Source organism: Capra hircus, chromosome 16 (assembly GCF_001704415.2).
Source record: "Capra hircus breed San Clemente chromosome 16, ASM170441v1, whole genome shotgun sequence".
Lineage (NCBI taxonomy): Eukaryota > Metazoa > Chordata > Mammalia > Artiodactyla > Bovidae > Capra > Capra hircus.
Window position 1 is genome coordinate 33,461,059 of NC_030823.1, and position 230,824 is coordinate 33,691,882.

At 39.2% G+C, this 230,824-nt stretch overlaps 4 protein-coding genes and 1 pseudogene across 5 annotated transcripts; 2 read left to right on the forward strand and 3 right to left on the reverse strand.

Moving 5' to 3' along the window:
• Window positions 516–6,201, reverse strand: MAP1LC3C (microtubule associated protein 1 light chain 3 gamma). Its single transcript, XM_005690568.2, has 4 exons — window positions 6,060–6,201; window positions 5,898–5,953; window positions 5,593–5,699; window positions 516–1,225 (listed from the first exon to the last, which is right to left on the reverse strand). The coding sequence occupies exons 1-4, from the start codon at window positions 6,115–6,117 to the stop codon at window positions 1,000–1,002; spliced, it is 447 nt and encodes a 148-aa protein (XP_005690625.1). The 5' UTR covers window positions 6,118–6,201; the 3' UTR covers window positions 516–999.
• EXO1 (exonuclease 1) lies at window positions 18,328–63,315 on the reverse strand. 2 transcript variants are annotated; one of them, XM_005690569.3, is made up of 15 exons: window positions 63,038–63,282; window positions 62,641–62,835; window positions 61,357–61,530; window positions 58,321–58,440; window positions 56,460–56,583; window positions 53,973–54,110; window positions 52,865–53,077; window positions 51,222–51,409; window positions 50,437–50,533; window positions 43,508–43,733; window positions 40,717–40,963; window positions 33,282–33,840; window positions 29,986–30,087; window positions 24,602–24,795; window positions 18,328–21,774 (listed from the first exon to the last, which is right to left on the reverse strand). In XM_005690569.3, the coding sequence occupies exons 3-15, from the start codon at window positions 61,515–61,517 to the stop codon at window positions 21,636–21,638; spliced, it is 2,508 nt and encodes an 835-aa protein (XP_005690626.1). In that variant the 5' UTR covers window positions 61,518–61,530; window positions 62,641–62,835; window positions 63,038–63,282; the 3' UTR covers window positions 18,328–21,635. The 2 variants fall into 2 exon arrangements, with proteins under 2 accessions (XP_005690626.1, XP_017915764.1); XM_018060275.1 differs by having other exon boundaries at window positions 21,335–21,774; window positions 63,216–63,315.
• On the reverse strand, window positions 73,012–208,792 carry WDR64 (WD repeat domain 64). Its single transcript, XM_005690570.3, has 27 exons — window positions 208,648–208,792; window positions 194,520–194,650; window positions 174,435–174,537; window positions 171,608–171,711; window positions 167,320–167,430; window positions 163,926–164,140; window positions 160,194–160,328; window positions 149,642–149,721; window positions 147,928–148,067; window positions 135,797–135,923; window positions 131,763–131,911; window positions 129,555–129,678; window positions 127,124–127,299; window positions 119,149–119,325; window positions 113,452–113,582; window positions 110,686–110,787; window positions 109,423–109,492; window positions 108,509–108,545; window positions 107,802–107,944; window positions 101,442–101,547; window positions 95,002–95,060; window positions 91,872–91,981; window positions 88,234–88,422; window positions 85,255–85,360; window positions 81,286–81,366; window positions 80,352–80,465; window positions 73,012–73,631 (listed from the first exon to the last, which is right to left on the reverse strand). The coding sequence occupies exons 1-27, from the start codon at window positions 208,790–208,792 to the stop codon at window positions 73,548–73,550; spliced, it is 3,249 nt and encodes a 1,082-aa protein (XP_005690627.2). The 3' UTR covers window positions 73,012–73,547.
• On the forward strand, window positions 95,318–95,986 carry LOC102176544 (annotated as a pseudogene).
• On the forward strand, window positions 216,306–225,165 carry CHML (CHM like, Rab escort protein 2). Its single transcript, XM_005690571.3, has 3 exons — window positions 216,306–216,760; window positions 218,564–218,649; window positions 220,846–225,165. Exon 3 carries the CDS (start codon window positions 221,178–221,180, stop codon window positions 223,131–223,133), a length of 1,956 nt encoding a protein of 651 aa, XP_005690628.2. The 5' UTR covers window positions 216,306–216,760; window positions 218,564–218,649; window positions 220,846–221,177; the 3' UTR covers window positions 223,134–225,165.

Genomic DNA, 230,824 nt, shown 5'->3' on the forward strand with positions numbered 1-230,824 from the left:
GATGCCTACCACATCTTTCCTCAGTGTTTGCTGGCCCTTATTCCCTGGATATGGAATATAATTGGTGTTGTGATCCAAGCCTTCCCTGGATATTGGCTGGGGCCTTCTCATTGCTCTGTGGGTTGTCACAGCCCTGTCAGGGGCAGGGTCTGCTCCCTAGATCCACTTCTAAGCTGCAGTGTGAGGTGGGCAGAATGGGCAGGCTCCTGCTGTTAAAGAAGCCACTGAGTATTCCTCTGCAGGAGGTGTCCACCAAGAAGTATGCTCTCTGTTGTCACCCATCATCCTTTGTGTGCACTCACAAAATACACTGTTGTTGGCACTGCGCTCAGCCGTGGGCATGCTGGCAATCAGCTCAGATCCTCCAAAGAAATGGCACTCACAAACTTCTATTGTAAGGAAAACTAATCACTTATATTATTTGAAACTGAGCAGTCACCACTTTGGCATAAATTTGTGAGGGGCACAGGCAGACTAAAAGAATATAAGGGGAAACAACCAAGTCAAGTGAATGCTGTGCAAATAACAATAATCTCTTTAATGACATAGATAAGGCCACTTCCCCTCTGCAGTCATTCCACCGGCCACCCCCACCGCCCCCAAATAAGGCAGTTCATGATGGCTGCACCGGGCTCCATGGAGACCATCCACAGGTCACAGGATCTCCATGCCCAAGCATACTCGGGACTCCTGCCCACCAAGGCAGATCACACACCTCCAGGGCCTCCAGCTTGGCCTCCATCACAGGAAACACTTAAAATACCTCCCCAGCTCACTGAGCAAGTTAACTACTTCTTTCTCAGAAAAGACTGACTATTTCCAAAATTTTCAAGAGCCACCAAAGAGGGTGAGCACAAAAAAGGAAACAGGGCAGGTCTTGCCTCATTGTCATGGTTGGTGCTTATCACTGCAGGGGGTTTGCCCCCGGATCATCACTGCACACACACAAAGCAGTCCGTACCTCCTGCACTGGTGAACGTATTGGTAACAGCACACGTGCTAGAGAGGATGGCAGGGCCTGTCCTCCCCAAGGGTGCTCCCATCCTCGGGGGCTGCTGATCCCAAGCAGCCAAACATCTCCTGGGAGGCATAGGTCATGTAGACAAAGCCATCCTCATCCTTGTAGTCCCTGTAGATCTCTGCCATGGTCAAATTCATACTTCCCAGGCTCTTGTTGTTCACCAGCAAGTAAAAGGCTTCAGTGGCCCCTAGGACCATGCGGCTCCTGGGTTGGGGAAGAGGGTGTGCAGGGAACAGGAAGGGAAAAAGTTAACCCGGAAGCGAAAGTTAACCCGGAAGCAAAAGTTAATCCAGAAGAGAATGATCGCTGACCCACAGCCTTGCTTACTCTTATTTGGCCAGTGTAAGCCCATCTACCCAAGATGCCCCCACCTCCCTACTCCAGGGCTGTTACCCTCAAACTTTAGAATTACCTAGGAGAGTCCTGTTGAAAGTGGACTCCATCCTACAGGTTTTGGTTTAGTAGATCTTGGAAGCAGCCCAGGAATCTGTGCGACCGTGAAGCAGGCAGAACTTGCCCTGAAACGTTACTCTAGAAGCACAGGCAGTCTAACTTCCACTCCTGCTGCTGCCAGGAGTCTTTCAAAGTGTCATTTATATCTATTTGCTTGCTTATAATAGTGACTGCTAAAATAGGAATTTATATCTGGTCATTACTTTTTTTTGGAAATTTTTATTTCTTTATTTTTGTCTATGCTGAGTTTTTGTTACTGCGTGTGGGCTTTCTCCAGTTGTGGCAAGCAGGGGCTACTCTCTAGTTGCTGTTCCTGGGCTTCTCACTAGGGTGACTTCTCTTGTTGTGGAGCACTGGCTCTAGGGCACTAAGGCTCCAGCAGCTAGGTTGCACAGGCTTAGTTGTCCCAGTGCATGTGGGATCTTAGTTCCCAGATGAGGGGTCAAACCTGCGGCCCCTGCATGGGCATGCAGATTATTAATTATGGACCTCAAGGAAAGTGAAAAGTCACTACCTAACTTTTTAATATACAGCTTCAGTCTTTGTTCCATTTCATTCCCTAATCACAGATAAACTAAGGCACAGAAGCTAAAGAATCTGATGGAAGCAACTCAAGTGTCCATCAACACATGAATAAACAAAACGTGGTCCATCTATAAATGGAGTATTAATCACCCTTTAAAAAGGAAGGAAATTCTGACAAGTAAATGCTACAATATGGATGAATTTTAAGGACAGTATGTCCAGTGAAATAAGTCAGTCACAAAAGGATACCATATGACCCCACTTACATGAGGTACCTAGCATAGTCAAATTCATAGAGATAGAAGGTATGCTGGTTTCCAGGGATTAGGGGAAGGAGAGGATGGGAAAATCAGTCTTTAATGGGGACATAGTTTTCCTTTGGGAAGATGAGATGGATACTGGTAATGGTTGCACAACAATGTGAATGTATTTAAAGCCATGATCTGCTTGCTTAAAAATGATTAAAATAATATTTTATCACAATTAAAAATATAATAATAAAAGAAATCAAAGAATCTTCCTATCATAGCTCTCTGTCTCTCTGCAGTCAATAAGATAAATTTACTAGAAACTGGCTAAAAGATTGTTCATTTTTCTGGAGATTTGAAATGTGTTCAAACTCATAGATGAGCTCAGACTGTGAGACCATCCCATTAAAAACTAGAAAAAAATATTCTTAGCTCAAAAATGCTAAGTAAATATGCTTCAGTTTGCTATGAATTTCAAGTTAAGAATTTCCTGAGTGGTGCAAAGAAAACACGAAATGCTGTGTATTTTGACATGTCAGTTAAGCAGCTTTGGGCGTGACATTTGGAAAAGGTTGTTGTTTAGTTGCTAAATTGTGTCCTACTCTTTGCAACCCCATGGATTATAGCTCGCAGGTTTCTGTGTCCATGGGGATTCTCCAGGCAAGAATACTGGAGTGGGTTGCCATTTTCCTCCCCCAGGGGAACTTCTGGACCCAGAGATTGAACCTGCATCTTCTGCATTGGCAGGCATAGTCTTTACCACTGAGCAATCTGGGCAGGGATTGAACCCGGGTCTCCTGCATTGCAGGCAGTCTTTACCATCTGAGCCACCAGGAAAGCCCATTTGGAAAACCATTACTATGCAAAAGTATAAATCCCTCCCCTTGGGTTGTGGATGCAGAGGAGCAGCCATGTTTGGCTAGATTCATAGGAGTTCTGCATTGTTTTAATAGCAGAGCAAGATGAATCTGTTGGCAATGGCTTGCTTTATCTGACCATCCTCCACCCAGACATTAGAGGCACAGCCATTATACCCCTACTCTTAGCTTCTGCTGCTGCTGCTAAGTCGCTTTAGTCGTGTCCGACCCTGTGTGACCCCAGAGATGGCAGCCCACCAGGCTCCACCATCCCTGGGATTCTCCAGGCAAGAACGCTGGAGTGGGTTGCCATTTCCTTCTCCGGTGCAGGAAAGTGAAAAGTGAAAGAAGTCGCTCAGTCATGTCCGACTCTTTGTAACCCTATGGACTGCAGCCTACCAGGCTCCTCCGTCCATAGGATTTTCCAGGCAAGAGTACTGGAGTAGGGTGCCATTGCCTTCCCCACTACTCTTAGCTAGGAGGAGCTAAATTTATGTGGTGGGTGGGAGAGGAAGTAATTTCAGAATCTGGTTAACTAACACTGGATAATCCAAAGACCAGGCCCTGACCATTGCACTGCTCTCGTGCGGTGAGCAAATGCCTGTTCTACATGGAAAGAGTAGATCTGAAGATGGGGCTCCTATATTTCCACATTGCACCTTCATCTCCTTTCTTCTTCCACGAGGGTCTCATTTTATTAAGGGTGAGGAGTCTCCAAGAGTGAAAACTTTAGTTTAAATGTTGTTTAGCGTGGGACTTTTGGTCTGTATTTTTCATTGCTCTTTGTGCAGCTCCCAGCACAGTGCATGATACACAATGGGTGCTTAATATCAGTGTGCTTAATGACAAGGTTAAGAGTCAAGTCATCTAAACATATTGATATTAAGCACCCATTATGACTTAATGTAAAGATTCAAGGGCTTCCCTGGTGGCTCAGATGGTAAAGAATCTGCTTGCAATGCAGGAGATCAGGTTCTCCTGGGTCGAGGAGATACTCTGGAGAAGGAAATGGCAACCCACTCCAATATTCTTGTCTGGGAAATCCCATGGACAGAGGAGCCTGGTGAGTCACAGACCCGGGGGTTGCAAAGAGTTGGACACGACTGAGTGACTAACATACATACAAAGATTCAAAATTATTAGGATGAAGGATGAAGCGTATGATAACTGGAGGTGTACCTGTATGGAAAAAAGGAGGAAGTTGTGTCAAAATTCACTTCTTGGTGAAGCCATGCTGTGCCCCAGCAGCCTGTTGGCTGACAGAAGGAGGGGTCTACTCCCGACTGTGGTTCTCCTTGAGTTGTCCCAATTTCCATGGATTAACCTAACCCTTAAGTAGGTCTGAGAAGAATGCAGGGCCTTCTGAAAGAGCTCATTTTAAAAAGCATCATAATAAACTCTCAGATGAAACTGTCTGTATCAGCCAAAACTTTTGAGAGGTTGTTTCCAGCACAGGGAGACTCACACGCCAGCCATGTTTATGGAACCCTTAGTCAGCTATTTTTGGTTTCATATCATTTTTTATTGAGTCCAGCTGGCAGATGACCACCTCAATCCCTTAAGTTTCAAAGTCAGCAACACTGGTTTTACTCTACGCCTTCCCTTGCTCTGAATGGAAGAAAGAAGGATGTGGGGGAAGGTATGGTTCTCCTGCTCAGTGATTCAGCAGGTGGACAGTGCATTTTCCTACCCCAAATTCCCTCCCAGCCACAAGAGGGAAAATATTTAGAGGTAAAATGCTGTCACTGGGCTTTTAAAATAGCTGAAAACAGGGTTTTGGACCCGTTTCTAAAGGTTCCTTTGAAAAATTCTTAGAGAAATTTGAAGGCAGAAATTAAAACACAGTACCAGTAAAATGTGGAAACAAAGGGGAAAATAGCTGATACATCAATATTGGGAGTGCTCATTATTTTAGGGCGGTAGCAAAATATTTGACATCATTTTAAAACTGGTTACTCATGAGATCATCCTTTTTAAAGGCATAGTTGGGCCCCCCCGGTGACTCAGTGGTAAAGAATCTGAGAGTCCGCCTGCCAATGCAGGAGACACGGGTTCTTCGATGCCTGGCCTGGGAAGATCCCACATGTCGCAAAGCAGCTCAGCCCCTGCACCACAGGCACTGAGCCTGTGCTCTAGAGCCCGGGAGCCACAATTGCTGAGCCCACGTGATGCAACTACTGAAGCCCACGGGCCCTAGCGTCATGCTTTGCAACAAGAGAAGCGCTACAATGAGAAGCCCGTGCACCAGAGCTAGAGCAGCCTCAGCCGGCCACAACTAGAGAAAAGCCCCCACAGCAATGGAGACACAGGACTGCCACATGCACACAAACACACACACACACACACACACACACACACACACGGCATATTGAAGAGAAAGGGGGAGCACAAATCATTCTCCTTCTCTCTGCCACCTCCCATCTCTCTTTGTCCCAAAAGCCCAAGCCCACACAACACCCCCCCACCCCCCAGGCTCTTAGCTACCTACCGAATGACGCTGAGGAACTGGGTCATGGTCAGTTCCTGTGGGACCAGGAACTTGGTCTTGTCCAGCCGGGGCAGGAACTTCTCCCTGGGGTAGCGCTCCACTATCACCTGTCAAGGGTTTCAACCTGAATCTCCTCTGAAGCAAATGTCAAAGGATACACCTCACTTTTCTATGTCTGAGGAACTTGGACTAGAAAGAAGGGGGTCATTGGCTGGTTTTGGTGTTTTGAATAGGCTCTCACAGCCCCCTCCCCCTAATCCCTGCCCTCACCCTCACTCCCACTCCCCAGGACAATGGAGTCTTACCGGGATCTTGCCAGGGAACTTCACTCTGATTCCAGCAACTTCCTCTCTTCTGGCTGCTGTGAACATTTAAGATTAAATGAGCACATCAGCATATACAGAAGTCTGTAGCTTCTCTTGCTGTCTCAAGGGCCAAAACCCAGACAGCTATTCTGAGAGCTTTACCTAAGCTCTTCCTCTGCTTGAAAGGTCTGAGGCTTGGGCTTCTCTGTGGAGTCTGCATTTTGCTCAACAGTTGTGTCTGTGTCTGCCTGGAAAAAAAAAAAAATCTCACCACCAGGACCTAATTCATCCTTCCAGCTGCTTCCAAACTGCCGGCAGGAGCCCAAAGGAGGCTTTTATGTAGGGCTGTCTGACATCACCCTTCTCCAACCCTCCCTTCTCCCCAGGCAGGAGGAGGTCAGTTCTGAGAAAGGAAATGAAACAGGCACCTGGTTGCTGGTTCAAGAAAGTTACTTCACTCACTACTATTTAAAAATTTTGTTTTTGCTAAAGAAATTAAATTTTATAATGCCATTCATTGATCATCGAGGCTTCCCTAGTGGCCCAGAGGTAAAAATCTACCTGACATTGCAGGAGATGCAGGTTCGATCCCTGGATCAGGAACATCCCCTGGAGAAGGAAATGGCAACCCGCACCAGTATTCTTGCCTGGAAGATTCCATAGACAGAGGGGCCATGGGGTGGCATAGAGTCCGACACGACAGTGACTAAAACTAAAAGCACTGGTCCTCCCTATAAATGGTCCTATGAGCCTAAGCGAAGAAGTTATGGATAGAAACAGTTTCATGTGAGGACATTGTGATACTACAGTAATGAAGCAAATTGAATAGTGATTCACCTTATCCTGAAATATATTGCTATTTTTCACAGTAAGAAATACTAATAGGTATTCCCAAAAGATTGAACAATTTGTCCAGATAAAAATATGTAAAACCAGCGTTAAAATCCAGCTGTGTAGCAAAGTAGTATTTCCAACGTATTTTGTTCATATTTTTACAGGTCTAGGAATGTGTGTAGAACACTGATTGTTATTCTCAGGATCTTGCATTTAAAAGATGATGAAACTGAGATCCATGGAAGCTGATTCACTGGTCTCCTTATTCTCAGATCAGGGTGTTTCACCTGATTGTGCTTCTTTTATGCATTAATTATGGTTCTAGTGATTCAGCTTTCTCATTTGATGCTGATCACCTCCTTACCTTACATCCAGGAGCACAGTGGTCCTGCCATCTTATTCAGGTATGTCCTAAGAATAAATAGGACCATTTGGATTTCTTCCACGGTCTCTGAAGGTACCATGACTTTCATGGGTCATCCCTGGTTCTGTTTCATGCAGGACATCGGACATTGAAGTCTTCAGCCTAATGATGATGACATAGAGAAAACCAAACATTCTCTAGGTTTGTGGAGAGACACAAAGAAAAGTAGTTTATTTTGCTTCTGTATGGGCTTCCCTTGTGGCTCAGCTGGTAAAGAATTCACCTGCAATGCGAGAGATCTGTGTTTGATCCCTGGGTTGCGAAGATACCCTGGAGAAGAAACAGCTACCCACTCCAGTATTCTGGCCTAGAGAATTCCATGGACTGTATAGTCCATGGGGTCACAAAGAGTTGGACACAAATGAGAGACTTTCACTTTCACTACTTAAAACTTCTCCATTAAAACTTTATTTATTTATTTATTTATTTATTTTTGCCTTTTCTCCTGCCTAGGAAGCTAGGTAGGATTCCCTGGTTAAAAATCCACCTACCAATGTAGGAGACACGGGTTCAATCTCTGGGTCAGGAAGATCCCCTGGAGAAGGAAATGCCACCCCACACCAGTATTCTTGCCTGGAAAAATTCCACAGAGAAGCCTGGCAGGATACAGTTCATGGAGTCACCAAATAGTCGTAAGTGACTTTATGACTAAAGAACAACAACAGGAAGCTAGGACATCATAAAGTTGCTGGACTCACTCTGAGTCCTTTGAGTCCACAGGGAGGAGAGGGAACTTGGTCTCACTAGTTAGAAGGGTGTCTTAGAAGGCTTGCAGATCGTACGGCCATTCCTCCATGGACAATGTCCTGGGAGTAGGTTGGGGCTAGAGGTGCTGGCATTCTGTTATGGTCTGGCTGTCTTCCACAGAAACATGATTGCCTTGGGACCCTTTTCTTTTCCCTTTCTTGGTTTTGCTTTCCTTCTCATCTCCACTCAATATCATCTAACCAATCTCTTAAGCTCTGGGTTTTCAAAATGTCTTTTTATTTCTCAAGAAGAAAGAATTTTACATATTTCATATTAACTTTATGATATTTTTCTTTCCTAGATATAGGAAATACTTATACTTGAGGAAAATAATCATTATTTCCATTTAATGGTTAAATATCAGAGGCATCACTTTGCCAAAAAGTCCACATAGTCAAAGCTATGGTTTTTCTAGTAGTCATGTGTGAATGTTAGAGCTGGACCATAAAGAAGACTGAGAACTAAAGAATTGCTGCCTTTGAATTGTAGTGCTGGAGAAGACTCTTGAGAGTCCCATGGACTATAAGGAGATCAAACCAGTCAATCCTAAAGGAAATCAGTCCTGAATATTCATTGGGAGGACTGATGCTAAGGCTGAAGTTCCAATATGTTGGCCACCTGATGTGAAGAGCTGACTCATTGGAAAATATCCTGATGCTGGAAAAGACTGAACAAGAGGATAAGGGGTTCACAGAAGATGAGATGGTTAGATAGCATCACTGACTCAATGGATATGAGTTTGAGCAAACTCTGGGAGATAGTGAAAGACAGGGAAGCCTGGTGTGCTGCAGTTTATGGGGTCACAAAGAGTCAAACACAACTTAGTCAAGTCCACAAGCTAAGTCAAGTCCAACTCTTTGCCATCCCATGAACTGTAGTCCCCCAGGCTCCTCTGTTCATGAGATTTCCCAGGCAAGAATACTGGAGTGGGTTGCCAGTTCCTTCTCCAGAGGGTCTTCCTGACCCAGGGATCAAACTCACATCTCTGACACTGCAGGCAGATTCTTTACTGTTGAGCCACCAGGGAAACCCCCTAACTTTAATAGATAAACATAAAAAAAGTTGATTTTCACCCACATCTCACTCCAGTACAGGTAGGAGACTCCCTGTTTGGCATTGTTTCAGAAGAAATTCAAGTGCACGTCCTGCTATACACTTGAAATTCTGCCGTCTCAAGGTTCTTTGTTTCCACAAGTTCAGATGAGAAAAATAGGTGGAAAAGACACTTACACATAGTCTTCTCAGACTTAAAGTGTTTAACATGGTAATATCTCATAGTGTTCACTCATATTCCACTGATGAACATTAATCATTTGACCATACCTATAGAGAGGCCTCTATCATAATCACTACTTTTTCCAACATAGTGATTATATTCCAAGCAATTACTATTTCTTTATTAATTTTACATTTTAATATTCCACAAAAATAGTATACATACCATTTGGTATACATATACATACTTGGAAAAGTAAACGGCAACCCACTCCAATATTCTTGCCTAGGAAATCCCAAGGACAGAGGAGCCTGGTGGGCTACATCCATGGGGTCCCAAAGAGTCCAATGCAACTTAGTGACCAAAACAACAACAAGCAAAAAACATACCACTTGGGGCTGAACTCTGGATCTTTTACCTACTAGCTGTGTGACCTTATGGCAATTGATGCAACCAACCTCTCTCTCTGCCTCAGTTACCCTGTTGTTGGGGTCCTTTAATGGACCGGGACCTGGCAGTCCAGAGTCAACAGCAAGAAAGTGAAAGGAGGGAGGGAGAGAGAGAAAGAGAGGAAGACAGGAAGAAAGAAAGACACAGGGACCCAAGCTCTGATGGAGCAAAAGTGCTTTATTAGCAGAAATGCAGGCTTATATATCTTTAGTAAGATGATTACTCAGCTATTGCACAGGATGCAATTTTATCAATAGCCACAATATGGATAGTCTAACACATACAAGGTGGCTGACGCTGAAAAGAGTCACTGCATGTCTCATCCCATGACCTCAGTCCTGAGAACTGCATGCAGCTTTACTCATTCTTGAAACAGGAACTGATAAGGAGCAGAGAATCCTTGAGAAATAGAAAACAGCATGCAGGAATCCTCCTGTTAAATGTCCCTTGACACCCTGTGTATAAAATAAAAATAATATCTACCTTGGGGGACTGTGAGCATCAAATGAATTAATTAACATATGAAAACACTTACAACAATAAAGTGTAAGTTAATGTTGTCACCATTTAATTGATGAACAGCTTGAGGATCAGAGGGGTAATGTTATTTGAAAAAGACAAGGTCAGTCTGGACAACAGACTTGGTTTATCAATATCACAAATGTCTTCATCATCACTATTTCCCTCATTGGAATAGGCAGGAAGCGCACATCGTGTTTGACACTGTACTTGCTAATTACTACCTATATTTTCTCATTTCTTCTGAAAAAGAGAACTGAAGCTCAGAGAAAAAATAACATGTACTGTATTGCACAGGTGGTAGAATTTGAACAACACAAAAACCATGCTGCTAATGTGCTCTTGAATTTTAAGTTGAAAAGTTGGGAGTAGAAAATATTGTGCTCTAGGGGAAATATTTTCTTAGACATTTCTCTGGGAACCTCCTCATCTGCGCAGTTCTTAAAGGGCCAGACACTGTCATTCCAGTGTACAAATCTTCAAAGTTCAGATCAAAATGAAGAATACCCCCTCAATACCTCCAAATGTAGGTATTAAACACTTTAAGTCTATAAATGAAGAATACCTTTTCAATACCTCCAAAGACTATTCTTCCTTTAGTCCCTAAATACCATCCCAGATGGTCTCTTCAGAAATCAAAAGATGGCATCCCAGAATAAAGGTGAGTAGGCTGCCTCCAAGTCCTATGGGGGTAAGTGTAAATGATTTAAGGTCCTGCCCCACAGCTCCGAAAATCCATTGTCATAATCCTTGGTCTCCTCTAATGAGTCAAATTTTCAGGTGTTTGTGTCTTATGGGAAAAAAATTAAATATTGGAAAAAAATATTAAAATTAAAATTTGGTATGCTTTTCTGACATCAAAGCATCTCGTAGACACAGGGAAGTAGAAAGGGGAAAATAAGCCTAATGTTTGGATCACAGTTTGAATACCAGGTTGGGGAGGTGGCAGGCCTTGATGAGATCAGCCACAGAGGGAGTTCCAAGCCCATTTTTTTAAGATTCTAGGCAAATTCTTGCTTCTGCACCTCTTATTTATTCTAATGTATGGGCTGGCACAGTGGCAGAGAATCTGCCTGCTAATGCAGAAGATGCTAGAAATGCTGCTTTGATCTGAGTTGGGAAGTACCCCTAGAGACAGAAACGGCAACCCACTCCAGTATTCTTGCCTGGGAAATCCCATGGACAGAAAAGCCTGATGGGCTACAGTCTGTGGGGTCGCAAAAAGGACAGGACTGAGCATACACACACACATTCCTGACACCTGACTGTTGGTCCTGTAGCCTAACAAACCTCCATGTTTAGAATGGTCTGGCTAAGCTAGTTTCACTTTTCTGCAAACATATTCCGTACATCCCTTTCTCTAAGTTTTGGTCACAGAAAGCATCCCAACTGCCTCTTTACTTGTCTTTGTTTCACACATCCCATTCAAGGACAATCAGGTTCCAAATTCTAAAAAAGTTCCAAAGAAGAACCTGTCTATTTCTCTGGGAATATTTGCTATAGGTACAACTTATATCCATTAATACCACCAGGGGCTTCCCAGATGGCGCTAGTGGAAAAGAACCTGCCTGCTAGTGCAGGAGACACAAGAGACGTGGGTTCATTCCCTGGGCTGGGAAGATTCCCCTGAAGGAGAAAATAGAAACCCACTCTAGTATTCTTGCCTGGAGAATTGCTTGGACAGAGGGACCTGGCGGGCTACAGTCATGGGGTTGCAAAGAATCTGGCACAACTGAGTAACTTAGCATGTACGCATGCAGTAACACCAGACATATCTTTTCTTCTTTTTTTTTTTTCCCCTTGGGTATATGACATATAAACAGCTCTGGCTTACTCCCATCAAACATGTCCCTCACAGTGTAGAAGACAAAGAGGTAACCAAGACATAGAACCTGCCCTCACTGGGTAGCCACACTTGAGTCTTTCTTGTCTCTGTTCTGTATTAATTAGGCCATTTGTTGCCTAGGTCTATTCTTCTCTACAACAAAAACATATCTGTGAAGCACCCTAACAGTAATGGCATCTAAAATGATTTATATCATGAAATGGAGCAAATTTTCCAAGGAAGGCTGTTAAGTGTTTCTCCTTCTAGCTCCTTTTCTGTAACATCTTTCCTGTTATATATTTTTGTGGCTAGTAAAATTACTAAAACATTCCTCTTTTGGTTGAATAAATCAGCTTTCAAATCTTAATTACTATGGAATCTTGAGAGGGAGAATTTTCACTTTTTTCCAAAATGCAGTATAGAAATTTTTGATGCAACATCGTTTAAATACTGAAAATGCTATCTAAACGTCATTAAGAAATAAGTTAATTATGACATGCATTTTATGGAGTTAGAATAATTAAAGGTAAACTAATCTATCTTTATTAGGAAAAGATGTTTAAATCCTATGTGGAGTAAAACAAGTTAGTTTCAGAAACTGTTTTAAAGAAGTCACAGAAAATAAAACTTCATAAAAAATAAAATACCCATGAGCTGACAGTAGGGAAAATTAGGATTGGGGGTACTAATTGAGAGACTTGAAGTTAGTCTGTAATGCTGAAATTTTTTCATAAGTGTGACTATATTTGTGCCTGACTTGTACAGTTAAAAGAAACAAAAGTAAAATATTGTATGCAAGGGTGAGTTTGTAAAGACTTAAAGACTTGTGGAATTCTTTTCAGACATTAAGCAATGTGGAGGAGCTGCCCCCTTGTGGAGCCTTTGGAATAGACTTTAAAACGTGTGTTAGTTGCTCAGTCCTGTCTGACTTTCCAACCCCATGGACTGTAGCTTGCCAGGCTCCTTGGTCCATGGAATTCTCCAGGCAAGAATACTAGAGTGAGTAGCCATTCCCTTCTCCAGGGGATCTTCCCGACCCAGGGCTAGAACCTGGGTCTCCTACATTGCAGGCAGAATCTTTACCATCTGAGCCACCAGGGATAAATCAGAGAATTTACTGTTTGATTCACAGAATTTTGGAGCTGTAATGTTTGTTCTATGAGAAAAAAAAAGAAGACAACAAAGGTTCAATAGTTTACTCAAGGTCACTTAAGAGTTTTGGACACATGTTTATAAGGACTTCAAGTGCTATACAATATGCAATGCCTGGTATCCAGAAGTCATGTAATAAGAACTTGAAACGCTGATCATATTGCTAGGAACTTTCTGGGCATTGAGAAACAAAGGTGGATAATGCTGATTGTGCAGTGGATTATAAAGTCAAATGTAATTGATATAGTTTTACATTACCCTCAGGCTGCATCTGGGCTTCCCTGGTAGCTCAGCTGGTAAAGAATCCATCTGCAATACAACAGGCCCCAGTTTGACTCCTGGGTCAGGAAGATCCCCTTGAGAAGGGTTAGGCTACACACTCGAGTATTCTTAGGCTTCCCTGGTGACTCAGATCATAAAAGAATGCATCTACAATGTGGCACGTGCAGACCTGGGTTTGATCTCTAGGTTGGGAAGATCTCCTGGAGGAGGGCGTGGCAACCCATTCCAGTATTCTTGCCTGGAGAATCCTATGGACAGAGGAGCCTGGTGGGCTACAGTCCATGGGGTCACAAAGAGTCAGACATGACTGAGCGACTAAGCACAGCACAGGCTGCATCTAGTCATTAAACAAGCCACAATAAACAACAGAAGTCTACTGATGGAGAGGGGCAAGGGCTTGAAGATAGACTCCTTCTGAGACATAAGTGCATGAAGAAGGCTAAAAACTGAAGATAGAGCAGGAACACTGAGAAACAAACAAAACTAAAAACCCTAGCGCCACACTAGAGGACTTTATTGTCATAGCAATAATAAACCCAAGCCAGTTAAACTCCTGGGTAGACTTTACAGTGCCTCACTCTAACCCCCAGTGGAAGATGCATGCTCATTTCCAACTGTATTATTTACTTCGGTCACTACTTTCCTACATCAATATATGGCATCAATACAAGTCAATCAGAAAACATGATACACACACACACAAAACACGGAAAATGAAAACACTTTTAGGACACAAGATATAGAATCAGACTCAGAGATGACCCAGATACTAGAAATATCAGACAAAATATTTGAAATAACTATTAAACACCTGGAGTAATAGGCTAATTTGGCCTGGAATACAGAATGAAGCAGGGCAAAGACTAATAGAGTTTTGCCAAGAAAATGCACTGGTCATAGCAAACATCCTCTTCCAACAACACAAGACAAGACTCTACACATGGACATCACCAGATGGTCAATACAGAAATCAGATTGATTCTATTCTTTGCAGCCAAAGATGGAGAAGCTCTATACAGTCAACAAAAACAAGACCAGGAGCTGACTGTGGCTCAGATCATGAACTCCTTATTGCCAAATTCAGACTGAATTGAAGAAAGTAGGGAAAACCACTAGACCATTCAGGTATGACCTAAATCAAATTCCTTATGATTATACAGTGGAAGTGAGAAATAGATTTAAGGGCCTAGATCTGATAGATAGAGTGCCTGATGAACTATGGACGGAGGTTCGTGACATTGTATAGGAGACAGGGATCAAGACCATCCCCATGGAAAAGAAATGCAAAAAAGCAAAATGGCTGTCTGAGGAGGCCTTACAACTAGCTGTGAAAAGAAGGGAAGGGAAAAGCAAAGGAGTAAAGGAAAGATATAAGCATCTGAATGCAGAGTTCCAGAGAATAGCAAGAAGAGATAAGAAAGCCTTCCTCAGCGATCAGTGCAAATAGAGGAAAACAACAGAATGGGAAAGACTAGAGATTTCTTCAAGAAAATTAGAGATACCAAGGGAACATTTCATGCAAAGATGGGCTCGATAAAGTACAGAAGTGATATGGACCTAACAGAAGCAGAAGATATTAAGAAGTGGCAAGAATACACAGAACTATACAAAAAAGATCTTCACGACCAAGATAATCACGATGGTGTGATCACTCACCTAGAGCCAGACATCCTGGAATGTGAAGTCAAGCGGGCCTTAGAAAGCATCACTACCAACAAAGCTAGTGGAGGTGATGGAATTCCAGTAGAGCTATTTCAAATCCTGAAAGATGATGCTGTGAAAGTGCTGCACTCAATATGCCAGCAAATTTGGAAAACTCAGCAGTGGCCACAGGACTGGAAAAGGTCAGTTTTCATTCCAATCCCAAAGAAAGGCAATGCCAAAGAACGCTCAAACTACCGCACAATTGCATTCATCTCACATGCTAGTCAAGTAATGCTCAAAATTCTCCAATCCAGGCTTCAGCAATAGGTGAACCGTGAACTTCCAGATGTTCAAGCTGGTTTTAGAAAAGGCTGAGGAACCAGAGATCAAATTGCCAACATCTGCTGGATCATGGAAAAAGCAAGAGTTCCAGAAAACATCTATTTCTGCCTTATTGACTATGCCAAAGCCTTTGACTATGTGGATCACATTAAACTGTGGACAATTCTGAAAGAGATGGGAATACCAGACCACCTGACCTGCCTCTTGAGAAATCTGTATGCAGGTCAGGAAGCAACAGTTAGAACTGGACATGGAACAACAGACTGGTTCCAAATAGGAAAAGGAGTACGTCAAGGCTGTATATTGTCACCCTGCTTATTTAACTTCTATGCAGAGTACATCATGAGAAACGCTGGGCTGGAAGAAACACAAGCTGGAATCAAGATTGTTGGGAGAAATATCAATAAGCTCAGATATGCAGATGACACCACCCTTATGGCAGAAAGTGAAGAGGAGCTAAAAAGCCTCTTGATGAAAGTGAAAGTGGAGAGTGAACAAGTTGGCTTAAACCTCAACATTCAGAAAACTATGATTATGGCATCTGGTCCCATGACTTCATGGGAAATAGATGGGGAAACAGTGGAAACAGTGTCAGACTTTATTTTTGGGGGCTCCAAAATCACTGCAGGTGGTGACTGCAGCCATGAAATTAAAAGACGCTTACTCCTTGGAAGAAAAGTTATGACCAACCTAGATAGTATATTGAAAAGCAGAGACATTACTTTGCCAACAAAGGTCCATCTAGTCAAGGGTATGGTTTTCCCATTGGTCACGTATGGATGTGAGAGTTGGACTGTGAAGAAAGCTGAACACCGAAGAATTGATGCTTTTGAACTGTGGTGTTGGAGAAGACTCTTGAGAATCCCTTGGACTGTAAGGACATCCAACCAGTCTATTCTGAAGGAGATCAGCCCTGGGATTTCTTTGGAGGGAATGATGCTGAAGCTGAAACTCCAGTACTTTGGCCACCTCATGCAAAGAGTTGACTCATTGGAAAAGACTCTGATGCTGGGAGGGATTGGGGGCAGGAGGAGAAGGGGACGACAGAGGATGAGATGGCTAGATGGCATCACTGACTCGATGGGCATGAGTCTGAGTGAACTCCAGGAGTTGGTGACGGACAGGGAGGCCTGGCATGCTGCGATTCATGGGGTCGCAAAGAGTCGGACATGACTGAGCGACTGAACTGAACTGAATATGCCTTGCGTAAAATATGGACCGTATGTGCATGCGCAGGTTGGGGGAATGTCAGCAGAGACGGAAACTGTAAGTTAGAAATACAAGAAATAAAAACAAAAAGCAGAATAACCCAGATGAAGAGTCAGGGAAAGAACTGGTTAACTAGAAAATGGGTTCATAGAAATTACCCAAACTGAAAAACGGAGTAAACATTACAGCACTAATAGCTGTGTGACAACTTACAGCTTTCTAATGTGTGCAGCTGGAACCCTGAAAGAAGAGAGAATGGGGCCTACATAGGGAAGTGAGACTGAGTTCAATTTGTTGTCACTTTATCCCATCTTTTCAGCCTTGTACTTTCAGCTGTGCTTCATGTCTTTCAAGAACAGAGGCTGTCTGGTGCCAACTGTCCAGTTAACTTTTCGCAATGAGGATAGTTGCTTGATTTCGTGCCCAAGTCACAGGATGTGTATCACTGAATTGTGGCAGGGCCTCTAGTCTAAGGTACATATTTTAACATTTTTGAGAACAGTGTACCTCAAAGTTGATGGAGTTTATTCCCAACTGTACATAAATTAATGATGCCTCTTACAATCAATTATATTTTCAATTTGATGGAGTACTATTAAAATAATGATTTTAAAAAATTATCATTGTATGGCAGAAACCAACATGACATTGTAAACATTTTAAAAAATATTTACATAAATGAAAAAAATAGAATATGAAGGGCCACACAAAACAAGTAAATGGCCTAGGAAATTAGAAGGCCAACATTTTACTTTCTGGTATCGATACCCTAATAAGCTATTATAAGCAAACCTTGCCATAATGTGGGAAACCTGGGTTCAATCCCTGGGTCGGGAAGATCCCTTAGAGAAGGGAAAGTCTATCCACTCCTGTATTCTGGCCTGGAGAATTCCATGAACTCTATTGCCCATGGGGTCACAAAGAGTTGGACACTACTGAACTCTCTGTAACCACCACCCTAAATTTTATAATTATCATTTCCTTATATTTCTCTTATTGTCTAATCACCAGAGTGGGCATCCCTAAACAATTTAGTCTAGTTTCGTCTTTTAATATGGAATTTTCCTCTCCCTTTCCTTATAATTTATCTGTTGAGAATCCAAGGGCATGTCATCTGCAATTTGCTGCTGTCTGAATTTTGCTAATTGCACACTCAGGCTGCAGTTCCCTATTTCCTCTGTCCTCCGTATTTCCTGCAATTTTGCAGCTGGATCCAGAGGAATGATGTCTTATCTCCAATTCCCTGGCAAGACTAGAGGATGCTGAGTTCTTTCATTAAGAGAAATGAAATGTCTAGTTACAATGTTAACAGCAGCTGACACTCTAAACCTAAATCCACTAATCCACTGGGGGTTGCAAAACAGTACTATCTCTTTTTCATTGTTAGAGCACTAAAAAGAGATTGATCTTCTGTTTCGTAACCCACTGGTACAGTATAAAGATGGGCATTCCTTGTACCTCAGTTGGTAAAGAATCTGCCAGCAATGCAGGAGACCCAGGTTTCATTCCTGGGTTGAGAAGATCCCCTGGAGAAGGAAATGGCAACCCATCCCAGTATTCTTGCCTGGAGTATAAAGTATACAGTATAAAGATAGGGGAAATGCCTGATATTTCTCCTTTACTTTCCCATATCCAAGATAATGCGTTGATACTCTGTCATCTTCTGAAGGTGACCAATTTTTAAATATATGTTTATGATGGATCAAATAAAGGACAGTTCCTATCTTTTCAAGATCAAAATCTCCCATGTTTGGAGAGTGGGGTCCTCTTCAGGTGTCTCCTTAATCGTTTTTGAAATTACATATTACTCACTAAAGGCTTCTGTTTTAACAAGATATCCTAGGCTTGCCTTTTATACATCTTTTCCAAGCTCTCATTTCTTTCAGTAAAGTGGTATATTAAGACTAGTGATTGGGATGCTCATTGGTACAGGATTGGTTACTTTTTTCTGGGTCTCTTTAGTACGTGTGGGTAGGTCTTCCGCTTTGTAGGCAGATGCTTTACCATTTAAGCTACCAGGGAAGCTATATGTAGGTACACATACACGTATATACATTCATAAGTTTACCAGTACTTCCAACTCGTTTATAACTACATTAAAAAAAAATTAAGCTGTTCTGTATTTTGTCTTAATCTCCTTTTTCCTAGACATTAAGAATCTTAGGGGTGGGGAAGTATCTTGGTTCTCAAGAAAATTGGGGATGAATTAAAATATCCCACAAATACTCATTTACCCTATCCCACATTATATACAAATAGTCCTAAAATAACAATTATCAGACTACTTCAAACTAAACCAAATGTTTTACATACAGTCTATTCTCTGTAGGTGTACTATGTCATCTGGGCACAGTCATTGCATATCATATTTCCCTTTTAGCCCTCATTTTTAGCTGCACAAGTCACTATGTTTGATGGTCATCATCAATCTTTATGGTGCTATTTCTCCAGTTATTTTGGTTATTTTCTGATTTCTCAGGAAGAGCTTAAGTGAGCAATAATTTCCAAATTCTTGTTTGATAGATGTTTGTATTCTAGATACTTTAAAGTTGATTTTGTTGAATATACAATCCTTTGCTTACATTTTCCCTTGAGTATCTTTAATACATTACTCAATTTCTTCAGGTATAAAGAATAATTGTGGAAAAATCTCATTATTATTCTTACATGTCACCCACTGTCCTTGCCTACCCAGAGGATTTTTCCTTCTTTAAAGTAACTTGTTGCTTACGTCTTGGTGTTAGCTATTTTGGATCAATAATCCTGGGTGTAAGAGTGCATTTTAAAAATATTGTTTCAAATCTTAAAATTTAAAAATTTTCTGAAATTATAGGTTGTTTTTTCTTCAGAGACTCTTATTATCTGTATATTGGACCTTCTGCTCCATCTTCAATATCTGTGACTTGCTAATCTTTTAAGGTGTTTTTTCCATTTTTTTTTTTTTTACCTATTTAAGGCATCATCTATCTGTATGATTATTTGTGTTCCTTCTAGCTTTAATTTCTGAAATTTTTATTTCTAATGCTCTCCTGAGCTTGCCTTTTTTTTCCCCTCTGACTTTTTCCAGTTCTAAATTTCCTTCATATTCTATAGCATTTATTTAACTTTTAGCACATTTTCAAACACACTGGTTTTGATTGGCTCAGTGGGCCTTTCTGGTAGATTTTCATTATTTATAGAGATGTTATACTGCTTGACTCTTTAAATCAGTTTTGTAAAGGAGTGACTGAAACATTTTTCTGTAGTTTCTTTCTAAGTAAAAATAAATCTCCTAAACTTTGAGCAGGCATGGCTCATGGGAGCTTCTCAGCTGTTTTGCTGCTCTTGTTGCTTTTTCAGTGTTCAAAAAGTATGCTCAGACAGTATTCTCCCGAGATTTCTTGGTCAACTATTCCTCTTGCTTTGTGTCTACTGTCTCTTTCCCACTCAAGCTTTTGTTTTACTTGCCAGCAGTTTCTCTTCTGTGGGGGACCCTGTTCCCCTAGAAGGGAGCCTTGGCAAATACGGTAAATCATTTCAAAAGTTCATATGGACTGCATTGCTTCAGTCCTTCAGATATAACTGCAGGCCTCTTGCACTCACTTACCATTGGATTGCATAACAGTTTTAAATGCTGTTCGCAACTTGGTCCGCTCTGTGCTTCAACAATTATTCTGTATAAGTTCTGTTCTCATGTCCATTAGTGCCCTATTGCCATTCTCTGCTTCTCCCATACAGATGTCAGTACCACCTTGCAGTCTTGTGGCTGCTGGTGGTTTGTCTTCACCTACTTACAGTTTGGGATTTAAATATATGACGCCATCTGAATTTGTTGTAATGTTGTTCATTGGTGTTTTGACTTTTGTCACCCAGTTGCGGTAATGTGGGGGTTCGGAGACTGAAAAACTACAGCACTGTTGCCATCTTCCCTTTCTTAATTTGTTCTGTAACACGAAACATTCACAGAAAGTTCAGTTTTGCTTTTGTTCTTTGTATAGCCTTTTCCAGATTTTGAGAAAAAAAATTGTCTCCATTGAAAATTTTTATGCTGTTTCTTAAAATATTATGTTTTTTTCCACTTGGACTCTTTATCCAAGTCCTCTACTAAGTCTCACTTAAAAATTAAACTGCTCTGAATCCCTTTCATTTATCCTCTATATCTCAGACACTTTTACAATTGTTTTACTTCTGGTCAGATTGTCACTTCACTTCCTTACTTCAGATCTTCACTTGCATACCTGGTTTTAGTTCCCATCTATTTCTTTGCAGAGTATGGACAAATCATCGATTCTGTAGCTTTAGTAGTAATATCTTACATCACACCTAGGACATAATTTTTAAATATAAGCTAAGGAATTTTTAGCTTACACTTCAAAAAAGATATACAAGAGAAACAGGCTACTTTGGAAGCTTAAGAATATGAATGATGTAAGTAGTTCCTTTCATATGATGCCGAAAGCAATTGTCCTTCACTGTCAATCTGTAACCTACGAAACTCTTCAGGGATAACAGAGGACTGTCCCATTTATGCAATGATCTTTAACCCTTCCAACAACCCCTCCCATCCCAGCAACTGTATTTCCAATTCAACCCTGAAAGACAGGAAAGACAGGTGAAAAAAAATGAAAGCATGGAAAAGTATAGTAATTTCTTACAGTATAAAATGATTACAGAATTGTAGTCTTCCATTTACCATCTATGTATTTGACAACATTATAGAAATCTTTAGAATAGATTTTTGTTTTAAAACTATTTATTTTGGCCGTACTGGGTCCTAGTTGCAGCATGGGGACCCTTAGTTGTAGCAAGTGGGATCTAGTTTCCTGATCAGGGGTCGAACTCAGGTCCCCTGCATTGGGTGCAAGGAGTCTTAGCCGCTGGACCACAGGGAAAGCCGTAGAGTAGATTTTCCAAAATTATTTCTCTAGTTAGCTTCTTATAAAAATATAAAAAGCCAAACAAGAACAGTTGCAAAATTATTATAAAAAATTGTGTTCTATTTAAAATAAATAGCATAGATCTAAGAACAAATCTTTCAGAATGGCCTCATTTCCAAACAGGACTTGAAATTGATAGAGATTCTCTTGCAGGCAACAGTCTCCCAGCTGCTTGCGTTTACTGGAATAGTGCTCTCTGAACAAGCATACATTCAGAATTGTTAAATATATCCTCTTCTTCTGGAGTTAGCTGGATGTTATCTTTGACTGGAGACAGGGGATCTGGCTTCTTACAAGAAGGAAGCTTTTCAGAATCTCTGCAAAATATAATAAAATAAAATGAATTTGGTGTTTTTATGGTAGTGTTTATTAGAGAATAATCTGCCTGGACAAAATAGAGGTACATAAAGAGGATAAGAACCTCTACCATATAATTTCCCCCAATTCATTATGTAACACAATCAAATTCTTCTGAGCACACCCTGCAAAATTTGAGTTTTGCTTCTTAGTACCCATTCCTGCTTTCTAAATCATCTTTCAAAGTAGGTACCACACCGCTACTAAATAGACACCAGTCTTTGGAAGGGATGATGCTAAAGCTGAAACTCCAGTACTTTGACCACCTCATGCGAAGAGTTGACTCATTGGAAAAGACTCTGATGCTGGGAGGGATTGGGGGCAGGAGGAGAAGGGGACGACAGAGGATGAGATGGCTGGATGGCATCACTGACTCGATGGACATGAATCTGAGTGAACTCCGGGAATTGGTGATGGACAGGGAGGCCTGGTGTGCTGCGATTTATGGGGTCGCAAAGAGTTGGACACGACTGAGCGACTGGACTGAACTGAACTGAAGGTAGAATGATTTCAGTAAACAAACTTTAGTTTTTTTCTTTCTAGCATCCTTCTCAAGTCTGGGTGAGAAGCAGCATGAGTGGAGCATGAACCAACGTTTAAGCCCTATCTTTTCACTCCTTCCTCACTCCCAACTTCTGGAAGGAAGTTCCATGTCTACAGAAACTAATCCTATTCCCAAGACCCTTTTGAGAGGTTTGTAATATTTAAAACTATTTTCATAATAGTATTTAGACTTTATCTGCTTTTCATACTGTGCTGACACTTGTATCAGTAATCTTAAAAAGGACACTTGTGCTGATAATAAGTAAAGCTGCTGGCAATGAATCAACACAGTGTCACCAAACTGTTTAAGAAATACTGATAGTACTAAAAAAAAAGTCAGTCTCACTATGGAAATTCAAATTTAAGTATTTAGCAAAGGGCTTCTCTAAAATGAACAGAGATTGTTTGTTATTTCTAAGGAAAAAAAAAAAACAAACCTAACAGCATTTGTTGCCAGAGACAAAATTCAAGCTTTCCAGTGAAAATCAGAATTTTGGAAAACTTATATCTGCCCCTTGTCACCTTCCCAATACTTAAAAGACTGCTGGCAAGACTGTGATTTTTAAAAATATTGTATAACAAAATGTGTCAACAATTGAAAGATAAGCACAACTCAGTAAGTCCACATTTTTCAAATGATTTACACCAATGTTATAAAATTATGAATGAGTAAAAGATGAACACCAAAATACAATATGAGCTAATAGACTGTAATGTATAAAAATCAATTAATGTGGTTTCATATCCTATATTACAACTTTTAAGAAACTACCTCGTACTGAATTTTGGTGTAATATAAAAGAAGAAAAATTAAAATTAAATAAAACATGCTATTAAGCTAAAGTACATTTACATGTGAGATCAGATTTTCTTCCTATAACTCAACCAAGGCATAACAAATCAAACAAAGAAGCAGATATAAGAATCCAGTTCAGTTACATTAAATTGGACAGTAAAGATTTGCAAAAATGTAAAACAATGTCATTCTCATTTTTGTTCTGAAAAACATAGTTTTGTAAAAATATACTATCAATTTTAAGATGAAATGAGATTGCTATTTTAAAATAAATATTTTCTAAATGTCCTTTTTAATAACACATTAAAAAGAGATATAACACACATAAACCAAAGCACTTTTGGGCTCTCAGTAATTTTTAAGACTATAAAGTGTTCCTAAAGGCAAAAAGCTTGAGAACTGCTGCTATATGGTTTAATCTAGACTTTACACAATGTAAGTAAAAAATAATTGTCCAGCATTTATTACAAAGTATTTCCACTAATACTATCTCAACTGATTGTGATAACAATATTTACTAGGTAAAGTTTAATCTTTGGCCACCTCATGTGAAGAGTTGACTCATTGGAAAAGACCCTGATGCTGGGAGGGATTGGGGGCAGGAGGAGAAGGGGACAACACAGGATGAGATGACTGGATGGCATCACCAACTCGATAGACATGAGTTTGAGTGAACTCCGGGAGTTGGTGATGGACAGGGAGGCCTGGCGTGCTGCAGTTCATGGGGTCGCAAAGAGTCGGACACGACTGAGTGACTGAACTGAACTGAACTGAACTGAACAGAACTGAAAGTTTAATCTTACCACTCCATGTAAGACACCTCCCTCCACCCCTTTCTCTTTGCTTTTATTCTTGGCACATTTGCTGTAATAAGAACAAGAAAATAAATTAACTATAAAGTCATGCTACTCTTTGGTTAATTTTGTTGTCTAACGGAAGAAATGTGGTTCAAAAAATGTAGATATAGGCAGGGTCAGCTCTCTTAAAACACTGCCATATACAGTAGAAATCTGGCTAATTCATCATATAAACTCATAAACTTACTGATTCTTCCCATTTTAGATGAGGTAATTTAGGGAAACAAACTGCCTTAAGTCCAGAAGTAACCATACAGCATTATCTTTCCATTCTCAAGTCTGAAACAACTTTTAGAAGGAAAAAAAGCTGAGGCACTTAAGCCCTGGAAAAGTAGTTTGCTTAACAACATAGAGACCCCAAAGCCAGACTGAGAACTGAGGTTTTCAGTTGGCCATCTTTTCACTAAAAAGAAGATACAGAAACTGAGAGTACATATTCTTACAGAGTCAGTTACAGGGACCAGAGGAAATTAAAGCTCTAAGGGTAAGAGGAAAAAGAATTCATAGGAAAACAGAAAGAGGAGACAGGAATTGAGATTATAGAGAAAAAATGATTTATCCTATTTTAGAATCAGTAACACGGTAACTCACTTTTTAAATACAAAATTTTTCCAGAGTTCATTGATTTTGATCTGCAGTCCTGGCTTGTTTTCGGCATTGTGATGATTTCTCTTATGGATGCTTGATGGCTTCTTGCTCAGCCCACTGGCTCTGGCAGGTACTAAAGGTTTGATCTTGGTTGTAGAAAGACTGTCCACAGAACTGGATTTATACAGCCCAGGAATCTGAAGATTAAATGCTTGTTTTAATACTACTGTGTTAAAACAAACTACCTTTAATCTCAAACTTTATACACTGAAACAAATTATTTATACACTGGAACAAAAAATAACCTATAATCAATGTGCAAAAGTGGGTCTAGGTCTGCAAAACTTATATAATATTTTTAACAGGTGATCCATGTACCTAAATTCAAGAGTTACAAAAGACAAGACAGAAAAGTGAGTCGCTCTTACTTCCTCACTGCCTTTAGGCAATTGCTATTACTGGTTTCCTGTGCAATGACTGAATTCATTTACACACACACACCACACGACTGGCAGCATACTAAAAATCGTGTCATACCACAACGTGTACTTTTTTCCTTGCTTAATATATCTTGATTTTACCGAGTAATATATCTTGAAGATTTTTCCATTTCACATGTAGAACTGAATTTTGTTTTGAATAGGTTGCTTATCTTTTTCATTGTACATGTGTACCATAATTTACTTAAACAGATCTCTACTGACATTTAAGTTGATCTATTCATTTTTAATTGAGGTATAATTTATAATATTGTATTAATTTCAATGGTACAGCAAAGTGACTCAGTTATACACACATATATATTATATATAGATTCTTTTCAGATTCTTTTCCCTTATAGGTTATCACAAGATACTGAGTATATTTCCCTGTGCTGTACAGTAGGTCCTTGTTATTTTATATAGGCAATGGCACCCCACTCCAGTACTCTTGCCTGGAAAATCCCATGGATGGAGGAGCCTGGTGGGCTGCAGTCCATGGGGTCGCTGAGAGTCGGACACGACTGAGTGACTTCACTTTCACTTTTCACTTTCATGCCTTGGAAAAGGAAATGGCAACCCACTCCAGTGTTCTTGCCTGGAGACTCCCAGGGACGGGGGAGCCTGGTAGGCTGCTGTCTCTGGGAAGCACAGATTTGGACACAACTGAAACGACTTAGCAGCAGCAGCAGCAGCAGCAGCAGCAGTGTGTATATGTTAATCCCCAACACCTAGCTTATGTCCCTACCCTACTTTTCCCGCTAACCCCTTTGGCAACTTAAGTTTGTTTTCTATGTCTGTGACTCTATTTCTATTTGTAAATCAGTTCATTTGTATCATTTTTTAAAAAAGATAATTAAATGATGTCATATAATATTTGTCTTTATCTGCGCCTTGAATTCATTGACTTGTATGCTGCTGGAAATGTGGAGGCATTAAAGTTTTGTTACTGTTTTTTTAGGACAGTATGAGTGTGGTAATATAAAACAAGGATTTAAAATTGATGATCCTAGTACAGGGTGTATAAAGAATGAAAAGATTCACACCTGAAAGATGAAATATTAAATTAGGATATTGGTGATAGGAAAAAAGGAGAGCAAGAAATGAGACAGAGAAAGAAACAGGATTTAGATAGGTATAGATGTCTTGACTGTTTTTCTTTAGCCTTTGAAATAGAAGGATCCAGCTGGATGTTATAAAGAAAGAGGACAACCCAAAGATTTTGAAACTGAGCAAATATTATTAAGTGACACAGAGCAAATATTATTACAGCTGATAAGTGCTTTAAGAAGTACTGGTTATATGTTTAAAAAGAAAGATGAGTTTGACTTTATATACTGAAGATGGACACCAGGGAGCAAGAGGGAAGGTTCATCGGGGGGGTTGTCACCAAAACAGAAGTGACAGTTAAAACACTGACAATGAAATCTGAAAGTGTAATAATAAGATGATGATTTAATGCCCAGATGTAACTTCTTTTGAGAAAGTACTTTCTATATCTTTAGTCCTACCACCGCAAATAATTTTAATATCTTTCCAGACTTTTTACCATGATTATACAAAGATGGGCTTCCCTGGAGGTTCAGATGCTAAAGAATTTGCCTGCAGTGAAGGAGATCCAGGTTCAATCTCTGGGTCAGGAAGATCCCCTGAAGAAGGGAATGGCAACCCACTATAGCACTCTTGGCTGGAAAATCCCATGGACAGAGGAGCCTGGTGGGCTACAGTCCAGGGGGTCGCAGAGTCAGATATGACTAAGTGACTAACAATCACATACAAACATATACAATATGCGTATTTTCAAGCATTTAAGCAAACAAAAACACCATACTACACATATTATTTAATAGCATGGTTTCTCTTTTCATTCAAAAATAATATGGACATTTTTACAACACAGGATCTGTTTGAAAGTCTTTCTCACTCAGAGATTTTTAAAAGAAACTTATATTTCCTGTTGGCTCAGCTAGTAAAGAATCCATCTGCAATGCAGGAGACCTGGATTCAATCCCTAGGATGGGAAGATCCCCTGGAGAAGAGAACAGCTACCCACTCCAGTATTCTGGCCTGGAGAAGTCCTTGGACTATACAGTTCATGGGGTCCCCAAAAAGTCAGACATGACTGGGCAACTTTCACTTTATATTTACATATTTTGCATTTATATATATTTATATAGTATGAGATATGACCTTCTTTCAAATAGATGTACTAGATCACTTATTAAAAACTTCTGTAAAGTTTCTATGCTTTTACAAATAAACATAAGAAGGTAACATATTAACTATATAAATATAGTTTTCTCATATAAGAAAAATAATATATGTTCACTGAAACCAACAACGTATTTAATGTATTTCACACCCTTATTTTTTAGATATTTAGATTTTTTTTCCAATTTTTCACTATTGCAACCAATGCAAGAATAAGTAGTCTTGTATTTAAATTCTTATTATCTCTTTAGGCTCAAGTTCTAGAATGTACTTACTGGGTTAAATTATTTGAACTCTTTCAAATTGCTTTCCAGAAATGGCACAGCAATTCTTATTCTCCTCAATATGATTATCCTAAGTAATTTTATCCTAATTAATTAATTATTGGGATAATTAATCATACCAATTAATAGGATTATGCTATCTTAAATATGATTATTCATTTCAGTGCTTTATACCCTTATAAAATTCAGTAAATTAAAAAACTTTTGGAAAAATAAGAGGTAAGAAATTATATTTTATTACTTTAATTTGTGTTATTTGATTATTAATGAGGTTGAACATGCTTTTATATGTTAATCATCCCCTTGCGCTTTTTGCTTTTGTGATCTCTGTTCATGTCTCTTGCCCATTTTTAAGGTAGGAATTAGTATTTTTATATTGGCAAGATACTTAATACATAAAATGGGCTTTTGACTTATGAGCTTTCACTATGCAGGCACATAAATATTTATATAGTCTGACTGAAAAAAACCCTTGACTTATCAGGGACCCAGATTCTAGAAGGCCTTTTTGCAATACACATCAAAGCTTTACAAATACCTGCCCTTGGACCAGTAATATCCCTCCACAGAATTCATCCCCATGAAAAATCGAATGCGTACAGTATTCAAACATTTATCAACAAAATCTTCATTGCAGTACTGATTGGTATAACAAAAATTTTTAGAGTAAAGGACAAACATAAGAAGATTAGTTAAACCCACACCACGGCTTATTTTAGTCATTATAAGTAATGTTACTTAAGTACATGAAATAGATCTTTATATACTATAAAGAAAAAAAAAAAGCAAGTTTCACAACTTAAATACCTATTAGGTTGGCCAAAATGTTCATGAGGTTTTTTCCATAAGATGGCTCTAATGGCACTTCCCTGTCTAAAACTTCATTTGAAACAATTTTGTTAGATTGCATTGTGACAGCTTTCATATTAGTGTGCTTTAAAAAAAAAAAAACCACCAAAATTAGTGAATTTCTGTGCAGTCATTTAATATTGAAGATGGAATTAAAAAATATTTTTGGCAATATTATACTTTATTATTCCCTGATAGCTCAGTTGGTAAAGAATCCACCTGCAATGCAGGAGACCCTGGTTCGATTCCTGGGTCAGGAAGACCCACTGGAGAAGCGATAGGCTACCCACTCCAGTATTCCTGGGCTTCCCTTGTGGCTCAGGTGGTAAAGAATCCACCTGCAATGCAGGAGACCTGGCTTCAATCTCTGGATTGGGAAGATCCCCTGGAGAAGGGAAAGGCTACCCACTCCAGTATTCTGGTCTGGAGAATTCCATGGACTGTATAGTTCATGGGGTTGCAGAGTTGGACATGACTGAGCAACTTTCACTTTCATTTTTCACTTTTCATTCCAGGAAAGGTACAGATTTCTCACTAGACGAAGATCCACAGTCACGTAGACCAATTCAAGTTGACAGTGATCAAAGGGAGACACAAACTGAGATCAAAGTTATACCACACAGGAGATAGCTCGCTCACATACTCAAAATATCCAAATCAAATGTTGAAAATCATATGCACCAGCTTGCTTATGTTAATTGCTTTGAAGTTTAGGTTCCACATAAGTGAAAAAAAAAAACCTTCTTGACAGTATTTCTGCATGTGATTCTCTACTTAAACATAATTAAAACATTCTGCTATAAAAACAAATTGTGACAGGCAATCAAAAGTGGATACTGTTCAACAATGTGGAACAGAAGAGATTACGAAACAGAAGAACTACCAACCATACTGAAGGACAGTCTTTATCCAAACAAAGTGATGTGTATATGGCGGAACTGGAAAGGAGTCCTCTATTGTGAGTTCCTTCTGGAAAACCAAACAATTAATTCCAACAAGTACTGCTCCCAACTGGACCAACTGAAAGCAGCAAGCACTAGGTGAAAAGAGTCAACAGAAAACGTATCATCTTCCATCAGGATACCACAAGGTTTCTTTGATGACCAGGCAAAAACTTACAGCTAGACTGGTTTTCTGATTTAACTGCCATATTTAGATATTATAACTTTGGATTTTCATTTATTTTGGTCTTTATAAAATTTTGAAAATAATGTACCTGGAACAATTCTTTACTAAAAATGATAAAAGTTTTGGGAAGACAGTTACGATGCTGCCTGGAAAATGGCAGAAGGTAGTGGAACAAAACAATAAATATGTTTTTCAATAAAGGTCTTGGTGAAAATGAAAAATAAGTCTTTTATTTTTACTTAAAAATTAAAGGAACTTTTTGGCCAACCCAATACAAATCAAGTACAAATATGGTCCTAAAAGATCTGAAGGTAGACATTTTTGTGTAAATAAGGATATAGGCACTTTGAGTTTTAATTTTGCTTATATTCATATTTTCTGGTAATAAGCATGCCCTGCTTCTGAAATTTAAAAGTAATTTATATAAGTGTTTTACCTTGTTTCTTAGAAGCGTGTCTTTCTTCGAAAACTGAAACAAGTGTAGCTTGGATTTCTGATTACCTTGTTTATCAAGTGACTTAAAATTGCAATCAGATTCCTAGATCCCCAAGATCGAAAAATAGAGCAAAATTAGATTTTTACTATCAAGATTTTATGACAACTGACCAATATTCAACAAAACATAAAACAAGTAAATTGAGAAAAATCAGTGTAAATAAAATGTAACTTCTCAGAAGAAAAAAAGTATTAAAAGCATGAAATACAATAAAAGAAAATTAATGTGGAAAGAATGATCTTTGCCAGTTTCACTACAGAGAATTAGTAAGAAGTTTCAGTTGGAGAAGTAAACTGTATAAAATATAAATTAAAAAGCTCTAAGTGGGGTCTCTAGAACCAGAGGGAGCACACAGCTCTTCTTAAAACTGAAGGTGTTTATGACTGGTGGCTGAGATGGTAAAGAATCTGCCTGCAATGCAGGAGACCCAGGTTTGACTCCTGGGTCAGGATGACCCCCTGGAGAAGGGAATGGCAATTCATTCTAGTATTCTTGCCTGGAGAATTCCATGGACAGAGGAGCCTGGTGGGCTATGTCTATGGGGTCACAAAGAGTTGGACATGACTGAGTGGACATATGCCTGAGACGAAATTGACTTCTATCCAGGCAAGAGATACGCTTCTGTGTGTACAAAGCAAAGAACAATGCTCAACAAAAACAGAGTAATCTGGGGAAAAGCAACTCATGTTCATGGGAACAATGGCATGCTTCATGCCAAATTTCTAAGCAACCTTCTGGCTTAAGCCATTGGATACAGAATCCATGTGATGCTGTACCCTTTCAAGGACTTTAGCAAGTAAATAAATAAATTCAGGAGACTTTACATTTCTGCATTTTTCAAGAGGATTTAAAATATATATATATTTACCTTGGGATTCTACATAGCATTATATACTTAAAAAGCAATCCAAAAGTCAAAAATATTCCTTTAATTTGGATTGTAATTTACAGAAACACTTCCTTGCTCATAGTAGTGATGACTCTGGGCTATATTGTTTCTTAAAAGAAAGATCAAGAGTAAGATCCTAAGATTAATTAACCTCAAATAGGGTTAATGAACTTAATAAACATAGAGTAAACAGTTGTTGCTTTTCACAGTGAACCACCAATGGAAATCTCCAACGCATTTTCTTCAGAATCATACAGTAAAAATGGTATTCAAAATGAAACGTCAGTCACACTCTAAAACATTTTCTGAATAAAGAAAGATAACATAATTTTTAAGTTATCTGTTATTGTCCCAATTGTTTGATCATTAATCCTTTTATCTTAGGAGAAATTTACCACATCTGGTGGCAAGAGATGATTTAATGAATCATTTTTAGTTTAGTTTGTTTTTTTTTGGTGAGGGGAGAGAATTTATGTTTCTATAACTGTAATCACAAAAATGATTGCCCAGAAGACAGACATGTGGATAGTTTTGTCAGCATGACGAGCTCTTAGGCTGTGAGCTGGTAAGCCTTCTCAGTAAAACATGCTAAAAGCTATACAAAGTTAGTAAAACAGGAAGATGTCTGCTGGAAAAGGAACAAAAATACCCCCAAAGGAGTTCAGAGGACTTGAAAGTATCCTCATAAAGAGATGGTGATTTTTAATGAAAGATATTCAAGAAACAACAACTATGATGGAACCCAAATGGTGCCATGAGAAAAATGCAGTCAGACGTGGAAAATGAAAAAGATGACATTAAAATGGAGGCTCGTGTTAAAAGAAACAGAGTCTTTGAGACCAGTATGGATGAACTGAGCACAAAGTGAGTGAACAGGAAAAGAGTAGCAAAAGCCTCAAGGGTTTGGTTTGGCATTTTGCTGTTGTTTAGTTGCCAAGTCATATCCGATTCCTTTGCGACCCCATGGACTGTACCCCACCAGGCTCCTCTGTCCACGGGATTTACTAGGTGAGAGTACTGAAGTGGGTTGCCAGTTTCTTTTCCAGGGGATCTTCCTGACCCAGGGATTGAACCTGCATCTCCTGCATTACAGGCAAATTCTTTACAGCTGAACCACCAGGGAAGCCCCTCTTACTTAAAAATCTGGAATGGATTTGAATACATTAACTGATTTCAGCTTTCTCTAAATGAAAACAATTTGTTTCCACATTTTAACTAGGCTTTTTTCTTTGAGTCCAATACAACTCAAGTTTCCTTTAGGAACTTGAATAAAATATTTTCCTTTTGATAAACACAAGATATACTGATTTATTGGGCTTCCCAGGTGGCGCAGTATTAAAGAATCCACCTGCCAATGCAGGAGACACAAGAGATGTGGGTTTTATCTCTGGGTCAGGAAGATCCTCTGGAGAAGGAAATGGCAACCCACTCCAGTATTCTTGCCTGGAAAACTCCATGGACACAGGAGCCTGGTGGGCTACAGTCCATGGGGGTCGCAAAAGAGTTGGACACAACTGAGCAACGGACCACAGGTACACAGAGACATACTGATTTATTAGATGTTTAATATTCAGGATTATCAGTCCTCAAAATTCTGTCAAATATTACCAAGGTTATAATTGTTCTTACAACTTGATAACTATAGTTGTGAACATAAAATGAAGTATGTTAAATTAGTAAATTTGAGATAACTTATGCCATCATATCATTTTAAAATATGACATCACTGGGTCTTACTAGTAGTAGTTATTTGGAGCTTTGATTTAAGTAAGAATAAAGCTATTTTATGAATAAGAAAAAAATGGCTAGGATGCTTTTATTAATTTAAACAGAATAACATAAAATCCCTTACATTACTATCTTATTTTATCATAAAGGGGACTTACAACAAGAATAATAAGAGTAAAAAATATATATATTTCTTAAGTATTAAAACTTAAGACAAACACCATCATGTTAATAGGGTTATTTAGTTATAAGGTTTCAAACACTGTCTGAATTCAAGACTATATTAAGGATTTATATATTAAATTTATAATAACTTCAATAAGCTTATCATTTTTAGGTCTTAAGTGTTCCACAACTTGAGACACTTATCAGTGGATCACATAGTGATGATTCAAGATATATAGCTAGATTAAAAGTATAAGAGTCTAAAATATGAAAGATAAAGAGAAGGCCTTCAGATGAGTAAAACATGAACTTTCTACACAGTAAGGTCTAGAGTGAAAAATTAAAACAACCAATTATTTCCGTAACATGAGCAAAATTTCCTCAATTATCTGATTAACACCCTATTTTCTCTTACATATGAATTTGAAAACAAAGACTTCAGAATGTGACTTACCTCTGAATCTGAATCCTTACTAGAAGGCTGAGAAAGTTTTGATGCATTTAAATTGTGTGGTGACAAGTCCATGCTTTCCTGAGACTGTGAAGAGCAACCCACGTCATGTAAGGGATGTGATTCATCACTTGACTCATCACTCTTTAACGGAGCTACATCAGACATCTCAATATTCTCAGGCAGAGAGGTGGAAGAATCACTCTTTCTACGGAACTGCTGCAATGCTGTGCTTGGAGAGGGGCTTGGAGTTCTTGAAATATCTCCAAGACTTCCAGACCAACTGAAACAACTTCTTAGTGTCCCCAAGGTGGGTGGTGAGATGGTCCTCGTGAACGCGCTGGTCTTAAAAGACTGAGACTCTTCAGCCATCACAGTCACACCATCTGGCGTCTGCTCACTGGAATTATGTGATACACTGGTATCACCCAACTTCTTGTCCTCTAGACAATCTGGTTCACCTGCATCGGTTTCTTTATCTGTGACAGCAGTTTCAGCTAGAGGCTGGCTGCTTGCTTTCTTTGATATACAGTCAGCAGAATCCAGAGAATTGGAAAAAAACCTAACAGAAAAAAACAACGGAAACAATGCAGAAATATTTGAGTTTGTTGTCACAAAGGTGACAACATTTATAATGGAAAGATGGTTGCTTCTTTTTAAAAATAAATACATTAATTTCCTAAATAAAGGAAAAATATATTTTACACACGGCTGACCCATCTGCCAATGCAGTAGCCACAGGAGCTGTGGGTTCGATCCCTGGGTCAGGAAGATACCCTGGAGCAGGTAATAGCAACCCACTCCAGTGCTCTTGGAAAATGCCATGGACAGAGGAGCCTGACAGGCTTCAGTCCATGAGGTCACAAAAGAGTAGGACACAACTGAGCCACTCAGCAGACATGCATGACACTCAAATATTTGAACAGATAAATATGCAACAGAAAGGATACTTAATAACTATTGTCTCTTATCTTGTAATTTGAATACAAATTAAAATACAAGTAAAATAAATTAGCTATTTACCTCTCATTTTAGCTTAATTCCTAGTAGTAAACCGTCTGGGAACATGTAGTAGCATACTAATCTACCAAGCTTTTTATAGACCCTATATATTTCTATACTATTTTAAATACTGAGGTTAAGACTTTCAAATTAATTACTAAATTCTCTATTACTAAAGAGGTACTACTTACTCAGGGTAGTAGCTTTAAAAAAGTCATTTTAAAAACTCCAATATAAATTAAACAAAGATTGCATCATTACTTGGAAGGATGTATTCAAGTAGCATTTTTAGGTTTAAAAAGGAAATCCTAGAGCATATGATCGCTTAAATATGAAACTTACAAAGGATGTACCTCCTTAATAAGCATTAGTTCAAAACCAAGATGATAAGCTGAATATTTACTAAGTACTCGAGAGTAAAAATCCTCTTACCTTTTCATCAGATCATTACCTCATGTGTGTGGGTATAAGGCAGAAAGGAAGCAGCATGTGAAAGGAAAAGTTTTATCTGGTTTTTCATTGAGCAGAAAACATCAGCTCCTTTAACTGATCACATAGTCCATTTTTCAGCAAACAATAACCTCTATGATATCTAAACATATTTCTATATATTATTTCATAGGTAAGAGAAGTTAGAATAACAGAGCCCAAGGTTGTAAAATTAATCAGCTTAAGAACAGAGGATGATGGTTGGATGGCATCACCAGCTCAAGGGACATGAGTCTTAGCAAACTCCAGGAGACAGTGAAGGACAGGGAAGCCTGGTATTCTGCAGTCCATGGGGTCACAAACAGTCGGACATGACTGGGTGACTGAACAACAAAGAACAGAATTAAAACCCAGAACTCCTCCCAGTTCATGGTTGCTTCTTTCCAAATAGCCTGTGGTGTTACTTAACTGTTAATTATATTTCTAGATCTCAAAAAATAAAATATGCATTATAAGGATCTATATAATAAAGATTAAAACAGACTTTCAAAAGACAGGCCATTGGAGACAAACTTTTGCATATTTAATACACTTCCTGTTATGTTACATTAAAAAGAATGGGTTGGGAATGACCACTGGCATATATATTAGTGACTGGGCACTTGTGCCAGCTGTCTGATTCACACAGCTTCTGCTAGTCTTGAAACAGTCTTATATATATTATCTTCTATATATTATTTAACCCATATTCTATAGTTAATAAAAGTAGGCTTAGAGAAGTTAAATGGCACGGGAAAGACTAAGTAAAGAACGGAGCAACAGTTCAAACCCAGGCCTACCTGACTGTGTGCTCCTTTCCCACTACAAGGTATGACTACAAGGTACCACTACAAGGTATGACTAATCAACTATGACTAGGAGTCTTTCCTATCACTATTACTAACTATACAACCCTGGCAAAGTTTCTTAACCTCTTAGAGCCTCAATTTCTGAGCCCAAAATAGAGAAAATAACGCTGAGCTGAATATCTCATAATACTGTTGTGAAGAATAACATATAAAAGAATCTTGAAAATCAGCTAAGAGAACTAATTTAATAACATCTAGTTATTATTAGATATTGCTATATAATCTAGATCAGAAAATTATACATCAAAGTTTCACTCACACTTATTATTTCACAGAAAGTTGATGCAGAAAAAAATATTTTTCTAAGCATTTCTTAATATACCCTCTGAACCATTAGTGAAACATCTCACTAAACTAGGTAAAGCAGCTATTTACAGCTTTGGAGATTTCATTAAGTTTCCACAGTGACTCAACAGTCAAGACCTGAAGAGATACACAAACATTATTCTCATTTGTTTTGCTTGTTTGTGCTCAGTCATGTCCAACTCTTTGCGACTCCTGTAGCCGCCAGGCTCCTCTGTCCATAGACTCTTCCAGGTAGGAATACTGGAGTGGATTGCCATCTCATTCCCATTAGCTGTCTCCAAAGAGGCAGAAAAAGGAAATTCTATTTTCACCCAAAAGGAAAGATAAAACACAAATTTCAAAAATTTCTCCCAACGACAGAATTCAACTTTCTAGAATGTATAAAGCAACATATATCATCTAGAAACCCATTTTCCATTTGCGCAGCCACGTTTTCATTACTGCATTGTTAACAAACACCTTTAATGAGGGTGTTAATTCTTTAACAAAGGAAGATTCAGAATGATCATTTCACTGTACTGTGAATGTTTCCTTGAGAAGATCTGATGGGAGAAGGGTTTGACACATCCCCTAAAAGGAGCTTAGGGATTACCAGTGGTTCATTCCTTCATGACCACTTCCCATCATCACGGTTAGACAAAATTGGCTGCAACCTAACTTATTAAACTTGAAAAAAAAAAATCACATTCTAAGTCTTCTGGAGAAATAAAGAAGCTGATAAATTTTCTTTTTCTTAAAGTTACTAATTCTTGTTTCTAGTTGTGGTACCACTATCCGAATTCAATGAAACAGAGCTATTCATTGTTTGTCTACCATCTATTGGGCACTATTTTACATACTTTACTTATGTTAATAATTTAATTCCATCAGCAATCCGAAGATTGCTATACTTGAAGAAACTGAAGCACCCATAAATTAACTTGCCCAAGTCAAACATCCCATGAGTAAACAGGACAGGATTCAAAATCCAGGTGGTCTAATCCCAGGGTCCAAATTTCTAACCCCTAAGTAATATTGACTCTTCAAATTCTTATCTTCACTAGCAGGGACTATGACAACAGCCACTGGCCCTCTAGAATCCACTCTTCACAGTGTGTTCAGAGTGGTCCATCTCAGGGGTCTCCAATCATGGAGACTGGTCCATGGCCTGTTTGGAACCAGGCCACAAAGCAAGAGGTAAGAGAAGGGTGGATGAGCAAGTGAAGCTTCATCTGTATTTATAGTCACTCTGCATAGCTCACATTACTGCCTGAGCTCTGCCTCCTGTCAGATCACTGGTGGCATTAGATTTTCATAGAAGCGAGAACCCTATCGTGAACTGTGCCTGTTAGCGATCTAGGCTGTGTGCTCCTTATGAGAATCTAATGCCTAACGATCTAAGGTGGAACTGAAGAGGTGATGCTAGCTTTGGGCAGCAGCTGCAAATACAGATTATCACAGGCAGAGATATACAGAGATCATAACAAATCATACGCTTGCAGACTTACATCAAAACTCTATCAGTGATGGCAAGTGACAATTAAGTGGCATCTGGTGGCAAGCATTACAGCGGTAAGAGAGTTGATGTACTTCAGTTGTACATGTACATCTGGTAGCAGGCTTTAAGTCAGAATCCAATGCTTATTTTTAGTTCATGTGTGGCCTGCCCATTATTTTATTTACTGCCTCTAATTCCTTGCCTCTTTTCTGCCCTGCACACTTGTCTCAGTCAGTTTTGGTAAGCCCACAAGCTAACCCTAGTGAAAATGAGTAAAAAAAAAAACAAAACATTACTGGAGAACTTCTTTGAAAAGGGGGAAAGACCCAATGATGAAGCAGCAGAACACTCTAAGACTGCCAACAAAAAGAAACCTGCATTTAAAAGAAAATACCAAGAGTCCTACTTAAACTACGGGTTCATTGAAACATGCAATTCACATTCTCCAAGCCTGCTTTGTATAACATGTGGTGATTAGCTATCTAGAGAAGCCATGAAACCTTCAAAACTACTTTGCCACATGGAGACCAAGCACCCAGGATTAAAAGACAAGCCTCTGGAGTTTCAAAAGAAAAAAAAATGTGAACATGAAGAATAGAAGCAGTTCTTGAAGGCCACCACTTCATTAAATGTGTCTACACTGAGAGCATCATTCTTAGTGGCTGACTGCAAGGCTGAAGCTAAGAAGCCCTTTACTCTTGGTGAGGAATTGATCCCACTAAGGACATTTGTCAGGAACTTTTAGGAGAGGCTTCAGTTCAAAAGGTGGCACAGGTTGCTCTCTTGGCTAGCACCATAACTAGACAAACTGATGAAACAGCAGAGGATATTGAGGCATAATTGTTAGAGAGGATTAATGAGTCACCGTGGTACGCAATCCAGGTTGACAAGCCTACCAATGTTGACAAGACAACAGTGCTTGTTTTTGTGTGATCTGGTTTTCAGGAGGATGTGCATGAGGAAATGTTTTGTGCACTTCTGCTGGCAATCAACACCACAGTTGCAAAACTATTCAAGTCTCTGACTGATTATGTGTCAGGAAAACTGGTCATTTTGTGTTCAGAAATGCACAGACGGAGCGGCTGCCATGACTGGACAGCTTTCTGGTTCCACTACATGGGTCAAAAAGCTCATTTCTGAACGTGAGTCTGTGTACTGCGTCATCCATAGAGAAATGCTGGCTAGCTGAAAAATATTACCTGAACTTAACGTTTTGCAGGATATGATTAAAATAATCACATTAAAGTACACTAAAGTGTACATTAAAGTACCTTTAATTCAAGTCTATTTGCACAACTCTGTGAGGAGATGGACACACGTCTTCTCTTATACACAGAAGTGAGGTGGTTTTCTAAAGGTAGATCACTGGCTAGAGTTTCTGAGTTATGAGAGTCACTCCAGAGATTTCTTTTAGAAAAACAGTCACCACTGTTAGCGCATCTCAGAGAAACAGAAGGGGTTGCAAAACTTGCTTGTGTGACATATTCAACCTGCTCAGCGAAATCAGTCTGTCACTTCAGGGGAGAACAACTGTGCTCAAGTCAGCAGATGCAGTGGCTGCATTCAAAGCCAGACTGGAATTATGAGGCCGACAAGTGAACACTGGGATTTTTGACATTTCAAACATTAGCAGAGATTTTGAAAGAGCCAGAGCCTTCTTTTTCCCAGCTGGATGCATGATCACCTGTCTCAGTTTTCAAGAGTTTGAGCATCACTCCCCTACCACGAAAGACCCCTGGACTGGGAAGCAATGGATCCGCGACCCATTTGTGAACAAGCCAGGTGAACAGACTTTGTCCATGCTAGAAGGGGATCACCTGCTTGAGATCGTAAATGATGGTGGCCATAAAAGTATGTTTGAGACAACTTCAAACCTCTATACGTTTTGGATTAAAGTCAAGGTGGAATAGCCTGAGATTGCCACAAAAACACTAAAAAGTTGGCTTCCCTTTCCAACATCCTAACTCTGTGAAGCAGGGTTTTCTGCAGTGACAGCAACCAAAATGAGATTATGGAGTAGACTGGACATAAGCAACATGCTTCAGGTGTCACTGTTTCCCACCACCCCCAGGTGGGACCATCTAGTTGCAGGAAAACAAGCTCGAGGCTCCCACTGAGTGCACTCTCCCAGAATGCACCCATTCTGCATTATGGTGAATTGTATAATTATTTCATTATATATAACAATGTTATAATAGTAGAAATAAAGTGCACAATAAATGCAATGTGCTTGAATCATCTTGAAACCATCTCCTCATCCAGTTCATGGAAAAACTGTCTTTCAAGAAACTGATTATTGGTGCCAAAAAGGTTGGGGACCATTGGTCTACTTAAACTAGGAATCAAATCATAACCCTCTCCTGATTAAAACCTTCTAAATGTTTCCTATCACCCTTAAAGACTCAAAGTTCCTTAGGTTGGCCCACAAGCCTTTCATGAACTAGCTTCCTTATTTCTCCTCCTTCATCATCTACCTTCCTGCTCCTTTTTCATTCTTTTTCCAATTTACATTGTGGTAGAAGTAAAAATAGAAGTGATCAACAGCAGAGAGTTGCACCCATGCTCCACACTGCTGCTCACCTTCATACCTCTGTCCAAGCTACATGAGTCTGCTGATAAAATACCTGGCTCCATTCTTTATCTGCTTCACCCACGAATCATTTAAACGTAGGTAAGAGCACCTTACATGCGCCCCTTCCCTTTCACCCTTTCCGACCACTGTCTCAGCATTCAGTTCAGTTCAGTTCAGTCGCTCAGCTGTGTCTCAGCATTAGATGCCCTCAAAACACTTCATGCATGATTTTGTCACTGTACTTACCACACAGTATGGAATGATTTTGTTACTGACCTATTTTTTCAACTAGGAAAAACTATTTGTTTCTCAAGAGCAAAAACTATATCTCTCATTTCTGTAACCAAGCATCTAGTATTATATCAGATTATCAATTAATAAGAGAATTTCATAGTCATCTGTATTTAAATAGATTTATAAAAGTACTTTGTGAAATTTTATATAACTCTTAGACAAACTAAAAAGATAGAAAAACAAGGTGGATCCTCCCTGCCCTCTGGGAAAGTAACAGAGGGTATTCCAATACAAAATGCAATAAGGTCTACAATTCTTATTTCAGTTCTGTATCAAGAGATAACAAAAGTAACAGAAGTCCAAGTGGAACTAAGGCAATACATGATAAACTGGATTAAGCCAAGTCCTCACCTGTTTCATTAGATTCAATGCTATTCATAACAATGAAAATAAACACCAACAGAGTATATAATCCAATAGACACACAACATTCTACAGATATAACAATACCTGCTTCTGGTGCCTGGAACCACAACTGCACCACTTTCTTCATTTTTTCTCTGTAAAAACGTTGCAAATTTGTTTCTTGTCGTAGGTGGTGTGCTTAAGCTTTTTTTAATAGTAGTTCCATCTACCAGGTCAGGCATAAATAGTTCAGAAGAGTTCAATGACTTATTACCTTCACAACTATTTTTCTTGATCTTCTTTGTAAAGGAAGTAGAATATTGATCCATCATATCATCTTCTGACAGCTCTTCTAAATAAAAATGAAATTACTTGTAAATTTTTATTTCATGACTAGTTAGAGATTTGGTCTCAGTTTCACAGCCTATGTTCTATTGCCCTAAAGATGAAGTCTTTTTTTTTTTTTGATTGTGCATCAGAGAAGGAAATAAAACAATAATAAAAAAAAAAAATTCCCTTGGTTGTGTTTTACTGTTTCAAAATTAACTATGATTTAAAGTCAATTATTTGTATGAATTTCAGGATACAATCAATTCTGCAAGGCTCTACACTCATTATACTATTTGAATGTAAAAAAAAGGGTCTAATTTTGAATGCAAAAAAACAAAAATTAAGTGAAGTGAAAGCCACTCAGTTGCGCCCAACTCTTTGTGACCCCATGGACTATATACAGTCCATGGAATTCTCCAGGCCAGAATACTGGAGTGGGTAGCTGTCCCTTCTCCAGAGGATCTTCCCAACCCAGGGATTGAACTCAGGTCTCCCACATTGCAGGTGGATTCTTTACCACCTGAGCCATCAAGGAAGCCCAAGAATACTGGAGTGGGTAGCCTATCCCTTCTCCACCGGATCTTCCTGACTGAGGAATCAAATCAGAATCTCCTGCATTGCAGGTGGATTCTTTACCAGCTGAGCCACCATGGGAAGAAAAAAATTAAACCTATGATTAATCTATGTTTGGTTTAAAAGAATGTTTCATTAAAACCAGGTGCTATACTTAATATATATATACACCATCACTGAGATGGTTTTGAGGTATATTTGATGTCTTGTAGTGGAAAGTAATTTGTACTCTAGCTCTGATCCTCATTACACAGCTATAGAGTTCTAGAAGATTGTTGTGTAACAATCTAATGGTATAAGAATAAATCATAAGACTAAATAACGTAAAAGTGGTAAAGCTGAAATAGGCAAGCACATAGACATAGCATTAATGTGCTTAAAATTAATCCAACTACTTCTCAGTCTAAACAGCTTCCACTCATATGGGAGTAAATGCTCATGATTAAGACGTGGGTAGAGCAGTGGAGGGTGCCTAAATACTAGAGACAAGGTGACATCGCAAATTCAAAAATGTACAGGTTAAAAAAAATACCTACAGGTCAGCAAACTTGTATAAACCAAAATCTGTTTATCATGCAGGAAACTGTAAGAACTGTAGAACTGTAAGTTCTACAGAAGGAAAAAAAATATTGTAGGATCCCCAGAAAAGCCTTCACCAAGAAGTTACACTATGCTAACCTCATTTTCTTTTTATGATAACGTTGTTAGACTATCTAATTGGAGAAATTCATAGACTTAATATATCCTGAATTGATCAAGACACTTCAGTGTCTCATATTATCATAGTGGACAATGCAGAGCAAAAGTTATTATATACTAGTTACAAGAATTTGCAGCAAGTTGAATAGCCAGACAATTGGTGACTATTGGTCTGAAAGGAGGTCTGTCTCTACTACATGGCTCTAGATTTCCACTAGAACTAATACGTGATTTTAGTAAGGTTCAAAACACAAGATTAATATACAAAAGTCAAGTGTATTTCTATATACTAATAATGAACCAAAAATTGCAGTTAAAAATATCATTTATAACAGCATCAAAAACCTGAAATATAGGCATAAATTTGACAACATACGTGCAAGACCTGTACACTAAAAACTACAAAGCATTTCTGAAGGCTTAAACTAAAGAAGACTTATATAAATGGGTCCGAAAACTTGGTATCATTAAGATGTCAATTCTCCACAAAATAATCCATGCATGTGTCAAGCTCCTTCAGTTGTGTCTGACTCTTTGACCCTGTGGACTGTAGCCTGCCAGGCGCCTGGGTCTAAGGGATTTTTTAGGCAAGAATACTGAAGCAGATTGCCATGGTCTCCTCCAGGGGATCTTCCCACCCCAGGGATCGAAACTGAGTCTCTTACTAAGTCTCCTGCACTGGCAGCTGGGTTCTTTACCACTAGCACCACCTGGGAAAATAATCTATAGATTTAACTAAATCCCAATCAAAACCTTAGCAGGCTCTTTTTTTTTCTTTTTTTAAGAAATTGACAAGTTGATTCAATCTGTATGGAAATGCAAAGAACACAAAATAGTCAAAACAACTTTTCAAAAGAAGAACAAACTTAGGGACTTACATTACCTGATTTCAAGACTGACTATAAAGGTACAGTAATCAGGACAGTTTTTCTGGCATAAAGTAGGAGGAGACCAATGGTACAGAATAAGAGAGCCCAGAAAGAGACCTGCACATATATGGTCAACTGACTGTCCACACACGTGCCAAAGACAATTCAATGGAAAAAGGATAATCTCTTAAACAAATGGTGTTAGAACAACTTAATTGCCATATACAAAAAAAAGTGAACCTTGATCCTTACCTCACACCATATAAAAAATTAATTCAAAATGGATCAAAGGCCTAAATGTAAGAACTAAAACTATTAAACTTCTAAAAGAAACAGGAAAAAAAATATTAACGACCTTAGATTTAACAAAGACTTCTAAAATGTGACCAGTTCTCACTAGTATTTCACAAAAACAAAATACATACCACTTCTTGGTCTTTTTACAATGGATGACTTCCTTGGAAGATTTAACCCTTTAGTACTAATCACTTGTTTAATGCCCACAGTACTTGGATTTTCCTTCACCTTTGTAGTATCTGAAACAATATCCAGTTCACGTCTAGGGCAATAATTCCTATGCCAAATGCTATTAATATTAGATGATTTTTGACATGCTCTGTCAGTCCAACTATGACTTCTTGATTGGGCAAGCTAAAGTGGTAGAAAGAAAAAGGTTAAAGAAGAAAAATAGTTAAATCATTTCCCTCTGTATCAACATAAATTATAGGCAAATAATTAAATTACTCCTTTGAACTGCTTTTGATGAAATATCCATCCTCTAATAACACTTTCTACTTTGCTTGTCCTATTTGCTGTTGTTGAGTTGCTAAGTCATGTCCAACTCTTTTGCAACCCCATGGACTGTAGCCTGACAGGCTCCTCTGTCCATGGGATTTCCCAGGGAACAATACTGGAGTGCGTTGCTATTTCCTTCTCCAGGGCATCTTGCTGACTCAGGGTATCGAACCCACATCTCCTGCATTGCAGGTGAATTCTTTACCATTGAGCCTCCTGGGAAGCTTGTTTGCTAGTACTATGCTGCTGCTGCTGCTAAGTCGCTTCACTCATGTCTGACTGTGCGACCCCATAGACGGCTGCCCACTAGGCTCCCCCGTTCCTGGGATTCTCCAGGCAAGAACACTGGAGTGGGTTGCCATTTCCTTCTCCAATGCATGAAAGTGAAAGTGAAGTCGCTCAGTCGTGTCCGACTCTAGTCCTATACTTTTCATTATATGTGTCTTGTATTCCTAGGTCTGTCCCCTAATGAGGGTCAAGCAAACTTGTTAGATCATTTTTAAGAAATAAAAAATATACCTTCCTAAGATGAGTAGTGCAAGAAATAAAACTACACTTGAAGAAGTATGACCAGAAAAAAAATACTTTTAAAATGTGAATAATATTTCAATATAAAATATTTAGTTAATAATCATCTAGCAAATAAGCCTCTAGTTACTGACATACCCTTTACAAAGGATCTGAAAATCAAAACCATAAAATTACATATTTAATCAACTATCCTATCTTTAGAACTTGGATGAGCTCAAATGGAAACAATCTTATTTACAAAACAATAGCTTCTCTTTTAGTGGACAATATCTATGTATTAAATAGGCAAGTATTAGTGAACAATATCTATGTATTAAACAGAAAGCTACTTTGGTTTACACTAAGCCATGCATAATACTTTCTCTGAGAAAGAGCTTATTGACGGTAAAGATTGGTAAATAATCATTTTTAATGCTAATACAAGTTATTCACAATAAATATATTTTAGATGACAATGAACTGCTTAAAGGGTGTCAGTGATACTCTAATAGAGCAGAAGAGGCAAAGGGAAAAACTAACAATGGTATAAAAAATGCTGGTACTAAGGGTGTGAATTCCACGTGACGAAAGTCCCACTCGAATTTGGAATCTAATCTTTCAATTAAAGAAAGGATTAAATATAAAAATACATTAAAAATAAGGCGACATTATTCATAATGTATTTTAAGAATGAATAAGAATCAACAATTAACTTAGAATCATTGAGAAAAAAGGTATAATAAAAACAGCTTAAGCAGTATATGCCATGGCATTAGATCTCACTGATGGTTTCATTAAAAAACAGAGAGAAATAGGAGAGTAGAAAATCTGATTGGGAAGAATACATTTTAGATAAATAATAATAATTAGTTTGACATACAATTAGTGGTTCTGAAAGAAATGTCCTCATGAAATAAAAGATCTGATAAGGATTTGATCTCATGAAGGATGGCCATCTTAGTGATCCATAACATTCCCAATGATATCTGAACATTTGCAATACAACCAATTATTTTTGAGTTTCTGAGACAAAGGAGAAACTTGAGAATCATTCTTGATGAAATTATATTAATATCAGTAATTCAAATGTGTAAAGACAGCAGAATAAAGACTTTTCCGTCCCCTTAGTCTAGAAACTTACAATTATAAGGTAAATAAGTCACACAGCTGTAATGCACAGCACAGAGAATACAGTCATCCCTTAGTGGCTGTAGGGGATTGGTTATAGGATCCCTTCAGAGATCAAAATCCATGATGTTCAACTCCCTTACATAAAATGGAGTAGTACTATCAGCCCTCCACATCCATGGATTCTGCATCCAAGGATTCAATCTAATTGGATCTGCAGTTGGTTGAGTCCACAGATGCCCACGGATATGGAGGGCTGTACAGTCAATAATATTGTGGAACTTCCCTCATGGTCCAGTAGTTAAGACTCTGTGCTTCCAATGCAGGAGGCATGGGTTTGATCCTGATCAGAAAACCAAGATTCCTCATGCTGGCATGGCCAAATAATAAAAATATAATAACTCTGTATGGTGAAAGATGGTAATTAGATTGATCATGATAATTTATTAATGTATATAAATACTGAATCACTATGTTTACACTTGAAACCAATATGTCAATAATAATTCAATAAGAAAACAATCACGCCCAAACCAATAAGAAACAAATACAAACTCCTTGTGCAGAAAAATTAGGAGATATCTGTGACTTCCAAACCATAGTGAAAACAAGAGTATAGACAGAAAAATTTAAAGAACCTAGCCCAAGGAGGGAGGGGTAAGATAGGGGTAGGAGATTAAGAAGTACAAACTATTAGGTGTAAAAAAGCTACAAGGATATACTGTACAATACAGAGAATATAGACACTATTTTATAACTATAAAGTATAACTCTTAAAAATTGTGAATCACTGTGTTGTACACCTGAAACATATATTATAAATCAACTATATCTCAATAAAAAGATAAAAATAAAGAACCTAGCTTAAGAAAGATCAAACTCATGTGTCTGCAGAAAAGAATGACATTAATTCCACATATAGAAACTCAGAGAAAGACTTGAACCAAGTACCATGGAGGCTGCAATTACGGGGAGAGCTGAGAAAGGATTATATGGCTCCTGGGCCCTTATCTTTGATCTGTCCAATATGGTCAATTCATACCCATCTGCCTTCAGAGCAACCAGACCTTTGAAACCCACAAACAGTAACATAAAAACTTCAAAAGGTGAGAAGAGCCATTTGTCTACACAGGGACCAAATGCAAGGTTAAATATTGAATGGTGGGACTAGCCCTACCCCTTCCTAAAGAAAGAAAAGAATGTAGTCACTCAGTTGTGTCAGACTTTTTGTGACCTCATGGACTGTACCCACCAGGCTCCTCTGTCCATGGGATTCTCCAGGCAGGAATACTGGAGTGGGTTGCCATTGGGTTGAGATCTTCCCAACCCAGGGACCAAACCCAGGTCTCCCACATTGCAGGCACTCTTTACTGACTAAGCCACTAGGGAAACCCACCCCTTCCTGGTCCACCCCAATTTATTTTCCCTATCTTGCTCTTAAAATGTTTACATAGCTAAGTAGAAATTGGAAGATCCCATTTTGGAAAAAAGAACTGTACAAACAAAACATGCTGATGTTTAAGAATTCACAAAACAAAGCCAGCTTGTTGCTAACCAGTTCAACCAAGAGTAATAAAACCCAAGACTATAAGCCCCACTCATTTACACAAAGCTTCTTAAGCTTCTCAGTGTCTGTCCCAAATAGGAACAAACTGACAAAAAGCTAGGTGTTAGAAAAGTCTCCACCATAAAAGAGAAAAGCCAAAACACACAGGAAAAAAAAATCCAAAGCCGACAGAAATAATGCAGAGAAGAAAATGTACAAGAAAATGTACATGTATTTAATATTATAATAAAATTTCTGAGGAGTGGGAAAGAGGAAAGTATATTCATGAAATGAAACAAGGTCTTAAAAAAAAACACAATTGAAAGGGTTCTTAGATATGAAAATGATAGCAAAAACTAAATATTCATCAGAATTTTCTGTAATGATAGAAAAGTTCTGTGCTGCCCAACATGGTAGCCACTAAGGACTTGGAAAGTGACCAATGCAACTGGAGAACTAAAATTTAATTTAATGTTAATTTAAATAACCACATACTTTGCCAACAAAGGTCCATCTAGTCAAGGCTATGGTAGTCATGTATGGATGTGAGAGCTGGATGGTGAGGAAAGCTGAGCACCGAAGAATTGATGCTTTTGAACTGTGGTGTTGGAAAGACTCTTGAGAGTCCCTTGGACTGCATGGAGATCCAACCAGTCCATTCTAAAGGAGATCAGCCCTGGATGTTCTTTGGAAGGACTGATGTTGAAGCTGAAACCCCAATACTTTGGCCACCTCATATGAAGGGTTGACTCATTGGACTGGGGGCAGGAGGAGAAGGGGACAACAGAGGATGAGATGGCTGGATGGCATCACCGACCTGATGGACATGGGGTTAGGGTAAACTCTGGGAGTTGGTGATGGACAGGGAGGCCTGGCGTGTTGTGATTCACGGGGTCGCAAAGAGTCTGACATGACTGAGTGACTGAACTGAACTGAACTGTGGTCAGTGGCTAACATACTATTGGATAGCAAAAACTTGAAAGACAAAACAGAAAAAAAGTTTCCCCCAGAAAGAAAAGAAGACAAAGACATGAGTAAGATAGAAAAGTTTCAGAATCTAAAGACCAGGAAAAACCAATATCTAACTAATAGAAGTTCCAGAAACAGAACAGGGGAAACAGAAAAGAAGAAACAGCAACCTGAGTATAATGATTATATAATTTGAGCTGATGAACATAAAGTTCTTTTTTAGCACCATTATACATTTGTGCTGTCTTAATAAGCTTGGCTTATTTCAGCTGACAGTAATGATTCTTCTCAATGCTCAACTTGTCACCAGTTTCTCTGCAGCCATCTTCTTTAGGCTCATTTCGTTTTCTTTCTCAAGGTGCTCTGATTCGTTTTGCTGCTAAACACTGAGACTTTTCTTGCTCCAGCCAGAATAAACTACTTTGAGTACCTTTAACATGCTATCCTCTTCCATATATGCTATTCCTTTAGCCTTGAACCACTCACCCATTTTGAAAATCCCGACTCATCTTTGTAAATCCAGGACACAGACTAGCTCCTCTATAAGGAGATACTAGAGGGCTTGGCTTGGAATCAGAGCTTCCCTATGGATTAAATGTATGACCTGGCAAGTCACCTAATTTCTAATTGTTTCCTCATCTGTAAAGTAGAAATAATGGTACTGCCCTCAGAAGCTTGCTACAGAGTAAATAAGTTACTATGTGTAATGTGCTTAGAATGGCACTTAGAAAACAGCTCAATAAATGTCTGTTATTTTTATTAAAAGGTATTCTCTTTTTAGGTGGAGTTAAATGCATCCCCTTTGTCTCCATGGAGCCTAGAATACATCTCTATTATAGGACATACCATAATAACCACGTGTCTCTCCCTTAGACAATGACTATGTTACAAGCAAGGATTATGCTCTGTTCTTCTTTATATTCCAGAACATTCCAGAATATGTTCATTATAATAATTAATGCTTAGTAAATGAATGGTGAGCAAAGGTAAAGATCTGGATTAGACTAGAAACTATGAGAAAGAAGTAAGTATTAACCAGAAAGACAAAAAAGAAGTAGGAGGACTTAGCAGTGAAAGAGAAGCCAGGGGTGGGGGAGGAGCAAAATAGATGGATAGTAAGAGGTACAAAAGACTAGGTATAAAAAAATAAATACAAGGATGTAATGTACAGCAGAGTGAATATAGTCAATACTTTATAATAACTTTGTATGCAGTATAATCTACAAATCAGTTAATATGCTGCTGCTGCTGTCACTTCAGTCGTGTCCGACTCTGTGCGACCCCTTAGACGGCAGCCCACCAGGCTCCCCTGTCCCTGAGATTCTTCAGGCAAGAACACTGGAGTGGGTTGCCATTTCCTTCTCCAATGCATGAAAGTGAAAAGTGAAAGTGAAGTCGCTCAGTTGTGTCCAACTCTTAGCGACTCCAGGGACTGCAGCCTACCAGGCTCCTGTGTCCATGGGATTTTCCAGGCAAGAGTACCGGAGTAGGGTGCCATTGCCTTCTCTGAATTTATGGTGTAATATGTGTTAAAAAGAATAAAGGTTATAAAAGGAAGCTGATAAGAAATAGTTTGCTTTTGATTGTAGATAGATTTAAGGTTATAAGAAAGTATTTATGTAGACACAGGAGACATTCAGAATTATTGTGGCTGGTACACAGATTAGAGACTGTTAAAGATGTGCAAGTTTTCTGCATAAAATGAGATAATTAGAATCATGGTGGTGGTGGTTTAGTTGCTAAGTCATGTCCAATTCTTGTGACCCCATGGACTGTAGCCTGCCAGGCTCCTCTTGCCTCCTCTCCAGGCAAGAATACTGGAGTGGGCTGCTATTTCCTTCTCCAATTAGACTCATACGAACTTATTAAGGAATAAATTTGAACACAAGAGAGAACAGAGACTGGAAATATGTACAGAAAAGAGAGAACGATGGGAGCATACATCACAAGAGATATATAGACATACTATTGGGAAAAAGTAGAAGAAAATAGTAAAGGACTGAAAGACATACAGCAGAGGTACTCAGTAAGTACTGCTAAACTGTGAATGAGAACTTTTTACTCCCGAGAGGTATTTCTAGATTTGAGTCTTCACCAATGCCAAATGCTAGAGATGGGATTGGGTGAGATGAGAAAAAGGCATTAAGCACTTGGTATATTCACAAAAAATGTTCAAGTATAAAGGTCTTATATCATGTGGTCACTTTTTAAGAAAATTAACCAATATACCCATTGGTTCTAAGAGATAAATTTTCTCTAGAATTGAGTTGTTTTCAATCAACACTCTGTACGGTGCTTGGATGTAGAAATGTTTAAAAGATGTTTACTACGTGAAGATTTGCCTTTAGTCTTAGTTCCTAAGCAATAACAAAACATGCTTTTAGAAAGAAGTCTTTAATATGTTACCATGGCAGTGTCTGGATTGTAGTCATCAATCTGCTCGAGAGTATTTATATCTTTATTCCCAAGTGCTATTTGAAGAGCTATGGAATCATCAACATATCTAGGTTGGTAAGATTAAGGAAAAACAATTTTACTAACAACCAAACAAACAATACTGTATTAAGACAGCAAAGTGTGGTCTATTGTCAGAGAAAACCTTCAGGTTTATGACTTCAGTGGACTCTACTTTCCACATTTGGCTTCACTGAAACCACATGATAGTTTACTAGTCACAGCAGGAGCTGGCGATTTTCTGAAGCAAAGTCCTAGGGCATCACTTACTCCCCGTCAAGGGAGATGGAGAGGAAAGCCCTGCCATTACCCAGGTGACTCACAGCTCCACATCACCCTGTATGTGTGTGGCCAGTGGCTCTGTGGAGAGCAACCTCAACTGGTGTACTCAGATGACCGGAGTGTTCTTCCTGAACAATTGAGCTTGCTCACCATGAGTGGTTCTCTTCAGGGCCACCTCTGGAGTATGTACCTTAAGTGACTGACAACATGTTTCTGTCAAATCAATCTAAGTAATTAACAAGTTATGGATGGGCTTCAGGTTGATAAACAGTTACTCTAAATTTTTAACTTGCATGATAATTAAATTTAACAAAATAAAGATTCCACTATTAAAAAAAAAAAAAAAGAAAGCCAAAAACAATCTGCCAGCGTTTGACTGAAAGTCTAGCTAAAAATACCACCACAAAGATATGGAAGGAGTGCAAAGTTCTACCGTTCTGGTTCAGAAAGGATACTGCCCAGCATAGCTTAGTGTTTTGGGATCAACATCATCTTCATAGGCATTCAGAGGGATGAGTTTCCTTTCGATGGGATCAAAAACTAGCTGATAGAGGAAGGTATTGTTGGCCCGAATAAATCCTTTGATGTAATCTTCTGGTACTGTTATGTTCATCTTGAGATAATGTCCAATTTTCCTGATGACCTAATAATGAGTATAAATATATTTATGAGTTATTTAATACCTGAAGATAAAGAATAGGGGAAGTATTATTCCCAAGATCCATCACTTTACATTAGAGTAGGATGAGGAGGGATAGAAAAATCAATTGCTTTTTTTTTAGGGGGGGAGTATAATTGCTTCACAATGTTGTGTTAGTTTCTGCTGTACAACGAAGTGAATCACCACATGTATACATAGCTCCTCCTTCTTGGACCTTTCTCCCATTCACCCCAACCCACCCGTCTAGGCCATCATACAGCTACATTAAAAACCTCAACCAGTAAACACGTCGTGACTTAAAATTCAAAGATATGTTCTTCGCCTTCAAAGTCTCTTTCATCCAGAAAGCAAAAAACAAAACACACAATTAGTTGAGAATTAAAAAAAAAAAACAAAAAACAAATATTTTTAGATTATATTTTAAAAAAGAAGTCAACATTTTAACTTCTATTAGAGTCATGGATGATTAAAGCTGGAAGAGACGAAGAACAGAAGACCCAGAGAACTGAAGTGATCCTGAAGTCACAGGCTAGTTAGTACATGTTGCTCTATTTCAAAATCTGCTACCATCTCCCAACCTTGAGACCTCTCTACTTCAGTACACCACCCTTGGCCCTGAGGACTCACATTTCATAATCTTGGAAATTCTGCTCTGCAAACTCTAAGGGCTTAAGAGAACTACCCAAGGTACGGTGAGGGTAGGAATAATCTACTTCATTTTTTAAGGAAAAGACATCAGAGAATTTATACAGCAGTGATGTAATGAGGTCTCAGAGTTTCTCTAGAAAATACATGACACTTCCTCAAATTGTATGAAGAAGTAAGAATCTGGCTGTATTTTATTAAGCCATGTTAAAGGGATTTACATACATGTACAATTCCTCTCATAACTTTCATTTGCTTTAGAAGACAACTACTTCTCATAAAAATATGATATCTATGTTAAAATGCAATGCATTAACTATTGGTAATTTTAAGTGAATTAATAAACATTAAAATTCTTCAATTTCTGACTCAGTAAATTTCAATAGCTATAACCCATATAAACAAAAATAATTGTCACAAAGAGTTTTTAAGAGTGTAAAGGGATCCTGTGAGACCAAAAGCTTTGAGAATCATTACTACAGAGTAATAGGACAGAAATCAAAAAATCATGCATTTTAGCATTAATTCAACCCTAGAATATCTTATTCTGAAGTTTCTTTATATTAGTCTTCATTTTCAAAAAAAACTACTACTAATTTTTTGTCAACTGCTGAAAACAGGATTCATCTGCTGCCAAAAGCAAAGCTATAGTGTTTTAATCATTTTGCCTTTCAATGACACAATATTGGTTATGGATATAATAGAATATTTAAGATCCATATTCTGATTGATTCATCTATTATTTAAGAATTGCTTAGAAACTGAACACAACAGTTGGTAAATCACTCTTACCTTTAAAATATCTGGATTGTTGGCTAGTCTTAGTAGTTTGCAGGCCTTAGCTAATCCAATCCCACGCAGTGATGAAAGATAGTCACAGCCTGAAAGAATGCACATGTAACGGAACTTCTCTTCTGTGAACACATCCCCAAGCTGTTTGCACATTCCCAGACGAGCCTGATCAACTTCTAGTCCATTTCCAAACTGGTCCATTTTTAAAATAACCTTCAAGAGGAAGGGAAACTGTGAACACCTGTAAGAGTCATTTTTATTTTTCATCATCTAATCCACTGTAGTATTTCTAAGAAATCTTTCCTGTTCTTTATCATAAGTGAGCAGACAGATACGTAGGCCAGGTAGTTATTGTGAAATTTGCAAATAAGTTAAACTGAAACATGGGCCATGGCTGGACAATATCATATGCCAGTACTCAGTCGTTTTGCCTCTGGTGTAAAGATGGCCCTACTGCACCTACTTCCTACCTGCACTACAGGGTTGTCATGTCAAAGAGCAATTCTTACAAAAAGCATCTTCTCCTTACCTTTCACTTTTACATATTAAAGTAACCCTTTGCTTAGTCTTAAAGTAATACATGTTACTTGTAGAAAATTTGGAAAACAGAAATTCAGGAAGAAAACAGAAATTGCCCCAAATGTCTTATCTATCACTATTACCCAGCATCAACCTTTTCACAGATTCTTCTCATTCATTTATAAAATAGATAACATAGATATTAACAAAAACGAGATCACCCTATAGTTTTATATCTTAATATCATAATAAAAATTTCCGTTAGTTTTATACTTAATTCTAAAAAAACTGCAAAGCATCTCATTAGTAGATAAGTTGGCTTATTTACCTAATCTAATTGAGAACTATAAACCATATAAGTAATCATTATTAAAAAATAAGGCTACATTCCACTATAGAAATTAGAGAAAACAACAAAATCCTCTAACTTTAAGGGCTTAATCTGAAGAATCATTCAGATTATACAAATGTCAAGCAGCAAAACTTTCTTCCCATTTTAAATAAATAATTATTAACACCATAAGTAGATATTAGTTACAGGTATTATATAAGATAAAAAAACTTCAGCTCCTTTATTTATGTTAGGTACCTTTTTACAGCCAAAAGCAAGAAGATCAGAGTCCTCCGTAATGACAGCTTGTACAATGCCAGCCTTGTTAAGATAGGCCAGCTGTGCATCCGCTTCATATGGAGCCACAAGACAATCTACTCCCTGAGACCGAGCAGCCTGTGAGAAAGGATGAGTCAGTCTCAAGAACAGCGTCTGGAAAGCACTGAACAACTTCCTGTATCAAACCCACTTATCACCAGCCTCAACATGTATTGAATACATGCTAGTATTATTTTTGGAAGTCATTTCCTTTGAAGTACAGGTTGCTAGTTTTAGTCCTAAATATTGAACTATCACTTCAGTTCAGTTCCTCAGTCGTGTCTGACTCTTTGCAACACCATGAATCGCAGCACGACAGGCCTCCCTGTCCATCACCAACTCCCAGAGTTCACTCAAGACTCACGTCCATCGAGTTGGTGATGCCATCCAGCCATCTCATCCTCGTCCCCTTCTCCTCCTGCCCCCAATCCCTCCCAGCATCACAGTCTTTTCCAATGAGTCAACTCTTCACATGAGGTGGCCAAAGTACTAGAGTTTCAGCTTCAGCATCATTCCTTCCAAAGAAATCCCAGGGCTGATCTCCTGCAGAATGGACTGGTTGGATGTCCTTGCAGTCCAAGGGACTCTCAAGAGTCTTCTCCAACACCACAGTTCAAAAGCATCAATTCTTCGGTGTTCAGCTTTCTTCACAGTCCAACTCTCATATCCATACATGACCACTGGAAAAACCATAGCCTTGACTAGACGGACCTTTGCTGGCAAAGTAATGTCTCTGCTTTTCAATATGCTATCTAGGTTGGTCATAACTTTCCTTCCAAGGAGTAAGCGTCTTTTAATTTCATGGCTGCAGTCACCACCTGCAGTGATTTGGGAGCCTCAAAAAATAAAGTCTGACACTGTTTCCACTGTTTCCCCATCTATTTCCCATGAAGTGATGGGACCAGATGCCATGATCTTAGTTTTCTGAATGTTGAGCTTTAAGCCAACTTTTTCGCTCTCCTCTTTTACTTTCATCAAGAGGCTTTTTAGTTCCTCTTCACTTTCTGCCATAAGGGTAGTATCATCTGCATATCTGAGATTATTGATATTTCTCCCGGAAATCTTGATTCCAGCTTGTGCTTCTTCCAGCCCAGCGTTTCTCATGATGTACTCTGCATAGAAGTTAAATAAGCAGGGTGACAATATACAGTCTTGACGTACTCCTTTTCCTATTTGGAACCAGTCTGTTATTCCATGTCCAGTTCTAACTGTTGCTTCCTGACCTTCATGTAGGTTTCTCAAGAGGCAGGTCAGGTGGCCTGGTATTCCCATCTCTTTCAGAATTTTCTACACTTTATTGTGATCCACACAGTCAAAGGCTTTGGCATAGTCAATAAAGCAGAAATAGATGTTTTTTTGGAACTCTCTTCCTTTTTCCATGATCCAGCGGATGTTGGCAATTTGATCTCTGGTTCCTCTGCCTTTTCTAAAACCAGCTTGAACATCTGGAAGTTCACAGTTCACATATTGCTGAAGTCTGCCTTGGAGAATTTTGAGCATTACTTTACTAGCGTGTGAGATGAGTGCAATTGTGCAGTAGTTTGAGCATTCTTTGGCACTGCCTTTCTTTGGGATTGGAATGAAAACTGACCTTTTCCAGTCCTGTGGCCACTGCTGAGTCTTCCAAATTTGCTGGCATATTGAGCTATATGTAATCCTATATATTGAATCATATAGCCACTAATAAATCTTTTTTAAAAATCAATGTATGAATTAGGGATAAAGAAATATTGCTATACATTTCGGGGGGGGAATACAAGCTGCAAACTCAATTTTTTCAAATTATAGAAATCGACCATCTGAAGAATGATTGTGCTCTAAAGAACACAAGTCGCTTGTTTCCCCACAATCTCTCACCACAGAACACAAGCCTGACACTGAATTGATGAAACCAACAGACTCTGTAACTATCTATCTTCCCATTTGTTTATCAAATAGTTTGAACACAGACCTGAAAAGGGGCTGTGTGGGCTGTGACTGTGGGTGTGCTGACACTAAGATTTATGGTAATAGGTAATAAGGAAAGAAGCTTCTAAAGCAGGTCAAGTGGAACTGATCTGCTGCAAATCTCCTGAGCTGGCCAGCTGACTTCAACTGATACAAACACTCAAGAGTGAGTGTTGAAGATTATGAGAGTGGAGTGGGATTGAACCTCTAGGAATTTATTCCTTCTGTCTCTGCAGAAAACATTTATCTACGTAAGTGACTCATCTAGAAAGTGAGAGCTGAGCTGTTTGTTCCTCAGGATTTCTTCTTTGGAAATTGCTGGACTCCTCTCTTCTACCTAGATATTCTTCTCTTCTTCCTCTGACAACCAGCTTTCCTAAAGGTTAGACCCAGAGTAATCCTCCTCCCTTCACCTGCTTGCTCTCCCAGTAACCTAAATGAACCCTGTAATCTGTTACTTTAGCTTCTTAGTTAGCTCACTTTAATTACGTTGTGGGCCATAGTATGTGTGATATTGATAGAACGTGTGAAACATTCTCTGGCTTCTGAGACCTTCCCTTCACGAAGAAGCTGCTTTCCCTTAAGGAGATTGGCTTGTCGTCTTCTGCAAGATTAAAAAAAAAAAAAAAGTGAGAAGAGGACTCAAATATTACAATATTATACCCTTGAATTGTATTCAAGAATTTTTTCTGGAATAAAAAATGCTTGACTTATATGAAAGTGCACACTTGTTCCTTGACTATGCTAACCCAGATCTTTTGGGCTTCTAGACAAAAAGAACACGGATTTACAGTGCCCACATGCACAAGCTAATCATCAGACTTTCTCACAGCACTGCCACATGACAAAAGAAAGTGAAGTAATGAAGACACGTTGGGAAAACGTAAATCAAGGCTTTTACACCATTAAAACTAACTTTCCATTATAAAGGGTACAACTTTATCAACCCCATTTAGTGAGATTTACTTCTATTTGGGGCTGACTCACACTAGCTTTAACAGATAAGCCCAGTGGTATCTCCCGTACAGCATAATGACTCCTAGAAACCAACAGAGGATAAAAACAAGAATAGATGAAAGTAGCAGAACAGACGCTTCACTAAAATGCAGAAATTCTTAAAAGAAAATACAGAAATCCTTTTTAAGTCTACTGTAAAAATACTAGATTCTGTTGAGTTAAATATGGAAGATACAATTTCAATTAAAAGTATTAAAAGAATAAAAATAGAGGACATCACTTTTCAACTAGAAATAAGGGACAACAATAAGAGTGGAAGAAACAATCAACCCAGAAATCAAACAAGGTGGGAGGTATATATTAGTAATTAAGAGCAAGGTAAAAAGAATAAAACTACAGTTTTAAAAATGACAAAGACTGATGGAATCGATAAAAAAAAATTACAGTGATGTGTTCTTCATAAAAGACAAACTTAAAACCAATGACATAGTAAAAGTCAACAGAAAAAGAAATTAGAAACATACAAAAGAAAATTGTTATGGCTGTATTAACATCAGACATAATAGACTTTAGAACAAAAAAGTGCAGAAATTTAAAAAGTCAGTGCATATTGTTCTAATATGCCAAAAAAAAAAAACAAATTCTAAACCTGAATGCTACCGATAAAATAGCTTCAAAACAAACGAAGCAGGAAAAAAAAATGGACAGAACTACAAGGGAACTGACAATTCCACTATTATAGTGAAATTTTAACATACTTTTCTTAGTAATTGATGGATTCAGTAAAGTGAAAGTTGCTTAGTTGTGTCTGACTCTTTGTGACTCCATGGACTATAGCCAGTCAGGCTCCTCTGTTTATAGAATTCTCCAGGCCAGAATACTGGAGTGGGTAGCTGTTCCCTTCTCCAGGGGATCTTCCCAACCCAGGGATCGACCCCAGGTCTCCTGCATTGCAGGCGGATTCTTTACTGTCTGAGTCACCAGGGAAGCCCAAGAATACTGGAGTGGGTAGCCTATCCCTTTTCCAGGGGATCTTCCTGAGCCAGGAATTATACTGGGGTCTCCTCCATTGCAGGTAGATTGTTTACCAGCTGAGCTACCAGGGAAGCTCATTAAGTAAGATTAAGTAGACACACATTTAAAAAAACATTCAAAAAATCAATAAGGATATGTAAGATTTGAACACTACAACCAATAAGCTTGATTTACTGGACAGACAATAACTGAGGAATACACATTCCTTTCCAGCATACGTGGAACATTTAAGGAAATCAATTTAGGTACGAGTTTAAAACAAGCCTCGACAAACTAAAACAAAAGAGAAACTTGTATCATAGAGACCACAATGTCAGACCTTAAATAATTACGTTAAGGTATCACTTACTCTCTTCTAGATTTTTCCACTTCCTTTTTAGAAGGTAAAGTACATCCATCAAATACCAGGATAGGCTTGATCCCATGAGACAGTAACATATTTACAAATTTCATACAAAATCCTACATACCTATGAAAATGAAGAAAAATAATTAAGAAACATAAACTCTAATTTAGACTTGGATTCAAATCCTGCCTTGGATCCTAATGGGCTATGGGCTATTTGTTTTCTTCAGGTGTAGATTAAAGACTTTCATTCCTGCAGTTCTGACATTGTATTATTCTAAATCTAATCTTTTTACCTCCCCACCCCTACCCCTGTTTTCCTTTGCTTTGAGAAATTGAAAAGTTAAAGGAATAGTAGAACACCTGATTTCTCCAACAACACCATTATTGCACCTAAGAAACCTAATAGTAATATAATATTATCTAATATACAGTTATACAGTCTATGTTAAAATTTATCCAATTGTCTCAGTAAGGTTATAACCAGCAGTGACCTAATAAACGTGCAACAACCAGTTTTGGGGAAAGGGGTGGCTGATTTGTAGCATTTGTCAATTTCCTTGACATGCATATTCTACAACGGTGGATAAACTACTAAGGTAGGCTCATGAAATGCTGAACTGGGAGATGTGTATAGCAAGCTCATATAAGATGACTGTAGCACAGCACTGCTACAGCTTTTCCCCCAGTGCAGGATGCAAATAAGAATCATGTATCGCATTTAGATTTTTATTCTGGCAAGACAATTAAAATCACTATGTGTAGGTTCATTCCAGGGTCATAAGGATGGTTCAACACATGTAAATCAAACAAGGTGATACATCATATCAACAAAAGAAAAGACAAAAACCACATGATCATCTCAATAGACACAGAAAACATATTTGACAAAATTCAACATCCATTCATGATAAAAACCCTTATGAAAGTGGGTAAAGAGGGAACATATCTCAACATAATACAAAGTTATTTATGACAAACCCACAGCCAATAAAATACTCAACAGTGAAAGCTCAAAGCCTTTCCACTAAAATCTGGAACAAAACAAGGATATCATCTCTCACCACTTCTCTTCAACATAATACTGGAGGTCTTATCCACAGCAATCAGATAAGAAAAAGAAATAAAATGTATTTAAATTGGTAGTGAAGACATGATACTATGTATAGAAAACCCTGAAGTCTCCACACATAAACCACTGGAACTGATAAAGGAACTTAGCAAGGTAGCAGGATACAAGATTAACATACAAAATCGGTTGCATTGTTTTATATTAACAATGAAATGGCAGAAAGGAAATGTAAACAAACAATCTCTTTTGAAACACTTAGGAATAAATCTCACCAAAGAGGTGAAAGACATATGCTGAGAAGCATACAACATTAAAAGGAAATTGAAGATGATTCAAAGAATGGAAAGATATCCCATGCTCTTTGATTGGAAGAATTAATATTGTTAAAATGGCATATGACCCAAAGCAACCTACGGATTTAATGCAATATCTATGAAAATACCAATGACATTTTCCCCAAAACTAGAGTAAATAATCCTAAAACTTATATGGAACCATAAAAGACCTAGAATTGCCAAAGCAATCTTGAGGAAAAAGAAAACACAACAAAGCAGGAAGCTCCTGCTTAACTTCCGGACTTCACACAATACTGCAAAGCTATAGTAATCAAAACAACATGGCATCACCACAAAAACAGGCACACGGATGAATGGAATAAAATACACAGCCCAAGAATAAACTCACACACCTCTGGACAGCTGATCTTCAACAAAGGAGGCAATATAGAAAACAGACTTGTGGTTGCCAGAGGCTGGACCCGTGGAGTTCATCTCTGATACTAAAAGATATTCCCTGTACTCTGGATAGCTCTTTCAGTTACTCAAAAATATTAGAATCCTTAACAAATACCAATAAATAGGAGATAAAGTTCTCCTCCTAGGGAAGAGAATTAAAAGAAACACTGAAGACAGCACTGAAAAACTTGCAGTTTTGAACTATTACTGCTACTGCTCAAATTCAGTTCAGTTCAGTCACTCAGTCATGTCCGACTCATTGCAACTCCATGGACTGCAGCACGCCAGGCTTCCCTGTCCATCACCAACCCCCTGAGCTTACTCAAACTCATGTCCATTGAGTCGGTGATGCCATCCAACAATCTCATCCTCTGTCATCCCATTCAAATTCAGTGGTGGAAAACAAATCACTTTCCAAAAATGATTACAACAGTTGAGAGTGGCTGAAATGCCCAGACTGTCCGCTTTTGGTCAAATTAACTTGATAGGCCTGAAAGCCCCAAACATACAGCTACTTTTCAATAATGATTTCTCTATTGCTGTCCTTCCCCACCCCCTCCTCCATTTTCTGTAAACAAAAAGGGTCATTAATGTCCTTTGTGCTTAAGTACATCAGACTAAGATCTTCGAGCCTTTCCTCTAGGAGATAAATTATGCATTGCAAAAAAGAAAATACATAATAGTGCCCAAATCCCTGTGGAAAATCTCTGTCTAAAAAGTATGCTTGCTTGTTTTTCTAGTATTTCTATTTAAAAAAGAAGGCATTTGTCTTGCCTCAAATGATGGCACAGAGTTATGACTGGATATAAGGATGGCCACTGTTTTTGGCCCCAAGTGAAGTGAAAGAGAATAAGAACACCACGTCTTAGAAACAACTGCCAACAACTGCCTTGTTTGGCTAACAGGGCTTAGCAAATATGTTGCCTATACCCAGTAAAGTAGAATTCTGAAATCACCATGGATTTTTAGAATATTGTTAAAAAGTTTAACTTAGATAATAGAAAAAAGAAGAGTCTTTGGCTTTTGTCCATTAGTGTCCTAAAACTTTGGCTTATTAGAAAGAATGGAAACTAGACCTACATCAAAGAAGGAAATGTTCCTTGGCAATATTCTAAAGCATATATTCTCACTTCTTAATAAACCCTGAACTGAATAAAAATGACTCCTTTCTGAAAAAAGGTCATTGTAAGTCTCATTCTTAACTGGCAAAGAATTAATATAAGATCCAACTTACTTATCAGTAGGTTCACCTTTGGCTAGCTTTTCTGCACAAGCAACAGCTCCTTTGTGAAGCCAGCAATATGTATCCACAGCGACCACCTGCCCTTTATACTTCCTCATGTGGATAGGTTCAGAAGCTTCTTTGATAAATTGCAGCAATCCATGTATCCCCATAGTGCCAAGTTAACTATATGATATAAAAAGAGAAAGGGAAAACAGCAAAATTTAAAGCAACATATATTTACCCCAAAGTTTTGGAAAAATAAAAACAGCTTGGAAATTGATATAGCAACTGTTATTGTTCAGATGTTTGAGAATCACTGCTCTTTAATGAAAAATAAAACAAACAATTCTAGAACTAAAGCTGTACTTTTTTAGGACTGAAATTTACCACCATCAGAATGATTTATTCCAAGCAACAAACATTCTGTAAATAAGCAGTGGTGGTGCCCAAGGGCAACTCCATCAGACTCTCTGAAAACTATCCCCAAATAAGGAGAAACTGCACCTGCTGTCCAATTAGTTTCAAGAAAAATGTTTTAGCTTTCCACCTTCTTCCATCCAAGTTGTAGCCCCAAGCCTCCTTTCTATACAGAAACCTGTAGCTGACAGTCCTTTCCCAAGCAACTACTGACCCCTTCTCTAAGCCCCATTACAAAAACTGAGCAGTTGCTTAGCATTTCCTAAAATAAATCTCTCCCAAGAGATATTAAGTCTGGGAGGAAAAGAAGAATGTACAAGATCAAAAGACAGACTCAGGCTGTTGATACCCTGTATCAAACTTCTGATAGTCTACTACAGCAGTTTTCAAATTTCAGTTCTTCCTACAGTCTAAATTCCACTCCTAGGGACTATGATTCACTAGTCCTCGAGTGAGGTGGGAATTCTGAATTTTAAACAAGGCAGGTCATTTGGATGCAGGCGGTCCTCACACCACAATTTATGAAAAACAATTAGCCTACCTCTCAGAGGTTCCTAAAAAGTTTTCTTTTTTTTGACGAAAACTGACATAGTACATGCTGGTGTTTAGTCGCCAAGTCGTGTCAGACTCTTTTGCGACCCCATGGACCGTAGGCAGCCAGGCTCCTCTGTCCATAGGATCTCCAGGCAAGAATACTGGAGTGGGTTGCCATTTCCTCCTCCAGGGTATCCTCCCCATCCAGTGATCGAACTCTCATCTCCTGTCTCCTGCACAGGCGGGTTCTTTACACTAGCGCCACCTGGGAATCCCCAAGGCGTCTTTACCACTGAGCTACCAGGAAAGCCCGACATAATATATATATTCTGTGAAACTTACAAGTTTCTCCTAAATGTTTCCTCTTCAGCACAATGAAACAATGGAGGAGATCGGGGATTTTAGGCACAAAGCGTCCTCAGGGGACCGCCCGCGGCACCAGGTAGTACCGACAGCACAACGTCATCGCTCCATTCCTTCTCTCACGAAGTGGAAGGAGGGCCCACACGCCCTTTCCAGAAGACACGTTGCTTTGGCCTGCACAACGTGAAGAATATACTTGTCAAGCATTTGGAAGGTGGGAGGTTGCAGGTAAAACTGCCCTGGTAGCTTCCGCAGGAAAACGAAAGGACCCTCCTTCAGTCAGCCAAACCGCAGCCCTGGTCTGGCTGAGCGCGCTCCCCTGGCCCATACACCCCCGCACCGTCCCCCAGGGCCGCTGCAGGGTCTAGTAACTTGCCAGATCCTCCTCTTCTGCCCCTCCGGGATCCCAGGGGCAGGAGCGGGGACCAGCCCGGATCCACCGCGTGCTGTGCACAGCCGGCTCCGCTTGCTTCCCGCGGAGGTCCCTCCTCTCCGGTCCGTCCGATGGCAGCTGGGTGCGGACTCAGAAGCCCAAGGCCACGGCCCCCACTCACCTGGGCCGCAGCGCAACAGCCCGCTGCGCCGAAAGCTAGAAGGAGGGAAGCAGCGCAGCACGGAGGGCCGGACTTTTCAATTTGCGCGGGATGGCCCGAGACTCCGCCCAGAAGAAGTGACGTCAGCTCCTCTGCGACGTCTGCTCCGCTTCCCTCGGCTTCCCGCTTCCGGCCTGAGTCACCAGGTCCTGGCCACCTGGATGCCTGCTGCCGCCACCGCAGTCAGCCCCTGGACTCCGAAGCGTCCTTATGGAGGGGTGAGCGGAGCTGGCTCAGCTGCCTTACAAGGCATGGCTCCGGGAAGGTGCGTTGAGTTCCTTTTCCTGATGGAGTCGTGGATCTCTCCCAGTTGCGGCCTCAGGTCGCTGAAGCTGGGAGAACGCCGCCCTGTGTTTATGTTGAGGTTTCTAAACTTACAAAGGGTCCTGGCTGGAATTGTCCCTAGAGCTTGTGTTGTGGGGCTTACCCTGGCTCTTAACAGGCGCTGCACGTCGGTTCCAGGGACACAGAAAATGCAACTTGAGGTATATATTCCTTGGACCCTTCCTGTAGACTTCCGGAAGGGGAGGAAGCGCTTACTAAGTAATTTAATTGATAAGTGACAGAGTCTTTACTTAACCTGACTGGACGGGCTTCTCTGCCCTCTTCTCAACTAGGACTCAACCTTGGTCTATAAAGACTTGAACAAACAGTAACGTAGTTTGTAACATCAAGTCCACATCCTTTGGGCTTCCCTGGTGGCTCTGGTGAAGAACCTGCTTGCCAGTGCGGGAGACACGGGTTCCATCCCTAGGTCGGGAAGATCCCCTGGAGAAAGAAATGGCAACCCTCTCCAGTATTATTGCCTGGAAAATCCATGGACAGAGGAGTCTGGCGGGCTACAGTCTATGCAGTCGCAAAAGAGTGGAACCCGACTTAGCAGCTGAACAACTACCACCACATCCCTTGGGTCACCCCGGCCCCACTTGAAGTGCCTAACTGAAAAAGCTCAAGGCTACCAAAAGAATTCAGCATTTGTTCCCGTCAACATCCAAAGACAAGATCTCTATCCCCAGCGTCTCTAAGAAGGGAGGAGGTTAACTCCCATAAATTCTGTTTAGCAGTCTCAGGTCAGTTCTCCAGTTCTCCTCCCCATTCTGTTTTATTTTTCACTCCCTGACTACTGAAACACCACGCGCACACACACACCCCTATTTTCTCTTGAAACTGCCCAGTCACTTCTGTATAAATCCAAGGTGAGTTCACTTCATGGTTGACACTTTTCCTTATTGTAGTGTATTACTGACTGAAGTCTGTCCTAACTACCTTACCTAGTGGCCTGCTTTATCTTTGGCCTGGAGAAACTAACCAAGCAGTCATGAAAACGGGTTATGGTGCATAGACTTTAAAGACATTTTTTATTTTGGCAGCCGCATGGGGTGAAACTTCAAGTCCTCATGATACTCTGGGCCTGATTACTGTCCTCTTAGGAATATTGCAGAAAAAGAAATTGGAAAGAACCTTAGGTTAGACCACAGAGTATACTCTTGGCCCAGGGATGGGCATGAATGATAAATTCAGACTCAATTTAAGGAGTTAAAGGAGAAAAAGTGATTTTTAAAAATGCTTCCATTTTGACTGCCCACTCTGCATGTTTTTCCTCATACTTCTTTTTAAAGTCTTTTCATGATGAATCTAACATCTGTCATGTTAACATACTACCTTATAAATTGTTGGAAAGATGCCACTTGGGGGAAATATGCTAAGTGGGAATGTGGCTGCCTCCCCCAGGTCTAGTCTTAATAGCTGAGGCTAGGAGAGGGGCTCAGAAAAACAATCTTCCTTTGTGGTTCCAACACCTGTACAGCAGTAGACCTCACTCTGGATCAGCTTGGAGCTGCCTGTAGTGAAAGGTGGGGGACAGTTCCAAACTGTAGTAAGTGGAAAAGGGATCTAAATGTGGGGGGATGGGGGAGGGGGGAGGGTGGGTCTTAGAAAGGAGCCCAAACATCAAAAATGTGCCCACTGCATCATGAGACTTGACAGATTACTACCCTACGAACAAGCCATTTCTTTATTACTAGTTTGACTCCAAAGGTTCTAGACAGGACCCTTGCCTCTAGTGTTTAAAAACTAAAGAAGAAAATATCAGTTAACGATTTTCTAAACAGAATATTTTTACACTTTGGGAAGGTAAAACCATTTGAATCAATTCATGCAGTTACTTACTATTGGGTTGGCCAGAAAGTTTGGATATTTCCATAACATCAATGCATGCCTTAGGTGTGCCTGTCTGTGCTAGGTGATATGGGGAACACAAAGAACTGGTTACTGTCTTTAAGCAAGTTTCTGTACACAAAACATATATTCATCAAAAAGTGAAACCACAAATCATGAAGATGTGTTCATAATTCTGAAATGAGTGGCACAGACCACACAATTATCAGCTTAAGATTCAGTTGTCTTACCAGCTCTCTGAAGTCTTTCCTGACACCTGCCCAAACATCCTGTGATGACCTCTGCCTTGACCCTTCTCATACTATTTTATTTGACTTTGTCCCCCAGATTTACCAGATAATAATATAGGCCCAGTTACATTTGAATTCCAGGTAAACATACATTTTTTTAGTACAAGTATGCCTAGTGCAATATTTGAAACATTCTAAAAAAATTTGCTATAAAAATGGCATCTGGTCCCATCACTTCATGGGAAATAGATGAGGAAACAGTGGAAACAGTGTCAGACTATTTTTTGGGCTCCAAAATCACTGCAGATGATGACTGCCGCCATGAAATTAAAAGACGCTTACTCCTTGGAAGAAAAGTTACGACCAAGCTAGATAGCATATTCAAAGCAGAGACATTACTTTGCCAACAAAGGTCCATCTAGTCAAGGCTATGGTTTTTCCAGTGGTCATGTATGGATGTGAGAGTTGGATGGTGAAGAAAGCTGAGCGCCGAAGAACTGATGCTTTTGAACTGTGGTGTTGGAGAAGACTCTTGAGAGTCCCTTGGACTGCAAGGACATCCATCCAGTCCATTTTGAAGGAGATCAGCCCTGGGATTTCTTTGGAAGGAATGATGCTAAAGCTGAAGCTCCAGTACTTTGGCCACCTCATGTGAAGAGTTGACTCATTGGAAAAGACTCTGATGCTAGGAGGGATTGGGGGCAGGAGGAGAGGGGGACGACAGAGGATGAGATGACTGGATGGCATCACGGACTCGATGGATGTGAGTCTGAGTGAACTCCGGGAGTTGGTGATGGACAGGGAGGCCTGGTGTGCTGTGATTCATGGGGTTGCAGAGTCGGACAAGACTGAGCGACTGAACTGAACTGAACTGAAAAATGTTTCCACGTTTATCTGAAATTCAGATGTACCTGCACAACTGTGTACATAGCACATCATCCATTCACCCATCAGTAGACACTTGGGTTGTTTTCACATCCTAGCTATTGTAAATAATGCCGTAACGAACATAGGGGTGCATACAATTTTCAAATTAGTGTTTTCAGATTCTTTGAATAAATGCCCAGAAGTGGAATTGCTGGGTCATGTGATATTCCCAGTTTTAATTTTTTGAGGAATCTGCATACTATTTTCCATAGTGGCTGCACCAATAGTGTAAAAGTTTTCTTTTTCTCCCACATTCTCTCCAGTATTTCTATCTTTTTGATAATAGGCATTCTTAACAGAGGTGAGGTGATTTATCATGGTGGTTTTGGTTTGCATTTCTGTAATAATAAGTGTGCTTGAAAATCTTTTCATGTGCTTGTTTGACATTTTATGTCTTCTTTGGGAAAATGTCTGTTCATATCCTCTGCCTATTTTTGTATTTTTTAGATTTCTTTTTATGTTGAGTTGAATGAGTTTTATATATATACATATACATATATATATACCTATAAATTTAGGTATATAAATATATGCCTATATATATTTATATTTAAATATATACCTATTTACCTATATGTGCTTGAACATCTTTTCATGTGCTTGTTTGACATTTTATATCTTCTTTGGGAAAATGTCTATTCAGATCCTCTGCCATGAACATGGAATATCTTTACATTTATTTGGGTCTTTAATTTCTTTCATCAGTGCCTTATAGTTTTCTGCATACAGATCTTTTATGTCCCTGGTTAAATTTATTCCTAGATATTTTATTGTTTTTGATGTAACTATAAATGGGATTATTATTTTTTTATTTCTCTTTTTGATAGTTTGTTATCAGTGTATAGGAATGCTAAAAACCTGTGTGTTGATTTTTTAAACTGAAACTTGACTGAATTTGATTATTTTAGCAGTTTTTTTGTGGAGTATTTAGAATTTTCTATGTATAGAACACTACATGTTTATGAAGGATATTAGCCTATTATTAACTTTTTTTGATTGCCTTTGCATTCCATGGGGTCGCTAAGAGTCGGGCACGACTGAAGCGACTTAGCAGCAGTAGCAGCAGCAGTGTTTGTATTGGGTTAATACTGATTTTGTAAAATGTGTTTGGAAGGGTTCCTTCCTCTTTAGTGTTTTAGAAGAGTTTTTAAAAGACAGGTATTTTTTTGAATGTTTTATGGAATTTATTAATACCAGTGAAATCACTTGTTCTTGGGCTTCTGTTTGTTGGGAGTTTTTTACTATAGCTTCAATCTTGTTACAGTAATTTGTCTATTCAGATTTTCTATTGCTTCATGATTCAATCTCATAAGATAGTATGTTTCTAGAAATGTATCCAGTTCTTGTGTATTGCACAATTTGTTGGTGTATAATTGGTCATAATAGTTGGGTATCATCCTCTGTATTTCTGTGGTTATCAGTTGTAACATCCACTCTTTAATTTCTCATTTCATTTATTTAAGGCCTCTTTCTTTCTTGGTTAGTCTAGGTAAAGGTTCTTTTCAAAGAACTAGCTCTTAGTTTCACTGATACTTTAGTCTCTTTCATTTATTTCCATTTTGATGTTTATTATTTACTTTCTTCTAATTTGGGCTTTGTTTGCTCTTTTTTTTTCCCTAGTTCTTTTAAGGGTAAAGTTAAATTATTTAGGATTTTTCTTGATTTTTGAGGTATCCTGTGCTGCTACAAACTTTCCTCTTAGAACCACTTTTGCTGCATTTGTAAATTTTGATATGTCCTATTTCTGTGTTAATTTTCTCTAGATATTTGTAAAGTTTCTCCTTTTATTCTTTGATGACTCATTCATTATTATTCACTGTCCAGTAGCATGTTGTTTAGTCTCCACATTTTTATGTGTGTTTTTTCTTTTGATTGATTTCTAGTTTCATACTTTTGTGGTCAGAGAGATTGCTTGAAGTGATTTCAGTCTTCTTGAATTTACTGATACTTTTTTTGTGACCTAACAGGTGATCTGTCCTGGAGACTGTTCCATGTACACTTGAGAATAATGTGTATTCTGCTGATTTGGGATGGGATGAAGTATGTATATATTAAGTCTATATGATTTAATATCATTTGAGTCTACTTTTCTATATTGATTTTCTGTCTGGATGACCACTGATACTTATTCTCAGGTGTTCCCAACTTGGTAGGAGCAAAATCTGCTAGCTTGGAATAAATCTAATTATGTCATCCTAAAAGGTGCTAGGATATCACCCAAAATATTCTAGCCACACCCAGAAGGTTGGGTGGACTTGGCTTCAAAACTGGGCCAAATAGCAGATGGGGTTTCAGGATATTATGAAATAAAAATAACCAGGATTTTGTGACCAACATTATATCTTCCACAATAAATGAATCCAAGAATTCGTTTAAATTAGATTATAAAAAGTGTAAGCTTTACCTTCATTTAAAAAGTTTATAATTTAATTTGACTAAAAACAAACTTAGAAAATAACAAAGCAAACAAAACACAAGATATATAAGTAAATACTAATAAAAAATGGCATATGTCCAAGCTTGGCTTCAACAGATTCTTTGGACACGCTGCTGAAGTGTGCATAGTCTGAAACAGCTCTGGTTAATATTTCTTTGTTGTTTGGTCCTGTATCAAAGTATTATATCCCTTATTCTGTAATCTTGAATTTTCTGTATTAGTAGAGCTACTTAGCGATGACAGGCCATTCCTTTGGTGTCAGAATATTTTACCATCTCCCTTACCCTCCTAGTTTACTACTTTTAAACTCTGACTGCAAGTTAGGAGTGATCACATAGAGTGATTAACAACAACAACAAAAATGATGTCTAGACCTTGCCTCAGTTCAGTTCAGTCGCAGTCGTGTCTGACTCTTTGCGACCCCACGAATTGCAGCACGCCAGGCCTCCCTGTCCATCACCAACTCCTGGAGTTCACTCAAACTCAAGTCCATCGAGTCGGTGATGCCATCCAGCCATCTCATCCTCTGTCGTCCCCTTCTCCTCCTGCCCCCAATCCCTCCTAGCATCAGAGTCTTTTCCAGTGAGTCAACTCTTCACATGAGGTGGCCAAAGTACTGGAGTTTCAGCTTTAGCATCATTCCTTCCAAAGAACACCCAGGACTGATCTCCTTTAGGATGGACTGGTTGGATGTCCTTGCAGTCCAAGGGACTCTCAAGGGTCTTCTCCAACACCACAGTTCAAAAGCATCAGTTCTTCGGCGCTCAGCTTTCTTCACCATCCAACTCTCACATCCATACATGACCACTGGAAAACCCATAGCCTTGACTAGACGGACCTTTGTTGGCAAAGTAACGTCTCTGCTTTTGAACATGTTATCTAGGTTGGTTGTAACTTTTCTTCCAAGGAGTAAGCATCTTTTAATTTCATGGCTGCAATCACCATTGCAGTGATTTTGGAGCCCCCCAAAATACAGTCAGCCACTGTTTCCACTGTTTCCCCAGCTATTTCCCATGAAGTGATTGGACCGGATGCCATGATCTTCGTTTTCTGAATGTTGAGCTTTAAGCCAACTTTTTCACTCTCCTCTTTCACTTTCATCTAGAGGCTTTTTAGTTCCTCTTCACTTTCTGCCATAAGGGTGGTGTCATCTGCATATCTGAGGTTATTGATATTTTTCCCAGCAATCTTGATTCCAGCTTGTGCTTCTTCCAGCCCAGGGTTATTCATGATGTACTCTGCGTGTAAGTTAAATAAGCAAGGTGACAATATCACAGTAAACTGTGGAAAATTCTGAAAGAGATGGGAATACCAGACCACCTGACCTGCCTCTTGAGAAACCTATATGCAGGTCAGGAAACAACAGTTAGAACTGGACATGGAACAGCAGACTGGTTCCAAATAGGAAAAGACCTTGCCTAGGAGATTGAAATTGAAATTAACTATAGCCCCTTCTCTCTTTGTTTGTTTGTTTTTTTTTTTTTCTGTTGCTGTAACAAAGTATGACAATCTCAGTGGTTTAAAACAATATACATTTGTTATCTTACAGTTCTGGAGACCATATTTCGAAATGAATCTAATAGGGCTATGTTCCTTCTAGAAGCTCCAGGGGAAATCTGTTTTGTTGCCTTTTCTAGTTTCAGCAGCAGCCTACATTCTTTGACTTGTGGCACCTCCTTGCATCTTCAAAGCATATTACACCAAAGTCTGCTTCTCTTGTCAAATCTCTTTTTATCAACGTTGACCCTCTTAAAAGTAAAAAGTGAAAGTTGCTCAGTCATGTCCAACTCTGTGACCCCATGTAGCCCACCAGGCTCTTCTGTTCATGGGATTCTCCAGGCAAGAACACTGGAGTGGGTTGCCATTCCCTTCTCCAGGGCATCTTCCCAGCCCAGGGACTGAACCCAGGGCTCCTGCATTGCAGGCAGATTCTTTACCGTCTGAGTCATGAGAGTAGCCCTTGACCCTCTTGCCTCCTATCTTATAAGACTTCTGTGACTAGTTTCTGTGATTTGTGTTTATCTACATACCAGGATAAACTCCTTAAAACCCTTTTTCTCCCCATATGTCTGAATTGTAACATAAATACTGTGTTTTAAATCAGTTAGGAAATTAAAAAGACAAAATTTTTCTACATATTTTGTATGTCATTAAATATTATACTGCCATTCTTAACAGTGTGCTGACTAAGATATAATCATTTATTACATAATGTGCAAAAATTCCAAATATTTTTTTAGTCATAAGAGGGTCAAGAAATTATGTTTCTGTGTAAAGAGGCCAGAGAGACTCCTTCAGTCAAAAAAGAAGAGGGATGCTAATTTAGAGCCCTGAATGCCACATTAAAGGGATTTAATGCATGGCAGGGTATTCAATATTGTTTTATTCTAGGAAATCTGTGGGGATGAAATGACCTTCTTTTACAACTGAGATTAAAGACAGGAGTGAAATCATTTTTGTGAGGTCCTTTGAATTTTCATCTTATAGAATTTTTTAAAAAAGGGGTCTTCTGGGGGCAAAATGGGTGAAGGAAGTTAAAAGGTAGACATCCAGTTATAAAATAAGTGTCGCGGGGATGTAACGTATAGCACTGTAATCGTGGTTAATGATCCTCTGTTGTACATCTAAAAGTTCCTGAGAGTAGATCATTTAAAAAAAATTCCTCAGCATCCCTCAGGTACCTGCGCTGTAGCTGCTCCCCCGTGTGGTCACAGAGAGTAGATCATGAAAGTCCTCTTAAAGTGAAGTGAAGTGAAGTTGCTCAGTCTTGTCAGACTTTTTGTGACCCCATGGACTGTAGCCTACCAGGATCCCCAGTCCATGGGATTTTCCAGGCAAAAATACTGCAGTAGGTTGCCATTTCCTTCTCCAGGGGATCTTCCCAACCCGGGTTCGATCCCTAGGTTGAACCCACATTGTAGGCAGATGCTTTACTGTCTGAGCTACCAGGGAAGCCAGTTTGCCTGCTACCAGGGAAGCGTGAAAGTCCTTTTTTAACACCAAAAAAATTGTAACTATCTATGGGGATTGATGTTAAGTTAATTAGGCTTACGATGGTTGGTACATGCCTATACATAATAAAAGGTTTTTCTTAGTTTAGTTTTCCAAAGTTGTTATGATTTTCAGAACCATAAAACCCTTCCTAGAATGTAAAGGCAGTATCAAATGCTCAGGGACCATAGGTTTTTCTTCCCACATGGCCTTGTGCTTTGTGGAAAATATACTAATACTTGACAGGGGAATGCTTTTATTACTTATAACTGTAAATATTTTCCCAAAGAGACCTGGCTTAGCCAGTCTTCAGGCTTTAATTCTTGATAGCTTCTTCATTTGACTTATTTAAAATCTCATTTATTATTCATCAAATGTAGATGCTTTTATTTTTTACAGGAGTACCCAATGGTAATTAATCATTTGATCAAAATACCAGAATTAGTTAATATGCTGCTGCAGCTAAGTTGCTTCAGTCGTGTCCGACTCTGTGCGACCCCATAGATGGCAGCCCACCAGGCTCTCCCGTCCCTGGGATTCTCCAGGTAAGAACACTGGAGCGGGTTGCCATTTCCTTCTCCAATCTGCTACTGCTGCTGCTGCTAAGTCGTTTCAGTCGTGTCTGACTCTGTGCGACCCCGTAGACAGCAGCCCACCAGGCTTCCCCATCCCTGAGATTCTCCAGGCAAGAACACTGGAGTGGGTCGCCATTTCTTTCTCCAATGCATGAAAGTGAAAAGTGAAAGTGAAGTCGCTCAGGCGTGTCTGACTCTTAGCGACCCCATGGGCTGGAGCCTACCAGGCTCCTCCATCCCTGGGATTTTCCAGGCAAGAGTACTGGAGTGGGGTGCCATTGACTTCTCAATCAGTTAATATAGGTATTAGTAAAAGACAGATCCTGGCAACATCACATAACCATTTAAATTCTAACATCTGGAGTCAATATAGACTAACTTCAAATAACTTCTAACTTTAAGAAACTCTAGACATTTTCTTCCATATGACATTTATCTAAATAAATAAGATGAATGCTAGAGGCCTGACTGACACATTTTTTAAAAAATAATAATTCTCTTTGATTGCACATGACCGGTAATTAATTTGCCTCCTGCTGCAAGCATTCTGATAATAATTCAGGTTATAAATTAGGGTGAAAATTAGAGGTGGAAAACTAGTCATTGGTAACTGTATTATTTTAAATCTACTTTATGCTATTTATTTTTTTTTCTTTATATGTCATTTTCCTGAAAGTGAATGAGAAATATTGCCTATTCAGTAAGTGATTTCCATGAAGGAAAAACGTTGGCAAACTGGCTGCTTGCTACTTGCTTGATATTCAGAGATGAGGTCATCTGAGCACCCTGAGTAACCTTCCCCACAGATAGGATGGCGTGAGGATACAGAGATGGGTAACAATATCTGATTGATAGACCCTCACTTTCATCCTGAAATAAAGACTGGAGTATAACTGAGTCCTTGCCCTTTGATGTACAGCTCAGATAACAGCAGCCATTTCTGATTTTTCTCTTTTCACTTGGGGATGGCTGGGAAGAAAGAAGAAGCCAGGTTTACTTGTGGGACCAAATTTCTTTTCAGACTTCTCCTTCGTTGTACCTGAGAAATAAAGAACAGATCAATTAATAACTGGATTATATGATAAACACAATTTTTCAGAGTTAAGTTTTGCCACTAACTTTTGTAGATATTTTAATCCTCCTAAAAGAGGATAGTTAAATAATATCCTAAAGAGGATAGTTAAATAAATAGTAGTTTAACTCTCCTATGTGCCTCCAGGGTAAAAATGTGTTTAAAAAAATACAGGAGGTGGGGCTGCAGCAGGGCATGGAAGAAGAGCAAAGCCTTTAAAACTACTTAACTCTGCAGTTATCCATTCTTGGGATTTGTTGCCTGATCTGTAAAAGGTTAGTTAAAATAAAAGAAAACATAAAGAAGCTTCCTAGGTTTTTGTAAGGTATAAATATTCTATATTAATATCATCAGAGTCCACTGACTTACAAAAAAAAAAAGTGATGATTCCACACATGAGAAAGTTTTCAATTAGATATTTTTGGAAGACATGCATATAAAAAGTTAAACTCATTTGATTTCAAAAGTCTAGGTTAAGAAATGTCTAAATTTGTCAGAGAGGAGACAAGATGGTACAGTAGAAGGACTTGAGCATACCTCTTCTCATGAAAACATCAAAACCACAACTAACTGCTGAAAAACCATTAACAAAAAAGACTAGAACCAACCAAGATGACAAGGAGATGATAGGAGGGGTTCATTTGCGATACAACCTGGCTCACCAGAGGGACAAAACTTAGTTCCACTGGCTAGAGGTTAGGTACCAGTTCCTTCTACCAGGAACCCTGCACAAACCTCTTAGGCCAGACTCAGCTACCAGGGGCAAACACCAGAAGCAAGAGGAGCTACCTGCCTGCAGAATGGAGACAGTAAAAAGAAAGGCAAAATGAGATAGCAGAGGAATATGTTCCAGATGAAGGAACAAGATAAGACTTCAGAAGCTTAAGTGAAATGGAGATAGGCAGTATACCCAAAAACGAATTCAGTGTGATGATAGTAAAAACCATTCTATATTTTGAAAAAGAATGGAAACACAGATGAAAAAGATGCAAGAAATGTTTACTAAAGAGCTAGAAGTTATAAAGAATAACAAAGTTGAACAATAGAGTAACTGTGATGCAAAATACATTAGAAGGAATCAATAGCAGAATAAAGGAGGCAGAAAAATGGATAAGTGAGCTGTAAGACAGAACAGAGTGACATGATATATTTAAAGTGGTGAAAGGGAAAAACTGACAACCAAGAATACTTCTGTATAGCAATGCTGTTGTTCAGATTTAAAAGAGAAAAGGTTTATAGAAAAGCAAAAACTAAGAGAATTCAACACCACCAAAGCAAACTAGCTTTAAACAAATGCTAAAGGAACTTTTATCAGTGGAGAAAAAGACCACAACTAGAAAGGAGAAAATTGCAAATGGAAAAAAGCTCACCAGTAAAGGCAAACATGCAGTAAAGGTAGGAAATCATCCACTACAAACATGATGTCCAAAATTAGCAATTGTGGGACTTCCCTGGCAGTCTGGTGGTTAAGATTCACACTTCCAAAGCAGGAGGTGCAGGTTCAGTCCCTGGTTAGGGAACTTTTAGTTTTCCAAATGCTGCACATCCAAAATAAATAAAAATTAAAAAAAAAAAAAAACAGCAATGGTGATAATAGGTGAGTACAAATGCAGAATATTGGAAATGCATTTGAAATTTAAGAAAACAGTAACTTAATCTTGTTTATATATGGACTGCTATATCAAAACTTTGTGGTAACTGTAAATCAAAAATATACAATAGATATATACACACAAAACAGAAAAAATAATACCAAAACAACACTAAACATAGCCATCAGATCACTAGAGAAGAGAACAAAAGAGGAAGGGAAGAAAAAAAGATGAGAACAAATTCAAAACTGAACAGAATGGCAATAAGAATATACATTTTGAAAATTACCTTATATAAAATGATTAAAAGCTCCAACAGTCTAAAGACTTAGACTGGCTGGATGGATATGAAAATAAGACCCATAAATACGCATTCTACGAGAGATCCACTCTAGATCTAGGGACACATGCATACTGAAAGTAAGGGGATGGAAACATATTTCATGTGAGTAAAATCTCTAGAAGCTAGATTAGTAATACTTGAATTAGGTAAAATAGACTTAAAGAGTTTTGAAAGAGACTAAGAGGGACACTACATAATGATCAAGGGATCAATCCAGGAAGAACACATAACAATTGTAAATATATGTGCTCCCATATATACTGGAGCACCTCGATATATGAGGCAAGGCTAACAGCCATAAAAGGAGAAATCAGCAGTAACACATAAGAGTGGAGGACTGTAACACCAACTTTCATCCATTGATGGATCACCCAGAAACAAAATTAATAAGGAAGTATAGCCCTTAAATGACACATTAGACCAGATGGACTCAATATTTATAGAGCATTCCATCCAAAAGCAGCAGAATACATATTCAGGTGCACATAGAATTTTCTCCTGGATAGATCACTATAATAAAAAAAAATGACAATAAAATAAAGCCCATGGAGGCTAGCTGATTTGCAACCGAACAACCAGTGGATTGCTGAAGAAATCAAAGAAGAATCTAAAATATACTTGGAGACAAATGAAAACATGATGATCCAAAACCAATGGGATATAGCAATAGCAATTCTAAGAGGGACGTTTAGAGCAATAAAAGCTTACCTCAGGAAACAAGAAAAATGTTAAACAACCTAACCTTACACCTAAAGCAACTAAAGAAGAACAATCAAACCCAAAGTTATTAGAAGGAAAGAAAGCATAAATCAGAGCAGAAATAAATGAAATAGAGATGAAGAAAACAATAGAAAAGATCAATGAAACTAAAGTCTTGTTCTTTGAAAAGATAAAATTGATAAAGCTTTAGCCAGACATCAAGAAAATGAGAAAATAAAAGCTTACTTCTCTTACGACTCAAAGAAAAAAAAAAAGAGGCTCAAATCAATAAAATTAGAAATGAAAAAGGAGACAAGAAACAACACAGAAATATAAAGGATCACAAGAGACTATTGCCAGAAATTTATGCCAATGAAATGGACAAACTAGAAGGAATGGACAAATTCTTAGGAAGGTACAACCTCCCTAGACTGACCCTGGAAGAAACAGAAAACATGAATCTTCCAATCAGAAGTACTGAAATTGCAACTGTGATTTAAAAACTCCCAACAAAAGTCCTCACAGGCAAATTCTATCAAACATTTCCGAAACTATTTAAAAAAATCACAGAAGAAAGAACACTCCCAAACTCAGTCTATGAGACCAACATCACCCTGATACCAAAACCAGACCAAGTTACCACAAGGAAAGAAAATTAGAGGCTAGTATCATTGATGATACTGTGATTTTGGGCTCCAAAATCACTGCAGATGGTGACTGCAGCCATGAAATTAAAAGACGCTTACTCCTTGGAAGAAAAGTTATGACCAACCTAGATAGCGTATTCAAAAGCAGAGACATTACTTTGCCGACTAAGGTCCATCTAGTCAAGACTATGGTTTTTCCAGTAGTCATGTATGGATGTGAGAGTTGGACTGTGAAGAAGGCTGAGTGCCGAAGAATTGATGCTTTTGAACTGTGGTGTTGGAGAAGACTCTTGAGAGTCCCTTGGACTGCAAGGAGATCCAGCCAGTCCATTCTGAAGGAGATCAGTCCTGGGTGTTCATTGGAAGGAATGATGCTAAAGCTGAAACTCCAGTACTTTGGCCACCCTATGCAAAGAGTTGACTCATTGGAAAAGACTCTGATGCTGGGAGGGATTGGGGGCAGGAGAAGGGGATGACAGAGGATGAGATGGCTAGATGACATCACTGACTCGATGGACATGAATCTGAGTGAACTTTGGGAGTTGGTGATGGACAGGGAGGCCTGGCGTGCTGCAATTCATGGGGTCGCAGAGTCGGACATGACTGAGCGACTGAACTGAACTGATCATTGATGAATATAGATGCAAAAATCCTCAACAAAATACTAGCAAACAAAATCCAACAATACATTAATAGGGCCATACACCACAGAGTGGATTCATTCCAGGGATGCAAGGATTGTTTGGTATCCACAAATCAATCAGTGTGATACACCACATCAACAAGTTGAAGAATGAAAACTATATGATCATCTTAATAGATCAAAAAAAAGGTTTTGACAAAATTCGACACCCATTTATGATTAAAAACTCTCTAGAAAGGGGGCACACAGGGAACCTACATTAATATAATAAAGAGCATATATGACAAACCCACAGCTAACATCATACTCAATAGTGAAGAGGTGAAACCATTTCCTCTATGATCAGGAACAAGAGAAATTTGCCTACTCTTGCCACTTTTATTCAGCATAGTTTTGGAAGTCCTAGCCAAAAATAAACTCAAAATGGATTAAAGACCTGAATGTAAATCCAGATACTATAAAACTCTTAGAGGAAAATATAGGCAAAATAGACTTTGACCTAAATCACAGCAATATCTTTTTCAACCCATCTCCTAGAGCAATGGAAATAAAAACAAAAGTAAATAATTGGGACTTAAAAGCTTTTGCACACCAAAGGAAACTATAAACAAAACAATAAAATGACCCACAGAATGGGAGAAAATATTTACAAACAATGTAATTGACAAGAAATTAATCTCCAAGATTTACAAACAGCTCCTGCTGTTTATCAGTATCAAAAAAAAAAAATGAAAAAATAGGCAGAAGACCTAAATAGACATTTCTCCAAAGAATACAGACATAACCAAGAGGCACATGAAAGTTTCTCAACATCACAAATTATTAGAGAAATGCAAGTCAAAACTACAAGACACCAGCTCACGCCAGTCAGAATGGCCATCGTCAAAAAGTCTACACGCAATAAGTACTGGAGAGGGTGTAGAGAGATGGGGACCCTCCTACACTATTGATTTGAATGTAAATTGGTACAGCCACAATGGAGAACAATGTAAAAGTTCCTTTAAAAACTAAAAATAGAACTACCATATCATCCAGCAATCCCTCTCCAGGGCATATATCCAGAGAAGAACATGGGCCAAGATTAGACACGAGCCCCAGTGTTCACTGCAGCACTGTTTGTAATAGCCATGACATGGAAGCAACCTAAACGTCCATTGACAGAGGAATAGATGAAGAAGATATGGTGCATATATACAATGGAACAACCGTAGCAAAGAGCAAAATGGTGCCACTTGTTGCACCATGGATGGATCCAGAGATTATCACAGTGGAGTAGTTTAGGCAGAGAAAGACAGATACGGTGTTTACATGTGAAATCTAAAAAATTATGCAAATGAACTTATTTACAAAACAGAAACAGACCCACTTGACTTAGGAAAGAAACTTATGGTTACCAAATGGGAAAGGTTGAGGGGAGAGATTTAACAGGAGGTTGGGATTAACATATATTGTGTGCTTAGTCATGTCTGACTGTTTGTGACTCATGGACGGTAGCCCACCAAGTTCTTCTGTCCATGAAATTTGCCAGACAAGAATATTGGAGTGGGTTGCCATTTCCCTCTCCAGGGGATCTTCCGGACAAAGGAATCAAACCCATGTCTCTTGCGTCTCCTGCATTGGCAAGCGGATCCTTTACCACTAGTGCCACCTAGGAAGCCCTGGGATTAAAACATACCTACTACTATATAGAAAATAATCAACAAGGACCTACTGTATAGCACAGAGGAGACTAGTTAATATGCTGGAATAATCTATATGGGAAAAGAATCTGAAAAAGACTAGAAGTGTGTATATATGTAACCTAATCACTTTGTTGTACACCTAATATAACATTGTATGGATAAATCAACTATGCTCCAATATAAACTATAAATTAAAAAATGAAAATAGAATTCCCTGGTGATCCAGTTGTTAGGTCTCTGTGCTTCCATTGCAGAGGGCTTGGGTTTGATCCCTGATTGGATAACTAAGAAATCCAACATGCCATGTGTTGTGGTCAAAAAATTAAAATTAAAATAAAAATTACTATTTGTTAGATCTTCCTCTTAATATTTTATCAATTTGAATAACTAGATACAAGGCCATAGTTTAAATTAGGCTCATACAAACTTCCTAGAACTAATAGAGCAGTTTTAAGGTTTTAGTTTTTTAGGCTGTTTAAGAGATTGAGTATGATATTTGGAGTAAAAAGTTGACTTCAGGTTATGACTTAATTTTATATGATCTTTGGTAAGTCATTTTAATCACCCTTTTGGTTCCATTTTTTTTCCCAGTTCTGAAATGAGTGTATATTTTCTTTATGATCTTTGTGAAAATCAAAGAATCATTTATAAAAATACCATGTTAGCTATAAAGTTTTCTGTTAGTTTTCCTACTAATACATGGAAAACATTCTCCTTGGCTTGGCTGGTGAGCCAGAAACTTACTGTTATCTTGGCTCCATCCTGCAGGTACAATAATGTTAGGAAGTAAGGATGGCTACACAGCCATCAGATATGTCATGCCATACTGCCTGGCTTTTAAAATTAGTCAGTGAACCTAAGTTTGAAATTAACTCTAGGATGTTAATTTTGCTCAGGCTCAGAGATCCTGCTTGATTTTTCTGTCTGTCCTGGAAATTTATGTTTTCCTTCTCATTGAGCTAAAACATGCATCCTGGAATATTTGTAGACAGAGTCAGACCTGAGATAATTTTAGGCCCAGAAATAAGAAACAATCCAAACCAAAATGGTATGCACTGTGGAATTCTAAGTACTAACTCACTTTTTCATGTTGAACATGGCCTCCCTTCTTCTTTCCATGAAAGCCATCTGAAGATTCCCTTTGTGCTTCTGAACCAATTAGTGGAAGGAATCTTAGACTAGTGGGGCTTGGTACCTAGGAGCCATAAATAAAGAATAAGACATACTTATGGTGATAAATTCTGTAATATGAATTCAGAGGTGGGGGATAGGGAGTGAGAAGGTCCAACTGCTTTAAAACATACCCACCATCCCAGGAGTCCACTATTAATTCTGATGCTTTCCCCTTGGCAGCATCTATAGCTTAACTTTAATACCTGTAGGAGGTTTAATACCTGTAGGAGGTTATCAACATGGTCTTGGGAAAGAGAAGTAACATTTTATAAAACAATATTATATGTTAAAATTAGGGTGCAATGGTTTGTCTTCGGTTTATTATTTTTGGTTAATTTAACAGCAGAGATTATCTGGCTTGGAGACTTGAAGGAGAAGTAGGGATTTGGAGGGAAACAAGGGGTGGATGAGTTACTGGCAGAGGAGCAGCACAGGCAAAGTCACAGTAGAAGGAAGGGCAGTGATGCTTAAGGAAAGGTAAGTTAGCACACTGGAGTGTGGGGTACGTGGGAGGATATGGTGGAAAATGGGGTTATACAGTCCAGGTGGAGGTCAGATCATGAGAATGCCAGGCTAAAGGCATTTAGTTTTATCCTATAGGTGATGAAGAACCAGGGTAAAGTTTGAAATACTTTTCTGTAGTATTGTTCAATGTGGAATGACAGAGAATGATCAAAGCCACTGACACACAAATCTAAAGATTTCTCTGGTTTTGGATGCAGCATGTTTATGGAATCATCTTTCTGCTTGGTTCATGTGATTACTTGCTCAGGGTCAGGAATGAGATGCCAGATTCCCTAATTGTTCTGGAATCACTCTAGTCCTAGGTACCTCCAACTCACCCTGTATATGGGCAGAGAACCAAAAACAATCCCTGCCTCTCTGTTTTCAGTCATGAAACCTTCCAAGGCATGTTTTCGAATCTGCAAAGAGAGGAGTGAATGTTTAATGAAAAGGGCACATTATATCAGTGGCAAAATTCCTGGAATCAAATTTTTACTCTTCCACTTATTAGTTGCATGATCTTAAGCAAATTCTTTCCCTGTTGACAACTTATGAGGACAAAATGTATATAGTAAGGTGCTACTCAAATGTAAGATTTAAATCTATTGTATTATTATTACTAATAACAATATGTCAAAAAGAAATGAAAAGAAGTGAACAAATGTTATACAATTTGAATGAAAAGGAATGGGAAAAATAAAATTGCTAGTAGAAATCAGATTCCTACGTGAAATGTATTTTTATATCAAGCATTAAACCTTTGTTATTTTACCAACCAACTGAGAAGATAAAGATGTGGTAAGAGGCCAAGCTTTATAATACTGAGTGCATTCAGTTGTTTCAAGAGCTTTAAAACCTCTAAAGATTTGCCCAAATTTATTTAACATTTCAGTTAAATTACTTTAACAGTTACCACTTCAAATTGGAAAAGAATATTAAAAGTGAATATCAATCTTTATTTTTAGGTTGTGCTGTTCAGCAAAATCGAGCATTTGTTACGTGCTATACATGTATATTTGCCCATAAAGAGCTTATGATTTATTGGTGGAGGGGAGAAGTAAGAGTCAGTATACCAATAGTTCAACTTCAGTGTAGAACATGGTAAGTGAACCTGTTATGAGACACAAAGCAAGGAGAGGTTGGGGCCTTTGGGGAAAGTGGAGTTCACATTTACTGAATGCCTACAATGTACCTCATATACATTTTCTCATATAATCCTCAAAAAAACTTTTTGAGAGATTAGATTATTAGTTATTAGATAAAATAACACCTGTGAAGAAGGCTGAGTGCCGAAGAATTGATGCTTTTGAAATGTGGTGTTGGAGAAGACTCTTGAGAGTCCCTTGGACTGCAAGGAGATCCAACCAGCCCATTCTGAAGGAGATCAGCCCTGGGATTTCCTTGGAAGGAATGATGCTAAAGCTGAAACTCCAGTACTTTGGCCACCTCATGCGAATAGTTAACTCATTGGAAAAGACTCTGATGCTGGGAGGGATTGGGGGCAGGAGGAGAAGGGGACGACAGAGGATGAGATGGCTGGATGGCATCACGGACTCAATGGACGTGAGTCTGAGTGAACTCCGGAGTTGGTGATGGACAGGGAGGCCTGGCGTGCTGCGATTCATGGGGTCACAAAGAGTCAGATACGACTGAGTGACTGAACTGCACTGAAGATTAAACTGAAGTCTGTTACATTCCACTGCCAAACTCTTTCTTGCCTGTCACCCTGTCTTCTGGGTGAAGCTATCCGAGTTCCTTTTGGACAGAAAGCGAGGGCTTATAAAATGATTTCATTTGGAAAGTGTAAAATACTTATTGAACATGAAGTTGATGCTGTGAAAAATGACATATTTCCGTTTTATAAACTGGAACAATGTCCTCAACTTGAGGTTGCCAGTGTCCTGTGCCCAGTCCTCTTCATCTTCTCTTGAACATAATGACCATCTGAATGTTGTGTTCTTAATTCTCTTGCTTTTGTTTATATAATTTTACCTTTTATTTAACTTTTTGCCAAAACAATATTTTATTTACTTTTACCTTTCCTCTATTTTTATCAAAAAGAAATGACTGTGTATATATTCTCATGCACAACTTGTCTTATTCAGTAGTATGTTTCAAACATCCATCCGTGTAGGGAAGTGTTATTCCAGTTCATTCATTTTTACTGCTCCATAGTATTTTAATTTATAAATAGGCCATAATTTAGTTACCAGTTATACTATTGATGAGCATTTAGGCTGCTTTCAGATTTTTGCTGTTACAAATAGTACTGCTAGGAGCTGTCTTGTTCCTGCCTCCTAAACACATGTTTAGGAATTTCTGTTGATACTTAGTAGAGTATGCCTATTTTCAATTTACTAGATAATGCCTGTCACATAATCTTCCAAAGTGATTCTAGCAATTTATACTACTTCCACCAGCAGATTAGTGTTCTGATTGTTCTAAATGCTGACCGATTGTCAGACTTTTTGATATTTGCCAATCTGGTGGCTATAAAATGCTACCTTATAATATTATTGATGTGTGTTTCCATGATTACTAATGAGGCTGAGCATCTTTTCAGTTACTTATTGTTGTTTTTTTTTTTCTTTTGTGAGGTATCCAAGTATTTGATCATTTTTTAAACTGGACCATCTTTTCTGATTATTGATTTTTTCCTATACTGGATACTGATACTTTGTCAGTGGCAAAGTAGGATGGACTTTGACAGAGAGAGATGATGGATATGGCAGGGGTAGCCCAGGTGGACTGTAGGGATAGGAGACTGAGAGAAATGTTCAGAAAAAAACAATTAGTCTGATTTATAGAGGGTCAGATTGGAGAAGGAAATGGCAACCCACTCCAGTGTTCTTGCCTAGAAAATCCCATGGACAGAGGAGCTGGTAGGCTACAGTCCATGGGGTCACTAAGAGTCGGACACGACTGAGCGACTTCACTTTCTCTTTTCACCTTCATGCATTGGAGAAGGAAATGGCAACCCACGCCAGTGTTCTTGCCTGGAGAATCCCAGGGATGGGGGAGCCTGGTGGGCTGCCGTCTATGGGGTCACACAGAGTCGGACACGACTGAAGCGACTTAGTAGCAGCAGCAGATTGGAGAAGGAAATGGCAACCCACTCCAGTGTTCTTGCCTGGAGAATCCCAGGGATGGGGAGCCTGGTGGGCTGCCATCTATGGGGTCGCACAGAGTCGGACACGACTGAAGTGACTTAACAGCAGCAGCATAGAGGGTCAGACAACTATAGGTTAGAAATAAGAGATAACTTTTAATCAGAGGTAAATTTGGTTTGTATTGTGCAAGATCTTGAAGAAATCCATTTTAATTAATTAATGCCAGTTGTTGGTGGTGATGATGTTCAGTCACTAAGTTGCGTCCTATACTTTGTGACCACAGGGACTGCAGCACGCCAGGCTACCCTGTCCTTTACCATCTCCCAGAGTTTGCTCAAATTCATGTCCATCAAGTTGGTGATGCTATCTAACCAGCTCATCTTCTGACACCCTCTTCTCCTTTTGCCTTCAGTCTTTCCCAGCATCAGGTCTTTTCCACTGAGTTGACTCTGCATCAGGTGGCTTTAGCATCAGTCCTTCCAATGAATATTCAGGGTTGATTTCCTTTAGGATTAACTGGTTTGATCTCCTTGCAGTCCAAGGGACTCTCAAGAGTCTTCTCCAGCACCACAACTTGAAAGCATTTAGACCTTAGCCTAAAGACTCATGAGCTATATTCATTTTTTAGAAGTTTTAGAAATTGAAATAGAATAAATCACAGTGTACATTTCTCTCCTATTCTGCGTGAAGAGAAGTTTTTCTATCTGTGATAGGCAGAATAATGGCCACCAATGATATTCACACAGTATTCCTCCCACCCCAAGTCTGTGAATATATTGCTTCATTTGGCAAAAGGGACTTTGCAGATGTGGCTAACATTAAGAAACTTGAGACGGATCATCCAAGGGGGCCCAATCTAGCCACAGGAATTTTTAAAAGCAGAGAACATTTCCAACTGTTCAGAGAGATGAGATGACAGAAGAATAGGATTTTCTGGCTTTGAAGGCAAAGGAAGAGAACCACAAACTAGGGAATATGAGATTCTGTCTAGAGGCTCCAGAAGGAGGCACAACTCTGGCGACACCAGTGAGACGCAAGTCAGACTTCTACAGAACTGTGAAATAACTAACTTGTATGGTTTAAACCACCAAGTTTCTATTGACATGTAGCAGCAGCAATAGGAAACTAATACACTGGACATATTAAATTCAGAAAAACAAAAGCAAAGTGATTTTTTTGTTTGTTTTTTAAAGCTACCTTAGGAGAAGAAAGAGACTTGAAAAACTTAAAATCATGTTCCACTTCAAAGGCCTTAGGAGGTGTACGTTTGAAGAGCAAAGACATCGAGCTCATTTTTTGCCATCTGCATATAAAGATACACACATATATTAAAAACATGGTTAAGGACATACCTATGCCTACTCAACAAGTATCCATCATGTCCTTTGTCTGGGCCTCCAAATTCTCTGGCTCCCATGGCACCAGTCCTAATGATGTGACCTTTGCACTTAACTCTTATTTTACTTTCCAGAGTTCCCTCCAAAGAAATCACCAAGATTTCTACTGAACCTCAACATTCCATGAAGTTAACTTCATTAATAGCCATTGGGGGGGGGGGACAAAAATAGAAATCTCTGGTATAAAACTAATTGATTTGATTTTTTGTGACTCAGGTCAAGCTTCCACTATAGTTAAAACTTACTCATGTATATATTTTAAAAGTCATAACTAAGTATTAAAAATGTAAATGTATGTATTCTAAATGTAAACATATATCCTACTTTAACATATCCCAAATATATCATATTGTTTCATACTTTGTATCTATCATTTATATCTGTTGCCTCTGCTTGTAAAGTTCTCCATTAATCATTCTTTATTTGTTCCACAGTATCTTTTGAGTGCCTACTATGTGCTAAGCACTGAACTAAGAACTGGATATATAAAGATACATAAAACATGCTCCTAGTCTTCAAGGAACTCAAGAGAATGGTAAATAAGATGCATATTAACAAATCAGAATATAGTGTTTTAAGTACTAAGATACATGGATTCTCAAGACTCAGCAATTACCCAAGGAGATTCATCAACTTTGCCTGGTGAACTTTGCCATATCCTGATGAATCTTGGCTTTACTATCACACTTCTTACATTTTAGCCAGATTTTCTCCCAGTACTCCTTACTGCCCAGCTAAGACAAGCCTTGAACACTTGGGTGTGGTTTGGCAATCATTTGGAACCCTCGTTAATTGTTCCCCAACTGTTTCTGTTTTGAACCAAGTTCTGTGTGGCTTATGACTCTTAGCTTCAATTCCTGTTTACAACTATTCTACTGACTTTTGGACTAGATGATGGCGTTGTGTCTCCTCAGCCTTGACTTACTCAGGATTTCCCTAAAAGACTCTATCTTAGACACTCTTCTCTGATTCTTTCCACTTTGGACTCATCTTGTCAGTTATTCCAGTTTTAAGTGAGTGCGTGAATGAGTGAAAGTCATTCAGTTGTGTCTGACTCTTTCTGACCCCATGGATAGTCTAGGAATTCTCCAGTCCAGAATAGTGGAGTGGGTAGCCATTCCCTTCTCCAGGGAATCTTTCCAACCAGGGGGTTGAACCCAGGTCTCCTGCATTGCAGGCAGATTCTTTATCAGCTGAGCTACCAGTGAAGGCCAAGAATACTGGAGTGATCTGCTGGATATTACCAGTCTAGGTATTCTAGTCCTGTGAGGGCTAGACATTTAGACATCTACCATTTAGGGCTGGGCTTTGCTGATGTTGAAAGCTCAGGTGAGCACTAGTCACTTCCATTATGACAAATATTCAGCTGCAGTCAAAACCAGGACTGAGCTTTGCAAAAGCATAAAACAACTTTTCACCAGTATTTTATTCTTTACTGGGGACTGTTCTCCATCCCCTATGCCTATAAGCATGCTCAAGTCTCCCTCACAAACAAGCAAACTCATGAAACAAACTCTTCTTCAGTCCTACAGCTATTTGACTTCCTAGCAAAGTAACCTATGCTGTCATCACCTCACAGCTCCCATTTATTTCTCAGCCATGATGATGCAATTTTTACCCATCACTCTTTGAAACTTAGAATCATTAGTGACCTTTCAGCTGACAGACATGCTGGATCCACTGTTTACTTTTCTGTTGTCCTATGTGATTTCTCCGCCACATTCTACAAATATGTCCTCTCACTTTTCTTCCTCTCTCATCACTTGATTTCCATCGCCCCCATTTGTTTCTGGCTTTCCTTTCAACCTATTGGCTATTCCTTCTTAATGGTTTTCACTGATTTCTCTTCTTTGGTCTGCTCTTTACAGGCTATTTCTTGATTTCTTCCTCAGTTTTCTGTTTCTGCTCACTCTCTATACAGGACCCGAGTGACTTATCCAGATTGAAAATACTACTATGCTGAAAGACTCTGATGCTGGGAGGGATTGGGGGCAGGAGGAGAAGGGGATGACAGAGGATGAGATGGCTGGATGGCATCACGGACTCGATGGACGTGAGTCTGGGTGAACTCCGGGAGTCGGTGATGGACAGAGAGGCCTGGCGTGCTGCGATTCATGGGGTCGCAAAGAGTCGGACACGACTGAGCCACTGAACTGAACTGAACTGAACTGATGACACCAAAACTTTTACCTATAGGTCTGCCCTCTTTGGGGAGCTCTAGACAGATCTGTCTGCTCATTAAATATCTCCACTTGGAAGTCCCACAAACATCTCGGACTTAAACCTGTCCAAAACCAAATTCACCATCTTTTTCTTCAGACCTCCTCTTCTCCTTATGTATTGCATCATAGTGATTTCTGTAGTTAAAAATCCTTATGTTGGGCCTTAAAAGTCTTATTGTGCTTTGGCCCCTATAGACTTTTCTTGCTTTATATTATGCAAGATATTATATCCTCACTACTTGCTCCCTGGACTCCAAGCCTTGAAAGACTATAACATGGTCTTTCAGTATTTAGTGTGTATGCTTAGGCAGTTCCTTGATCTTTCTTCAGTTAAATCCTGTCTGCCTTTCTGTGGTTATTTTAAGAACTCATGTTCCTAGAGGTACTATTATACCAAATTATAGCTTTTGTTTACTTATTTCTCCCTTTCCCTCAGTTGCAAAGTTACTGAAAAGTTCTGGGCTTTTCATCTTTGAATTCTCCATGTTCAGCACAGTGTGACAGTATCATATAGTATAATTTCACCTGCTCACCTAAAGAATACCAAATGCTCTTACCTTTGTCTGTCAAATACCAGAGGATATTCATATGTTAGCTTCTTCTCTGTGAATTTGCTTTCTTCTTTTATTTCTATGGGATATTCAGTAACATCACAAGGCAAAATAAAATCACTTGTCTGTGATAGTTCAAAGGTCCTGCGCTGTCCAAAATATCCACAGTAATGACCATTGAGGGCATGCCAGAGCCTGGGGAAAGGCAAAGGTAGGGAGAAGAAAGTAACTGGACTTCAGTGGAAGTTACTCTGTTTAGGTCACTTATGTAGATTTTTCTTGGCCCAGCAGGGATTTTAAACTTGAGTCCAGAACCCTACCTATTAAATATGTGGAGCTAATCATAACATAAACATTTTTACTAGTTGGAATTCTAATCTACAACAATTTTGGAAATGTCATTTTAAATCTGTACTTATGATAACCACTTATTAAACTCAGAAGACTAGAAATGGATTTTTCCCAAAATAGTAGTGCTCATTCAACTGTCTAATTTCTGTATCAGCTGTCTAATTTCTGTATCAGCATCAACAGAACTTATGGGAGGAGACATCTACTAATGGTTTCACTCTTACCAAAATCATTTCAACTGCCATCTGCATTTTCTACTATTTTGGAAACGCCATACTATTTTTTACAACTGAATTCTTCAATAAGGTGGCAAAAGAAGTGATTCTTTATATATATGCATTATTTCACTCCAAGAGGTCCTTCTAAATAACCCACATGGTTTAAAGTCATACAGAATGTCATTAGCAAGAGTATGTACCCTATGTCTTATGGAAATAAGACACAAATAAAATAATGTCCAACAGATCTTCCACTTATGTCTTGATTTCAAGCTCAAAATAGCAAGTGATGGAAACAATCATAATGTGCCTACCTCAATGACCCAGGAGGAGAACAATCTAAATGGACTACGAGTAGATTCTACAAAGTCTAGGTAGTATCCCAGTTCGAAGAGGTAAGTTTTTTGAACTGAGTATTTAGGGATAGCTTCACTTGAAGGAATTGTAAAGTAATTCCTCCATGCTATAGAAAACTGGTTTGAGCAGGAAAAGCTTATAAACAATAGAGGTGTGCACACGTGTAACGTGTGGGGAGTGTGTGTGTGTGTGTGTGTACTATAATGCCCAATTAACACTTCTGATGACAACTGAAAATAAGCTAGAGCAGAGACTCAAGGGAGAGAGTTTTGGAAAACATCTATAATAATTAAATGTAATTTTCATGTCAGTTCATTTTTCCTATGAATAAAACAACCGATCTCTTTGACAGAGAAAGCAGCTCTATTTGCCCTCAAATAAGATCTTATCTTAAAGATTTATCTTTAACTCGGTATTTCTGAAAGATTTTCATCTTTCCATATTTCAAATGTTTTCCTTTTTTAGTGCTTCTTTTCTCAATGAATGACACTAGTATTCATCTAGTTTTATAATGCCTGGAATCATTCGACATCTATCTCTTACCTTCTCTTTCAGTTAAAGTTTATATCTTCTGGATTTTGCCTCCTAGATAGTTCTCAAATCCAAAATATTTATTCCTACCACTGTTACCACTCCCTGAGTTCACACCACTGTATTCACCAGTGACTTCTAACTGGTCTTTGTGCTCCCAATTTTGCTGCTCCAAAATCCATACCTCACACATTATTACTTTTAAAACATATCTCAAATTAAATGAGTGTTAGTCACTCAACTCCTCTGCCCATGGAATTCTCTAGGCAAGAATACTGGAGTGGATAGCCATTCCCTTCTCCAGGGGATCTTCCTGATCCAGGGATTGAACCCAGGGCTCTTGCATTGCAGGCAGATTCTTTACTGTCTGAGCCATATATAAACTCTACTAATTATGTTACTCACCCACTTAATATTTTTTGGTGGCTATTTATCTCAAGATGAAGATCCAAATCCTGAACAGTGTCTGCTACAATGCTATATGGTCTTGTCCCTGTCTGAATCACCAGGCTCAAGCTCATATAGCTAGCTAGGGTCTTCTGAAGTTCAGACCATAGTCATTCACATAACATAAAATATTTCTTCCTTTTCATCTTCATTATGTTTAAACTCTTGAAAACACTTTGAAACCTCTTTATCTCCTTTGATCTTACCTACTTTTATGCCCTTAAGAGGCCAATTTATTATGATTTTTTAATGTAATTTTTTAAGCTTGCATTTTATATTGAAGTATAGTTGATTAAAAAAGTTGTGTTGGTTTCAGGTGTAAAACAGAGTGATTCAGTTATACATGAACGTGTATATATTCTTTTCCAAATTCTTTCCCCAGGTTATTACAGAGTATTGGGCTTAGTTCCTTGTGCAGTATACTAGGTCCTTGTTGGTTATCTATTTTGAATAGAGCAGTATGTACATGTCAATGGCAAATTCCCAATTTATCCCATCTCCCTGGTAACCAAAAATTCATTCTCTAAGTCTGTGAGTCTGTTTCTGTTTTGTGAATAAGCTCATTTGTATCATTTTTTTTAAAGATTCTGTATTTAAGTGATATCATATGGTATTGTCTTTCTATGTGCAACTTTACTTAGTATGGTAATCTTTAGATCCATCCATACTGCTGCAAAAGGCATTATTTCATTCTCTTTAATGGCTGAATAATAGTCTATTTTAAATATGTACTACATCTTCTTTATTTGACAGTGGACATTTAGGTTGCTTCCATGTCCTGGCTATTGTGAATAGTGCTGCAATGAACATTGGCTTGCATGTATCTTTTTGAAATATGGTTTGAATTATATGTAGCAATTTGTCTCAAGAATGGTCATGAAATTTCCTTTCTCCTTCTGTGTGTGTATATATATATATGTGTGTGTGTATGTATTTTTAGCATTTTATGTATGTATACTTAGCATCACTAGGCAATTAAAAACAAGTAGGCTTGGTAGAGCATGGCCACTATAGTTATTAATTCTGAAGTAGTAGATCTCTAAAGTCCTCATTAGAAGGAAAAAAAAATTATTACTATGTATGGTGATGTGTTGACTTATTTTATAATATATACATATATTGAATCATTCTGTTGTATATCTGAAACTAATGTAATATTATTTAAAACCTCGGTTTTTTTAAAAAAGCTGATCCTAAGGGGAGGCTTTCTAGAGAATATAATTGATTACAGTCCTAGTAAATCATCTCTGTTTGCTCCAAATGTAGCACTGTGCTCACCCCTCTGAAGTAAGAGGAGCAACCAAGGAAGAAAAGAACCACAAAAACAAGTAGACTTTTAATGTCAATTATATTTTCATTGAAACAATTACTTCACTTTCACTTTTCTCAGTATTAGTTGGTTTTTCCTTTATTTTGTAATGACTTCTCATCGTGTGTATCCTGTAGTCTTCCCTGGGCTTGGGTCTATCTCTCTGAGCTATCCATATTGCTTAATGATTTGAAATAAGTCTATAAGAACACTTGTATTGAAAGTATACCTTTTAGTGTTGATGAGCATGGCATCTCATTTTCTTCAGCGTGGAAAATTACAAATTAGTGACTAGCTTCTCAAAGTCCTTTGGTGCCACCTTTTATTTGTTTTAATCTGCTAATCAAGATTCCACTTATGGTATATGCTCAAAGTTTAGCTTAAAATCCTTTACCTCATACAACCTGAATTCACAATATGAAGGTCCATACCTTACTGAGCCATCGATGGAGGCAGTAAGTACCACTTGTTTCTCTTCTACATAGATTATTTGAACAATTTCTAATGAATGAGCACGCCAGGCAAGAAGCTGCTTGAATTTCTAGACAGCAACAATAAAGCATATCTCTTTTAAAAAGTACATACTGATCCAAATACAATCTTGAACAAAAACATTAATCATCAAAGAGCTAAGCTAATGAATGAATGGTGTAGACATCTGTGCAAGACAGTGAAATCCCCACCCCAGTTATCTCTTCTATTGCTTGTTGAGGTAGCAAAAATTCTATTTTTAGGTTAGGTTTTTTGTTAATCTGTGCATATCTCTGGGACAGGAAATATCTTATACCTTTAGCAGCTTATCATTTAACTGAGGATTAGCAATTCATTTAGTTGAAAACTAGTAGAAGACTAGATGAAAGAAAATCCTTAGAAGGATTGTGGGGGGACTATGTAATATAATATAGCAATATTACATATAATATAATCAGGAGCAGGAGAAAGCAGAGTTAAAAGAAGATGACCAAAGGGGAGATTGGCAAGAAGACTTTTCCTATTTCCAAGTTTTATCCAGAGATTCCTGGCTAATTTTTTGTTTGTTTTGGAGGGGGGCTGTTGTTGATGATTGCAGGATATATATGTTACTTACATACCACAAAGAATTAACAAAAGGATTGGACCCAGCTCATTCTCTCACAAAGACATCTTGACACTTCAGGATGTGACTTATCCTCAAGTTTAGAGCCTCTAAATTGGCTCCAGAAGAACTTTTTAAACCATGTGGACTAGAGTTGTCAATTGGGAGACTTATTCTGTAGTTATATCCCCATAAAACATGTTCCCTCTTTGTCACTGATGAACCCAGACTAAGTCCTTACTTCTTGCTGGTCATCTATGTGGGAGATAGAATTCTGGCAGCTCAGAGTTCTATAAGACCCAAATTCATTTAGACTTTAACATAGTAAGTTAGGCGTAATTCTTCCAATATTTCTTGACCTTCTGATTAAGTTCCCTATTCTTAAAGAACCAGGGTAAAATCTACACCCTTCTACTTATTTTCTCAAAGCTTTTCAAGAACATTGGTTGCCCAAAGGTTCTTTCTTTGCCATGGGACGGAATTCTCTTAAGGCAAGGATTTCATTAATATGGACCATATCTATAGTAAGAAATACATTTTACTTCATGACCCAGTAAACACAAGCGGTACCTGCACATGCATTTGAAACAAGTTTCAGTATCCTTCACTAAGGATACTTAATCTATATTGTGTATAATGCACAATTGATACTGTCTGTTGTTCTATTGTATTGGGTTGGCCAAAAGGTGTCCCAAACGTGATATACTATTTGTCTTTGTGTAGATAGATTTTGCCTACTGTATCTCTTAGACTATTGGTATTCCACAGATCATCTTTTAAACAGTATTGTCTCAAGAGAACCAGATTAACCTCTGATTTATAGACTGACTTATTAAGTTTTCACTGTAGTTGTAATCCATAACTGAATCTTGTTTAATGCATGGTACATATTAGTGTATGTAATAATGAGATGTTTTATGACCAGAATCCATTGTGCATTTATAAATAGGCAGCCAGATACAAACTGGAAAATCACATTGTTCAAATAAAGAGAAGGGTGAAATCAGGTTGGATAGGGAAGAATTTAGACATGTTATTAAAATAGATCCTCTTCATTTCAATTGGTGAAAATGCTTTTAAAAATCAATCCCACTATTATTCTAATTCAGTATCAACACATTACTTTGTTTTAAATATTTTCTCTGAATTTTGAAAGGAAGTTTGTAGGAAGTCCACTTGTGAAAATGAAGGTTTTGAATTGTATTTTTCATCTGATAAAATTAATATGAGAATATTGATAATTATCACAAGTAAGAGAAAACAATTAGATAACTTTCTTCTCATACATGATTCAAGCATATGATTGTTTTTGTTTCTCTCACAGCATGCCATATAATTGATAGAGTAAGTTGAAACTTAGTGCTTTCCATTTGCTGGTGGTAAGTGTTACATGTGGAAAGAGAATTGGATTAGAGGACAGGAACCCTGATTCTGGCTCTGTCTTCATCATTAACTATGATGTGATCCCAGGCAAGCTGCTTTCTGATTTCCCTTCTGCAAACTGAAGATAGTCATACTGAAGCTAAGTATCTGAACTTTATAAAAGCTATAAAGGGTTCTTGAAAGAAAAACTCTGTAGACCAGGTGAGATAATATTTGAAACAATAAGCATTCTAAAACACTCTGCAAGGAATCCCATCCTAATCAATGTATCTATGCATTAATATTAATACCTGTAATCCAAAAACAACATTTCTGTTTAAGCTACTATTTGGCTTTTGGATTTGAAGAATTAACTTACAGGGAAATAAGCCTATGATAAAATAGTGTTTTCTTGCTGTAGTCTTTGATTAGTTTTGAATTTTTATAATATATGTAGATATATTGGCATATCCACACACACACACAAGAAGTGCATTTTTTTTTTTTTAAGCCATGCTGCGAGGCATCTGGTATCTTAGTTCCCTAATCAGGGATAGAACCCACTCTGCTTGCAATGGAAGCATGGAATCTTAACCACTGGACTGCCAGGGAAGTCCCAGGAAGTACATATTTAAATGGTTATCAACTAAGGATGGTGACATTTACACTGCATTAACACTAAAAATAGAATAACATATTTAATCATAAGGATGATTTTAGACTATAGGGGAAGAGTTTCTTGAAAATAATAATGTCTGGGTACCAGGTGGGGCTTCTAGGAAAGGTTATGAAACTTCCTTCTATGAAGTTGTGTAAGATAAAGGCAATGACTGTGGAGGACTGCTTGATGTATGATGCTCTTACGCTCTTGGCAGACTCTAACAAATAAGTCAAAACATGAAGTAGATGCAGAATGACCAGTGGCTTGTTTGCTCACTCATTCATCCCCTATTTTCTCCAGTAGACCACTGTTATTTGTCATATAGCTTACGTTTCAGTAGTATCACATATGACTTGAGAGTAGGTAGTCTTGTCCTGTATTTCTATCTTTTGTGGCATTTGGCACAGAGAAATGCTCAGTAAATGTCTTGATTCATTAATTAAACTAAAACTGAAGTTCTTACCTTTTCATCATGAGGTGATTCCAAGAAGGAACTGATACTGCAAAGGATAACGTGTCCTTCTGTATGAAATGTAAACATTGGACTTTTAAATTAAATATTCTCTTGTCTAAGTAATTATTAATACTACTCAGACTTGTTTTGATCAAGTTGTTTTGATTCAAGCATTTAAAATGGTAAATAAAATAGTATCTGAGAGGTGTAGTGCCGCCGCAGCAGCTACAGCAGGGACTCGAGCAGGGTGATGACCGTGCGGGAGGCGGCCTCCCTCTTGGAGACACCGCAGGGCACCACTGGTGCACTGGTTCTACACCTGCTCTGAGTGTTCTTAGCGATGGCCTGGAAATCTGGGGGTGCCAGCCCCTCAGAGCTAATCCACAACCTCCACAAAAACGGAATCCTCAAGGCAAAGTATTTGAAGTTATGTTGGCCTCAGACTGCTCTCACTATGCAAAATGCAACCTTTATATGGATTCTTCACATGGATTCTTCACAATCTATGGGGTTCCAAGCAACAATTAGTACTCCACATATGCATGCGTATGTACTAGAACTTCTGTTTGATCTGCTGCATGAAGGAGCTAAAGCTATAGGAGCTGGAAGTGGGACCCTTAAACTGCATGTTTTGCATGTATGGTTGGGTCTAGTGGAAAAGTCATAGGAACTGATTACATTAAACAGCTACTAAACCATTCAGTAAATAATGCTGGAAAGGGTGATCCAGTGCTTTTGTTTCCTGGGAGACTGCAGCGGCTTGTGGGGGGTGGAAAATGGAGTATGCTGAAGAAGCCCCTTATGGTGCTGTTCATGTAGGAGCCACAGACCCAGCTGTGTCCCCAGGCACTAATAGATGAGTTAAAGCCTGCCAGAAGATTGATATTACAAGTGGTCTGCAGATGAAAACCAGATATTGGAGTAATGTGGCAAGCTACATGTTGGCAGTGTCAAAATGAAATCTCACAATATTGGGATGTGGACAGAAAGGTGATTCAGTTATATATGTATATCCTTTTTCAGATTATTTTCCATCATAGTTTGCTGCAAGATGTTGAATATAGTTCCTTGTGCTATACAGTTGTTGTTCAATCACTGTTGTGTCCGACTCTTTGCAGCCTCATGGACTGCAGCACACTAGGCTTCCCTGTGTGTCCTTCACAATCTCCTGGAGTCTGCTCGGACTTACATCCATTGAATCAGTAATGCCATCCAGCCATCTCATCCTCTGTCGTCCCCTTCTCCTCCTGCCTTCAATCTTTCACAGCATCAGAGTCTTTTCCAATGAATTGGGTCTTCACACCAGGTGGCCAAAGTATTGGAGTTTCAGCTACAGCAACGCTCCTTCCAGTGCATATTCAGGATTGATTTCCTTTAGGATTAACTGGTTTTTTATCTCCTTGCAGTCCAAGGGACTCTCTCAAGAGTCTTCTCCAATACCCCAGTTCAAAAGCATCAGTTCTTCAGTGTTCAGCCTTCTTTATGGTTCAGTTGCACATCCATACTCGACTACTCAAAAAACCATAGAGCTTTGACTATATGGACCTTTGTTGGTAAAGTGATGTCTTTGCTTTTGAATATACTGTCTAGGTTTGTCATAGCTTTTCTTCCAAGGAGCAAGCATCTTTTGCTTTCATGGCTGCAGTTAGCATCCACAGTGATTTTGGAGCTCAAGAAAATAAAGTCTGTCACTGTCTCCATTACTATATACTGTGCTCTACATCTACAGTGGGACCTTGCTTGTCTGTTTTATATATATAGTAATTTGTATCTGATTATCTCAATCCCCTAATTTACTCTAATTTATCCCTCCTCCCCCACCTCTCCATTTGGGAACCATAAGTTTGTTTTCTGTCTCTGTGAGTCTGTTTCTATTTTGTAAATAAGTTCATTTAAATAAAGATAGCTTTAAATACATGCTGTAAATCTACCGGTAATATTGAATGCAAACATAAATAATTATTTTCTACAATCTCCAGAAGACTCAGGCAATTGTTAATACAAAATAATACATTGAGACTTTTGTAAGGTAACTTTTGAAATGAAAAATTAGTTTTAAAAGAGGAGACATAAAATTTAAATATTAGTATAATAACAATATCTGGATGCAGATCTCAAGATTACATTAGAAAATAATAAGGTTTGGCTGTGGTAAAAAGAAGTGTAGGCTAAGCTTGAGAGAAAAAAAGAAAGCTTAGGCTTAATTCAAAAGAAGAGAGGAAATAGGAAGGAAGCATTAAAAAAAAATAGTGTTACATGAAAGAATTAAGACCAACTATATTGGTTATGGACTTCCCTGGCGGCTCAGATGGTAAAGCATGTTGTCTACCTTGCAGGAGACCCGGATTCAAGCCCTAGGTTGGGAAGATCCCCTGGAGAAGGAAATGGCAATCCACTCCAGTACTATTGCCTGGAAAATCCCATGGACAGAGGAGCCTGGTAGGCTACAGACTATGGGGTCGCAAAGAGTTGGACACAACTGAGCAACTTCACTTTCACTTTCATATTGGTTATAACAATAAAAGTCCCCTATGAAGAACAAATAATCCCTTTCTTCTCATGCATGACTCCCTTTAGAATGAAGGTCAATGCAACATAACCCTTTTAAGATTATAAATAAAATCTTTACATTATTCCAAATATGCAAATAAGGGAGTGGGAGTCCTATACAGAACTCCTACAGGACTGGGAAAGCAGACTATTGGAGGGCACAGCAAAACCTTATGCTCACCAGGACCTAGGAGAAAGGAGCAGCGACCCCAAAAGAGAATAAGCCAGTCTTGGCTATGAGTGTCCGGGAGTCTCTGGCAGAGCGTGGGTCAACAGTGGCCTGCTGCGGGGTCAGGGGCACTAACTGAGCAGTTCATGGAGCCATGGTGTACTGACATAAGTCCCTTTGCAGGAGGTCACCATTATGCCATTAGCCAAAACTACAAGGAGGGAATACAGCCGCACCCATCAGCAGAAAATTGAATTTAAGGTTTACTGACCATGGCCTTACCCACCAGAACAAGACCCAGATTTCCCCACAGCCATTCCCTCCTACCATGAAGCTTCAACAAGCCTCTAATCCTCACCCATCAGAGGGAGACAGAGTGAAAACCACAATCACAGGAAGTGAACCAAACTGATCACATAGATCACAGCCTTGTCTAAATCAAAGGAACTATGAGCCATGCCATGTAGGGCTACGCAAGGTGGATGGGTCATGGTGGAGAGTTCTGACAAAACGTGGTCTACTGGAGAAGGCAATGGCAAACCACTTCAGCATTCTTGCCTTGAGAACTCCATGAACAGTGTAAAAAGGAAAAAAAGATGTGACATTGAAAGATGAACTTCCCAGTTGGTAGGTGCCCAATATGCTACTGGAGATCAGTGGAAAAATAGGTCCAGAATGGATGAAGAGGCTGAACCAAAGCAGAACACCCAGCTGTGCATGTTTCCTGTGGTGAACGTAAAGTCTGATGTTCTAAAGAACAGTATTGCATAGGACCCTGGAATGTTAGGTCCATGAATCAAGGCAAATTGGAAGTGGTCAAATAGGAGATGGCAAGAGTGAACATCACATTTTAGGAATCAGTGAACTAAAATGGACTGGAATGGACAAATTTAATTCAGCTTACCATTATATCTACTACTGTGGGCAAGAATCCCTTAGAAGAAATGGAGTAGCCATCATAGTCAGCAGAAGAGTCTGAAGTGCAGTACTTAGATACAATCTCAAAAATGACAGAATGATCTCTGTTCATTTCCTCGATTACTATCATAGTAATCGAGGTCTATACCCCAAACAATGATGCTGAAGAAGCTGAAGCTGAAGACCTACAAGAAGACCTTCTATGAAGCTGAAGGCCTTCTAGAAATAACACCAAAAAAGATATTCTTTTCATTATAGGAGACTGGAATGCAAAAGTAGGAAATCAAGACATACCTAGAGGACCAGGCAAGTTTGGCTTTGGATTACTAAATGAAGCAGGGCAAAGGCTAACAGAGTTTTACCAAGAGAATGCACTGGTCATAGCAAACACCCTCTTCCAACAACACAAAAGATGACTCTACACATGGACATCACCAGATGGTCAATACCGAAATCAGATTGAATATATTCTTTGCAGCTGAAGATGGAGTCACTATACAGTCAATGAAAACAAGACTGGGAGCTGTGACTCAGATCATGGACTCCTTATTGTCACATTTAGACTTACATTGAAGAAAGTAGGGAAAACCACTCTACCATTCTGGTATGACTTAAATCCCTTATACAGTGGAAGTGACAAATAGATTCAAGGGATTAGATCTGATAGAGTGCCTGAAGAACTATGGACAGAGGTTCATAACATGGTATAGGAGGTGGTGATCAAAACCATCCCCAAGAAAAAGAAATGCGAAAAGGCCAAATAGTTGTCTGAGGAGGCCTTAAAAATATGTAAGAAGAGAAGAGAAGCAAAAGACAATGGAGAAAAGGAATGATATGCCCATCTGAATGCAGCGTTCCAATGAATAGCAAGGAGAGATAAGAAAGCCTTCCTAAGTGAACAATGCAAAGAAATAGAGGAAAACAATAGAGTTGGAAAGAGAATCAGAGACACCAAGGGAACATTTCATGCAAAGATGGGCACAATAAAGTACAGAAATGGTATGGACCTAACAGAAACAGAAGATATTAAGAAGAGGTGGCAAGAATATACAGAAGAACTATACAAAAAAAAAATCTAATGATCCAGATAACCACAATGGTGTGACCGCTTACCTAGAGCCAGACATCCTAGAATACAAAGTCAAGTGGGACTTAGGAAGAATCAGTACGAGCAAGCTAGTGGAGATGATGGAATTCCAGCTGAGCTATTTCAAATCTGAAAAGATGATACTATGAAAGTGCTGCACTCAATATGCCAGCAAATTTGGAAAACTCATCAGCGGCCACAGGACTGGAAAAGGTCCGTTTTCATTCCAATCCTAAAGAAGTGCAATGCCAAGAAATGTTCACACTACCCCACAATTGCACTCATTTCACATGCTAGCAAAGTAATGCTGACTTAGCAGCAGCAGCAGGCTTCAACAGTATGTGAACCAAGAACTCCCAGGTGTTCGAGCTGGATTTAGAAAAGGCAGGAGAACCAGAGATAAAATTGCCAACAACTTTTGGAAAAACAAGAGAATCCCAGAAAAACATCTACTTCTGGTTGACTATGCTAAAGCCTTTGACTGCATGGCTCACAACAAACTGTGGAAAATTCTTCAAGAGATGGGAATACTCTATCACTTTACCTGCCTCCTGCGAAACCTATATGCAGGTGAAGAAGCAACAGTTAGAACTGGACATGGAACAACAGACTGGTTCCAAATTGGAAAAGGTGTACATCAAGGCTGTATATTGTCATCCTGCTTATTTAACTTTTATGCAGAGTACATCATGGAAATGCCGGGCTGGATGAAGCACAGGCTGGAATCAAGATTGCTGGGAGAAATATCAACAACCTCAGATATGCAGATGACACCACCCTTGTGGCATAAAGTGAAGAAGAGCTAAAGAGCCTCTTGATGAAAGTGAAAGAGGAGAGTGAAAAAGCTGGCTTAAAACTCAGCATTGCAAAAAAAGAAGATCATGGCATCATGTCCCATCACTTCATGGCAAATAGATGGGGAAACAATGGAAACAGTGATAGACTTTATTTTCTTGGGCTCCAAAATCACTGTAGATGGTGACTGCAGCCATGAAATTAAAAGATACTTGCTCCTTGGAAGAAAAGCCATGACATAGACATAGACATAGACATAAAAGCAGAGATATTACATTGCCATCAAATGTTCGTATAGTCAAAGCTGTGGTTTTTCCAGTAATGTATGGATGTGAGAGTTGGTCAATAAAGATGGCTGAGTGCTGAAGAATTGATGTTTTTGAACTGTTGTGTTGGTGAAGACTCTTAAGAGAGTCCCTTGGACAGCAAGGAGATCAAACCAATCAATCCTAAAGGAAATCCATCCTGAACATTCATTGGAAGGACTGATGGTGAAGCTGAAATTCCAATACTTTGGCCAATTGATGCAAAGACTTGACTCATTAGTAAAGACCCTGATGCTGGGAAAGATCGAAGGCAGGAGAAGGGGATGACAGAGGATGAGATGGTTGGATGGCATCACCGACTCGATGGACATGATTTTGAGCAAGTCCGGGAGATGGTGATGGACAGGGAAGCCTGGCATGTTGCAGTCCACGGGGTCGCAAAAAGTCAGACACAACAGAGCAAGTGAACAACAACAGTCCTATACCCAATTTAATGACAGAAGAAATCATATGTCTTCTTTAAATACAGAGCTTCTGTTTGCTTGGCAGCTTGGGCATCCTTCCTTTTGTTTCAGTAAATTTCACAGTGTTATCCTATATCCATTTTTATATCATGTAGGTTTTTAAGATACTTGTGGCCAACTGCATAACAGCAGTGACTTACCCGTATTTCCAGTCAGTAGTATTCTTGCACATGAATCAGTGAACAGCGATGTCAGAGAAATGGCAGCATGTTTTGTGAAAGGTAGAATATCTTTCAGTAGTCTTCCCTGTATAAAATATGATAATAAATTATATAAACATCAGTATTGGAGTTGAGTTTATAGATAATTTATCCCAAGAGCTATGTACTAATTATAACATGATTTCTCTTCTAATTATAGCATGATTTCTCTTCTTCATAATAAAAATAATTTGAAATTATGATGCTTTTGAACTGTGGTGTTGGAGAAGACTCTTGAGAGTCCCTTGGATGGCAAGGAGGTCCAACCAGTCCATCCTAAAGGAGATCAGTCCTGGGTGTTCATTGGAAGGACTGATGCTAAAGCTGAAACTCCAATACTTTGACCACCTCATATGAAGAGTTGACTCATTGGACAAGACTCTGATGCTGGGAGGGATTGGGGAAAGGAGGAGAAAGGGACGACAGAGAATGAGATGGCTGGATGGCATCACCGACTCTATGGACATGAGTTTGAGTGAACTCCAGGAGTTGGTGATGGACAGGGAGGCCTGGCGTGCTGTGATTCATGAGGTTGCAAAGAGTCAGACACAACTGAGCGATTGAATTGAACTGAACTGATATAGACTTATTTCCTTGAAACTAAATATTAGTAAAAGTGGGGTCAACTGTTAATTAGTAGGCTGCAGTCCACAGGATCGCTAGGAGTTGGACACGACTTCACTTTCACTTTCATGTGTTGGAGAAGGAAATGGCAACCCACTCCAGTGTTCTTGCCTGGAGAATCCCAGGGATGGGAGAGCTGGGTGGGCTGCCATCTATGGGGTCGCACAGAGTCGGACACGACTGAAGCGGCTTAGCAGCAGCAGCAGCAGACTCTTATTACTGCAGATCACCTCTATACTTGTAGGTTGTTCTCTGTCACTTCTGATAACCCTCTTCATGCAGTTCCTCAACCCCTTTCCAGTGATATTTCTCCTTTTAAATAAACATGATTTTCAAATTTAAGTGTTTCTCACTTACTTTAAGCCAGAATGTTGTATTTGTCCTTTCAGAAATATCTATTTTTGAATATTGGTACAAGACAGATTGCAAGAGATTCAAATTTGGCAGGTTGTTTTTCAGTGCTTAGTGTAAATCATCACTGACTTTCATATACAATTCTGTACTTACTTGGAGAATAAAAGTCAAAACATAGGAAGGAAAATTTTGAATCTGCTACTTGTTTCCTGAGATTTAGTTGGATATAGTATTTTCTCCTCCTATTGTTCTCACACTTTTATTATTTACCTATTGTGGGGGGAGGGGGAAATGTCACTGCTCTAATACCTGGGTCGTCTCAGGGAAAATCATTGTTTACAGTATTTCATAGCATTTTCAAACCAAGAAAGTGAAGTCGGTTAGTCGTGTCTGACTCTTTGCGACCCCATGGACTGTAGCCTACCGGTTTCTTCCATCCATGGGACTTTCCAGGCAAGAACACTGGAGTGGGTTGCCATTTCCTTCTCCAGGAGATCTTCCCAACCCAGGGATTGAACCTGGGTCTCCCGCATTGTAGACAGACACTTTACCATCTGAGCCACCAGGAACCAAGAGTTTCTCACTAATAAGTTAGAATCAACTGATCAATTGGAGGTTTTATACAGCAGACAGTATGCTGTTCTGTGTTGTCAAACCTCACTATCTGCCATACAAAACTTGCTGTTTTCTGGGTTTCCCTCTAGAAAGGAATCTTATAAGTGATGCCACCTTCCTTGCTGTTCACCATCATCAGTCTACTCAAGATCCTTACTTCTTTCATTTCTGTCCATCTAATTCAAACCCCCTGCCCTACTTTCCACCCCCAAATCATTTAAAATCTTTCAGTAAATGAAAGTTATCCTTCATTGTAAAGTGTCTAGGACCCTCAGTATAATGTAATAACTTCTTCCAGTGGCTTGGAAAGCTAAATTTTCATGTATATTCCACATTTCAGTGTTCTTACACTCTTTAATGATGTATTCATCATTAATACTATCATGTTATTTAAATCTTAGTTTTCTGAATGCTGTTTTAAGCCAACTTTTTCACTTTCTTCAAGAGGCTCTTTAGTTCTTCTTCACTTTCTGCCACAAGGGTGGTGTCATCTCTGTATCTGAGGTTATTGATATTTCTCCTAGCAATCTTGATTCCAGCTGTGCTTCATCCAGCCTGACATTTCCTTGACGTATTCTGCATAAAAGTTAAATAAGCAGGGTGACAATATGCAGCCTTGATGTATGCCTTTCCCAATTTGGAACCAGTCTGTTGTTCCATGTCCAGTTCTGTGATTCCTGATGTGCATACATATTTCTCAGGAGGCAGGTCAGGTGGTCTGGTATTCCTATCTCTTTCAGAATTTTCTACAGTTTATTGTGATCCACACAGTCAAAGGCTTTGGCATAGTCAATAAAGCAGAAATAGATGTTTTTCTGGAACTCTCTTGCTTTTTCCATGATCCAACAGATGTTGGCAATTTGATCTCCAGTTCCTCTGCCTTTTCTAAATCCAGCTTGAACATCTGGAAGTTCACAGTTCACATACTGCTGAAGCCTGGCTTGGAGAATTTTGAGCATTACTTTGCTAGTGTGTGAGTTGAGTGTAATTGTGCAGTAGTTTGAGCATTCTTTGGCAGTGACTTTCTTTGGGTTTGGAATGAAAACTGACCTTTTTCAGACCTGTGGCCACTGCTGAGTTTTCCAAATTTCCTGGCAAATTGAGTGTAGTACTTTCACAGGATCATCTTTTCAGATTTGAAACAGCTCAGCTGGAATTCCATCACCTCCACTAGCTTTGTTCATAGTGATGCTTCCTAAGGCCCACTTCACTTCACATTCCAGGATGTCTGACTCTAGGTGAGTGATCACACCATCGTGGTTATCTGAGTCATGAAGATCTTTTTTGTATAGTCTTCTGTGTATCCTTGCCACCTCTTCTTAATATCTCCTGCTTCTATTAGGTCCATACCATTTCTGTCCTTTATTGTGCCCATCTTTGCATGAAATGTTCCCTTGGTATCTCTAATTTTCCTGAAGCGATCTCTAGTCTTTCCTGTTCTGTTGTCTTCCTCTATTTCTTTGCATTGATCACTGAGGAAGGCTTTCTTATCTCTCCTTGCTATTCTTTGGAACTCTGCATTCAAATGAGTATATCTTTCCATTTCTCCTTTGCCTTTCTTGTCTTTTCTTTTCTCAGCTATTTGTAAGGCCTCCTCAGACAACCATTTTCCCTTTTTGCATTTCTTTTTCTTGGGGATGGTCTTGATCATTGCCTCCTGTACAATGTCACTAACCTCCATCCATAGTTCTTCAGGCACTCTATCAGATCTAATCCCTTGAATCTATTTCTCACTTCCATTGTATAATCATAAAGGATTTGATTTAGATCATACCTGAATGGTCTTCTGGTTTTCCCTACTTTCTTCAATTTAAGTCTGAATTTGGCAATAAGGAGTTCATGCTCTGAGCCATAGTCAGCTCCTGGTCTTGTTTTTTGCTGACCGTATAGAGCATTTCCATTTTTGGCTGCAAAGAGTATAATCAATCTGATTTTAGTTTTGACCATCCGGTGATGTCCATGTGTAGAGTCTTCTCTTGTGTTGTTGGAAGAGGGTGTTTCTATGACCAGTGCGTTATCTTGGCAAAACTCTGTTAGCCTTTGACCAGCATCGTTTTGTACTCCAAGGCCAAATTTGCCTGTTACTCCAGTTATCTCTTGACTTCCTACTTTTGCATTACAATCCCCTATAATGAAAAGGACATCTTTTTTGGGTGTTAGTTCTAAAAGGTCTTGTAGGTCTCTGAACCATTCAACTTCAGCTTCTTCAGCATTTTTGGTCAGGGCATAGACTTGGATTACTGTGATAGTGAATGATTTGCCTTGGAAACGAACAGAGATCATTCTGTCGGTTTTTGAGATTACATCCAAGTACTGCATTTTGGACTCTTTTGTTGACTATGATGTCTACTCCATTTCTTCTAAGGGATTCTTGCCCACAGTGGTAGATACAATGGTCATTTGAGTTAAATTCCCCCATTCTGGTCCATTTTAGTTCACTGATTCCTAAAATGTCGATGTTCACTCTTGCCATCTCCTATTTGACCACTTCAAATTTGCCTTGATTCATGGACTGAACATTCCAGGTTCCTATGCAGTATTGCTCTTTACAGCATTGGACTTTACTTCCATCACCAGTCACATCCCCAGGTGGGTGTTGTTTTTGCTTTGGCTCTGTCTCTTCATTCTTTCTGGAGTTATTTCTCCACTGATCTCCAGTAGCATATTGGGCACCTACCAGCCTGGAAAGTTCATCTTTCATTGTCCTAATTTTTTGCCTTTTCATACTCTTCACAGGGTTCTCAAGGCAAGAATGCTGAAGTGGTTTGCTATTCCTTTCTCCAGTGGACCATGTTTTGTCAAAACTCTCCACTATGACTCGTCTGTCTTGGGTGGCCCTACATGGCATGGCTCCTAGTTTCATTGAGTTAGACAAGGCTATGGTCCATGTGATCAGTTTCATTAGTTTTCTGTGATTGTGGTTTTCATTCTGTCTGCCCTCTGTGGGATAGGGTTAAGAGGCTTATAGAAGCTTCCTGATGGGAGAGACTGACTGTTAGGGAAAATGGGTTTTGTTCTGATGGGCAGGGCTATGCTCAGTAAATCTTTAATTTCCTGTTGATGGGTGAGCTGTGTTCTTCCCTGTTGTTTGACCTGAGGCCAAACTACGGTGGAGGTAATGAAGATAATGGTGACCTCCTTCAAAAGGTCCCATGCATGCACTGCTACACTCAGTGCCCCGACCCTGCAGCTGGCTACCACTGACCCATGCCTCCACCAGAGACTCCTGGGCACTCATGGGCAAATCTGGGTCAGTCTCTTGTGGGGCCACTGCTTTCTCCTGGGTCCTGGTGTGCACAAGGTTTTATTTGTGCCCTCCAAGTGTCTGTTTCCCCAGTCCTGTGTAAGATCTGGCAGCTCTATGGTCGGGTTAATGGTGACCTCCTCCAAGAGGGCTTATGCCATACCCACATTAACTGCACCCAGAGCCCCTGCCCCTGCTGCAGTCCACTGCTGTCTCCTCAGGAGACACTCAAACACAGTTCTGGCTCAGTCTCCGTGGGGTCTCTGAGCCCTGGTGTGCACAAGGTTTGTTTGAGCCCTCCAAGCATCTCTGGCGGGTAAGGGATTCGATTCTAAATGTGATTTCACCCCTCCTACAATCTTGCTGAGGCTTCTCCTATGCCCTTGGACGTGGGGTATCTTTTTTTGGTGGGATCCAACATTTTCCTGTTGATGGTTGTTCAGCAGTGAGTTGTAATTTTGGAGTTCTCACAGGAGAAGATGAGCGCACGTCCTTCTACTCTGCCATCTTCACGACATCATCTCCATCACTTCATGGCAAGTAGATGGTGAAACAATGGAAACAGTCACAGACTTTTTTTTTTTTTTTTTGGCTCCATAATCACTGCAGATGGTGACTACAGCCATGAAATTTAAAAATGCTTACTCCTTAGAAGAAAAGCTATGACCAACCTAGACATCATAGCAGAGACGTTACTTTGCCAGCAAAGGTCAGTCTAGTCAAAGCTATGGTTTTTCCAGTAGTCATGTATGGATGTGAGAGTTGGACTATAAAGAAAGCTGAGCACCAAAGAACTGATGCTTTTGAACTGTTGTGTTGGAAAAGATTCTTGAGAGTCCCTTGTACTGCAAGGAGATCCAACCAGTCCATCCTAAAGGAAATCAGTCCTGAATATTCATCAGAAGGACTGATGCTGAGGCTGAAACTCCAATACTTTGGCCACCTGATGTGAAGAACTGACTCATTGGAAAAGTCCCTGATGTTGGAAAAGACTGAAGGTGGGAGGAGAAGGGGACAACAGAGGATGAGATGGTTGGATGGCATCATCGGCTTGATGGACATGAGTTTGAGTAAGCTCCAGGAGTTTCTGATGGACTAGAAGGCCTGGTGTGTTGCAGTCCATGAGGTTACAAAGAGTTGGACACGACTCAGTGACTGAACTGATTATTTAAATATCCAGTGAAATATATAGTGGGATGTATTCATAGCTCAATGTAAAGAAAGATTGGAAATACAGTAGTTGTCTTAGCAGTTTTGATGATTTGATCTTTTGAGTTACAAAATTGACCTAAATTTTTGAGTAGTATTTTCAGTGAGTAGACTGCAAAACCAGCCATTTGGCTAGAAGATTGAACAGTAATAAAATTAGATGCTATATCAAACCGTAGGGGCCTAAGGTTTATTCAATAATCCTTTTTATCTTTCCCGTTTTTTGCTGTTCCAGGTAAATGACAGGCCCTCACCTCCATAGTCCACAAGCGGAGATGTCCGTCCTCATGTGCAGTGACAAGGATAGGTGGTGGTTGAGTATCTGTTTCATTGGTGCCTCCAGGAGGCTTTTTGTCCGCTGGCTGTTGCTCTCTCATTGCAACATCTGTTTGCTCACCTGTTGGAAAATTAGTGAGTTACCAGTGTTTGTTATACTTGGCATTTCAAATTTTATAGAATATAAAAGAGGAAGCAAGTAGGAAAATAGAAAAAAAAACTCACATTCTTTTCCCTAGAATTTTTTTTTTTTTAATCTTAGAGAACTTCAGTCAGTGCAGAGAACAAAAAACCTTTAACAAATGGAATCCTGTATCACTGGAAAAAAACTAGAAGAGCTCATTTTGGGTTCTATTACAAAAGCCTCTGCACTGTACTTGGTAGTTAAAACTAGGTATACATCCAGTATGAGTCCTACACAGTCAAAAAAGGCTTATGAATCTAGTATAAGCTTCAGGGCAGCAGGCTGGAGGCTAAGAAGCTCAGTAGTACTTTGGATTTTTAAAATCTAAAGTTAATAGTTATAAAAGCATCATAATAATGTAAACTCTGCTTCTTGGATGACTGAGTCCTATAGCACCTCAGCGTTTAGTCACAGAAAAGAATATACATTAATTCTAAGCAGTCTATCACCTAAACTCCCTATGGCAAAGAGGTTAAGAAAGGGAGGCAATTGCACACTAACCTTTAACCTCACTCTCATGTATGCTCTGTTTGCTTCCCTAAATTCGGGGAGAAAAAGAGAATATTTATGATATTATAAGGAAATGAGATACACTGAATGAATAGATTTTTTTCATAGTTAAATTTATATCTCTAAGCATTAATTTTAAAGTTATTTTACAATCACTTCTTTGAAAAGATGCATTGCAGTGATTTTCATGTTTATAAATAAGGTATTTATAACACAGCCTTTTCCTAGTGGCTCCAGTGTAGCATAATAACGAGAGTAATTAAATACCTAGAGCTTGCTACGTTCTTGGTGTATAATGTCTCTAATTCCATTAACAACCATACCAGTTAGGTTCTACTATTCCCTTTGTATTGCTGAAGAAATGGAAACTCAGAGGTTAAGTGACATCTCTAAAGCTAATCAGATAATAAATGGAGTGCTTAGATTTAAGTACAAGTCTGTTTGACACATCCTTACAAGCTGATTATTTCCACTGTGCTAGTGCTTTTAAAATAATGTATGCAGTGAAAACTTTCCTTCAAACAAAATCTTAACTAGAAATAAAAATGTGTAAAAAAATATGAAATATGGAACCAAGAACACAGTTTGAAAACCATTTCATTACATTGTGTTGTAACATAATCACATGCTGTCTCTTTCCTCTGTGAAATGCATATAATACTTTTTAGTAAAAGAGATAGTCTAAATTTATTATTTAATGAACATAAAAATAGCCTATGTAATTTATTTTATTCATGATTATTTGCAGATAGGAAAGCCTTGAAAAATAGTGGGGAAAAAGATAAAAGCAGTTTAGACATTGCTTTTTAGGGAAAACAAAAAAGATTTTACCTACTACATGCAACAAATTATCGAGCCAACATTGGCGATAACAGGAAGGCACACTCTCCTTTTCTCTTGCTCACCTTGCTACTCTGTGGACCCTTGCTAGAATCACATTGGGATGAAGAACATACAGAATCCTGACTTGATCTCCTGCAGGGAGAGGGAGGAAGCCCAAGGAGGAAAAGTTAAGATACTCTTTCATACTCAGAAGGTGCTCTCCTCTGTTTTAATTTCAGCTGGTTACTTTTTTTTAGCATCTCTGGATTTTAGCGTGGATACTGCTCAGGTGTAGGAAATAAAAATCTGTTCTTTCCCACTGTTAAGGCTAGATTTAGTCCCAGAGGCTCTGACACTGAAATGGTGGGGAGTGAGGTGGCTGTGAGGAGGCCTGGAAAACCTAGTAACTTCTGCTCTATAGTTTCTAATTCTGCTAGAATGGACTGAAAAGGGGCTTAGTGTTCTGGTGCAGATATATACAGATGAGGTCCTCAAAATATTCTCAGAATGAGAACATTTCAAGTCAAGGAGTAAGGAAGATGTTATATTCTGGCTCACTTCTGGATGATGAGATAGTATAGAAGCCTTTGATTTTTCTCCAGAGATGTGTTTTTCGTTGCCTATTGAAATCAGAGTTCTCGAGCAAATATAAATAGGAAAAACACCTTTTCTTAAACTTAAAAAAAAAAAAATCCCCTGCTCTGTTGGAAATGGGTGACAGTTGCTCAGTTATAGCAGATGTCGTATGAAATCTGCTTCCGTATGATCTTTCATATTTGCCCTATAAATCTTTTTTTTTCTGCTTTATATCAGTGCTCATAGAGTTGTATTTTAGCTGCAAGTGGGGTCAAGTGAGCATTTTTCCTCTCTGCTGTGGAACTGAAATGGTAAGGGGAAACTGGATAACCGCACAGCAATTAGATCCCCCTGGGGCCACCCATTTACAAAAACAGTAATAGGGAAGAAAGCTGAAGCCAAGTATGTCAGTCCCGATATATCTTCCCTCAGTTGTGTGTGTGTGTGTGTGCTCACTCATTCAGTTGTGTCTGATTCTTTGTGACCCATGGACCGTAGCCCACCAGGTTCCTCTTGTCCATGGAACTTTTCAAGCAAGAATACTGGAGTGGGTTGCCATCTTCCTCCTCCAGGGGATCTTCTGGACCCAGGGATCGAACCTGCATCTCCTGCGTCTCTTGCATTGTCAGGTGGAATCTTTACCACTAGTGCCACCTGGGAAGACCCTTCTCGCAATTGTACCTTCCTAAATGCTGGGATGAGGAGAACTCTTCTTATATCATCCACTTAAGTCCCCAACAATATTTTTTGATCAATAAATGCTGAGTTACCTTACACATTCAGGATTATGAAAGAGAAATAGTATGTCATTAATTCTAAAGCGTTTAGGGTCCAAATCAGGGTCTACAGTGAAGCAATCTTCTGGTCTATACCTAGGAATAAGCATACATTCACAAGATAAAAATTTACAAATAAGGTAACATACATTATTATATATTCCATGCAGAGGTAATCAACTCCTGAAATGTTGATTATCATTGAACATGGAGAGAAAACCCAAAAGTATAGCATTTGAACTCTTTCTTAATAAACATCTATATAACAACACGATCTTTTAGTGTTTAGAAGTCTTTTAATTCAATCAGTTTGTGTATTAGTTCAGAGAGTGAGCTTATACAACCTCCTGGAAGTTTCATACAGTTTAAAGAATAGATTTCTACTCTATGAATAAGTGAAATGAGAAATTAGAATAAAATGTAGTTACTACCCTCAAGCACCTTATAATTAAGTGGAAAAGGAAAGCAAGTAATTCAGTAATCACACTATTCTTCCTGCTCCAGTCTCCAATTGACTCAGATTCCCAAAAACACCTTCCTAGGTAGTTTCATGGAAGCAGAAGGATGGTCCCCCACTGTCTGCCCTGGCACTTCATAGTAGGGTTTTAAAGCCATGTTTGCTATTCCTTATAGGAAATAGATGTTATAACAAACTGTTCTTTTTCCTTTAGTGAAAATTACCTCTCCTAATTTGGATCGACAAGTGATGAAGGACCTGCTGGGGAGTGAACCAAGCTCAAAGGAGGAAACTGCAAATTTGATGACTTGTTGAGCTCCAACTTTTTATGTATTTCTGCTCTGCAAGTGAACTGCATGGTAAAGTGGATTATTCATTAGTAGTAACAACTTCTAGTTTGCACCCAAAAAAGCATAGGACTTGGAACAGAAAACGAAGGACTATTTCTCCTGACTGGTGAAAGGCTCTTGGACAAAGTTTGAGGTAGAGGTAGAGAGAGCCATCCTTTAACTTTAGAGTCTTTAAACTGGACCTAAATTACTTTGGACAGTTGAATTATGTTTTGCAAAATACTCCAGTGATTCTAAATCAGCTGTTTCAATATAATCATCCTTTTGTGGGAGGAGGACACTGTATGACCCATTGTAGTCAGCTATTCTTCTGTGGGTGCTGGACTTGCATGAACCCTTGGCACACTGCCTAGCACTCAAGAATAGGTTCAAGAAGCATCTCCACCTTTGAACTGGGGATATTCTCAGGGGAGCTGCGATCTCTTTTAAGCTGTGGCAGTAGATTGTGGCCTTTGCATTTTTAGTCTAGTAGATGCTTTCCCAAAATAGTGAGTCATACATAAGCTGACACAGTGTGAAAACTGCATTAATAAGAAGATGAGGAATTGTGTGGTGTTATTATTTAGGAATAAAGTGACACGTATACAGTCTGTGAGAAAAGCCTAAGGGCAAGGATTGGAGGAAAGGAACTGAAGGATGACAGGAATTCCAGGGGCAGGGCCCAGCAGACCCTGAGCTGAGGTAAAGAGGAGGGGTTTGCAGAAACAGCTACTTCAGCTTAAGGTTCAAAGCAAAGCATACCCAGAGTCCCAGGAAGAAAGGAATATTTCCTCCCCAAACTTGGCTAAAAGTAAAAACTCTGACATAGACTGAAAAGGGGCATAGAGTCTAGGAAGACTGTGCAAGTGCTGTAGCTAGGAAAGGCAGAGATTTCTTTCGCCTTTTCGTCTTCTCTTCCCTTGTCTTCTCTGACTCTCATCTCCTTTATACCTCTTTCCTTCCCCAAAATGCTTAAATAGAATTGATTTTATTTTTAATTCATTGTTAAGGTTCTTGGCCATCTTACACAAAGTACAACTTTAGAAACTCTCTTGATATAGGGTGACACATGGCCCTTGCTTAGAGCCCAATTACACAACTGAGGAAAGGTTATTATTTTTAACCCACCCATAGCAAATAATACAATGTTATATTATATCCTTTATAACCAGTGGTAAGCATATTTAGAACTGGATTTCCAGGGGAAGGTAAATTTTGTGGAACAGAGCAAATCTAGTTGGTTGAGATGTAGAAATGAATGTGTAATGCCCTTGTTAGTACTGCCCTGTGGTATTGGGTGGAGCTCTTTTTCCATAAGAGCTTATGGGAAAAACCCAAAAGAACTTTTTGACCACCCCAGTAAACTGGATGTGTTGGAGTGGTGAATGAGAAGGAAAACCCATCTTAATTACCTCTCACCATTTGATGCTGGTGTCACTGGGAATACCAGATAAGATGGGGGAGGGTAGATTGGGAAGAAATCTTGGGCATGTTGGACTTTAAGGGTCTTGTTATTCATCCATATGGTAATTGCCAGTAGGCAATTGGATATGGGTGCTTGAAACTCTTAGATTATTATTTAAAATTACTACATATTTTAAATATTTTTTAAAGTTATGTATTTGGACAAGATTGTACATGGAAAGCATATGCTAACTTTAGTGCATGCTTTAGTACATACTCTGTGCACATAAAGTACATACTCTAGTACATCCTCAAGAAGAGTAGATGTAAAAGCACTTGGGAATACAAATAATTAAGGTTTACTTTATTCATATCATTCTGGGATTTAGACACTCAACACATATGCTGCTTATAAAGATAACCTCCAGGAAAGGCTCCTTGAGAAAATCATCCTCACTTTTATGTATTGCTTTTTTTTTTTTTTTTAAGTAATGAATGTTGCTTTGACTCTTCTGCAGTGCAGCTTTTTAAGGAAATGAGTATAGTATTTTAGGAAACAATGCAACTCACACTTCTTTGACAGTTGATGTTACAAAATTCCATAAGATGATCACACCATTTAAGGTTCCAGCAGCTATCAAATTATATCCTTCTATTTGTAAGAGATCAATGCAGTTCACTTCTATACTAACAGCAGAATTCTGAAGAGGGAAAGAAACAGAACCAGTGATCATCATAATCACAGTATCTAAGCACAAGACAAACACAATGTGTATACTTTGTTGCTCTCTCACTAACAAGCCAAAAAAAGTATATATTTAAATCCTAAAGCATGAAATTTAGTAAAATCTAAATTATTTTGGCATAAAATACTTTAATTTGTAGAATTTAATTAAGCAAGAAAAAATATACTCTTCATGAAGATCAGCCCTGGGATTTCTTTGGAAGGAATGATGCTAAAGCTGAAACGCCAGTACTTTGGCCACCTCATGTGAAGGGTTGACTCACTGGAAAAAACTCTGATGCTGGGAGGGATTGGGGGCAGGAGGAGAAGGGGACGACAGAGGATGAGATGGCTGGATGGCATCACCGACTCGATGGACATGAGTCTGAGTGAACTCCAGGAGATGGTGATGGACACGGAGGCCTGGTGTGCTGCGATTCATGGGGTTGCAAAGAGTCGGACACGACTGAGTGACTGAACTGAACTGAACTGAACTGAACTGATTGTCTTCTTCCTTCAGCCTAAACTATCAACCAGTAAACTACCTTTCCATCTTTCTCTTCTCTTCAAACTTCTTGAAAGAATATCCTATATTAGCTCTTCTAAATTACTGACCTTCCTTTCACCCATGGCCTAGCTTCTGCTCCATGCCACTCTATGAAATCTTTTTCTAAATATCACCAGGGACTTTCTTTTACCAGTGATATTTGATATGTTTCAGTTGTCTTGCCTCAAGTATTTTTTGGTACCTACTATGTTAGGTTCTTGGGATATATAGTTAAACAGAATGTCAGTAAACCCAGAGAAAATTTTAATACAATTCAAGCATTCAGATAAACTGTTTAGATAACTGTTAATTCAGATAAATTGTTATTATGTACAATTTTTTTTGAAAGTTTATGTTTTATTTGACAGACATACTAAGGACTCTAAGCCCAGGAGATAGCATGTTAAGTAATCCTGGAAAAACTGCTCCAAGGAGGTGAGGAGGAAGCTAGGATATATAGGAATTATCCAACAAAGGACACAAAACATTACTGTTAATAAAAGAAAACTCAGTTTAAGGAATTTAACACTTTTCTGTGTATGAGAAGATGCAGGAGTCTGAGCTCTCTTCATTCCTTTGATATGCACCTCAGCTATCTGGGGCCAGTATCCTGTTTTCACATCCCGTTTCCTCAGGGCTCGCCATCAGAAGTGGCTGCAGTCTGATGGCTGCTAGATGGTAAGTATTCTTTGTTTCCTTCCTGAGTTCCCTCAGGACTTACCAGCTCACCATCAGAATTGGCTACAATCACTGATGACTGTGATATCTTTTTTTTACTGATATGGCAGACAATATTTTATTTCTCAGTTCTTCATCTTGGTCCAAAATTTGAGACATTTCATGACCAATTTTTGTCCCATGGTGCTGGGACGTTCTTCTTAGATCTGGCAAAAGTTTTTGTTGACTTTCCACTTTGGGTGTTAATTTCTGGATTAGGTTCTGTTGATAGCTAAAGATTCTCTGGATCCTCTGTCTTACTAGTCCATTATGATCCAGGAAATGTTTTCAGCTTATTGCTTCTTTCCGTACCTAGAATCACATTGCTGCTAAGTCGCTTCAGTCATGTCCGACTCTGTGCGACCCCATAGATGGCAGCCCACCAGGCTCCCCCATCCCTGGGATTCTCCAGGCAAGAACACTGGAGTGGGTTCCCATTTCCTTCTCCAATGCATGAAGGTAAAAAGTGAAAGTGAAGTTGCTCAGTCGTTTCTGACTCTTAGCAACCCCGTGGACTGCAGCCTACCAGGCTCCTCCATCCATGGGATTTTCCAGGCAAGAGTACTGGAGTGGGATGCCATTGCCTTCTCCAAGAATCACACTATTAAAATTATTTTATGAGTCATAAATGTGATCTATTTCCTCAAAATGTTTACCATCATTAGTTTTGTCACAGGGTCTAGTTATACACTGGGTACAGTAAGAGACAACAACCTTATAAAATAGACAGGATATAAGTAATACAGCTAGTAATATTAACAAAGTCCTAGGGTGGCATGGAGACACAAAACACATTTGGAAATGAAGAACAGATTAAAACAACGATTACATCTTTGTTTACAAATCTATACTTTATTAACTTTGTTGTAAGTTATAGCATAAGAGGAAACCTCTTTTGGAAAACAAAGATTAAAACTAGTATATTGTCCAAAAAGTCATAAAATTATAAACCATGTTTATCCGTTCATCTGATCCCATAAAGTTAATTCCTGTTGATCTGGATGAAGTCATCAGATTTTCCATTAGAGTTTTGTTTTGAGAGTTCTGGGGAAAGATAGCATGTCTTTCAGTTTATCAGTCATTTTTTGTTGTTCATTTGCTAAGTCATTTCTGACTCTTTGTGACCCCATGGACTGCAGCACACCAGGCTCCTCTCTCCTCCACTATCTCCCAGAGTTTACTCAGATTCATGTCAGTTGGTGATGCTATCTAACCATCTCATCCTCTACCGCCCCCTTCTCCTTTTGCCTTCAATCTTTCCCAGCATCAGGGTCTTTTTCAGTGAGTCGGCTCTTCACGTCAGATGGCCAAAGTATTAGATCTTCTGCTTCTGCAACAGTCCTTCCAGTGAATATTCAGGGTTGATTTCCTTTCAGGTCAACTGGTTTGATCTTGCAGTCTAAGGGACTCACAAGAGTCTTCTCCAGCACCACTATTCAAAGGCATCAGTTCTTCGGCGCTCAGCCTTCTTTATGATCCAGCTCTCACATCTGTACATGACTACTGGAAAAACTACAGCTTTGACTATACAGATGCCCTAAAGCAATAAAACAATGGTGGCATGAGACCCACATCCTGCCCAGTGAGCTCAGTAAGTTAATGACCCCTAGGACAGGATACATAGTAGGTGCTCATTAAAAATACATGCAGTGACATACAAAAGTCTCAAAAACCTACTAAAGAATATTTAAGTATTACTGTGTGATTCAACTTACATAGCATTCTAGAAGAAGTAAAAATAAATCTAAAAAAAATTAGAACAGTAGTTGTCTTGAGTGAGGGGCAAGTATTGATCGGCAGGAGTATGAAAGTGTGTTTTATCTTGATGGGGTTTGGATTGTGTTTTGAATATATTCCTATTCAAATTCATTGAATAGCACACTTGAATTCTGTGCATTTTATTATTTATAAATTTTACTAAAAAAATGTAAATAGTGAATTCTAGTTAAAGATACATATACTGAAGTATTTAGGGGATGATATGTACTGATATCATCATCTTACTTTGAAATATATTTTAAAAACAAGGTGGATTGAAGGGTGTGTAGGGGATGAATATGTAACTACATATGCAACGAAGCAAATATTACAAAATATGTGTAAAGAGTAAATTTTAAGTGGAGGGTTTTATAGGTACTCATTTTATAAAGCTGCCAGTTCTATATTTGTGAAATTTTTCATAATGAAATGTTGAGAAAGAAATACCTATGAACCATACACTCTTCAGGAAAGAGATTTTATAATTACAAAGACTTTTTACACCCCTGCAAGTCCACCCATGGACTGAGAATTCAAGGATCCTAAATTAGGGAGTTAAGGACCCTGGTTCTGTAACTCTAAGGATCTACTACTAAGGACTTGTCAGGAGATACCTCTTTTTATCTGTGTGTGGAAAACAATATTGGTTTCTTTCAATCTACTTACAATTTTGAAAATCAGAGAATATCCTGTAACAGAAATAGTCTGATGATATATTTTCCTTATTTAGATTTTTCAAGCAATATTTAGGACAGCAAGAAAAAATTAACCAGATATCAATAAGTGATATCACCAGAGCAATATAAGAAGCTTACAAAATAAAAGCTGAAAACAAAAAGTTGAAATTTTATTAACTGATATTGGAAAATCTAGTTAAAATCATATAATGTAAACATGGTGAAATAATAATTAGACAGAAAATGTGAGCAACAATTTTGTGACCTCTTGATATGACCCCAAACTTACCCTTCTTGTCAAAATCTAGGAGATGTTAAAACAACCTAGCTATTTTTAGATAGATGAAAACATGAAATGCTCCTGAGTGGAGCTGAAAGAATACTTGTGATTATTTCCAAGAGTAGTTTCTAATAAACTGTTGAAACTTCATCTACACCAAGCTGCTCAGAAATTAACATTGCCATGGGAAAAATGACCATACACAAAGTGAAAACACAAATAAGAAAATGGGAAAAAATATTTGAAACTTCTCTCACAGAGGACTGGTATTCCTAATTAATATTCCTAATTATTTATACATATATGTGTGTATTCTTATATTCCTAATATATAAAGAGCTTTTTAATATATTAGAAAAAAGAAAAATCTAGATAGAAATATAAACAAAGAATAGATAAATGATGCATGTACATAAACATATTTAATCTAAAAACTTGTCATACCTGAAACTTATCCAGAACTACTAGGGTCATATCAAAAGAACTCAGAAACCTGAAGTGTCCAACTAGCTTGAGATGGGACAATTTGAGAATTGATCAATAATGCAGTAGATGGAAACACATCAAGAATATTTAAATTTGTTATCTGATAATGATACTGAACAAATAAGATCCACTGACCACTTTTGTAAGATGCTAGAAAACCAATTTCTTACTTTGAAAACTGATAAATGTAAGAAAACAGTCAGTTATTTTGATTTCCTATCTGAACTGTACCTCGGGATAACTAAATAATTGATAATAGTTTTTATTTAGAGATACATTCCAGCTAACAAATTAATCAGAATGGTAAAATGGCAACTCTGAGTGAAATAATAAACCTAGGTAGTGATCACTTATGGCTGCTGACATCCCCTCCAAAAAAAAAAAAAAACATTATGTGAATTTTAATGGAGGTAATGACACATGTACTATAGTGACCTCCATGTAGTATAGAGTCTTTTTTTTTAATCAAAGCTGTATGCACCAGATATAATTACCAGGTTAAAGGAAGTAAAAAAGAACCTCTTCAATTTACCACAAGGGTGCAATCAGCAAAATCTGGAAAGTGATAAACCAATTGTCTAGTATCATCAAGAAAAGAATTACAAGGGGAAAAAAGATAGGGAAAGATAATTATAGCTTTAAAGAGACATCAACCAAATGGACCTTGATTGGATTCTAGTTGAAACAAACTGTAAGAAGTATATATTATATGAGAAGATCTGGGAAAATTGAAAACTGTGATGTGATTATATTAAAGATGTCTTATAAATTATTTTAGAAAATATTTGAGAAAATACTGGTATCATTGTTCTATTTTTGAGTCATTACTATTTAGAGATACATCCTGACATATTTAGGGATAAAGTTACACAATGTTGAGGATTTGCTTCAAAATAATCTATCCATTGACAGTGGTCATGGAGAAGTCATAGAAATAATGAGGAAAAAAATTGGCCATAATAGATACTTTTTGAAGCTGGCTAACAGTACATGAAAATACATTGTATTATTTTCTCTACTTTTGTATATGTTTATAGTTTTTCACAATATAAAGGAAAAAAATTCAAGAAGAAACTTACACCAACACGCTGAGAAAAGTTTTTCTCAACTATCAACTCTACATCTGGGAAGGGAATAGCCATGCTTCTTTCTTTAGTAGACACCCTTAGATGCACAATACGATTCCCATTTTGTAGGACAGGCACAACATCAGGTAGCTCCCATATCACCGCAAGGTAAATATCATCTTCTTTACCCTTTAATAGAAATTCAGTGAGTACATGAAAAATTCAGTTAACTATTTTGAGCTGTTTTAATGGCATAGAGAAAAATAGAACATACAGTGATATACTTGCCACTCAGCTTTGGTGGCTCAGACAGTAAAGCATCTGTCTACAATGCAGGAGACCAGGGTTCGAGCCCTGGGTTGGGAAGATCCCCTAGAGAAGGAAATGGCAATCCACTCCAGTACTATTGCCTGGAAAATCTCATGGACAGAGGAGCCTGGTAGGCTACAGTCTATGGGGTATCAAAGAGTCAGACAGGACTGAGCAACTTCACTTTCCCACTTTCAGCTTTATCAGATCTTAAGCTCTACCTGTCCCCATCTAATATAATTCCTCTTTCTTGTTTACTTTCTCGAGGTAACTAGTAACCTGAATAAAGTTAGTCATCAAAGTTTATACCCACATGCCATATTCAGGTTTTATTCATATATATAGCTTCCCTGGCAACTTAGATGGTAAAGAATCCACCTACAATGCAAGAGACCCATGTTTGATCCCTGGGTCAAGAATATCCCCTGGAGAAGGAAATGGCAACCCACTCCAGTAGGTGAAGAATCCCATGGACAGAGGAACCTGGGAGGTTACAGCCCATGGGGTCACAAAGTATCAGACATGACCTAGTGACTATGACTAACACTTTTCATATGTATGTTACATGATATGATATTGCTTTCAGGCTTCTAACCTTTTTATAAAATGATATCAAACTTTATGCATTCATACTCACCTTGCTTGTTTCACTTAATTTATTTTTGAGATTTATACAAGTAATTACATGGCACTCTAGTTCATTTTGGAGAAGGCAATGACACCCCACTCCAGTACTCTTGCCTGGAAAATCCCATGGATTTTGAGGGATTTTGAGGATTTTTGAGGAACCTGGTAGGCTGCAGTCCATGGCATCGCTAAGAGTAGGACATGACTGAGCGACTTCCTTTTCACTTTTCAGTTTCATGCATTGGAGAAGGAAATGGCAACCCACTCCAGTGTTCTTGTCTGGAGAATCCCAGGGACAGGGGAAGCTGGTAGGCTTCCATCTATGCGGTTGCACAGAGTCAGACAGACTGAAGCGACTTAGCAGCAGCAGCAGCAGCAGCTAGTTCATTTATTTTTAGGCAGCAGTATTGTATGAATATACTACTATTTACTTATCTATTCTCCTACTGGGTGAGTGTTCAGGCTGTGAATTTTTCACTGCATGTTTTTATGGAGAAATGGCATATTTTCTAGCGCATGTGCCTGGTATAGAATTATTAAATTGTAAGATATGTGCATCCAGTTCTTTCTTAACATTCTTGTCAAAACTTGGTTTCATTTGATTTTTTAAAAATTATTTTTGGCTATCTGATAGTTTTAAAATGGGACATTAAAATTTTTTTAAATTTATTAATTACATTATTCACATTTTCCTAATTTTGTAAGCTGAACATATTTTTCATGTATTTTTGAATCATCTGATTTTCTTATCTGTTCTTTGTCCATTTTCTGTTGAGCTATTTCTTTTTCTTCTGGATTTATGTCATTTATTTTTATAGTCTGGTTCCTAATCTTATTTACCTGGGGTGCATTTGTCTTTTCACAGTCTGTGACTTCTTTTTCTACTTTGTTTTCTAAGACAGGTGTTTATTTTTAGTTTGATTGTAGTAAAGGTATCTTTGTGATATCTCATTTATTCAGGTTGTCTTTATGTCCATTAAGATCGCTACCGCAAGAACCTTGTATGTTATTGTTGTATTTGTTTTAGGTACCTTTGATTTTTTTTTTTTTTTTTTTGCTATTGTCATCATTCTTTCTGTTTTCTAGTTGGTTATTGTTGGTGAAATGCTTTTAGTTTTAGAATTTTCAACTTTTATATGGGAATAAAAGCTACTCTGTAAAGGTTATTTTGTTGGCAGAGCAGGGATCTTTGTAGGTTGAAAGGCAGCTGTGGTAAAATGAGAATATTGGTTCTAGGCATGGTGACAATGTGTTTCTAGTCTTAGTTCTAGTGAGACCTTGGACAAAGTCTATATCTTTATGGGGCCTTATTTTCCTTAGTTCATAGTTAAAAGTCCAAAAACTTTATGTTTCTAGGTGTAGATCTAACATCTCTGTTATCTCATATGTATGTTAATTCAAAAGTGTAAGCCAGTGGTACTCCTATATACTAGTTGATTCTTTAGTGTTTGCACCATCATGGGATTAGGAGGAATCTCAGCAATATCCAAATAGTGATCAGATATGGATATACTGAGCAATAGCTTGGTTAGGGTCGTGGGCTCCCTTGATGAGATAAATTGGCTACAGTGGTTTAAATAAGTTTAGCTGCTTTTAGCTGAACCATTTCAGATAGTAGCTCTCAGACTTTCTGAATTCACAGAACACTACATTTTTAAAAATCTTTTAAAAGATTGATTTAGAGTTACTAATATTTCATTTTACCAAGAAAGGACATGGGGGGACCCTTATTCAGAGACACTCCTAGGATGAGATTTGAGCGTGATGTTTCATCTGCAAGTATCCTTAAATCCCCAGAGGTGTGTGTGGAGGGGGCAATGTGTGCTATGGTTTATGTGTAGTTTTCCTTGCTTCCAAGGATGTAGAGGAGTAGCTGAACAAGTGTGTAACAGCCTTTGATACTTTAGAAATTGGGAAGAGAATGGGCAGCAGAAAAGCTTACTGATGGTATCCCAACAGAGGACTGCTGTGGGGAATGCTGAACCCCAACCCTCAAGAACACCATGGCTGTATACCCCCCCTTTGGGATTGTCACCTCTTGCATTTTTCTAGTAGCCAAAGCCCAGTGAGAAGAAAAACTGTAGTTAAGTGGGCCTAGAATCTAGAGAGAAGAATGGACAAAACATGCAGAACAGATCCCAGAGTAGCTAGAACTTCTGGGAAGTACGATAACTTGAGTGAACCTGAACAATACTTCAGTTCAGTTGCTCAGTCGTGTCCAACTCTTTGCGACCCCATGGACTGCAGCATGCCAGGCTTCCCTGTCCATAATCAACTCCCAGAGCCTACTCAAACTCATGTCCATCTCGTCAGTGATGCCATCCAACCATCTTGTCCTCTGCTGTCCCCTTCTCCTCCCACCTTCAATCTTTCCCAGCATCAGGGTCTTTTCCAATGAGTCGGTTCTTTGCACCAGGTGGCCAAAGTATTGGAGTTTCAGCTTCAGCATCAGTCCTTCCAATGAATATTCAGGACTAATTTCCTTTAGGATGGACTGGTTGGATCTCCTTGCAGTCCAAGGGACTCTCTCAAGGGTCTTCTTCAACACCATAGTTCAAAAGCATGGGAGTTCAAAGCAGAAACAAAAACCAACACATGATCTTCATGTTTAAGAATTTGGTTGATGAGTTAAAGGAGACAGTGCCTGTCTGAGACCTGAACTAATAGCGTAGCAGTAGAGAAATATTTCAAGAGTTAGCAAAGCTAAAACAAAACAAAAACAGAGGAAAAATATAAGAAATCTGGAGGACAGATTCAGAAGACCTAATGAGTCAGACACGACTGTGCAACTGAACTGAATATGCAAATAATATGAGTTTCTGAATTAGAAAAAAAAAAACATATGCCAAACAGACATCTAAGAGACAAATAATAATACAACGAAAATCCCCTGAGCTGGAAGAAATACCTAGGACTTCAGATTGAGTTTCCTGTGGAATTGATGAGAAACAATACACACATAGGCATAGACTTTAAACTTCAAGGACAAAGATACCATCTTATAAATTTGCAGAAAGAATAAGTTGCTTACAAAGGAAGACGACTCAGACCAGTTTTGGATTGCTCATTGACAGCACTGTCACTTGAAGACAGTGAAGTTACATATAGACCAAATAAAAGGTCTTGTAACTCATGAATGGAGAAAGAAACAGCAACCCACTCCAGTATTCTTGCCTGGAAAATTCTATGGACAGAGGAGCCTGGCAGGCTACAGTCCATGGGGCTGCAAAGAGTCAGACATTACTGAGCGATTAAGCACACACACACACAGGCACTAAAGTTTTGGTCTGCTTTTACTTACTGTATTGTCATCTCTTTAATACCAGTTAGGAGATTTAGAAAATATTTAATCCACAATGTTTCATGGCTTTCAGTGACTGTCCTGAGTAGTTATCTAATATAGACTCCTGGGATTTAGAAAAATACCTACTGTATGGGGAGCACACAAAATATTTCTTGAATTGTGTTGAGTTTCGTTGGAAATCAGAGGAAAGCAGTCTTCCCTGACTCCCAGATTAGGCTAGGCACTACCTGCCATCATTAATTTCTATAGCACTCTGTGCAAGCATTCATAACACATATAACAGGTGGATGAATATCAGTCCTACTTATTAAATTATAAGTTCCATTGTGAAACGGGAGATATCTTTCTGGTTCATGGTAAACATTTGGTAAATGGTTACTGAAAAAAAAGAGTGAATAAATGAAAGTATTCCAAAAATTAAGTATGTAAATCAAACCATATTTTACCTTGAATAGGCGGATAATAAGTGATAAGCAAATAATAAGATATCAATAATAATAAAAATAATGTTTTCAACATTATCCTTATTGTAAATCTCCCCCCTCAAACATTAATAAAATACCATAAAATGCCCCCATAGATTTACTATTGTATACCTTACAAGGGGTTTCTTATATTTCTTCATTCTGTCAGTCCTTAGTGAACACCGACTCTGGGCAGAGCAAGAATACAAATATGAATAAGAGAGGCTTTCAGTCCTCAAGTTCAATCTGCGGAGTTCTGGAGACATAAAAAATCAAAATAATCAAGGGGAAAATGCTATAGTAGATCTAAAAGCAATTCTGACACGGGAACAGCACCATGCTACATTTTGCAGTTTTTAAAAAGGAGGGTTTATAATAGCAGATTTTGTCTGTTGGGATTGCACCAACTTAAAACAGAGAAATTAATACATTGTCACATTTGAGAAAATATTACTAATAAGTTCCTTTCTACAGTGCCACTTTTTTAGGGGGTAAGTGAGCTTGTTTAATTTCAGTTCAGTTCAGTCGCCTAGTCGTGTCTGACTCTTTGCGACCCCATGAATGGCAGCACACCAGGCCTCCCTGTCCAGCACCAACTCCTGGAGTTCACTCAAACCATCGAGTCAGTGATGCCATACAGCTATCTCATCCTCTGTCGTCCCCTTCTCCTCTGCCCCCAATCCCTCCCAGCATCAGTCTTTTCCAATGAGTCAACTCTTCGCATGAGGTGGCCAAAGTATTGGAGTTTCAGCTTCAACATCATTCCCTCCAAAGAAATCCCAGGACTGATCTCCTTCAGAATGGACTGGTTGGATCTCCTTGCAGTCCAAGGGACTCTCAAGAGTCTTCTCCAACACCACAGTTCAAAAGCATCAATTCTTCAGCACTCAGCTTTCTTCACAGTACGACTCTCATATCCATACATGACCATTGGAAAAACCATAGCCTTGACTAAACAGACCTTTGTTGGCAAAGTAATATCTCTGCTTTTCAACATGCTATCTAGGTTGATCATAACTTTTCTTCCAAGGAGTAAGCATCTTTTAATTTCATGGCTGCAGTCACCATCTGCAGTGATTTGGGAGCCCCCCCAAAAATAAAGTCTGACACTGTTTCCACTGTTTCCCCATCTATTTCCCATGAAGTGATGGGACCAGATGCCATGATCTTCGTTTTCTGAATGTTGAGCTTTAAGCCAACTTTTTCACTCTCCTCTTTCACTTTCATCAAGAGGCTTTTTAGTTCCTCTTCACTTTCTGCCATAAGGGTGGTGTCATGTGCATATCTGAAGTTATTGATATTTCTCCCAGCAACCTTGATTCCAGCTTGTGCTTCTTCCAGCCCAGCATTTCTCATGATGTATGTATTACTTCTTTATTTTTTGAACAGTATAGCAATTAAATATTCCAAGGGATAAGAGGGTGGAGATGAGTTTAGTTTTATTTCATCTCTCTAGAAATTGAGTAGATTTGTAGACCAAGCTCTGATGAAAGTAAAGTTGTCAACATGAATGACTGCATGAGCTGGGTCAAGGGGTGTGCACGTGTGTGTCAGGAACAGGTGGTAAAAAAAAAAAAGGGGGAAATAAAGAAGAATGTTCAGTCTAAGGCCATCCATTGAAAAAAATGGTAAGCTATAAGAAAGACTAGTGCCATCTCTAGCCAAAACTTTATTTAGGTCCAAAGTTCCTCCTCTGAAGTCGTTCAGTCGTGTCCAACAGTTTGTGACCCCATGGACTGTAGCCTACCAGGCTCCTCCATCCATGGGATTTTCCAGGCAAGAATACTGGAGTGGGTTGCCATTTCCTTCTCCAGGGGATCTTTCTGACCCAGGGATCGAACCCAGGTCTCCTGCATTGTAAGCAGGTGTTTTACTGTCTGAGCCATCAGGGAGGCCCAAAGTTATAGTTTCCTAATGACCTCTTTGCTTTGTGTCATCTTTTAGGTTCTTCCTTCACAGGCTGAAAACCCACAAGTGTCTATGCCCAGTTTGCAAGGATAATGCTACTTGCAGGTTCTGTTTTCTGAAGGAATGTGGCTATGTTTGGATAATACTTAAATTATTGCTTTATTTTGTCAGTTCAGCAAAAAAAAACAAGAAAAGAAAAATCATACTAAACGCCCATTTAGTCATGTATTGACTTGGCTATCAACTTGTTTTCACTTTGCTACAAATTACTTAATACATAATTAAATAGAATTTTGTTGATTCCTTGACTGTGTCTCAATTATCTAAAAGAACATTAATCTTTTTCCTTTGGTCTTTTTTTTATAATTTATTTTTTTTTAATTTTTATTTTTACTTTATTTTACTTTACAATACTGTATTGGTTTTGCCATACATTGACATGAATCCACCACGGGTGTACATGCGTTCCCAAACATGAACCCCCCTCCCACCTCCAAATTTTAACCACGTTTCTCAGTATTTCATTTTATATATTGAGGAAATTGTGTCCATCAGTAAGAATTCCACATTCTCCTCATGGCAGAATTACAAAGAAAATCTTTTAAAAGAAAGTTACAACTATTTCTTTCCACTGAAGAACTTCCTTTCTAGTACAGTGCCATTTTGGATTGCTCAGACAGCAAAGGAAGATTAGTTGAATTAAGGAAGTTTTTCACTCCTATCTTCAAAAGGGGAAGAATAAGGGCAAAGAATCCTTGAGTTCTAGGCAGGGAAGTATCCACTCAACAGCCAGGGTAAATGATCTAGTTTTCATTTTAAATATGAAGAAGGCTTTAGTGTACTTAGGTGGTAAAAGACACTCAGGAAAAACAAATTTAGTCTACTTCAATCCTTCCAAAACATACCTAAACAGATTGCCATGTTAACCGTTAAGTACACAAAGCCGTTTTGATGACAAACTGAAAAAGTGACTTGAACATCCCTGAATGCATTATGGGTTATATGGTTCAGAGAGGAATCATTGCTCCCTTTCATAAAGCCTACTGGGGAGCAGCTCCGCCAGTGAGTTATCCTCAAATGAGGATATAAACCATGTCAGAGGTGGTAGCTGTATGTAAATTTAATCTTTTTGATATCTACTCCAGAGGATCCTGGCTAATCCTTTTCAGCAAACATTGGATGGGCAGTGTCAACAGCTAGTCTTTTTTGCTCTTTGCTTGGACATGGGCAAGGTTAATAGGAACATCGTAGGAAGGCTGGTGGAGAAATACTATCCTCCGCTGGCTGGCAAGAGAAGAGTTAAATGGGGATTATCCACGCTCAGCTGATTTTCCCAAGAAGAGGACATAGAATACGTGGAAGTGGGACTGCAAACCTGGATCATTCTGATCTTTCCGTTGCGCTCCAAAGAGAGGAGCAAGTATTGGTGTTTCTCCTGAGCTTTCAGGAAAATCAGGCGGTGCAGCCAGTGCTCTTCCTCTTTCCAGTCTTTCCCTTCTGGTAACACCTTCAACTCTTGTCCACTGCCAAAGTCCCAGATTTTAACTGTTCCTGAGCACACAGAGAAAAGATCCTATAAGCAAAAATCATTTCTAGGAAGAATGGCTTTTATCTCAGAGAAAATCAATCTAACTGAAAGCTTTCTGCAACAATTTATCCTAAGTTTATTCCCTACTGAGATTGACATCGAGTCTCCCTAGCATTGCTGTGTACAAAATATATTTCTGTATGCTTTCATTGTCACAGGCTGATAAAAAATGAACAGGACCAGGCAATGTCTTGAAATTTGTGAACATATTCTTTAAAATTCTCAGACTCTCCTGTGTGAGTTTTCTGTCTTCATTGGGTCTTTTTCTGCTTTTATTATCCCAACGCTTTCCAGTTTGCTAAATACTCTCCAATATCTATCTATCTAAAATCATGCCACAGTGATTATTAACAGTAAAAGGTCACTCCAATAGTGTCATTTCCTAAGGTGCTAACATATTTTAGAACTAGATCCTACTGGGTAATAAAAGGATTAAAAGAATTCCAGCAGGTAGAAAACAAAATGTTTCGAGTTGTTGGTTACATAAAAAGGAAATGCAAAAAGGGTATCTGTCAAATTTCTTCTTACATTTGAAATCATTCATTCTAATTAACTTGGTTCATGTAGGAGATCCTCATGAAAGGGCCAGGTGAAATGATAGCATACTTATTGAATGCCAATTTCTAGGTCATTACTCAGTGTAGAGAACTATCTTCTAACATGGGCTTTTAGAGTGACCTCAGGTTGCATTTATTCACACCCCATCAACTCAGCATTCTAGATTTTATTTCATGTATATTGTTATCTGCTCACACTTTAAAAACTCTGACTTTTACTGAAGATACTCTATTCATCAACTGGCTTACAAACAAGAATTTATCTAGTAAGTATATCCCTAGAAGAAATATAGGCTTCCCTTGTGGCTCAGCTGGTAAAGAATCCGCCTGCAATGTGGGAGAGCTGGGTTTGATCCCTGGCTTGGGAAGATCCCCTGGAGAGGGGAATCACTATATGTGTATAGTGATACAGAGGGTCATATTGTCTAGGTCATGTTGTCTCTCTCGTGGGAGTTCAGAATAAGGTAAAGTGAAAGGAGAGAAGGCTGGTTCCAACAAGTTCTATGAGCTCTCCACAGCAGCAAATGACACAGCCCAAATGGAGTATGACATTCTCTCAGGGGTGACATGACACATGTCCTTAAGCATCTTAGACTTTTCAGTTCAGTTCAGTCGCTCAGTTGTGTCCAACTCTTTGCAACCCCATGAATCGCAGCACGCCAGGCCTCCCTGTCCATCACCAGCTCTCGGAGTTCACTCAGTCTCACGTCCATTGAGTCCGTGATGCCATCCAGCCATCTCATCCTCTGTTGTCCCCTTCTCCTCCTGCCCCCAATCCCTCCCAGCATCAGAGTCTTTTCCAACGAGTCAACTCTTCGCATGAGGTGGCCAAAGTACTGGAGTTTCAGCTTTAGCATCATTCCTTCCAAAGAACACCCAGGACTGATCTCCTTCAGAATGGATTGGTTGGATCTCCTTGCCATCCAAGGGACTCTCAAGAATCTTCTCCAACACCACAGTTCAAAAGCATCTTATAAACAAGTCCAGTGTAGAATCCTAAATGTGATATGGCAAAGTTGGATGGATATTTTGTCTGGTCCAATATTTTCAGTAAAAATATTATGAAAAGCACTAAATAGAATTTCTGTGTCAGCTGATGGGGCTTCCCTGGTGGCTCAGTGGTAAAGAATCCTCTTGTTAATGCAGGAGACATAGATTCAATCACTAGTGGAAGATCCACTGAAGAAGGACATGGCAATCCACTCCAGTATTCTTGCCTGGGAAATACCATGGACAGAGGAGCCTAGAGGGCTACAGTCCATGGTTGGGATCACAGAAGAGTTGGACATGACTGAGCAACTAAACACCAGTAGTAACTATTAGCTGATGGTACTCAAAATTAGAGGGACAGAATGAGTCAGTGCAACACAGGTAAGTCTGATTCAAAATGGACTGAGATGGTATATATGAAAGACTTCGCAAACTGATAAGCATCTATATAAGTAAGATATCTGTTACGATTAACATCAATATCAGGACATTAATACCCATTATAGAAGAGCCTAGCACTGTTCAGTCAGTCACAGCAGTCTCACTGGCATGTTTACATATTCCAGCTCGATTCACACTTCCCCTCTAACCCAAACAGCTTGTGACGAGATCCTAGAACAAATTCCTGGGACACTAAAGCAAGGGGGCCATATTCTGGATATTGGTCTGACCATTATATGCTCCTGTGGCAAAAAGAAATCCACTTTCATCAATAGCTGCAGCAGTCAGTTCAACATTGAAGCCATGAGGGTCTAAAATCTGGTATATTTGGAGGCCAGTTTCGAGTTCCCATACCTACAAAAAAGAACAATAAAATACTTCATAAGACCTTCAGTTTTCATCAGTTTTATAATATTCAAAATAGCCTCAAAATTGGCACAGGGCATACCTAACACCTTTTCCAACATTCTGCCATGAATGTTGGTTTAATCAAAGAAAGGTCAAAAAGATGTAGTCTAATAGTCACTGTGCTACCCCAGAGTGTTTCTGTAATATATATAGGTGGGATGAGACAAGCCACAACTGTTCCAGGCAGCCCTTGTCTATCTAGGAAGCAGTCAGATGCTACTCTCAGCATGAGGCAAGCTTAGCAGCAGGCTAGAAATATAACAGGAGGTCAGCAGACAAAGAAATAAAGTTGAATGTATTCTCTGTTGTCATTTATCCAAATTATCTAGACATCATGGGCCAGAATCTACAATTAGCAGTGTGAAATCTGAGAGAACCTGAGGAAGGGGCTCACTGACCTTTCCAAGGAGTGTTCTGATTAGGGACATGGGCCCAGTTCTTAACAGAGAGAACAGGGGAGGAAAGGCAGGGGAGGCTGACTTCAGAGAAGGTTAGGTATAATCAGAAAGCCTAGAAACATGGCAAAGCTCATCATTATCTCTTTAGAAATGCAGTAGAAGCATGAAACCTGCAGTCTCGGTCTGAATCTTTCTCTCTTCATGGATCTGCCAACTTCAGGTGTCTATTAGACCTCCAGTAAACAAACTGAACTGGCAACACAGTTTGAACTCGAGGTATTTGGAAACAGAGGCAGCATAAACAAAGGGCCAGAGATGGGAAGGTACAGGGTTCCTCCAGGAAACTGAAAGTCAGTTGTTGCAGCTAGAGTGAAAGAAGGAGAGTGGGAGGAGATGTAGCTGATGTAATCACTGGTCTGGAGACCAGATAACAGGGGCCATTGACTGAGCTGTGGCAGAGCCAAGATCTGAATGAAGTCAGGCTGGCCCTAAGGCCCATGCTCTTAACCTGTGTGCTCCCCTGGGTGTAGATGAGGTCCTAAAGGGAGAATGAGGACTAAGGACCACTACAGGAAGGGCTCTCAGGGGCCACCCATTTCCTGGCTTAAAGTATGATCTGTCTCCAACCAGTCAGGTTTGAAAATTCACCTAGATGTCTTCTTTTCCCCTCCCCACCTTGCGAGGAAGACACTTTCCCTTTAAGAGGTCAGTATTTCATGAAGATAGCCAGGTTTTAGTTTCCCTCTACTTATTCTGTGGGCCTTATTAGAAATAATTGATAATTACATGAACTTAGGAGATTTTGGTCTGAGAAAATCTCTAGCAGATGAGCACAGAAGGTCAAAGGTTGAGAGGGAATTTGAAGAGTCCCTGGGAAATGCTTTCTGCTGCTCCCTATGTCTCCTTTTGGAGAGCATGCATGAAATAAAAGGATAAACACTTCGGGCAAACACCTCCAGCCATCACTGCTAGATGAAGTCAGTGGTCATAAATACAAATACAGTTAGGATGGTCCAGAACTCTGGCCTCTAGGGAACACATTAATGACATGGCCTGAGGATTGCAGAGGAAAGTACGTTGGTATTCACCTCAGAAACACCTGGGTTCGTATCCCAGCCACGATGCGTACTAGTTATATGAACTGAGGCAGGTTGCTTGATCTTTGAATCCTAATTTCCACATCTTTAAATGGAACCTCACACAGAGAACTAGTATGAGGATTAAACAAAATTGTGGATTTAAGACACTTGGCACATATCCCGGACCTATCGGGGTTAGAGTAAACATCTATACATTTCTTTCCCTTCTTCTTAACAGTCTCCTATAGCTCAGTTAAGAAAAATTTTTACACACATACTAGGCTTTTTCCCTTGACATATTTCCCTTAAAATTCCTGTTTTGATCATAAGAACTGGCTTCATTTTTAAAATTGAACTTGTAGTCTAACAGCAAGCAGTCTGAGCTGCATTAAAATGCTTACTTTTCATGTATTCATGAAAGCTTAAAAATAGCTCTAACAGAAGGTTCCATCATATATGCCATTACCTTTATTTAATCACTCAAAGACTCATCTATAAGAAGAGAAAATTCTATCTTTGCTTTTTTCTTCTTGAAGAGTCAATATGTACTCACCTTAATTATGGACTCAGAGCAGATGGTAAGTACTTGGTGAAAATATTTGTTGTAAAGCATGACATTGATTTCTCGTTCATGGGTGTGAGGGACCTGTTTTGTATCTTGTATCATCCTAGTTAAAGGATACATGTCCATAACACTAGATCCTTGAACAGAAATAAGAATCTCATAAATAACAAATGTTAGAAGATTTGAACCACAAAGCATTTTATTCAACTAATTGTGTTTGGAAATAGCTGATCAGTGAGATTATTAATGCCTAGGAGACCGAATGAGGTAAAAACACATTCATTTATTCAAAAACATCTTTGACAAATGAAACAAATATGATTTAGCCAGAGAAAAACATTCATTTTGGGCTTCATTAATTTTCAAGTGTAGGGTACTTGGACTTCCTTGATATCTTCTTTTCAGTGACCACTATTTTCCTACTTTTTATAGTCTAGTTTTTTCCTTCTTTAGAGTGCCTGCTACATTATCTAGTGTACAGTAATAAAGATGATGGCCACCTTTTTGCTGATGGAAAACTTCCATTTAGTGATTGGGATATGTTAGAAAGCTGTTTCAACCAACGAATAGTAAAGCACTCTGTAAACATGGTCTTGTGCTTCCCTGGTGACTCAATGGTCAAAAAAATCTACCTACACAATGAAGGAGATGAGCGTTTGATTCCTGTGTCAGGAAGATCCCCTGGAGAAGGAAAGGCAACCTGCTTCAGTACTCTTGCTTGGGAAATCCTACAGATGGAGAAGCCTGGCCAACTAGAGTCCAGGGGGGTCACAAAAGAGTCAGCCTAGCAACTAAACAGCAACAACAAAACAAGCCAGTGCTTGCAACAATATTAAATAAGATTAATTTCCAAATTACCATAGTGAATTAGATGGAGAGCAGGTATTTCTTACTTGCATTTTTTAAATTTATGTGTTTATTTTAATTGGAGGACAATTACAATATTGTGATGGTTTTTGCCATACATCAACATGAATCAGCCATAGATACACATGTGCCCCCCCCAATCCTGAACACTCCCTCCCACCTCCTTCCCCATCCTATCCCTCTAGGTTGTCACAGAGCACCTGCTTTGACTGCCCTGCTTCATGCATCGACCTCTCACTGGTTATCTATTTTACATATGGTAATATAAATGTTTCCATGCTTTTCTCTCAAATCATCCCACCCTCTCCTCCCACCGAGTCCAAAAGTCTGTTCTTTATGTCTGTGTCTTCTTTGCTGCCCTGTATGTAGGATCATCAATACCATCTTTCTAGATGCCATATACGAGCATTTAATATACAGTATTTGTCTTTCTCTTTCTGACTTACTTCACTCTGTGTAATAAGCTCTAGGTTCATCCACCTCATTAGAACTGACTCAAGTGCATTCCTTTTTACAGCTGAGTAATATTTCATTGTATACATGTACCACAACTTCCTTATCCATTCATCATGGCATTGGTTTGCTTTTATAGTAATCCTATAAACTGCAAGTATGATTTAACTCTCAAAATCAACCATGTATTCTGTTTTATGATTGATAGTGTTATAGTTATAGTTGATATCTCTAGTGTAATGTCTAGAAATATACATAAGGATCTCAAAGCATTCCACAGTTCAAACAGAAATGAAACTTCTTCCCAAGTTATTGGTGTGGAGATTAAGCTACCAAAGACTGGCCCTTCTTTTTCTCAAGTCTCTCCATAGAAATCTGAACTGCAGCAAAAATTTCAGCAAGAGTTACTGAACACTTTCCTAAAGTGTTTGAATTCTAGGATAAAGTCTACTCATGTGTAAAGAGAATGGAGGGGGCTCTTCTGGTACAATTCAAATACAACAGGGTGGAAATCTGAGAGGGATGTGGAAACTAGATAATCAGACAACACATGGAGCGCCTTCATATTCTACTGACTGTAATGGATTTTATCTGAGCTGACAACAAAGCTAGATATGCTTATGAACAAGTGGCAATCTGCTCCATGTTTGGCTAGATACACAATTTAGCAGTATAGAAACAAAGCAATACAGAAAAAGAAAGTAGATCCAGGAGTCAGAACCTTTGGGACTGAATCCCACCTGTATATCTCAATCCCACCTGTATATCTCAATCCCACCTGTATATCTCAAGTCTTTATACTAGTTAGCTGAAATAGTTAATATTTAGTCTTATCATTTATAAAATAGGACGAATAACAATTCCTACTTCAGTGGTGATTGCGCAGCTCAAATGAAATAAAGTCCATGAAAGCACTTTGTGAAAGAACTAATCAAATGGTAGTTGTTTTATTAGAGTAACAAAAACAACAGTGGTGACAGTAACAGCAGCATATTCTATACCATGGTGTTGCTCTCCCTGGGGTTTATAAGATTACTATGGCTGCTTCATTTGAACAAAAGCACAAATGAAAATCTGAGAGCTAAGCTTCATTAAATTCTGATGTCACGTTGATGGTTGCCATCAATGTATGTGATTTTAGTGATTAAGCAATACACAGAGCTCTATATTGTTGTAAGCAGAGTATTATCTGAATTACATAAAGTTAGGAAGAAATTTTGATCTTAGAGTTGTCTTTTGTGTTTTTGCTTTTACGTTGATACATGAAGCTTTAGTTACTCTGATGATAATGTGATGGAAATGCTGAGCATGGGGTCGCAAAGAGTCAGACACAACTGAGCGACTTCACTTTCACTTTTCACTTTCATGCCTTAGAGAAGGAAATGGCAACCCACTCCAGTGTTCTTGCCTGGAGAATCCCAGGGAAGGCAGAGCCTGGTGGGCTGCCGTCTATGGGGTCGCACACAGTCGGACACGACTGAGGCGACTTAGCAGCAGCAGCAGCAGCAGCAGCAAATCAAACATGCCAGTTGGGGCACTAAGAGAAAACATGTTTGTAGCCATTTTTATGTTATTCTAAGAGGAGATAGTATAGAGGAGGGGTGCTTACAACGAGAGTTAATTTCTGTTTTAGAAGGTAGAAAATTATCCATCAAACATGAAGTTCTAGTTCACTTCTAATCCAAAAAACACCTAAAAGTTAAAAAAATGATTCATATTCTCCACTAGCAGAGATAGCACCAATCATTTCTCTGCCCTATTAATCCCACAGAAACTCAGGGAAGATGGTCAATAGGAAATGCATTCTGGGTTGGTGTTACAGAAGGAGGAACTGTTGCTAATACTGTTCATTTCTTCTAAAGCTTCTTCTGAGGATATGCACGTGAGTAATGTTCAACCCAAATGCCTAACAGGGTCTTTTGTCTCTTTACTAAGCATGTTTATCAGGGGCAGCAGGAAAAGGAGAAAAATAATCTGTGAGCATCAGTGCTGCTGGCTCTGTCATTCAGAACCCTATCCTCTCTCTTCACTGTCCTTTGTCTAGAAGCAAAGGCAGGTGGGAGGGTCAACACCCTCCCCACTGAGTAACTGTCTCAGTACCAGAGTACATGGGGCCAAATTGCCTCCCTGAAGAAAAGGGGCACTGACTCAGCGTGCTGGTGCAGCTGTGCTAAGATGGATCATATTCCTGCTCCAACACTCAATGCAGAGCTGGATTTGCCCTGTGTGTAGCAGCAGCTTTAACCCTACTACCTTGCATCCTAGGTTCAAGACCTCATCCACCAAGCTATAGAAAAATAGAAAGCCATAGAAAAACAGAATTGAACTGTTAGCTATTGTGAGAAATCACAGTTTATAAATTTCCCATCTAGTTTTGTTTTTCTTCTGGTCAGTGAGCAAGTGCTAGTTAAAAAAAAAGATTTAAAAAAATCAAGATTTTATTTGTCATTAACTGGGTACAGGCATGCTAAGTCGCTTCAGTTGTGTCTAATTCTTCGTGACCCTATGGACCATAGTCCAGCAGTTTCCTCTGTCCATGGGATTCTCCAGGCAAGAATATACTGGATTGGGTTGCCATGCCCTCCTCCAGGGGATCTTCCCAACCCAGGGATAGAACCCATGTCTTTTATGTCTCCTGCATTGGAGGGTAGGTTCTTTACCCCTAGTGCCACCTGGGAAGCCCATTAATTGGGTGCACTTACCTGTAATAAGCATGCGATGATTGGAATCAAATATCATAGAGTAAATCTGCATGTCTCCTGGTCCTCCTTGGCTATCGTGGAAGACTTGTAATAGTGAAAGAGTCTGTATATCCCATACTCTGAAAACCTGGAGGGATAAAGAACATGGGTCACCATTTTTCTACTTTACTTTCCCTACTCAAAGCTATTGAGGTGAACCATCTTCAGAATCTGCAGTATGCTCTTAAAAACTTGCAGGAAAGTATGATTTGTATGATGAGCACTCATTTGCTAAACTTTAATTTGGTTCTTGATTCAATTGTTATTCATTAATGTCAGAAGAAAATAAAAACAGTGACTAAAAGTTTGCCAATAGGAACTAGATTTTTTCTGTCCTCAAAAAAGATAGGGGAAAGACATAGAATTTATTATCCTTTAAGAATCTGGAGGAATAATAAAGGGCTGGTTATGACTAACAGTTTATCTGAAGCCATATTTCTCTTTACACTATAGATTAGAAAATAGAGACACGGCATCATTCAGGTGAAGAGTTTCAAACTGCTCTTTCATGACTTAAGATGAGAACGTCTTGCTAAATGAGGTTTCTAAGAACCTTCCCTGTTCCTATCCAGGAATGAAGAATTACAGAAAGCAGTTCTTAGAGATGGTGTAGATATAGGAGGGACTTCCCAGGTGACACTAGTGGTTAAAAAAAAAAAAAAAAAAATCTGCTAATGCAGGAGACCCAAGAGATGCAGGTTCAATCCCTGGGTTGGGACAATGCCCTGGAGGAGAAAGACTATAGGTAAATACATTATTAGTGCTCTCCTTAGAGGAAGGAAAGAGACCTAGGTTAGTTACTCAGATAGAACTTGGGATAATATAATAGAACAATAAAGTACAAATTCAGCAAAACTAGGTCAAGTTTACTTTGTCACTTGAAACAGCTAGCCTTAGTATTCTTCATTATTCTTTTTTTTTCTTTTTCAGAAAGTTACATTGTGATTAAACTTCAGGGAAGAAAAGTGATTTGATCAAGGATTACAAGTCCTAGCATGCATCAGCATTAAATAATATTTTTATGTCATAATAGTCATTATTATATACATTACCTATTGCTATGTTATATAGTACTTACTAAATTGGAATATTTGTTGAATAAATGAGTGATAATTTTATAGAACTATATACAAAGATTTGAAAAGTAGTTTTGTTAACAGAGGTATTAACTTCTTACTTAAGACACTTAGAGTTAATTGAATTCAAAACTTCACTATTGTGAAGGCAGGTTGGTACTTATATGCAGGAACATAAAAATGTCAAAATCATGTGATCAGGAGCTTGGATAACATGTATACCATCTACAGGCCACTATTACTCAGAACCTGTGCAACTGGGAGTCATTAATTCCTTTGTGCTAGTAAAAATGTAAGTTTGGGGAGTAGCTACAATATTGAAACTTATCACTGTTTGCATGACAGAGTAGAGGAGTCCATTAGGACAATTTATGAAGTTAGGTTCAGAGCCTATTTATGAACTAGGTTCAGAGAGACCAGTAGGGGAAGAATCTAAAAGTGGAATCAAGGAGTGTCAAACAAGTTTATCTCTGTTTTGTTTCCAGTTCTATTGTTTTGTTTGAGATGCTCCATGGGTTGGCGGTCTTTTTACTGTTCGTGTATGTGCTCTGAACTGTGGTTGGTGGAAAGAACAAAGTGAGAGTGAAAGTTGCTGTTGGGTCCGACTCTTTGCGACCCCAAGGACTTCTGCATGGAATTCTCCATCCAGAATACTGCAGTGGATAGCCTTTCCCTTCCCCAGGGGATCTTCCCAACCCAAGGATCAAACCCAGGTCTCCCAAATGCCAGTGGATTCTTTACCAACTGAGCCACAAGGGAAGCCCACGGAAAGAACAAAGGATGAGGCTTTGGGTTTCAGTTCCAGTCCATCGTTTCAATTCCTTAAGCCTCCGTTTTCTTGTTTCAGGAATGGACATAATAACGCCAGCACTCTCCACCTCAGTGAATCAATGTGAATATCTTTTGAAACCTGTGATGTTTTCTGCACAGTGATTCTATTTTCTACTTCTTTTGTGTGTTTTTAGGGAAGTGGTGATTGTTGGGCTGGCAGAAGGCACAAAGACCTTCCTCATTATGTTGCATCTCTCCTCTAGGTTTTTCTGCTGCCCTCTCCCCTTAGGTTGTTCTAGTTACTGTCATACCAAACTGCTTCCAGTTCCTAAAACCTCTTTTTCTCTGTTGTCTGCAAATTCACACATACTCTTGCTATCATCTACTGTTTCCTCTCCTCACTTTTATCTATCTAGCTAACTGCACAAGCTGGGATCAAGATTGCTGGGAGAAATATCAATAACCTCAGATATGCAGATGACACCACCCTTATGGCAGAAAGTGAAGAGGAACTGAAGAGGTTCTTGATGAAAGTGAAAGAGGAGAGTGAAAAAACTGGCTTAAAATTCAACATTCAAAAAACGAAGATCATGGCATCTGGTCCCATCATTTCATGGCAAATAGATGGAGAAACAATGGAAACAGTGAGAGGCTTTATTTTCTTGGGCTCCAAAATCACTGCAGATGGTGACTGCAGCCATGAAATTAAAAGACGCTTGCTCCTTGGAAGAAAAGTTATGACCAATCTAGGCAGCAAATTTAAAAGCAGAGACATTACTTTGCTGACAAAGGTCTATTTAGTGAAAGTTATGGTTTTTCCAGTAGTCATGAATGGATGTGAGAGTTGGACCATAAAGAAAGCTGAGTGCTGAAGAATTGATGCTTTTGAACTGTGGTGTTGGAGAAGACTCTTGAGAGTCCCTTACACTGCAAGGAGATCCAACCAGTCAATCATAAGGGAAATCTGTCTTGAATATTCATTGGAAGGACTGACTTTGAAGCTGAAACTCCAATAATTTGGCCACCTGATGTGAAGAACTAATTCATTGGAAAAAACCCTGATGCTGGGAAAGATTGAAAGCAGGAGGAGAAGTGTATGACAGAGGATGAGATGGTTGCATGGCATCATGGACTTGATGGACATGAGTTTGAGTAGGCTCCGGGAGTTGGTGATGGACAGGGAAGCCTGGCATGCTGCAGTCCATGGGGTCACAAAAAGTTGGACATGACTGAGCTACTGAACTGAACTGAACTGAATGGATCCAACTAAGAGAGGCATACAAAACGAGTGGGCTCCAACCAGAGCCCAGGCACTGTCTGGGGCAGAGTGGCAGCAGGGGAGCAGCTCTAGCTGGGCAGACAGGGCCACAGGCACTCTCACCACTCCATGGCAGTGCCCAGAGCAGTTCTCCTGGTTCAGGAAAAGGAGACTGAGAAGGAACTAAACCAAAGCAACCTCTGGTTCAGGGACTAGATCTATTTCTAAACTGAGGCCTCCGTGCCTATGTGAGGAAATATGGAGTAGCAAGCATATAGATATACACACACATATGCACACACACATATACAGACATCATGCTCCTAAATATTGAAAACAAACCTATTTTTAGAAAAGTTTAGAGGATATTTTTATGAACTTGAGTTTAAAAAGATTTATTTTTTTAAAAAAATCATTATTTTATCTTATTTTTTTCCATCATTTTTAAAAGTGAATAAGCTAAGCAAATACATATTTTAGATTCTTTTCCCATGTAGGCCATTACAGAGCATTGAGTAGAGTTCCCTCTGCTATACAGTAGGTGCTTATTGGTTATCTGCTTTATTTACAATAGTATATTTATGTCAATCCCAATCTCCCAATTTACTGCTGCTTCTTTCCCCACTGGTGACCCATAGGTTTGTTTTCTACATCTGTGACTCTATTCTGCTTTATAAATAAGTTCACTGATACCATTTTTTGAAGACTCCACATATAAGCAATATCCTATGATATTCGTTTTCTGTGTCTGACTTACTTCACTTAGTATGACAATCTCTAGGTGTATCCATATAGCTGCAGATGGCATTATTTTGTTCTTTTTATGGTTGAGCAATATTCCATTTTATATATATACCACATCTTCTTTCTGCACTCTTTTGTCAGTGGACGTTTAGGTTGCTATCATATCTTGGCTATTGTAAATAGTGTTGCGACGAACATTGGGGTGCATGTATCTTTTCAAAATAGTTTTTGTCCTTGCCAGATATATGCTCAGGAATGGGATTGCTGGATCATATAGTAACTCTATTTCCAATTTTTTAAGAAACCTCCCTACTTTTTTTTTTTAGAGTGGTTGCACCAATTTACATTTTCACCAACAGTTAAGGTTCCCTTTTCCACACACCCTTTCCAGTGTTTATTGTTATAGCTATGTTAATGGTGGCCATTCTGATTGGTGTAAGGTGATATCTTATTATAGATTTGATCTGCATTTCCCTAATAATTAGTGATGTTAAGCATCTTTTCACATGCTTGCTGGCCATCTGTATGTTTTATTTGCAGAAATGTCTATTTAGATCTTCCTCCCATTTTTTAATTGTTTTTTCATACCGAACTGCATAAACTATTTGTATATTTTGGTGGTTAATCCCTTGTCAGTCACTATGTTTGCAAATATTTTCTCTCATTATGTGGGTTGTGTCTTTTCATTTAAAATTATTTTTAATTGGAGGATAATTGCTTTACAATGTTGTGTTGGTTTCTGCCATACAACATGAATCAGCCATAAATATACGTATGTCCCCTCCCTCCTGAACGAGATCACTTACTCTTTCCTCTGCATCACTCAGTTTACTAATTATGGCTTTTTAGCTCAGCCCTCATCTTGGCAAATGATTTTTTTTTCTAATTTTAATTGGCCCTTCTTTATAGTTTCTTGTTTTGTTTTTTTTTTAATATTCATAGGCATTTCTGTCAATAGCCTTTCTTAATTTCTTCAGCATTTCTATTATCTTGGGATCTAGTAGGCTGGACAGGTCTGTTTCATTGTTTGTTCTTTCATGGGAATTCTCTTTATCTTTTAACTGAGAGGCTCCTGTGCATCTTCATTTTACTTATATTTCTCTACAGTTTGACAGTTGCCACTGTCATCTTGAAGGGCTGCTTTCACGTGAGACCACCCCGTGTACCCGCATGAATCTCACATTTTTGGCATGAGGGTCCTTTTTAATTATGGATGCCTGACACATCTTTCCTCAGTATGCCACTCTTCTTTTCACTTGAACACTTAGGGGATGACGTGGTGTTATTAATTGTCTATTTTCAATTGTATCTCAAGGAAGAGGGAGGCCGAAGAGGAGAGATATGGAGGAACAGCCAGTTGGTGGAGTAGTCAGAACACAAACAGTATCTATCGATTATATGGGTATGGTGTACGGTGCCCTGAAACAATTACAATAGTAACGTCAAAGGTCACTGATCACTGTAACTCATGCAGTATTAATTGTGGAAAAGTTTGGAATATTCCAAGAATTCCTAAAATTTGACAGAGAGACACAAAGTGAGCAAATGCCATTGGAAGAATGGTGGAGATAGACTTGCTGAACTCAGGTTGTGGCAAACTCTTACTTTGTAAAAACATCAGCATCCTCGAAGTGTAATAAAACAAAGCACAATAAAACAAGGTCTGCCTGTATTCTATTATCCTCCTCAGCTTTCTCAAATGGCTCTCCCAAGGTCATAAATTATTTGAGCCAGAACTTAAATTTAGTTTTACCTGATTTCAGAGGCCATGTGTTAAGCCATGTGCCTGAAATTGAGACAGGGCAGGAAAAAAAATCTTCACTTAGGACAATATCTTGGACATAGTCATGGATAAGATGAAGCCCAGCTGAGCAACAGGCCAGATGGGCAAACCTCTGACTTGCTATGAGTTATCCACTTGGCACTTGGTTTTAGGACATTGCTTCTTGCTCTAAGCCATACCCACAGCCTAGTTAAACTTTACCTTTCCTGGGGTCCTTTCATATCACTTTCCAAAGCAAAAATTTAAGAAAATAACAGTGTTTAAACCCTCATTTTCATCTGTTATAAATCATAAAAGCATGTCTCCTTCTCAGAAAAATAACTGCTGATAACTATAGAGTTGTGCTTGGGAAGACTGTGTGTGTGCTAAGTTGCTTCAGTCATGTCCGACTCTTTGCGACCCCATTGACTACAGCGTGCCAGGCTTCTCTGTCCATGGGATTCTCCAAGCAAGAATACTGCAGTGGGTTGCGATGCCCTCCTCCAGAGAATCTTCCCAAGCCAGGGATGGAATCTGTGTCTCATGTCTCCTGCATTGGCAGGCGGGTTCTTTACCACTAGCGCCACCTGTCAACCATTATTCTTGTTTTTGTTAATAAAATAAAAGCAACTGAAATTTATTTCTCTCTACTTTTTCAATGTTTGTCAGCTCTTCAGGAGCAATAAATGTGGCATAGCTATTAAATACTTGAGCTCTGCAACTAGAAAAGAATTTTTGCCAGTGCTGGAGAAAATAATATCCTGGTGGAAAGTCTGCAAATTTCAGAGGAATGATGAAAATCTAATCTAAGAGCTTAGACAAAAGCATAGAGTAGGCATATGACTACCCGTGGTGATTTATTAAAACTTGATGTGATGAAAGCTAATTTATGTGAAGTAATATGAAGGAATGTTAAATGTGTAAAACCTGTCTATGATTTTTACTGAGAAGAAGGAGAAAGGGAGGAAAGGAAGGAGACGGAGAAGAAGAGGAAGCTAGCTTCAGCAAAAATCTGTATGTGCCTGGATTGCCATTCTTTGTGCCTAAATTGCTCCTTTCCAAGATCTTCATGGGGCTGGCTCCTCTGGTCATGCAGGTTTCAACATTTATGTCACCTCTTCAGAGGTGATACTCAAGCATATCACATTGTTGTATTTTCTATTCATTGGAATAGTTATCATTCTGTTTTCTTACGTGTTCGTTACTTTGCTTGTCTCCCTCTTCCCCTAGAATGTACACTTCCTGTGGCAAGGGCCCTGACTGCCTGGTTCAGTTTTCTGTCTCCAGAACCCAGAACAGTACCTGAAACAGACAGGACACTCAAGAAAGAAATGCTTGCTGAATAACTAAATGAATGATCTCTCTCTAACAGTCTTGTGAGCTAAGCACCACTACAGTTTACAGACAAAGAAATTGGGGGGAAAGATATTAAGTACTTTGCCCAAGTAGAGCTGCTAGGGTGCTTGAAAGAGCATCACTGAGTACACTTATCACATCTAAAGGAAAGGGGAAAGCTAATCTCTGCTGTCTCTTCACCTCTGGACATGAATGGCCTGAACTTTTTTTGTTTGTTTTAATTAATTAATTTATTAATTGAGGGATAATTGCTTTACAGAATTTTGTTGTTTTCTGACAAAGCTCAACATGAATCAGTCATAGGTATACAAAAATCCCCTCCCTCTTCAACCTCCCTCCCATCTCCCTCCCCATCCCACCTCTCTACGTTGATACACAGCCCCTGTTTGAGTTTCCTGAGACATACAGAAAATTCCCATTGGCTGTTTATTTTACATATGGTAGTATAAGTTTCCATGTTACTCTATCCATACATCTCACCCTCTCCTCCCCTCTCCCCATGTTCGTAAGTCTTTTCTTTATGTCTGTTTCTCCATTCAGTTCAGTTCAGTTCAGTCACTCAGTCATGTCCGACTCTCTGCAACCCCACGAATCACAGCACGCCAGGCCTCCCTGTCCATCACCATCTCCCAGAGTTCACTCAAACTCACATCCATCGAGTCAGTGATGCCATCCAGCCATCTCATTCTCTGTCGTCCCCTTCTCCTCCTGCCCTCAATCCCTCCCAGCATCAGAGTCTTTTCCAATGAGTCAGCTCTTCGCATGAGGTGGCCAAAGTATAGGAATTTCAGCTTTAGCATCAGTCCTTCCAATGAACACCCAGGACTGATCTCCTTCAGAATGGACTGGTTGGATCTCCTTGCAGTCCAAGGGACTCTCAAGAGTCTTCTCCAACACCACAGTTCAAAAGCATCAGTTCTTCGGCACTCAGCTTTCTTCATAGTTCAACTCTCACATCCAAACATGACCACTGGAAAAACCATAGCCTTGGCTAGACAGACCTTTGTTGGCAAAGTAATATCTCTGCCTTTGAATATGCTCTCTAGGTTGGTCATAACTTTCTTTCCAAGGAGTAAGCATCTTTTAATTTCATGGCTGCAATCACCATCTGCAGTGATTTGGGAGCCCCAAAAAATAAACTCTGACACTGTTTATACTGTTTCCCCATCTATTTCCCATGAAGTGATGGGACCAGATGCCATGATCTTTGTTTTCTGAAAGTTGAGCTTTAAGCCATTGCTGCTGTGCAAATAAATTCTTCAGTACCATCTTTCTAGATTCTGTATATATGCTTTAGTATACAATATTTATCTTTCTCTTTCTGACTTACTTCACTCTGAATATAGGCTCTAGGTTCATCCACCTCATTAGAACTGACTCAAATGTGTTCCTTTTTATGGCTGAGTAATATTCCATTGTGTATATATACCACAACTTCTTTATCCATTCATCTGTCGATAGACATCTAGGTTGCTTCCTTGTTCTAGCTATTGTAAATAGTGCTGCAATGAACAATGGATACATGTGTCTTTTTCAATTTTGATTTCCTCAGGGTATATGCCAAGAGTAGGATTGCTGGGTCATATGGTGGTTTTATTCCTAGTTTTTAAAGGAATCTCCATCATAATGTTTTAGTTTTTATGTCTCAACAATCTTACTGTCTTTCCAGTACCATTTTAAAAATTAAAAATAGTCTTATAAAAGCAATGTATATTTTTTGTTAAAAAGATATAAATACAAGAAAAAAAGAAAAGAAAAACACAAAAAGGGGAAAAAAATTAAATCCATCCACAACCTTGCTACCCACATAATCACTATCATCCCTGACAATATATGAAGCGAAGAAGCGAAGTCATGTCTGACTCTTTGCGACCCCGTGAACTGTAGCCTACCAGGCTCCTCAATCCACAGAATTCTCCAAGCAAGAATACTGAAGTGGGTTGCCATTTCCTTCTCCAGGGAATCTTCCCAACCCAGGGAACAAACCTGGGTCTCCCACATTACAGGCAGATGCTTTACCATCTGAGCCACCAGGGTAGCCCGATAATATATGATAGACACATCTATTAAAAATGGGTTAATATCTTACATAATATTTTAATATATTTTGCATAATATATTGTGTATACATTTTCATATCAATATTCACCCATATGGTGTTGAAAGTCTATGTGACAATTTCTATGATATAAAAAGAGATCTCACAAATTGCTGATTTAAGGGGAGGAGGAATTAGAGAAATGTGGTCAAATGATACAAACTTCCAGTTAGAAGTAATATAAGTACTAAGGGTGTAATGTGTAGCATGATAACTATAGCTAACACTGATGTATGACATATAAGGAAGTTGCTAAGAGAATAAATCCTAAATATTTTCATTAGAAAGTTTTTTAAAAGGATTTTTTTTCCATTTTTTGCTTTCAATATTAGATAATGAATGTTCATTAAACCAACAGTGGTAATAATCATTTCATGATGAATGTAAGTCAGATCGTTATGCTTAATGATACATTAATCTTAATCTCATACAGTATTATATATCAATTATATCTCAATAAAACTGAGAGAAAATAAATTACTGAATAAAAGCCTTATTTTTAGAAACTGAATTTCTCACTCCCTATCCCTTACCTTTCCTTTTCATCTTCCTTTTTATTCCTTTTTCTTTTTTCTTTTTTAAACCAATATAAGCAATAGCACCATAAACATCTTTTACATTGATCTCTGGGCACTTATCTGATTATTTTATTATAATAAATGCCCCCCAAATTTTTGCCAGCTTTACCCCCAGCAGCACTATGTAGACATGCCTGTATTCTTTCCCTTCTCCTTCCTTCATCCTATTTTCCTACTGATTTGTTAAAGTTTTTTTAATTTGTATAAGAATAGTATTCCAGTTTATGTCATTTATGTTATACACTTCCCCGTCTGTTATCTGTCTTAACTTTTTTTATGGGGTTAAGAAGGCTGTCTGGGGTCAGGACAGACACAAGATTGGCTACATTTATTTAATGCAATGTCATTTTTCTTTACATGTGCAAAATTGGGATAATTATAGGATTGTTACCAGCATCAAGTAAGTTGTGATATAAAATAATGAGGACAGTGCCTGACTCTTGGTAAGCATTTGATAAATGACAGCCTTTATAATAATTTACAGTTTGAATGCTCATGTAGTCACTTTTTTTTTCTTTAGTTGTAGATGCCATACACAGGAATTACCTGATGACTATATGAATATTCACCTGTGTTTTACTACTATGGTTTTATATTTTACATTTAAAATATCTAATCTGCATGGAATGTATTTTGTTGGTAATTATGAAATAATGATTTGATTACTTATTTTTTCCTAATATGGTTAATCAGTTTTCCCAACATTTAATGAACAAACCGTCTTTTGCTCACAAACTTAAAATGCTACTTCTATTATATCTGAAATTCCCATTCACACTTATGTGTGAATCTTCTCTTGTTTCATAGATGTGTCTATTGCTGCCTTGACTGCTGTTCTGTTTTATTTATTGAGGCTTTATTAAATGTTTTAATATCTGATAGGGAAAGTGTCATCTTGTAATCTTATTTTCTAAAGTTTCTAGGGTATTTTTGTATGTCAACACTTTTATAGTAACTTTAGATTTGGCAACCTGAGGTCTAAGTAATCCTTTCCTGTCTGTGCTAAGTCACTTCAGTCCTGTCCAACTGTGACTCTATGGCCTGCAGCCCACCAGGCTCTTCTACCCATTGGATTCTCCAGGCGAGAATACTGGAGTGGGTTGCCATGCTCGCCTCTAGGGGGTTTTCCTGACTCAGGGATTGAATATATGTCTCTTATATCTCCTGCATTGGCAAGTGTGTTCTTTACCACTAGAACCACCTGGGAAGCTCCTAAATAATCCTAAATAGCATTAAATATACATAACTTTATTTGATGCAGGATATCTTTTATAGTACTATACTCTCATTTAGGAAAGTCCCTACATTCATGTTCTTAAATAAATGTACCTCAGAACTTCATAGTTATCTTAACATTAATAGTGAATATTGTTTGTTAAGATTATTTCTAGGCATTTCATACAATTTTGCTCTTGTGAATGCTATCCATTTGACCATTTTTTCCTAACTGGTTTCTATTGTTACATAGAAATTTATTTTTATAAACTGCAATCATGAATATAACCACCCACTTTACTGAATTTATCTGTCCTAAAACTTTTAAGCTGTTTTTCTTGAATTTTCCCAGCAATCACATTATTTGCAAATATGCAGTCACCTCATTTCTAATAGTCATAAGTCATTTTTTCTTTTTTATTGCTTTGTTTAGAACATTTAAAACACTGTGTAGTGATAGCAACAACAACAGAAATACTTTTTTCTTTCTCTGCTTTTTTAAAAATTGAAGTATGGTTGATTTGCAATGTTATGTTAGTTCCTGGTGTAGAGAAAAGTGATTAGGTCATACAAATATATATATTGCTTTTCATATTCTTTTCCATTACGGTTTATCACAGGATATTGATATAGTTCCCTGTGCTATACAGTGGTGGTGGTTTAGTCACTCAGTCGTGTCCAACTCTTGCGACCCCATGAACTGCAGCCCACCAGGCTCATCTGTCCAGGGATTCTCCAGGCAAGGACACTGGAGTGGGTTGCCATTTCCTTCTCTGTACTATACAGTAAGACCTTTATTTTGTTTATCTAATAGTTGTTTATCTATTTTATATATAGTAGTTTGTATATGCTAATCCCAAACTCCTAATTTATCTCTCTCCCACCCACTTGCCCCTTTGGTAACTGTAAGTTTGTTTTCTGTGTCTAGAAATCCTTATTTTTTCTGTCTTTAATGATCACAGAAGGGCCATATTATGTTTTACTATTGAGAATAATGGCTCTCTTCCCAATGTTCTATTCCTTTTACTCTTGTCTTTAAACATATGTTCTTTCTTCTGTTGATATCAATAGAAACAGAGAACAGTGACTTCTTATTTTCTCACCCATATTAACAACATTTTTCTCTTTGACTATCAGCTATTTCAGTGAAAAACTATGTATTCTATATTTTCCAATAGTTGACTTTAAGGGAAAGAATCGTTCTGTTTCATTTTTGTTGTTTTCTTTTGGTTACCTTTGCAGAAGAAAGGCTGATAACGTGTTGCTCTTTCTCGTTTGTCACAATCTCGGTGATACTGAACATGTGCCCCACAAGTTTCCCCACTGGCTTGGTGCTGATGTTGGGGTGCCACAACCGGAGCACTTTATCGTCTCCTGAAAGAAGGACATGTGCAGATTGTTATGTTCTCAGAGACGCAGACGGGCACAGTTTAAAGCGTCTTTCTCATCTTTAATCATGTCCTAATAGCTCAGCTGGTAAAGAATTCTCCTGCAATCAGGAGACCCCAGTTCGATTGCTGGGTCAGGAAGATCTGATGGAGATGGGATAGGCTACCCACTCTGGTATTCTTGGGCTTCCCTTGAGGCTCAGTTGGTAAAGAATCCTGATGCCTGCAATGTGGGAGACCTGGGTTCCATCCCTGGGTTGGGAAGATCCCCTGGAGAAGGGAAAGGCTACCCACTCCAGTATTCTGGCCTGGAGAATTCCATGGACTGTATAGCCTATGGGGTCACAAAGAGTTGGACACGACTGAGTGACTCTCACTATCTTTCTTCTAATATCAAATCACAGTCTGTTTCTTCCTGGATGCTATGATTGACTTGCTTTGGATCTGCTTCTTCTTGTCAATGCTGTTTTGTAATCATTGTATCTACATATATAAATTTGAATTCTCATAAATATTCTATGAGTTCTTTTCTTGATTTAATATGTTCCTACTCATTTATGCATTAATGTATTATGCGTGCATGCTCAGTTACTCAGTTGTGTCCGACTATTTGCAACGCCGTGGACTGTAGCCTGCCTGGCTCCTCTGTTCATGAAATTTTCCAGGTAATAATACGGTGTGGGTTGCCATTTCCTATTCCAGGAGATCTTCCAGCCCAGGTATCAAACCTGTGTCTCTTGAGTCTTCTGCACTGGCAGGTGGATTCTTTACCACTGCACCACCTGGGAAGCCTGAGATGAATCTTAGAGGAGTTAAATAACCTATCCAAGGCTTGCTAGTAAAAAAAAACTAGTATTTGTTCCTAGACTGTCTGACTCCAGAGCCTAGGCTGAAAGCCATCACAGGCCTAGTATCCTAGCTTGACAGGTAAGGAGTCAGGCCAGCAGGATAGCTTAGTCCTCTCATCTTTCTCCTCAAGTCTCTTATATTTGTCATCTTTCCTGTTACTCTCAGCAGATAATCTGAGCCCTTAAATGTTGGTAGTTATAAGCACTCTATCGTTAGTCCACTTCTCTGTTAATGCTAAATCATTGGCTTTTGATCTTTTTGTCAAGGACTCCTTGAGGATTTGATAAAATTTTGGACTTTCTGTCCAGAAAAATGCATGTAGACACACAGCCATTCAGCCTAAGGGGCTATAGGACTCCCTTAAAGTCCACACATGGGCCCCAGGCTAGGAATTCATGCTCTCACACACTGAAACAGATTCTAGAGAGATTAAAGGTAAACTGTAAAATGAACAGATTTGTAGTAAATATAGGAGAATTTGTTTCACACAGTCTCAGGCTAAGGAGGGCCTTTCAAAGTGTGCGACCACACCAAAAAGCCACAAAGAAAAAGAATGACAGATTTGACTTTATACAAACTTAAAATTTCTCTAAAAGGTTTTGTTAGCAGTAAAATGCTATAGCTGTGTGAAAACTCTTGTAACTGCGCTAATTAAGGAGAGCACCATTTGCAAAGTAGAAAATCCCTGTGTAACGTGGACTGTCCTCTTACCTCCAGTGACAATCACATTTGCTTTCATACAGTAACAGAAAGTGTTTGCTCCTCTTGGCATGGCAAACTCTCTGACAGGCCTGCAAAACACAAGCTAAAAGTAAAACTTGTTTATTTTTCTTCCTAAAGTTAATTCCAACTTATAAATAATGTTCAAGAAGTTCATCTCTAAGTCGTAAATCTATTTACCCACAGGAAAAAAATTGTAAGTAATGATTAAATTTTCGCTGACCCACAGAATCTATTTGTTCTATGATATGATATTAATACAGCATTTGCATTGTTTCTGTTTAAAAAGAAGTCCATTCCTCTTCCCTGGAGCTGAGGTTGTGCTAGTGTTAAGAATGGACAGGAGATATATCACCTCTTAAGCCAGAAAGTACATTGTTCAGCTCAATGAGTCTTTCTCGTAGAACAAAATGGCAGGAATGTGTCTGGACATTTCTCCCTCTCTCATTATCCACAGCCAACTTTCTGTCAAGTCTTGTTGATTTTCCCTCCTAAATAGACATGAAATTGACCACTTCTTCCCATTTCCATCATAATATCTTGGTTTGGGCTTCCCTGGTGGTCCAGTGGTTAAGAGTCTGCCTTGCAATGCAGGGGACACGAGTTCGACCTGTAGTCCAGAAGATCCCACATACCACGAGGCTACAAAGCCCGTGCACCACAGCTACTGGGCCGCAGACCCTAGAGCTTGTGCTCCCAGCAAGAGAAGCCACTGCAGTGAGAAGCCCGCACACCACAACAGAATAGCCTCTGCCTACTGCACAAGAGAAAGCCCACCTGCAGCCAAAAATGAATAAATAAGTTAAAAATAAATAATATCCTGATTCAACTCTCCATCCCCTCTCACCAGAACTACTGCAATAAACTAATTTCTCAGCTTCCACTATTTTCTATTCCTCTTTCCCCAATCCCACTCCAAATCCCGTTAAGTTGCCGCCAAAGTGACCTTTCTAAAACATGAATGGATCACATCACTTTTCTCCAGTGGGTTCCTGATGCTCTCAGGAATACCAGGTTCCATCACTTGGCCCACAAGGCCTAGGTGGCACTGGGTGGTCCCTGTCATCTTTCCAGGCTCACCCTACACCTTCTTCTTCCCTTTGATCAAGCCTTGTGGTCTCTTCAGCCTCCTTTCTGACCTCACTGAACTCTCTTCCTCCTCAAGAGCTTCTGCACAGGCCAAAGATGTTTCTCGCCTGGATTGTAGCCACACTAGCAACCACCCTCCTCCAGGTGTATGTGCTGTGCTTAGTTGGTCAGTCATGTCTGACTCTTTGCGAACCCATGGACTCCTTTGCAAACCCACCAGGCTCCTGTGTCCATGGGGATTCTCCTGGCAGGAATACTGGAGTGGGTTGCCATGCCCTCCTCCAGGGATCTTCCCAACCCAGAAATCGAACCCAGGTCTCCCTCATTACAGACAGATGCAGGTGTCTGCTTGAATATTAATATCTCTGAAAGGCCTTTCCTAGACTCCACCCTCCTGTCCCCACCAACTACATTAAGCCTTTCGTGTTACTTTCTAGTCTGGTACCATGTTATTTTCCCTTAGGCATAAAGCACCTGACCTTAGTCTACTCTTGCCTTGTATGTTTCCTTTCCTTTTCTTTGTTTGTAAATAAAATGGTAGTATATACTATTCTGTTCCTTGATTTTCCACTTAATAATAAATGTTGAAGATCTTTCCAAATCTGTACATTAAAAAACTTTATTCTTTTTAAAATTATCATAGAGTATTCCCTTGAATGAATAAATCCTTTAATCTCTGAGGAACATCAGACTGTCTCAAATTTTTTGTGATTACAAATAATATTGCAATGAGCAGTCTTGTAAGATTGCCATTTTTCTATAAGTTCTTAGAAATGATACTGCAAGTCAAGGGATACTTGCATTTGTAATTTTAAAATATATTATAGTTTCTTTTTAATTCTTTTTGCTCACCAGACTACACTTCTTTAAATGGGGCTCTTTCTAAAAACTGGGCCTTATAAAGCATAATTTATTATATATAGCTTGTCTTTAGGGCTATCTTTGAGATAACGAACCTTAAGGGACAATACCCAGAAGCACCTTGGATTGCAGTTATCACCTTAAACTTCAGGTAAGAATAAATTTTCTTTGTAAGTGCCCAATTGTGGATTTGGGTTATAAAAGAAATAGATATGAATTAAACACAAGCTGTAGAGTTCCCAGAACACAATCATAGAGTCCATGAGAGAACATGGAAATGAAATCTGATGGTTGGACATCATGCCTACAGGAATACTTGGAAGAGTACTGAGATGAGGCTAATTGGAGAGGAGAACCTAGGGCAATAGAGATACAGAATACAAGAGATTCAATAAGAATTTATTAGGCAATATAGACAAATTTGTGATTGATTATTTGTGAAAGTTGAGGGGAAAAGGAGTCATGTGGGGTTGCTAAATTTCTGCCCAGAATGATTTGATAGATCATGGTGCTGAAATAGGAGGGAAGGAGGCATGGCACAAACGTTTTAAAAATGATGTAGCCCGAAAACACGACATAGATTGATTAGAATTAAATAGATCCTCAGATGTTCGAGTGGGGAAGGCAATGGCACCCCACCCCAGTACTCTTGCTGGAAAATCCAAAGGACAGAGGAGCCTGGTGGGCTGCAGCCCATGGGGTCGCTAAGAGTCAGACACGACTGAGCGACTTCACTTTCACTTTTCACTTTCGTGCATTGGAGAAGGAAATGGCAACCCACTCCAGTGTTCTTGCCTGGAGAATCCCAGGGGTGGAGGAGCCTGGTGGGCTGCCGTCTATGGGGTCACACAGAGTCGGACACGACTGAAGCGACTTAGCAGCAGCAGCAGCAGCAGATGTTCAAGAATCTGGCTGCAATGCAGGAAACCTAGGTTTGATCCCTGAGTCAGGAGTATCCCTTGGAGGAGGGAAGAGCTACCCACTTCAATATTCTTGTCTGGAGAATCCCGTGGACAGCAAAGCCTGGCAGGCTACAGTCCATGGGATCACAGAGTCGGACACAACTGAGCAACTAACACTTTTCAAGATGGCAAGCTAGTCAACTTCCACTAGACCTTGAGCCTCAGTATATGCTCACTGTACACCAGCATGTTAAATGACATACTCATAGGTGCCATGATAGTTCCAAGTACAACCATCAAAGATCAAAAGGTGGGCAGAGGCCCAATTTCTGAAAATTTCTGCCCTCTCCCCAAAATAGTTGGAATAATCCTCTCACTCATTAGCCTATGAAATTATTAACCAAACCACATTTCAAAGCTTCTCTCTCTCATTCTGAGATAGCCCACACTGTCCATGGAGTATGTTTCTCTCCAAATCTATTTCTTACCTATCACTTTGTCTCTCACTGAATTTTTTCTGTGATGAGACATCAAGAACCTGAGCTTCATTAAGTCCTGAAACCAGGTGTGTGATCTCAGCTAAAAGGTTCAAGTCCCAAACTGAGGTGCACAGTTTCAGCTGGCGAGTCATGAAGGGACAGTGATAAGGTAAGAAAACGTGGAGAGTTAGCTCTCAGTCCTAAAGGGGCCAATAGGACACCATGAGCCAGGTGTACTGGGGAGGATGCTCTGCCAATGTCTGCTCATTTTTTACTGGTGGGTCAACCCTGTATGCTTATGCATATCCAGCAGCAGGTCCAAGACAGAACTATTAATCTCTGTACTCTTTGAGTTTTTGCTCCTACATTCTTAATCACTCCTGCTATGTTTCTTTCTTTTGTTAACCCCAGAACACCTGTGTGACCACCAAGACGAACTTTATTTTACTCCCCTCCCTCTGATCCTTACAAGTGTTGACCCTTTATTCCCAGCTTGCAGCCAGAGCAACTCCCACTCATCATGGACACCACTGGGGATAACTTCTGTTCCATTCCCTTTCAGCAACTTTGCAGGTACTAACACCTGGTTGGAAAAATACCTCGGAAGGGATAGCATCTAAAATCATAAGGGCAGTCCTTGACCAAATTATGGATGGATTTTGACTTGAATGGAATTTTGGATAGCATGGGAGTTAGAGACATCTCCTCAGGTTTAGGTCTGAAATGAATCAGATTGCATCAGTCCCAACAAATTACCTCTCTGGGCCATATCCTCCAGGATTGGGAAAGATTCAGACAACAGAAATTAAAAAGAAAAATATTTATTAGGTACATAACCTACCATATGGGCTTCCCTGGTGGCTCAGTGGTAAAGAATCTGCCTACAATGCAGGAGACACAAGAGACACAAGTATGATCCCTGGGTTGAGAAGATCTCCTGGAGAAGGAAACGGCTACCCACTCCAGTATTCTTGCCTGGGAAATCCCATGGACAGAGGAGCCTGGCGGGCTACAGTGCACAGGGTCACAAGAGTCAGACATGACTTAGCGACTAAACCACCGCCAACAACAACCTACAATATGAGTTAGGAAGCCAAAAAAAGTGACCACTCAATGGGTCCCTGAGTTATACTATATTGCAGTTGGGAGCAGCTTTTTCAGTAGGAGCTACTCCTGACCGCTGGGAGGAGCTATTGCCCCAGGGGAAGCCAAGGTACTAACCTCAGCAGCCATCCTGCTGGCCGAAGCCTCTCCTTCAGCTAAGGCTATTACCCCAGGTGGAGTAGCTAGGGATGAAAAGAGGTGCCTCCCCTCATATTCAGGAACCTCTTCTTTGTACCCTGAGATACTCAAGGGGCCCATCCTTAGCCCAGCTTGCATTCACAGTGATTATAAGTTACCAACCAACTGCCCCTTCAGTTTTGCCTCTGAGAGAGGGTCCTGATAGAAATCAGGGAACAGTAAGAGGACCATGTACCTTTCTCAATGTCTGATCTAAGTATGGCAGAGGACAAGCTGAGAAGTTTATCTGAGGATCCTGAACTTTTTCAAAGGGGTTTACCCAACTAGCGAGAACTTTTGATCTCACCCGAGGAGATTTACAGATCTTACTATCCTGCTGTTGCACCCTCGAGGAAAAGCAGCGTACAATACTGGTGGCCAGAGCTCTTGCAGACCAGCTGGCAGCCCGAGTCCAGTAGACCCATGCAGGGTCTACCACCAGTGGAGAGTGACACTACTCTGAGACAGACTCACAATGGATTACCAGGTAAATTCTACTGATAGAGACTGGACCGTATGATTAACTGGTTAATAGAAGATATAAAGAAACTTGGGCTTCCCAGGTGGCGCTAGTGGTAAAGAACCCACCTGCCAATGCAGGAGACATAAGAGACATGGGTTCGATCCCTGCTTCAGGAAGATCCCCTGGAGGAGGGCATGGCAACCCACTCCAGTATTCTTGCCTGGAGAGCCCCATGGACGGAGAAGTCTGGAGGGCTACAGTCCATAAGGTTGCAGAGTAGGACATGACGAAAGCTACTTAGCGTGTGCGTGCACACACACACACACACACACACACAAATAACCTTAGAGTAAAACCCGTTAATTATGAAAAAGTACAAGAGGTCTAACAGGGGCAGGATGAACATCCTGCAGTTTTCCAAGGGAGACTAGAAGAGGCTTTTAGGAAGTATATAGATGTAGATCCCTTCTCTTCCAAAGGACAAACCCTTTTGGCTATGCCTTTGATAGCCCAGTCTGCCCCAGATATCAGGTGCAAAATTCAGAAAGCTACTGCTAGTCCTCAGACTCCAATGAGTGATTTGCTTCAATTGGCTTATTCAGCTTTCAATAATGGGGATATTGCCAAAAAGGCTGAACGCACCCAAAGAAATATACTAAGGGTCCAAATACTTGCAGTGACTTTGTCTGCTCAGAGACCACCAACTGGGAGGCTGGCTTTGCTAAGCCAATCTGTCCCTAGTGGACCACAGGGTCCATGGGTACCCATACAAGGCCAGTGTACTCTGTGTGGACAAAAGGGGCACTGGAGGGAGGATGGCAATTAACATGCCTTTGCAAACAGCGAGAGCATTGGAAGAGGGAATGTCCCAGATGCCAGAGAGTGACCACTGAGGACCACTAATGGTTTCACAATCAGAAGACTGACAGGGCTCAAGGCTGAAAGCCTCTCTGCCTAGAGATACTATCTACATAACAAATGTTGAGCCACGAGTGATCATTGATGTGGTGGGCCACTTGATAGAATCTCTTGTAAACACTATTGCAACCTTCTCTATAACAACCCAAAGGGTTGGAAACCTTAGCAATCATAAGGAATATGTAATGGAGTGTCAGAGCTTCCCTGGTGGCTCAGTGGTAAAAAAAGAATTCACCTACCAGTGCAGGAGACTTGAGTTTGATCCCTGGGTCAGGAAGATCAGAAATGGCAACTCACTCCAGTGTTCTTGCCTGGGAAACTCCATGGACAGAGGAGCCTGGCAAGCTATAGTCCATGGGGTTGCAAGAGTCAGACATGACTTAGCAACTAAACAACAACAGAGTGTCAGGGAAGAGACAAGGGCATGGTTTCCTGGGACCCCTTCTGTGAAACATCAGTGGCTAATTGTCTTCACATTGCTTTCAGTTTGTGCCTGATTGTCTCATCCCTTTAACAGGGAGAGATTTATTAACTAAATTAGGGACCACTCTGTTTCTGGAGGAGCAAGGGGATCACCCTCATCACCAAATGGTTCTAACGGAAAGTGAAAAGAAACAGATTGAAGCTGATATGAAACCCTTAGTAGACCCTGGAGTGTGGAGTATGGAGGTTCGAGGCTTGACCAAAAATATCCAGCCAGTGGTTATTAAGTTAAGACCTGGGCAGGAATATCCCTGCAAAAAGCAATACCCCCTAAAACCAGAGGCACAGAGAGGAATCTTTTCCCTTAGTAAAGGAATAACTTTTGGATGGATTGATGGTGCTCTGTCAGTCACCATGTAATATGTCAGTATTGAAAGTGAAAGTTGATCGGTCATGTCCAGCTCTTTGTGATCCCATGGACTGTAGCCCTCCAGGCTCCTCTGTCCATGGGGATTCTCGAGGCATGGATACCAGAGTGGATTGCCATGCCCTCCTTCAGAGGATCTTTCCAACCCAGGGACTGAACCCAGTCTCCCGCATTGCAGGTGGACTCTTGACCAACTGAGCCACCAGGAACACATTTTCAAACCCACTAGGGAGTATCAATTTGTACAAGATCTAAGGACTGTTAATGAAGCAATGGAATCCATGTACTCTATTGTGCCTCATCCTTATACTATCATGACTCACATGCCCAAGTCCAGATGGTACAAATATTTATTGGTAGTGGTAGACATTCCCTGGATGGGTAGAGGTTTTTCCCGCACAGAGAACAGGCCTCAGAGGTAACAAAACACTTGCTTAAGGAGATAATCCCATTTTGGATTACCTCAGTCTATACAAAGTGATCCCTCTGAATTTACCTCTAAAATGCCCCAACAAGTAGCTAAAACCCTGGGGGAAAGTACTCCCTTCATACAGCATAGAGACCCCAATCCTCAGGGAAAGTGGAAAAAAATGAATGATACTTGGAAGTGAACTATAGCCAAATTATGCCAAGAGACCCAGGAAAACTGAGTCCAAATATTACCAATTACTCTAATGAGAATAAGGGCAGCCCCCAAAGAAAAGCTAAGATGCAGTCCCTATGAATTAATGTATGGGAGACCCTTCTTAACAAATGATTTTGTATTAGATGGAGAAACAGCTGTGCTTCTCTGGTGGCTCAAATGGTAAAGAATCTGCCTGCAATGCAGGAGACTCGGGTTCAATCCCTTGGGAAGATCCCCTGGAAAAGGGAATGGCAACCCACTCCAGTATTCTTGCCCAGAGAATTCCATGGACAGAGGAGCCTGGCTGGCTACAGTCAATAAGGTCCCAAAGAGTCAGACATGACGGAGCAACTAACACAGAGAGAGATTACAAAGAGATTATACTATAAACTCGGACCAAGTACAACTTGTCCTAATAGATGGGAGACCCCTGTAATTTAATGATCACTCAAGAAAGCTATCGGATCTTTGTGGAATAAAGCACGCCTGCTTAACTATAAAGTGTGAGATATGCCCCGAGTCATTAAGTGAAAGAAAAAAATGTTACCACCTTTCAGCTGATTTGAATAAGCACTATGACAGTCCAATGGCGCCCCACTCCAGTACTCTTGCCTGGAAAATCCCATGGACAGAGGAGCCTGGTGGGCTGCAGTCCATGGGATCACTGAGGGTCGGACACGACTGAGCGGCTTCACTTTCACTTTTCACTTTCATGCATTGGAGAAGGAAATGGCAGCCCACTCCAGTGTTCTTGCTTGGAGAATCCCAGGGACGGGGGAGCCTGGTGGGCTGCCGTCCATGGGGTCGCACAGAGTTGGACACGACTGAAGTGACTTAGCACCATGACAGTCCTAGTTTGACCTCATATGGTCAGACACTCTCCCACCCAATAGGAATGAGGAGCTAGTGATGTAAGCCTGGCATCTACTTGAAGAATGAGGAAGAAGGCAGTCTTTTCCCCCTCCCTCACTTTCCTTTGATTATAAAAATGTAGCTCACTTAATCCTCAGGGTCCCGCCAGCCTGTTTGCATTTCTCACAAGTGTCCTATGTTAGTAAATCTACTTCTTGCCTATCACTTTGCCTCTCACTGAATTCTTTCTGTACTTAGGCACAAAGAACCTGAGCCACAGTTAAGTCCTGACACCAGGAGAGTGATTCTAATTAAAAAATCGTGAATTCAGGTCCCAATCTGGCTTTAGCCTGAGTTCGCGTCCCACTACATGGGGTCAAGTCTCATTCTGAGGTGCACCATTTCAGTGCTACCAAGAAAAGTTAAAATGCTATAAAAGGCATAGATTAAAAGGCGAGGGAAGTAAAATTTAGCTATGAACAATAAATTTAAGGGGCTATGAGATATTTAGGTGGACATGGTAAGTAGGTATACGTACAGCTTGGGTTTCATCAGTATGCAAATATTAATATATTGGGATAGAGGAAAATAGCCCAAGATTTGCATAGAAAGTGACTATTAAGGTTGGTTAAGGACAAAACTCCGGCGAATGCCACCACAAAAATAGCAGATGCAAAAAGAGAAATCACAAGGGAAAAGAACAAACATAAGATACTGGGAGAAAACTCTGGCTTCCCAGAAGCCAAGAGAATAGAGTTTTAGGGAGGGTGATCAGTAATACCGCCAAACGATCTTCCAAGGTGGCCGTGCTCATTTTACATTCCCAGAAGCCCTGAATGAGAGTTCCTATTGTTCCACATTCTTGCAGCATTTGATGTCAGTGTTTTGGATGCTGGGCACTTGTAGGTGTGTAATGATATCTCATTGTGACTTTAGTTTGCATTTCTCTAGTGATGTAGGATGTGAAACATCTTTTCATATACTTATTGCCATCTGTATACCTTCTTTGGTAATGTGTCTGCTCAGATATTTTGCTTATTGTTCAATCAGGTTGCTTTATTGTTGTATTATAAGAGTTCTTTGTATATTTTGGATAACTCTCCTTTATCACATATATGTTTTGCAAATATTTTCTCCTAATCTAGGGCCTGTCTTCTTGTTCTCTTGATGGTGTCTTTTTCAAAACAGAGTTTTAATTTGAATGAAGTCTGGTTTGACAATGATTTCTTTCATGCAGTTGTATCTTAAATGTTATTGCCAAACCCAAAGTCATCTGGATTTTCTTCTAGGAGTTTTATAGTTTTTCATCTTATCTTTTGGTATATGATCCATTTTGAGTTATTTCTCTAAAACTTGTATAATGACTATGTCCAGATTGAGAGTTTTTATCAGGAATGGGTGTTGGATTTTGTCAAGTGCTTTTTCTGCATCTATTGATGTGATCATGTGATTTCTTTCTTCTTCAGCCTTCCCTAATCCCAGAAAGTTCTCTCATGCCCACTTGGGATCCCTTCTTCCCCCTGCTCCCAGGCATCCACTAATCTACTACTTTCTGTTTCCATCAATTTGTTTTTTCTGGGCATTTCCTTTAAATGGAATTCTTTATATGCCATCTTTTGTGTCTGGCTTCTGTCACCTAGCATAACATTTTTGAGGTTTATACATGCTGTAGGTATATCTCTCTTTAAAAAATACAATGGCTGTTTTATAGTTACTATATATTAGTATAACCTTGCTATACATCAATATAACTATTAATAAATATTTAACTAGGGAGGAACTAAGATTATACACTATTCAAACTCACCTGTCTATAAGAAAGCCATTTTGTGTATTTATTAAACATGAAACATGATGATTGTGCTACAGATACTCATAGGTAATTGGCTAGTCAATTGACCTATGAGAATGATTTTTAAAGTATAAAGTTTTACCAATAGAATTATATTTGGAAAAAATAGGTATATCAACATTGATTTATTTTAATAGAATACAGCAATAAACAACAAATGAGCAGAATTGCTTCTAGGAAAAGAGAAATCATGTTCATATTTGTATAACTTCAACTGCCTTCTGAAAAATCTAATTAATCTTGTTGAACAAATGGGATATTTAACATCTGATTCTTCTAAAAACCAATTTAAAAGCTCCAAGGCTGCCGTGAGTTTAAGGAAAACACCTGAAAGTCACAAAATGTTTATGTATATAAACAATTGTACTTACAAATTATCCTCAATTCTTTTCAAGGATTCCAAAACTAATGAATGAACATTGTCTAAGGAGCAGGATCCAAAGCAATTTAAGGCTGGAATATATCTAATTTTCATTACCCAGTCATTATGTAGCTTCCTTTTAACACTGGGAATTACAAGAAAAAAAAGGGGGGATTATGTTAGACTCACAGACACATCATGTTGAATTTCTATTTGGTATTTCACTTTTACTAACCATATTGCAACTCTGAGCTATAGTAAAGCCTCCATGTATTAACAGTTTCCTATGCGTTGTGCAACTTTCAACTGTTTAACTACATTGTCATCATCTAGCATATTTTAAAATAAAAAATAAAAGTTTGTTATCAGATTTTGAGCTATAGATTCAGAATTAAATTTTAATCAAGATGAATTTCTGTCCAATATTAACCCTGTCATCTTTTGTTGCTGTTGTTTAATAGCTAAGTCATGTTCAACTCATTTGCGAACCCATGGACTATGACCTCCCAAGCTCCTCTATCCCTGGAATTTCCCAGGCAAAAATACTAGAGTGGGTAGCCGTTTCCTTCTCCATAGGATCTTCCCAAAGCAGGGAACAAACCTGAATTTCCTGCATTGGCAGGTAGATTCTTTACCACTGAACCACCAGGGAAGCCATTATCATCCTTACCCTATTGAAAACATTCTGATCAAGCAAACAGAAGACTGTTTTATAATATTTTTTATCTTCTGTGAGTTAATTCATTTTCATCTTTCCCATGAGTACATTCAAAACTGAAGAATAAGGAATTTTGCAATCCCAGATCACTGGTGAAGCTGAGGCTAGGACAACTGTCATACGGGTGCCGTGTCTGTGCTCAGTCGCTTCAGGTGCATCCGATTCGTCGCGGCCCCATGGACTGTAGCCCTGCAGGCTCCTCTGTCCATGGGATTTCCCAGGCAAGAGTACTGAAGTGGGTTGCCATGCTCCCAAAGATAAAACCCGCATCTCCTGCATCTCCTGCATTGCAGGTGGCTCCTTTACCTGCTGAGCCACCGGGGAAGCCAGTGTATTTGTCCTCAGTCAAAAACACTGGTTGAGCTTTATGGCCTCAATCCTAGGTACTGAGGACATAAAGATGATTCATGTAAAATCCTTACCATCAAGTTTCTTAGATTGTAGTTGAGAAATAAACATGATTATAACTCAAGGCAGGAAAGTTTGACAATATTGGATTAAACAGAGTGAAGAGGGAGATTTCTTTTTACCTTGTCACATTGTGTTAAATTTTCAACTCTGGATACTGGCTACTTTTTTCAATTTCTACAATGTTTTGCCTCCACACTCAGCCTAAGTATGCGTGCGTGCGTGTGTGTGTGTGTGTGTGTGTGTGTGTGTGCTTAGTGGCTTAGTCATGTCCAACTCTTTGCAACCCCATGGACTGTAGTCCACCAGGCTCCTCTATCCATGGGGATTCTCTAGGCAAAAATACTGGTGTGGGTTGCCATGCCCTCCTCCAGGGGATCTTCCCAACCCAGGGATCAAACCCAGGCCTTGTGCATTGCAGGCAGATTTTTTACTGTCTGAGCCACCATATATACTTCAGTCTCAAATAATTTAAGTCATGCCCAGGTGTCTCAATGGTAAAGAACCCACCTGCCAATGCAGGAGACTTGGTTTTGATCCCTGGGTAAGGAAGACCCTCTGGAAAAAGAAATGGCAACCCACTCCAATATTCTTGCCTGGGAAATCCCATGGGCAGAGGAGCCTGGTGAGCTACAGTCCACAGAGTCGGAAAGAATCAAACACTGCTTAGTGACTAAACAGCAGCAAGAGCAGACACATATCTCAGTAAAGAGAAGATTCATGTCTCGGCATCTAAGAGCCTGTCGTAATAGGAATAAAGTGCTTGATAATGGATAGAACAGCCCATCATATTTTGGGAAAGTCTCCCATTAGAGGCTAGTACTTTGGTGGAACTAAGTCATACTGTTCTTATTTGAAAGATGGAAAATGGAGCCAGACAAGTGTTATGTCATTCTTAGGGTTTCAGCAATGGACTAGTCTTAATCCTGTTGTAGCAATAGCTGTAAATGAGCTTTTAATTACATATTCTCACTCTGGGATAAAACATTTGCTATATTAATAACAAAATATAATCCTGTATTTTTAAGGTTTTTTCTTATTGTGAAAGAAAAATCTTGTTTGTACAAAATTTAGAAAGTAGAAAAACATAAAGAAGAAAATAAAAGTCACTTCTCTTAGGTTCCAAAGAGAATCATTGTTAACGTTTGGGTATATTTCCATTCATCATTTTTCTTTCTACGTAGAAGTACACAGACACACACAGACACATATACATATGGATATCTGTGCATTTAAAAAATTAAACTAGATTCAAATGTACATAGAAAAACAAAAGTTTTTTTACTTCATATTATATTATGAATATTTTCCATATTATTAAATATTTTTCAAAACATAATTTAATGGGGATGCATGGCATCCTCTAATATGGTTACACTGTGATTTATTTCATGCCTTTGATGCCTTAAATATTTTTTAGGACTCTGATAAAAATGTATTTTACATATAAATATATTACACATGTATAGACACTTTTAAAATATGTAAATATACTTATAGAATTTATATTATATTAAACATTTATATAATGCATGAATTATTTATTTAAATGGTTCCTTATTTAAATTAATCATTCCCCTATTGTTGGACACTGGATGTTTCATTATTAGAAATAATGCTGTGATAATCATGCTTAAATTTTTAAACACATGGGGATCACAGGTCTCAATGTATAAATGTTTTTTAAGATCTTTGATGCATCTGCACAAACTGCTTTCCAGAAAGGGATTCAATTCATTTTTTCATCACAAGCAGTAAGCGAGAATGCCTATCTCACAGCATTGTACCCATTTTTAATCTTTTCTAATTTTATAAGTGAGAAGTTGTATATGACTTTAAGTTGCACTTCTTTGATTAATAAAAAGGTTGTATTTAGTAAAAAGTCTGTTTTTCTGCTAACAAAATTAATATATACCTTACTCTAAAAACTTCAAAAACACTACAATTATAAAGAAGACAATAGAAATCACTCATAATCTCATCAGCTGGAGATATCTGTTGTTAGCATTTTTGCCTGATGATCAGTTTGAAACTTTCATTGACTGTTTCTACTGTGTGGGTATGTGTGTAAATAATCTGTTCATCATCTTTGCCAATTTTTATCTTGAGAAATTATTATTTTTAACTGAATTCTAATACCTATTAAAGATTAGTAACCCACTGTCTGTCATATTTTTATATTTATCCCAGTTTGCTGTTTATTTTCAAGATATTATCTTTTGATTTTGTGTATAGTCAAATCTATCAAACTTTTTGAGTCCTGTATCCATTGGTTTTATGTTTAGAACCTTCTTGCATATTTAAATACTAGTAAACAGTTATATGTACCTTTTCCTTTTTTGTGATTTAATTTTTCATTGAACTCTTTAATTCATTCAAGTATCTATAGATTTTAACTGTCAATAGCATTTGAAATAAGGATTTCAGTTGCTGATTTTCCTGTCTTCCCTGTTATAATGGAAGTCCCTTGAGGTGAAAAAAAAAACAAAAAAGAAATTCTTTTTCAGCTTTGTATTTAAAATATCTACCATGGGGTCTGGCATATTATTTTCATTATATAAATACTTGAACAATGTCTATATTAAAACTATTGGAATACCCATATAATATCCTTACCTTTTGAAGTTCTTTGAGTCTAAGACCTGATTCTGTAATCTTTTTTTTGACTTTGCCTGCTTTAATCCAAAGTCTTCACTATTTACTGTGAATTTGCTCACAAAACCACCATCATCCCCCAAGAGGATGTCATCTCGGCAGAGTTGGTCAGGCAGAGACACTACACACACACAGAGGAGGCAATGATCCATAGGTTTTATGACAAAATAGTTTTCCTAGAAACAGAAGAACGCTTTAAATATTATTGTGTTGCTCTAAATATCTAAATATTAAATTTAAATATTGCTCTTATTCTTTATAAGATTTTACTCTTCTGATGTTTTTCATTTTAGATACTCCCACTGTTAAAGGAACTTGAAAAAAAGTTAACTAAGTAGAAGTTAATGAACACTTGCTGTGAGCCCGACACTGTGCTTTTGGGTGTTTTGTTGGAGAAAAGTGTGAAGTATCTATCTTTGGCCTGATAAATAATCAGATTTTCGGATATATTACTATGCATATTCCTTTCTTGAATTTGTAAGGCAATATTAACAGGAAGCAAAAAAAATGTTCAGGTGTTAAAAGACCATTGAAATAAAAATGATTGGTAAATAGGCAAATCTAATATCAAAGTGCCTATTACTTTACAAGGATAAAAATGTCCTAATATCTACATGTATCCAGAAATATTCAGCAAGCATCTATCATGCTGGCTCTGTATTATCAAACTGGGTTCACTAAGCTATATAGCCATTGCTTTCCTGGAACTTAGTTTCTACCTAAGAGAGAAGAAAAAAGTATTTACAATTTTTTAAATCTCTCTTGTTTCCTATAGAATGAATAAAACTTGAACATTGACAGGTTCATTCAGTCATTCAACAAATATTTATTGAGCACCTACAATATGGCAAGAACCATTCTAGGCACTGGCTGTTAGTGATGAACAAAAGTTTCTGACTTTGTGGAACTACTGTCCCAGTTGGGGGAGACAGATGAATAAAACAGATAATTCCAGATAATGGGATGTACACTTTAAAAAATAAGCCAGAGAGCTGTGATAAAGAGTTACTGAAGAGGTCACTTTGGGTCCCATGGTCATGGAAGTTGACCTTGGATCTGGGATCTGAATTGGTTGAGAGGAGGATTCAGAGGAGGTTGAAAAGGAAGATCCTAGGAGAAGAGAATAATGTCAAAAAAAGAGAAAGGTAAGAAGCCTTGTTCTGGACAAGGCAGAAGAGGATGGGGGGTGTTGGATACAGAGAGTGTCAGATTTTGTTTTTAGAGAGAGGAACAAAGAAAGGAAGGAAGTAGTGTTGCATTCTTAGTTAAAGCTTAATTAAGGCTGGAATTTGAAAGAGGAAAAACCTTCCAGACTCACTATTCTCAGAGACAGGAAGAAGTTAATCTGCTGAAAGGGAACACTTGCCAGGAGTGGGAAAGTGAGTTGGCAAGAATCAGAAACAGGTTGATAGAAGACACTTGAGTGCTCAAGTAAGGTGGCAGACCCTTACTTTGTAGCAATGCCAAATAGTTGGTTCTGAGTTCTTCTCTAGCAGTGCTTAGCCACTGCAAGGGAGTAAAGCAGGGCTATAGCAGCTACCTGAGATTCAAGTTTTGAAGGACAGAGATTTAAGAGATGACCCATCTTGGGGGGTAATATGAGAAGGGAAAGAGAGAAGAAGCAGGGGTACTGAAGCATGGAAGAAGATGCTTTCAACACAGTGTGTCTCATAGACACTTCTGTGAGATTGAAAAGCAAGAGTGAAAACAAGAGAGTGAGAAGCAAGAGATTATAATCAAACTATATAACATGAGATAGTGATACTTTTGAACTGCGGTGTTGGAGAAGACTCTTGAGAGTCCCTTGGACTGCAAGGAGATCCAACCAGTCCATTCTGAAGGAGATCAGCCCTGGGATTTCTTTGGAAGGAATGATGCTAAAGCTGAAACTCCAGTACTTTGGCCACCTCATGCGAAGAGTTGACTCATTGGAAAAGACCCTGATGCTGGGAGGGATTGGGGGCAGGAGGAGAAGGGGACGACAGAGGATGAGATGGCTGGATGGCATCACTGACTTGATGGACGTGAGTCTGAGTGAACTCCGGGAGTTGGTGATGGACAGGGAGGTCTAGTGTGCTGCGATTCATGGGGTTGCAAAGAGTCGGACACAAATGAGCAACTGAACTGAACTGAGTGACAAATCTCATATTAAAATACATTAAGCAAACAGCTGTCTTCTTTAAAATCATCTTGGCATCATTAGTGATAGTGAAGTCGCTCAGTCGTGTCCGACTCTTTGCGACCCCATGGACACCAGGTTCCTCCGTCCATGGGATTTTCTAGGCAAGAGTACTGGAGTGGGTTGCCTTTTCCTTCTCCAGGGAACTTCCCAACCCAGGGATCAAACCCAGGTCTCCCGCATTGTAGACAGACGCTTTACCGTCTGAGCCACCAGGGATTAGTTGGCCAATGTTGTGGACAAGCATAGGAAATTTACTTTTCATTGAGACGAGTATGGCACAGAGGAAGGGTAAATTATTTCTTAATCTTCCATGTCCTTCAAAGTCAGCCTGCTTCCTGAGAGCATTTTAAATAACCCCAGTTCTTAGTGATCTCGCCTCTCCCTCAGCTCTTGTTCTTTTTTGCTTTATAATTTTCTGTACCATTGTATTACATATTATGTTTGTTCACGAGATTCCTCAAGGCTGAGTTTTGTTTCAGTACAGGGAACACGTTCTTTGTTTCTGTAGATGCTCAATAAATACTGTAAATTGGTTAAGCTGTAACATTTCATTTACTGAGAGGAGTAACATTAACATCTACCCCATTAGATTGTTTTGCTGCAATTAGGTATTTGATTTTAGTAATTCTCTTGCCAAATGAAGCTGGACTGAAGGGAAAGTCTGAACTGGATAACATGAGCATAATCAAAGATAATACTTGGATTCAGAGAAAAGTGAAATGAGAAATGAACTAGTCAATCTCTCGCTCTCAAAAACAGAACAAATTAAACATACACTAAATGAAAATATGTTTCCTTTTAATTAAGGCTCAGAATATTACTCCTGGACTAGACTATTTTATTAATAGTTAACCCCTGATTTTATGGGCTTCCCTGGTGGCTCAGCTGGTAAAGAATCTGCCTGCAGTCCTGGAGATCTGGGTTTGATCTCTGGATTGGGAGGATCCTCTGGGGAAGGGAACGGCTACCCTCTCCACTATTCTGGCCTGGAGAATTCCATGGACTGTATAGTCCATGGGGTTGCAAAGAGTCAGACACAACTGAGCAACTTTCACTTCACTTTCATTTTATATATGAGGAAACTGATGTTCAATAGAGAAAGCGAGCTGCTCCTATCCTACCTGTATGGAAAAGACAATCCAATTTCTTTGAGTATTTCCCTTAACACAGTACCTGGCTGTTCCCTTGAGCTTTATAATCCCAGACAATAATGGTCCTTTCAGTAGTAGCAACGATTCGTTTCAGCTGTGAAAGGTAATCACATCCTGTAATCCAGGAGGTATCCTGATGGGAAAAGATGGAATCGGAATATTGTGTTTTGGACTATATTGTGTTTTGTTCTATCACATAATGACTGGCTTCTAAGGAGTAGATTAGTTACATTAAAAGCACCGTTTTGCCCCCTTATTTGCAGAGGAGCCACACAATATCTCTTCTTTGATGTCTTGACAAGAGGGTCTCATCTTTTTCCCTTTTACCCTGAGTTTCTCAGCACCATCAGCTGGAGAATGGCACAGCCAGGGCCTTGGCACAGCTCCCTGAAGCACATAGCCACTGGCCAAGCAATCATCTTTGTGCACTGTTCTTCTACATGAGAACACTTCTTCATAGGACGTAGGACTAGATTTACAGCACTGATTAAGCAAGTTCTTGGGTCCTGTCCTCATGCTTAACATTTTTTGCTGGATAAGACCTTGGTAATCATCTGGTCAGGGATCAACTTGAGGCCAACAAGTTTGCCTCATGCCTTCCAAAAGCCACCAGATTGGCATGGCCTGGACCCATACTATCACTGACAGCACACGATGTTACAGGAACAAAGGCTCCCACTGGTGAGTGTGTCTGTGCCAGAAACTGCTCCAGGTGCTCCAGGTATGCCCTGAATCTTCTGTAAAACCCATTAGGAATTTTAAGAAAGTTTAAGAAACAGAGGCTCAGAGACTCCTCTGCCTGGTATCTCAGTGCATTTCAGTGCATACAGGCAAGGTGAAAGCCAACGATTCCCCGTCCCTCATAAAGCCACCATGGGAAGCCACGGATTCTGCAGTGGGAAGTCGCCATAGCTTTACAACATTTGCCACAAGATCATTGTTCCAATTAGTAATATGGATTAAATCAATTACAAAATTAAACTCGAGTTTTTTATGCTGTTTTCGAGTTTTAAATGTTTTCAAATAACTATCACTGACTAATTCCTTGTCCTCACAATGTGTGGGTTTTACCCATTTTTTTTTTAACATTCCTTAATAGTGAACACTTAGAAAAGCAGCCAAAGCTTTTAAATTGAAGCTTTCAGGGAATAATCAGTTTCCAAGCAAATTAACTTAGAAAACAAGATCTGTATCCTCTTTGCTGTTGCTCAAGGTTTAGTTTGGATCCTAGTCAATAAAGATAAAACTACAACCTATGAAAATATCTTATTCTCAGAGCCTATTCAGGCTCTTCACTGAGATTTTGATTAGTTATGGAAGAATCATCATCAATCATCTTAACTTGATTAAGAATTTTAAAAAGTACTTACTGTAACATTGGTACTGGTCTGAACTTTCATCTATCAAAAAGAAAAAGGAAGAGAATAATGAACCCCCATTGGCACTATGATTAAAGATGAAAATGCTGGCTATAAAGCACTATGGTATCTCCTTGGTTTAATCTCAATTGTCATTTCTGCCTTCTGTGAGTCTTCTGGTTCCTCCTGCTTCTGAAAATCCTGTCTCTGTGGAATAATGCACTGTTCGCTTTGGGCAACTTTATGCTTCTGTGTCTTATCTTTAAGCCCAGTTACTGTGCTCTTAAACTTTATTAATTATTTTGTTCCTTTTATTTGCACACTTCCTCACATTCCTTAACTATTCAGAGCAACTTCTGATACTAAAATTTGGGACTGCAAAATAATGCTAACAGCAAATGGTAAGAATGGTAAATAGGTCAATATGAATAGAGATTGATATAGAAAAAAAAGCATTTTATTTGAAAGTTATCTCTCAAGTTACTGAGATTTAAGAACATTCTATCTAGTGGGTTTTCTCTTTTATTCAATAAATATATGTGTATGTGTTGGTCCCTCAGTCATGTCCTACTCTTTGCGATCCCATGGACTGGGATCCTTTGTCCAAGGAATTCTCCAGGCAAGATTACTGGAGTAGGTTGCCATTCTCTTCTCCAGGGGATCTTCCCAACCCAGGGGTCGAACCCAGGTCTTCTGCATTGCAGGCAGATTCTTTACCATCTAAGTCACTAGGGAAGCCCCAATAAATATGTATTGAGTGACTATAAAATCCTAAGTATTATACTAGTGAAGAATCATAGATTTATCTAAGGAGAGCTAGCAAGTGCATGAGCAGCCTCTTATACCCTTGTTGTTGTTTAGTGGCTAAGTCATGTCTAAGTCTTTTGTGACTCCGTGGACTCTAGCCCATCAGGCTCCTCTGTCCGTGGGATTTCTCAGGCAAGAATACTGGAGTGGGTTGCCATTTCATTCTGCATAGTATTTTCCCAACCCAAGGATCCAACCCTCATCTCTTGTGTTTCTTGCACTTGCTCCTTACCACTGAGCCCCCAGGTAAGCCCTCTTATACCCTTAAGACATGTTAACTGCTCCCAAGGTAAAGGTAAGGGTCGGAAGTTTATTAATGACCTCGTTTCTTTTGCATGCTCAAATGGTATTTGGGAAAGTTTAGAAAATGGCTTTCTAGAAGGATGGATTATGTGAAAAGGAGAAAATGTGAATCAAAGAGATTACTTGAACTGTTAGTTGTGGTCATCAAAGATTGTCTTTCATCTGAAGAGTTCAAAAATACTTTCCCAACCAGGGACTTTTTTCGAAAGGAAAAAATAAAGGGATTAGAGAAATTCCTCTTCTATTTCTCTCCATCTTTAGTGGAAGTCACTTTAAAATTCCCTCATCTGCTCTAAAATTTTCATAATCCTTTGTGTATATGAAAGAGAAAGAGACATACACATGCATCTCTGGAAATTTGATAATGCCATCTCATTTATTTCACATAGTCCTAAACTATTTCATTATGGACATCATAATTTTTCTTCTCACTGTTTTTCTTTAGATACCATATTAGTTCTATTTTTGAGGAATTAAAGGTAAAAAAAGGAAAAGGATAATAATGCATAGAGAAAAAAAGAGACTGAGGAAGGTTTTCATGCTTAATGAGTGAGTGTCCAACTCTTTGTGACCCAGTGGACTCTACAGTCCATGGAATTCTCCAGGCCAGAAAACTGGAGTGGGTAGCCTTTCCCTTCTCCAGGGAATCTTCCCAACCCAGGGATCGAACCCAGGTCTCCTGCATTGCAGGCAGATTCTTTACAAGCTGAACCACAAGAGAAGCCTACTTCATGAGGCAAATCCATTTTTATTTTCACATTATTTGTTCATAATTACAATTGTCATTATATATCAAGGGTTTACAATGAAGCTAAGTGATTTATGTTGATTAAATCATGCAAACAGCACAACTACCTAGGGAGAGATGTTCTCTGGTCTGGATAAGGAGGAACTGGGGCCTAGAAGTAACATGCATAGCTGTGGTGGAGCTCGGTAGGGGGAGCCAGTCTCCATCCACATCTGCACTCACAATCTCCTGCTGCACCTCTGGGTGCAGGTGGTCCTCTTTGACGCAATCTGGCTGCCTGTGATGAAAATCACTGAAAGGCTGAAAATCATTGTTGAAATTTTAATCACCTGATAATTATTTTAAACATTTTATTTGTATAAAGCTTGACTCTACTTAAAAATTAATAATTAAGTCAGTTTTTGTATATTTAACACCAAACACTTGTCTAGATCATATTTTATCATGTCATCATATATTCCATTACAATAGCTCATATTTTAAAAATAGAAGTCCAAAAACATAAATTTAGAAAGAAATGATAATAATAATAATGCCTTAAAATGTTTCCATATTCATTATCTCATTTGATGTTCACTATAGTGCTCTGAGGGTGAGGGGACTGATCCTGTTGTCCTCATTTTACAAATATGAGAAAAAGAGACATGAAAAGATGTAAGCTGGCTCATTAAGTTTCCTGCTTAACATATAGGATGGTAAAATAGAGGAGCTAGCATCTGAGCCTTTTTTTAAGCCTCAAGCACAAGGTTTCCAGTTGGAACCTTTTATTACTTGGTAGTATTATGACAAAATCACTTGACTTGTGAGTTTTTATCATTTTATTTGAGAAATTATCTAAGGTCATCCTTTAATTGTGTTGATGCACGTGGTTCAATAGGGTACCCTGAGGAACAATGACAAATGTGGTTACTAAATTCTCAAAAGCTGCTCTGGGGTTGAGCAAGCTTCTTGTTTTAATAATACCTGGCTTTGTTTCTTGTAATAATTCTTAAATATGGTTATGGTTTCTGCTGCATCTGATACATAGGCGTAATGCATAGACAAAACAAAAGAGAAAGGTAGGAGAGAGGATGGAAGCCAAGCTCTCAAATTACCTGGCTATTGAAGACTGTTATCATTCCTTTCTGAGAAGCTGTTATTAGTAAATCCAAGTGAGGAACCTTGACAATGCACTTAATCACATCCCGTCTTCTACTCCCTGTGAATGGCACACACTCATTTCAGCTCCTAGCAGTAAAGACCCTAAAAGTCACTTGTTAGAGTTTTAATCAGAAAAGAAAAAGGAAACAACCAACATTAAGCTAGAAAGGCTCTAGTTACTTTAAAACTAAAGTAGAATATAACCAAAAAAACGAGCAATTATTGCTTTTTAATTATCCTTAGAGATACTAATCTGACTTTTTAATGCTTTCCAACTAAACGTAGTCCATGACTTCCCATAGAAGTTGTTAAGATCACAACCTAGCCCCACGTTCAAGTGCACATTTCAGAGAAATGAGTTTTCCAAATGTCTTTTAGAATTATTTCTATTTAAAGATCTCCACATTCAGGAATTCTTTCTTTGAACTGTCACCATATAATTTACAAAGAACGAAAGTTTAATACTATCTCAGGCTTTCCAGTACAAAAAAAATGAAACTGCCTTAATACTGTTTTAGGCCTTCTTTTTTTTTTTACTTTATGCATTTTTGAGAAAACACTTTCATGTTTCTTTGCCTACGTGCTGAATGATAAAGCCACACATACTGAGCCTCTTCCCAGGATGATTTAAATCAAGTTTTTATAATTGCAAATGCTTAGAAAGGAAAAGCAAGGGAACAAATTTCATACTCCAGTATTATCTGCCTAACCCACACATTCTCAACAGAGAAATTATTTTCTCCAAAAGGGTACAAATTGGTTCTTGGTGGGCAAGGCATGTAAACAACTCTTACTCTCTGTGTCAAAGTTCGGATGTACATACAGTACCTAGGCAGAGACACAGTATCTGAGAGATTAAAATGTTGGAGGGTTGGGGGAATGAGGTTGAGAGGGTGTTGGGGATGGAAAATTTTCCTGCAGGATTTTCCTGCAATTAGGAAAAAAATTCCAAAAGACTCCTTGGAGGAGTCAATATGAAAAAAAAAAAAAAAACAAAAAGCTGTTGAGAATATTTTATGCCAAGCCACCATCATGTTTTCTGCTTCCATTTCTTCCCCACTATAGACCACTTTAGTCACAGAAGCCAGAACATTCATTGAAGTGTAACTCAGGCCAGGCCCTCTCACAGCTTTGTCTCAGAAGTCTTTATTGTGGTCACAAGGCCCTGGACATCAGTGCCCTCACCGCTGATGCTTCTCTAACCTCCCCCGCTTCTGCTATTCTCCCTCCCTCACCACTCCACTCCAGCTTAGAGGGTGTGCTTTACCCTCATATCTCCTCCAGGTCTTTCCCAACTACCCTGTTTAAAGTCCCAACACATGCTCGCATGTCCAAACCAACTTCTTCCCTCACTCCTGCTTTATTTTTCTCCACAATCTGCTCACTTTATTATCTTTTTCTATAGCGCTTAATTTACTCACTTTTTTTTTTAAATTGTCTGTCTCTTCCCCTATTAGAATATAGATTCCAGGAGGTCAGGGATTTATGATTGTTTGTTCACCGCTGTGTTCCCAGCACTTAGAAAGTCACCTAGTTCACAAAGTTATTTAGTCACTAAGTCATGTCCAGCTCTTTTGCAACCCTATGGACTGTAGCCAGCTAGGCGTCTCTGTCCATGGAATTCTCCAGGCAGCAATACTGGAGTGGGTTGTCATTTCCTTCTCCAGGGGATCTTCCCAACCCAGGGATTGAACCTGCATCTTCTGAGTTGGCAGGCAGATTCTTTACCACTGAGCCACTAGGGAAGCCTGGCTTACAAAGTAGAACTTAACAAATATTTGTTGAGTGAATAAACAAGTTACAGAACTCAACAGCCATCTATAAAGATGCTTTTGAAATTCTAATTTAGGAGGCCAGAAACACATCTCCCCTGGTCACTGGCCCCTCCTGAGTAAGTGATGACAGCAGCATCACAGCTGCTCCCTGGCTTCTGTTCTTTGATGACAGTTGCCATGGAGAAGCCCAGAGTTTAGGCTCTGGTGAACAAGGAAGTGTCAAAAACCAGGGTGGGTTTTGTTCACAAAGGACTGACCTAAGTTCAGGATTTTTTTTTTTTTTTTCTTCTCTTTTAAAGAACACCAGATTTGATCTAGACTATGCCCTTCATCTCAGAATTTGAGATGAAATGCTTGAGGACAGAGACAGATTCTGGAGGATTCCTTTCCACATCCTGGACTTCTCCCTCCCTGGAGGGAAGAAAAGAAAGAAAACCCATGGCTTCAGTAGTGGACAGGGAAATGAGTTCATGGGACCCAGGCTCAAATTTTAAAGCAAATGACATATCTAAACTGGAGACCTCAAACTGAGCTAACACTCCTCTGTCATTGACCCAAATTCACAGTTTGAGAGGTGTTAATGCTAACCTCCATAAGATAATCAAGGGTGGGAGTTTGGGAAGAGTTCTAATAAGTGAAAACTTGAAAATTCAATTTCAAGAATATATATTTTTTTAATGTGATTGATTCATTTGGTACTGGAGCACACATTATACAGGTGACATTGTGGAGACATTTAACTTGAGATCTGAACCATTTCTGAAAAATGGGAATTTTCCCTCCTTATATTCCCTACTTAGTGTCTTTCAGAGCAACAATAATATTTCCAATTCGACCATAAGTTTCTTCTGATACTGCATTTGAAACTGTCACTCCCCTCTCGTTTTAATTACTGATCAAGTAAATAAGATGGAAAATGGTTCAATGGAAATGTTGTATTCCCACTATTTATTTTTGAGAAAATATTAAAACCCACGTTAATTTGTTAGGGAAATTAAATTATCACCTGAAATTACAACTCGCTGTTTTCTAGAAATGAGGAAAACCAAATTTTCTTGATCCATTTGGTTAATAAGAGACTCTTCTTCAGAGGAAAAGTAGCCAAAGATCTGAAAATCCAAACAACACAGGGAAACACTCACAGTATCTCAGAAATGGCTGCAGAGTAAGAGATTTAATGTCGGTTGAATCTGAAGGCTTACTTTGAATTAACAATCAACACGTTGCTTTATAAATACGAACTTCTGATATAAATATCAGGAGGCAGTTTAATATTATTCAGCATACTGCATGCTGATGGGCATGAGTTTTGAGCAGTTATAGATTTTTCTTTCCAATGGATAAACTGATGTCCCAGGCTGATGTCCTTGCTCAGACTGATAGTTCAATTAGGAGCTGGCATGTGCTTGGAAATCAAATCAGTATTCATCAGACAGTTCTCAGTGCTCAACTGAGAACCCTGATGCTGAATTTTGCCACTGTCCAATAACTCCTACCCATTTTCCATAAATCTTCCTGAATAAGACTTTTCATTTCTTTATTGGTGGAGGTCTGGGGGAGGTTGGGCTTTCCCTGGTGGCTCAGGCAATTAAGAATCTGCCTGCAGTTCAGGAAACCCGAGTCTGATCCCTGGGTCAGGAAGATCCCCTGGAGAAGGGAATAGTTACCCATTCCAGTATTCTTGCTGGAGAATCCCATGGACAGAGGAGCCTGGCAGGCTACAGTCTATTGGGTCACGAAGAGTTAGACACAATTGAGAAACTAACACTTTCACTCACTTTGGAATTTTGCTGTTCCAAATCCTACCCTCCAGGAATTGCATTAATCAATTACTATAAAAAGAATATCTTGAAGAAATAAAGTGCTTTTTATTTGTGAATAAATTGTCAAGACTGTGTAATTCCAAGGAATTTGAAACAGGAGATAGCTATTTTTTCAGTTGTCTTATGATATGCAGAAATAAAGTTCTTAGAGGTTAATGACACACTGTATTTCTCATAAACTTGAGACTAGCTGGTCTTGTTAGTAAATGAACAGAATGAGCTTCTGAAACTCAAGTGTGGATATGAACCACTGGACCTTACTCAAGTGCAGTTCTGACTTGTAGGCCTGGGAGCGCACCTTTCTAAGAAGCTGTCCGTGAGGGACCAATCAGTCTGTTACAATAACATTTGTTTACTTTGATGTAGATAATGGCTTAGCATTATGTGTTTACATGTCCTTCCATCAGTTATTTCACAAAGGTAACTACTTCCTCCTTTACATTCTCCCACATCCAAACCTCACAACATCTATCCACTGCCTGAATACTTTCCTACAGTTAGGTTTTATTCCTTGGGAAGACAAAGATTACCAAAGACTCTTTTGTATTTTTCCATTTTTCTTTCCATCAGAAAAAGCAATATTCATTAAAAGATTAAGACATTTATTACTTTTCAGAAATTGCTGTTAACTTTCCATGAGTACAAAACATGGTGCATGCAGCATCTAATTCCCTTTGAAGGATTGAGAGCATGCTGAAAGGAAGGCCCAAGGTCCTTATGTCCTTGCTAACTGTCAGGTGGCGCTGCCGCTACCTTTCAGAGGCCTCTTTTCAGTCCTACTACTTGGGGCCTTACATCTCAGCACCAGCAATGGTGCTTCAAATCCTTCACACTTAGAATCTTCTTCTGCCTTCTTCTTCCCTTTTTAAGGACTCCTGCGATTACATTGTGTCCACCCAGATAACCCAGAATAGTCTATTTTAAGGTAACTAATTAGTCATCATTAGCAATATTGCATAGGAACCTGGAATGTCAGGTTCATGAATCAAGGCAAATTGGAAGTGGTCAAGCAGGAGATGGCAAGAGTGAACATCGACATTCTAGGAATTAACGAACTAAAATGGACTGGAATGGGTGAATTTAACTGAGATGACTATTATATCTACTACTGTGGGCAGGAATCCCTTAGAAGAAATGGAGTAGCCATCATGGTCAACAAAAGAGTCCAAAATGCAGTACTAGGATGCAATCTCAAAAACGACAGAATGATCTCTGTTTCTTTCCAAGGCAAATCATTCAACATCAAAGTAATCCAAGTCTATGCCCCAACCAGTAACGCTGAAGAAGCTGAAGTTAAATGGTTCTATGAAGACCTACAAGACCTTTTAGAACTAGCACCCAAAAAAGATGTCCCTTTCATTATAGGGGACTGGAATGCAATTTAGGAAGTCAAGAAACACCTGGAGTAACAGGCACATTTGGCCTTGAAGTACAGAATGAAGCGGGGCAAAGGCTAATAGAGTTTTGCCAAGAGACCACACTGGTCATAGCAAACACCCTCTTCCAACAACACAAGATAAGACTCTACACATGGACATCACCAGATGGTCAACACCGAAATCAAATTGATTATATTCTCTGCAGCCAAAGATGGAAAAGCTCTATACAGTCAGCAAAAACAAGACTGGGAGCTGACTGTGGCTCAGATCATGAACTCCTTATTGCCAAATTCAGACTTAAATGAAAGAAAGTAGGGAAAACCACTAGACCATTCATTCAGCTATGACCTAAATCAAATCTCTTATGATTATACAGTGGAAGTGAGAAATAGATTTAAGGGACTAGATCTGATAGACAAGAGTGCCTAATGAACTATGGATGTCAGTTTGTGACGTTGTACTGGAGACAGGGATCAAGACCATCCCCATGGTAAAGAAATGCAAAAAAGCAAAATGGCTGTCTGGGGAGGCCTTACAAATAGCTGTGAAAAGAAGAGAAGTGAAAAGCAAAGAAGGAAAGGAAAGATATTTCCATTTGAATGCAGAATTCCAAAGAATAGCAAGGAGAGATAAGAAAGCCTTCCTCAGTGCAATGCAAAGAAATAGAGGAAAACAACAAAATGAGAAAGACTAGAGATCTCTACAAGAAAATTAGAGATACCAAGGGAACACTTCATGCAAAGATGGGCTCGATAAAGGACAGAAATGGTCTGGACCTAACAGAAGCAGAAGATATTAAGAAGAGGTGGCAAGAATACACAGAAGAACTGTACAAAAAAGAGCTTCACGACCCAGATAATCACGATGGTGTGATCACTCACCTAGAGCGAGACATCCTGGAATGTGAAGTCAAGTGGGCCTTAGGAAGCATCACTGTGAACAAAGCTAGTGGAGGTGATGGAATTCCAGTGGAGCTCTTTCAAATCCTGAAAGATGATGGTGTGAAAGTGCTGCACTCAATAAGCCAGCAAATTTGGAAAACTCAGCAGTGGCCACAGGACTGGGAAAGGTCAGTTTTCATTCCACTCCCAAAGAAAGGCAATACAAAAGAATGCTCAAACTACTACACATCTCACACACTAGAAAAGTAATGCTCAAAATTCTCCAAGCCAGGCTTCAGCAATACATGAACTGTGAACTTCCAGATGTTCAAGCTGGTTTTACAAAAGGCAGAGGAAGCAGAGATCAAATTGCCAACATCTGCTGGATCATCTAAAAAGCAAGAGAGTCTATTTCTGCTTTATTGACTATGCCAAAGCCTTTGACTGTGTGGATCACAATAAACTGTGGAAAATTCTGAAAGAGATGGGAATACCAGACCACCTGATCTGCCCCTTGAGAAACCTGTATGCAGGTCAGGAAGCAACAGTTAGAACTGAACATGGAACAACAGACTGGTTCCAAATAGGAAAAGGAGTACGTCAAGACTGTATATTGTCACCCTGCTTATTGAACTTCTATGCAGAGTACATCATGAGAAACGCTGGGCTGGAAGAAGCACAAGCTGGAATCAAGATTGCCGGGAGAAATATCAATAACCTCAGATATGCAGATGACACCACCTTTATGGCGGAAAGTGAAGAGGAACTAAAAAGCCTCTTGAGGAAAGTGGAAGAAGAGAGTGAAAAAGTTGGCTTAAAGCTCAACATTCAGAAAACGAAGATCATGGCATCTGGTCCCATCACTTCATGGGAAATAGATGGGGAAACAGTGGAAACAGTGTCAGACTTTATTTTTGGGGGCTCCAAAATCACTGCAGATGGTGACTGCAGCCATGAAATTAAAAGACGCTTACTCCTTGGAAGGAAAGTTATGACCAACCTAGATAGCATATTCAAAAGCAGAGACATTACTGTGCTAAAAAAGTTCTGTCTAGTCAGGGCTATGGTTTTTCCAGTAGTCATGTTTGGAAGTGAGAGTCGGACTGTGAAGAAAATTGAGCACTGAAGAATTGATGCTTTTGAACTGTGGTGTTGGAGAAGACTCTTGAGAGTCTCTTGGACTGCAAGGAGATCCAACCAGTCCATCCTAAAGGAGATCAATCCTGGGTGTTCATTGGAAGGATTGATGTAAAGCTGAACCTCCAATACTGTGACCACCTCATGCAAATAATTGACTCATTGGAAAAGACCCTGATGCTGGGAGGGATTGGGGGCAGGAGGAGAAGGGGACGACCGAGGATGAGATGGCTGGATGGCATCACTGACTCAATGGACATGAGTTTGAGTGAACTCCAGGAGTTGGTGATGGACAGGGAGGCCTGACATGCTGTAATTCATGGGGTCACAAAGAGTGGGACACGACTGAGAGACTGAACTGAACTGAATTAGTCATCGTAAGTGCATCTGCAAAGTCCCTTCACAGCAATACCTAAATTACTTTGATGTTTTATTGGATGACCACAGGACAAGAATCTTGGGGCCGGTGGTTGGCATGGGGGACATCTTTAGCATTCTGCCTATCACATCCTCCTTTTATAAATGCAATGCAATACAATAAGCTATTTATGCAAAATACAACACAAATACCAATATTAGCAGGCTATTTAACTTCAGATAGTCATGTGAGATAATTTTCAGGTAATAATGTGAAATGACAATAGGAATGAATATTTGTGTTAATGTCCTCTTTGAAAGTTCTAAACTGTCTACTGGGGCACCTTTGCTGCTTGCCTGGTCAGTACATTAGCCATGCAATCTGTCATATATGTGGTTTATAGTCTCATCTATGATAGGTGCCATCCTATAAGACATCTGCTCTTATGAAAATGATGCATTTTGCTATTTTTAAGCTTAGTGACACAATATTGCAATGCTTACCATAAGCAATTTCCAAAGAACACTAAAAACACCAAATTACTAACATTTATTGAGAAAAAAATTGAGATATTATACCACATAAAGGCCTTTCAAAGAGACCCCTCTTTAGCTGTCTTTATCTGTTATTACACTTTGAAAGAAAATGTTTACAATAAATGTTTTTAAAGAGCAGAAAACATCTCCTTTCTTGTGATGGGCTATAGCCTCAAGAATCTCAAAATTTCTCTTTCAAAAGTTTAAATTTCAGTCTAGTAACCAGTGGAACATTTTAGAGAATTTTATGACTATTGATGATGCTTTAGAGTATTAATTTTCTTTTAATTATTTTACTTAAAGGGCTTGCTACATGCATTAAGTGATCCATCTTTTTTAACTATACTTTTTTTTTCCCTGATTACCTAAGGAGTACATGTTCAATGTAGAATATTTGGAGAAAATAAAAAGCAGATAAAGGAAAATAAAAACCAGTATGCAGCTTATTTTTTAACCTATCCTGGAGCATTCTTTTCATTTTTTAAGTTAACAAATAGTTTCAGGTTTACAGCATTTTTGTTGCTTAGTCACTAAGTCACGTCCAACTCTTTTGTGATCCCATGGACTGTAGTCGGCCAGGCTCCTCTGTCTATGGGATTCTCCAGGCAAGAATACTGGAATAGCTTGCCATTTCCTTCTCCAGGGGATCTTCCTGACCCAGGGAGGGTTAAGTGAACCCTGGGTGTCACCGCCTGGGAGGCAGACTCTTTACCACTAAGCCTCCTGGGAAGATTTAAACTAGCTCAATTTAAATTTACTTTGGGGGAACACAGTCATAGACATCCCAGGTGTCTATGTGCTGGGATGGCTCTTCTTTGAGTTAACTGGATGTGCTCCTAGAAGGAACGTGTTTGTGAATTGCTCACTGGAAATTTAGAATAACATACTATTGCAGGAAAAGAAAATTGTATCTTCTTTCGAATCTTCTAGTGACTGGCTTTATAAATTTAAGACAGTCACATTTCTTTAAATCTCTTTACATTTACTTTCCCTCATTATAAACTAAAAGCACAGGTCTAGAGGACATTTTAGTTGAGTCTTAAAGTTTCATTACTCTATAAACATCAATTTTTTCCAAGTACATTTGTATCTAAAACCTAGAGAAACAAAATGTACCTTTTTGTGGCATTGCTAATACAATGAGGGTGGCCAAAATGTTTTTTTGGGGGGTTGGCCAAAATGGTATTTTATTTATTTTTTGTAAGATGGCTCTAGTAGCACTTAGTTTTCTTTACCTTCATTCAAAACAATTTTGTTATGCTTCAACCAAAGGACACAGTCTTGATGAATGGATACAAAACAAGACCCATAGATATGCTGTTTACAAGAAACCCACTTCAGACCTAAAGACACATATAGACTGAAAGTGAAAGGATGGAAAAATATATTCCATGCAAATGGAAGCAAAATAAACCTGGAGTAGCAGGTTTCTTAAAATAAAGAAGATTATAAGAGATAAGGAAGTGCTGGGAGCCACCACGGGAGATCCCACCAATGACAAGGTCATGTGGAAGAGAACTGTTAAGCAAGGCTTCAGAACTCAACGGGCTCCCTAGGCTTTCTTGAGCATCTACCCCCCAAACCAGAATCTGTCTGTTTTACTATTTCATGACTTTCACCAACTCCTCTGACATTAACAGGGGGCTATTCCTGACCACCTTTCTCTGGAAAAAATCAACTTAGGGCTATAGCTAATAAGTCTTCTGGACATGAGAAGAATATTTCCAATCAAAACCCCCTCTGTTAGCATTTTAGCTTGCTTGGCAGATATATCCAGACTCTTGCAGCTACGCGTATGATTATTTACATCCTCCCAACTGTGAGAGGCATGGAAAGCCTAAAACATAGAGCCTTTCAAAGAGTTAAAAGTTATTAGAGTAGTGTTAATGTAGGATTTCATTATTTGGCCAATGCTTGTTGCTAAGTTCCTATATCTCTTATCCACTGTGCACCTGGGAGTGCATTAGTTAACATAGGTGGAAAGTAAGAAAAACAAGTCTAGCCTTGAAATTAACCACATCAGACTTTTGAGCTAATTGGTTCTTTCTTGTAACTCACTGCACCTTTGCTTCGTGAGAATGTAACTCTGTTTAATACTTTTTGAGGCTGACATAGATTAGAAATATAAGAAAAAACATTTCAAGGGAAAATAAGTTTTCTGGTTAAGAAGCCTTTGTCAAAAGAGGGTCATAAAATGTTCACAGGCCTCCAAGGACAAAAGATAATGTACACAATATTGTTTATGGGAAAGGTTTGCAGAAAAATCCTGGTTTCGATAAAGACAAAACAGATATAATGCTTGGGCTGACTCTGTATGACTTTGCATCTTTCATTTCCCTCTATGTACAAGTAAAGGTATAAAAGACCCTTTTAAAAATAAAAACAATGGGCCTCGCTTGAAGAAGCTTGGTCACCCCGTGTTTTTCTTTTTTCTCTTTTTTTTCTCTCTTACTTTCTTTTTCAGGCTGATCCCTTAGAACATAGAGGCTCCCTGCGTTCACTTATCTGCCCAGGTTTCTAAGACCTAAACGAAAAGACGTTCTGCGTCTTCACTCCCTCGGGAGACCGGGAAGGCACCTGTGGCCTCTGTGAACAGGGCGAACTTCTAGTCTCGAAGTTTTATTGGCTTTCTATGTAAACCAAAAAATATCAGCCTCTTTCTCTCCTCTATTTTCTTACCTACAATATTCTTTCCTTATCTCTCTCTAAATCATCTGCCAACGCCATTTTTCCTTCAGGTTCCCCTGGATCCTGCAGGGGCTGGACCCTGGCAAGGAAGGACACTACATAATGATCAAGGGATCAATCGAAGAGGAAGACATAACGATTGTAAATATCTATGCACCCAACATAGGGGCACCTCAATACATAAGACAAACACTAACAGACATAAAAGGAGAAATTGACAGTAACACAATAATAGTAGGAGACTTTAACACCCTACTCACACCAATGGTGGCTCAGACGGTAAAGCATCTGCCTGTAATGCTGGAGACCTGGGTTCAATCCCTGGGTGGGGAAGATCTCCTGGAGAAGGCAATGGCAACCTCCTCCAGTATTCTTGCCTGGAAAATCCCATGAATGGAGGAGTCTGGTAGGCTACAGTCCATGGGGTCACAGAGAGTCAGACATGGCTGAGCAAGTTCACTTTCACTTTCACACCAATGGACAGATCATCAAAATAGAAAATTAATAAGGAAACAAAAGTCTTAAATGATACATTAGATGAGATGGATCTCATGGATATCTTCAGGACATTCCATCCAAATGCAGAAGAATACACCTTCTTCTCAAGTGCACATGGAATATTCTCCAAGATAGATCACATCTTGGGTCACAAATCAAACCTCAGGAAATTTAAGAAAATTGAAATCATATCAAGCATCTTCTCTGATCACAATGCTATGAGACTAGATATCAATTACAAGAAAAAAACTGTAAGAAACTCAAACACATGGAGATTAAACAGCACATTTCTAAATAACCAACAGGTTACTGAAGAAATCAAAAGGGAAATAAAAAAATTTCTAGAAACAAACGACAATGAAAATACAACTCAAAACCTACGGGATGCAGCAAAAGCAATTCTAAGAGGGAAGTTTATAGCAATACAATCCTACCTCAAGGAACAATAAAAACATTGAATAGACAACCTAACTTTACACCTAAAACAACTGGAAAAAGAAGAAGAACAACAACAACAAAAAAAAAAACAAAAGAAAACACCAAAACTAGTAGAAGGAAAGAAATCATACAGATCTGAGAAGAAATAAATGAAAAAGGAATGAAAGAAACAATAGTAAAAATGAATAAAAGTAAAATCTGGTTCTTTGAGAAAATAAACAAAATTGACAAGCCTTTAGCTGGACTCATCAAGAAAAAAAGAGAGAAGAATCAAATCAACAAAATTGGAAATGGAAAGGGAGAGGTTACAACAGACAATGCAGAAATACAAAGGATTATAAGAGACTATTAGGAACAACTATATGGCAATAAAATGGATAACCTGGAAGAAATGGACAGATTCTTAGAAAAGTTCAATCTTCCACGACTGAACCAGGAAGAAATAGAAATTATGAACAACCCAATTACAAGCACTGAAATGGAAGCTGTGATCAAAAATCTCCCAAAAAACAAAAGCCCAGAATCAGATGGCTTCACAAGAGAATTCTATCAAACATTTAGAGAAGACCTAATGCCCATCCTTCTAAAACTCTTTCAAAAAATTGCAGAGGGAGGAACACTTCCAAACTCATTCTATGAGGCCACCATCACCCTAATACAAAACCAGACAAAGACAACACACAAAAAGAAAACTACAGGCCAATATCACTGATGAACATAGATGCAAAAATTCTCAACAAAATTTTAGCAAACAGGATTCAGCAACAAATCAAAAAGCTCATACACCATGATCAAGTTGGGTTTATTCCAGGGATGCAAAGATTCTTCAATATATGCAGATCAATCAGTGTGATACACCGTATTAACAAATTGAAAGATAAAAACCATGTGACAATCTGAATAGATTCAGAAAAAGTCTTTGACAAAATTCAGCACCCATTTAAGATTAAAACTCTTCAAAAAAGGAACCTACCTCAACATAGTAAAGACCATATACAATAAGCCTACAGCAAATATTATTCTCAATGGTGAAAAACTGAGAGCATTCCCCCTAAGATCAGGAACAAGACAAGGGTGTCCACTTTCACCACTATTATTCAATATAGTTCTGGAAGTCCTAGATCCAGCAGTCAGAGAAGAAAAGAAAATAAAAGGAATCCAGATCAGAAAAAAAGTAAAGCTCTCACTGTTTGCAGGTGACATGATACTGTACATAGAAAATGCTAAAGATAGTATCAGAAAATTACTAGAGCTAATCAGTGAATTTAGCAAAGTTGCAGGATACAAAGTCAATACACTGAAATCACTTGCATTTCTATATACTAACAACAAAAAATCAGAAAGAGAAATTAAGGAATCAATTCCATTCACAATTGCAACAAAAAGAATTAAATATCTAGGAATAAATTTACCTAAGGAGACAAGAGAACTGTACACAGAAAATTGTAAGACACTGATGAAAGAAATCAAAGACAACATAAACAGATGGACAGATATCCATGTTCCTGGGTAGAAAGAATCAATATTGTGAAAATGACTATACTACCAAATGCAATCTACATATTCAATATGATCCCTATGAAATTACCAAAGGCATTTTTCACAGAACTAGAACAAAAAATTTCACAACTTATATAGAAACACAAAAGACCCTTAATAGCCAAAGCAGTCTTGAGAAAGAAGAGTGGAGCTGGAGGAATCAACCTTCCTGACTTCAGATTATACTGCAAAGCTACCATCATAAAGACAGTATGGTACTGGCACAAAACCAGAAATATAGACCAATGGAACAAGATAGAAAGGCAAGAAATAAACCCATGCAACTATAGGTACCTCATTTTTTACAAAGGAGGCAAGAATATACAATGGGGCAAAGGCAGCCTCTTCAATAAATGGTTCTGGGAAAACTGGACAGCCACATGTAAAACAATGAAATTAGAACACTTCCCAACACCATACACAATGATAAACTCAAAATGGATTAAGGACCTAAATGTAGGACCAGAACTTCCACTAAAACTCTTAGTGGAAAACTTAGGCAGAACACTCGATGACATAAATCAAAGCAAGATCCTCTATGACCCTCCTCCTAGAGTAATGGAAAAAAACAAACAAACAAAAAAAGTAAACAAGTGGGACCTGATTAAACTTAAAGGCTTTTGCAAAGCAAAAGAAACTATAAGCAAGGTGAAAAGACAGCTCTCCAAATGGGAGAAAATAATAGCAAACAAAACAACTGACAAAGGATTAACTTCCAAAATATACAAGCATCTCATACAATTCAATGCCAGAAAAACAAACAACCCAATCAAAAAGTGGGAAAAAGATGTAAACAGACATTTCTCCAAAGAAGACATACAGATGGCTAACAACCCCATGAAAAGATGCTCAACATTGCGCATTATTAGAGAAATGCAAATCAAAACTACAATGAGATTATCACCTCACACCAGTCACAATGGCCATCAAAAAGTCTACAAACAATAAACACTAGAGAGGGTGTGGAGAAAAGGGACCACTTTTGCATAGTTGGTGGGAATGTAAATTGATACAGCCACTACGGAAGACAGTATGGAGATTCCTTTAAAAACTAGGAATAAAACCACCATTGACCCAGGAATCCCACTCCTAGGCATATACCCTGAGGAAACCAAATTGGAAAAGCACATGTATCCCATTGTTCATTGCAGCACTATTTACAGTAGCCAGAACATGGAAGCAACTTAGATGTCCATCGATAGATGAATGGATAAAGAAGTTGTTGTACATACACACAATGGACTATTACTCAACGATGAAAAGGAACACATTTGAGTCAGTTCTAACACGTTGATGAACCTAAAGCCTATTATACAGACTGAAGTAAGTCAGAAAGAGAAAGATAAATATTGTATACTAAGGCATATATACAGAATCTAGAAAGATGGTACTGAAGAATTTATTTGCAGGGCAGCAACAGAGAAACAGACATAAAGAACAGACTTATGGACATGGAGAGAAGGGAGGATGCCGGGAGCCAGCCTGAGGAACTCCGCCCATGGCAACGGTCATGAGGAAGGAGGCTTTGGCATATGCAAAGGCATGATCAAGCCTCAGGAAACCCCCCGTTCCCAAGCATCTACCTCCCAAACCAGGGTCTGCCTATGTTACTGTTTTATGCTCTCACCTATACCTCTGACTTTATGGGGGGCTGACCCCCATTACCTCTCTCAGAGAAGGAGTTAACTTACAGCTCCAAGTCAATAAAAATTACTGGGTGTGACAAGGGTGTCTCAGGTCAAACCTCTCTGCTGGCAGACTAGCTTGTGTGACAGGATTATCCATACTCCTGCCACTAGCACATGATTGTTTACTGCCTCTCAACCATAAACAGCACAGAGAGTTTAGAGTATTTTGAAAATCTTAATTAGCATAGGGCTTTTCTCATTGTTGAGTCAATGATTGCCGCCAGGCCTCCATATCCTTAGGCACCTGGGAATATACTAATCAATGCATTTGGAATATAGAAAAGGAAATATAGTAGTTTTTGATGTTAGCAATACTAGACTTTTTGAGTTAATGAATTTTCTCTTTTGTTATAGATCACTGTACTTTGTTATAAATCACTGTGTCCTTGCTATGTAAAAATGTAACTTTATCACTATCTTAAGACTAAATAGATCTTAAGGGGAACATTGGTGAAGGGTTTTCATTTGTTGGGTTGGTGTTTGCTGCTTAATCTCCATATTCCCTGCCCTTATAATGAATATAACAAGCATATAGGAGAAATAAGCATTAACCTTTAAGATTAATCATGTTAACTTTAGGTTAAATAAATTCCTTTCTTAGTTGTAACCCCCTACACCCTCACCCTATAGGAATGCACCTTTATCTGGTACCTTCAGAGCGTGGCATCTGGTTTAAGAAAAAACACCCTTGGAAAAAATAAGTTTTTTGGTTATCAGAAAGAAAGGGTCATAAAATGTCAGCAGGCCTCAGGCCAGAACATGATGTAAAACCCCTAAGACCTTTTTTTTATACATTTATATGAAGCACCTGATTTTGATAAAGGTCAGGACTGCTGACCCCCGCGTGACTCTGTATTCATCCCTATGTATAACAAAAGGTATCTAAGCAAACTTAAAAATAAAGAAATGGGATCAGTTTCTGGAAAGACTGATTCCCCCATGTCGTTTCTTTCTTGCTCCCCGTTTTTCTGGCTGAATTCCCATCTGGAATGTGGGTACTCACCAAGCCTGCTAATTTTGCCTGGGCTTCTAAGATCGGACCGGGGAGGCCTCAGTGCCTCCTCTCCTTCAGGAGAATGGAAAGACACCTGTGGCCTATGTAGGTGGTTATTGGTATTCCATGTAAACCAAGTGATTCAGCCTCTTTTTCTCCACCAAATTTCCTACTACACTATCCGTTTCTAATCTCTCTATGTATCTGTAATTAAATAAGTTTTTTCCTAGGACGCCGATTCCGTCCCCACCTTCGAATTACCCTGGATCTACTGGGGCTAGACCCTGGCAGGAGGAGAGGGTGAGATGTATGGATAGAGTAACATGGAAACTTACACTACCATATGTAAAATAAATAGCCAGTGGGAATTTTCTGTATGTCTCAGGAAACTCAGACAGGGGCTCTGTATCAACATAGAGGGGTGGGATGGGGAGGGAGATGGGAAGGAGATTGAAGAGGGAGGGGATTTATGTATACCTATGACTGATTCATGTTGAGGTTTGACAGAAAACAACACAATTCTGTAAAGCAATGATCCTTCAATTAAAAAAAAATAAACTAAAAAAAATGAGAACAAAAAACACTAGGGTTGTGAAATAGTGTTTAGCAATAATAATTATACTGGGAAAATAGATACATAAAATATGAATTTTGGCCTCAAAGAATTTATGGTCTCCCAAAGTATATCCACGATTGCAAGTCCTTCACAGCAGTGTTGTATTTGAAAGAGGATATGGTAAGCCTGGAGGCTGGACCAGCTCATGACGAGTCTCAGAAGTCAAGTAAAGAGCTTGAAATTGACTCTATCAAAGGTAAGGAACCAATGAAAGCTTTAGTTAGGCTGAGAATTTAGAATAATCACAGTGGTATGAATGAGATTTACAGCAGGAGTGCAGACAGAAAGACAAATTTAGATGTCATTTTGAAGGTTCAGATGAAAGGGTGATGGCTTGAACTACAGCTGAGGCAGCAGTGTAGAGAAGAGAAGACGGGGTTTGCTCTAGTCCTTGAGTTTTGTTGACTGCTTAGCTGTGGGACAAGGGAAACATTAATGGCTCCCTTATTTCCATGATTGTGCTTTCAGGCAAGATGATGAAAATTAAACGAAGAGAAGGTGTGTCCAACATAGACATAAATGTTGTTAATAATCAGCAGTGTACATTTCTCATATTTGGTCTCAAAGGGAAGTATCCATTTAACATCTTCTCTTTGACTCATTTTATTTTAATTTTGTAACTAACACCTGTTTGTATGGCTCTAATAAAAGTAACTATTAAAGTTGGTATCACACAGCCCAGAAACAAAAAAAAGTTACTTATGTCTCCACATAAGTAATGTATTCCCTCTCATTCATAATTTAAATCTCCATTTCTAAAATCTATGACATTAAGTATTCTTAATTATTAGTTTACAGATATTTTGTTTGCTGCAATTTAAAAAAATTCTCACTTCCTTTTCTCCTAAGTTTTGTCAGTGTGGTTGTAGTATCCTGAGCCCTTCAATTCAGTTCAGTTCAGTTCAGTCTCTCAGTCATGTCTGACTCTTTCTGACCCCATGAATGACAGCACACCAGGCCTCCCTGTCCATCACCAACTCCCAGAGTTCACTCAAACTCATGTCCATCGAGTTGGTAATGCCATCCTGTCATCTCATCCTCTGTTGTCCCCTTCTCCTGACCCCAATCCTTCCCAGCATCAGAGTCTTTTCCAACGAGTCAACTGTTTGCATTAGGTGGCCAAATTATTGGAGTGTCAGCTTTAGCATCATTCCTTCCAAAGAACACCCAGGACTGATCTCCTTTGGGATGGACTGATTGGATCTCCTTGCAGTCCAAGGGACTCTCAAGACTCTTCTCCAACACCACAGTTCAAAAGCATCAATTATTCGGTGCTCAGCTTTCTTCACAGTCCAACTCTCACATCCAAACATGACCACTGGAAAAACCATAACCTTGACTAGATGGACCTTTGTTGGCAAAGTAATGTGTCTGCTTTTCAATATGCTATCTAGGTTGGTCACAACTTTCCTTCCAAGGAGTAAGCATCTTTTAATTTCATGGCTGCAATCACCATCTGCAGTGATTTTGGAGCCCCCAAAAATAAAGTCTGACACTGTTTCCACTGTTTCCTCATCTATTTCCCATGAAGTGATGGGACCAGATGCCATAATCTTAGTTTTCTGAATGTTGAGCTTTAAGCCAACTTTTTCACTCTCCTCTTTCACCTTCATCAAGAGGCTCTTTAGTTCCTCTCCACTTTTTGCCATAAAGGTGGTGTCATCTGCATATCTGAGATTATCGATATTTCTCCTGGCAATCTTGATTCCAGCTTGTGTTTCTTCCAGTCCAGTTTCTCATGATGTACTCTGCATATAAGTTAAATAATCAGGATGACAATATACAATCTTGACCTACTCCTTTTCCTATTTGGAACCAGTCTGTTGTTCCATGTCCACTTCTAACTGTTGCTTCCTGACCTGCATATAGGTTTCTCAAGAGGCAGGTCAGGTGGTCTGGTATTCCCATCTCTTTCAGAATTTTCCACAGTCTATTGTGATCCACACAGTCAAAGGCTTTGGCAAGAACCCTTCAGAAAGCAAAAATGACAAAAAATGACAAAAATCAAATTTATGGGGGTGATGTTATTAATCATGATATTACATCATGATAACTCTATCACATGAAGGGTTTTTTTTTATCATGGTTATATTTAATTTCAAAAAGAGTTTTATTTGGTAATCAGCTAGTCTCAGTCTGTTACAGCTGGAATATAGACTTTTGTCTCATGTGGAAGCTGAAATAAGTTTTACCAAATACTCATTTCCATGTTTTACCAAATACTCATTTCCATGTTTTGAAAGAGAGCTGGAGGGAGCTTTATGCAGACACCAGTTAATTATACAGGGAGTAGTTTTACCCTAATAGGAAAAAATAAGGTGGTAAAATCCAACAAAGTGTTCAGGAGAGTTAAAGAAGTTTGGTAGCTAGACTGCTTTGAAATGAAGAGGCACAAGCTGGAATCAAGATTGCTGGGAGAAATATCAATAACCTCAGATTTGCAGAATGCATCACCCTTATGGCAGAAAGTGAAGAGGAACTAAAAAAACCTCTTGATGAAAGTGAAAGAAGAGAGTGAAAAAGTTGGCTTAAAGCTCAACATTCAGAAAACTAAGATCACAGCATCTGGTCCCATCACTTCATGGGAAATAAATGGGGAAACAGTGTCAGACTTTATTTTTCTGGGCTTCAAAATCACTGCAGATGGTGATTGCAGCCATGGAATTAAAAGACGCTTACTCCTTGGAAGGAAAGTTATGACCAACCTAAATAGTATATTGAAAAGCAGAGACATTACTTTGCCAACAAAGGTCCATCTAGTCAAGGATATGGCTTTTCCAGTGGTCATGTATGGATGTGAGAGTTGGACTGTGAAGAAAGCTGAGCACCGAAGAACTGATGGCTTTTGTGGTGTTGGAGAAGAGTCTTGAGAGTCCCTTGGACTGCAAGGAGATCCATCCAGTCCATCCCAAAGGAGATCAGTCCTGGGTGTCCATTGGAAGACTGATGCTAAAGCTGAATCTCCAATACTTTGGCCACCTCATGCGAAGAGTTGACTCATTTGAAAGACCTGGATGCTGGGAGGGATTGGGGCAGGAGGAGAAGGGGACAACAGAGGATGAGATGGCTGGATGGCATCACCGATTCAATGGACGTGAGTCTGAGTGAACTCCGGGAGTTGGTGATGGACAAGGAGGCCTGGCGTGCTGCGATTCATGGGGTCGCAAAGAGTCGGACACGACTGAATGACTGAACTGAACTGAATATACAAAATGCATTCAACACAGTTTTAAGTGTGCAATGAACCTTGAGAACCTGGCTGTGATAAATTGGATTTTTTCAAAATGTAAAAATATAAAAGCCAATTTTATTAGTTTGTCACAGCTGTCATATCAGCATGCATTTTTTTAAACATCAAATTGGTAAATTTTTATGTAGCCATTTTTAATATTGAATAAAGGAAAAAAAGCAACATTTTGGCATATTATGCTTCATTATTTCAAGGAATGTTAAAACATAGCTGCAATGCGAAAAAAAAAAAAAGGCAAAATGTTTGTCCTCTGTATGGAGAAGGTGCTGTGACTGATGAAACATGTCAAAAGTGGTTTACGAAGTTTCATGCTGGAGCTTTCACACTAGACAGTACCTTGTGGTCAGGTAGAGTGGTTGATGGCAATCCAATTAAGACACTCACTGAGAACAATCAATGTTATACCACGTAGGAGATAGCCAATATACTCAAAACATCCAAATCAAGCATTGAAAGTCACTGGCACCAGCCTGGTTATGTTAATCACTTTGATGTTTGGGTTCCACATAAGTTAAATGAACAAAACCTTCTTGACCATATTTCTGCATGCAATTCTCTACTGAAATGTGATGAAAACTTTCCATTTTTTGAAAAAAAAATTATGACAGGCAATGGAAAGTGGATACTGTATAATAATATGGAATATAAAAGATCATGGGGCAAGTGAAATGACACCAACCACACCAAAGGCCGGTCCTCATCCAAAGAAGGTGATGTAGTGTACATGGTGAGACTGGAAGGAACTCCTCTATTATGAGCTCCTTCCAGAAAACCAAAGGATTAATTCCAACAAGTACCACTTACAATTAGACTGACTGAAAGCAGCACTCAATGGAAAGTGTCAGGAATTAGTCAACAAAAAGTGCATAATCTTCCATCAGGATAATACAAGACCTCGTTTCTTTGATGACCAGGCAAAAACTGTTACAGCTTGGCTGGGTAGTTCTGATTCATCCACCATATTCACCAGACACTGCACCTTCAGATGTCCATTTATTTCAGTCTTCACAAAATTCTCTTAATGGAAAAAGTTTCAATTCCCGTGAAGACTGAAAAAGGCACCTGGAACAGTTCTTTGCTCAAAAAGGTGAGAAGTTTTGGGAAGACAGAATTATGAAGTTGCCTGAAAAATTGCTGAAGGCAGTGGAACAAAGCATTAAATACATTGTTCAATAAGGTTCTTGGTGAAAAATGAAAAATGTGTCTTTTATTTTTATATTAAAGGACAAAGGAGATTTTTGGCCTACCCAATATATCCAGTGATCATTTTTGGATGCAAGAGTTGGACCATAAAGAAAGCTGAGCACCAGTCAATCCTAAAGAAAATCAGTCCTGAATATTCATTGGAATGACTGATGCTGAAGCTGAAGCTCCAATATTTTGGTCACCTGATGCAATGACTGACTCCTTAGAAAAGACCCTGATGCTGGGAAAGATTGCAGGCAGGAGGAGAAGGGGATGACAGAGGATGAAATGGTTCGATGGCATCACTGATTTGATGAACATGAGTTTGAGTTGTTAGGTTAGATCAAAGGAAATCCTGCTGTTTGCATTAACATGCTGGACCTTGAGAGTATTATGCTAAGTGAAATAAGTCAGATGCAGAGAATCAGGGTATATGATCAGCTCGTGCTCACAATCAAAATCAGCTTGAGCTCAAATTCCCTGATTAGCTGATGTGTTGGAATCTCCATTTTCAGGTTTCTGTTTCTAACTAGTCTGGGGGCTGCATGCCAGGGGCATACTGATACAGCGAACTTCTGGTTAAAGTTGCAGTCAACCTGGTGGGTGTTTTAATATCTGCAAAAGTTAGGTACATGTTTCATATCTAGGGTTATGTCTTTAAAACAGAATCTGGGGTCTTTGTCATAGATTTGTTATGTTTAACTCCTTAAGCTATAGCCATAACTGCTCAAGTTATAGGAACTCTCCTGCCTGACTCTCCTGTCTTCGTTTCTTCATTCTTTACTTCCCCAAACGTTAACTGCTAGGGCCTGTCCTTTGCTCTACATGGAGAGCCTAGGGATTCATGGTATATTTCTAAGGCTGCTTTTCCCAATCAACAACAAGCGGGGACACAGAGCAGTCTATATTGTCCCAGACCTTCTGGGAAGGTCCTGCAGGCTCTTTCTCGGTGTCAGTGCAGGAATTTTGTGTTCCTTAAAGTCTTAATAGAAATACTTTTTTGTTTGCAATTTTTTCCCCAAAATTAATTGATGAATTTATTTGTTTGACTTTGAGGATCTGAGCTATCATCTACTATTGGTTTCTAATTTTATCAAATTGGAATCAATTGAAATATTACTTTTAGCTTTCCACATAGTCAATTTTGTGATGGCCCCATATATAACTGAGAAGATACATCTCTTCTAAATCTTTGATGCAAAATTCTATCTACACATATTTACTAGTTCCTTAAATGTGATAGTCAAATCCATTAAATCCTTGCTATTTCTTTTTCTACTATATCTACTGATTTTTCAGAGACAGCCAAATAATTTAAGAGATCATTTTGATGACTCTATGTGCAATTTTTTCAATTCTAAGTTACCTCAAATCCTTTTAGATTTATAAACAAATCAATAGAATGCAGTCTTCTGTGAGTTTTAAATGAGGAGTGAAGAATTTCCCCTCTCTTTTTCCATAGTTCACAGATTACTTTGCAATCAAATATGCTTCTTCACATTTGTTCTTCCAATAACACAGAATGATATCTAAGGAGTCAATACTGGATTGATAAGAAAATGTCTCGGGAAACATAAGAGCTGGTCAACCTCATTCTTCTCTTAAAAATATGGATATACTGAAATTTATATACACTACTGAAAAAGAATATCTCATTTAGAATGTAATGAAAACCTTACTCTGTCTGCCTTCTGCTGCTGCTGCTGCTAAGTTGCTTCAGTCGTGTCCAACTCTGTGTGACCCCATGGACGGCAGCCCACCAGGCTCCCCCGTCCCTGGGATTCTCCAGGCAAGAACACTGGAGTGGGTTGCCATTTCCTTCTCCAATGCATGAAAGTGAAAAGTGAAAGTGAAGACGCTCAGTCGTGTCCGACTCTTAATGACCCCATGGACTGCAGCCCACCTGTCTGCCTTACTCACTTTTAATTATGGGCAGTGCCTTGCCTTCAATGGATATAGGCATTGAAACGTGCCACAGGCACACTGTGGTTAACCCTTATGGGGTTAACACTTTTTTTTTTTTTGCTAAACAAGGGAAAATAATACCAGGATTTCATATTATAAACAAGAAAAGTGGATACCTCACACCAGTCTATAGATGCATCTGGGTTGTTGCAGAGCTTCCTATAAAAGCATTTCACATCTTGACTCTTAACTTCTGGACCAAAGAGTTCCTGTACCATCTTGTAAAACTTGTCATAATCAACTGCGTCTGCATTGTAACAAAGCACAAGAAATTTGTCAGAAAATTCAAAGGACTATGCTGCATTTTTAGTTGCTTTTTCTATTTTCTAATTTATTTCCTGGTGGTGATGGTTTAATTGCTCAATCATATCTGACTCTTTGTGATCCCATGGGTTGTAGCCCACCAGGCTCCTCTGTCCATGGGGATTCTCCAGGCAAGAATACTGGAGTGTGTTGCCACACCCTCCTCCAGGGGATCTTCCCAACCCAGGATTGAACCCATGTCTCCTGCACTAGCAGGTGGATTCTTTACCACTGAGCCACCTGGGAAGCCCAACCTATTTCCTTATTTCAACCTATAAAAACTTCTAAAGTTTAAAGATATTTCCATGGGAACATAACAAAGCTCTTGGCTAGAATATTACATAGTCAGAAAGAAATAATTTACTTTGGTGTTTAGTATCTCCCCCATAGACTTTATTTCAATTATTTTAGAAGTCTTGTTCAGGAATACAAAGGTAAGAAAGTGAATTACTTCTTTCCTATTAGGAATAAGTGTTACTAATAGGAGTATTTCCTCAAACTAATATTGGGTAGATGATAAAAGTGAGCAAAGAGCATGTCTTCTTTGGTTTTGTTTTGTTTTTTTTTCTCACCAAAATTATATTATTTTTTTCATTATGTCATTAGTTCATCTCAGCATATTTTTATATATGATGTAAAGTGAGGGTGTTTCATTTTGGATTCTCTAAGAAGCAGAGCCCAAGACAGATGCAGAATTGCAAGAAACTTACTGGGGATGGGGGGAGAAAGAAAGAAGAATGGGAACAGGAGTATGTGATGAGAGAGTTCAGCTCATAATAAAGTTCTGATACATGTTAAGGGAAAGAAAGGTGAACTCATTCAACACCTGAAAGACAGGTCTCCATACCACCTTTCAGTGGAACTCCCACAGATCCTGAGCCCTCACTTGCCCCTTACTCTTCTTAGGTTTCAGCAAAGAGACTGTTACTGGAAGTGGTGTGGTAACAACCTAACTGCAGGTTCCTTGAAGAACCAGAATTCTCCTGCCCCTACACCCTTGTAATGCATTATTTTTCACAGTTTATCCCAATCCTTTACATGCAGAACTTATTCAATAATGTTCTTCGTCTCTATTGTCATTATTTGTGTAACTTCCCTCTTTCTCTTTAACATTTGCGGTTGTTCTGTAATTGTTGAAAGGCTCCAATCTGTTTTTCACTATCTCTTCTGACATATCTCTCCTTGAAATAATTTCTACTAATGTCAAATTTCCTAAAGTCTTGGATAACATCTGACTTTTCCTGATTTTTTATCACTAACTTGCCACATGCTGCTGCTGCTGCTGCTAAGTCGCTTCAGTTGTGTCCGACTCTGTGTGATCCCATAGATGGAAGCCAACCAGGCTCCCCCATTCCTGGGATTCTCCAGGCAAGAGTACTGGAGTGGGTGCTAGAAAAGGTTAAAAAAAAAATCTGGACTCTAACTGTATGCAGGTCAGGAAGCAACAGTTAGAACTGGACATAGAACAACAGACTGGTTCCAAATAGGAAAAGGAGTACATCAAGTCTGTATATTGTCACCTGCTTATTTAACTTCTATGCAGAGTACATCATGAGAAACACTGGGCTGGATGAAGCACAAGTCAGATTCAAGATTGTTGGGAAAATATCAGTAACCTTAGATATGCAGATGACACCACCCATATGGCAGAAAGTGAAGAAGAACTAAAGAGCCTCTTGATGAAAGTGAAAGAGGAGAGTGAAAAAGTTGGCTTAAAGCTCAACATTCAGAAAATGATGATCATGGCATCTGGTCTCATCACTTCCTGGGAAATAGATGGGGAAACAGTGGAAACAGTGTCAGACTTTATTTTTGGTGGCTCCAAAATCACTGCAGATGGTGACTGCAGCCATGAAATTAAAAGATGCTTACTCCTTGGAAGGAAAGTTATACCAACCTAGAGAGCATATTCAAAAGCAGAGACATTACTTCATCAACAAAGGTCTGTCTAGTCAAGGCTATGACTTTTCCAGTGGTCATGTATGGATGTGAGAGTTGGACTATAAAGAAAGCTGAGCGCTGAAGAATTGATGCTTTTAAACTGTGGTGTTGGAGAAGACTCTTGAGAGTCCCTTAGACTGCAAGGAGATCCAACCAGTCCATCCTAAAGGAGATCACTCCTGGGTGTTCATTGGTAGGACTGATGCTGAAGCTGAAACTCCAATACTTTGGGCACCTGATGCAAAGAGTTGACTCATTGGAAAAGACCCTGATACTGGGAAAGATTGAGGGCAGGAGGAGAAGGGGATTACGGAGGATGAGATGGTTGGATGGCATCACCAACTCAATGGACATGGGTTTGGGTGGACTCTGGGAGTTGGTGATGGACAGGGAGGCCTTGCGTGCTGTGATTCATGGGGTCGCAAAGAGTCGGACACGACTGAGCGACTGAACTGAACTGAACTTTGTTAATTATTGATTTTTTGTGAGCCATACTAGTAACTTAATATTCCTGACTTTCTACTTTCCCATGTATTAAATGGGCATAATAATTACAATCATTATGAAGAACAATTGTTGACTATTTGACACTGTAAACACACATGTAGACAAACCACACCATTGACTGAATGTTGATTTTGACAAATTTTGTGATTCACTAGGGCATAGCTATTGAGTTACAGGACAACAAGGACACAAATATACATTAAGCAACTTATGAGTCAGAGCTGAGCTAGACAGTGCTCATAGAATGGAAAACTAGGTAGCCAAGACCCCTTCTTCTGGTAGTTTATATTCTAATGGGATAAACAGAAAATCAAGTGAACAAAATATTTATGGGCTATGACAGGCAAGACTAATTACTAGAGATGGATATTGGATTAGTGATTATCTGAGTAACAGGGCATGAGAACATTCTGGAATGGTAGAGATATTCTCTGTCTTGATCTAGTTGATACCTACAGGTATGTTTACATATGTTCAAATGTGTTGAGTTATACACTTAAGAACAGCGCGCTTTCTGTGCTTTACTGTAAGTAGGTCATATCTTAGTAACAATGTGAGAATCACTAAGTTGAGAGTGAGATAAATGCTCAGAAGGAAATCAATAGGGAGATGTGATATTAACAGAATTATCCTGTCCTGGTGAGTGAGGGTGGACCTGAGGGAATCCCTTTCTAAGGACAGATAAAAAGCAACAAAGCTGAGACCTGATAAGCAAAAGGAGTCAGGAATATGCTGAAGCTAAAGAAGAGCATCTTAGGTAGAGGCTGACAAACACAAGAATGCTAAGGCAGGAAAGAGCTTGGTGCATTCTTTAAAGGTCAGTGATATGAAGTATAGTGAGAACTGGGGAAAGTTATCATGAGGTGAGATCAGAGAGGAAGGAGGGCCAAATTAGAGTTAGAAGTTTGTATTTTATTCTAAGCATGATGGTGAGCTATCACTAGAGCGTTTGAAAGACCCTGGTTGCTATGAGGAGACAAGGATGAAAACTATAAAGATAGTGAGGAGTTTGAGATTCAGATTTTAGATGTGGAGGCTTAGGTCAAGAAGATACATTCACGCCTCTTTTCTCTGTGAGTGTGTGCTCAGTTGCTCAATCCTGTCTGACTCTTTGCCACCCCATGAACTGCCAGGCTCCTCTGTCCATGGGATTTCCCAGACAAGCATACTGGAGTGAGTTGCCATTTCCTCCTCCAGGGGATCTTCCTGACCCGAGGATTGAACTCACATCTGTATTGGCAGGTGGATTCTTTACCACTGAGCTACCTGGGAAGCCCACCTATTTTGTCCACTTAATTATTAACAACAACTCCTTTCATTCTTGAAAGTGTCCTCAGCTGGATGATAAGTGGAATAGGCACTGATGGTAAATAATCTGCCTGCAATGCAGGAGACCTGAGTTCAATTCCTGGGTAGGGAAGATCTATACCAACTCCCGGAATCCAGTCCAGAATTCAATGGCCAGATGCTGGGAGCCAGCACGGGAGATCCCACCCATGACAGCCTGGGGGACTACAGTCCATGGGGTCACAAAGAGTCAGACATGACTGAGCAACTCATATACACCTACACACACAGGCACCAAAGAGAGATCACTAAGATGGTGAGATATGGCTGGAAGTAGAATTGCAAAGACTTGCTAATAGCTTGGAAGTTTGGGGGACAGAATTTGTGAGTGAGGGACAGGCTGGATTCTAGAGTAATGGTTGTTATTGGGAGAGTTTGCCCTACCTCTCTCATAGGCTATTTGGCAATGTAAGCAGACATTTTTGATTGTTACAATGAGGGATGAGGATGCTACTGACAATCTGGTGGGTAGAAGCCAGAGATGCCACTAAATATTCTGCAGGGCACAAGATAGCCCGCCCCCATTCCTGGCCTCACACACATACACATTGAATACACATACAGACAGAACAAAGAATTATCAAGCCCCAAATGTCAACAGTATTAAGGTTGAGAAACCTTGCTCTAGAATGACACTCAGGTTTCTGATTTCAAAACTGAACAGATATTGGTACTATTTACCAAAACAGAGGCAAATGAGTAAGAGTCATAGTTCTTGAGAAAAATAAACCATTCAATCTTGGTAATATTAAGTTTGAAATTCATATGAGAGATCCAAATAGCTTAGCTGTTTTAAATTCATACCAACTAGTACAGATAGATGTCTATTCTACATGCCACTGGATAAGGAATATAAGACTTTTCTTTCCTCAGATGATTTTAAGTCTATTGGGTAATTAACAATAAGATTTAAGAGCAATATTGCACAGATGAACTCCTACAATATACTTGATACAGTTTTTGAGGTAAACAATGGTGCCGTTAAGAAACATTCTCTCTAGTTCTCAGCTTCTTGCCTATCTTGCCTATGGTGAGAGGTAGACCCGATTTGGGGCATCCCAAGTGGCTCACCTGCCAGGGAGGAAACACAGGTTCAATCTCTAGGGTTGGAAACATCACCTAGAGAAGGAAATGACAATCCACTCCAGTATTCTTGCCTTGGAATTCCAATGGACAGAGGGGCCTGGTGGGCTACGGTCCATGGTATCTCAAAAGAGTCAGACACAACTAAGCAACTAAACAACAACAACAACAAAAATGAATGTATGCCAGTATTAGCAGTCTGATCAAAATTCAGATTACATTTCTCCCTTCTCAATCTTTTAGTTTAGTCCCAGTCATAAAGGTAATTTATCTAGCAGTACTTAGTTTTGATCAAATCTAATACACATACATATACATATATAACTATTAACTACAGTCACTAGTACATTGCACTTCAGTTATAGCAGAATGTACTATAAAAATGTATATATATATGTCTATAATATATGTGTTCTCTCTCTCTAAACATAAATATATATATATATACACACACGTATATGTGAGTGTATATAAAAATATATTGATATTTCTCCCAGCAATCTTGATTCCAGCTCGTGCTTCTTCCAGCCCAGCGTTTCCCATGATGCACTCTGCATATAGGGCTTCCCTGGTGGCTCAGAGCTTAAAGCGCCTGCCTGCAGTGCGGGAGACCTGGGTTCAATCCCTGAGTCAGGAAGATTCCCTGGAGAAGGAAATGGCAACCCACTCCAGTATTCTTGCCTGGAGAATCCCATGGACTGAGGAGCCTGGTGGGCTACAGTCCACAGGGTTCCAAAGAGTCGGACATGACTGAGCAAGCGACTTGACTTTCTTTCAGTTCAGTTCAGTTTCCTTCAGTTCAGTGGCTCAGTCGTGTCCGACTCTTTGCGACCCCATGAATCGCAGCACGCCAGGCCTCCCTGTCCATCACCAACTCCCGGAGTTCACCCAGACTCACGTCTATCAAGTCCGTGATGCCATGCAGCCATCTCAGCCTCGGTCGTCCCCTTCTCCTCCTGCCCCCAATCCCTCCCAGCATCAGAGTCTTTTACAAGGAGTCAACACTTCGCATGAGGTGGCCAAAATACTGGAGTTTCAGCTTTAGCATCATTCCTTCCAAAGAAATCCCAGGGCTGATCTCCTTTAGGATCTCCTTTAGGATGGTCGGATCTCCTTGCAGTCCAAGGGACTCTCAAGAGTCTTCTCCAACACCACAGTTCAAAAGCATCAATTCTTCGGCTCTCAGCTTTCTTCACAGTTCAACTCTCACATCCATACATGACCACAGGAAAAACCATAGCCTTGACTAGACAGACCTTAGTTGGCAAAAAAATGTCTCTGCTTTTGAATATACTATCTAGGTTGGTCATAACTTTCCTTCCAAGGAGTAAGCGTCTTTTAATTTCATGGCTGCAGTCACCATCTGCAGTGATTTTGGAGCCCCCAAAAATAAAGTCTGACACTGTTTCCACTGTTTCCCTATCTATTTCCCATTAAGTGATGGGACCAGATGCCATGATCTTCGTTTTCTGAATGTTGAGCTTTAAGCCAGCTTTTTCACTCTGCACTTTCACTTTCATCAAGAGGCTTTTTAGCTCCTTTTCACTTTCTTCCATAAGGGTGGTGTCATCTGCATATCTGAGGTTATTGATATTTCTCCTGGCAATCTTGATTCCAGCTTGTGCTTCTTCCAGTCCAGCGTTTCTCACGATGTACTCTGCATATAAGTTAAATAAGGAGGGTGACAATATACAGCCTTGACGTACTCCTTTTTCTATTTGGAACCAGTCTGTTGTTCCATGTCCAGTTCTAACTGGTGCTTCCTGACCTGCATACAGATTTCTCAAGAGGCAGGTCAGGTGGTCTGGTATTCCCATCTCTTTCAGAATTTTCCATAGTTTATTGTGATCCACACAGTCAAAGGTTTTGGCATAGTCAATAAAGCAGAAATAGAGTTTTTCTGGAACTCTCTTGCTTTTTCCATGGTCCAGCGGATGTTGGCGATTTGATCTCTGGTTCCTCTGCCTTTTCTAAAACCAGCTTGAACATCAGGGAGTTCACGGTTCACATATTGCTGAAGCCAATATGTGAGAATTTTGAGCATTACTTTACTAGTGTGTGAGATGACTGCAATTGTGCAGTAGTTTGAGCATTCTTTGGCATTGCCTTTCTTTGGGATTGGAATGAAAACTGACCTTTTGCAGTCCTGTGGCCACTGCTGACTTTTCCAAATTTGCTGGCATATTGAGTGCAGCACTTTCACAGCATCATCTTTCAGGATTTGAAATAGCTTTACTGGAATTCAATGACCTCCACTAGCTTTGTTGGTAGTGATGCTTCCTAAGGCCCACTTGACTTCACATTCCAAGATGTCTGGTTCTAGTTGAGTGATCACACCATCATGATTATCCGGGTCATGAAGATCCTTTCTGTACAGTTCTTCTGTGTATTCTTGCCACCTCTTCTTAATATCTTCTCCTTCTGTTAGGTCCATACCATTTCTGTCCTTTATTGAGCCCATCTTTGCATGAAATGTTCCCTTGGTATCTCTAATTTTCTTGAAGAGATCTCTAGTCTTTCCCATTCTGTGGTTTTCCTCTATTTCTTTGCATTGATGGCTGAAGAAGGCTTTCTTATCTCTTCTTGCTATTCTTTGGAACTCTGCATTCAGATGCTTATATCTTTCCTTTTCTCCTTTGCTTTTTGCCTCTTCTTTTCACAGCTATTTGTAAGGCCTCCCCAGACAGCCATCTTGCTTTTTGCATTTCTTTTCCATGGGGATGGTCTTGATCCCTGTCTCCTGTACAATGTCACGAACCTCATTCCATAGTTCATCAGGCACTCTGTCTATCAGATCTAGGCCCTTAAATCTATTTCTCACTTCCACTGTATAATCATAATCACTTCACTTACTCTGCATATAAGTTAAATAAGCAGGGTGAAAATATACAGCCTTGACGTACTCCTTTTCCTATTTGGAACCACTCTGTTGTTCCATGTCCAGTTCTAACTGGTGCTTGCTGACCTGCATACAGGTTTCTCAAGAGGCAGGTCAGGTGGTCTGGTATTCCCATCTCTTTCAGAATTTTCTACAGTTTATTGTGATCTACACAGTCAAAGGCTTTGGCACAGTCAATAAAGCAGAAATAGATGTTTTCCTGGAACTCTCTTGCTTTTTCCATGATCCAGTGGATACTGGCAATTTGATCTCTGGTTCCTCTGCCTTTTCTAAAACCAGCTTGAACAACTGGAAGTTCATGGTTCACGTATTGCTGAAGCCTGGCTTGGAGAATTTTGAGCATTACTCTACTAGCGTGTGAGATGAGTGCAATTGTGTGGTAGTTTGAGCATTCTTTGGCATGAGAAACGCTGGGCTGCAAGAAGCACAAGCTGCAATCAAGATTGCCAGGAGAAATATCAATAACCTCAGATATGGAGATGATGCCACCCTTATGGCAGAAAGCGGAGAGGATCTAAAAAGCCTCTTGATGAAAGTGAAAGAGGAGAGTGAAAAAGTTGGCTTAAAGCTCAACATTCAGAAAATAAAGATCATGGCATCTGGTCCCATCAGTTCATGGGAAATAGATGGGGAAACAGTGGACACAGTGTCAGACTTTATTTTTTGGGCTCCAAAATCACTGCAGATGGATGGTGACTGCAACCATGAAATTAAAAGACGCTTACTCCTTGGAAGAAAAGTTATGACCAACCTAGATAGCATATTCAAAAGCAGAGACACTCCTTTGCCAACTAAGATCCGTTTAGTCAAGGCTGTGGTCTTTCCAGTGGTCATATATGGATGCGAGAGCTGGACAGTGAAGGAAGCTGAACACCAAAGAATTGATGCTTTTGAGCTGTGGTGTTGGAAAAGACTCTCGAGAGTCCCTTGGACTGCAAGGAGATCCAACCAGTCCATCCTAAAGGAGATCAGCCCTGGGATTTCTTTGGAAGGAATGATGCTAAAGCTGAAACTCCAATACTTTGTCCACCTCATGCAAAAGTTGACTCATTGTAAAAGACTCTGATGCTGGGAGGGATTGGGGGCAGGAGGAGAAGGGGACGACCGAGGATGAGATGGCTGGATGGCATCACTGACTCAATGGACATGAGTCTGAGTGAACTCCAGGAGTTGGTGATGGATAGGGAGGCCTGGCGTGCTGCAATTCATGGGGTCGCAGAGTCAGACATGACTGAGCCACTGAACTGAACTGAACTGATAAACATATATACTAGAGAAAGAAATTTTCAGTGTGGCTTTGTAATTGCAAGCATGTCGATTTAAGCAAGGTTTATTTGTTTAGCACACATTTAAGGAGTGCTTCCTGGCTTCAGATTCTGGGCCAACCCTGAGGTTACCAAGTCTTCAAAGCACTCACAGTTCAATGCTGGAAAGAAAGGGCAGAAATACACACATGAATATCAGTTTCAACAAGTTAAGATTAGCAGGTAATTCCTTGAGATGCAATAAAGTGCATCAAAATTTCTAAGGATGGCTTTGTTCAGGAAAAGTTTGGAAGTTTTTGTAAAGAAGTAATGTTTGATTTCGATCTTGAAAAATACGGAAGTATTCATAGACCTTCCAAAAGGGAGGAAATGTACATGGGATGACATGTGCAAAATCAGAGTGGTTAACAGTATGCCAGGTTTGGAAATGCTGAGAAGTTAATGTTAAGACAGAAGGTGCAGGCAGGGCAATTCCAAGGAGCTACAACTGGAGTAGGTTAGGCGATGATGCCATAATGTATATGGATTTTAAGAGTGCTCTAATATACTAGGAATGTGGAAATTCCAAACAGATTTTTAAAGGAAAGTCTCCCAGCAGAACTATACAGAAAGGAATCACTCTTGGCAAGAAGACCATTATATAAGAAGCTGTTATAATAACCCAAGAGTGAGATGCTGTGAAATAAAGAGTCAAAATTTATACCAAGACACCTGGCTTAGGAGACTAGGTAGTTGATGTCTATGCTATAAGACTGAGAGACAATGAAGGCAATGCTCAAGAAAAAAAGAGGCAAAGAAAGAATGAGAAGAGGAAAAAATAAGAGGAGAGTGGTGTTAATGAGTAACACAGAAGATAATTTCTAGAAGCAGTAGCAGCTAACTGTTTATGTAGTGAAATGGCCAAGTAAGCTGGAAAGTATAAACAAGTTGTTGAATTTGGCAGGCATATTAGGTGATCGAATACCTTGGTAAGAGGATTTTTCAGCAAAGTGATGAAGGAAGCCGAAGTGGTGACACTATGGGGAAATTTAGCAGAGAAGCAAAGGAAAAACATACAAGCTTAAAAAGGAAGAGAAAGTCAAGGTAAGGACTGTCATCATAATTTTAGTTTTAGAGGACAAAACCAGTGGGAAAGGAAGATTTTACAGTTGTTGCAGCAAGGTAGCAACAGCTCTGGAGGGGAAGAGGCATGGAAGAAAGGACAGGTATTGCTTCAGGTAATTTGGAAGTGGAAGAAAGAGAGTTTGAGGGAATTCTTATCTTTTGGCTTTGCTTTCACTTAGGATGTTGAAAGCTTGACTGAGAGAAGGTGAGATCCTATTGAGGACTCAGAAAAAGTGCAAGGGTTTGGAAAATCAGTTACAGAGAGAGTTTAAACAAACTGGCAAGGGGACTAGGGAAAGATGAAAGCTTATTGAGTAGTTTAGAAAGCCCAGCCAAGTTCTCAATCATTTAACAAAAGCATATCTATTAATAAAAGGCCTGAGTCAGCTCTAACACTTAGGAATTGAGTGATTTGAACAGATGATTTTTACATATCTGTCATTTGTTAACAAATAAAATGGAGCTAATAGCAATAAGGAGCCTGGCAGACTAGAGTCCAGTTCAGTTCAGTGGCTCAGTTGTGTCCAACTCTTTGCGACCCATGGACTGCAGCATGCCAGGCCTCCCTGGCCATCACCAACTCCCAGAGTTTACTTGAACTCATGTCCATAGAGTCGGTGATGTCACCCAACCATCTCATCCTCTTTCATCCCCTTCTCCTCCCACCTTCAATCTTTCCCAGCATCAGGGTCTTTTCAAATGAGTCAGCTCTTCGCATCAGGTGGCCAGAGTGTTGGAGATTCAGCTTCAGCATCAGTCCTTCCAATGAAAATTCAGGACTAATTTCCTTTAGGATTGGCTAGTTTGGTCTCCTTGCTGTCTAAGGGACTTTCAAGAGTCTTCAACACCACAGTTCAAAAGCATCAATTCTTTGGCACTTAGCTTTCTTTATGGTCCAACTCTCACATCCATACATGACTACTGGAAAAAACATAGCTTTGACTAGACATCCATGGGGTCACAAAAGAGTCAGACATGACTTAGCAACACAACCACAAAAATAGCAATGACAGTAATATTTGCCTTTTAGAATTGTTATGAGAAGTAATTAAATTGTATTTATTAAAATGATTTGTAAATTCTTAAATACTATCAACTACAAATTGGCAGTTGCCAAGGGCATTTGCCATCTGCCTTTGCTGGGATTAAATCTGTGCTGCTGTAGCAGCTGACCTTTGACACTTCCCAAAGGGAGTTCAGGGTGGAGAGCAGGGGTTCCTAGGTGGCACTAGTGGTAAAGAACCCACTTCCCAATGCAGGAGTTTTAAGAGACTTGGGTTTGATCCCTGGGTCGGAAAGATCCCCTGGAGGAGGGCATGGCAACCCACTCTAGTGTTCTTGCCTGGAGGAGAGGAGTCTGATGGGCTTTAGTCCATAGGGCCACAAAGAATATGATAAGACTGAAGTGACTTAGCAAGCTCCAGGAAAACTGGTGGAACAGGTCTTTAGATAGTTAGATATTTTCAGGAACTGATTTAATGATCCCAACCCTTGCAATCTCCTCCTATCTACAAAAATCCTAAATCCCTTAATGGTGACATCAGCTCCTTGTGGCTAGCAGACAATCTTTTGTAAGATAAGTGCTTGATTGCATGAACTCCCATTTCACCAAAATCTCATACGTTGACCTTCCCCCAGTACCTCTTGGAGCAGTCTCTCAGAGGTATCTGAGGTGCTGTCTCCCAGACTGCAGTCCCCATTTTGCCCCCAATAAAATTTAACTTGCAACTCTCAGGCTGTGCATCTTTTTTAAGTCAACAAGACTATTCCAATAATACTGGTTTGTGTCTGAACACCCAAAGTCAACATTTTCACTTGTTTATGACTATGTTGTTCTCATTGTTGTTCAGTCACTCAGTTGTGTCCTTCTCTTTGCAACCCCAAGGACTGTAGCCCAGCAGGCTCCTCTATCCATAGGATTTCCCACACAAAAATACTGGAGTGAGTTGCCATTTCCTGCTCCAGCCTGGCATATTAAGAGGCTGGCCATGCTGACCCTCTAGCAGTCATGTGGGCCCCACTACTTCCCTTACAACAGCAGGATTTGTTCTGTTAGAATTTTACTCTATCATTAAGCCTTACTGCTGCTGCTGCTAAATCACTTCAGTCGTGTCCCATTCTGTGCGACCCCACAGATGGCAGCCCACCAGGCTTCTCAGTCCCTGGGATTCTCCAGGCAAGAACACTGGAGTGGGTTGCCATTTCCTTCTCCAATGCATGAAAGTGAAAAGTGAAAGTGAAGTTGCTCAGTCGTGTCCAACTCTTAGCGACCCCATGGACTGCAGCCTACCAGGGTCCTCCGTCCATGGGATTTTCCAAGCAAGAGTACTGGAGTGGCTTGCCATTGCCTTCTCCCCATTAAGCCTTACTCTTCACTGCTATTCTCAGTGATCTGAAGCTACACACTACACCTCTCCCCTTCAACCTTGACCATGGAGCTATACATTCAGTTCTGTGTTGGTGTCTGATTCTAGTAATCCTGGCAGATCACTGCTCACCACCATCTGCTTACCTTGGCATGCTTGAAATTATTCCAGCCTAGAGACATGAGGAGAGGCCCAGAGGGTGAATCATGGTGAGGGAGGAAACTTTGCCTTACTTAGAAAATTCTGTATGATCTTGTGATACCCTTAAGTAAAGTGATGGCAGGTTGTTCATGTGGCTTACTAATGATCACTATGCACTAGTCACTCAAGTGGTAAAGAGTCTGCCTGCAATACAGGAAACTTGGGTTTGATCCCTGGGTCAGGAAGGTCCCCTGGAGAATAGAATGGCTACCCACTCCAGTATTCTTTCCTGGAGAATTCCATGGGCAGAGGAGCCTGGCGGTCTGCAGCCCATGGGGTCACAAAGAATTGGACACAACTGAGCAACTAAGCATGGCTGCAATGCCCTATTGAGAGTCTCAGAGCAACCAGTAAGACGTCAAATGATAGATTCCACATAACTTAGAAGTCATTTAACCCATCCCTCTGATTTTACATTTGAGAGAGCTACCTGGGAATACCAGACCACCTGACCTGCCTCTTGAGAAAACTATATGCAGGTCAGGAAGCAACAGTTAGAACTGGACATGGAACAACAGACAAAGGAGTCGGGTTTGCCCAAATAGGAAACATGAGAAAGCTAGAACAAGTGAACAAAAGGAGTACATCATCAGGCTGATATTATGTGGTCACCTCTGATGGTGGCTTAATTTTAACTTATATATGGCCAGTAGTACATCATGCAGAAACGCTGGATGCCTTGGAAGAAAGGCACAAGCTTGGGAAATTCCAAAAATTGGCCAGGCATGGAGTGAGAGAATGATGCCTGAAGATTGAACATCGAGATATGGACAGCAAGATGACCACCAGCATCCTTCATGTGGAAGGACTGGAACTAAACAATCTGCCACCTCTTGGATTGATCATGAAAGACTTGATGGAACGGAGGAGAGTGAAGAAGAGTTGGCTTAAAGCTCAAGACATGATTCAGGAAAATGGAAGGATTGCATGGCAATTCATGGTTCCAGATCGACATACTGCACTGACTGAACATTCAGAGAAATGAAAAGAGCTTCCTCAAGTCCACTTAGCTATTCAAGGACAGAGTCAGATGAGGAACTGTACACCACCCTCCCATTCAACGTCTTTGCTATTCAGCTATGTTGCCTCTCCCTGTTACAAGAAGTAATTAAATTATATTTATTAAAGTAATTTGTAAATTATTAAATTCTATCATCTTCCTGTTTGACAGTATTCCCAGTTCTAATCAACAGACCAAACTGGACTGCCCCATTTTCACTGATCTTACCTTCTTTTTGGGCAAACACGCCGGCTCTTTCATCTCTTTTCTGCACTGCTACATGTTCAACCAATCTTTCAAACCCTCTCAAGGCTGTCCTGAAACTGCTAACCTGCAGTGCAGTGTTGATATGTTTTTCCTCCCCGAAATCCATAAGGACACAGGGAATCTTTTATTTTGTCCAGAAATAACAGTGTAAATTTGCCAACTTGGAAAACCTTCCAGTTGTTGCAGTGCCTCCCTGCTGCCTCAATTTTTGCCCTAGGTCTCATTCCTTTGATCTTAACAACCCATACTGTGGGTAGGAGTATAGCAGGGAAAACACTGACTTAGGTCTAATGCATTTCATATAGGCAAACACCAGTAAAACTCCTGACCTCATAATGTTACCAGTGCCCTTCATATGGTCCTTATTGCATCATAATACCTTTGTAACATCCTCGTTCCTTCATAAAGAGGAAATTGAGATTTCTTTCTCCACAAATTTGTGTGTATGTATGTGTGTGGGTGTGTGTGGGGTGTGTGTATATACTGCCTAAGAGGAAAGAAAAATGGATAAAGGCCAAGTATGGAAACTGGGTATTACCTTCTCCCCTCTATATCTCTTTTCACCTCATTTTGCCTTCCTCAGGATATGCCCTGGAGAGTAAAATTCACATTCATTCTTGCAGCCATACTTGATTGGATACCTGAACTTCTAAAAATGAAAATGTATTTCAGTATCTGACCTTTCTATGACAAATGAAGATAGTTTTTGAGGTCATAGAGAATAAAAATACTTTTTCTTCATTTATGTATTGTCCTTCAATTAAAATAATAAAGCAAGTCAGTATGAGGAAGAGGTAGTTCCTGACTGAGAGGAAAGTTCTTTCAAGGTATCATTAGTTGAATGAGAAGAAGCTTTCTCTTTGTCTCCTTTCCTCTAATTGCAAGCTCCAATACTCCAATACTATTTAGTGCAATTGCTATTAAATCAAGTTTTCCAATATTTAACTCTTTATGGGAAGGAGAGATTGTCTAATATTTTATCCACCATGGCTAACTTCCTATGCTTTAGGTGAGTTAGATGAAGTCCATCTTTAAAAACATTTGCAAGACCTTGCATTCAGAAGTGAATCAAGTAGCATTGCTGGGTGTAACACTGGGTGTAATATTGTCTCCTTAATATTCATCTCTGGCTACTAAAAGGACAAAATAAGACTTTCATGTAGGAAAAAAATCTCCTAATTTCTTTTGTTCCTTCTCTTTTCCCTTTAAAGCTTTCAAAATATAGGTAGTGACACATGAAGGACCACTTTTCCTACCATTCTCATGTATTCTCAGTCTCATTCATTCAGCAGATATTCACTGAGCACCTGCTTCACCTTAGGTACTATTTTAGGCACTGAGGAAACAACAATGAACAAAAGAGCTTATTGAGCTTTCAATCTGATGGAGAAGACACACAAACAAGCAAGTAAGTAATATGGCAGAAGGTGATAATTACGCTACAGAAAAAGAGTAAAAGTATGTTGGGTTGGGGGATAAGTCAAAGGACATGGATGAGGGAGCTCAGAAAAGGACTCATTAATAGAAAGACACTTGGACACAAACCAGAGAGAAGTAAGGTAGCAAGCCATGTGGACAAATGGTAGAAAGGTATTCCAAGAAAAGCATGCACAAAGTCCTGATATCAAACTGTGCTTGATAGGTCTGAGAAGCAAGGAAGCAGTCATGTGACTGGGGTGATGTGGTATGGGAAGAGAAGGTGGGGAGATAACATCAGAGTCAGAGGTGGAGCCAAATCTGTTGTAAGGACAGTCTATACAGTAATCACTATTCTGTCATTGAGTAGAATGCTGATATCTGTGTCACAATTGAAAAGGATTGTTTCAACTGCTTGTTAGTCGCTCAGTCGTGTCTGACTCTTTGCAACCCCATGAACTGTAGCCCACCGGGCTCTTCTTTCCATGGGCTTTCCCAGGCAAGAGTACTGGAGTGGGTTGCCATTTCCTTCTCCATTCAACTGCTTAGTAGAGGTAAGTTGAAGGAGAGAAAGAGTAGAAGCAGGAAAACCAACTAGGTGGCAATTTCAGTAATCCAAGTAAGAGATGATAGTGGTTTAGATGAAGGTAGGGCTGTCAGGCTCTATGAAGACAGATGTGATAGAATTTGCTGATAGATTAGATGGGAATGTGATAGCAAGAGATTCCAGGGATTCTGGGAGGATAGAATAGTTACTCACTTCTGGGGAAGAAGTCAGTGGGAGAAGGCAATTTTGAGGGGAGAATTAAGAGTTCAATTTGGGATGTGTTAAGTTTGAGATGTCTATTAGATAAACAATTGTGGATATTGAATAGTCCGATGTAAAAATCTAGGGTTCAGGGGAGAACTTAAAAATCATCAGCACTTGCTCTGCTGAGTATAGTTGCTCAGTCATGTCCAACTCTTTGCGACCCCATGGACTGTAGCCTGTATGGCTCCTCTGTCCATGGAATTTTCTAGGCAAGAATACTGAAGTGGGCTGGCATTTCCTACTCCAGGTGATCTTCCCAACCCAGGGATTGAACTCACGTCTCCTGCATTGGGAGATGGATTCTTTACCACTGAACCCCTGGGAAGCCACCATCAGCACTTAGGTGGTATTTAAAGCCATTGGACTAGATGAGATCTCCTTGAAGAAACAAAAAAACTGAGGACCAAACCTTGAGCATACCACTGTTCGGAGGTCAGAGTGATCAGGAGGAACCACTGATGGAAACTAAGTAGGAGTGGCCAGTGAAGTACGAGAGTCAAGAGAAAGGAGTATTTCCAAAACCAAGAGCAGAAAGTGTTTTGAAAAGAAAGGAGGTGTTGGAAAGACTAATAGTTTACTCAGTAAAGAAATTCAGCTGTAGGTGCAAAGAAAATTGACGTTCAGAACTTGAAGGTATGCCAGATTTTCTTTAAAAAAAAAAAAAAAGTTCAATTACATTCACTAACTTATGTTTCCTAAGACAGGAAATGGTTTAGATATATTTGGCCAGAATTTCCTCAAGGCTTCTTCCTCTTCTTACTGGGGATCAAAGTTTAGACAGGCCTGGGAAAGATTTGCTCCTTGGAGAGAGATTACTTGGTTGAGTAAGGATCGAAGTTTCCTCTTAGCTGTCATGTGCATGACACAGAAGGCTAAGGATTATTAGTGATTCTGAACAAGAGCGGCAGATAAAACCTGTCTTCTTGGGGACTTCCCTGGTAGTCCAGTGGCTAAGACTCGGTGCTACCAATGCAAGGAGCCCAGGTTCAATTCCTGGCCAGAGAACTAGATCCCACATGCTATGACTAAAGAGCCCAGTCTGATGCAGCAAAATACATAAATTAAATTAAAAACAAAAATACCCCAAAAGCTTGTTTCCATTGACACTGCCATACTTTGTAAAAGACTGGTTTGAAATATAGAGGTTGTAATGAATTAATGCTCCCAGTGTGGGAGGATACTAAAATAGTCTTCTTTCTGTCTTGCCAGAGGTTCCATGGTACAATAGGCTTGAGGAATTCCCCCATTTTTTTAAAAAAGGGTCTATACAGCCCATGAAGGATGATGTACAGAGGCACTGAGAAACCAATTCTTCACACATTAGTCTATTCCCTCCTTCAGAAGGCTTAAGAGAAAGCAGGTTCATTACGAGGTTGAGGAGACCCTTAATGAACACCTCCTGACAAAATTTTTAGAGTAGTCATGTGACCATAACTTTGGGAGGAACGCTATTGGAGAAGACTGCCTGGAGGGTCTAGGGGACCCTAATCAGGGTCTTAGAGGGAGAACTAAGGCTCCAGCTGACAGAGAGGCACTGCCACTGTCAACAGTTGTGGGAAAAATATCTCCAGTGACCTCAGGTCCTCTAAAGACTCCATAGATCACCCTAGGAGAGAAAAAGGCAGACTGAAAATTTGCATAAGCGGAGGGCACCAACCTCAGATGACAACTACCAATCAAGGAAGATTTTCCTCAAAATCCCAGAGGGGCCCAGAGAAGCATCAAAGGTGGTGCTTAAGGAAATGGGAGAAGCTGGTTATTGTTCCCTCCACTCCCACCTCCCCACCCCCCAAAAGTTCTCCAGGCTACAGCACGCTCTGTTTTGGAGGGTTGACAGATGATTTTTCTATGAGTTTTAATGTGTCAGTATTACAATATTCTGGACTTTATATTACTTGAAAGTGATCAGAAAGGCTTTGAGAACTGATAAAATGTCAACCAAGGGCAGTGAAGAATAGGTGGAAAGAAAATATTTGAAATGAGTAGTACCAAAGAGAATAAAATTACTTTTTGCTTGCACTGTGCTGGACAAAGGAGCCTGGCAGGCTACAGTCCATGGGATCGAAAAAGAGTTGAACAGGACTTAGCAACTAAACAACATACTGAGTCCAGCTCACTCAGTAAATTGGTTACATTTGCATATACTGTACTTTTCCTACTTTGGGGGAGTGAGATGCAGGCATAATTAGCATATGCTTTTTAGTGCATTAAAATATACATCACATAAAACTTACCGTTTCAGTCATTTTAAATGTGCAATTAAGTGGCATTAGGTAATTCACAATTTTGTGCAACCATCTCTACTATCCATTTCCAGAACATCTGCAACACCCCAAATTGAGGTTCTGTACCCATTAACCACTAATTCCCCATTTCTTCCTCCCCTCTGGTGAGTGCTACTCTACTCTCTGTTACTATGAATTTGTCTATTCTAGGCACCTCTTATTACTGGAATCTATAATATTTGTCCTTTTGTGTCAGGCTTACTTCACTCAGCCTAAGGTTTTCAAGGTTCATCTATGTTGTAGCATATATTAGAATTTCATTTATTTCTATTACTGAGTAATATTCCATTGTATGTACATATCACATTTTTTATTCATTTGTCTATTAATGGACATTTGCTTTATTTCACCGTTTGGCTATTGTGAATAATACTGCTATGAACACTTGTGTACAAATACATGCTCCAGTCCCTGCTTTCAATTCTTTTGGCTATACTTCTAGGAGTAGAATTACTAGATCATTGATAGATGTGTTTAACTTCCTGAGGAACTGCCAAACTGTTTCCACAGTGGCTACACCATTTTACATTCTCAGTAGTGGCACGGCAGGGTTCTAACTCCTCCACATTCTTTCAATGCTTTTTAGTTTCCTTTTTGTTGCTGTTTTTAGTTTTTGATAATAGCCAGTCTAGTAGGTCTGAAGTGGTATTTCATTGTGGTTTTGATTTGCATATTTCTAACAACTAAAGACTCTTTATTTTAAATTTTATTTAAATTTTAATTAGAAGATGCTCCCAGGAAGGAAAGCTATGACAAACCTAGACAGCAAATTAAAAAGCAGAGACATCACTTTGTGACAAAGGTCTATGTTGTCAAAGCTATGGTTTTTCCAGTAGTCCTATACGGATGTGAGAATTGGACCATTAAGGAGACTAAGCACGGAACTGATGCTTTCAAACCGTGGTGCTGGAGAAAACTCTTGAGAGTCCCTTGGACAGCAAGGAGATCAAACTAGTCAATCCTAAAGGAAATCAACCCTGAATATTCATTGGAAGGATTGATGCTGAAGCTCCAATCCTTTGACTACCTGATGCGAAGAGTCAACACATTGTAAAAGACACCAATGATGGGAAAGACTGAAGGCAAAAGGAGGAGGTGGCAGAGGATGTGAAATGGCTAGATAGCATCACTGACTCAATGGACATAAATTTGAGAAAACTTCAGGAGACAGTGGAGGACAAAGGAGCCTAGCATGCTACCGTCCATTTCCTTCCTTGCTATTTCCTTCTCCCTGGGATCTTCCTTACCCAGGGATCAAACCTGTGTCTCTTTCATCTTCTGCATTAGGAATTGGATTCTTTACAACTGGTGCCATCTGGGAAACCCCAAGTATAATAGATAACCTTAACAATTCATAGTATTATAAAAACAAATCTACCAAAATTCGTAAACATTTACCAAAAGCCTCTTATCCCTTTTTCCCCTCACTATTATTCCTCTTACATAGGCATTGCCTTAGACTTTTAAGCCAAAGTCATTTTACTAAAATAGCCAAGAACCTGCAGCCAATCACTGCTCACCTACTTCCCTGCCCTTATTTTGCAATTCTCATTCCACCCAGCCACACTGGTTTCTTTATTTTTCCTCCAATATGTCAAGCATGGACCCACTGCATTACATCTACCCTGTGCCTGTTGTACTCAGGGTGGCTATGTGTAACCATGCTATACAAAATAACAAACTCTTCCCTCCCTCCCAAATACCTTTTCTCTGCCTTCAGTTCAGCCACTCAGTGGTGTCCAACTCTTTGTGACCCCATGGACTACAGCTCGCCAGGTTTCCCTGTCCATCACCAACACTTGGAGCTTACTCAAACTCATGTCCATCGAGCTGGTGATGCCATCCAACCATCTCATCCTCTGTCATCCCCTGATCCTCCTGTTCTCCCAACACCACCACAATGTAAAGTTTATGAGCAGAGACTCAGCACCAATGAATGAATGAATGTTTTAGGGAAAAATATGAGTATTTCTTCATTCATTCAACTAATATTTTTTGAGACCTTGCTGTAGACTAGCCACCAGGGAAGCCCTTGACAGTAAACATAGTCGACATCAAATATATAGAACTTGTTAAACGGTTGCATAAATCTAAAATACAAAATTATATGAATTTTTTTTTTTTAAAGAAGTGGTTGGGTTAATCTCATAGGTTAAGTCCAGACTGGAAGCCTTAAGGACAAATCAAGATTTTGAGGGCAGAGCACACTGCCCCTCAGCTATTGCTCAATGCATGATGGAGAGCCACCCTGCCCTGACCATTAGACATTAATTCCAAAACACTTGTAATCGGAGTTCACAGACCCTACTCATTCTCAACCCATCTTTTGAATAGAGGAGGGAGGAGGCATACACCTTCGTGGAGGGCAGGTCCTTTGCCCTTGAACAGACACTGTGCAGGCCAGCGGCGCTCAGGACAGCTTGCGGGCCTGGATAATGACTGCATCCTCCTTGGGCCCTTTTGTGGCTTGCGTAGAGGCAGTGGCGCAGCCCTGTAATGACTTTTCGGTTCATGGACCTGTGTTTAACTTGCCATCTATTTTCACAGTATAAAAGGTCAGAGGAAGTGTTCTGCTTCAGAGACCACCTCTGAACCTGCTAGATGTGGTATGGAGCTGGAAGGTGGCCGCAGCGAGGTCCTTAGTGACTGGGAGTATCCATTTCTGTTGCAGGGAGGACACGAAGGACTATGAGCAGGCCTGGGGTGCTGCCTGGGTTTGCATTAAATGTGCGACACCATTTGGCAGCGGTTCCTAACAGCTTCCTGGGAGGAGAGAAGCCAAGGCTAGGGGTCGCTCGTGTAACCCCTCATGAGCACGTGGTGGGCCAGAAACCCATAAATGTTCCTGAAGGAGTGAGTGAGTGGTGAACGCCAAGAGGTCTTCCGGCTGGGCTGGGGGAGCGGTGGGGATGCGAAGTGAGGAGCCACCGTGGTCGATCTCCCTTCCGGCTCTCGGGGACTGGGAGGGTTGGAGCCCGCATACAGGGTGGGGAGGGAGAAGGAGGCCAAGAGAGCGCGGACTCAGTTAAGACTGCGACAGGGGGCGGGACTAGGCGGTGCGCCGGTGGGGCGGGGCTACAAGGCGAGTCAGGGCGGGGCCACAGTGGAGAGAAGGGGCGGGGTTACGAGGCGCGCCGCGGGCCGGGAAAAGCTCCGGAGCTGCATCTAATACCATCTAATGCCTCGGGGCGCCCTGCGCCCCGCCCAGAACCGAGCGCGCCGGCGCCTGTGTGCCAGCCGGGAGGCGCGGCGGCGGCTGGCGGAAGGGCGGGGTAGTCAAGCCTCACCGAGCCTGTCAGCGAGGGCGCCTACGAGCGCGTGTTTTGCTTGGCTCCGTGGGGCTTCCGGGCGTGGGCAGCAACCTGCTAGTGCTCGTCATCTACCTCAAGTTACCGCAGCCCCGCCCGCCTCCTCCTGCTCCGCGTCAGCCTCGGTGATCTGCTACCGTCCGTCCTCCAGGCCGCGCTGGCTTTCGCGTTCCCCCTGAGGGGCAGCAGGGTTGGGGGTCACCACGATCGGCGAGTGGGACGGCGAGTGGGCTTCAGCAGCAGCAGCCTGGGAGGTGAGTGGTCGGGGTGGACCTCCCTCCCGCTCCTGCTCCCGGCCCCGCCCCCTCCCGCTTCGGGACCTCAGCCTCGCGGCGGGGCTCCCCTGACTTCACCTCCCCACTGACTTCTATTCCTCTGACCTCCCCTCCTCCCCAGCCCGACTTTTCCCTCGTGACCTACCTTCCTCCATCTCACCCACTCCGCGCACCTCTCCTCCTCCCCGGTTGACCTCGTCCTCCTGCGCTCGCTCACCTCCCTCTTTCCCTGTGCTCACGAGGCCCCACGCCCACCAAAACCCCAGCCTGTCTGCAGCCCCCGCTCCCCGGTGGGCCCAGTTCCTCCATACCCCATCTCTGTCGGTGTCCTGCTCATCTACTTCTCTGCTTTCTGTCTCATTTTTTTGAGAAAAGAAATTAAGGGCCGTGGAGTTGAGATTCAAGGAAAAAGGTGATTGATTTGTGAAAATTGGAGAAGGTGATGAGATCTAATTCCTATATTAATTTCCTAAAATGAGAGGTAGAAACCTAACATAGTCGCGATGTGTAAATTCTTTTTAAAAATTTGCCCATTAGCAGTTGTAAACCTTTGGCTGCTTCCTAGAAAGTGAGATAGTTTTATTCAGGTCCTCAGAATGCACGCTGGCATGTACCCTATTAGCTATTTTTTCTGTTTTCTTCCCTGTAGTTTCCAGCACACGAAAGTCTCAGGTGAGATTGCAAATGGATGAGAGAATCCCAACTCAAAATGAACATGTAATTAGCTGTGAAACCAGTAGGTTTCATTAAGTAGAATTTGATAATACAGTACTCTTAACCCAGATGCAAGATTTAAATCTCACTAACACTTGACATTTTGAAGGATGAACCACCCAGCTGTTTCATTGAGGACATTATTTTTTAAGCTTGGAAAAGAAATTATCATTTTGTATGTGCTCCAGAAATGTCATTTGTACCAAAGTTTGAAATAGAAATGTATATTTCTCAGGTCTTAAATTTCCTTTAAAAAAAAAAGGATAATTCATTAGTGCTTTTACCTTGGCAAGTTTATAAGAATAAAATCGTTGTAGCATTATCAAGCGTATTTTCTTGATCACCAACCTTCTATGTGATGACAAACCTGCATATTATATTTGTTATGATTCCTTTCTTATATGTTGAGGGACACAAGAAAATGTCATAGAAATCATAATTTTATTTGATTGTCTCAGTGATTCTAATATTCTACTACTACCTACCCCTTCCCCAATAAGCACTTAAAGTTCTTATTTTCAAGAAGTGCATTTTCTGTGCTGGGAAATTCAGTTTCTATTCTAACTCAGTGCTTGCGAGTTTGGAAACAGGGGTGTGTTGAGTTTTTTCTTAGTACCAGCATTTGTTTTCTTCCTCATCCCTTCTATCTTGTGGCCTCACTCTACTGTATCTCCTTTTCTCTTCCATCCTCTTCCTCCCTCATCATCCCTGCTCCATTCCCACCCCAATCTGAAAGGATTTTCTAAGACTGCTGAAAATGTTCACCACACAGTGTTTTGCCTGACCACTACTCTTTTTCTGGGCATTTAGTTAGTGCTTTCAACAATGGCTTTCACCTGCCTTTAAGTTAGAGGTGGAAACTCTGGGACAGAACGTTCTGAGTCTTGTTCAAGCCCTGGGAGACAGGTCAATAGTGGATTATGATAGAGCTGAAAACATTTTTGTTGTTTAATTGCTAAGTCGTGTTTGACTCTATTGTGACCCCGTGGACTATAGCCCACCAGGCTTCTCTGTCTATGGGATTTCCCAGGCAAGAATACTGGAGTGGGTTGCCACATTTTTCCCCAGGGGATCTTCTCAACCCAGGGATGGAACCTGTGTCTCCTGCATTGACCGGCGGATTCTGGAGTAAATTCCAAACATTATGCTTCTAGGTAAGAGTTAAAGAGAGGGAGGGTGCTTTCCTCATTGTTAGCCCTAAGCAAGAACTAACTAACCCTGGAGTAGTGAAGGGCAGGACATTCTAAAATATCAAAAGTGACTGCTTACTTCAGAGGCTTCTAGAGAGGCTGCTCTGTCAAATGGAAAGACCACTGGCCTGATGGTATGAGCATGGGTCCCACTTAATCCTGTGGCTAACCCATCATGTGCACTCTCCCATTCACTTAATCTCTCCAGTCATCAGTTCTCTTACCTGGGGTTACAGGGTAATTGAGCTAAATGTTCTTTAAGGTTGTCCTGCCTTGCCTTGTATTATGAGAATTCAGTTGATACCTGTAGGTTAGGAGGTGGCTGGTTTCAGCACTTATGGCTTATATCCTTTCTCTTACTCCCAACCCTCTGCTATATCCCCTTCTAAGCCAAAAATAGGTACATACTATGGTTACGCTTCTTCACATACCCTCATGGGTTCTGTCTTCCTCTCCACACTCTGCAGGAAGAAAGCAGAATAAGTAATTCACATATATATATATGAGTAGGCCAGGTGACCACTTCATTCTGTGCTCAATTCCTGGTTTCTTAGGGAATGCTGAAAGCCAGTGGAATCCCTAATATTCTTTAGGCAGAGGCTTTGACCAGATAAGACTATGAAGATCGCCATCTCATTTAAACTGAACTATCAATTCAGTGAATTAGTCACTTCAAGTTCCAGTTGAATGGCTTGTTATATGGGTATCCAGGATACCCATCTAGTCATCTCAGCCTAGGCAGGCCCAGTATGCACTGATTTAGGTTTCAGTAAGTGTAGCAGTAGGAAAAATAAGAGCTCAAGAAACTCACTCTTACCACGCAATGATAGAAAGGCCATCAAGCATGTAGTTTGTGTAATACTTCAATCTAATAACTTCCAGGTGAGTATGCCTTTCAGCCCTTTGGCTATTGCACCTCTGGCAACACCTACCACCATGCAGGTGTTCTGCACGTGGAATACAACAGAATGATGCTACAGATTAACAGGAGAGACTTTCTTTACTACCACCTCCTACCCCTTCAAAAATAAGAACAACAAACAACATGCTAATCTTGGCAGAGGATGTTTAGACCTTCATCTTGAGATGAAGAGATTCAGTCTCAGAGCTAGGGTCTCATAAAATGCATGTCACCCTATGTTGACATGGGTTTTTAGAAGCTGTACTTCAGTCACTCAGTTGTGTCCAACTCCTTGTGACCCCATGGACTGCAGCATGCCAGGCTTCCCTGTCCTTCTCTATTTCCCAGAGTTTGCTCAAACTCATGTCCATTAAGTCAATGATGCCATCCAACCATCTCATCCTCTTGTTGTCCCCTTCTCTTCCTGCCCTCAATCTTCCCCAGCATCAAGATCTTTTCCAATGAGTCAGCTCTTTGTATCAGGTGGCCAAAGTATTGGAGCTCCAGCTTCAGCATCAGTCCTTCCAATGAAGTAGATGTTATTTTATACTGCAGTGTTTTAACATATGGACCCAGGACTTTTCCTTTTTAACTTACACCTAAAAACCAAACCTGTGCATATGCACATTTATATAAGGATTTCTTACAAATACATTTTCAGTAGACTGATTCTTTTATATACCTAAACATTTCAATATGCTATTTTATTGAATTAATCCTTTTCTGATTATAGCAGTGGCCCATTCAATAGAAATAGTCTCATGTTGTTCCCATAAGAGCCTAAAGGTGGGTGGGGCATGAGAAAGTCTTTTATTCATCATTTGTCTTAGAAGCATCCACAGACTGTATGGGCCACAGAAATATGCATAATCACAGCAGCATGCACATAGTATATAGTATGTTTCCATAAACACAGTGGAGCCATCTGTTACTTGCAATTTAATCTAGTTGTGTACCATTTATTCAAATACTTAAAACCAAAAGTTATAGAATTATACTACACTAATTCTTTATTTTTGTGGGATGTTGTTATATCCATTCTTCATTGTTGAATTGCCTGACTTAGAGGAGTCTATATCTTTTGCTTATTTTCAAGAAGTTAGAAAACATGTGAGAAAGCATGTAATGACTTGCTTTAGTAAAATCTTATGTCCTGATATCAAGTTGTGTTCCATAGGATTATAATTATTGATGCTTGAAATTATTATTCTCTTAGTGTTGTTAATAATTGTATTCTTTCTTGAATTTTCTCCTTTCAGAGCAGAATTCCAGTCACAAATCCATATGTGCTACATTTTGACATGCACTGCTAAGATGAAACACAAAAATGAACACCGTATACTTGTTTTATTATTCTCAGATATGATTAGATGTACTTTATCATGGTTTTATGCTACTGACCTATAAGAAAATAATACTAAAAAAGGGTAGCAGCTGAATACCTGGGACCTGCAACTTCAGTATTTCTGGGATGATCTGGAATATCACAAGGAGAGATTTTATTACAGCATAGTCACACCTTCTCTGAACCCTCAGCCCAGATTCATACACATTTTCTTCATTAGAAGTTGTCACCAGATACTTTTCCAGGATGGCCAACAGTCTCCCAACAGAATTTGATGTGATAGTGATGGGGACAGGTCTGCCTGAATCCATCCTTGCCGCTGCATGTTCCAGAAGTGGTCAAAGGGTTCTGCATCTCGATTCAAGAAGTTACTATGGGGGAAACTGGGCTAGTTTCAGCTTTCCAGGATTGCTGTCCTGGTTGAAGGAACATCGGCAAAACAGTGACACTGTGGAAGAAAGCCCTGCTGCATGGCAAGACATGATCCATGAAACAGAAGAAGCCATCCCTCTTTGCAAGAAGGATGAAACCATTCAACACGCCGAAGTTTTTTGTTATGCCAGTCAGGGCATGGATGGCAATATTGAAGAGCTTGATGCTCTGCAGAAAAATCCTTCTTGTGTAGCATCTAGTACCCTCATAAAACCTCTGGATTCTACAAGCTTGTCTGAGGAAACACACTCATCACACATTACTAGCTATGAAGTGCCTACAAAAGACACTCCAAAAAACAATGAAGAAATAACTGATACGGCAGAAACGTCTGTGAAAGAAGAATATTGTGGGTATGATACTTATAAACACACACTTTCAGATGGCACTAAAGATGAAATCAAACCTGTATTGGAAGACAACAGTGGGCCACCAAAGAGAAAGAGGATTGCTTACTCTCAAATAGTTAAAGAAGGCAGGAGGTTTAATATTGATCTGTCATCGAAGTTGCTTTATTCTCAAGGACTGTTAATTGATCTGTTAATCAAATCAAATGTTAGTCGTTACGCTGAATTTAAAAATGTCACTAGGATTCTTGCATTTCGAGAAGGAAAAGTAGAGCAGGTGCCTTGTTCCAGAGCAGATGTCTTTAATAGCAAAGAGCTCACTATGGTTGAAAAGAGGATGCTAATGAAATTTCTTACATTTTGTTTAGATTATGAACAACATCCTGAGGAATACCAAGCTTTCACACAATGCTCATTTTCAGAGTACTTGAAAACCAAAAAATTAACCCCCAGCCTCCAACATTTTATACTTCACTCAATTGCCATGATGTCAGAATCATCTTGCACTACAGTAGATGGCCTTAAAGCAACAAAAAACTTTCTTCAGTGTCTTGGACGGTTTGGCAACACTCCCTTTTTATTTCCCTTATATGGCCAAGGCGAAATTCCCCAGTGTTTCTGCAGGATGTGTGCAGTTTTCGGTGGAATATATTGTCTTCGCCATAAAGTACAATGCCTTGTAGTTGACAGAGAATCTGGAAGATGTAAAGCAATTATAGATCACCTTGGTCAAAGGATAAATGCTAAATATTTCATTGTGGAGGATAGTTACCTGTCTGAGGAAACATGTTCCAGTGTGCAGTACAAGCAGATATCCAGGGCAGTGCTCATTACAGATCAATCTGTCCTAAAGACAGATTCAGATCAGCAGATTTCCATTTTGATAGTACCTCCGGTGGAACCAGGAGCACATGCTGTCCGAATCATTGAATTATGTTCTTCAACCATGACATGCATGAAAGACACCTACCTGGTACATCTGACCTGTTCATCTTCCAAAACAGCAAGAGAAGACTTAGAATCAGTGGTGAAGAAATTATTCACCCCGTATTCTGAGACAGAAGTAGACAAGGAAGAACTTCCAAAGCCAGGACTCTTGTGGGCTCTTTATTTTAACATGAGAGATTCCTCGGGAGTCAGCCGAAGCTCATATAATGGCTTGCCTCCCAACGTTTATGTCTGCACTGGGCCTGACTGTGGACTCGGAAGTGAGCATGCTGTCAAGCAAGCTGAAACACTCTTCCACGAGATCTTCCCAAGTGAAGAATTCTGCCCCCCACCTCCAAATCCAGAAGACATTTTCTTTGACGGTGATGAAAAGCCATCAGAGCCTCTTGGAACCAGTAATATAGTAATGGCCAAACTAGAATCCTCTGAGGGAAGCAAAAACCTAGAAAGTTCAGGGAAGCACCTTCAAAATTAGAAAAAAAAAACAAACTGGAAATGCTACTTTGGGCCTTCGTCCTGGCACCAGAATATTCTCATTTAAAGGACAGTTTCCTGTAGGAGTAATTAGATGTGGTTATATGATGAATGTCATGCAGATGTCTATAATTCTCTTTGTGACTTTTAGTCATTGGATGCCTTTGTTAACCTATCAGTGACTGATGTATTGGGTATTGGACTTGTTTTGTTTCAGAATGGGCTCCATGACCCAGAATTAGCTTTATTTTAGTACTGGGTATATATGTGAGAGTTCCGTGTTAGCAATGGTGCTTAAAGGAAGATGATATTATATCTGCTGATTATCTTCAAATTTTATTATTGTCTACAGAACGGTGATATCTAAGGAATATTTAAATTATTTTTACAGCTATTACAGTTGCTACCACCTCTGAGTAGTGAAACACAGGAAATTATGTGGGTCTTTTGTTTATAATAGAAACATATAGATATGGTGGCAGCAATAGCAACTAATGCAAGTGCCAATGTGATAAAATATGTAATTGTTGGAAGAATAGTTTTGCATGATCTTTTATTTGTAAAGGTGATGGTTAGAATTCATCTTGCAGTTTAATTCTCCTGGTTGACCCTTGTAGTCAATGAGGCAGTGATGTCATCCCAGTCTTATACATTGGAAAGAGTCAGAGAGTTCAGTTAGTAGTTGCAAAGCTCATTCTTGGGAGGTTTGGTCCAAAGAAAATCTAGGGGGAAAGATTAGTTCTGGTTCAATACTTCAGAAGATTTATGCAGAGCACAAAAGAACTTCTAAGTAATTCAGGCTAAAGAAAAAATAAACTGCTCCAGGAAAAGATATTTCAGAATGCCTGAAGCATTTTTAACCTGGGATTACAGATGGTTTTAAAAATCCATCTGTGAGTAGATTTCCCAAGATTTCTCAATGGAAGTGAAGTATACCATTTGTTGGCACCACCACTTTAATTAGTAACACTACTGTTGTTAGGAGTAAATCAGAGGAAGCTTTACCATGCCCCTTTGGTTGTGTCCCAGCAAGTAACAAGGTGGATGCCTTCATAATCAGCTCCTGCCTCTTAGCTGTTATCTAGAAGATAGAAACATTTTTTTCCAGAACCACCAGAAGTTATAAAGCTGCTTATATTCTAGCAGAGCAAGCTTGTGAAACTCAGAAGAAGTAAATTTCCTTCCTAAGTCACCATTTCCATTCCTCAGACAGAGAATGATAATCCTATAGGAAATAAGCCCTTTAATTACATTTTCTTTTTTGCCCTGGAACAGAGCATTTACTGTGTGCTACGCACTCCAGTACTCCTGCCTGGCAAATCCCATGGATGAAGGAGCCTGATAGACTGTAGTCCATGGGGTCGCTAGGAGTCAGACAGGACTGAGTGACTTCACTTTTCACTTTTCACTTTCGTGCATTGGAGAAGGAATGGCAACCCACTCCAGTGTTCTTGCCTGGAGAATCTTAGGGACGGGGGAGCCTGGTGGGCTGCCGTCTCTGGGGTTGCACAGAGTCGGACATGACTGAAGCGACATAGCAGCAGCAGCAGCACACACTTATTGTACTCTCTCGTTATAGTTTCTCAACAACTCTGTGAGGCAGATAATACATTTTCAGAGAGGAAGTAAAGACAGTAATTCACTCTAAGTGTGATTTGTGGCAGAGCCAACATTGAAATCCAGGCTTCCATGATTTCAAAATCTTTCAACTAATGTTAACTGTTAGAAGAGTGTAGGTACTGAAGGAGAAAGAAAAGGTTACTGGCTCATGAGAACCAGTCCAGCATTGCTAGTGAAGCAAAGTAGGCAGACTCTCAGCTTATTACTGAGTCAGAGAAATAGGAAAGTAAAGATTAATTAAAAATACATGTAACTTAGAGCTGTGAATCTCACTGAAGTAGAATTTGTCTAAGCTTTAACACAATTATTCTTTTTAATTTACCTTTTGATTATGATGTTATAAAAAGTAACATGTTACTAGGGCAAAATATGCTCTAAATAGACTTTTGTTGCTCTTCTGTATGTGAGAAAAATGAAACAAGAACAATTTAAATTTCAACTTACTGAAGTAGAGAAGTCATGAATTGATATTAATATATATATTTTGAATCTAGCAAATCTGTTGTTGGTTGGCTTCTAGGCTTATACTTATTGAAACAAATGAAATGTCTGAAATAGACCTAAAAATTAGTTATTAAAATGTAAAAGAATTTGAGATGTTAAATGGAAGTGAAGGTAACCCAGACCTATTGAAAATATTTTAATTTCAATATGAGGAATATTTTTACTCATAAGAATTTGAGAATATCAGTGAGATGTTGCAAAAGATGATAGAACCACAGTAATAGAAACAGGAAAATGTTAGATTAGATAAAATAAGTGTTTTGAAAACTAAGAAATGAATTTATTATTTTCCTACTTGAATACAAATAAGTTGGAAATAAAAAATTGTTACCAAAGAAAAGCATTTTAAAAATTAGGGGAGAGTATAATTTTCTTTTCATCCTTTTTTTTTTTAAAGATTTATTTTTGGTGTGGACCATTTTTTTAAAGCTTACTGAATTTGTTACAATATTGCTTCCTTTTTATTTTTTGGGTTTTTGGCTGTGAGGCATATGAGTGGGATCTTAGCTCCCAAACCAGAAACTGAACTCACACCTCCTCCATTGGAAGGAAAGTCTTAATCACTGGATCACTAGGGAAGTCCCAACCTAGTATAATTTTCTGACAAACCCATTTTACTGTTATGGGCTTATTGGTGAATTTTTTCAAATGTTCAAAGAATAAATAATATCTATGTACCAGAAAGATATATACTAACACTTGCATTTTGAAGTTAATATCGCCTCAGTACTAGGAGGAAACATTTTGAAAAGGCTCTCATCTGAACAAATGCAAAATATTAGCAAATGAAAAATAGTTATTTACTGTCACTCAGAATTATGCAGTTAGTGTTCAACAGGATAACCATTAAATCAATATCAACAGAACAAAGTAGTAAAAATTCGAAGTATTAACTACAGGTAACTAAAAATATTAATAAAAATATTTATCTCTGTTAATGACTTTGTTGGTTTCTCATTGTGATAAGTAGTTATTAAAACTGAGAACTTATATCATTCCTGTTAGGGAAAAATAAGAAATAATTCTCAACCAGAAATTACATAATCTTGGTACTATTTTTTGTATATAGTTGAAGAAAACTCATCATTGTAATAAATCCTTAATAAGCATATGTAAATGAGAAAGATAAGGAGAGCACAAATTTTTTCTATTAGTATGGTTTTTAAATTAGTGAAACCTGTAGTATCATAAACATAAAAGACTAATTCAGAAAATTGCAGGATATATAATGTTTAAAAATTAATCTTATTTCTAGATTCCAGCAATGATAAGCTACAATTTAAAGTGTTTGGGTATTAGTATATGCAAGCCATTTAAAGAAAGTTACACAACTGTGTTGGGATAAATTAAGAAAGATGCTTATATAGAAGCAGATTGAAGCAGATATACTACATCCTAGTATAATGGAAGGGAAGTAAATAGGAAATCTGAAAACCATAATTGTAGTCCTCACTTTACTACTTACAGTTGTATAATCATGGGAAAATCATGCCTACTTTTCATTTCATCATCTATAAAGTAGAAATAATGTTTTCAGAATTATTGCGAGGATTAATGTAAATGAAATTATGTCCGAAGAACTGGCAATAAGGTGAAGTTAGTATGTAAATTTGCTACACTCCCACTTAACATGTATGGATGGATGATTTATATAATTTGACAGAACTATGATAATTTAGGCTAATAAGCAAGCAAAGATATGTCTTTTTAACTTAGGAGGAAAACGGGATTCTTGCCTCCCAAGAGATGGGGTAAAACCTACCTGCATTATACAAGGATAAAGTACTCTGTTTTTTAAAAGGTAAATGCAAATCCATAAGGCTTTATGAAAGAATTAAGTTCAAACAAGAAGATAACAAATAGAAGTTAATTCTTAGAATGGTATTCAGATTTCCTAATATTAAAAATGCAAACTAAGCAACTTTGATGTAGTTCATGCAAAAAAATTTTAGTTGCATGTATCCTCATACCAGTAGCATTATTATATTCTTTTTTTGAAGAACTATTTAGAAAAATATAATAAGAATCCTGTAACCAGTCTGTCTTTTTATAGATTTAATTCACTCTGAGTTAGCATATGCCCAGGAAAATATTTTAAAAGAAAAAAGGCTATTTGTATAAAGATATTTCTAGTGAGTGCATTTATTTGAATTTTTAAAAGAGCCCAGTAATTGGGAACTGGATAAGTAAATTTTCATGTATTGCTATTGCTTTCATAGACTGTTATATAGCCATTAATAGTATTGATATATGTAAAATAGTATGGGAAATGTTTAAATGAGCCTCAAAAGTGTTAAGTTATTGTATTTACTGATTGTGTAAAAATTGAGGTCTCTACGTCGGAAAGAATCAATAAAACATTGTAATTAGAGTGTAACATTAAGAGGCCCTTTTTTTCTATAAAATATTGATGTGTGAAATAAAAAATAAAAGATTAATTGATAAAATGGTTTACTGAATTGGAGACAATATTATTGATTTCTTTGAAACTTCTAAAGTTCTCCTTTAAATTAAGAATATATATTTAAATGTTAGTGTCAAAAGATAATCTTCAAAAGCATGGACAGAAAGTTTTCCAGCTCTTGTGGTCAAGATGGATTTTGTGTCTTTTGTATCTTTTCTCAGTTGCCCAGCATTAAGGTATACTATGACTATAGATAGACTTTTTTCCCCCCCAATGGTAACCTCAGAACCAGAGGTAGAAATAATAGAAATGATATTAATACATTCCAGAACATCAGCATGAAGCCATTATATTGAACACACATTGTATTGACACAGTCACACAATACATGTGTTGTATTCACACATTAAAGTGTATGAATGTCGCTCAGTTGTACCCAGCTCTTTGTGACCCCATGGACTGTACAATCCGTGGAATTCTCCAGGCCACAATACTGGAGTGAGTAGCCGTTCCCTTCTCCTTTCCCTTCTCTGGATCTTCCCAACCCAGGGATTGAACCCAGGTATTCCACATTGCAGGCAGATTCTTAACCAGCTGAACCACAAGGGAAGCCCCACACTAATTAAAAGTATCACCCCAAATCCAAGAACAAACTTCATTTTGGAGTCTTGGAGGCCAGGGGAATGAAAGTTGGGTTTAGACTGGCAGTGAGAAATGAAATATTTCCTACCATATCAGTAAACAAGGATGTCACAGTCATTGTAGTCCTCCAACGAGAGCGGGTGAGCCCCATGGGCACTTAGGAAGAATGGGAGCCATCAGACCACACCAGTTCCTATGGTAAGCCCGTAGGGAAGGAAGCTCAGGATGTGGAAACACAGGCTACTGTCCTGGATAGCAGTGAGCCCAGACTTGCATCTTCCCACACATAGAAAAGCACTAAATTCCTCAACTTAGTATATCTGGTTTTCTTTAATTGACAATAATCTTTTGATGTTCATGCTACCTGCTCTTTGTTACAAAGCTTCTATATAACCTGGCTCCTCCCCTCTCCTCCTTGGAGCAGTTTTATCAGAGTTACTTGAGATGGTGTCTCACAGGCTTGAAGTTCTAAGAAGTCTTGCTGAATAAATCAGAACACTCAATTCTTAGGTTGTAAATATTTTTTAAGTCAGCAGTAGTGGCCAAGCCTGGGCCTGAGGAGCGTTTTCAGGGAGACAGGTGCTAGAGACAGATCTCGAGGTACTGAGGATGCTGGCAGACTCTTTCTTATCAATCTGAGAAATCCAAATCAAGGTGATTTAATTCAACAAAGAAAACCAAATCAAGGTGATTTAATTCAAACAAAGAATTGTGGGTTATGAATTTGCATTGTTCTAGGGATTAGAAATAGGAAAATAAATGACAGATTTCCTGTAGCTGAGTCCCAGTCCCTTAGAGGATGTGTGTTTTATTTTATCTTAATTTTTCTGTCAATCATGCTCCCCATTATAACCACCTCTCTCTTCCTCCACCGCAGAAGAAAAGGAAAAACAAAAATGTGATTTGTGATGCATGTACCAGGGGGTACCAAAATCTTTGATTATGCAGTTGGCAACAAGTAGCTTAATGAAAGTTAAAAGGTAGATCAGCTAATACTTTCTGAAATCTTTTTCCGTTAACATTCAGTTAATTAAGAAGTTTCTGCCACTAATCAAGCTTTCTGGTCTACCTGGGGAATGGAGTGAAGAGATGGTATGAAAGATTGGTTAGGGTCCCAGAAGCCCAAAGTGTTAAGAGGTCAGGGAGTAGAAGTACAAAGAAATCAAAATGAGAAGCAGATCATACAGTTTCAAAACCAAAAAAAAAAAAATCTGATTAGTATTAGTTTTACCTACCTTGGTCTTGGCAGGAAATTTGGAAGTCATAGTTTTATTGCATTAGGGTAGTTGCTTTATTTTTGAAGATTTAAACATTTTTATTTCAGTATTTTTACTCTCATAAAGGGACATTGTTTCCAGTATAGTTCTTACTCCTTTAGCCAACAACCATATGTATGTGGTTTCCCTGGGCTTCCCTGGTCGCTCAGGGAACGAGGCGTCGCTCAACCAAGGGCTTCCCTGGTGGCTCAGATGGTTAAGCCTGCACTGCAGGAGACCTGGGTTCGATCCCTGGGTTGGAAAGATCCCCTGGAGAAGGAAATAGCAACCCACATCAGTACCGTTGCCTGGAAAATCCAATGGACAGAGGAGCCTGGTACAGTTCATGGGGTCGCAGAGAGTCAGACACGACTGAGTGACTTCAGTATATGTATACTCACATTTCAACAGCAGGGGGCACAATACCTCCAGCTTTCTGTAAGGCATGAACAAAGATGCTCAGTGATTCAACTGAAATAATTTAACATGAGTATTAACAGTTCTGCTACAGCATTTGTAGGATTTTTTCTCCTAACAATTACATCTTTTTATATGAACTTCAGGACAAGTGTGTAAGGTAAGATAGGGCAGATATTTATATCCATTTTACAGATAAGACTTGGAAGAATTAAGTGATTTGACTTGCCTGGACTCTCTCCTAGTAAATATTCATATCTGTTAAGTAGAATTGAGATGTAGCTTCTGCTTTGCCTTCATCTCAAGATGGTTATTTATTGCATATAAAAATGTACAGCACATCACTATTTTAAAAGTGGTTGTTTCTAGAATTTTAGAGTACCTTTATTTTTAACAAATAAATCATCTTATAAATTACAATTTGTGTAATTAAACTGGGTCAACTAGAATTGGAAGAAGGAGAAGGGAGTTTAAGCTCACACCTGAAATCAAAGCAAACTGTTTCTCCTGTTTTTTATGTCAAGAGCTTCAATTTTATAATATAGTATTTTTATTTGTTTCTGTTGATATCCTATAATTTGCTTGTGATATAGGTTTTTAATCCTTAGTACATGAATAAAGGGATAGATATCAGAGGAAAAGATATGACTTTGGATTTGAAGGTGCAAGGTTGACAAAGTGTAGTAGGAAGATAAATATGTGTTTGTAATTCAGTCAGAAGGAAATACATATTTAGGCATTTTACAGTTTTAAAGAAACAGGAATCCTAGGGGATACCAGTGCGGTGGGGTTTATGTCAATTCTTTTGATTATAGGTCATAAAATTAATGCCCCTGGGTGTCCCGTTTC

What these genes read in the sequence shown, in the direction of transcription:
- MAP1LC3C (XM_005690568.2), bottom strand. Translation starts at nt 6,117, where the DNA reads ATGCAGACTCCACAGAGAAGCCCAAGCCTCAGACCTTTCAAGCAGAGG. An exon ending in CAAGCAGAGGAAGAGCTTAG is followed by an intron (nt 5,954 to 6,059) that starts GTAAAGCTCTCA and finishes AAATGTTCACAG; the next exon opens with CAGCCAGAAGAGAGGAAGTT. An exon ending in CAGTTCCTCAGCGTCATTCG is followed by an intron (nt 1,226 to 5,592) that starts GTAGGTAGCTAA and finishes TCCCCAACCCAG; the next exon opens with GAGCCGCATGGTCCTAGGGG.
- EXO1 (XM_005690569.3), bottom strand. Translation starts at nt 61,517, where the DNA reads ATGGGGATACATGGATTGCTGCAATTTATCAAAGAAGCTTCTGAACCT. An exon ending in AAAGGTGAACCTACTGATAA is followed by an intron (nt 58,441 to 61,356) that starts GTAAGTTGGATC and finishes TCATTTTCATAG; the next exon opens with GTATGTAGGATTTTGTATGA. An exon ending in ACAATCCAGATATTTTAAAG is followed by an intron (nt 51,410 to 52,864) that starts GTAAGAGTGATT and finishes ACTCATTATTAG; the next exon opens with GTCATCAGGAAAATTGGACA.
- WDR64 (XM_005690570.3), bottom strand. Translation starts at nt 208,792, where the DNA reads ATGGATTTCGGGGAGGAAAAACATATCAACACTGCACTGCAGGTTAGC. An exon ending in TCATCGCATGCTTATTACAG is followed by an intron (nt 131,912 to 135,796) that starts GTAAGTGCACCC and finishes TTTCTGTTCAAG; the next exon opens with GATCTAGTGTTATGGACATG. An exon ending in AGGGTCCACAGAGTAGCAAG is followed by an intron (nt 108,546 to 109,422) that starts GTGAGCAAGAGA and finishes CCCCGAATTTAG; the next exon opens with GGAAGCAAACAGAGCATACA.
- CHML (XM_005690571.3), top strand. Translation starts at nt 221,178, where the DNA reads ATGGCCAACAGTCTCCCAACAGAATTTGATGTGATAGTGATGGGGACA.